General features: G+C 39.8%; 9 protein-coding genes across 23 annotated transcripts in view; 2 read left to right on the top strand and 7 right to left on the bottom strand.

Moving 5' to 3' along the window:
• Nucleotides 1–6,592, bottom strand: part of LOC122867597 (thyroid hormone receptor alpha-B) — a 141,426-nt gene extending 134,834 nt beyond the window's left edge. For 4 of the 5 annotated variants that reach the window (XM_044178575.1, XM_044178576.1, XM_044178577.1 and 1 more), the window contains exon 1: nucleotides 6,147–6,592. The gene's annotated coding sequence lies outside the window, so the exon portion shown is untranslated. The remainder of the gene's footprint in view (nucleotides 1–6,146) is intronic. The other variant, XM_044178582.1, reaches the window with a different exon arrangement.
• A 73,164-nt stretch (nucleotides 6,593–79,756) lies between these two features.
• Nucleotides 79,757–104,695, bottom strand: ormdl3 (ORMDL sphingolipid biosynthesis regulator 3). Of its 6 annotated transcripts, none has more exons than XM_044178591.1 (6): nucleotides 104,578–104,695; nucleotides 96,321–96,442; nucleotides 94,050–94,209; nucleotides 85,796–86,065; nucleotides 85,058–85,209; nucleotides 79,757–83,680 (listed from the first exon to the last, which is right to left on the bottom strand). In XM_044178591.1, exons 4-6 carry the CDS (start codon nucleotides 85,967–85,969, stop codon nucleotides 83,545–83,547), a joined length of 462 nt encoding a protein of 153 aa, XP_044034526.1. In that variant the 5' UTR covers nucleotides 85,970–86,065; nucleotides 94,050–94,209; nucleotides 96,321–96,442; nucleotides 104,578–104,695; the 3' UTR covers nucleotides 79,757–83,544. The 6 variants fall into 6 exon arrangements, with proteins under 6 accessions (XP_044034526.1, XP_044034527.1, XP_044034528.1 ...); XM_044178592.1 differs by having other exon boundaries at nucleotides 85,796–86,005; XM_044178593.1 differs by having other exon boundaries at nucleotides 96,376–96,442.
• Nucleotides 95,922–117,942, top strand: wnt3 (wingless-type MMTV integration site family, member 3). The gene is made up of 4 exons (XM_044178583.1): nucleotides 95,922–96,403; nucleotides 108,875–109,116; nucleotides 111,964–112,229; nucleotides 114,784–117,942. Exons 1-4 carry the CDS (start codon nucleotides 96,324–96,326, stop codon nucleotides 115,261–115,263), a joined length of 1,068 nt encoding a protein of 355 aa, XP_044034518.1. The 5' UTR covers nucleotides 95,922–96,323; the 3' UTR covers nucleotides 115,264–117,942.
• Nucleotides 117,943–118,943: 1,001 nt separating this feature from the next.
• Nucleotides 118,944–147,187, bottom strand: LOC122867595 (vesicle-fusing ATPase-like). Its single transcript, XM_044178573.1, has 22 exons — nucleotides 147,045–147,187; nucleotides 143,066–143,151; nucleotides 142,677–142,773; nucleotides 141,645–141,684; nucleotides 138,633–138,799; nucleotides 138,118–138,225; nucleotides 137,780–137,855; nucleotides 136,853–137,008; nucleotides 134,651–134,850; nucleotides 132,761–132,926; nucleotides 132,506–132,580; nucleotides 131,704–131,891; nucleotides 130,119–130,214; nucleotides 128,867–129,023; nucleotides 128,538–128,671; nucleotides 127,994–128,060; nucleotides 127,713–127,792; nucleotides 125,926–126,060; nucleotides 125,424–125,537; nucleotides 121,381–121,436; nucleotides 121,099–121,171; nucleotides 118,944–119,473 (listed from the first exon to the last, which is right to left on the bottom strand). Exons 1-21 carry the CDS (start codon nucleotides 147,054–147,056, stop codon nucleotides 121,141–121,143), a joined length of 2,241 nt encoding a protein of 746 aa, XP_044034508.1. The 5' UTR covers nucleotides 147,057–147,187; the 3' UTR covers nucleotides 118,944–119,473; nucleotides 121,099–121,140.
• Nucleotides 147,188–148,567: 1,380 nt separating this feature from the next.
• Nucleotides 148,568–158,311, bottom strand: psmd11b (proteasome 26S subunit, non-ATPase 11b). 2 transcript variants are annotated; one of them, XM_044178568.1, is made up of 13 exons: nucleotides 158,155–158,311; nucleotides 156,811–156,912; nucleotides 156,466–156,662; nucleotides 154,186–154,243; nucleotides 153,561–153,755; nucleotides 152,128–152,272; nucleotides 151,905–151,965; nucleotides 151,379–151,441; nucleotides 150,922–151,047; nucleotides 150,415–150,450; nucleotides 150,273–150,324; nucleotides 150,021–150,163; nucleotides 148,568–149,937 (listed from the first exon to the last, which is right to left on the bottom strand). In XM_044178568.1, exons 1-12 carry the CDS (start codon nucleotides 158,243–158,245, stop codon nucleotides 150,021–150,023), a joined length of 1,269 nt encoding a protein of 422 aa, XP_044034503.1. In that variant the 5' UTR covers nucleotides 158,246–158,311; the 3' UTR covers nucleotides 148,568–149,937. The 2 variants fall into 2 exon arrangements, with proteins under 2 accessions (XP_044034503.1, XP_044034504.1); XM_044178569.1 differs by having other exon boundaries at nucleotides 148,568–149,932.
• A 945-nt stretch (nucleotides 158,312–159,256) lies between these two features.
• Nucleotides 159,257–165,153, top strand: cdk5r1b (cyclin-dependent kinase 5, regulatory subunit 1b (p35)). Of its 2 annotated transcripts, none has more exons than XM_044179214.1 (2): nucleotides 159,257–159,613; nucleotides 160,790–165,153. In XM_044179214.1, exon 2 carries the CDS (start codon nucleotides 161,037–161,039, stop codon nucleotides 161,943–161,945), a length of 909 nt encoding a protein of 302 aa, XP_044035149.1. In that variant the 5' UTR covers nucleotides 159,257–159,613; nucleotides 160,790–161,036; the 3' UTR covers nucleotides 161,946–165,153. The 2 variants fall into 2 exon arrangements, with proteins under 2 accessions (XP_044035149.1, XP_044035148.1); XM_044179213.1 differs by having other exon boundaries at nucleotides 160,787–165,153.
• A 2,064-nt stretch (nucleotides 165,154–167,217) lies between these two features.
• On the bottom strand, nucleotides 167,218–265,227 carry myo1d (myosin 1D). The gene is made up of 22 exons (XM_044178726.1): nucleotides 264,690–265,227; nucleotides 244,822–245,030; nucleotides 244,078–244,171; nucleotides 242,716–242,881; nucleotides 242,066–242,119; nucleotides 241,502–241,597; nucleotides 240,637–240,753; nucleotides 239,815–240,018; nucleotides 239,208–239,353; nucleotides 237,907–238,021; nucleotides 237,477–237,647; nucleotides 223,292–223,362; nucleotides 220,393–220,467; nucleotides 219,635–219,767; nucleotides 218,517–218,683; nucleotides 214,426–214,633; nucleotides 204,344–204,567; nucleotides 203,515–203,653; nucleotides 202,682–202,786; nucleotides 202,358–202,471; nucleotides 193,682–193,836; nucleotides 167,218–172,553 (listed from the first exon to the last, which is right to left on the bottom strand). Exons 1-22 carry the CDS (start codon nucleotides 264,782–264,784, stop codon nucleotides 172,397–172,399), a joined length of 3,015 nt encoding a protein of 1,004 aa, XP_044034661.1. The 5' UTR covers nucleotides 264,785–265,227; the 3' UTR covers nucleotides 167,218–172,396.
• Nucleotides 265,228–266,716: 1,489 nt separating this feature from the next.
• Nucleotides 266,717–272,929, bottom strand: LOC122867971. 4 transcript variants are annotated; one of them, XM_044179465.1, is made up of 10 exons: nucleotides 272,665–272,929; nucleotides 272,441–272,520; nucleotides 271,528–271,553; nucleotides 271,210–271,275; nucleotides 270,323–270,385; nucleotides 270,202–270,244; nucleotides 269,888–270,070; nucleotides 269,524–269,793; nucleotides 268,475–268,567; nucleotides 266,717–267,453 (listed from the first exon to the last, which is right to left on the bottom strand). In XM_044179465.1, the coding sequence occupies exons 2-10, from the start codon at nucleotides 272,481–272,483 to the stop codon at nucleotides 267,047–267,049; spliced, it is 1,194 nt and encodes a 397-aa protein (XP_044035400.1). In that variant the 5' UTR covers nucleotides 272,484–272,520; nucleotides 272,665–272,929; the 3' UTR covers nucleotides 266,717–267,046. The 4 variants fall into 4 exon arrangements, with proteins under 4 accessions (XP_044035400.1, XP_044035398.1, XP_044035399.1 ...); XM_044179463.1 differs by having other exon boundaries at nucleotides 271,528–271,602; nucleotides 272,665–272,733; XM_044179464.1 differs by having other exon boundaries at nucleotides 269,888–270,067; nucleotides 271,528–271,602; nucleotides 272,665–272,732.
• Nucleotides 272,930–276,492: 3,563 nt separating this feature from the next.
• On the bottom strand, nucleotides 276,493–285,116 carry pdk2a (pyruvate dehydrogenase kinase 2a). The gene is made up of 11 exons (XM_044178852.1): nucleotides 284,889–285,116; nucleotides 283,857–283,998; nucleotides 283,241–283,312; nucleotides 282,715–282,899; nucleotides 281,364–281,453; nucleotides 281,050–281,127; nucleotides 280,560–280,633; nucleotides 280,335–280,433; nucleotides 278,513–278,623; nucleotides 278,054–278,167; nucleotides 276,493–277,908 (listed from the first exon to the last, which is right to left on the bottom strand). The coding sequence occupies exons 1-11, from the start codon at nucleotides 285,004–285,006 to the stop codon at nucleotides 277,765–277,767; spliced, it is 1,227 nt and encodes a 408-aa protein (XP_044034787.1). The 5' UTR covers nucleotides 285,007–285,116; the 3' UTR covers nucleotides 276,493–277,764.
• Nucleotides 285,117–288,358: the final 3,242 nt, after the last annotated feature.

Raw genomic sequence — 288,358 nt, 5'->3', positions numbered from 1 at the left:
CATAAGCTGGCCAGGGCAACACGTCTAACCTGAGGACGTTAGCACCCATGCAGCCAGCAGGAAGAAGTTAACTTAGCCTCCATGGGTGACTACTTTTTAAGTGAGGCAGTGAGGTAAAATGTTCTAAATAAATAATAATCTTGAAATTGAAATTTTTTTACAACTGAAATACCAATTTCCAGGTACCGGTATTGGTTCAAATGTGAACAGTACACAACCCTACTGCCAAAGCAAAACAGATATCAATTTAGAGTAAATTCAATTATTTTCTGTTACTTTTACTTGCAATTCCCTTGTCTCTAAAGCACATATACAAACATTGACTCATATTCACACACATTAATTCCTCTCGGGAACTCTGATTATAAGCTGATTATCTTCTGCACAGATACTGAAATTGTTATTACCAGTTTAATCTCAAATCCACATGCAGGGAATCCCCCTGTACACCACAACGACTCAGTGTTTATGACACAGTAGAAAAAAGTAGCCACTTTATTGTCTTGGGAACTGGTTGTTTAATATGTCTGCAAATGTGTAGTGACTTCATTTCTATTCCGTTGCATAAATTGAGGCAGCTCTCACAAAGAGGGAGTAAAAGCAGTTCAATGCCAGCAAATGTGGGATGGACTCCTCCTCGTAAAGTGCTCTGCTTCACCCTGGCAAAAATAAACCTCACGGGCCCCGGTGCCAAGTATTCCCGTTGATGAAAAGCCAGTTGTGAGTGGCCCCAGTTGTACCCAGGCAGAGCCAAGCTGACTGGTGTTAATAAGAGAAAAGTGCGGCCGTGTAAAACAGCCTCGCTACTCTCTCTGGCCAATAAAGGTCATTTTACAAATTATTGTTTTCCCTGGTGATTTGGAAGCTGCTGAAGCATACACTGGCTGAGAGGGCCAAAGAGAAACAGAGAGCATTCGAGAGTGACAACGGTTCAATGGTACAGAGAAATAAAAAAGAAAAGGAAGGGCCTCTGGTAAGCATCTGCATGGAAACCCCTGCTCAACAGAAACTGAAAAAAAAAGACTGAAGAATAAAACGAAACCTAGGAAGACGAAAGAGAAGAGTTAAAAAAACACAACACTGAGAAAAAGAGACAAACTTCAAGCATGTCGACTGACATCTGATGTCATGTGTCTGCAAGAGTGTTTGTGTATTGGGGGGGATGGGATGTTACACTATCTCTTAGACAGCAGGACCCCCACTGGTCTGTGTCAAGATCGGTGCAGAGCACACTGATAATCTCTTGTCGTGTTCACCATGACAGCATGCTTATCAACAGTGGAGCGTCACAGGCCTCTGAATGCAACACAAACCAGCTACAACATCACACTGTAAGGTTAGCCTCATTCTTCTTGGCTAATGAGGTTTGAATTGCCAGTGAGGACACGCTCATTACTCTGCATGCCAGATATTACAGCAGGAAACAGCGTGGAATGTCCTTTATGGCAGAGAGGAGAGAGGATACACATTGCTTTTTATTATTACTCATATACAGTATATCAGCTGACTACTTTTTGAAGAGTCTAATAACTTTACATCAGTAGATCTCATGTGATCGCACATGTGGTCAAGTCCTGTAAGATATCATTCAACAATATTTTTGATAGTTTAATCACAAAAATGCCAAACATTTGCTGGTTCTAGCTTCTCAAATATTAATATTGGCTGCTTTTCCCTGTTCAATAAGCAGGCCTAATTGTCTTAAGTGTCTTTGGGTTGGCTGCACAAAATAAGATATATAAAGATGTCAGCTCTGCGCTCTGGGAACTTGTGATGGGCATTTTTCACTATTTTCTGACATTTTATGGATTAAACATGAATTGATCAAAAATGAAAATAGTCATTAGCTACAGTCCTAATATTGATCATTTTACCAGAATTTAAACCACAAAATGGGTATATTATTCTGTGGGCAGTTATTGTAACCTTATTACAATGTCACACACCACACTTAACCACCAGTTATATAATTACAAGGGCAATGATTTTGACTACATATTTTGGTGGACAGAAATTGTGACAGATTATTCAGGCTATCTATACTATAATTATTGTATACTACTACTGATACAAAAAGGAAGCAACATTATAAAAGGAGTTGACATTAAAGCCCGACCAATACTGGATTTTTTGAGGCAGATACTGATGTCGATATCTGGGAGTTTAAATAATCTGATAACAATATAATCGGCCCATAGTAATTAGTTTTAACATGAACACATAACAAACAACTTGATTCAGATCCCTTGGATTTGTTTTTTTTAAGAATTGTAACCAAGATACATACAAAGCGGGACATTTTACAGTGTAAATACAACAAAGTGCTCTCTGGTGAATAAACTATGTAATGGTGACACTGTTTCTAAATTACCTCAGACCAAGTTTGGCATTTCTGTACTGCAATTTGCTGTTCAGCCAACATAGACACCAACACCGATTTATCTGCTAAAAGCTAATATGGGTCAATGGGCCAATTTACCTGTCTAGCTCTAGTTGACATGTCAGTTGAAGTGTAGGTGATAGATTAAGCTGGAAGTGTCAGTGGAAGTCCTGAAAGAAATTAGCGCCAGTTCAAGGTTATAAACTGAAAGAAGTTGTCAGTTAAAGTGTTGGCTGAAGAATAGGCAGAAGTTTGTGAGAAGCAGATGTCTCTGAGGCAATGATTATCTTACCCAAATCAGCAGGTCTTCAAGACTTGTGCTTGAACTCTCTTAATAAGTACGCATAATGATATATAGGCATATACGGACAAAGACGCCTGATGTTTATCGTCTGAGCAATCTCTTCATGCATAAAGAGGCCGATTGAAAAACTTGTGATGATCAGATGACATTTTGTGGTTGGCTGCATCTGCCCTGACTGAATAGATCCTATGAAAAAACCTTCAAGTCTATAGCATATGGGTGCTATAATCTAATTAGTCATAGGGCAAAACACAGATAACGTGGTAAAGCGCATTGGGGCCGAGCTTCTATAGGATGAGCAAGTCAACTGAGGTAAAACAGAAATAAAGGCAAGAGAATAACAGGCATGTCCTTTTATTGTTGTCTAGGATGCGCATTTATGGATGAAAAGGCAACATCACAAGTCACGTGATGCTAACCTGCTGCTCCCTGTCGAGGACATTCCTTATACTAAGATGCACCATTCGCACGTTTCATTAAAACTGACAAAACAAACGTCCAATCAATTCTATCACCATCATCCTCCAATTAACTTCCAAAATGACAAAAAAGGAGGAAATGGGAGGCAAATCCCTAGGATCACCACGCTCAGTTCAGGAATAGCTCTTGACATATTGGCCTACCCAGCATGCCCTCTGCCTCTCTAGACAGCTCTGACATCATTATACAGCAGATACAGACCAGGACATCAGCTGCACAGCCAAGGTTATATAAGTGAACGCTCTATGTTTATAAGCATTAAGCGCTGCTTCCCCACTGTAGGGATGGAGTAGACGAGGAGAGTGGGGGTGGGGGTGGGGGGGAGCGAGGAGGCCAGGAAGAAAGACAGACAGAAACAGGCTCACAAAAAGAGAGGCCCACTGGGGTGCTTGCTGCGGGGAGAGACTGAAGGTCACTTCTGGCCCCCTAAAGGAGCCCCAGCCAACAGGAAGAGAAGAGAAGAGAAGAGAAGATATAGGTCACATGGGGCTACACCCATCCACCTTCTGTGTGTTCTCTCATGTACAACACTGTTACATCGCTCAGTAGGAGCCAGTATTTCCCATTTGCTTTCCTTCTATGCATGGAAAAACTATTTACAATAAAGGAAAAAGGGAAAAATAAAGTGCCAGTGTTTAAGAAAACATCACCTCTTTGTCTGTTTGTTTCTAATGGAAGACTTATCTGAGTGCCACTGATGACACGTTTTTGCCCTCTTCATAGCCCACACTTGCTCTATTTAAAATTATATCCTTAGAGAAAACATTTATACTTGAATGGTGGATTTGTCCAGGGCTAATAATCAACCCAGGGAGACAACACTGCGATTTAAACTGATGGCTAATGATTAATGAACAGTGGGCATCTGGGGCCATACCAGCTGATCTGACATAAATTAGCTTTGTTTTAGCCCGTTTTGGTATAACATCCTAAGAATCTGCAGGGGTTTAGCACCACATACATTTACATAATAATGACAGGGAAAATATTTATTAATAATGGTGTATGCAATATTCCAGACACGTTTGAACTTCAGTACTTTGAGAGGAATAAATAGGACGATATGCTTATGTAAAAAAGCTTCTTAATGTTCCTCCAAACTTAAAAAAACAACATAGCTTCATCTGTTTGTTTAATTTCTACAAGATGTCACATTGAGAAAAACTGTGAGAAAGATGTTTTCTTCCTGATGACTGTATTCATACTGTAAAATGAGACTACAACCTTTTAAAAGTTTGCAATGACAGCTGAAGTCTAGCAATTTAGACATTTAAGGGACAGAATTATTCAAAATGTTCACTGGTTACCCTGTTGTTAGGAAAAGCCATACACTCTGCCTTTTAAAATAAGCTTCAGTGTGTCAGAGGAAATGCTTCTGTTGCCAGCTTGATGGATTCAACTGCAAGAGCATACAGCTTTTAGGCTGTCACTTTCTATCAGCACAGTGTAAGATAGTACTGTGAAAATGAATGCCACTGAGAATGGAGACCCTGAAAAGGCTCTGAGCAGAGTGGTTACATTGAGTGATTTAATTATTACAGCGCTGTAATGTGGTGATGAAGGCCTTCACACACAAACAGCTGAAAACACACTAAAGAAACTGTCACCATTATATTCATGATCTGCTGTGCTCAGTCATGCACTGAGATTATTTTCACTGGGGATTTTCACATGGTCTAAGTGAATGATTAAGTTTCAGCAGTCAGTCAGGGATACGGGACATCAGGCTGTGTTATTAAAGTGTTTCTTGGCAACATTAAGCATTTTAGCTTTTATATAATCAGTGCATTCATGTCAAGGTAACTTCCTGAGCAATTTTGTCTTTCAACAAAAAGTACACCCTTTTGTATTGAGTTGTACTGTATTTTGTGAGCATGTTTATCTAAAGCACACACATTTTTTTGTACAACTGAGTCACAGAGTCTGTGGTAATTTAATACCCGACCCTGACAGTTTTAATGCAATGCACATTGTGCCTCACTAGAACAGTCTGTTCCGATACTGGCGATTTTTGATACGTATTAACTGACAAGATCAGACAGTGATCATCTGGACTGCACTGGACATTTGTTGTAATACAGTCAGTTATGTAACCATGAAGCAAAAAAAAAAACTGACTCTCTAAATGTGAGCATGAGTCTGTGAGCATCACAGGGACCATTATACACAATAATAAACTATATTTACACAGATGCATGAATTATATGAATGTTAATAACCCAGTGTTCATACACTTAATTTGGTTAAGAAAGATTTATTCCAAGTTGAGTAAATGCAAGTTGACTTAGGGTGGGTTTCCCTTTCTTTACAGCCTTACCTTAGTTATAGCACTTCACTTGGATCAATAGTACTATTATGCACTTGAATATTGCTAATGCTATTGAAATAAGAATGTCAGTATGCATTAAAAACTCCCTTCTACAGCTCCTCGAGGAGGAGAAAAGAGGAAAACCAAATTAGTGTCATATGACTGAATTGAAAGGCTCCCTACAGAAGTATTACGGGTGTATTATATCTAGTGATCTTTACTGATCAGTCTATCTGCCTGTGTGTGTGTGTGTGTGTGTGTGTGTGTGTGTGTGTGTGTGTGTGTGTGTGTGTGTGTGTGCATGCGTGATTGGACCATGCGCGCGCCAGAGTGCAGGAGGCATTTATCCAAGTTCGGGCCTGTGTGCAGCACATAGTATCCTACAAGCATGATGCACTAAAAAAAAGGCACCATTACCGCTTTGCAGTTAATATCCGGCAGTGTTACCGTTTAATTGACAACAACTACTAACCAGAGGGCAACGTCAACAATAGTGGCGGAATGGCCACAGACCAACAAGGTTAGACTCTGCCTGTACAGTACACCGTGTGTACCTTGGCTGCTGATCTGATCTGTCAAACCAGCCCAGGCCACAGAAGCTAGCACCGCCAAACAACTGCATGCACAGCACGCTGTGACCGTCGGGCGGGTTCAAGCCTGATAACGACACTTACCGTCGGTTACCCCCCACGCGGTCTGGGCACCAGTTTCGGTTGGCTATTATGGCTTTAGGCGGAACTGAAGCGGGAGAAAGTCAGCGGGGCTCCTCCGGTTTCTGCACAAGTGTAGCGGCGGCGCTGAGTGGCTACACGTCCCCTCACTCCGAGCCCAGTCCTCCGCCAAGCTGCTGCGCCTCGGAGCCTACTGTCAGATTATCGCCCTCCTCTCACTGCTCCCCGGCCGCCTTCCTGCAAAGCTTTTGCGTGGAAAGGAGTAGTTTCTTCCACCTTTTTGCTGCCTTCCAGTAGCGTTTGGACGGGCTTCAGCGACAGGAGGAAAAGAACCAAAAAAGAAATACCAACGTTAACTTACACGCTCGCTCCTCCCTCCGCTTTTACTGTACAGTAAGGGGAGCGCTCGGCTGTGTCACCACTTATCAAAACTATCTACCGCTCTCTACAGGACCACCACTGTAAAGCACAAACTGTACACACAAACACATGTTGCTACGTTGAGATGTGAAATGCGGAACATCCCCCGCCGCCTCGAGTCGTCTCTGCTTTCCTTATTTATTGACTTCATCATCACTGCGCTGAAGCACCCTCCTTCCTCCTCCTCCTCCTCCTCCCTTTGGGAAGGTGAGATTAGTCCACCTTGTATAAACTAGATAAGAAATTTCAGCTTTGGTGAAGGGACACGACTGGGGTATTAAATGCTGCAATGAGAAACACTGTCCTCCAAGAATTATTAATCATCAGCTATCTATGTCACTGAAAGAGACGTTTGTCAGAGAAATATGAAAATACAATTAATGCAACAACAATGTAATCACTCCTTAGATTTCTCATGATTGGATTCAGTGTGGTCAAGCCCTTCTTTGAAGGGTAATAATATTGATTAGCGCTGAAATAATAAGCTAATTAATCGATTAGTCACTTAGTCAGGGAAATTAACAACAGTTTTGATTATCATTAATCATGAAAGTCATTTATCAAGCAAAAATACTAAACATTTCCTGCTTCCAGCGTCTCAAATGTGAGGATTTTCTGCGTATCTGTTTTTAATCACTGTAAATTGCATATTTTCAAGGACAAAACAAGTTATTTGAATTATTTTCCTACTTATTGAAATTGCTTGTTTTATGTGACCATCAGGCCAAAACTCAAAGATATTAAGTTTACTATCATATAAGATAAAGAAAAGCGTCAAATACTCACATCTGAGAAGATGGGATCAGCAAATGTTTTGCATTTTTGCTTGAAAAATAACAAAGATAAATCAGTTATCAAAACAGTTGACTAATCGATAAATCAACTAATCGTTTCAGCCCTATTGATATGATATTAACATTGATTAGTGCTGAAATAAATAGCCAATTTATTGGCTTATGGTTGGTCTATTGGCTACCTGCAAGCTTAGATTGACATTTAGTGGAAAAGTGCTAAAAACAGCTATGCTAGAAAAAAAAAATTAATAACTTGCAATCCGGTAAAGCAGACAAAGATTTCTATTCTCCTTCAACAGTGCAGTCACACTAAGCTATTGTGGACAGGAAACTAGTCTACAACCACGCTAGTGGCTCTATGACTCTGCACTAAGGCACAACATTGCTTGGAGCTAAATGCTAACCTCAGCATGTTAACACGTTCAAACTGACAATGTTAACAGGTATAATGTTTATCATGGTCACCAGCTTAGTTTAACATGTTATCATGCTAACATTTCATCCAGACCGGACCTTAGCCAGGAGCAGCCTTAAGTCCAAGCTGGGCCAGCATGGCTCCTATCCCGGCTCTCTTTCCTCTCCTCCTGGCCGATCACAGCAGCCGCCGTGGTGCCTGCCTGGTCCGACTGATCTGGGTCAAGGTCCGCTGCTCTTTAATCCAAACCTCCGATGACCACGATGATGTATTACTGTCATAGGTAATACGCGTTTCAGCAATAAAGCCTAAAAAATGAAGAAAAAAAACCCGATGAAAAACAAGAATGTAGCTAGCGGAGTCTGAAAGAGCTACAGGTCGAAGCATCTGTACACGCAGCCATCGCCATGGTCAAGATCTCCTGTTCCAGTCGATTTGAACTATTTGGGCTTAGCTATTTAAAACAAATCCAATCAGACATCATTCAATGATGTTTCAGCATTAAAGACGTAAAAACGTAGCAAAATTTCAAGGAGCTACTGGCCACTGCATCTACATGCACAGCTGTTGCAGATTGGGCTGTAAAGGAACTGGAGGATGTTGCCATGGAAAGGACATCTGGCCTTGAGAATGGATGGACACGTGAATGAGTGCGAGGATGGACAGATGGCTAACAGCCCTTCTATATGAATCTATTCCCACCACAGGCTCTAAAAAATATGGATGTAGCATCTGGAACGTTAGAAGTTTTTATTTGGGTTTACCATTCACCGCCATTACTAAAGCCACAAAATTCCAATTTGGTCAAAGGGGAATACTGGCACAGTCAAATCTGTCCCCAGTGTTTTCTGCAGTGTCATAGTACTGTGATTTCTTGATTTGGTATTGGTTGTTATTTTCTTTTGGCTGCCTGCAAGCTTAGATTTCCACCAAATGTATTGTGTCAAAGTGCTAAAACAGCTATGATAGGAAAAAATAATTAATAACTTGCAATCCGGTAAAGCAGACAAAGATTTCTATTCTCCTTTTTTTTTTTTTAAATTAGCCTTGTGTCATTGTGGATGTGTGTTTAATTGAATTAAATTGAAACTGATCGTTTTAATTGTTTATTTGTGCACCATGTATGTATGTACATATACTTTTAATGATCTTTGCTTTTCTATGAAGCACGGCATATTACCCTTGGAATGAAATGTGTTATATAAATAAACTTTTGCTCTATTGTTGGGGTTGTAATTCATTGTCTGGCTGTAAAATTATTCATAAATAAGCTTAAATCAGGCCAAAACATTATCCTACTACCACTCGTCTCAGTCTAATTTTAGTTTGCAAAATGTCCTAAAAATAGCCTTGGCATTTGCTTAAGTACATACGAGGGCAAACTTGGCATTTACAGCTTTAACCCTAACCCTCTGTTTTTCATCGTATTTGAAGGGCTGCACTTGGCACTATGAATGTTGGAAAAGATTTTGAGACACATTTGCTAGAAGGATTTAAAATTGGATTAAAACACATTGAAAACACAATAGCTGTGTGTGATGAACTGGTTTAACCCTTTTATTTCCTTTAACTCTGACCCTGCAGTAGCACTGCAGTTCCCTATATTTTGTCTGTTAGCTCACACAGCCTCTTTTACATTTATCCACAGTAGTGGGCATCATTCGTTTAGATTATACTTCTTTATTCGTTCATGAGCATTCTTTAATGCACACAGGTAAGCATGTTAACTACACTGATGGAACAAAGCAACGTGCAAGACAATTCTCCATCTAAGGGGCTTCCGTGTAGCTGACCATTCTAGTTAACTTTAACACATGCCCAGAGTAGAGAGAGTAGAGCGTAGAGTTTAGAGCGTCTCTCCAACTGATTCAATCTGGCACCAACCCAACTTAACACAGCCACTGAATTGACTTGGTTTCTGTCCAATCACAAACCTTTCTTTAGTCTGAAATGTCGTGTTTTGTGAAATGTTGTTGTGTTTTGACCCTCAGGGACACCGTACTTGAGAGACAAAAAAATATATATATATTTTTAAATTGTTGATTTCCAAGCATGGTTAGTATTTGCTAGTTTGCACACTCAGGAAGGGACTTTCCCCACAACATATGTGCAATAATAAATCATCAAAATTGAGTGTTCCCCTTTTGATGAATTTTGTTTTTGAGGAGTGTGAGTGTGGTGGAGCTGAGCGTGTTGACTTATCATTTTTATAACAACTTCCAAATCAGAAATCCAGCTCAAAAAATAAATAAATACATAATAGCTACAGTAGACTTCTGAAAACCAATAACTGAAAGATAGTTGAATCTCAGATGTCTTGTTCAGGGCATAAATCTCACTTGAGAGAACAGAAGGTTGAAACAAATGGTTTAGAGTGCTCATTAGTGACACTGGTCACACTTCTACCCTCAATTTACTTTAATTCCTGCTCCTTTGCAGATGGCTCCTTGTATTCTTGACCCTTTCAGTGATTGTGTGCAACGTTGTTGGTATAACAACAAAGGGAAACCCGACTGTGACATTTCCTCCCAGTGAAAAACTATGACTACAAATGAGTAGTCTAAGCCTCTTTGAATATGAATGTAGAACCCTAGCAGCATCCACCATTTTAACTAAATCTCTGAAAGAGCTTTGTGTGTATATTTTGAGATGTAACACTCTCCAATCATCCCATACGTTTTTCAGCTGATGATACCTCCTTTGTCCAAATGCAAACAAGTGAGAGTTAATCTAACAAATGGCTGTCAAAGCCTGATACTGGAGAGGCTCTGCTCTGAATAATGGATCACTCCATCTGCAGCTTGTCCTCTGCCTTAATGGCACCAGTACCTAATCTAGCCCATGATAAAGTTCTCTGTTGATTGAAGTTAACATGTTGTTCTCTGGTTTATATAGACGCCACTGTGTTAAAGGTTACGTGGCAATTCATTATTAATCAACTGCAAAACAAACTGTGACTTAGGGAAATGTTGTTTTTCTAGTTGTCAAGACAGACTTTTAGTAATCTTGTTTTGGTAAAGAATTCATTTATTAATTCTAATTTATGATAAAAGAGCTATAGATGATTGTCAAGTATCATTTTCTTAAGTGCACCGATTTGCTTTATTTTGTCTCATTTCAAGATAGACATTTCAGAAAATTCTTGAAACAAGGGAAACTGCACTGAGAAGTCAAATGATTATTTAATACCTCTGTAGCAGAATTGTTTATTACTTAAAATATGCCTCAAAGGCTAAATATGAGACACAATAACGTTGAGATGCATGTTTTTGCAGGATATAACATTTTCATGAAATCAAACCCTGTTTTGATACTGTGATTTATTTACAATCTGTAATTCTCTCTCAATATAGTAATTTTCACCGTTTGTGGCGGAGTCTGCCATTCCCACGTTAGATTCAAATTGCTTTCACATACAACTGGGGAAACTCGGAGTGGCTTTTATAGTGAAGAAGTCACAGGAAACGCAATGTATTTGCCATGGAAGTTAGCCCTAACTGCAAAGGTTCATCAAAAATGCGCCTTTGAATTTCTAACAGGATTAAGGAAATTATGTTTGTCAATTTCTCAACTTCCGAGTGCAGTTAACACTTTGTCCACACAAAATATTCATGAAATCTCATGAGGCGCACTCAGTATTTTATTTTACTCACCACAACAGAACGGTAAATGGAGAGGGTTTTCTGATGAGACAACACACTGAGCTCATAAAAACAGGTAAATATGTCCATTGATTTCAGGTTGGTGGTGTGACGCAGAACAATTTGCTTCTTTAAAATAATTATTAATTAAGATTCCATTTATTTTCACAGCAGTGGTTTCAGATGACATACTGCAGGGTAGAGACCTGTTTTTTTCAGTTCTTATAAAGTAAATAGACAGGAGGAAATAACATAACCCAGACTAACAGACTTACTGTAAAAACAAAAAACAAATCATGCAACTGAAACACCCTTTATTCTTCAGTTAGCTTGGAGGATGTTTGACTAGTGGTTTTTTTGGGGGTTTTTTTAAATTGCCTGCAATATTTAACTTTCTCCAAAGGCATTGACATGTCTGTAACTTGTTAATATGTATGTCATGTCACTATCTCTCTTGCTGTGTAACAATGTTCAAACCAACATGACATTATGTTTATTTCTGTGCTTTCACAACAAGCTGCTAAAATGCACTGAAGGGGTGGCCATTTGAAATCAAGACCCATTAAAAATTCTTCCATCTCCTGTTTTCATTTATCATCTTCAACATCATTGTTTTCTGAGTCATGCAATGTGTACCAAGTAGCTATGAAATAAATGTATCTAGAACATCATTCAGTTATACAGTATTAGTGTTTGTTGTCTCCACTGTTGTCCAGAGAATGTTTTGTTTTTACCATATTTTCATCTCACTGATAAAATCTGTTATAATTTCTGTGCACTTCCGTTGTTATTGTTGTATTTGGTGGTTTGAGGGGGTAACAAATCTGAACAGTCTCAGTCTGCCCTAAACAGAAGACCGAGAGCTTTCAGGGAAAAGGAAACAAGTTTGCTGAGACCAGTAGTGTGAAGGAGGCCAAATTATTTAACCCCAACCAACTCTCCAGACACACCTGCAGGCTCCTGGCAGTATGTTATCATACTGTGTGATATTCACACTCTAAGTTTACTTCTCATACTCCAAAAATGCATGCAAATTTAAGTAAAAACATTTTAGATATGATATTTCTTTGCTTGAAAGAAGCCAATTTGGCTGCCAGTGTGGTAAGTGAGATTTCTTAAAATAAGTCAACGATAACCAGAGGAAGAATCTCAGTGACTTTGGTGATCCTCTGACTTCATCTTCATCTAGCTCCATCATTAGGTCAAAACTTCAATTTGTCCAATCCTTTGGTTTATGACAAAATATCTGCAAAAATAACATTCCGATTAGCGTTCATTGTACTTTGTGTTTAGCATATTAGGCATGCTAACATACTGAAATCAGCATTTAGCTTAAAGCACCACTGTACCTCTCACATTGTGAAAATATCACCTTTGATGACATTTTTTACCAATAATGATGAAGATACTTCAGTCCTTTTCCACAAGGTCTCTATATCATTTTGTCTATGGCCGGCACACGTTTAATCCTTGCTGTACGATGTACGCTATTCTGGTTCATATTTTCATTTTTAGAGAAGGCTGTTAGGTCTAAATTATTCTGGGGCTATAGATTAGTATTGTACTGAATGGGACGTAAACCATCTGAAGCACTATTGTTACCAGTGGAACGTGACAAGTTGAAACAAATGTCTTACTGTACCCCATGATATTAGAATAGGTACCTGTTAGTTAAAAATACCTATTAATTATTTTCCCAGATAATTACCCTGTTATTCCCTAACTTCTCATCTTGTTTCCCTTGTACCTTTCGGTATGTACTGTAACACTGTACAACAAAGAATTATGCTGTACATTGCAGGCCGTTTTAAGTGTTACCAGTATTTCTTGTGCTCACTAAACTACAGCCTCCTATTATCTAGTAATTCAACAGTACGCCCAAACGATACTCCCCGTTACCATGACAACAGACCTCAGGTTGAACTTTCAGTGTCATCGTCATGACACTGAAAAGCCAGGGTTAACCTCAAAGTTCGCTAACGAACCCTCTAATCCTGCTTAACGAGAAAGTGATCAGAAACCAAATCAGAAGCCATTTGTGCTCAAGAATGAATGTCTGCTTGTGATTCCATTGTGCTTGTCTCTGTGACTTATTTGTTTAATGTATTTGGTTTTAGGTGTGTTTGATTCTATGTCTCCTTCTCCAACAGTTTCTTCAACTGGAGCCTCCTGCAGTCTTTCATCACAACATGATTCATATCTGGATTTAGATACAAACAGCTTTTCTTTGAAACATATCCACTAACTCATTTTCCAAACTTCTCAGTGGTCCAAACTTGTTTCATCCCTTTGTGCCATGCTCCTGAGGAAGCTGACTCATGTTCATTATCGCAGTGGGACATTTGCATTTCAGGCCTATTTTTCATCCGATCTATTTTTCCCCCTGAAAGGAAAGACACTTTGATGTCCCTCAAATCTCATTATGGCTGAGGCTCAGCACCAGCAAAGACTGATTTCCTCTGGTTTTGCAGTGGCAGGGAAGAAATGAGGGAGGCAAAATCCCTGTGGAGCAAAATCCAAGTGGATATGGGCATTCGCGAGGGGAACCCTTTGAAACACACAGTGCCAAGAGCCTCAATCCATCATGGAGGCGTACCTTGTTTAGCAGTGATTAGTAAGACTCAGTGTGACAGGGAGATGTATAAGTTAAAATCAGTTACACGACACTTACAAAAGACAGACGCACAGAGAAGCATAGTCTCCACACAGTGACCCTGTTTTCTAACATAGATAGAAATCACTGGAGTTTTATATGCTGTACTAGAAATTAAAGCTGCAATAATAATATATAGTTTTATATTGACAATAAATCAAATGACTATGTGTAATGTGAAAGGGGTCACTTGTAATAATAATAAAACTATAGAGCACTTATCAAAACAAAGTAATTCACAACAAGAGAAATAAAATACCACAGTGAAGGATGAAATATTAAGAAATAAAATACACAAAAGCAATAAAATAAACAAAATAAACAGCCAGTGACAAACCCACTGAGAATTAGCCATCAATTCTGCAGTTCCCCTCAACTCTACTTTCAGCTCATTGTTTTGGTTTTCTGGCCCGTAGCTTTACTGTTTTGGTTCAGTCTCACAAGCATCAATTTCAGACGCAGCAGGCAGCTGTTTTTGGTGAAAAAGCTCTAAAAACCCACAATATACAACCTGCACAGCACCAAACAGCACACATACAAAGTTAGCGCCTAGCTCGTGAACATAGTTGAACAGTTAGCAGCTGAAGAGCCAGATATTTTTCTCAAGAGTTGGTGAACATCAAAACAGAGCTAAAAAGTGCATATTTGATTTTGTTTGTCAGGTGGACAGAAACACAAGTCCAAATGAATACTAATGTTGCTCCGTATCTGCTGGATGTGTAAATAGGCAACTGTTTGCTAACGACTTCACCATAACCAATTTATAAGGTGGTAATATGCCAGTGTTGTGTTTACAGCTTGTTCCACTGCCCCCCAAGTGGCCACAAAAATCAGATTTTGCAGTTTTACAGTAGGTATACATTTTAGGAAATTCTCATCAACTTGAGAACCTGTTAAGCTTAACTTATGAATGGGGCCATATTTACAAAACATCATGAGGCTAAAAGTAGCTCCAAACTGGCAGAAAAAAACTCATGAAATTAGTGGACATGTCAGTCCTAACTTGTTGTTTGTTTTTGTTTTTTTTACAGTTTTTGTTTTGTATTTGGTAGGTATTTATTTCCTGTGGTTTGGTAATTAGCATTGGTTGATTAGGAGGGCAGAATGTAATTTCCATAGTTTAATGATTGAATAATCTGATCCTTTGAATCCAAGTATTTTGGCGCTAAAAAAAAAAAAAGACGTAGACAAGTCTGTAGGATATTAGAGGCAGTCCAGAGGAGTCCCGAGTCAAAAAGACCTACTCACAATCACAGGGCTGCTGCAGATACTGAGCCTCATCGCGTTAGTGTTTTGGAAAAACACACCAGTAATTCACTTCTAAAGAAGGTATTGGCTCATTTGAGAGGGTATTTTGATGGCAGGGAAGTTCATAAGGATCCAATCAGCTCAAAAACAAATCCAAACAATCCAGTAACACCAGATATGATAGTGTGCACAACTCTCTGCTACTGGGCCATTGAAAAACATGCAGTTATCACTGCATAAGAACTTACCAAGCCACCTTGAAATACCCAACTGCTGGTCTGAATTACTCATCATACTATAAATGATCACTTCATAATACACTTTGTTCAACAGTTCATTGAGTGTAATCACAAACTACAACAAGAAAATTTAGAAATAAAGCTGATTTCATGGCCATTGTCTGGATTACCTGGTAGAACTAAAAAAAGGAGGAAGATTTGATCATGCAGGTCAATATTTCATCACATCAATATCCAATTTAGTGGCTGGTCTGGCGCTTTCGATCATATCACATGATCATCATCATCAGCAGTCAAGCCATTAACCATTAGTTTGAATTTCCATTTTTTTCTAAGCACTTTAAGACCGTCTCATCCATGTTGAACTAAAAAAGTTAAGTTTTAAAGAACAGCTACTCCAGAACAGCTAATAAATGGACCTTGAGGTGAGATTGTTCTAACTAAATATTCTACTTTCTATGTATGAAATAAGAGTTTCTAAATGATCTATTTAATGTAATTTGTTGTTCATGCTCCTTTGTATTGATAATTATGTCCAGCGATCTGGGTATGTGAAATAAAATAGTGATTAAGCTTATTCATCAAGTGGCCACACACTGGTTTATGGCTCCCAAAAAAAGACAACGTTTCATCCCATCAGGCAAATGGCCAACATGACAAAGAACATGGTATATGCAATTTAAAACACCGAATTGGTTACATTATGTTGAGATCATATGTATAATTCAGGGCTCAATACATAATCAAGATAAAATACATTATCAGTGCCTGAAAGAATCACAAAAAACAGTCATAGCAATCCTACAAAATATGTCCAAAAAGTCTTCTTAATTTCTAAATTATTATTGTAGAGAAAAAAGCACAGCTTACCCGGTACCAGACATAGCTGAGGTGCTGGAGCTATCGACCATCAAACTCAATTTAAAAAAGTATCCGCACACTCAAAACGGTGCAAAAATCTTTTAATTAATGAGCTTTCGGTCAGAGACCTTCTTCAAGACAAGAACCAGCATCAAGTGAATGCAGCAGTACAAAAGTTCAAAAAAACATCACTTGATTAGCCTTAATGCAGAACACTTGTGTCAATCAGTTGAACTTGTGTGGCTAAATGTCAAGGGTATTGTAGTCCTGGGTATGATGGACTACAAGTTAAAGACAGTGTCTATAGAGACAGTCAAGAAACACTACTGTAAGCACATCGAATATACAAAATTCACAACATACACAACAAGATAGAATATGCAACAACAGATATAAATGCTATGTAACCATCAGACTTCAGTCGTCGTCAAACATAGAGCATATAGACTATTATAGTTTATTCATAGCGAAACACTCGTGTCCAAATCCTCATTGAGACTCAGTGGGTGCAATATTCCTAAGGAGTGGATACAAAAAAGCTCTCTAGCATAACCTGTCAACATCACCCCCTCTATAAAGACTAATCTGCACTATGCCCTGAAACCTAAGGGAGGAAATGGGATGCGCGTGGTTATTAAAGTGACAGGCATTTTTTTCCAGCCATAGGATGTCTAAAGGCATTGGTTCTCAAGTATTATGTCAGTGGGCACACTTACCACGGGGGTAGATTCCTTGTTTAAGGGGTGCCAGGAGAGTCTGTTTAGAATTAGGCAATATGTTGGCTCTAACCACTTTATTTCACAGGTTAGGTATTTTATAAACAAAGAGAGGTGGGTCCTTAAAATGTTGGGAGAGGACTGGATCTGTGGTCAAGACACGCCAATATTTCAGGATATTGTTCTTAACAATGTGAGCCTGAGGAGTGTAAGTAGTAATACAAGAGACTGAGTAATATTGTTCTTTTTTGACACTTTTTTCCCCCAATAGGTCAGATCTAGACTTAGATAGAGCAATATGGTAAGCCTTGTCTACACGCTGAATGAATAACCCCTTTCCAAGAAGCAATGTTTCATCTCCAGGGCCTCCTCTATGAAGTTTTCATCAGGTTCCAGGGCAGATTACTCTTCATAGAGGGGGTGATGTTGACAGGGGGTTGTGCCAGAGAGAGCCTTTTGGATCCACTCGAGGAACATTGTGTCGGCGTGTCATAATGAAGTATGGCTGCACCCCGTCAAAGCATGGATTCTCCCAGAGAACAAGCTGCAGCATAAAAACCTCGCCCACAATCTCCCCTTGCTCTATCCCTTCCGTGTGGGAGGGACAATCGCACATGCTTTGCAGAGAAAGACAGAAAAATAAAGTCTCCTGTTTATGTAGGCCTACTTAGGCCATTATATGTTTTTTAGCCAGCTTATAAGTGTCAATGTCATTTGGTGCCACGTTGGTTTTGATCGTTTTGATAGGCGACGTCATTAACAACAAGCCTCCTCCACACGCGGCTCACCTGCTGTTGTAAAAATGGAATTGCGGGTGAAAAACTACAAAAAGGGAGTTGTGTTTTTGGATGTCTATGTGCAGACACATACAGGGAGAGAGAAACCGAAAGAGGCAGGCAGGGCAAGCCAGTGTGTGTGTGTGTGTGTGTGTGTGTGTGTGTGTGTGTGTGTGCGCACACAGAGACCAGAGGTTTAGTTATGTGCGTGTGCGGGAAAAAGAGAACTGAAGGAAAAAGCAAGGTGAACAGATTAAAGTAGTTTGTGAGTAAACACTAAAATAAGGTAGTGAATTAAGTAGAATTACAATGGTGACATAAGAAATAACCAAGTAGAAATAGGGTAATATATTAATGTATTTTCAATAGACAAATATATTTTTTGTTGCATAATAATGCAGTGCATACTTAGTTTCTTGTTACATTTGTTTGTTTTTAAGAGAAAATGATTGAACAACATATTGAAATTATGAGACAAGTTTTTGATATTATCAATATTATTATTATTTTGGGTAAATTAATTGTTATATTAATCAAGTAATGAAAAAATTATCTTTAGAATAATCGATACATGAGTCGTTAGATTAATCGAGTAAGCGAAGAAATAATTCAAAGATTTTTGCACAGATTTGAGTGCAGATGCTTTTTTCATTTAGTTAAATTATTATTGTAAAAAAATATTTCTTTAAAAAGAACATAAGACAAGACTAAGCCTTGCTCTGTCATGTTGGCCATGGCTAACCCAGCATTTTTCAGTCTAATGAAACTTTTTGGTGTGTGGACATTTTCCTTCATTCAATCTGTTTTCCTGCACCTGCCCTAAATAGAGGATGGGATGTGAACTACCTCTCTGTAAGCTCATTCATGAAACATGGCGTCATACATAGCAACAGGGTCAACCTTGTACTCTGTGTTTCTTAGTAAAAGTTGCTCTTTGTAGCTTTGTGGATTTTAAGAAGAAACACTTAGGAGCTTGTTGATATCAGCCACTTCAGCCATGTACCATCCTCCTCACCTCCTCATCATCCTTGGGTTTCTGCTGCCTGAGGTATTCACTTAGCAGTTCATCACTGGGGCCATCTTTCTGATGTACTCCTGGATCTTTGTTGTTTCATCCTGGACAGTGGTTTTGACTCTCACTAGTCCTCGGCCTCCCTCGTTCCGCTTAGTGTACAGTCTCAGGGTGCTGGATTTGGGGTGAAACCCTTCCTACATTGTGTGTCATCCATCCATCCATACACACACACACACACACACACACACACAGAGATATACATACATAAACACACAATTATATATACATATCTATCCAGCTGCCAAACCTGCGGGTCAGTAATTTATCACGTCAGTGTTTTTAAACAGGCAACATATGGATATATGAAGAGATTGAGTGTGGATGGATCGCAATTAGAGATGCAGTCAAGCTGCTTCTCTGCGTCTTCTGGACTGGGCTTGTCCAGAGATTTACATTAAGGAGAACAAACATTTATTCAGCGCTGCCATTTTAATGGTGAGTATATAATACAAGTCAGGGTCGATGGGAGAGGCCTGTTCATCATCACGTCTCAAAAATGTGTAGCTGCGCTCTAATGGCTGCAAAATAAATAATAATCCCCACTCCACTGTGAATTCTCTCCAGCCAGGATATCTATTCATGTGTGCTCTCTTTCTTTCTCCATTTCACACAAACACAGTAAGTGTGTGTGTGTGTGTGTGTGTGTGTGTGTGTGTGTGTGTGTGTCACATGTCCCTTTTCCGCTTATTGTGCTGCACCCAATAAGACACACTAAGTTTACGTTCGATAGATTCTGGTCTGGACACCATCTCAGTGTAGATCGACCATGTTGGTTCAGACTGACAGGATGATTTGCACAGAGGATCTGTGGTGGTTTTCAGTAAGCGACGTCAACATGTGTACCAAGGTCACATGGCCATGCACTTACATTGAAACACACACACACACACGCAACGAACTCAGGGAATAAAGAAGATGAGAAGTGAGAGGAGACTAAATTAAACAAAAGGAAAGAAAGCTGTGTAGAAAAGACTTATGGGAAAATTATCACGAACAAAGGAAAGAAAAGACTTGTGGCTAGGGATCAACTAAAAGCACACAGAGGAGGTCTTCTACAGTGTAATGTTTCAAAAGGAATGCCTTATTTCAAAGTGCAGTTGGCATTGATACTGAACAGCAGTCTGTCTGTGCATTTAGTTGATATTCCTAAACAGTAACAAGCTTTGCTTTTTTGTACAAAGAGAGCCTCCGGGTGGAGGATAAACATGTTAGGGCATTGTTTTTCTTTCAATACATGCTCCATTGTTAAAACTTGAAAGATGAGCATGCAGTGGTTTTAAGGCCAGAATTAAACAAATTGTTCCTGACCTGATGTTGCTGTGAGAAGCGTAGTTTTTGACCCTTTTCTTCAGCTTTCTCTCAAGAAATAAGCAATGCAATAATGCATGAGCATGCATCGTTTCTGTAGGTGGCTTGTATCTACAGCTTCTACAAGAGTTCCTGTGTTGGGTGTGCTTCTACTGTAAAAACTGTTTCTATGAATAGTGATTACTAGAATATTTTTTACAGTGTTTTACAATTTTGTGGGAACAGAGGTGGTCTGAAGGGAACTGGCTATCTGAACAGATGATGGGGTGTGTATGCCTGATTGTATACCTGATTGTATACTGGAGATAACTGTTGAATTGGTTTTCAATAAATTCTCACTGTATCCAGCAGTGAAGACAAAATGGTGAGGTAAAAAAGAAGAGAAAGGAGCTGCATAGATAAAATATTAGCTATAATTTGTTAATAACTTGAAGATTGGTCACAAACACTTAACTCTTATCATAAATGTGGGTGTACATATACTTTATATATTTTTTATTGTGGCTGCTTGCCTTTTGATTATACAAACAAGTTAGTGGAGTAAAGTCTCTTTCGTCTACACAGTCTCATGAAGCATCAAAGATGTTCAAGTTGACCACTGCTGACTTGCATACGGTTTAATAATATAACTGTTTGGGAAAAAAATCAACTCATCAAAAGCTAGACTTTTCAAAGGTGGTAAGAACTATGTGGTGATGATCATAGAAGGAAAAAAAAAATAGTATGCCTATACTACTGTACGTTAAAGGTGATGTGTATTTTTTAGTATGCTGAGTCAAACTATGGAATTCTCTGGTGAATGATTTCAAATGTTCAAGTATTATTCAATTTAAGAAAATGTACATATGACCTTCATGAGTAATATTAAAATAGTTCAACATTTTGGGAAATTCAAGGGAGATGAATAGATCAATACCACTCTGTGGCTGGCCTTTAGCCTAGCTAAAGACTGGAAACAGGGAGAAACAACTAACCTGGCTCTTTCCAAAGTTTAAAACACACCTACCAGCACCTCTACAGCTCACTTATTAACACACTGTATCTCATTAGTTTATCTATCCTACCTCACTGTGATGGCAAGACTCCGGGAAGTTACTAAACCCAGCTGTTGTTCACCAGTTTTTATGCTAAGCTAACAGCCCCCAGAATCCATTTAAATAACATAGAAATACTTTATTGATCCCCGAGGGGAAACTCTTTTGTTAACTCACACCTTACCTTAGTTTGAAAGTTCAAGCAGCTCCAGCTCCATGAGTCGCTGTCTGTGGCTGCTACATCCTCTGCCGGTGTGCCAGATGTTGATGGGGCTGGGGCAGTCCTTTTACGGTTGAGGTGGTTTGGTTTTGATAATGTTCACTTTGGAAAAAACATGTTCACATGATGCATTGGAATGCGGAAACACAAGTGCATCAAGGGCAAACCTTCATAGTTCGCTGAATACCTTTACTCCCCCAAAGTCTTCCAAAGTAGAGAGATGGTGCCAGAATTCATCCACACCCACTGTCTTTGTGTCTTCATCCAAGGTCACGAGAGGCAATCTCCTCCACTGGTCATCAATGGCTTGGAGAAGGTTTGCATCTGTTAAGTCGATTAACTGTCTGCATGAGTGGAAGTGGAGAGGGATGCTCTGCTCGTGCCTTGGCATCGGCCAAAGGAGATAGGCACTGGATTATGGGTTAGGAGGACACCATCAAAGTCGAAGCATTTCTTTATTTCTCCGCAGGCAACCCGAAGAAACTTCCGACAGCGTACATGAAAATCCGTCAGGGTGGCTGGTGCGATCTGATCTGGACCTGCTGCATTACCTTCACACCCAGGTACATCATGTTTAGTGGTGTAAGCTTTGAGTCATCTGATAGATTTTCGAAGCAACAGTCGCCAATAACATGCTTGGCTATGGCAGTTGACTTCGTGCGGCAAAGTGTTGTGCTGTTTTCGAATCCTTAAAGATCCACATCCACAAGATGGTCTGAGGCCCTCATTGCTATGTTGTGCTCAGCGGAAAAACCCCGCCAACTTTACCTCTGCTGTATCTAGCAGGTCTTTTTCAGACATTTTCTGTAAGCAATGTGCTATTGACCTTTGCGTTGGGGTCAGACATTTCTTTTTCTCCTGGTGTTTCTTTGACTTGTCATCTCAGCCACCATCTGTATGTTGCAACAGCGACAAAAGGCTTTACTGTCACAGCCTGCAACAGGTTTTAGCCATCCAGCAAAATTAGGGTAGCTTTCCCACTCATTTCTGTATGTTTGTTGGCGATGTGGCTGCTTCCACTTCGGCAACGACTCTGCCCTCCTCTTCGCCTGCCCCCTGTTAGCTAATTATCTTCTTGTGCAAACTCTTTTCAATGTCGAGCGGAGGAGCCTGGAAAATGACAGCTGTGCCTACTGCGTCGCCACGCAAGTCACGTTCATGATCAACATAGCCTCCACGAAACATGATTGGCTGGAAAGAGGACATAAGGAGAGATGCATAAACAGATGCAGGATCCATCGGGAAATTAATTTGAATGAGACAGCATAGACTAAAACAAACTACTAACTGTAAGCGTCACAAAATGGTCAGATTATCGTACATTATGACATTATTGATCATACATAGGGCGAAGTTATCGTACAAATATGATAATTATCACACATCTGGCAACGCTGCTGTAGACTCCTTGTAACAAAAGGTTGTTGAACGTATTGACAGAGCATCTATGTCAGTGCCATTATTCTAAGATGGTAGCAGGTAAGAAAAGGTTTTATTTCTTCCATTAATCTGGTTAGTTTACAGTATATGTTTTGTGTGAAATTTTGTGTTTGAGTATACACTGAAGTGACCAAAATAAACATTGAGATGATGTACTGTCTCTCACCTGCTTGAAAACCTATGCATTCATGCATATTTTAACTGGCAGCTCTCACACATAAAATATGTGCCACCACATTGCAGCAAGTGATTTTTAAATAGAAGTGTGATAACTCTGCTTGCAGACTTGGGGCCTGAACTGTACAGTGCAACACTTCTACTGCAAGACTTCAAGATAGAGCACACTGGTCACATATTCAAATTGAAGGAAGAGGCAAAAGTCTGCTTGATTTCTTTGAACATGGTTCTATAACCTCTTACCGTGCAATTGCAGTAATTCATGTGTTGACACAGAGCTTGTAATGGAATCATAATTGAAAAGTAGAAGAGAATTGCAACTTGAAAAAAATATTTCAGTCGGCATCTGTCTATAATCAAGGTCCCTGTCTGAGAGAAAAACTGACACCATGATTGAATAGCAGGATTAAAGATTTCAAAGCCTGACAATAGAGAATCTAGCAGGACTTTTGTGTTGTGACTTCAGTACTGTATGCTGCATTGTTTGCTTCAACCATTTAGTGATGCAGTCATGTGAAGATGTGCATACAAATAACTATAATGGCTAGTCCATCATTTATTCTCACACTACTGAGGAGCAAGTCAGAGTACACAAACACACAGATACCGTTGTAGAGTGCATAATTCTTTGGAGAATCAGTTACTTGATAATACCTCCACACCAGAAACAAACATGTTGTCGTTCGTCAGGGAGAAGGTCTAAAGCCATTGTCGGGCGCAGGAATTACAGTACAGTACACTTCAGAATAATAGTGTGGCATTGTTTTCCGCAATGATGTCGATGACAAGTTTGTTTGAGAAAGTTTCAGAGACGTAACACAACACATAAGCTGAGAGGGTCCCTCTGCGCAACAGTGCATACAATAACAATTTGGAGATACCTGCAAGATACACACACAGATTTGTAGAAGAGAGGGAGCAGTTATTGGTAAATATCTTTTTGAAAGTAGATGAAAGAATGTTCTCCGACAGTGACAGCTGAGTTATATTGTCACACTGTTGAAATCGACATGATTTCTCCTCTGTTGAGCATGACAGCTCATGCGGAAACATATTTGAAGAATACAGTCAGGGGGTGCTTTGTGATTTATTTTCCTACAAGGAGTACTTTGGGACTGTAGAGACACCCTGTTTTCTGCGTAAATAAGAACGTTTAAGGTTACAATCTCAAAACAAGACACCAAAAAATAAATATTCTTATATTTCAATTGTGGAAAATGTTTGCTTATCGCTGCATGATGCCCTGTTGTGCACATTTAAGCCCATTGCAAATAACACACTGTGTAGGCAACCGGGAGCTATGTACTGTGAGGGGGCATCCATAGCGTTTGTCACCATGTGCTTATGTGTCCATGGTGACAGAGATCAAGGCAAACAGAGCGAGAAACAATTACAAACACTACAGACTGTTTTTGTGTTGAGGGTCGCCCTTGTAGTGTCTGAAAATGAAGATAGTTTTGGTTTTATTCGCCTTTGAGACCTGTGCTACAACCCTAATAGCATTTGAACCTATCTGCATGGCTACATACCACTAGAAATAGAAAATATGTCTTAAGATGAATCTGTTGCAGTTCCAGTTGGTTACTCTGCATGTGGGGGATGCTGAAATGTCTCAAATGTTTAAAACATTACATGTAAATGTACTAAATAGCCTTTCGAGCCCAGATAACAGATAATCATGAGAATGCGTGTCTGTGTAATTTGTGTGTATCTACAGTGTGTGTCTGTGCGTGCGTGTGCGTGTGTGTGTGAGAGAGTAAGAGTGAGAGACATGTCCAAGACTGGTTTCCCTCTACAATGCGTCTGGATTCCACATGCAAACCCAGCTCCTGGCAGCACTTACAAGGCCTGTATGTTCTGCAAAAATGTACCTCAAACATATGCCAGCCATTCTGCCTGGAAGCTGGCATAGATCTGAAGAAAATTCTGAATATTTCTGATCCGTGTGTGTGTGAGTGTGTGAGTGAGTGAGTGAGTGAGTGAGTGAGTGAGTGAGTGAGTGAGAGTGAGAGAGAGAGAGTTGGCTGGGCAGTGGTGTGCTGTATGGATATCACTCTGTAGCTGTGCTGAGCCCACAAAGGAAAGCACATACCCTAAAATACACAGCACTGTTCTCCATTAGAATCTGATTATAAGGTGTGCAAGCACATGCCATATGAGGTGGAACTCATAAGCGATTAAATAATTTTTTTCCAGTGGGGAATCTGTTTGAAACCATAAGATGTTGTCTTTGACATGTTTTAAAAATCTCATTCCGCAAACTTGTTGAAGATTTTTTGAGGATGACAAGTCACAACTTCTGGTAATATTGATGACTCAGCTTTCACTTGTTAACGTTCTAGCTGAACCCAGTGGTACAGTGGAGTATTAGGGCTGCTGTTCCCTCTGAAATGCAGTGTAATGTAGTTAAAGTATAGAGTGACATAAAATGGAACTAATCAAGTGCAAGTATCTCAAAGCTGTATTTCAGTACAGTACTGTACAGTAGAGTTACTTCCTTGCAGTACAGTATAGCCTTTTTTATCCTGCAGTAGCAATAAACACAAAGTGAAAATGATTAACTGCGGAAATGTCGCTGTGAAGAACAGTATCACTTGGAAGAACTTTAAAAAGGTGCAATGTGTAAGAATTGAGATTACTCTCTACCTGTCGAATTCATACTCCAAAAAAATAGGGGGCGGCGGTCGGTGGGTTGGACAGAGTTATTGACGCAGACAATGTTTTTGTTTAAATCTCTATTAAACTATCTGCTCCTGTGACAGAATGTATTTTATCATTTGTGTTCATAATTATTTTGCTTTCAGATTAATTAAATTAGAACTCACTCACTCACAGAACAACAATACAGTACACACTAAGAATGTGTCCTCATACAAAACTGGCATGATTTCATAATTACCCCATCACTAACAATAATCAATGTCTTATGAAGATTCCAGTTTCTCTCTGTCCTTCACTTTCAGTTTTATATTTACTGTATCCATTTCACAGTGAACAGAAATGGTCATCAATCAAGTCAGCATCATGCAATCTAACAAGATTGAACAAAAGACTGCACAAAAATGCATAAAAACAAAAAATGGTAATATATAATATACTGTATATGTATTATACAGTATGAAGGCATGGAGCAGGGTAGGAGAAACATTACGAGCAGACATGAATACAAAGAGATTCTTTTTCTACTACACAAGTGATTTAGAAAACCATTTTCTTGTGGTTTCTTTGTGGGAGTGTGTCAGTACCAGGTGCTTGTTATGGAGTCTCATCATAGTGAGTGCTGGAGCTCAGCCAAGGAACAATGCCTGCACTGGTTTATTACATTACATTCATTTGGCAGATGCTTTTATCCAAAACGACTTACATTTTTTTCATAAACATGCATTGGCAGCAATTTGGGATTCAGTGTTGTGTTCAGTGATCGACAGCTGCCCTAACTAGTACTCTTTTTCCTCCAAGTATCACCTTAAATGATTTGGCCAGAAGAAAGTAATCTTGCAAAAACATCTTCTGTGAACAGCTTTTAATCTCTCCCTCCACAAACACACACAAGTAAACACCATAACAAGAACGCTACAACATAATCACCTTATTTCTCAGAGAAAGTCTGAGCTCTCAACAAATTGATGAAGCTGTTGTGTTACTTTGATGGCTGTCCCTCACTTACTGAGACTTCAACGAGCCTTTGTGTTGAGGATAATGGAGGATCTGCTGGCTTGGTGATTGCTGAGGACCTGTGAGTTGGACATAAAAGAGCCCTGGGAGAGATGGGTTAGTTTATACCAGAGTGGCCTTTATTGAAAAGTGTTCTCCACAGCTGTAAGCATCACTCCTTGCTCGGTACAAAGTGTAATGCATCGATCAATGTTGACAGTTGACAAGGCAGTCAAGCAATTACACTACAGGTTACAGTAGTGTGGAAAAACACAAGTGGGACCTTATCAAAAGCAAAGACAAAAAATACCTGCATACTGTTGTCTTAATTCTTCTATTTTATGTGAACTGACATTGTTTTGACCACAGATCGTCCTCAGATAAAGCCGAGAATATTAATTACACCTGTGTAAATAGTCTAATTCCTGATAAAAGATCACATCATCATCTCCCAATAAAGTAATTAGTAAAACACACAAGATCTTCAACTCTTGAGGTCCAGTCAGACCGGCATTGATGACAACAAAACTTCAGAGCAAAATCAATTCATTATGTAGAATCACTGCAATTAGTGAATTGGCTCACAGAGTCAAAGTAAATCTGAATGGATGTTTTGTATAGAGTTCCATTTGGGTGAACTCTGACAAATGAATTGGCATCATTGACCAATAGCAAACCACAGCAGCTGACCATTGAGGGAATAGAGCTGGAGAGTCTAAAATAGAGAAATCTATGATATTAGCTGTGTAAAACCCACCACATTTGTGTAAGCGTCATCAGCAGCAGTATAAACTCCTTCACAAAAGAGGTTCACAGTCAGTTGTGAGACAGGAGTCGATAGTACAAACTATGTCCCTTGAATAAACTAACTTTTTGTCCAGTTAGCACTGATGTTCTAACTGGCAGTTAGTAAGCCAGCTAGCTCACAACTGTGGCTGGCTACCGCTAGCATGTTCCTGGGTAGCTAGTATGTTACCTTGCCAGCTATAGTGGCTCGCCAACCCCACAAGTAGCCACCAATACTCTTGACCACATTCTCCTTAATGCACAGGTGGAAAGAAAACTGACATATTCGGAAGCACTTATTCCTTACTGTTACTTTGCTCTAATGTGATTTTTTGACTCTTTTCTTAATGTTATTTTTGGGGAGTTTAGGACATACAATGTAGGGTGAGCAAAAAGATGGCAAAGTGCTCTAAGACGTGTACTGTGCTGTATTCTGTAACTACAATGTCCTGGGTTGGAATCCAGCAGGGAACCTTTATCACAAATCATGCCTTAAAAGATAATTCTTTGGGGGGAAAAAAAGGAAAGTCGGGAGATGTGATGCAACAAAGGCTGTGATCCTGCTTCAAACTCACAACACATCTAAGGACATGCAAGCAAACTTTGCCCACTCCTCTCCTCCTCATCTTCTTGAATTCGTCTGCCATTCATGTAGCCTGAAACTCATAAGATGCCTTGTCATGTCGCATGCCTGGAAGCAGAGCTGTCATAAACCTCATCTACGACCTGAATCCAAAACAAACACAGCCTTGGCTGCTCCATCGCTAGGTTTGCCGTGCATCCATTTCTCCCCAGATGTCTCTTATTCCACACAAGCCTGAGAAAACAAGACACTGAAAGCAGAGGAGGAAAAGATGTAGAGGTATGTGAGCAGGAAGAGTGTGAGCTCTAATTTCTCACGTGTGCTGCTGCCAAACCAAATGTCTTTGTTGTTGGGAAGCTTTCCCTCATTTAGCTCTCAACTATTTCAACTGAGATTTCATTTATTATCATCAAATATACCATGTAATGAACACTTTGAGTAAAAATAAACATGTAGTAGGGTGAATGTCAAATGCAAGAACTATACTCCACAAAGGCATGCAATACTCACTGGGATGATATACCGACTTATTTTTACGCCTGCCAGAATGTACACAGCACGAGGACAATGTAGCAGCTTCTAATATGGCTGATTGTAGCCAAATTTGCACGCGATTCTTACTTGGTACATTGGTTATTACAGAAACCACAGGGAGATCAAATTGTCGTTGCACTGACTAAATCCCAGTTTGTTCTGTGTGATATGCATGCTTAGAAACTAAGGAAAATCCAGACAGTACAGTATATAGTCCTCACTGACATTTTCAGATTTGGTGACATTGAATTGTCCTCTGAAGACTGCCCCTGGTGTACACTACCTCAAGAAATAAAGGATCAGCGTCTCAGAGCAGATAGAGGGCCCAGTGTGTTAACAGGTCGTGACCGTGCACAGTGTGGCACAGTCAGGCCCTGTTGGGCTCTAACCCCCTTTTGCTCACTTGTGTTTCTCTTTTGTTCTTTTTAACACTGATCCGAAACCCAGAGCTCACTTTCTTTCCCTTTTTCTTGTCCTTACTTTTTTCCCTTCAAAATAAAATATGTCCCATTTCAAATATTTGATATAACTGGTAGCATTTCAGATTTAATTATTTATACGTTTTTGATATAGGAATTGTATTTTTTTTAAATTAGGTGGTTCTAGGATGAGAAATATCTGGAAATTTAAACTTAATAGATAAAATAACCCCATGGGAATGTCTAATGTCTTTTGTCCAGTCCAGTTAATTAAACAGCTGGAAAATCATGTGAATCCAATAAAGCAGTCATGCTCATTAATTTATAACATTAACCACAATGGCCTAATAGAACCAGAGATATTAAATGGATTGCTAACATTGGAAAACTCTGATGTATACATAATGTATACATAATCATATGGCCCAACCCTGAACCTCAGGTAAGATTTTTTCCACTCTGCAGCATACTGTATATAAAGTCCTCTGTAATGGAAACAGACTCTTGGCACAGCTTGAGCCTCCATCAAACACTGTCTAAAGCTTCCATTCTTGGCTTGTGTCCTAACCCTTGCTGCTACATTTCTCTCCAATCACACCAATGAAATGTCAGTCTGCCAATGGGAAAAAAAGCCATTTTCCCCTCACACATACTATAAATTCACCTCCCTCACATCTCTCCATTTCTCTCTTTCACCATACTCCGTCTCTCCTGCAATGCAGGCATTTTAAAAGCCTGGTAGCATGCAGGCCCATTGCTATGGAGCAGGTCCAGTAAGTGATTAGAAGAGGGACTGAGAGCATCCCTGTAGCTGACTAATGTCCAATGTAAATCATCTTGAAGAGAAAGAAAGAAACAGAGGGAGAGAGAAGGTCAAACAAAAAGGAGCAGATGAGGATGCATGGTTAGAGAATAAGAAGACACTAAGGTAGATATTTATTGCAGATTAGATTACCATCAGAGGTGCAAAATTTTATATCACCGCTCTTTTCAATTTAGCTGGGTACTTATTTACATGTGTAGTCTAAGTGAGTCCTGCAGCAGTTCATCTGATTTGCATGAAGCGCAGTGAAATAAGACCTGATGCTGGGTTGTTGAAGACGTGTTCGTGCATGTCTGGAAAACAATGAAGGGAAAAATAAAGTATTCTCTGCTGCTGAATGTAAAATATTGGAATATTGTTCAAAGAGAAGACACTTGGGACTACAACTATGCATTATTCCTGCAAGGGGAAGGCTGCACTATATGTGAGGAAATATTAGTTAAGACTTATTTTGTCAGCTCAACAAAAAGATCAGTGACTAAATAAAAAAAATAAAAACTCCAGTATAAAAAACAATACTGAAAACAGGAGTTATGAAAAATAATGTGGGAGATTTTTGGTAGTTCTGAAAACTTTACTTAGATTAGTGCTTTAAACTGGTATAAACAAAGTAATAGGCCTACTTAATAATTATTTAATTGGCTACTTAAATCATATCACATTCGACTGGACCTGCTGTGAACTATCAAAAGTCAGGAAAAATATATCCTAAGTGTGCTTTGTTGCACCTGTAACCACACCCAGCAGTGATGTCATGGTGTACTGACACAAGTGTACACTGAGTACACTTGTACAACACTGCATGTCAATATAAAAACAAGACTTTCAGCTGGTGCTATGTTGCTCTTTAAATTTCAGTTTCCCATGCCACAGGTCAATGATAAATCAGAGGGTAGTTATTGATATTCATTTCCATTCCCTCTGTATAGACTTTCATGATGTCCAGAGGATGAATCCTACTGACTTTGGTGATCCCCTGACTTTTCCTCCTTCTTGTCGTTGTGATACGTGCTAATTAGCAAGTGTTAGCATGCATACATGCTAAAGTTTGATGATACACAATGCTGAAATCATACCCGCTAAACATCTGTATGTTAGCATTGTCATTGTGAGCATGTTAGCATGTTCTTAGCGTTCAGCTCAACGCACCGCTGTGCCTCACAGAGCTGCTAGCATGGCTATAGACTGTTAGTCTTGTTCACTTTTAAACAGAATTTTAAAATGCATATTGTATGAGCCAAAACACACGTTTTTTTTAGCAGTGCAGCTTTTGTTCTATTAAACCAATGCAAAACGTCTGTGCAGCACTTTAGCAAATACAGACAAACATTATTTGACTGTTTAGGGCCTTAAAAAGGGCTGCAAATCCTTAGTAAATATTCCCCTAGTTTTTGCAGTGGCTTCCTGGTAGGTTTTTGGTGCGTGAGTCTGTTCTTACAATTAATGTGTGTGTATTTTTTTGTATGTTAAGAAAATGGACATTTGTATGCATACTCACTGCTAGTGCCCAAAAATAGAGCCCCTCACACACAAAATACCAGCAACCCCCAAAACAGACACAGCTACAGAAAATGCCAGCTGGTCCAAAATCAAAGACATTTTACTACTAAGCTCCAACGCTGCCGCTCCAGAAAAAATAATCTGACAATTCATTAAAAGCGGTGTTATTCTTGTCGCCCTCTGTCTTCAATATCTCTGCTTTCCTGAAGAAAGCCCACACTGATATTTCCAGCTGCCTTTTATTGGTTTTGTTGGCACTACAGGCTCTACGGATGATGCCAGAGAGGACAACGTGAGAAAATCAAAGCTTCACTGATCTGCAGTTCCACACAGAAGCCTTGGTTTTTATTGCCTAATATCACAAAGTGACCCTTGTTGGATATCGGGGTCAGCTTATGTCTACCGGTATTCTGTGTGTGTGTGTAAAGGCTGAGAGGAAAAGAAAGAAGCAGAGCAACAGAAAGACTGAGTAAAAAAAGTTAGGATTATTTCTATTTGTAAATACAAGCCAACATGAACGAGTTTTCTTTAAATGATATACTTCATGTTCCTCAACATAGAAACACAGGAGTCTCCTGAATAAATGAACCATAGGTTTATGTTATGGTTGGCAGTTTTAATTATTTCAAGCTCGTTTCTGAGAAACCATGCTTTTTTCTCCAGTCTGTTATGACAGATGGCTATAAATGATACCTGTGAGTCTCAGCCACTGTTGCTATGGTGAAGAATACAGAGGTGCAAATCAGTCAAACCTGTGCACCGGCAGCATCTTATTTTGTCTGTATGATGAATCCGGTGTGTGCTATGCCGTGACATGATGCTCTAGACAGCAACGCGACGCGGTGTGAGTTGCACTTGACAGTTTTTCATCTTTTGTATTGATGGTTCCACAGGGAGAGTTTCATGTGCATCCAACTGTCAGTCACCTAACGTTGTCTATGCAGGAAATTAAAGGAACCCTGACGCCTGAAATTACTCTTCTCGCTTTGCAACTCTATTTCCAAGGAAAGCTTGTGTGGTCGAAAATCATCACACCAATAAGTGTTTATCACCAAAGGTGTCTCTATAAAGAAAAATAAATTAAAGAGGAATGTGGTTGAGTTGAGTTGAGCAAAGCTGCATTGGATAAATTAAAAATGTTTGTTTGTGTATCTGTGCACCAATGTGTTTCCATTTTCCCATCTATCCAATTTTAAATATGTTGTATGTACATGTGTGAACTTGACCACTGTGTTTGTGTGTATCCTTTGAAAGAAATGGGCCGTGATAGCTGTTTAGTGGTAATTGAGTGGCTAAGTGGCTGAGGACATCCTGCAAAGTCAGCAGCAGCACAGGAAGCGGGAAGAGATTTGGCTCTGGGGGGCCAGAGGCTACATTACCTCCCTCCTGCATATTAAATATTAAACATCCATCCACATTATTGTCAACTGAGGACAAAAATGTGGACAAATTACAGGAATGGACGATAGATCAGGCAGCCGATGTCAGATCACTATAATCCATCGTTCCTGTAGCAGAGAGTTTATTGTTAGTGCTTGCATTATAAATGTTCATTTGATCAACTCACTGAGGCAGATATGGAGAATGCATGACATAATTTATTTATTCATCTTTTATTACACAAATAATACTATCTCTGCTTTTCAGATATGTTGAATTACCTCTCAGGCAGTGATCATATTCATTTGGGAGACTGCAGGACTTGCTATAATTTCTGTTCCATATAGTTTCCCGTTTGTAGACGTCCATTTTAAAGTGGCACTAGATGCATCCGTTTCTCATGAATATCTAATATCACATTAAAGTGAGGTAAATCCCTCAACAGTTTTACAACCAGAGCCTCAGACCAAACACTGTGTGCAGCATTCTGAGTGAGCATCGATTAGACGACAGATGTATACTTATGTAGTGCATCATTTATGTCCGCCTACTCTGTTTGAAATTCAGCATCTTAAAAAGGTCACAAATAATGGCTTACATTCCTGAAGACAAACATGGATTTAATACCAAGCAGCACAAAAACCACCAAAAGTAGGAAGTAAAAGTAGGAAAACTTCAGGTGATTAAGATGCCACACATTCTTCACATCAATAATTTGTAAAATCACTACAACGGTAATGCATACAAATGTGCCTAGATTGGTGGAATGGAGAACAAACCCAAACTACCATAAATTTTGAGTGACCAACGGCGTGGAAGGCTGATCCTCTTAACGGTCAGCTAATTTATATTGTAATGTATGTTAAATATTAGTCTAGACCTAATTTACACCTTGTATTAAACTGCATTTTGCATCTGAATTTTTATCATAAAAGAATCTGATCACACTCATTGCACCCTTACAATTATGCCTGGCATCTACAGCCTGATTTACTCTCCCTGAGTCATTGTGTTGGGCATGACACCCTCATAGACCCATATACTATAATTAACTACAAAATAGACTGTAATCCGATAAAAAAGGTGCATTGACTGAGTGTCATGCTTTTATTTAAAGCAACTACAAGGAACTTTCATTATGTGTTGATTCTGGCGGCTCCTGTGGACAAAAGCGGTATTGTTTCCACCACCTCGTGTAGTAAAGACCTTGACCTGGCTAGCATGTGCATTTGTTTTGGAAGCGAGTGAAAGAAAGACACAACTTATTTTTAATACTCTTTTCTTTTTTAAACAGCTGTTTGCAGGATGCGTAGCGATGAGGTAATGTATCTATTTGTGGCTATGTAAGATTAATAACTGTAATATGATGATGGTGAAACAAAGTCAATCAGAAATACTTTATTGATCCCCGAGGGGAAACTCTTTCGTTACAGCTGCTCACTATCACGTCAGTGCACACAGGGATAGAAGTACTAAGCAACTCAAAATATAATACACTATAATACAGCTAAGATAAATTAAGAATAAAGTGGATATAAGTATAAAAGCTGAAATAAGTGTAAGTACAAGTGTATTTACAGGTAGTAATAGTGCAATAATGAGTACTGTCAAGTGTAGCAGATTAACCAGATTATTAGACGGTGGATATTGCACAGCAGTAATATAAGTATTAAAAAATATCAATAAATAGGGAATTTTAAACTGAAAACAGTATATTGCACAGGAGTACCAAACAGAGAATATTGCACAATATTTCAAGTATTGCAGTGATGTTAATGATCCAATGTCCAGTTTAGTGACTTAAGGTCATACAGACTAACACTTAGCGGGAGGAATAAAAGAGTTTGATGGCCACAGGCAGGAATGACTTCCTGTTGCGATCTGTGGTGCATTTTGGGGGAATGAGTCTTTCACTGAAACTTTGTTTTAGTACCATTCATACACCTAGGTTACATGTAAGCCTACAACTAACAGATTTGGTTGCTCGGTAATAGTAATTTTGTTGAGAAAACTAAAGTTATCAACATTCCCTAGTAATGTTATGTCTTCATAATAATAAGCCAACAGCAAGACATAGCTGTTTTTCGATCAATTCTTTTCTTTTTCCCTTTGCTGATCTTGCCCCAGTGTCAGCCATAACCACAAAATATAACATAAAAAATAAAGTTTTCTGAAGAAAAATCTCCTGCTCCCTTTCAACTGGCTAACGTACTACTCACTGTGAAATTTTGCCTGGGAAAATGTTAACAGGTTCTTCCGCTCTGCGTGGAAAATCGTTTCGTCTGATTTCGCAGGGAATTAAGAATAACAGAAACTTGACTATACAGACATAGTCAATCTTCTTGCTGATGGCCTCGTTTGCTTACGTAGGTCATATAGAGGCATCAGTCTTGAATTGAGACCTTTTCATAACCAGTTAAAAACTCCTTGTAGTACGTTTAAGCCCATTTATTTCCACAGTAGTTGCTAAAATGAACAAGTGAGTCTTTGATGAAGATACAAAGAACTTGGAGGTAATCGGCTCAGTGTATAATTACACTAATCAAAATAATTGTCTGGGTAAGGTGTATTGATTGTAAATAAGCAGCCTTTTTTTTTTTTTTTTTTTTACATTTCAATTAACCTGTGTTGAATAATGCTGGGCCCACCGAGATGGCTGGAAGAAGAAGCTTATAAAAACGAGACCTTCAAACAATTAATAAAATGGCACTGGTGGCCTAGTGGTCAAGACGCATATTTTACAAACGTAATCAATGTCCTGTCTGAATCTTTACTGTCACTATAAAATAAAAGGCAAAAAAAGTATCTTTTAAAAAAAAAAAAAAACATACTCAGAATCAGATATTGACACTGTTTCTTGCCCCATCTGATTTATTTTTAGTGATGTTGCTTTGTTCCCAGAACTCAGTAATTAACTTTTGTTTTTCTATCTGAATGTATGAACCATGAAAATGTATCTGGTCCTGGATGTTGAAACCTGCGGCAGTAATTGTACTCTTTTCAGCAGCTACCTAACTGAGCTTTGCAGTGTTATGCTGTGTTTTTTGTAAAATGGGCTGTGTATCAAGAGATTTGTGTTCAACCATGTGTGTTCATCTATGTCTGTGCTTACACCTGTGTGTGGGTGTATTTGTTCAGAGACAATGTACATAACTGTATATACCCAAGCAAATTCACAGCAGCTGACTGAGCACGTGGGTTTTTTACAGTGACATTTTACAGAAAAGTCTTATCAGCTTGGTTTGGATCCTCCAATCGGGGTCATGACATATTCTCTAACCTCAGGACAGAACTGCTGCATCCCAGTTCAGGGGCTGCATTTCAAGACTGAATACATTATAAGAAGCCTACAAAGCCATTCTCATGGCTCCTCTGAACGCAGCTGAAAAAACTTGGAGGACAAATCTGGTGTGGCCTTTGCAGCCCTCAGCATCCCATAACCCACTGCAGCGTGGTGAATTGTTAAATGGTGTACTCGTCAACTTGTTAGGAAATATCATGTGACCACTTCATATTTCCTCGGTATTTGCTTCCACGCAGGTCATAACTCACCGGTAAATAAATACATAACACGATCTGATTCTGAACCCTGAAAAATATCCACTGCAAGATATAAATACAAAGGAAACCAGGCACAAGTTAATTTGTTCTTGTTAGCAACCTGGACATGTTGTTAGTGTTATATGAATATATTAGGGCTGAACAATCAATTGAAATATTATCGAAATCGCAACATGGCCAAGTGCAATATCCAAATAGCAGGAGCTGATATTTTTTGATCAAGGTAAGATGTGTCACAACATATAGCATTATAAATGAAGCATTGTGGTGCTACAGAGATGCTCTGGCCTACAAATCACATTCTACGGACGTAAGGGAACATCATGCTTGTTTGGTACAGACCCCAGCAAAAATCACATCATTTTGACATTTTTTTCAGTGAAAATGAAATGCAAAAATTACCATTCCCACTTAAATCGTGACTCATATCGCAATATCTGTCAAAATAATCGCAATTTGAGTTTCCAATTTACTACTAGGGGTATTGAATTACTGCTGGCATATTATATATGGCATATATCATTTATACCTAATAAGAGTTGTGTAGACCGAAATGTCATAAATAAATATACCAGCAGTAAGCGAGGAGTTTGCAGGAGTTTTTTTTACTTATTAGAATTGTGATGCCCTATGATGCACCTATCACACATTCAGGTGTGCAGAGATATTTTTCACCAAAGCCCAGGGAGTCCAGTTCTCTCTGCTGCACATGATTGGCTGCAATGAAACTCCATCCTTTTAGTGCAACACGCACTGACCACATTGTGTAGCCAGGATGTGTCGATCAGGGGACCAGATGTGATAAAACTGCTACTTTTCTGAAGAGTTGATATGCTTCACTACGCAGCTGGTGTGAGGGGTTTTACACAGAAAACAAAAAGGCGCAGCTGTATAGACACACATCATTCACCACCGGCTACAATGCCCTAAGAAGCAAATTGCTCTCACCCAAAAAAATTATATATGGGCTAACAGGGTTCCTCACTGAGCAAACGACGCTGTCGCTGGGCCAAACAAAGCCACTGTAAAACAAGGTAAAATCACCGTAGGTTAGTTAATCAGCAACATTTTAAACAGCACCAACCAAAAATAAAAGGGTTTACCTCAATTCGCATTACTAGCCGAGTATCTAAATGTGTGTTTGAGCAGATTTTGCTGTAAGGTGACCAGTCTGCTAACTAGTATTAACCACTTTTGGCCTTTTGAGACTTCAGGTGATCATCTTCGAAATGTTTCACTTGACTGTCTGCCATCAGTTTCTTTCTCTTTGAGGCTAGCCTATCTTATTTGGATTCCTCCAAAGGAATCTAACGTTTATTTATTCAGGGGGAGTTTCACAGAGAGCAATGCTCTCTTTTTCAGGAACACCCTGAACACATTCAAACAGTTACACACCGCCACTGCCCAGTATAACCACAGCCTGATCTGCTGGCCACTGAGCAGCTCCACTGGAAGGGCCTTGCTCAAAGGCACCTCAGTGGTAGTAATGAGAGCGGGGCAAGCTCTGCTTTTAACTTTCCCCACCCAGATTTATCCTGCCGGTCAGTTGGAATTGAACAGATGACCTTCTGGTCACAAGCTTGCTTCTCTAATCACCACTGCCATAAATGTATTTATTAATTTAAAAGTTGTAAAGACAAAACTGGAGACACAAGCTTCTGTTTATGTCCAACAGTAACGAAACTCTTTTCCTCAATGTTCCCATTACATGAAGCAACAAAGAGCCACAGTAAATCTAATGCTGTCTGCTCCTTTCACAGAGGCAAAGTAAATATCAGGAAATGATTACTTGGAAATAAGAGCCATTTATTTGCCGTGCCAACAAATGCAGGAAAACATATAGCCCAGACAGCACATTGCATTGTGGGAACTTGGCAACTGTTCTTTTGCTATCAGCATGTTGTATGGCTGAATAAACATGATAACAAATGGCAGGAATGAGAAAACCAAAGAAAATAGACGGATTTTACAACCCTTCTTTAAACTAGGTCCATGTTTAAAAATTTAACAGTTAAGCTATGAAAAACATTAAATTAGTGCTAAGCAATCAACAAATGAAGGTATCACCAATCTCTCAACATGCCTTAACAAGCAATCCAAGTCATGCACAACCCACATGTTCATATAATTCATAAATATGATCTGTATTTTCACCCAGACTCTGATCTCTGAGTAAAATTATGACCACTCTCATTCTGCACGTACAGTATGTAGCTCCCTATATATTTACACAGTAGCTGTTGAATCATAATTTACTGTTCATCTTTCAGCTCATTGTTTTGGTTTTACGGATGTAACTTTATGGTTCTTGTTAATTCTCCGCGCTCTCATCAACACCATTTCCAGCAGCAACAGCAGCTGTTCAGCAAAAAACCCACTGTACGCTCCCTGCCCAGCATCAAACAGCAGGCAAAGCCAGTGACTAGCTGGTGAACATAGTGGAGCATTTAGCGGCTAAAGAGTCAGATATTTCCCTGGAGACCAGACCAGAGCTAAAAGGAGAGTGCATATTGAACTTACATTCATTGGGTGGCCAGAAACACAACTTCAAATTAATGTGAATGTTCCTTTTTGTCTGCGGGATATTTAAATAGGCAACAGTTTGCAAACACCTTAGCCACATCAACTTTATAAAGGTGGTAATATGTCAATGTTGTGTTTACCAATTGTTCCACTGCCCTCAACTGGCCAAATGAAAATCAATTAATACTGTTTTAAAATTAGCTCCACCCCGACCAGCTACTACATTAAAATGCTACTTTCACCTGTGGTTCAACAGTTTTGGCTTGTAACTCTTTAAAGCAACACTAAACTTGTGATGTTGTCACAGTTCAAGTGTGTCTATGACTTACAAACTGTTCTACCAAGAAATTATGTTCCTTTCTGAGGTTATTTAATTGGAAAAAAAAATCAGAAGCCTGATGAGGTAAAACTATATTTATTGCACAATAAAATAGGAAAACCTTCATTGGTTTTAGAACATCTTGCCATAGGACTGCAGTTGAATGAATATTAGCCAATTTGCTAACATTGGCATCTTTACAGAAATGTTGATTTGTGTTATTCATATAAATAAATTAATCAAATAAAATGAAGATGAAGTATAAAAAGTCAAAGACAGATGTTTGTTCAGCAGAAATGTTTTTTTTCTTAATCCTTGTTAAATCATCTCACAACCCCTCAGATACTGTATATCTTACGAGAGGGGCCCGACCCACAGGTTGGTTGGGAACCACTGGCTTACACACGAATGCATTAGTAATAATGATATAACACTCCAAAAGAGGCCATTCTACATAATGTATTCCTTCACTTTTTATATTTAGTAGGATTTTCACTTGTAATGGAGTATTTTTACATTGCAGTCATTGCATCTAGAGTATATAAAGTTTTATGAAGTCACCAAATTTTCAGCTTACTGTAGCTCCATCTAACTTCCACATGAGAAGTGCTCTAATCAGCCAGAATAACTAAACACACCTGTGTGGATCTGCAGAGCCTTTACGTTCTGGGTGTATTTGTTTCTGTAATTTTATTTTTATTAGCAAACTGTAAAACTATAAAAAAAAATAAAATAAAAACTTCATGAATGAGACTCAGTATTCCTAAAGGTCCTTGATGAGCCTACTGTATAGTGTACTAATAGAGAATCCCCACACACTGACTTTTATTCCTCAGAGGAACGTAGGCAGCAAACAAGCGAGCTAATCCATCTGCTACACCAGACATGCCTTCTTATAATAAAATATATTATGATTATTTATACATTTTGTATTTCCAGCATTACAACTTGTGCTGAAAGGAGGTGCTGCTGCAAGTGGGGTCAATTTGTTCAGGCTGAATGAATGAGTAGTTAGAGCTTGGTATGCTATGGGTGACTGCTCTCTTCACCAGCAGCTATTAGTGCATCACCTAAGCCCTGAGGGGATGTTTCAGCTCTCATCAGGCAATAATGAGGAGTGGGAGTGGCAGGTATACAGGGTCATGTCTTTGCGGCTGGTGTGCTCACTATTAATAATATATACTTGTAGATCTGTCTAAGATCAAAGGCGGGCATTTGCTTAGTCTGTCTTGAATGGCATCTATTTACACAGGTACATGAAGTCCTGATGTACTCGTAGCTCTATGAAACAGAGTAGGCTGTCAGAGGGTGTGAATGGTGGTGAATGTTCACATACTAATAAAACTGAAGACCCAGTTAACCAATGTAACCTAATAAAATTAAACTGATATAAACAGGGACATTTTAATCTGAAAGATTAATTATAGATATGCAGCTCAACAGTTTTAATGCTTCCAATTTCTAAGGATCTACAGATCCTAAATATTGCATAACACTAAAACACCAGCTGTATCTGCTAACTTGATTTGCCAAAGATGTTTTGGAGGAAACGTGACAGCTGCTTGGGTTACTCCTGCACACTGTCTTGCTTACTGCTGGTATATTTATTTATTTATTTAAAGTGTTCTAGGATCAACATTTTGAACAGCTCACCTTAATGATAATAATGATAATTATTTTCATAGCATTGACCCAACTTTATGGATCTTTTTTTATTCATACATACAACACCATAAAAAGAGATACATATATAATATATAATAATAATACAAGGTCAGTTTCAAAGAATATTGTATTTTGGTTGAACCTTGACTTTCCAGCATGTCAACTTCCATCATAAGCAGCACCAAGATTATATTCAACAGTGACACACACACACACACACACACACACACACACCCTTTCCTCCTACTCCTCTACAATTACAATGACAAACTACATTCCAAAAACTGATGGAAATATTGAACTCTACATTGGTTGCAATCATCATACTGTAAGTACACTACAACAATGACTCCAAAACCACAGTCACCAGGGGTAACAGGATCAGCCAATACAGATGAACAAATATGGCAATGCAAAAATACTTCTTTAACATCATAGAACTGAGTATTGAGTTCAGATAATTTTTTACTCCAGTTAATGACCGAAAGTTTTTTTTTTCTTCCCCACAAAATGATTGCCTAATAGGAAGAGCTCTCATGCTCTGATCCCTGGCCCCTCAGCGATGACTCACAGCTTTGAGTCATGGTTTGGCTGAGATCTGTGAGGCACTCTCTCTGAGATCAGACTTGTGAAGAAGGAAGATGGAGGCTGGGTTACAAGGCGTGTGCGTGTGTGTGTGCGGCACTGGGTGTGTCCAGTGTTGGGGTCGTTACTCAAAAAAAGTAACTAAAGAGCACTTCATAGTAAAATGTCGTGGCGACAACAAGGCTCAATTGCGTGCCTAGGAGAATCAAGCCGGCGGTAGGCTATAACTGCCTCAAAATAAAACTATATCAATATATAAACAATATAAAAGAGACTGGCCTTTCTAACACCATTTAATGATGGCAGACTTGAGGAACAAAAACATGTTTAAATGGCATATGAACTGCATTTGTTGGGGCAAACAAGCAAACTGACTAGTCGCTTGCTCACCAAACCATGGCTTTATAGTAGACTGATCGAGCTTATCTGACGTGTTTATCACTAAAGCAGTGGTTATTCCTCATTAGGGCTGGGTTTATAGATAGATACATTTTCCAATTCAAATCGATCTTCATTTGAATTATCCGATATCGATTCATAAAATCCGAGATCGATCTTAATATATGCCTTTTCCTGTGGATGCGTGAAGCTTTAATCCCGTTAGGGCTTGTGTCCGTATAGCCTAGTGGGTTTTTTTTCCTGGTTGATAAGCGCATTATCATTATAAAGCTTTATTTATTTCAGTCAGGCCATCATTACGCTATGTTTGTGCCAGGGAATAACTTCTCACAATGCTCTGGAGACATGTGTAAATAATAAATGTGCACAAAAAGGATGCATATGCCACATTGCACAGAGAAACTGATATTTGTAAAAGAGACACATACTGTGACAATATGTGGACCACATATGACAGAGAACGGAGAATAACATCAAACTGAGGATTTGAGAGACATTTCATTCAAAGTCTCAATAAATTTCCATATAATAATATTTACAGATGCACATTAACATCCTTTTTAAGAGCTACTGCCTTATATGGGCGCTCAATGAATAGGTTTTAAGGCCTGGTCACACCAGAAAGTGGCACAGTGAAATTTATCCACACGTCTTGCAAAATATTTAGTTTGTAGCGCTACTCAGTCAACATAGCTCTCCGAGCTTCTCTCCATTTTCTCTGTACTGGGCTGTTAACTCCCCCCTGGCATTTTGCTCTCAAGATGTACAACATGCTAATGGTCAGTCAGCAAGCTTGTCAGCTCGTTAGCTTGGCTCAGTCGCTAACAGGACAAGAAGTTCACACAGTTTATTCAAAAGACTTATTTGTATGACTCGTCTCATAACTCCAACTGGTCCACAAAGCATTGGTCTTTTGTGGACCAGTTTATACAGAATTAAATAAAAGTTGATGGCGCGACAGCTAAAAAGCTACAAAAGTGTCCTCTATTTTGAACTGTCCGGCTCTCCGTTTCCCTCCGAGGTCAGCGCTGTCAAGGCAGCTTTTGATCAATGGTGCAAATTCGTTCACCAAAACTGAATTCAACGCAAAAAGTTTTGTGCAGATTCACTTCGCTCCTGCAAGCAAGTCCATGATTCTGCTGGGAAATGTTGGCGTTTTAAATTCTGGCAGGACCAGGCCTTTATAACAACATATGGCTCTAAATAATTGCTCAGTCTTACATCTACAAAGAGTTTTGTGTGTGTGTGTGTGAGGCAGCGAGAAAGAGCGTATGAGGTCAGTCTTAAATTCAAAGGATCATTTCGGTTGGGTGTTATTTTCATAGCTGTGGACGTAATTTCTATCAGTTATGGTAAGAATGTTCTCACCAAATAAGCAGCAACTTCACTAAACTGTGTGGGCAGAACAAATACGGCAAGTATGGGGGGTCAAAGTTGAACCAGGAAGTCGGACTGTAAACTGTGGTGATGTTTACAACTGCTAGTTTGGTCAATTATTTTACTGTTTTCCTTTGTTTTCTCTTCCAAATAAGTTTCTCTCACCCGGGGGTTTGTTTAAAACCTGGCTGATTATCTGACCACTCATGTTTTTTCCCCATCTGACTTCTTCAAAATTGCCATGATTCCAGATCTCAGCAATAAACTTTGTACAATGTTGTTATAACCAATTACCAAAAGTAAGACACAAGTTGTAATAAAGTGGAAATATATTTTAAAAGGCTGGTTTCCCCACATAAGGATTAAGTCTAGGACTAGGCTCTCAGACTGCATTTAAACTTTGATGTTAATAAGCCAACTCTAATGTAACTCAGACCAACTATGGCGTATAATTGGTTCTTTAATTATAAGGTGTAAATAGGGTAGGGGTTTGTTATTAATTGATTAGAGTCACAGACTATGAGCGGCAAACAGTATGTCTCTGATGTACACAGCTTTCTACTAAGAGACAAAAAGCACAGATAAGGACGCCTGCAAGACGAGAAAAACGAAAAAAAAAAATCTATCACAGCTTTAATTGCCCTGATGACATTATATGGCTTAAACCTGTAAAACTGTAATAATCACATAAATCCCTCATATAAAAAAGGTATATAAAGCACCCACGAGCTGCTGGCTTGGTGTGGCTCAAAAAGCTTTATTGGCATGACCACAGTTAGATACAGTCCTGCCACTCATTTGCCCTCCCTATCACTTCCTCCCTATCTATTTTTCACCCATCTCTTTCTCTTTGGAAACCTAAGAAACCAAACAGGCAGGGAAGATTGAAATTCAAGAGTGGGAGAGCATCTGAAAAAAAAAAAATCATCATTCACACGTCATCTAGATGAAAACATAATTTCCTCTTTCGCCTCTTAAAGCTGCCACCTGTAGGATTTGGTATTTAATGACTTCTTTGATGATGGATATTAGTCCCTTAGTGATGGTGCTTTGCAGTAGTGACTCAGTTGACGTTCCTTGAATTAATGTGAATTTTAAAAAACCTCTACACTCTCCTTTCCCCGTATTTTTATGTTGTGTGACGGTCTGACGGACAGCTGCTCATTACCAGCCATCTCAAATGTTGCTGATTTTGCACCCTTATCTCCATCATCAGTTCCAGATTTCTATTTACATCCTATAGGGGAAAATAACACACACGACACTGCTTGAGTGCTACTGCAAAGCTACTCCTCAGATATGACGGAAAAAAGAGAAATCACTGTAACACCACATCAAACCCTTCAGTTTGAATTGAACAATCAGATGGAGCAATGGCTGGATGGATGGAAAAATGTAAAGTAGAAGCCTAATATGCAAACATGAATCCCACAAAGAAAATAGGATTTTTGCAAGCTGCTGAGAGAACTAGAGACAACAAAAATTGCAGTTGTATGAATAGCTTGAGGGGGACACACACACCATCATATACTGTATCGGTATGTCTTTTTACACCGGAATAAATGTAATCTATGTTTAGCAACCTCAAGCTTCATTACTGAACATTATTTTACATGACCTATTCCCTGGTTTTTATAAAAGGAATAGTTTGACATGTCTTTCTTGCTGAGAGTTAGAAGAGACAAACACAACTCTTATGTCTGTACATGTCGGTAAATATGAGGCTACAAATATGAGGCTAGAATTTAACACATGTATTTTTCCTGAGCTGATGATGGAAGTAGCTATCTCTGTTGTGAGTTGCACATACCGATCGGGCACTCGCGAGTAGTGTGGATGGGTACTGAAACCAGGTATTAAAGGGGCCTGGCGCTAAATCATTAAGACCGTAGTATTATCACGCTCGCTGCAGCCGCTCCTGCTGTCACACACGGAGCGCAGTCAGCAGATCAGAGGCGCCGCGGTGGAGATTACTCGAGCTGACAACAACTACGCTTGTTACTGCAAGTACGTGCAATAAAAGCTTCGTGAGTAAAAAGCAATACTTTATCAATAACTTGCCACAGTGCATCCACATGACAGCGAGAGGTTTCTCTCTTCAACTCTGTTTACATATTGTGCCGTTAAGGTGCAAATGAACACAGTACAACGAGGCCATGCACTATTTGACAGACAGCAGTATGTATGCCCTACAGGCAGGTGGGAGCGGGACCAGGTGTCAGTTAAGACATAGATAGCATCAGCAGAGGTCTATCAGGACAACAATGTTTACCTGCACCCAATTATTCTGTGAATCATCGACTCTGCCCTTCATCTTAGAGACTGATGAGTTGCTATAGAGGGTCAAGTGTTCGGTAATTGACCCAGGCTGCTGCTGGTTTTCTAATTTGCAATCTAATTATATGGCATTCCAGGTGTAAATCAGCGTCTGATTAGATAGCTAGCATGAAAACCAACAGAGCCCGGAGCCCCAAAGACAATGACTCAAGCGTTACCACAGATGGTGCAAGAGCACGAGAACGAGCCACAGGTTGTTTAAGAAGCTACTGTCAGTGCATGCGGTCATATGGGAGCATCTACGGTATGTTGCAAGTATATTTTCACATTATACCATAATCTTGAGGAATACACTTTCTTTGCAAACGGCAATGTATATTAAAGGGTCAGTTCACACAAAAAAAACATTCCCCACCTACCTCTAATGGTATCTAGCCATCGATATATTTTTGGTTATATTTGTCCAGGTTCTGCGCTGTGTTTCTGCACTGTGTAAGTATGAGCGCGACAGAAAACAACATAAATGCTCCTCCAAAAACAGCCAAGTATTGCAGCCTTCATATTTGCCAATTTTGAATACACAACCCAGCATGTCTTTGCTCTCCTATCTTTCCCAAATTATCCACTGCACATTAATTACATGTTTTACATAGAATTCAGTTGGTCTTCAGTCACTGGTAAACATGTCTCACTTCTACACAAGTCTTCATACATCACTGGAAAATTTTACATCAAATGCTGTCTGTTGGTACGTGGGAGAACATACAGGGTGGAGAAGCACAGGGAAGAGAACCAAAAGCACATGAATGCAAAGAGATGAAGCAGCCAGAGGAAAGCAGCTTTAAAGAGAAATACCAGATATTTTGACATATGTGCCTTATGTCAATCTTTCCATTACAAGCAGCTCAAGTAAGACAGATATACTGGGCCTCGTGTAAGAGCTGATTCATCTTGAAATGGTCTTACATAAAAGTTAATCATTATGGTGCTCATCAGTATTCTCTTCATTTTATGGTAAGAGCCAAATTTAAGAGTGCTGGAGACCATGTTTCCACTCCAAGGAACTAGGAAAATAATTATCAAAATGCTTTTAACGTTATCTTTATGATTGTATTATTTAAAACTGCATTTTTTACTTTATTTCATGCATTAAGTTATATATCAGAATTACTCTATGAAAACATTAAATTGATTTGAAAAGGGGATGCTGAATGCAAAGTCTTTTAACACACCCTGCAACATGTTGTCATCATATATAGTCATATAGTCTCATATATAGTCATAGTGACAACTGGAGCACTTTGTCCCCTCAGCATAACTGCAGTCCCATCCTTTTACTTCATATGCATCCAATTTCAATTCAGATAAGTTATTTTATCCTGTGTTTTGCAGCCAATCAGTTATTTCTTTCGAAGTGCAACAGTGAAAAGATGCTGTATGAAGAAGAACTCTGTCACAGTAACCTCAGATGACTGGATCTCTTATGAAGTTTTACTTTTCTGTCCTCACAACACCATAAATGCATAAGGACCACTGACAGTTACAGACTGTTATGTATAGTATGTAAAGGATTTAATTTTCTAAGTGCCTTTGCAAAAATCGGTCCTGCAGGTCCAGTAGAACTAGTAATATGTTGAAAATATGTCCATCAAATGGCATTAAAATAAAGGTTATAATCTACAAAACTGAACCTCTTCAATAAAAATGTTGTCCAGTTTTAACAAACAGCTAGACACCTGCGCTTTTATCAGCTTCTCAACAAACTCAGACCTTGGTTTCATAAATCTCCATTAAATCTTCGTGTTTCTACCGCAATTTGAGCGGCTTGCTGACAAAGGGTCGACCAGGAACCGCTAAAGACTGATCGGCCTGTCTTTACGGGGCTAATGGTGAGCCACCGCCTGGCAAATCTCTTGGTACTGTGTTTCCTTCATATCATGCGTTTTTAATTTTTGTTAAATAATGCATTTCTTCTGATTACAATGCAAGAAATGGAGTTCGATTACTTACTTCATAAGTAATTTCTACTGGGTTTAATCAGCTCCACACAGTACTTTCACATCAGTCTGTAGAGGTCAGACAGAAGTGGTACGTTAAGGTAATTTTTTCCCAAAGCCTGTGTCATAACCAATTTCCAAGTGCTTTGTGCCTTGAATAACTTCCACATTCACACAGAATACCTTCATCTGTCGGAGGGATGACTGCTGACCGTGAAAAACCAAACATCTCTGCTCCCACTCTCAGTGTAAATGAGTTCAGTTCCACTCTGTAGTAACGGCAGCAGCGCTGTCTTACAAGTCAATACTATTAGTATGTTGTTGTGCCACCTTTGAACATTAACTAAATGAAGCAAAGCCTGTAAGCTAGTTCCAGCAATCAACTTGAGTTCGACGCTGCACTCATGGCATACCACTGTCACCGATACGCTAATATGACATACTCCTCACTGAAATGTACTGTATATCCTATGCATCCTTTTGATCGTGGGAGTGTATTCAAGCCATCAGTCCTCTAACCCAACGATCAGCCAGTAGGCTGAGTCTATGTTACCCTCGAGTTGAAGTTACTGTCATGACAAGGTCAGAAATAAATGCAGTATTCTATACTCGCATAATAATAATCCATTTTGCGTGAGCTGCCTGACTGAAACTAAATTTGATTGATGCCGTACTTCTACTGTATAAGATTATATTTAGATATATTTTTAGATTATTTTTATACTTCTTTTTGCCTTTATTTGATAGGAACAGCTGAAGAGAGACAGGAAATGTGGGAGAGAAAGGGGAGACGACATGCAGCAAAGGGGGCCAGACTCGAACCTGGGCCGTCGTGGTAGCCTTGTAGATTGGGCGCGCGCTACGTCCCCCATATCATTATTTCTAAACAATACAGAAATTGTTGTTGTGGAAATTCATTGTTTGGTCTTCTGGATTTGTTAGAGGCCTATTTTAGCACAGCCATGGTCATAGAAATACTACTTCTGAAACAGAAACAATGGCATTTAACCAGAGGAAGACGCTTATCCACTGTTTAAGACTCCATTAGTCAAAGTTCTCGTGTCTCCTTGACGCCGTTCTGCGAGAGAAATAAATGCTTTCAGTAGTTTGTGCAGGACAATTAAGAAAATTGTACTATATTTTGTGGCTGGAACAGACCTTCGAAAACAAAACATTTTATTTTCATACTGATGATAGTGACTAATATTAATTATGATAATATTGATGATAGCCAGTAATCTTTCCTGACAGCTAGATGATCATTTTTGCAGGTCTTACTGCAGCACATAGACTCATTCAAAATATTCACAGCAACAATGTGACTCATCCCTTTGGATTAATGACATTTTGGAAATATTGCCTCTAAATACTGAGCATGCAATACTTTTTTTGTGAATATCTTAGACAACTACTGTACCTTTCATCTTCAAGGTGGATTTCACTGCAACACATCCTTCAACTTTAATCAGATTTTTCACATGCAGAATATTACCTTATTAAGGTCTCTGCAAGCCCTTGTTTTAAATGAAATGCATGTCTAATCACAGTGCATTTTAAATCAATTCACTTTCATCTCAGTCACATCAGCAGTTTGATATTCTTAATGCAAAAACCAAAAGATATTTTGCACAGACATGTCCATCTAATCAACAAAAATGAAGGCTCTATTATTATATCAACAGTAGTTTTAATTCATGTCTTAAGTTAAATTAATTGAAATCAACTGGACACCATAAGGAAACCAAGACCAAATCTATGACAATGATCTGTAGTCCCTAAAGAGTCCGTTAACATGCTCTACGTGCCACAGCTTATTGAGTGAAGACTGCATGGGATCAGCTTCATCATTTCTCCTTCGATACCATAATGAGGTCTGAAGCATCCCCTTCATTATCACATTTAACACTCGAAATTGAAAGCAGTTGCACCCGGCCGTCAATAGAGAACATCAATATTTCGATTCTGTCACATCTAAGAAAAGTCTCTTGACCGGCGAGGGGTTTCTTATTTGTAAACAGTCTTGTGAGCTTTCATTGGGTCTTGAATTGGGAGGCACTCGGGGGCTTATGGTGTTCACCATTAAATCAATACCACTTGCTCCAACACGAGCTGTTTGTCCAACATCAAATCAACAACCATTAAGATATAAACAATCAATCACAATCATTGATTACATCACCTCATTCCCAACTGTTCTAAAAACCGCCAGTGGTGGTTTGTTTTTAGCCATGCAGGTTAACATGTCACAATTTCACTGCTAGGGATCGGTGCCACTTGACATTTTTTGATACTGATGCAATATCTGAGTTTGTGTACCAATACCAAAATGATACAAGAACATACAAAAACATTGTCCAAGTAAAACACCGTCTGAAAAAGGAATAGGAAATAAATCAGGATATATCTGATCAAAGAGGAAGTAAACAAGATAACCAATCTGATCAGGCATTCGGTGCCAGCTTTCAGTACTTAGTTTGTGCTATGGGGACATTTCTTTAAGTACCATAAAAGTATTGCGGTTCAAAACCCAGGCCATGTGACAAGACACCAATTTCCAGAGCACACCTAATCATTAATAAATCACCGAATAAATAATAAGTCATAGAAATGAAAACTATTTTACATGGTGGAGTGCTGAGGATGAATTTAGGAGTCTCGCAGCCGGAGGGAAGAAGCTGCTCTGTAGTCTGGTGGTACAGCAGATACAGAAGTAGCTCTTGCCAGGCGGCAGCAGGGCGAACAGGCTGGGGTGGGTAACAACAAACCAATGAGTAAACCATTACATTTGAGTGCAGAACATATACCCTTGGGCTGATTTACTTTAAAATGATTTAAGTTAATATTTTTATTTAATACTGATTTGCTCAACTTCAGTTTAGGATTCTTCTCCATCACTGGTTGAAGACATTTATTATGGCGCCGGATGCTTTAGTTTTTTCTAAGAAATGTCCCTAACAGCTTGCCTCAGGTACAAAATGGGTGAGCAGAGGACAAAACACTGAACCTGACTATCAGGACACCTGGAGGAAACCTTATCATGTCCACAGAAAATGATGAAAAACATTACATCCTTTCACCCAACTTGCTCCAAATGATAAAAAAAAAAGAGGAAAAAAGAGCAACGACTGACAGTTCTTGTATTCTGTTGAAGGTGGGAGGATTAAAGACTGCGAGAAGATGAGAAGAGAGACTATCTGAACGAGCCCTTGCAGTGGGGCAGATTACAGATGTCTGTGGTGTTCACACAGATTTCATGAAGCTAATATCAAAGCAACAGCTGGAGGAAAAGGCCAGGCAGACATACACGAGGACAGCCACAGAAAGGGAATGAGAAATGCAACCTACGTAATAGAGGAGGAGCATGTCAACGACTGTGTGCACGTGTGTGTGTTTCCATGTATATATATTCATACACAGCTCAGCACCCACCCGCCCTCTACCTCTTTAACTTTAAAGGAAATGTTCTTGTGAAACTCAGTTGGCTAACTCTTCTGGGCTTATATTTTATACAGCAGCAAACTAAAACCTTGGGATGAATTCAGCAGCCCTCTGATTGAGAACATCTTAAAAATGCAAACCCCATCAAAGAGCTCCTCTCTGAATCCATATGAAGATGCAGCTGGCTCACACTAAGTTTTTTTTTTTTTTTTTTTTTAACTCTGAACAGCTACTATCTTCTCTGGCCTTGATGTAAACCCTTTGGGTTTTGATTATTAAAAGCTCTTCCCATTCTTAGCAAAAAAAAATGCTTTGCTTTAATCATTTCCTCAAACATATTTTTGTATGTGTATGTTGTTGTTTAACTTTGTTCTTATTATCTGTTTATTGTTCTCATTACCTAATAACTTTAACATTAAGTAATATATCTATAAGTAACTTATTTGGTCATTCTGGACCGTATCTCAGCAGTGCATCTGAAGACAGTTTAACACTGTAGCAAAATTAATTCCATGTGGAAGATAATCTGCCCTAAACTAATACAGAGTTCATATAAAACATGCAAGAAAAGACTCTTTACATTCAGATTCACTTTTTCTATTTTTATGATAAAGGTGCACTATTATAAATATACAATATCTGATAGAGTTAATACATCAGTGATATTATATACCACATTTCAGTGAGATCGGACTTCAACAATAATACCAGTCAAAGTTTATTTTTTTATTGAAATGCTGTATGATAAACTGTATTATAAACTACATTTCAGCATATTCTATACTGACCACGACAAAATAAAGTACTGCATCATGGCTGCTGCCTGTTGCAACTTAAAGTGACTGCAATCAAAAATAAGTGTAGGTTTTATTATTTTTTAATAATAATAAATAATAATATTTATAACAACAATTGAAAGAAGGAAAAAGGTCTTTGGGGAAATGCTCTTTTTTTGTCATAGCTGCCAAGAGGTTGTGTCGGTGTCCATGTTTGTCAGTGGTGGGACTAGGGCTGTCACAATATTAAATTTTCCCTACACAATAATCATGGCTAAAAGAATTCATGATAACGATATTATGGCAAATTATTATTTATTATTATTATTAGAACATTTTTAAAACATTAGCTAGCTAAAAATCAGAAAAGCAAGCTAGTAACTGCGTTGTCTTTTTTTTTTTTTTTTCCATTTTATAGCAGGTGGCAACCAGCATTAAGGTGCATTACCGCCACCTACTATGACAAAGTGAGAACGGAAAGAAACGGAATTTACACAATGTGTTTTATTAAAATATCAATATTTCATTTTTAAATATCACAATTATCGTCAATACTGGTATATTGCGACACCCCCTAGATGAGACCTAACAGAAAAAGTAAATTTTGTGCTGCAAACAGTGTTTTGTTAGCAGTGGTTTGGAAGAATATTGACCACACCAGCATCTAAACTAACCAAAATGACATTTGCAGGTAACTTTTTAAACTGTTTAACGTGCTGTTTTAGCTATCCAGCCTGCAAACTTCGCTCATTCAGCACACCAAGGTGCAAGCCGTGTCTTAGTTTTTTACTTAGATAAGAATGAGACATTAGCAGGCTAATGTGGGTCGTGTGGTGTCAACAGGCTGCTGTTTGGTTGTTAGTGTGACCGTCTGCCTGTGACAGAACTGTGACATTACTACTTAATAAATACAAATACAGTTTGATTTACCTCTTTTTCTCAAAGAAGAGCACAGGACATGTGATTTACAGAGCAGATATGCATGCTGTGGGGAAAAGAAAAGGGCTTGATGTTTGATTTCAGTTGGACTTGAACATTTTGAACATATTAAACATTTCAGATTACACAGTTAAAACTGCTGCAGCACAACTGTAATGGTCAGAAAGAATAAATCAAGTTCCAACTAGGAAGCACAGGCTAGCTGCATATAAAGTTGCACTCCTGAAAACCTTCACTATTAATTTATGGAACTTTTTCAATCTAAAAACAGAAATTTGTGCTGGGCTTGAATCTTACTTCAGTCAGGACACTTGCTGTGAAGTCAAAGACATTATCTGAACAGCTACAGTTGAATTTGGTGGCACAGGTGCTGCTCTGCTCTCTACGGCGCTGTGAGCTGTATGAGCAGTATACTGAAAATTCAGCAGGGAACAGAACAAAGCCGGCAGAATGTCACATAAAATATACAGAATGTCAAGTTAGGAGCCAAGAGAAATCATCACAGGTATTGTATATTAATTAATAGAGAACCAGAAAGGAGGAAGTTGGCAGTGGGGGAAGTAAAGAGCTCATATCACCAGCAGTGCGACAGGTTCATGTAGAAACCACTGGCATGGATGTTGCCAACACCTTAAATGGCTGATTGGTGTTTTTTTATGATAATAGGACATGACTGATGTAACCTGCCTGAACTAACATGATTCTGATGCAACTGCTATTCAATATTCTGTGTTTGTGATCTGTATGCATAGCAGTTAATGTCATGTGGTGTCTGCCCGGTGAGCAAAATTCAATATTACTGGATCTTTGACAAGAGTTCTCAAATATGGGAATAATGCTAACAGTTTTCTGTATCATACAACCAATAAGGACTTGGACTTTGGACTGTTGGACAAAACAAGACATTTGAAAACATCAGCTTGGATTCTGGGAACAAATTATGGCCATTATTTTTTTTTTTTTTTTTTTTTTTTTTTTTTACTATTTTATAGACCAAATAGATTAAATCGAGAAAATAATAAGATTAATCAATAACAAAAATACTTGTTAGCTGCGGCTCTTAGTAATAGAGCCCAACTGACGCTGGAATATTAATGAGTAAAAAAAAAATAAACATTTAACACATGACATCAAATTCATGTGAGAAATGCAGTGGGACATTTTACAGTTGAAAAATAAACATACATTAAATATGCAGACCTTCAGGCACAAGAAACTTGATGAACAACTCGTTGCAGCCCTTGTTGTGGGACATACAAGAATATGGCCATCAAATTATTCTATACACCTTCACATTTACGTGTGTGTAATATTTTATATATATATATATATATATATATATATATATATATATATATATATATATATATATATATATATATATATATATATATATATATATACATACACACACACAATCTCTCAATTAACTGGGTCACTATAGCTGACAGTTCTGAATATTCATAAATCCAGAAAAAAACTGTCCTATGACAAAGCAACACACTACAATTTCTCATGTCATTTAACATGCCCTGCCGTGTGAAGAAGGACAACTTTTTTGTTGGATTTGTTGACAAGCAGAAGCTTACAAACATTTCAGAGGCGACCAGTTCTGGACACACAGTCAAGGTCACGCATATGGATATTCTATGAACTACAGTGACATGCTTTTTTTATGCTGTACAGGACGCAAACATTTTTTATTTTGCCTGATCCAAGTGGAGTGTATACACAGCCTGTATCATACTATGTTTTCCTTCTATGCCTCACACTCATGCACTCACTGTTAACTCATACACACACATAAAATCCAATCCTGTACATCTGACCACACATTTACCTCACCCAGACACACACATTCACACTAAATCACATTTTCATTAACACAAGGTCAGACATTCAGAACACACATGCACATAATGTATACGTGAGGACAGAGCTTGGAGCATGTGTAAAAGGTGTGTGGGCTTTGCTCCACCAAGCTGCCAGGTTCCCTCTCCATTAGTGTCAGCGCTCTGGGTTAAAAGCCTTTTATATGAAAGATGGCGACTACAGCGGCATATGAAAAAATAACATAATAGGTCTGAGGACAGGATGACGGAGGAGATGATGGAGGAAAGAGAATAAACTGGATGGAAAACGACTGGAGGAGAGGAAAAGGAGAAGTGCTGAAGGGGGATGGGGAGATGGGACGAAATAAGAAAGTCCTCCAGTACTAATAGGCCTGCAACTAATGATTATTTTCATTATCGATTCATCTCCTGATTCCTATCTTTTGATTAAAGGGGTACTCCAGAGATTTAGCACTGCACTTTCATAAAGTTGGGGGTTTGTGAGAGATTAAACAATGAATTGTATAAAATTGAAGCATTTTTCTCTGATTGACCAAGCTCCTGCAGAGCCACAGAAGGTATCGTGCAACTGTTTTGACAGGCTCTGTAAGTATCCCCCCGTGACAAGCAAACTGATCTTTATGTGTGCAATGGCTGGAGCTGCCCTTAATAAACAACAGTCAAACTGAGATTTTATTTACAATGATATAAAAACAGAAAAATGCAGCAAATGCAGCAAATATAGAGTTTCCTCTAGGATATTTTTCAGCTGCAGGGGGACAAGGGTTTTGTTGTACCTGGGTGGTTAGTCTGTAATTTGTTAATGATAACTCCTAACTTAACTCCATCATAACCATTCATGCATAACAATGAGTTAAACATTTCTAAAGTTTACTGAAGCATGGCAACCTTTTTTAAATGTCCGGCCGCATCCAGGCTGTGATTGGTCGGTTCACGAAAAGTGACAATGATGAGTGCATCGACTTCATTGAACATATTTCAACAAAAGGCAACCGATAAATAGCTAGCCAAACCCAAACCTTGCTCATCTCATCCCGATGGTCTTCTGCCTTACGGCGTCAGCTGCAAAACCTTGAGGATGACGATGTGGGCTGGTGCTAGGCATGGGACGATCTCAAAATTTCATGTCATTGATTATCCTGGCCAAAATACTTGCGATTCACTATATTATCCTGATAATCGTCAAAATATACTTAAAACTCTTAAAATGGCACTAAAACATACTGGAATGACTTTACCTTATATTTTGTTAACACATTTTTATTGCATCACAGATAGGACATATTTTTAGTGGACATCATTTTTATGTTTTTTAGTAAAAAACAAAAGAAAATTTGCAACATTGTGTGAGTCTGTTTTTTCTTACATGTTAATTCCTTAAGTCAGGCTCTATTTTTCCATTTCTCTACCATGATGTCAAATGGTCCAGACAACAATTTCATCAGTATTTTTAATTTACCACTGACTTAAGATCTATAGGAGTTATCCTTTAACAGAAATAAAGTCCAACTGGCATTGTGGCATACAGTCAAACTGCACTACTTTGGATCTGTTTAAGTAAAAACTGACAAACTGTACTGCTAGCCTTGTGGCCTAGAGAGTGAGGCATGCCAAACCTTGCAATTCAAAATAAAATCAATATCATAAAATCATACTTCTATTACTGCTGTGCAATATCCTCATCCTAGTCTCATAATCTTAATAAGCTTAACTTGACTTTACATTAACATTACTTTATACCGTATTATTATCATCATCATCATCATCAACAACCGATGTCCCGATTCACAATAATCCCGATAATGGAAATTTACCACAATCAACTTGAGTGTTTTTTATCCCGATCCACAATAAAATTGTATATCATCCCATCCCTAGCTGGTGCATAATCAAAGAGGGCCGACGATGCATCACTCTCACTCTTGTTTTTGTATAATGAGCTGTTCAAGCAGCCCATAGAGCGACTATGCTCTGCCTTGTTTGTCACTCTGCCTGAGGAGAAAATGCTGTTGGTTAATTGCGCTGTTTATTTTTTAAAATTGTACTTGGCCCCAAACACTTCCGAGACACATTATCTAAAGATATAGTTGCTCTACAGTGCATTTGGAAAGTATTTACAGCACTTCACTTTTTCCACATTGTGTTATGTTACAGCCTTATTCCAAAATGGATTAAATTTATTATTTTCCTCAAAATTCTACAAACAATACCCTATAATGGCAACATGAAAGAAGTTTTTTTTTTTTTTTTTAAATACATTTTCACACGTACATAAGTATTCACAGCCTTTGCCATGACACTGTTTCCACTGATCATACTTGAGATGTTTCTACAACTTGATTGGAGTCTACCCGTGGTAAATTCAGTTGATTGGACATGATTTGGAAAGGCACACACCTGTCTATATAAAAAGGTCCCACAGTTAACAGTGCACAAACCAAGCACAGATCTGGGGAAGGGTACAGAAAAATTTCTGTTCATCTTCCAACAGGACAACGACCCTAAACACACAGCAAACAAAACAAAGGAGTGGCTACAGGACAACTCCCCATCCAACCTAAGGGAGCTTAAGAGGTCCTGCAAAGAATGGGAGAAACTGCCTAAAAATAAGTGTGCTAAGCTTGTAGCATCATACTCAAAGACTTGAGGCTGTAATTGGTACCAAAAGTGCTTCAACACAGTATTGAGAAAAGGCTGTAAATACTTATGTACATTTATTTATTTTTTTTTAAGAAATTTGCAAAGATTTCAAACAAACTTTCATGTTGTCATTATGGGGTATTGTTTGTAGAATTTAATCAATTTTGGAATAAGGCTGTAACATAACAAAATGTGGATAATGTTGCAATTCCTTATTTTCAGGCTGCCCAAATAAGTCCCTTGAGACACTCCAGTTGATCCAGAATGCTGCGGCACGTGTACCGACAAGAACTAGGAAAAGAGATCATATTTCTCCAATATTAGCTTCTCTGCACTGGCTCCCTGTAAAATCCAGAATAGATTTTAAAATCCTTTTCCTCACCTACAAAGCTCTTAATGGGCAGGCACCATTGTATCTTAAAGAGCTCATACTACATTATTACCCAACTAGAACACTGCACTCCCAGGATGCAGGGTTACTTGCGGTTCCTAGAGTCTCCAAAAGTAGATTGGGAGCCAGAGCCTTCAGTTATCAAGATCCTCTCCTGTGGAATCAGGTCCCAGTTTGGGTTCGGGAGGCAGACGCCATCTCCACATTTAAGAGTAGGCTTAAGACTTTCCTCTTTGATAAAGCTTATAGTTATGGCTGGCTTGGGTGAGTCCTGAACCATCCCTTAGTTATGCTGCTATAGGCCTAGACTGCCGGGAGACTTCCCATGATGCACCTCTCCATCTGTATGCATTTTTATCCCATTAATGCATGTTACTAACTCGACCCCTTCTCTCTCCCGTAGTTTTGTGCTCTCTCGTTTCTCTTGTCTCTCCTGTCGCTTTCAGCAGGTATTTCTACCTCCGGAGCTGCAGAGACTGGATCTTTGGTTGTGGGCCACCTGCTGCCCCATGTTCCTGCTTGACAACTGCTACTGCAATTGTTATTGGCTTTGTTACTATTGTCATTATTATCTCCCCCCCCACCAGCCCTAAGGGAAACAGATGTTAACATTGCCAAAGCATGTATAAAATGAAAACAAAACAGAAGAATTGTGATAATATATACAGATAATTAAGACAAGATGATAATAAATAGTAGACTTGCAGTTAAAATACAAAATACAAAGTGTGTGTCATTCACTGTCCCTTAGGTTGTAGCATGTCAATATATATTGGGCAGCAAGATATGCTGCTCCTTCTAGGAATATTTTTAATTTTGAGAGCTCATTTAGCTCTTTGAAATTTGAGATTACAGAGTTGAATTTGTCAAAGTAACCGTTCCATATTTCATTGAATGTTTAAAAATGTAGGAGGAAGTGTTTTCTTTTGGTTGCCATGAGTTTTTGTGTCTTCCTTTTTCCCCTTGCGCCAGTTTACTGTCAGAGACCAAAAGCTGAGATGGATCCTAATAAAGTGCAGGCTCAGTGACCACAGAGAGATAGTCTGCCAGTTCATCTTTTTAGGGCCAGATAACATTCTGATCTACTTTGGCTTTTAGTTTCTTCACATTGTCTTATAATTTGGTTTACTCTGATTGACCAGTCTCACAACAGCACTGCTTTCCAAACACCAGAGAGTGTGTGTATGTGGGGGCTCTTGGGTTTGAAGAGCTTTGGAATAGAGAGTGTCTAGAGGGCAGGATTTAAGGTGATTAAAACATTTGAGTGCTCTTGCTTTTTAATGTTAATTATTAGTGGGTCTCTGCCTAATTCTGCTCTACATACATTTGTTGGTGTTTTTCTGTGTACATGTAAAATCTATCTGCAGACTTCTGCATGTACAGATTCTGTTGGATGTTTGTCCCAACAGGCATATAGCTATGGTGACTGAGTCGACCCCATACTTCACTATCATATAGCGGAATGGGCTGGATGACACTGTCAAATATTTTAAGTCAGACTTTAATTGGAATTTGAAAATTATAAAATGTTCTCTTAATAGCATTTAGAGCTCTTGGAGCTTTTTCCTTTTAGTGCATTCACTGCTATGTTGAAACTCCCTGATGCGGTTATGGTTATACCAAGGTAGGTATAACTCATACTATGTTCAATTATATGATTATTAATGTAATAATATAATCATCTCCGGTCTAGACCTGCTCTATAGGAAAAGTGCAATGAGATAACTTCTGTTATGAACTGGCACAATACAAATAAAATTGAATTTGGTTGTCATGACTTCGCAAGTGATTGACATCCTCTCATCCTCAAAGTGGAGAGAAAGCGGATGACCGTTTGTTTGAGTTCAGTGGAGCGGACAGCGCTGCAGAATTGTGTAATTGCAACTTCATGACATTTCACAAATGAGGCAGCAATAAAATGCAGCGGCGGGCCTCAGCTGCCAAATGTATATAACGGAAACACTGCTTCACATTTAAGTAGCTGGAGTCAGAATATTTGACATTTTTGTTTGACAAAAGCTGAAATTGTTTGATACATTTTCTGTCAATTGACTAATCTGTCAAGCAGAGAGCAGAGGGTGGCACATCACGTATCACTGCTGACTTTGTCTAGAGGATACATACTACAGGTCACATGCAATCAGGATTTCTAGTACAGACAATGGTTTGTGTATATGTATCGGCCTCAACTGGAAATAGAACATAACACTATTTCAAAGTAATCTCTGAAATGACGCCAGCAAAGGAGGATGTAGGCTTTCAGACCTTCCTCAGAACACACCGTCTCGACCTATATGGCCAATAAAACATTTAATACTGTGGTAAAGATAACACTTGGCAAAGAAACACCTTCTTGCTAGTCTACACTGTAATATATCACTCCATTTCTGCTCAGATGCACATAAATGACTGAAACTGGCTCTGAATCAAAGCCAAGAGTGTTTAAGCTATAAGCACAGACTTTTACAGTGCAGTGTAGACAGACATTTAGGCACTTTTTATTAAATATACAGTTTTCTATTTATACTGTAACCCCCAGGTTAGCGCTGGTACATTTAAGCTCCACGGCTTTTCTGTATTATGTAGGAAAATAACATGCCCGACATGTCTTGTGAGTTATGCCTGCATTCTGCCAACAGGGATCCCAGTGTCGTTAAGCTGCAGGACACATGCACTGTCAAACCACAGTCACCTGTCACCTCAGTCACACTGTGTAGTGTGGATGTTGTGTTCCTCAGGGAAACCACACATTAAGCAAAGTCTGCAGAATGACTGAAGGCAAAGATCAGTGGGAAGCGAAGCGTAATAGAAAAAAAAAATTAAAAAAAAGGGCACATGTTGGGATGTTTGATGCTGGTGCAGATGACTAAACGTTATCCACTGCCTGCCAGCCTTACCATGACCATAACATGAGTCAAATGCAGAATGAAGATGAATGGTCTTTTCAGCATTAGAGAGAATGCGAGAGAATTTAAGCCTAACAAATCTTACCTGACTGTTTAGGGCCGGGTAACAAACCTCAATACTTTTTTGATACTGACCGAAATGTGTGTGTAGCACCAATATGAAACTGAAAGCTGGCATTGAATGTCTGATCAGATTCTTCGTCTTGTTTAATTTTTTTTTTTTTTTCCTGATTTAAAAATTTGCCAATTTTATACCATTTTATTTAGGCAAGTTATTGTACTGCTGCTTGTGTTTAAACATTTAACCTGAGAACTTTGGCTTCTTCTGGGTTTTGTAATAAAAATAAATTAAAAAAAAAGTAAAATATCGGTACCAAAACTTAGGCTTCATATCAGCACTAGTATTGAATAATTTTAAGTGATACCCAGCCCTACTCAAGTTGGCCTGTCTTCATTTTCCATTGGTGGCGTTTATTTATTTATTTTTTTAAATGGCTAACCTCTGATGAAATGAGCAAATGGCACAAAAGTGAGACTGAGGAGGTTGTGATAGTGGTGCAGTGGGCATGTGGAATTTTAATAGGCAGCACACAATTCTGTATGTACACACACACACACATTTTTTGGAACAAAATCTCTCTATGCTCTGCCTGAAATGAATTCACTTTCCCCACATCAGCCAGAGGAAAATGTTATCTCCAGCGAACCAAACCAATTTGGAATAGAATAAATCATGTACCTGCCCAATTGACAGATGCTAAAACCTCTGATCACTTGTTATACGCTTCATTTCGTTCTTTTGACACCATGATAACCGATTGAACAACAGGAACACTGTCAGTCTGAAAGATAATCATTTCCATGCAAATAAGCAGAGCAGACGGGTAGACAGCACACTTAACGAGCACTGAGATAATGCCCCACAGCCGATCAATAAACGACTTGTGGAAGTGACTCATCGCCAATGCACTCACCCTCCTCACCCCTCAGGCAAAGTGCTGAGGCAACGCTCTCCCCGCGACTGCTCCAGAACGGACAAGCCGAGATGCGACGGCCCCACTCAGACACAAGTGGCCTGCTGGCAGTGAGTCCATCTCGTTTCATTGATCCGCTCAGCCCAGATCTAAGAAATATGACAGCCGATTCCCTAATGAGACCGCAAGTGCAAGCAGTAGGGCTGCGGCCTGTCTGCATGATGTATGCAGGCAGATGGACAGGCCACTCGTCTTCTCATCGTCAGCTAATCGCCTCGGTCGGGCCAGGGATAATAGCCAGCAGGCCGTGTCTTCCACTCTCACACCCAACCCGTGTCCGTCCAACAGACGGACAGACATTTCCCCCTCACCCCTCTCTACTCTGTCCCACTCCATCCACCTTCCCATAGGGGACAGGGCGAGTGCTGTGGTTATGATTAAGGGTTACCGTTATGGTGATGCACAGACATTTATAATTGAACACATGGCCACTTTAAAAAAAAAAAAAGAAAGAAAAAAAAAAAGGCACCTGCGTCTTTGGTGCAGCGCCACAATTTGTATGCAGGCACACACTGTCCACAACTATAGATTATGTGCATTTGGACAGGCTTTCAGAATGTATTGACTTTGATAGTTGAGGCAATATTCGACTCAGCTGAAGTAAAACATAAAAAGTAACTAAAGAGAAAAGCCCTGCTTAGTCTGTCTACTGATATCATCTTTCTACAATATTGGAAAGGTGGCTGATAAGATCGGTCCAATCAATCATTTCGAAGGGTAATTTTTTTTTTCCCCCAGTACACAAACACAACATCAGTTAATCTTAGGATCAAATCAGAGAAACTATATTAAAGTTGAGTTATTAAAGTCAACCTACATAATGAAAGGGGCTTTAACTAATTGGAAAAAAAGACAACTATAAACCAGTTCCAATTTCTTTACCTTGCAGTTCACTATAATTTATGATTATTAGGCCTGGGTACAGAACATCAATATTTTTTGGTACCAACCAAAAAATGTCTGTAGCATTGCAGTATTGAAAGCCGTATCAAGTATCAACTGCTGGCAGATTCTTAATCTTGTTAACTTATTCTTTGATTTAAAACAATATATTGCCACTTTTAAGTTATAAGTTTTAAGTTATATTTCTAAGGTTAAGCTTTTAACACCACCAGTATTAAACATTATTAAAGTTTATTATCTGCCCTAATCCATCATAGTTTATTATATATATTTTTTAATTTGTTATTATATTTATCACTCAATTTTCCTCTACTTTTGACTCTTCGAGTTGCTGTAATAAATAAATTTCCCTGATGTCGGATAAATCAAGTTTCTTATCAAGGATTTTTTCTCTGCACACTGGTTCATACAAGTCCTGTAGTTCCCACCCTAACTGGCTTGTGACCCCTTAAAACAAAGCAATGTCTACTTGTCACCCATCATCACCAGTTGCATAAACCTACAAACAATGACCAGGTCAACCAAACAGATTTTGTCCCCCTTTAATTTGAAATAATTTTTAAGAGGTCAAATTCTCCAGTTATTAATGTGAAAACAAACAAAGATTAGAGGAACATCTGAACAAATAAATATAATTTTGTGTAGTATAACAAAATTATAGTTTAATCATCTGGTGATGACAAATGTCTTTGATCTGAGACTAAAACCCTCCAGTCGGCACAGAATCCGAGCTTGTGCCCGTCGGTTCATGTCCTCTAGTTCAAGCAGTTGAGACACGTCTTCACCTCATCGTGAACTGTCCCAGACGCTACCACAGTTTTCAAATACGCTTGATTTTCCTCAGCCAAAAATGGAATGTGCTTATTAGTTGGAAACGAGTGTGAAACAACGATCAGTATCCAATGAGAGGACTAGGGAAACCGGAGACAGGCAACGGACACACACACACACACACACACTTCTATTAATGCAACAAGCTTCATGGGGAATGAAAAGGAGATAGTGTGACAAAAAGACGTCAAGACACACCAAATATACACAAACCAATGCAACCAGTGGAGAGAGTCATTTGTTATTTTAGTATGTTACTATGTTGTTCTATAGATAATTGTATGATGTGCTCACTATGTCTGATTTTAATGATATTCCTGTCGATTAAAAAGTGTCTTCTCAACCAAAACCTTGGTCCAGTCTGTGCCATTTTCAAACCTGTTTGTTTGAGATGTACATTCTGGGAATAATGCATCACATTTGCACCTGAAAAACTGCCACACACTGTCCCACAGTGACCTCTTACTTGATTCTTAATATCATGATAATTTTAGTCTGATAATATCATGACAGTTTAGTCCAGTCTTTGATTTCTCAAGCAGCTTATCTTCTAATTAGTGCACATGGTCTAAAATCAGTTGCGTAATTTGTGCACCTTCACGCCAACAGTCTGGGACAAAAAATGTCTTGTGGCATGAGCAGCACAAGAAGTCAGAGATTTTCCAAAGTCGTGTAGTCTGCACGTGGCTTTAAGGAGCCCCGACCCCTATGTTGGGAGCCACTGACCCATACATGTCCTATAAGTCGAAGGGTATGCTTGTAATGCCCGGGGTCTAGGGAATTAAGCTTATTCCACTCCTGTACTCACTGTAAGAAAAAGTGCAGCTAGAATTACACGACCCATCAGAAAATCCAGGGTCAGTCTTTCTGTATCCTCAGCGCTTGTCTTAATTAAACATGACAGGGTGACCTTACTGATGTCCCCTCTCTTAAGACCAGCTGAGTCCTCATATGTTGCCAATATCACACGTGTCTCAGTTTTTCCAATTAAAGTTTCAGGAAACAAGAAATCTTTACATCAATCATGTGTTTTAGATAAAGAAAGTGAACTGTTCTTTTATCACTTACCTCTCTCCTCTGGGAGTTACTGATCTTGCAATTGGCTTATCCTCATTGACTCAGAAAATGTCACCTACAAACAAGCAGAAGCAATCTTTAACTCACTTGAGGAAGTCTGTCCATTGAATATTCCATACCTTAGTGAGTAATCCATACTCCATATAATCCATGTAGATAAAATAGTATTCATTTGTAGGAAAATGTTTGCTCACTGCACAGTGTTTTTATAGATAAATTTAAACACTGTAAATACCTCAGTAAAACTGTAGGTACTTGCAGTCCTACTAGAGTCTTTTTATAAAAGGCTAAAATTACCAACATATCATCATACTGTACCTAAACAACAAAAAACGTAGTTTGTCAGTGCCTTCCAAAACGATCCTTATGACCATTACAAAAATAATTCATATGAGCTTTTGATGATCTGTAACCAAAGCCTAACTATAGAGGTTAAGTCGAAGCAACTAAAACCACTTGGTCATGGTTAAGAAAGGGTCATGGTCACGGTTAAAAGAAAACTGCCAAGTTTTCGCAGTGCTATAACATTATTCACACAGCCACAAGGGTCATTTTAAGCTTTTGAACAAATGACTGATGCTGTTGTTTTTCTGGTGAGGACAGTCTCAGAGTTACAGATGCAGAAATCAGTATCATTTTAAAACACACACACTTGTTCCCAATGAGTAGCTTTGAGGTTTTTAAAATTCTCTCATTCCATAGGAGTAACATACAGAATATATTCTGTATCAGTCTGTTCCAGCTCTTATACATATTCAAACCAAAGACTGCATGTTGTTTACAGCTGCACCATATGGAAATATTTTTGATGGCTTGTAATTCATTTTATGTACATACACCCAAAATGCAGCATCTTTGGAAATGATCTCTAATCAAGTAAGTAAGGTTTTTAACCCTTAATTTAACTGGATTAAAAATAATAATAATAATTCAGGCCAAAGCAGCCACTGACCACATTCTGACAAATTAACTAAAATACAATTCCCCCCCCCCAATAGAAAAAGTAGTAGGTCAGAATGTGACAAACATTTCAAGCCACCTGTTTATGCCCTTTTTTAAACTGCGCATTTAAATGTTTTTACACTTGGCAGAGTTGGAAAAGTTGGTGTGTCGATAAAAGCAAAATGTGACAAAGTGCAATGGAAACAGACTTGGCAAATAAATGACTTAAATGAAGCATGTGACTTAAATGTCCACTGAAGCTTCTGATCGACTGAAGAGAAACTAGCAGCCGACGAAAACATCAGGTTTGTGTGGAGCGAGGAGACTAACGCTCTTCAAAATAATACATGAAACAAACAAATGCCATATTTCCATCATATTTTGATTGCCGCTTTTTCAATTACATCATCTCATTGCTCCCTCTTCTTCTGCAATGGTTTAATGGCACCCAACTAGAGAATTTGCGTCACCAACTGTTTTCCTCGATGCACCCAACTCCTACTAGTCACCTAACAGTAGTGGATGGAAACGCACATTAATTCGCATTCTCTTTTGCCAATTTTTTTGAAAACTTTGCACTGCATTTAGATGGAAACTTGTGGGAGCTAAAGCTATGCTAACACTGGCCAAAGTGCTGCTACTCAGAATAGTGGTTTTAAATGGGTTTAACAGCCACACGTTTCAACGTTTGATGCTTGTGTTGCAGCGTACGTTCTCCAGGCCATGGAGGCAGGTAATTTCCCCACACGGAAATATGTACGAGGTAATGGGGGAGATGTACTCGCAGCAGCCGCCGCTGTGGCTGACCTTGGTGCTCCTCACAAATCAGCCAAGCACTCAGCTCAAGCCCAGGCAGGGGAGAGGAGGAAAGGAGAAAGAGAAAAAAAATAAATAAATAAAAATTTAAAAAAATCACTGAATAATTTCTTAATGCTTGCACAGAGGAACAAAGAGGGAGGGTGAAAGAAAGGGGTCAGGGAGAGAGAGAGGGGAAAAGAAACAGCTAGAAGAAGGAGGACAGAGAGTGAAAAGTTGAAATGGATGATAATGAGACAGAGCAAATACGAACTGGAGACAAAGAGAAAGGAGGGGAAGAGGAGTGTGATGATACATAGTCAGACTAAAAAGGAGGAATGGATGAAAGAAGGGCTGAACATGAATGGGGTGGGGGGAGTGCTGTGTCCGGTGTCCTGGGATCCTGCTGCAGTCTACATTATTCATCGCAGCACCAGATTCATCCAGGGTGACTTACATCGCTCATCATTTACATGCTATCATCCATAAATTATTAAAATAATGAGTTGTGGGTCTGATGATCCATAAAGAATAGGGGTGATGTCCCTGAAGGGAAACACTGACTTAGGTCAGACAGAAGCTAGACCCTGAATAAACATACTGCAGTAGTCACATTTAAAGACCAGAGGAAAAATGTTTCTTATATCATTCATAGAATATTTCATAAACTTGTCTCCAGGAGAAAATAAAATAACAGTTGCTGGAAAAGTAGTGCAGCATGTGACACAACTAGCAGGGAAACATCCAAGCCCACAGCACCTGTGTGCATATTAAGTTTATGGTAGAGGTGTTAATTCCTAACACATCGACAGCTTGTCATGAGTATCTATACCAGCGTAGATAGGACGGATATAAAGAAATTGATCTGTCTGTCTCTTCTATGTTTATTTCATCAAAGAGTGGAGATTGGAAAAACTCTGCAAATTAAGTGTTGCTGTCATCTTCTGACAAGAACGTGATGTTCGATCATGTTCTAGGCACTCTTACTCTGCTGCGTCAATGTGTGCACCAATCATCAGAAAACACACGACACTGACAGCTGAATGCACAAGGAGCATCACTTATTAATAAAACGATTAGTATTTGTGATTCTGGCCAAGGTATTACTTGGTAGTATAAACCTAATTTTGTGGTATCACCCACTGCTAGTCCAAGGCTCATTACACCTGCAAAAGTAACCGGTGTAATGAGCCGTGGACAAGATATTATACAGCCATGGACAATATAATATCTTGATACTTTAACCCTGGATCTCTAGGATCTGGAAAGATGACGGCCTGATGAGGATTGAAAGAATGATGAGATCTGGAGCACACAGTTATATAGTAAGAGCTTTTTAATAAGATGCAGCAATTAAGCTCTCACTACAACAGTGTGCTGCAGGTCTCATCATTCCTGATCCTGCCTCAGTTGTCCATTCTGTTGAGGCACCAGTTTGAGCTCCAACAGTCCTTCATCACTGATCTCTCTAGCCAGAACAAAAATGTAACTAATCAGTGTTTACTTTCGCTTACTGACAGACATACACAAAAACATAAACAGATTAAATTTCACAGCAACAGGGGTGCCTCTGTAGCTTAGGGATCAAGACACTGACCATGAACTACAGAGTCCTTGGTTCAAGTCGGAGACTTTTGCTGCAGCTCGCTCTCCCTCATATTCTGTCATTTCTCTACTGGTGCTATCTAATAAAAAAAGGCATGAAATTCCTCCCAAAAACAATAACAAAAAAAAAGTCACAGCAACACATGAAACTAGTCTCATAATATTAGAAAAGATGAGGGTTTATGCGTTATTATTTAGCACAGAAAATGTATATTTCTGATCAAATAAACCTGAAGATGCGACATGCCTCTACTGAGACTGACATAATGAACTCTGGTGTGACAGTTAAGGCCTTACCGTAATGCTGCTGTCGGTGTCTGGTTGGCACTAATGACTTCCACAATGTGATCCACATTGCTGGCCCATAGCAGCTTCCATACATCTGTCCGTAACAGTAAATAAATGATTAAATAAGCATCAAAATCACGGCCATGTTAACAATGCCTAGTGGCCTAAATATGGTATTTCCACAATATTATCAAGAATATCTTCACTACCACTATCCACTCAACCCTAGTGTGTGGTATGGTACTGAGAGATTGCTGCAGGCATTATAAAAATGTTTAGGATAAAGTTTTAACTTATTTATGTTGTTTTCTTTTATGCAAGAGTTTTTCCACTGGACATGCTTGTGGTTTTGGAGGCGTTTGAGTTTTCCAAGTGTCCCACTGAATCAAAATAACCAAAGAGCACTGGCACGGAGTCAGTTTCCACCCGGGTTCATCCTATCAGCCAGAGAAAAGCAGAGCTCAACCCAGCCTGAAATCTAGCTACCACTGGAGTAAACAGTCCACATAAGGTAATGTAAGCATTGTTCTATATTTACTGCTGCTGTGCAGTAATAACTTATACTGTAGGCCACATATAGAACATTTCATTAAGATATGGTTTTACAGTAGGCCGTTATTATAAACTAGATCCAGGTGCGAAACATTAGATGCTGCTGAAGCCTGGAGGGTTGGCAGAGAAGGGCTATTCTCTAATCCCATTTTATGAACTATAATATTCTGGTCACGTGTCCCATCTCTGTCTCTCTTTTTCAATGTTCCCTCTTACAGTACGTACTGTCTTCTTGCTGTGCACTATTCCTGCTGGTGCTTTGAAAAATATGTAGTGCAGAGTTTCAAGTTCACCATCTGTTATGTAAAACATTCTAAAATGGGAATATGTTACTGTTAATAGATGTTAGACATAATCAATGCAAAAACCGCAAACGACTCTGGCTGTCTTCCAGTAAGTGAAGACCAGATTTTTGGTGCAGTTAACAGGAAATGTTGAGTAGATGTGTTATGATGATTGGCATAAGACTAGCATGACTACAACTTGAGTCTCTCAGCCTTGAGGTCTGTACTTCTGATTGGGTTTCGTTATAAAGCAGACAGGATTACTGTCAATGTGCCAAAACATCATTATCATTATTATCATTATTAATTATTTTTTTTTAATGTCCTTAGCCAAAAGTGTTTTGAAAGAGTACAATGTCCTAATTCGACCTTAAACAAAACAAACTAAGAATACTAAATTATTACATACGCAAATGCACTTAAGAACCAGACAACTAGTTGTTGTAACTTCATGAGAATTTTAAGGTCAAAAAATGTTTTGGGATGCTCCTTTAGTTATCTTTAAATATGTTTTGACTATATTTCACACTGGTGCTGTTTACCCTTATAAATTCTATAAAACCTCAAAAAGCACATCTAATAATACTGTTAGACAATGTAAAAAAAAGTAATAGAGAGGAAATGGTGGATAAGTTGCTGGCCTAATCTCATATAGCCTACTTTTTGGAAATGTGTATCTCAGCTAATTGCAGTGTTTTGAATGAAACAGTTTTCTGGGACTTACATGTTGAGAAAACTACAGTATCGAGGCACAAATACAGAATACATCATGATAACTAAACGAAAAGGTCTGGCTTCTCTTAACTATGACTTTATTTAAATATCAAAATCAATTCAATAGCAGGCACCCTTCTAGATAATGATTCAATACTTGTGTTGATTCAAAAGGTATTCTGCTATTGAGGTCGCAGCAGTGGATAGTCAACCAAAAGGTTAAATAGCTAAACTTTAGCAGGGTCTCAGTTACCTTATGTAGTCACTGTACCTGAACAGCCGCCATATTTTCTCCTATTCGGGAGAACAGCCCGCGCATGTGAGGACTGATGAAGGCCTTAATCTCGGCTGGCGTCTTGAGACGCTGCACGGACAGAGGTCGCAGCAGTTTCAAAGAGCCGGGGCACACCTGCATCCGGAGGCAGCGGGGCATAGGCAGTGTCATTAGCCCGCCTGAGTCAATGGGTGCGTTTGGCTAAACATTTTATTTATAGATATAGTACTTTAAAGTAAAGAAGTTGATGTGTTCGCAAGGTATCTTCAGTGTATGAAAAAATAAAAATAAAAAAAGCCCTAAAACTAACAACTGGGAGGCAGGTGTGGTGGACTCCAATGCAGACACGGTACGACAGCTGCTAAGATAAGAGTAGTCTTTACTTTTCAGTTTGCAGGTTCGGTACGCAGGCAGGCAGTCCAGAGACACAAACAAGTCCAGTAAGGTGATGCAAAGACACAGACAGGGTTCATGTTAGCGGGAGACTCTGAGTCCAGAGTGACTGAAAGCTGCCGACTAAATACACAGGTGAGTGAAGACAATGGGAAACAGGTGCAACTAATTAGCTAATTAGTGCTCAGGGCTGGCGGGAAAAACACGTGAGGGGCAGGAAGTGAAGTGCTCTGAAACGAGAGGAAAGATTAATACCAAAGTAAAACAGGAAACACAAATGATGAATGATCAAGAAAATAAACAAACGACCTAAGAGGCAAGGCAGGATGTGACAAAAACTTCTTATTTTTTTAAAATATATAAATATATATAGAGCGTTTAATGTTTTATGTGTTTTATGTGTTATATTATTTTATTCCATCTGTTATTCCATCTTTTATCTCTCACTTTTGTGGTATAAATGTAAGTATTCTAATATATTATAATATGTATTATGAAGTATTTTGCTATTCAAGCAATGCCCTAAATGTTGGGCTGTAAACATTTTAAATTAGTTGTGAATAGTGGTGAAACAGCTTCCTCGGAAAGCAAACAAACAAATTAAAAAAAACAAACAATTAAATCTTTAAAAATCAAAATTTTTGCTTACTGGAGAGTTTAACTGACAGCGGCCTTCCAAAGTCAAAGTTTGGTTATTGCTTTAAGTCTTGTATCATTTCCTGTTAGTACAAAAGGTAACATTTAGTATATTTCTTGTATACAAAATGGGAAAAAAATAAAACAAACAGTATACTGGTGCGATGAAAATGAGTATGTAGCCCACTGTATGCCATTGTCTTGTATGAAAATGGGACAAGGCATATTTTACAATAGACCTGATTTCTCAGCAGACATGTTGACTTATCACAGCAGGAAACTAATAACTTTAATGAGGGCTCGGTTTCCCAGTAATCCAGCATGCACAGGGCCATGGAAGTGGATCAGTTTTATGGACTGCGGTTGTTATTATTGTTATTAATTACACCTGTGTTTCTTTGATTGACTGGATACTGCTCAATGAAGGACAGACTTGTTTTGTAAAAGTAATGTTTACCGCACTGTGAAAGACTGATGGCACTCAAAGCAGTGAAGAAACTCACTTTTACTTGCCTGACTTTGACTCACGAACCCACACGAACCCTCTTATTTCTTTCCTTGCTAGACAACATCCCCAAGGTTCCTTCGGAAAAAGATTGTCCTTCTGGACATGCAACGAAGAGCCGAGCGCTGCTCAGAGAGGCCTTTCCTTGGCCAGAGAGTCTTGACTGAACCTGGATGTATGGTTTCCCCAGACGTCTGCAGTAAAAAAGATCAATTAGAATTCTTAATACTGTGTGTTATTTTACTCAGAAGATGAGAGATCTTTCTAAAACGAGAACAAAAAATATTTATTTTAGCTCAGCAACCCTTCTGGAAGTTTCTGAATGTAACAACTGTCTAAAGTTCAAAGTAGAACCATCCCATCTAATTATTTTTAAGAACTCACATGGTCTCAGGCAGTAGCTGAGACTTGGTAATAACACGGAAAAGTAGCATTAAATTTGAAGAAATCGATAGAAGGCTTGGGTGGTTTTATTTAAAAAGTATCCTATAGATGAAATTATTAATATTTAACACAATTAGCCATTGGAGAAGCGTCTTTTTTGTCCCTTTGGATTTTGTCCCTGAATGCAAAAAGGAGATTAACTTTGCATACCAATAGTAATCGGTCCAATTTATAGCACATTATTAAGAATAATTTAAGTTAAATGATTTAAATTCAAGACCACAGTCTCATTTACTCTTTAGAGAATATATCCCACCCATTAGATCACACACTGAAATTCAGTGGTGATAACATATAGTGAAACTCTGTGGGCATAGCTGCAGTAAAGACTTTCAAACACAAAAAGATCCAGTGCAGTGTGGTGATCAAAGGCAGACACACACAGTGCTATATCATAGAAATGCTAATCATTAATTACTGTTAATCATCATAGATGACTGAGTCAGTGACTGAGTTTAAAACTCCTCTTTTATCATTGCACTCCCCTTTGAGCTAAGCAGAAATCCATATTTATGCAGGTGCACCATGTTGACATGGTTGAATAACATTAGCTAGAGTAACGTAAAGAGAGTAGAGAGTAGTTCTGGGATCCAGTCTGAGACTTTAGTTCTATACTAAATCCCACCATGCTGGGGGTGATTTGTCACATGTTTTGTTTCCCCAGGAGCTTGACCTGGACCACTTAAGGAGATTAAAAAGAAACTACGGTCAGGTGGATACAAGCACGAGAGACATTATTTGTCATATGTCTTACTAACACATCAGATATGTCTTTGTGCCCGAAGAGAGGCTTTCACTGTGAGCTTTCATCCTTCAGCGGGCACAGAGTGGTTGGTGAGTAATGTAATTGTGGCACAGTTGATGAAATTACAGCATCTCTAGAAGGTACTTGTGATGAGAGTGCATGGTGATGGCAAGAGGAACACTCAAGAGTTTGAATGACGCACGCATTGCAGGGCTGTAAGGAGAAATACTGATGTCATGAACTTTTTTCCCCCCATGTTTTAATTGAACTGTTCAGTAATATTTTGATCTTCCTAAATGTTGTTTCAAAGCCTTCACCGCACTGCCAGGATTGAATTCTGCCAGGACAAATACTAAATCCTTTCTTTTGTTTGACTTTTTGTCTAAAAACAATATAATTTAAAGATATTTAGTCTAACAAATAGATCAGAATCAGCCTTCTGTGTAACTGACCGTTTGCAGAGGCAGGCAAAAGAAGACCTCTCATTTCTATATGCGGAAATAACAACTTTCCGCTAGCAGATTTGATCAGCTGTAGCTAGCTAGCTAATTAAGCGAATGTTGTCTACGCTGACTTTTTAATCATGTCTCCAGCTGACTCGTTTTAAAACGGGATCCATGTGAAAGGGGCCTTAAATATGCACTGGATGGCTACATACCTGATACTGCACTAAAAGACTGAGGCTAAAGCTGCCTATCCCAGGCGAAAATGATCTATGTAGAACACGTAAAAAAAAAAGAAACAGCATTGTTCTTGTATTGCAGTGTAGAGCCAGTTATTACGAGTGTTATGAGTAAGATTCGATCCAAGTATTCTTTAATATTACATGCACTGCTCTGTCATTTACAAGTGCACACCATGCTTATTTTCTGTAGTGTGTCTTTGCCATGTAACAACCAAGCATTCATATTTTAGGCATGTGGTTTTATGCACAAATGTGTGGAAAGAATGTTGTGCAAGAATATTTTGTTTCTGTCATGGTTTTAGCAAAGAATGCAACAAATAGCTAGGCAGCAAATCTTTCTAAATCCAAATGAATGTACTGAGTGATTGACGTTATATTTCAGTTTACTCTATGAAGAACACTGCTTTAGCACTGTTTGGGTTTTTTGACTTGGTCTTGATTCAGATTTGACCTCTATTTGGACTCTATCTTGATTTGATCTCAAACCTCAGAGACTTGGACTTGTCTCAGACTCGAGTTAAGTGACTACAGCTCTGATTCACACACACCCTTTCTCTCTCTTCTTCTCACTATCTTCTCCTCCCTTTGCTTCTTCTTCCTCCCCGCACTCACACAAAGTGAGATAATAAAACACCACAGAAGCTAACACCACCCACACACCTACAGAAAAGCACTGTTGGAAAACAATAGAGCTGACTGTCCTTGAAGAGGGAAAATAAAACAAAAAATAACACAAAGCCAGCGCAAAATGCTCAGTAAGCCCTAGGTAATTAATTAAGAGTGAATTCAGATTTAGTCATGGCTTAATACCCAGCACTGCAGTGCTAAATTGCAGCGAAGTGAAAGCTAATTAGGCCTGTCTCTTAAGTCATGATGTGTTTTATTTATGACTGCATTTCTAGAACGTTTTCTCAATTTATGCGGCACAACCATGGTGACCGGCAAATTTTACCCCACTGGTTTTAAACTCTGGATGTCACAGAGCATTCATAAATCTTATTATTCGGTGGAATGAGTATGTTAATAATGTAAAACAAGAACAGTTTATGAATATTCATAGTCCCTATGATAGATCTGGGTAAGTCGTTATGAGTTGGCTTATAGCTTCGCCCTGGGTAGACAGCTCATTCTTAAAAGCTATTCATCATTTGAAGGTGCCACCACGGACTGTCTCATCTGTAAAAGCACTAAAGTGGTTTTCAGTCTCGATCAAATAGCTTGGGCTCTGTGAGACTCTTCACAGCTCTGCATGCGACACTGTTATCACAGTTTTATACATTTTCAATTGTTTGTTCTATTTTATTAAAGGGGCACTCAGGAAGGAATGAACACCAGCCAGCAATCAGATATAAGTCCATTTCTGCTCTTGCTGCTTGCTGTCAGCTAACACAAACATTTGGAGGCCGCTAGAGCAGATTTTTGAGATGGAATAGCCTCTGTGGCCTGCAGATTGTCTTGGGAGCTTTGAAGCTGCTTTCTCAAGCAGCATCTTACTATGAGCAATGGGTTCCAAAGCATCTTTAGATCATATGGAGCCTAACTAGGGCTGGACGTTTTCCCGTGATTTTAAAGTTATAACTTTCCGGGAATATATATTACTGACTGGATGCTGATCCTTAGCTTGTGTAAAAGTAGGTCTATAGTGGTATGACCATCTTGATCCAACAATGGGCATCTACAGTCCCTAAAGGCCCAGAAGGCAGCTACACGGGGGGATGTTACTCATATACAGTGGGAAGGAAGGAAAAAGAACCGGGATTAAGGCCCAAAGCTTGCTGGCTTAACCAGACCGGTTTCCTGTTTACATAGTTGATTGCATTTGATTGGACGGCACTACAAATGTTTCCAAACAACCCATTTACACATCACTAAAATCTTCACTAGCTAAGACATTTCCAAAGTTCTAATGGTTCAACCTGATTTAGGAAATCACTGGTTGATTATTACACAAACTTGCACAAAGATAGCTGTTCCTCAGTGTGACTCAATCCAGGTCTCTTACAATGAAACTAAATGTGATATTCATGTATCTGTGTTTTGTTTTGTTTAGTTGAAGAACCTCCAACCCCACCTTTGTGTCCCCTCCACAATCAAACCAACATCCTTTCTAAACTCCATAAACAAATGGCTTTTTCATTTAAAATCGGGAATTAGGAAAGTAGGGAACGTACCACACACAGATAAGTTCAGCAACAGAAGAAAACAAACCATTAAAATGCCAATTTTAGTATTCCAGAAAAGATTGACATGTACATTTATACATCCATACCATGCTGCCAAGGACAAACAAATAATCAACATACTGCACTGTTCTGCTTCATACCACATATAGTTCTACTTTTTACCATCTCCTGAGTTTAAGACAGAACATGTGATTTTACTGTGTTCGGCAGAACAGCCATTAAACAGTAGACTACCAGTACTCTCTGAAAGCCCCACAGTGCATTTCAGTGACAGTGCAGCAGCTTTAAGGGGACACTGTCTCCTGCCCTTGGCTTTCTCAGTTAGTTCAAAGACCCCATGGAGTATCAAGAGCTCATAATTAATTGATCCATTTCTTGTTTGGTTCTATTTATAGTCAACCGTTTCAGTAACACTTCCTTCTTCCCTCCTATACAAACACACAACACTCATGATCATGTCAGTGTCACAGCAGGGTAACTGACAGACTAATCTATGCCTTGTTGTGTCGTATCTCATCCCTGTAGCTGTCACATCCACAGAAAAACAGCACACACACTGGGAGCCTCACAACGGGGCATGCATATTTCAAATGCTCGATCTGAGTAGATGGCATTGCCACGTGCTCTCTCGTTTGCTAAGGGCTTGATGGGGGTCGCTGCCTTTCAGGCAGGGTTGTCATCCATATTGAATGATGTTGTTGGCCATGTGACTTTGTTTTTCTCCAACAAGAAAGCAGACATGCTGCCTGCCCAGTGTCAGCACAAACGTTTCATGAAGCTACAGTATGAGTCACGATGAATGAAAATAAAACATGTAATCAGAATTGGGGTTCATTGGTATTTAGGATTTTTCTCGTAATTTCTCCCATGTTTCCCGAAGTCTCTACAGCAGAGGGACGATACAGGCGAGATGCAAGGAAGCTTTACTATCCCTGACAACAGGGACGAGGGTGATATGATTATTAGATTCTCTCTGACGCCTTTGATTAAGCATACAGTTGTAACACACACAGACGTAATGACAGCTGTGTGACAGTGGTGGAAGAAGTAACAAGATCATGTACTTTAGTAAAAGTACAAATAAGACATTGTAAAAGTGCTCCACTACAAGTAAAAGCCATTCAAAACCCTACCGAAGTAAAAGTATTATCAGCAAAATATACTACATATAATGCAGGAAACATGTCCCCTGTTAGTCAGTGGTGGAGGAAGTATTTTCTTACAGAAAGTATCAATACCACACCGTAAAAATACTCCATTGCAAGTAAAAGTCCTTCATTTAAATTGTTACTTAACTAAAAGTATGTAAGTATTATTAGCAAAATAAAATGAAAGTATCAAGAGTAAAAGTATTCGATGCAGAAAAATGACCCCTGTGAGTGTTATACTAATATACAGTATATTATTATTACTCATGCAATAACGTGTAAGCAGCTTTTTGCTGTTGTAGTTGGTCGAGGTGGAGCTAATATGAACTATTTTATATACTGTTGGGTAGTTTAGTCCCTAACAATGGATCACATTTATAACCTTAATATGTTTTTGAATGTAAAATCATAATTTGTGAAGTAACTAGTAACTATAGCTGTCAGATGAATGTAGTGGAGTAAAAGGTAACACAAATACCTCTAAAATGTAGTGGAGTAGAAGTATAACATGGCATGAAATGGAAATACCTCAAATGGGTACTTAAGTACAGTACTAAATCTTGAGATGATTAATGGGGTGGGAAAGAAGAAAAAACAAAGTTCTGCTACACACATTTGTATTCATTTTTCCGACTCCTCTCAAATGAATCTTGTGAGAAGACTATTGGATGACTATTGGACTGTTGGATTATTATTGGATGAATTAACATATAAACCTCTTTGTGTATGTTTAATCCTGATTTAATTTATGGCCTGGAACTACAGTACATGATTCTGCATCACCAACAGCAAAGAGAGGGTACAAATGAGTGTGAATGGTGTACATGACAGACTGTGCAGTAAATAAATTGGATATAGAAATCATGTGGGAGAGAGTAACGGTGTAATGAACAAAGACAGATGTTTTTAAAGCTTTTATTACTCGTTACACTGTTGCACTCATTGCCGATATATATTTGCAATCATTCCTCTGCACGCACACTGTTAGTTCCAACACTTATCCTGCATATTTTCCAGCTTAAAACATACTGGAGAAATGTCAGGACAAATATTACCAATAAGTCTGCTTCTTCCAACATGATTTTTATTTTATGAGTGAACAGTTCACTGTCAAACAAATTTAAGACTATTTCAGTGAGAGCAAGGTTTTTTTAAAAAGGGGAAAAAGATTATATTTCCATGCGACTGTAAACCTGGATGTGCATAAATGAGTGAAAGAGCAGAGAAGAGAAAACCTCTGGACAAAAGGACGAGAGAAAAAGACCAATAATCTCTCCCTTGCGGCATTCCTATTTATAGGAGTTGACTGTCAGTTTAGATTAAGGTCAACGACAGTCATTTGCTGCCCTCTGTTGGTGAGAGATAGTTTATAGTTGTGGTAATATTATTTTTTACTTCAGTATTCTGTGTAACTGCTCCAAATCTTTTACATTTAACTTTTATCAGGAATAATATGAGCACTGAACAGTTCATCTTTAGAATGCAACTGTCCATTGCACAGACATTATTGTGCACTAAATGCCTCAGATCTTAACCATGGCTTAACCAGGATATTATTCAATTAATTGGACCATGAATTCATATTCACAAATCCTCATCCACATTCGCCACAGGCATTTGTCTCTTATAGCTGATATGACATAAAAAGAATATGAAAATGCAAGCCTGTGCACAAGCATCTTGAGGGGAAGGGTAATCAGGCTTAAAATCTATTCAATTATAAGATTTCATTAAACAAAGTCTCAATTGCTCCTAGTTGCCTTAGCAACAATAACATTTCATAAGATCAGAAAAAGAGGCATATTTTCATCTGCTAGATAATTACACAAAACAGTCTAGCTGCCTCTTTTAATGGTCATTATATAATTGAATATACTGAGAAAGGTGAGTAAAAAAGCAATATTTCTTTGCATTTCATTTAAGGTGTAAATGAAACATTAAATTAACTTTAAATCCTTACAGACCTTTGTGATTCTGTAGAAGTTAAGATACATTTAGCGTCCACTGCATTATACGTGTAGGCACTGTGATCTGATTTTGAAAATGTGAAAAAATGTCCTTTTGTTCATAATAACGCCCACTCCAAAGGACGTCAGAAACTCATTCCAAACTTAGTGTATATTTACATCCTGAATGCTTTAATGTTCGGTGCGGTTCTTTTTCTTCTTTCTTGAAAAGTTCACCTTTTAAAGTAATTGCTGCTTGTCCAACAGCAGCAATATCTTGTACTCATCATGGAGATTGAAAGGGGATTGAAACTATAATGTACTGATCCAAGTCCCGAGGAGATATATTTACATTAAGTGGTACATACAGTAAATGTACTTGTAATACTGATGAATTAATCGTTATCATTTCTGGATAAACAGGGCTGATATTACAGTATGACTAACATGATCTTATAAAACACTTACTACAGTGTGGAACACAAAATAACAAACACCGATCGCCTCAGTTTGCATTTCAGTATGTGATGTTGTAGAACTGGAATATCAGCTAACTTTGTTCTAAATAATATGGTATATTGGTTAACTTATTCCTGACTTCCATCAATTTCCCTGATACATGCAATAATGATTCCAGCCTTTTTGATATCATGTCAATATTGAGTTCACCAAGAACATAAAAAAAGACAAAAGATGTCAATTAGAGCGACCTTCAAAAATCTCATGAACCCAGGAGTGTATATGAAACTAAAAATGTTGTTACACCTCTGCGCTTCATTGGCAATATCATACAAAATAAAAACTCTCCGCAAACACCAGGGTGCCAAATCTTTGTTTCACAGCAACTAATCCAACATGATACCCTGTTATATTCACTCTAATACCTCATCATTACTTTCACTTAATCAATGTTTAACAAGCCTCCAGTGTTGTGTAACAGAGCGAGCACTGTACAGTACCTGTATCAGCTTGCAATGTCGACATAAACACCATGGATTAAATTTTTGATTTGAAGCACCAGTTTGCCAGCTGGAATTGACAGAGAGTGCAAAGCAGTAAGGTTTAAGCTGTAGGGTTTAGGACAATCATGTCACTTTTATTAGTCTGGTGTACTGCAGCAAAACAACTATTGCTATTGCAAGGCAATCAGCATGCTTTGTGCACACATGTACCTGAATATGAAATAAAACTAAAGCAGTTTTCAAAATGGTGTTAGCAAACAACAAGTGAAGAAATAAATGCAAATTTCAATTACCAACACTAACAGAACACAAATCACTTCACAAATTTTGAAAGAGGATCCTACTTTTATTAGGTCAACTGTACATTGCAAGTGCTGACACTTTGCTTCAATTCAAGCTTGACTATTCAGAGATGTAAAAAAAGGAATATAAAACTTTGAACTGAACTCTTACAAACGTTTCAAGTCAAATCTGACTGGAGGCATGTCAAAGAGAAAACAATGTGTCCTAAATAAAGTCTGGAACTTCAGATTAACAGTAATCCATCTGATCTTTAAATCTACCTTTAGATTTAATTCTCAACCTTCCTGATCCAACAGGTTTCAAAGCCCTTAACAGGCTCACATCGTGTGGTACCAACTATTAAACGTAGAGTAGAAAAAGTTTATGTGCACACAATTCTTCATAATGCCACAACTCAGCTACAATACAAATGCAACAATAAAGAATTTTGAGATGATACTTGAAAAATACTGTATTTTGGGTCAAGCACTCTTACAGAAGATCACATTAACATTTCCTTCAAAAAGCAAGTACACTGCTCAACAAACAGAAGCCATGCGCACACTGTTTCATATTTACATCAACATTCAGTTCAACCTTCTTTCAAAACCCGTTGTCCTAAACGGTCCAGTAAAATAAAATAAAAAAGAACATGAAAAATGCATAATCGCTTTGTGCTAAGAAATATCTGAGCATGTCATTGAAGAAAGCCCTTCATGGTGACAATATATAAGAAACATCATGATGAAGAAATGAAAGCTGTAGCAGATCAACTAGTATTTACAAATCCACAATTCTTTGGTTCTTTGGTCCATGTTTGTCATTGGTTGGATCAATGTATCAATTCTAAATGATGCCAATTAAATACATCAATCTGCAAAAAAGAAATAACTGAATAAAAGTATTTTGGGTTCAGCTATGATTAATCTGAAACAGCATGAATCACAATAATTGAATTTAATCAAAACTTGTCCCCCGTCTACCATACCTTAAAAGATGACACTGGTATTGTCACTACTACTATTACTACTGCTGCTGTCAGTAAAATATGGATATTTATGCTACTATGGCTACTGATGTTACTATTGCTCAGAGTGAAATGTGTGGCCAACACTGTTCAGACTAACTTCTGTAAACATTTCTTCTATTCAGGAAAGAAGATATTTAATCCTCTGGTCTTTCTTTAAAAGCAGTCTTCCAGTTTGACAACACTGAAACACTGTTTAATAGAAACAGTCTGAACAGTGTTTGATATCATAACATTTTGTGAAAGAGTGGAAACATAACTTTTTGCCTCTTATTGCAGCAGGGTTAGGGGTGACTATACAGTTTTGACTAATCAAATCAAATTCTGGTTTCTACAGTTGAACAAAAATCCCCACGTGGAGGAATCAAACTAAATCACTGTTAAGGTAGCGATTCACACCCTACAATTTAATATTATTACTTAACAAACTAATTCAAAATGAGAACTGCCATGCTGAAATGGTTCATGGACACTTCAGCCTTCCGTTGGCAAGTGCGATGAAAAAAAGATCATACACGTGCATTAGACTAGCAATATGTAAAACTTCAAAACAAAAATGTTCCCTAACATTTTTAAATGAACAGTGACATATTACCTTTGAGACATTCTTACTCTAATACGAAGCAGCTTTGTAACATAACTCAGAATCCCTTTAGCACATACTACAGTATAACTGCTACAGTATAAATGTCCTTGGATCCGAAAACAGATATGATCTAAAGATGCTTTGGAACCCATTGCTCATAGTAAGATGCTGCTTGAGAAAATTGGTTTTCAGGGCCTTTAAAGCAGCTTCAAAGCTCCCAAGACAATCTGCAGGCCACAGTGGCTATTCCATCTCAAAAATCTGCTCCAGCGGCCTCCAAATGTTTGTGTTAGCTGACAGCAAGCAGCAAGAGCAGAAATGGACTTATATCTGATTGCTGGCTGGTGTTCATTCCTTCCTGACTGTGTCTGTGGTAAACTGATGCCAGTTTGTGAGGCAGTACTAAATAAATGGAGTGCCCCTTTAATAAAATAGAACAAACAATTGAAAATGTATAAAACTGTGATAACAGTGTCGCATGCAGAGCTGTGAAGAGTCTCACAGAGCCCAAGCTATTTGATCGAGACTGAAAACCACTTTAGTGCTTTTACAGATGAGACAGTCCGTGGTGGCACCTTCAAATGATGAATAGCTTTTAAGAATGAGCTGTCTACCCAGGGCGAAGCTATAAGCCAACTCATAACGACTTACCCAGATCTATCATAGGGACTATGAATATTCATAAGAGGGAGCACTTGACGTTCTTGAAAGATCTGGATTTGGATCAGACTTCATTTTGTGGATGCAGCTACACTAAAAATCACCTGAGGCCAAAACTTTAGTAAACCAATATCTCTTTCCAGTTGTTTTATTTGGGGGGAAAAAGAATAAATCTTAAAGCTGCACTAGAGTCCATATTTTTTAAACATTTTAACAATGGACCAAATGATAACGTGCAATGTGAGAAGGGTTGCTCGTTGTGACAATGCCACAGAAAGTTACCATCCGACCTTGCAGTTAGCCTCAGCTCTACGGAGCGTTTTAGTGTCTTTTAGCGAATTGTTTTGGTTTTCCAAAGATTGTTTGGTGCCCCCAAATGGCGAAAATAAATCAATGATTGCAGCTTTATATCGTTTCTCTTTTTTATATTTTTGTTGCTGTTTACTTTTCATTTTATGGGTGAATGTTTCCGTTGTTATTTTGTTGTTGAGAGGTGTTTCTAATATTCTGCCCCTTTCATATATGTAAATGGTGAACAAAACATTTGAAACACCTCTGAGTATTTCAGAATTTACTGCAAGGCTAATGTATTGGATTGCATTAGATCACATGTGCACCTAATAAATGCTAACCGCATAATTTGCCTCCAGATTCCAAACTGAGATGCAGACAGGCTCATGCTAATGTAATGGGTCCTGAGTACTTTTATAGAGTAGCGACAAGTATGTGTCCCCAGAATGTAGTGTAATAAAGTAAGGACAGAAATACTTATCTCTTCACTTATATTTACGGACTGGACCAGAGAGCTCTTGCACGTACTTTCTGCCCACAGGCCAGACAATTCTGCAGACAGGGGGCTTTGTGTAACACCAACCAGGACAAGGAGTCCAAATATGGAAATGGTCAGATAAAAATAAGAGTTGCTTAACTTTCCAATCTTGGCCCTGAGCAGAACAGCGAGGGCTAAATATAAAACCTTGTGGCTTCTCGTGTCCTGCCTCTGCAGCAGTTCACAGGTCCCTTACCATTTCATTAAAGTATTGTTACTCTCCTCTAAGCCCAGAAACTTCACGTAAGAGGAAGCTTCTCGTAGGAGTGAAGCTGAATAAATACAGCAGTGTATCATTACATACAAAATAACTTTGATTACTGCCTCAGTGTGCCAATGGATGTAAGATGGCACATGATATTTGTGCAACTACATTGTTCTCTCCCCCTGACACCTGTCACAACAGAAAATTGTCATTTCTACAGAAATGGACATAATACTCCCTTTTTACAAACGCTATTTAAGTGTCTCTGGAAAACCTGTAACTTAAACAATCACTACAGTACACTTTCCCTTTGTGCTCTCTGTAAAGTGTATTGTGTCTCTTTCCTGGGGTTTGGTACCATGGCAGTATCCCCAGTAGGCTTCATTTAGAGCGCTGCTCAGCAGAGTCGAGAGCCAGAGAGCCACAGATCCTTGTGGATCTGCAGCCAAATCAGAGGCCTGATACTCTTTGTGCTTTCAGCAGTCCATGGGGACTTCGGGAAGGAGGTGTCCTCTTCTGCCTTGTCAGTACTTATTAATCCCAAAGATCCTCACACCGTGCAGCTGGGGCAGCTTGGGGATGAGTACAGTGAGCAAGGAAACAGTGTTGACCACAAAATGGACCCGATCGTATTTGGTGTAGAAGCTGGTTAGTATATACCTGAATCAGAGATAAATAAGAGAAGAATAAGTAAATATTACAGGGGTAGAAATGAGTAGCAAATTAACTCTAGATAAACTTTATTCATGTCTGTAATTCTCTGAAGTCTACAACAACAGCCAGAGTGTCTGAGGAACTCAACAAGGTCTTTAGTAAAGAAAAACTTGGATTAAAATTCAAACTGTCAAAACATCAATTTAAGTATGCAATAACCTTTCACTTATTTTTCTTCTGATAAACAGCAAGATGTTTCCTAACTCAAACACAGTGCCAACACTTTGAGTGTTCTCACTCTGTGAGACTGTTTCAACACGCCAAACAACAGGAATGGAACATCAGTGATTATTAACTGAACTAAAATATGCACATATGATGCTGCAATTCTAATCTACATATCTGTAAAGATAGTCTTTATTGAAGAACAACAACAATTAACAATCAACATTCAGAAATGCCTCTAAAGTGAGTTCCCAGCACTTTCTTTATGAACCCTGACTGTGTTGCTGGCTACATGCTTGCAGAGTGTGCACAGATGTGGCACTACTGGTGAGACACTAGAGACAACAAAAAACTACGCTTGATATAAACAGCATTTTTAGATGTAACTGCACACACTAGTGAGCTTCAAGTGAGAAATTGCACATCCTGTTCTCTGCTGAACAAGTGAGGACATGTAATAAAGGCTCTCAAGAGACTCCTGCAGATGTGTAGCTTTTTCATCTGGAGCCAAGAGACTGACCACTTGTCTCTTCCTGTTGGAACTGGTTGCAAAACAAAATGACTAAGAGGCCTTTGAAACTAGTGTATAAAAGTGTACACCTACACCTAAGGGCATGAAAGCAGGAAGAGGTACTGCTGCAAATACTAAGCCACCTTAACAATTTGTGAGCTTGGCTAATAAGGGAGCAGCAGGGATGCTAATCAATCAAACACTCTTTATGAGTGCAAACTCAAAAACTGAAATACAAAAGGAGTACATTTTGTAATGAAAAGCAGCTTTTTTTGCAGCAAAGGTACAACTTTATACCAGTTCAGTCTGAACTACAGGTTAAAAAAAAAATCAGTAGAGGTAGCACACTGATGAAGGCGCCTGGCTGGCACAGGGGGAAAAAAGCACTCATCCGCTTCAATAGAGACCCACAAACAATTGGTACTGGTGGGTGGGCAGCCGGTGAGGGATTTTGTCCTTCTCCTGTCCTCCTGTCTTCTTCTGTCTACAACTCACCAATGTCAAGCTTTGGTACTCCATAAAGGTACAGTCCTGCTCTACTAGTTTCTCAGCGTGAACTCGAGTTTAGATCCATCCTTTATGAACAGCTGTTCCCTCCCCCTGTTACACAACTGAAGGCAGAGCATTAGGTTTGGGGGGCCACTTACAGGACAATGGGTGTGATGGTGAGGAACTTGCGTGAAGCTGTGAACTGCACACCATAGTCCATCTGCTCCCAGTGTGTAAGGAGGCGAGCCTTGCCCTGATCTGGGGTCTCAAAGGGCGTCCCTTTGACCGTGTGAAGTAGGAGGTACATGCACTGAAAAAGACAAGAGACTCATAGTCAGAGACAAAAAGATGAGCACTGTTGTAAAGTAGGAATGTCATACTGGTGGATGATTTTGTCTAGAGCAAAATTGTCCAGGGAGTCTTGATTTACTGTATAGACACAAAAAACCGAGCAGGAAGTCTTAAGAACGCTTTTAAACTGCATGATGAAATACCCAAACCCCAATAACCCCCAAACACTCCTGTAACAAGATCAAATTATAGTTAATATTGTACTCTTCTCAGAAACTGAGGGCCAGAGAGACAGTCTTAGATTATCAAAGTTTATGATGCAAGACTGAGGAATGCCTCAGCTCTGAAAATTAAATGCTGGTTGAAACATTACTGGCTTCAATTTCTTAACAAAGAGCATGACTAAGAGCAGTTTCCTGTCTTCTTACAATACCTTCGTGCAGAGATTTGTTACCCTCTGCCTTCTTTGTAAAGTTACTTTCATTCACCACATTCCAAAGCCTTTTGCCAGGCTGCACTGTGTCCTACACTGACTTGATTTGTTCAACAAATGTTAAAGGAAACTGTGGTGGTGGTGCTGCCTATGGGCATCCTGCTCCACTGACCAGATTGTGAATGAGGTTGGTGAGGGTCCAGACCACAGGTACGCTGGCGAAGGGAATGCTGAGCAGGATGACGTGCAGGAGGCCGATGCCCAGGATGTAAGACAGCCACATTCCTCTGCTGTTCATCACTCGGGTGTTGGGGTTCACCTCGCTGTGTGCCGTGCCCACATTCATGATGACGGTGGTGCCACTTCAAAAGCACTCTACCTCCTGTGCGATGTACAGACACTAGATCTTAGTTTGAACCCACCTGCCGTGACTTTCTGTCTGCTGTAAGATAAACAGAAAGAAGTCTACGCTTCATATTATTATTATTATTATTATTATTATTATTATTATTATCACAGACTGCATCTGCAAGCGGTTACCTGGCAAGTCATAATCTAGAGGGTTATTAAGACTTATGACAATTACCTGAACTGTGCCTGAAAAGAAAATACTATAACATATTAATTATATGACCCCTGTTAACTATTGTATAACAATAGCTACTCCTCCTGGGGTCCACATAAATGTGTTTACAATATTTTTGTGAAAATTATGAAAAGATATCATGTTTTGTTTTTTACTGTGATTAAAAATTAAAGTTTTTGTGACATAATAACAGTGGATAACAGTTAACTTAACATAAGACGGAATTCTTCTCTATATGATTTTGCATATCATGTATGTATCATTGTAAAAATTCTTATCAATATTTCTTATCATTACTATCGTGATATTGATTTTAACCATGTGGCCCATGTGTTGTACGTGGTTTTAATTGAATCCCAAAGCATCTACCATTTACTCAGCTTCAGATATTCAGCTATAAAACACAAACGATGATGAGTTTAACAGACACCTGCCAGCCAATCAGAAGCCAGTATTTTCTGTGGCCATGGTATAAATGCATCTAACGGTGTAACTAAGGCTAAATTAAGATACAAGTCGGCTCATTTAAAAAAAAGTAACCTTTGGCTTGAAGAAAAACTGCTGAGAATATGCCTGGTCAACAGTAAGTGACTGACAAGAGTAAACAATGTAACAAGTGCTTGGTCATTCCAGCATGCTGTTTTGTAAGTTGTCAGAGCCTAAAATGTAACTGGCTACAAAATGATCCGTAACGTAGCTGCAAAGATCTACAAGTGGACTAGCTACCTAGCACTACTGGAGTTAAAAGTATACTAATATATGTCCATTATAAGTGAGTAAATAAATCATTACACTCACTGCAGAGAAAAATGGCTTCAACTCCGATTGAGTATTAGTCCGTTTTCACAGTTTTTGTCTTATCGATGCCTTCCGATATGTAATTGATACTATCACTGGGAGACCGGCGAAGCTTCCGTGTTTCGATCAGTCATCCGGCACCATCTTTCAGCTCCAAACGTGGTGCTCTGGTCTCCTCGTAAGCACACAATCAAAAGAGACACATCCACTTTTCCTTCGTCTTCTAAACAACAGCTGGTGACAACACAGCACAGTTCATGATGTAACGTCATCGCTATTTGTTTTCACGGCCCCATATTTGTGGTGAGTTTGTTTTAACTCCTCGCATTCTGCTGTGATTGGTTACTGTGTGTCACATGGCCGAGACTGACCTATCACCGTTCAATGCGTTGAAATAGCCCAGACCACGCCCATTTCGACGTCACAGCGGAGGCGGGAACCGAGGAGACGGGCATGATTAAAACGTTTTTTGAACGAGGAAATCATAATTAATGTGTGACATTAAATAGCCTTTTAAAAAAATATAATTTAGGCGAGACTTTAGTTTGTATTTTCCAAAAATGTATGTGAGATTTTTTCTTCTCTAAATACATTTTTTTGTAACATCAGCAACTGGAAATTTGACTTGTACACTCTTGCAATAAAGTATATAAAAAAGCAAAAGTAGCTCTTACACATATATATATATAATAAGTAATTATTTTCTTTTCTTTTACAAGAAATGTATATAATATTGTAAGAATGCAAAAAATATGAAGCAGAAGCAATTTAACTTATGCATTCTTGCAATAAAGTAAAAAAGAGCAAGACAAAGAGTATATAGCCATGCTAGTGGCTCTGTGAGGCTATACTTAGGCACAGCAGTGCTTTCAGTTAAATGCTAACATCAACATGTTCACATGATCACAATGACGATGCAAACATGCTAATGTAGCAGGTATAATGTTTACCAGGTTCACCATCTTAGTTTAGGCTGTTAGCACGCTAACGTTTGCTAATTGGCATTAAACACAAAGTACAGCTGTGGCTGATAGGAATGCCATTAGTTTTGCTTGTATTTGGTCATAAACCAAAGTACTGGATAAATTAAATTAAAAAATTTAACTGATGGTGGCACTAGAGGAAAAGTCAGAGGATCACCAAAGTCAGTAGGATTCATCCTCTGGGGACTATGAATATTTAAGCAAATTTCACGACAAACCATCCAAAAAATGTTGAAATATTTCAGTCTGGGCCAAAGTTGCGGCTCGACCGACCCACCGACAGACAGAATGACAGACTGACATAGCCATTGCGTAGGTAAAAATAAAGTAGCTCTTACAGATATAAAACAGGAGACAAAGACGCGTGAGATAAGGCTAGGTGTATGTATCATGGTTCTTCACGATTCTTCACCTGAGTTAGTCATTTAAAACAGCCACCAGAGAGGCTCTGACGCCTGGTTAGCCCTTGATACCCAAGTACAAAAGGAGGCCCGTGACTACTTATGTACCCAAGGTGAGAGGAGACCTTGCTAGAGGCAATGGAAAGTGACTGAAGGGGCTGATACTCTGGTTCCAAAATCAAGATCAATAGTGTCATGTTCTAGGTCCCAAGATAAGCCCTAATACTAATTTAGGCCCCCAGTACCCCGAGGCCAGTGGGGTCAGCTGTGTTCTTCTTGCATGCGATGTTACGTGATACCAACTGTTCCTAAGGGCACCCCTGTGATGAGTGGCAAGAAACAGGTTTGGCTGACTGACAGTGGACTCTCTCATATGCTCATAGCCTTGGGTGCTATAGCTGTGTTAGCTATGTAAACCAAGAGCTCTGTTCAAATGCAAACTATGGATGACAGTGCTGTGAGATCATGGCTGGCACTGGAACAATGGCCAAATACATGACACTGATAAAACAGACCTCGGGGTGGGGGGGGTGGGGGGGGGGTCAAATGATGACGACTACAGATGCAATGTCAGATCAACAAGTCGTCATCTGGATATATGTGACATTGAGAGACACAATGTAGATTTTAAAGGGAGACAGTAAACTTTTTTCCCCCCAGTCCTTTCAGTAACATAAATAACGTACACTCAAGCAACTGTTGTGTAGATGATGGTGTTGAGATCTATACCTAGATTCTCAGTAATGAATCAAATTAGTAAAATTAGGATTAGGAGTAAATTAGTAAAAAAAAAAAAAAAAGCTTGGGATGATATGTCTACTGTATCACTTCTGAAAACAAAAGTCATCATTTTAAAATTGAAGGTTGTCTTAAACTATAAATAAGTTTAAGTAGTATATATATGACGATTAATAACAAATAAGCTGTTTTTAAATTATTCATTTATATATAAGTTCCTTAGTCCACAGGGTGTTGGTTTTATGTTTTATTGCATAGCACACATCTGAAATTTACACTCTGCCAAGCAAGAGTTGATATCTGATCTGAAGAAACCACTGACGATGATAAAATCAAAGCTTCAAAGTGCTGCAGTCGTATCCATTTCTTCACAACCGTATATTTAATAGATGTTTAGATATGTTCTTCTGTAGACCACATTTCTCTAAACTTGGGCTAATGCCCACAGGCTGTCTTGTGCCTTTCAGACGTAATGTGATTCCTTTAATAGGACTCATGCCAGTAATAAAAGCTTTTAATGACGAGATGCATCTCATGTTGTATATCTCATGAATGCTCTGGCATTAGTGGCTGTCTTTAGCTGTGAACTTGCTGTAAATTCATTATATGTCATTAGCAAAGAATGTTTTTAACATTAACTGACAATTCATAAATCTGTATCTAATTATCAACTACAATTTTGCAACCATAATACCTAACATGCATGTATTTTGGGGAGAACGTGCAAATTCAACACAGAAAGGACCAGGACCGAGTTTTGAACCCAGGACCTTTTTACTTTTATGCACTAATTGTCATTGAACTGTTCCAAAAACATTTCAGACTTTAGGATTATTATAATATGTTTTTTTTCTTGTTGTAGCATTCATTTTACATTATCTTGTGCTGTTACCACTCTTTAAAGAGCCAGCATTAGAGGTCTTCCCTTCATTGTAGCTAATGGTTTACTAGTGACTGGAGTTTGTTTAGTCTTTATATTATTTTGGCATTTTATAGATTGTCGGGGAGAAATCATACACTTTACTCTTGGGCAAATGCAGCTTCCATTAGTCATAAAACAGCCGGCTTTAAAATAAACATTTGGAAGAAAATTGTAAGCTGTTTATTCTTTGTTGTAGCAGAGAATGCAATATTGCAGTGTTCTTGGCTAAGGAATTTGGTGTTGCATCCCTTGGTGTACCAGAGATTGCAGTGATGTTGCAATTCTGCCAGTGTAGCAATTGAATCCTAACCATTAGCCAAACCCATCAAAGGAAAAGCTGTCCGCTTGTTCAACAACTTTGCCTTAATTAAACTAATCACAATTTTAATGTATAGAGCACAATATTCACTGTTGTGGCCATTTGTCACAATCTTTAACATTTTATTGACTGATTAATCAAACTAATTATTGTTAGTTGCAGTTCTATACTGTATGTACTTGACAACCCAGAGCTTTTGATTGTGTGTGACCAGCAGATGTCACCATCAACACACTTTGAACTGGTGGATGTCATCCTGGAGTCTGTACTGTGAAACACCCTCAGTTGAGTAACTTTACCATATTTAAGGTATAATTATTAAGCCCAGCTCATTCCTTGTGTGTTTCTACTTGTTACCACTAATCAACCTTGTTACCAGCAAAGAAATACAGAGGGCTACAATCTTGTACATCTTCTTTATAAGTGCATGTATCTACACAACTGTAAGGTCAATGTTTATGATGTGACAGTGTGTCTTTTCATATATACATATAGTATAATGATAATTCAGCATGATTCACCTTCCAAAATAAAATGGTCTGTTCGTATGCTTAATGAATGCTTATGTCCTTATAAATGTACAGCACCCTGTTATCATTAGGTGCACCTGGCTAAAGTCAATGCAGTCTAATCTAACACTTCTCTAATAACTCCTATCTTGATGAATGTTAAAATGTGCAGTTTTTGTTGAAAATGTTTTCGAGGTTTTGATTCAACTGTATGGTCATTTTGGAGGCTGTAATTTGTGGTGGGGTTGTTTTATATTGAGAGGCATTTCTAATACTTTGTCAACCCTATTCATGTCAGTGAGGGTTACAGCCTCTACATTAAAAAGGATTAGACAAGGCAATATCTGACTAGTCTAATTAACACTCAAAATATACAGTATAATCTGTATTCTTGTCATTTCACTTGTGAAATTTTCAGAGAATTTCTTTTAACCAGTATTTTGTATTTCTAGCACTTTCCACACTTCTCACCAACAGTTTGGCAACATAAATATGCTTAGTGAACTCCATAAGCTCTGAATCTGAGTGGTGTTAGATGAACTAACATGCAGAGAAGCCAAAAGTGGGATTTGTTCAAATTCAACAAAGCTGATAAATATCATTTTAAAAAAAAAAAGGAAAACAAAAAATATTCTTTATTTACTGGTTCTGCAAGGCGTCTGATTATTTCACATTATTTTTGGTTCCCACTACCTGCTGTTACTGATCAGTGCTGTAGAGAACGTTAGTTGAAAATACAGAAATATACATGGCTATTAAACGAATGTGTTCTGTATGGCCTGTAGATGTGACAGGAATTACACTGCTGGGGCAGTTCTCTCCAATAGGAGAGGTGGACTTGTGACCCAGGCAGGCTTGGATGATAGCCTCGCTGGAAAAGGCTGACGCAGGGAGTCCATTATTGCCCCTGGAGGAAGCTGAGGATTAAACACCAAAGAATTTCAATAAAAGAAGTGTCTGTTTGGGGGTCGGGGAGGGGCAGAAGGATGGTGGTGGTGGGGTGGGGGGGTTCCCTTCATTGTCCCAACAGTGATTGAGAGCAAGAGGAGGGGAGTGGGACGGCATTGTGTTTGCAGCTCCTCTGAAGAAGGTGGTTATTAGGGGGGATGGCTAAGGAGGGGTGAGGGATGGGGAGGCTGTTGACTCTTCATCTTGTGTGAACAAAGTCTCTGGCACATAGCCCTCCTCTGTCCCTCTGTCCTGGACTCCCTTGTTTACGAGTGCCATGAATTCTGTCCCTCTCGGCGGGGACCCCCACCAACTCCAACCTGCACCGGCGCACATTGTGGGGCTTAAGTGCCCTTTAATTAGGCCGCCTCAGTGTCCGGCTGAAGACCGCTGAGGGTTTAGACTCTTCCCTGTGAGACCTTGCTGAGCAGCTCACATACACCAATTGAGTTTCCCTTACACAGCCGATGGATGAAGTGTTTGCTGCTCTAATGAAAAAGATTTATTTGGGGGAAGAGTTCTTGTCGTCTTTGTTCCCTGTCTTAAAAAGTCCTCACAAAGGCATTGATATTATCTTTAACACTCTCCCATTTCCAGGACACATTAGCAAGGACGCTGAGGTGAGGCAGCAGTCTCTCAGCCACCAAGAGGCACATGACTTCCAAAATTCTCCAGACAAATCGTGACAGTAAACCATGATTCACTTCCTGTACAGGCAGAAAACACTGCACACCGGGACTTTGTTGTTATTATCTGGTATTAATTAATCAAGCAATAACTTTATTGATGCAGGCAAAAGAAAATCTGGTTTGTGGTCATGAAATCCGAATGGGAGATTTCCATTTTGCATTCCCATTAAGTAGAGGAGTATGAATTCATGCAAAAATATGTAAAGGAGCTTGAATTCACATAAATTCACCCATCCACATACACAGCCAAACACATGCACAGCTTTGTCATTGTGATGGAGCACATTTCATTATCATAACAGCAAAAAGCACAGGATCCGGAGTATAAAGGGGGAGGTGGGCAAGAGGCATTGGGAATTTGCTGAATTGCTCCAGCAAAATGAGTAATTTCTGGATGCCCCATTGTGTAAAGAGCTTACAGGGTGAGGGCTCTGAAAGGAAGAGGCAAAGGAAGGATATAAACATGGGAGCAAGTGAAATAAAGTGAAAGATAGAAGGAATGAGAGACAGAGAAGAATGCTGAAAAGAAGGTTGTGAAGAGAGCAGGGCGGGATTGGGCGTGTTCAGAAACTTTTTCGCTACAGCCCAGTGTGTGTAGATACCCTCCTAATCCTGGTTTTATTGGCTGCCTGTGTCCAGCCATGCTGGTCGGATTGAGTAGGGAGGGTAGAGAGGTGGGGGGGACCGAAACACATGTCCTTCTTTGTGGTAATACGCTGATTAGGCCTGAGAAAGAGCCAGACCTGGTTACGGCCTTTCTCAGGTCACCGTAGAAACCGGCCCGGTAGGGGACCTCTGTGTGTGCGTCCCCCTCCTGTGCACCTACTGATGCAGACATGCAGACCGAGGCCTTCCTTTGCAGAGGTTTGTACAAAACACCACCACTCAAAACACCGCCACAAGTGTTGTTGAGTCACAGTTCATATCAACATCAGGCTCCAATGTTCTTGACCTTAATCGCTGTTGCCTTTCCAGACAGTTCGCATTGCACTTGTGGCCTCAACCTGGGAAACATGGTTTCAATGTTGTTCAGATGCAGACCGCAGACTGATTCCTCTGCCTGCACTCATAAACCACTGTCACATTCCCCTCATCCATCCCTGGCCCTACACACCGTCTATCGCTCCTACAGAGCAACTGTCATCCAAATCCCAGAGCTGAGCTAGGCACATTTCTGACGATGCCGTAACACACGACAATGTTCATGATCGAAAACAGACCTGCCTCATTGTCAGCACCGCTATGACATACCGCATCTTGACTTGAGGCATTGAAAAGTCATCTTTATTGGTGTTGGTGGTTTATTGGTAGAATGTAGAAGACTCCCCACCACGACTGGCTGGGTGCAGGCTTCATACAAGTTTCACAAAGATATCTATCAATTATTGTCACATTTAGAGACTCGGAGGAACCCCCCCTCTCAAACAGGGCGGTAGGTCGAGTGCTGCTCAGTCACTGCCTGTTTCCCTATCCTCTTTGTTATGTAGGAATAAAACAGAAGGGGCGGGTGAAGGGGGGCACTCTACTACTGACCTCCAGACTGTGGTCACTGGGCTCTCTCTCTGCGGTGGGCACTCAGCCTCCTCTCTGCAGAGTGCACGCTCCCAGCCCCTGCTGAGCGACCTTCCAGCCCCCTCAGTCCACCGAGCTCACTCATGCCTCGGAGGTTTCTCAGCAAAAAGACTTCGGCCCCCTGGCAACACACATCAGAGAGAAAGACAACTATAGAGATATTTTTGCTCAAGTAGAAATACTTCTTGTACATTTAAAATCACTTAACAGTGACAGTATTTGTTAGAGTGACATGTCCATGACAAACGTTGTATTTAACAACAGTGAAAGTGTGATATTTGAGTCACCTGTCATTTTAGCAGCATCGGGAAATCTAATCTATGACTAAAACAAATGGCACAGGTATCAAATGTACATTTTTGTAATTGTGTCCACTAAAATTCTTTTCATTCTTTTTTTTTGTTGCTACAATATTAAATCAGGATGAAATAAATAAAACATCACTTACTATGTCACTGAACCTATTATGACCTTTCTTACTTGGAAACAGATCTCCCAAAGGCTGGCTTCCATATGGCTCCACACACTAAATCTGTTGTGAAATCTATCATGTAATCCATCTGGTCTAATGACTTGTAAATGTATTTAAGTGTTAACTCACAGTTTTTAAATTTAAAAAGGCCTTCAAATCTAGTTCACCTAGGAAGAATGTCAAAAAAAAAAAAATGTTGTGTTTACTTACACTTCATTCTGAGGACTATGAATCATGTCAATCTTAACACAGACTTCTATAATAACATGTAACCACTGACAGCATCAGTCTCTAAAGGGCATGAGGCAAAAATCTAGCAGCAAACTGGTCAGTAGATTAAAAAAAATCATGACGTTAAACAAACTTCACTTTTCTTAAAAAGTTATGTTCTGTGAAGTCAAGTATGAAATTTACACTGATGAACCCATTCATTGCTGCTTTCTAAATGTCTTCTGCAGTGGTCACGTCTTTGGTGTTCAGTCTTTCAATGATGACAGACTGATAATCCTCTGAGACAAAACTCTTAACAAGATTGTCATCACTACAACTGACTTTGTTAGATCTCTGCCGGGTATCTTGTTTGTATTCGTCCTGATCAGTTTCCTTGTGTGTGAATCAAATGCATGGTTTCTTCAGGCTAAGTCCATCACAACTGTCCCACCCTCCTCCTTCACTCTATCTATCTCTCTCTGTCTCTCTCTCCTCTCCCTCCTCCCCCTGTCCCACGGCTGCTCGCCCCACAGCCCATCAGAATGACAATAGTATTGATGTAAAATGTGTCGCCTTTGGGCCGCTGAAGCATATAACCCCTGCATGCCTGGCCCAGCCACCACCACAGTTTATGGCTTTATTGTGTCCCCTTTTATGTCCTGCCCTGTTGGGGTGGGCGGACAACAATTTAGAAAATTCACTGTATATGTCCCCGTGAGTGGGGCAGAGATTATGCAAGTGTTGTTGTGTGTGCGCGCACTGTATGCACGTATATCCGGATCAATTAGTCAAGGCACAACCCCTAAAAATCAATGTGTCAACATGTACGTCAGCATGTGTGAACCCTGTTTCGCAGAGTCTTCTGTGGAGAAGCTGGCTTACATCCCCTCACCTACCTCTGCCACTTTGGGGAATCATTTTTTTCAATGATCACGGATGAAACAAGTTGAGTAACAACTCTACTCTACCTTTTTCATGTGTCCCTCCCCATACCTCCCTGTCTCATTTCCCTCCCTCCCTCTTTTCACTCTTTCCTTTCTTTTCCACATTACCAGGGGGTGGCGTGTGATTGACAGATGGGAACGAATAATAATTTTTTTTTTTCGTAACCTAAGGCCATCTTCTGTGATTGGCTTGCCAGCTGACATCTCCAAACCTCATTCCCCCCGCCTCTCCCCCCCCTTTAATATTGGGCCTGTGGATGAGGCATCCTGAGGGAGAAAAAAGTAGAGAGAGAGAGAGAAAAAGATATCTACCTTAGGGAAGAACCTCAGAGAGAGGGAGGGAAGGAGAGGACGGGTAGGAGCGTGTGTGCATGTGTGTAAGAGACACTTATTCTCTTAACTACTAGGAGACAGACACACTTTCCTGGCCCGACTCAAAGAAGGGGGGAAAACAGGAGGAAGATTTTTTTTCAATATCATTTTAATCTTCCCCTCATTCAACAATCAAGCTGCCCTAAAGCTTCTCTTCCTGGAAACTCTTCTTCATTGCCTGCTGGAAGTTCTATGTATTGATCCATTTACCCTCTCACACACTACAAGGCTTACCTCATGGATTTGTATCTGATTGGATATTTGATGTGTGTGTGGTTGTCCAGCTCACGGGTGCTTGGAGGCTATCCCATCTGGTGGTGAGTACAAATCCACAGTTTCAGCATCAGACCCTATAGCTGCATAAAGAGAGAGAGTCTTTTTGGTCAAATGATCATTTCTGAGAGGGCAGAATGTGCACTTTCAGTTGACTGCGTGGAAAAATGTTCTCCGGCCCAGTCCAAAGAATCTTAACCTCAAATACTAGTGTAACGGAAAAGGCTCGCCGTTCTTTTCCCCTCTACACTCAGGTCCATTTATCATATTGGAGTATGTTGTGATGTGAAGAAGATGAATTTTTAGTTTGGGAAGCATTAAATTATTAAAAATGTAGAGTTCTTTTTTGAATTTCAGAAAAAATACATTAGCGGTTGCCATGTTGATATGAATTGTCAACAGCACTGTAAGGACTTGCGAGGCATTTCCACAGTGTAAGTCAGCAAGATCATTCATTATTACATAAATTGTGAATATCGCTCAAGGACAATGACAACACTGATGATGCTCATGAAAACTCAACAAAGCCTAAAAAAAAAAAAAAGCTCCTGTTTCTAAACCATAATCAATTAATTTCTTTAAATACAACCAAATAATTTTAGGTGTGCCTTAGGAAGTACAACAATCATGACTTATAAGATCAGTGTAATTTTGTTTTGTTTGCTATTGTGTGTCACTGTTCTACATTCAGGCCGCCGGCCCCCAAACATGCCATGAATTGAATCTGAATTGTTTTTGGCTTTTTTTGGTAGATGTATGACATGCGTTGAACACAAAATATTTGCCACTGACAAAGTTGTAAACAATTTTTTTAAATATTACAAATTTGCGTTCTGCCGCGGGCTATCAGCTGTAATTAAATTCATCTGTAGAGTTTTTTGAAAAACAGTTAAGCATATCATTTTGCTTTTCAATTGTACCACAATTCACCCCCTCCACTACGGATTTGTCAGGAGACAATATGTTTAGGTGCCGCAGGGTTTTATTCTTTGTTAAATTATCCCAGATCGCTTTTGGCACCAGCAACTGAAATTTAGAGGTTTATCTCATTACAAATTCAGCTACATGCAGCTGACCTCATGGCTCCTGGTCTTCTTTTGTAACATAAAGCTTCTATTTTGGAGATATTTGCGTAGGCGTATGACAAAGCTGTTTTGGCTCACAACACAATACTTGTCAGAGCTACTGCACTTTTAGTAGCCCAACTAGCATGTGGTCCCACCATAGTGCTGTCCAAACCGCGAGCATCTTCTGGTTTCATTTACAGAGCAGGCAGCTGCCAAGCACACAGGCCACAGGGCTGAAGTGTTAATGGCAAAGAGGACTTTACACCCACTCCTGGCTTCAGCAAGAACCATCTGACAACAGTGACAAAGAGCCTGGGATTCTCTCTCTGTGAATTACCTGCAGCTGTTCTGTTCAAGGAGCTTACATGACAATGGTATAATGTTCAAACCTTAACAATGCGCACCACCTTTGATTTGGGTAACAAATTTTGAAGTGTAGGCTGGGGAAGGGGTTACTGGGAGGGTGGAAAGATGAAAAGCCGTAGCCGAGCCGTAGCTCCAGGTGACTGGGCAGGTGCTGAGGAATGGGTGTCAAACAGCGCTGTCAGTGGCATCACCCCGCGGTGTCGAACATGTCCAAGAGGAGACAAAATGAGGTGGTGCAAACAAGAGGGTGCCGAGTTTCAGCAAGGGCCCAGGCAGGCTCCTCTCAGCTTCTGTCTCAGAGGCGACGACTTGGTCATAAATTCTCCAGCCAAGGTGGGATGGGTTGGAGGGAAGAGGAGTTTTGACTGCTTTATGCCTGGCAGCCTTGCTTTTACAAGATGGGGTGTTGAAAACAAAACAGAGCATAAATAACTCCAGTGATATGCACATATGCATGGACGAGATGAGGTGTAGTAGAAAGAAAAAGGCATAGCAAACTAATGAGGTGGGTTTGGAAAGGCGAGACAGAGCAGTAAATTGCCTTCTTGAAATGCAAGAATGTTAGCTTAAATCTATGTTGTGACCACACAAAATCCACAGGTCCCACAGTGTCTCTGTCCAATTATCTGACAACGCCATCCTTTCTGTGTGGTTTGAAAATGAAAAAAGATTTGTTCTTGGACTTATTGCTGTGTTTCGGTTTCACCTTTTAACCTATGTTTAATCAACATATAAAAACTTGAAGCTGAGGACTATGACTTAATATTCTGTTCTTATTAAACGGCAAGGTTGTTAATAAGAGTCACGGCTAGTGTTGTGTTAAGCCTGTGTGGTTAACTCATCAACTATTTTCAGAACAGCTTAAGCCACTCTGTCAGCCAGCAGTGTGTTTGTGTTCCTTGCATAAACAGCAGTGGTTGTAAGTGAATGATGACAGTCACTTTCAGCGAGGAATTACCTCAGCTGAATTTGCTACCAGCCATCGAGCATCAGCAGTGATTATCGGTTTAACTCTGTCATATCACACCACACAGCCACGAGATGTTTAAATCCAATAACTGTTATTCTCTTAATCCTCCGTTATCATCACTACTGTCAAATCTGCATGAGACATTAACACTGCATGTAAATTTATTTGGTGCTTATTGTAATTTCAAGTAGGGGCATCTATCTCATATGGATTGCGATTTCCCCCCAAAATTTCTAATGCTTAAGATTACTTAATATTTACACTGTTGTGGTTATGAAATCAAACAGAGAACAATGGGTAGAGAGAAAACTAAAACATAAAGACAGATAACGAGATTGTGTGTTAACTGCCGTATGGACAATTGTTCCAAACAACAAATCAGTTTTTAAAATAGTTTTATGATAATGGTCAGCGTACACTTTGCCGATGCTAAAATCATCATCAGCTTTAATGAGCAATGCAGTCCTGATCAACCAATATTGCTTTGAATTAGTGCACCTGACAGAGCTTTGTTTAACTTCCACTCAGGTGAAACATTATTGGCAGTCTGGCAATCTGACTGGGAAACATAAGCAACATAAAGCAGCCATAACTGCTTAATATTCAGTCACTGCTACAAATGCAGACATAGGTTATAAGAGATAAGTACCTCTGTATCATCAGAACAAAAAAAACAACAATACCATTTGTTAATAGTTCTTTTAAAAATAATTTGAAAAGGTATTATACATATAAATACTATACTATAATTAGGCTCTTTGCATTTTTAAAGCTTTCAGTGATTCAATTTTAACATCCTTTAATTAAAATTTGGAGCTTTTATAAGCCAAAATACGGCTTCCTGACTATAACTGTGTTTGCTGTTTGAATCAGTACTTGCAGAAGTTTTGGGAACCACCGGAGCCTCAATAATGTCAGTGGCATACCTCTCGAAAGATCTAACACAAAGCTATCTATCTTTACCAAACTGCCTAGTCTATACACAGACCTTTCCAGTTCAACCTAAACGGCTAAAATGGGACTCTAGAGTCCATCTCCGGGTCTCAGGAATGTCATTATCTGACTGTGACACCCCCCACCTCCAATCTTCAATCCAATCTTCAACCCCAAAACCCCTACCATTGGCAAAGGGATCACTTAAATGATTCCTACTGCGGGAAAATCCTTCGTCTGCCGTCTTGTGTGAAAAGATCAAGGATGTTTGGGTATTATTCTCAACAGGGCAGTGGAAGATAGAGAAAAGAGCAGGAAAGTCCAGAAGAATGTCATTCATAAGAAACTTTAGGGTTCCATTTTGAATGGCTGAGGGCCGCCATAGGGCCAGGGTCAAAGGCAATTTTGGGCTAAAGGCGAAGAGAAATATCCCCACAGAGAGTGACATCCACAGGGATACAGGGAATATGGAGAGAGTAAATTCCTCAAAAACATGTATGAGTATGTAATATGTTCTAAAATGACCAAGACCTTAGCCCTAAGCAGGTGTATTGCCACTGTTAAGGTATTAAGGCCATAATGAAGCAATACTGTTAAAGGAGCTAATCAAAACACTTTGATTTGATTAAACGTCTTGTGACGTGATCTTAAAGAATGTTGCCTATTACAATGATTGCACCAGTCTTTAACAGGACTTGTACTGACTATCAGTGAGAGTTGCCTTCATATGCTGATTCAACACGTTACTTCACAAAACTTTATAAGACTGTTTTCAAAGACCAAGCATGTGGGATGACATTATCAAGTCAAACCCAAGCTAGGTGAGAGGTTCAAAGGAGAGTGGTATTTCAAAGCATCGAAGGCGAGTCCTAATCTTCACCCACCATCAAAGGACATGCAATGAGCTCTTGTAGGAAATGACAAAGTCCCCCAGTGCATAGCTATTAGCTGCACTAAAACACAGGCCAGGACAGTTCCTCAAAGGGAAAACGGCAACGGCCAGGGGCAAAGAGGTCATTGGGGACACGTGTGGAGGCGCAAACACACAATATTTAAAGTCTTCATTACCTAGCTGATCTCACTTGTATGGCGTCTTACAGAGGTTAAGTATTAGCTGAAAGCAATTTCTCCGACACGCAGGGTCAGTGACAAAGATGTGCTGATCACATCTGTACAACCTATATTCAGTCAAAAGCCTCAGGTCACTGACGAGGTCAACCAAACAACTAATTAAACTAAACTAATAGATGCAGTGTGGAAAGGAAGAGAGGAAAAATATTCATTATATCTAAATTAAAATGGATCCAGTTTACATATTGTAAAAAAATAATTTCGAATAGGTGTCATATCTTTGCAAGAACAAAATGTCACCTCTAAAAATGAGTGATGATTACACATAATGACATAATGTTGCACCTGTTCAGGTTAGGGCTGGGTAGTTTTTCAATACTAATGGTGATATGATAGCTGAGATTCAGTACTGGTACCAGAATTATGCCCTTTTTTTGTTGCTTAAAATTGAGAAATATAGACATGTTTTTGTACAAAACCCTTTTTTATTTTACAAAAGAAGCAAAGAAGATTTTTTTTCTAAATAAAATAGTATAAAATGGGCAAAATTTGTATCTAAATCAGGAATGATTATATGATCATTATAAGAACATGTGAACGAGACTGCGAATCTGCCCAGACGTTTGATGCCAGCTTCAGGAACGTTCGGTACATTTCAGCCTGCACCAAGAAAGTATTGATGTACGACACCCAGCCCTATTGAGGGATACAAAGGCAAAAGGGAGAGGCAAAAACATGCATGATGATGTTGGTTTCATAACGATGGGGACCTGCAGATCAGCAGATCAGTTAAACTGGGGTTAGGGGCTCTTAACCAGTGTGTCGGTGGTACTGCCTGTGAGTGAAATATCTGCGGATTGGCAAGCTTTGTTAACCAGGTTTAGCCCCCACAATGTAGTTCGCATTCCAGTTTTTTTTAAATCAACCAAGCATGAGAAAGTCAACAGCAATTAGGTTTTTAATTACTTTTAAAAGACACTGTGTGGTGTTTGAAATTTCCACAAAGAAATTCCAGACATACAATGGAAGATTCCAGACAATCCATTACAAGTTATGATTTGCATAGGATGCATTACTGCTGACAATTCAAGCAGCAGTGCCAACAAGCTGCCCCTAATGAGCAGAGGCAGGGAACAATGCACTGTTTGAGTTGTGGTTCATTCACACAGTCCCTCAAGACTCTCATTCAAACAAGCTCCGTCCTTTCAAGACAGCTCAGACTCTGTTGTGTCCACCTACAGACAGACCAAGACACCAAGCTCCCAGTCTGACATGCATTTGTCAGTGCCTTGTACTCTCCAGTGCACTTCTGTGCAGAGCTACTGCTGCTCTCATTCACTTCCTGACAGGCAGGTTCACAAGTTTACACCCTGTTCAGTTTCCCTCTTCATGTCTCCATACATGTGACTGCAGGGACTCCTTGTCCCAACTTCACACTCTCTGCAACAGTCTGCAGAGAGGGGAAAGTAGGGAAGGCGAAGGAGGTAGAAAGAAAGAACAGGTTGGAACATTTTTCAGGGGTCCTGTCATTTTTTATCTGATCAGCCAGGAGCTGTTGGACTACAAATCAAAAGTGTGCCAAAGAAAAAGAGAAGACAACAAAACACAGACAGGAGCTTTGCATTCCAGCCTCCGCCAGGAAAAGTCCCATCCTCGGGCAAAGCCGGCAACTTTCCTTGGCCCACTTACTCTCTTTCGAGTGTCTTTATCTCTCTGCGGACTCTGTTGTGGGATTTATAAATGAAATTCTGATGACAGTGTTTTCAATGCACGTCTCTGACTGCACTGCTAAGGCCTCATTTAGCAACATGATGTCCTCCAGGCATATTTGACAAGTTGAGCTGCGACGTCAACATATAGAGGTAAATTAGAGGTAGATTAGAGTTTAATGCAAACAATATTCTCGCAGTCTGTTACTGCAGAAGCCTTTTCAGGAGCCTGGCTCTCACTGAGGAAGTTATAGAACACACTTGGGGCTCAGCGCTTCGGGCAAAAACTCAGCATAAGCTAACATTAAATTCTCTTTAATGAAATAAGTTAACTTGTTCAGACATGGCTAAGAACGACTGGCACTCATCGTCAATAACCGCTGTGGCAAATGCATTGGAATACAATGGCATTTTATCATATCTGAAGCCAGTATCAAATCTGTTTGTAAAGGCTGAATCCTAAGGCCAAACTCCTTAATGACTCTATTTAGCTGTGGCTTTAAACAAGTACAAGTAACAGAAAATATAATAAAGTTCATATGTAAGAACTAATCAAAATGTTTTTTATACTGCTCTCTGCTAATAAAATAAAAGAGAGGAGATAAAAGGTTTGATGAGAGATTCATTAGAGCATCAAAGCTGAACAAATCCTGGTAACTTAGAAACTGCAACCCTAATTGTGGCTCCGCACAGATGAGGTGTAGTTGAATACATCATCAGCCCTAAGTCTCCTCTCAACCTGAAAGCAGCAGTCTGGAGAGTGTCCCAGCTTATGATGAAACGGAATGGAAAATTATATCATCATGTGTCAGCAGATTTCAGCAAGTCCTGCAACAAGGGTGCAAGCCCGGTGCACAATTAACGCTGTTACAATGTTTGCACAGAATGGTCAATACGATTAAAGCATCCCACCTCTTGCCATCATCTTAGTGATAACCTTGTTGGAAGTAGTAACTTACAAGTAGCAACACAACCATGCAGTTCACTCTGCCTTCACACATGCATGCAGGTTTCCGTGAGTCTTTGAACAGTGCCTAAGGAATAATGCATGGAGGGATGGATTGTGACAGGCTCTCTAATCCCTCGCTTTTCCTTTCTGCTTCACTCTCATACTTTGGTTGCCACTTCAACATTCCAATTTGTTCTGAACTACAAACTATTAAAAACTTTGTGTTCACTCAGTCAATCCAAACAACCTGAACGCAAAACATAGGCCCCATTTCAATTTCTGCTTTTCTGGAAAGTGCTCAAGGCTGATCATTTCAGTTTAAACCAGTGGTGGAAACTAACAAAATACATACCATATACTCAAGCACTGTACTTAAGCCCAGTCTTAAGGTATTTGTACTTTACTTGAGCATTTCCATTAAATGCTATTTTATACTTCTACTGCACAACATTTTAAAAGGAAATGTTCTACTTTTTACTCCACTACATTTATTTAACAGTTATAGTTACTAGTTACTTTACAGATTCAGACTTTACACATAGAGCATTTGATGAACTTAAGCTACCCCACAGTATGTTAGCCTATAATTAGCTCCAGCTAAACCAGCTTCAACATTAAAATGCTGCAGACATGTTCATCTCTTAATAATAACCATCATCAATACTAGCTGTTAGCATTTAACATAGCAATGACAGGGGCCATTCTGCTTCTGTACGTAATTTCACTAGTAAAGTACAATAAGTGCATTTTGCTAGTACTTTTACTTAAATACAATTTTAAATGCAGGACTTGGAATATTTCTACTTTGTGGTATTGCTACTTGTACTTAAGCAAAGGAGCTGAATACTTTGTCTAGCAGTGGCTGAATCTGAGTTTTTTAAGGTCGATACGTGCTATAAAGTAACTGAAAAAACACACTTTATTAAACTAACGCAGATCTTCTCTGACTACATGAAAAAGTTGGAAATATTACAGGTATAAGCTAGTTCTTTACATTCTTTACCCAGCTGTCATGTAACGTTAGCATCATTTCACTGATGTTAAACCTTGCATTGGAAGCGCAGTGCTAACGTTTAGCTAGCTCTGTTTTTATTTTTCTGAGGGCCAAAAACATAACATTACAAGTACATTACAAATTTTTGGTTATACTTACCACTGTTTTGAAGACATTTCTATTTTTTTCTTCCAATTTCATCCAGTTAAAACAAAACAGTACTCCATTTGCTGCCTGATAGATACTAAATAATTGAGTGAACATATTTTCCAAACCAAAGATGGCAGCCGGAAGTGACATATTATTTTCTCGCTTGTTTTGTGCAATACAAGATAAATATAAACATTTACTGCACATGAAATTATACAATCATAGGAAATAACATTAATATAGATAAATTAGTACTAGTAATTTACATTTCAAATTCTGGTGATGCGTCGCACAAGATGAGGCTAAGCTACATCTAAACTTTTATGGTTATGAAAATAAAATGCATGAAATTATTCCTTAAAGTAATATAAAAGCTCTTTTGACCTTCACAGATACAATGTAACTTAAAGTGCTTTTTGTTGCAGGACTATCTGTATTTGTGTGTGCTCATGTGTGGAGGTCTCAAGACTTTGTCATGTTATACCCACGCAATTTATGCTACTTTTTCAGTATCCAAAATGTATCACACCAAGGTTAGAGCCAGGAACCAAAACAGTGTAAGGAGCCTGCATTGGGTTTGCCCCGAATAACTTTGAAAATCCAAAAATTGACAATTTCACTGACAAAATTGACAAAATATACTGAGGTCGTATTTGACCTTATGCATAATTAATGAGGCAAACAAGCTGGAGATCAGCACCCCTGTTCTTAGAAACTTGCATATGGGCCCTGGTCATGAACTTCAAATTGTTTCTGTAGGCCATCAGGCAGTGAGGTCCTATTCTGCTCAACAGGTTCAGAGGGTCACCTGGTACTTTTTGTGCCTCTGGACATAGGAGGCTGTCACACAAAGAAAGCTCATGTGTGCATAGACGTGCTACACACTGACCCCTGTAACGCAGACCTCCCACAATAGCAGCTGCAACATATTTCTGACAGTACAAGAGCCCTTGACTCACCTCTTGACTTAAGCTGAGCTTGCTCAGAGACAAAATAAAAACTGACGGATGCAATAGAGTAACCCCTGATACTTCACTTTTCTAACCAAGCAGCAGAGATTGTAGTAGTGATTTTATTGCATTGGGAGTGGTTGAGTCAAAAGTTTTTGTTGACAGTGTTATAGCTCTGATTGCGTGAATTTCCACTCTTCAGCGAGGTGTGTGGTGGAATCCCTTTGTTTCCTCTGCTTCATTTCTGTGGTTTCCAGTGGCCCGTCATACTTTCACATCAGCCCAGTTTGGTACGGAGAAAACCCCCAACCAAGCCATAAACCCCCCCAGGCCAGTAGAGGCCCCATACGGACCTGCCTGGGCATGCACCTGCCAAGCCCTGCCGTTTGCTGCTGCTCTGCTGCTTGTCTCGTCCCCTGCAGCAGATTCCCCCGGCATTCTGCCTCTGTAGAGGTCTCTGCGTCTGCTGCTCCCTCACTCGGTTGAGACACGTTGCTTGTGGCTTCCGAGAAGTGAGGCAAAGCAGGCAGGATCAGCATGGCACACATGTGGTCTGCATGCATGAGTCTGCATGTGTGTCTGTTTGTACGATACGCCTCATAACCCCTCAGGGTTAAGACTCTCATTAGCACCTAGCCAAAAAGATATCCCTTTTATCTCATCTGTCCATATGGATCAAGTGAGGCACATCCTTTGCAAACAAAGACAAATAGGCTGGCAGATCCACAGCCTGTAGTCTAAACATGCTACGTCCACCACAAAGTCCCATGCGGTTAGCTAACTGATTCCATCAGAAATCCCAAATTCACTGGCTAAGCCAGTATGTTGGAGTGGTGGGCAAGCAGTTTAGCTGTCCTGAACAGAACCCGAAATGAAGCAGAGTTTGGCACAGTGGTCTATATACAGAGATATCTCACTTGGGCAGTAGAGATTTTCCTTTGAGTTAATCGACTGATGTTGTTTGGGAGCACGTGACACCAGGGTTCAAATCCAAACTCTGTGCAGGGCATCATCATCCACTCTGGTCCATCCCATGACTGAGATATTAAAGGGCAGTAACCAAGCTAGCAGACAGTGTAATTAAGGTCCTTAGTCACTCAGTCACCAGACAGAGTGAAGTCAGCAACACTTGAACTCAGTGATGTTGGTGGGATTGGTACTGGCAGATGAGCTAACGTGGCTGCTTTTGCTTGGGTAAACTCAAGACAAGAACATGAACGGAGATTAATGAGTACTATCAAATTACTAACTGCATGGGAACATCAAATTGGGCAAAACAGCATTTAATTTGGATATGAAAGAGACTTATTTTTCCTTGTGCATAGTGGTGTTTGAAAGTTTTGAATAGTTTATGTAACTGTACTATCCTTGTGATCAAAATCAGACGGGGTTTCATACTGAAACATAATATTTGTTTGTTGTTGTTTCAGTCAGGAAGCTCATGCCATGCCAACAACACAAGTGGCTGATTACTGTACGTGATCATCTTATATTCCATCAGACCAGCTGTAAAAGCAAAACAACTCAGCCTCTCATGTCTCAGTGTGTAAGCTCCACTGGCAAACCTTGATACCTGGGAGCCTGCTGCAACAATGCTTACCTAAGATCAAAAACAGTGTATGGGAGGGGAGGAGGGTGTTGGGAGGTGGGGGCAGGGTTTTGGTGGTAGCCATATGTAGAAAGCAAAAGCGCACATGAGCTGTGAACTTATCTAAGGGGGGATTTTTTTTTCCTGTGACTTCAATGGCTTGACTTTTGTGTTGGGGTGGGGCACTGCACTGCACTCATCTGTCAGAGTCAGTGGCTGCTGTGATTGGGTTGCGCCCTGCGGGGGTCCTGAGGTCATCCCGAGTGGTGCTCTGATCTGATCAACGTCAATTGTTCCCCCATGATCCTCTCAGGGCCTCCAGCGCCACATTGTCCGCCCAGACTCAGTCAAGTGCTGGAGAGTCTGCTCGACACCGGTAAAGCTCATCTCTCAGAGCTGTGAGTTGGCAGCACATCTTCACATCCCTAACCCTGTAAACACCCAAATCACACACACCTATTGTAAAGCATCCATCTTAAGAATGCAGACCTGCACTGAAACATGTATGTTTCTTCAGGTGATGTACTTTATGCCCAGAAATAAATAAACAAGAAATTTGAGTCTGACACCCTACGGTAATTGCATGAGCTTCTGGGTGAAACCATACAGTTTTGTTGGAGCTTGTCATCACAGAAAACATGTTAAAACATGGGCACGGCAAACATGTTTTCTCTCTCTCTCTCTCTCTCTTTTATTTCAAGAGAAATAGAAAGCAATTAAAATTAATTACCTGAATGAAACTATAATGGTTTCTGGCATCACAAGCTGATCTTGGCTGTCTCGTTGTGGTGATTAATCCCTGCTTAGGCACATCTGCACGAGTCTTATGGTGAGGCACATAGCTTCAGATATGCTGTTTTCATCCATCACCAGCAAGCTCATCTATATACGCTGTCAATGACAGCCTGTCATTCTTTAAAAAAATCACCTACAGAGGAAAACCGCAAGTTAATGATGGAACTGTGGTGGCAGGTGTTTTCATATATTTGAAATTTAAGGGGGCTTTTCCCAAACTAAGCAGACAGGTTCTTGTGTGTTATCTGTTAGATCAGCAGATCTGTGTATGCTAACAAGTGGGAACACTTTGAAAAGTCAGTGCTAATAGCTTGTATCCCTGCCCTGAAGTGGGCCTATTAGCCTCCCGCTCCCGGTGGAAAGAAATAGACAAAATAAACAGGAGCTCTTAGTATAAACTACATTAAGCAGATAAGTCAATAAAACAATCGCGTATGAATCACTGTACTGTCACAGAGCTACGCTTAAAGTTAAACCTGAGATTAATTAATACAGAAGCGGCCTCCCCTCGTAGAGCAGGTTGCCTTTCATGGAGGCCTCGCTGGCAGGTCACCATCACTGCTATTGTGGGGTTGAGTTCAGGGAGGGCACAGACTTGTACTGTGAGGCAAGCAGTTTTACTTCCCACATCCTATAAAATTGTAAAAGAACTAGGACTGGGTATCATTTAAAATGTTTCGATACGATACTTTTCGATACCTTACTTTGAGAAATAGACATGTTTTTCTACAAAACCTTTTTGTTCATTTAACAAAAAAAGCCAGAGTTATCATATGTTAAATGTTGTTGCCTATTTTTTATTTGCAGTGATGGCCTGTTAGGTGTTGGGGTTTGGTTGCAGTGATAAAGCTCTTGTAATCATGTTGCAGTTATTTTCATTCGTAGTCCCCTAGAGTGCTTAACTCGGATGCAGAGATGTTTTTATGTCCAGCAGGTCTCGCTTAATGATGCTTTCCCTTTCTGTGTGTCACAGGTCCCTCGCCCTTGGGCAGCAGTACTCGTCTCTGGGCTCCCAACCCATCCTGTGCGGCTCTATCCCCGGCCTAGTGCCCAAGCAGCTGCGTTTCTGTCGCAACTACATAGAGATCATGCCTAGCGTTGCCGAAGGTGTCAAACTGGGGATCCAGGAATGCCAGCACCAGTTTAGGGGCCGCCGATGGAACTGTACCACCATCAAGGACAACCTGGCCATCTTTGGCCCTGTGCTAGATAAAGGTAAATTATTTACAAGTGCTTGTTAAGAAAAAACCTGCCATGAATCTTTATTGCTTTAAAATGATGTGCATTTGTATCTGAGGTTTAGAGTATAAAATAAACGATGATTTAAATGAGCCAAACAACACCCGACTGTAAAAAGTTGGTTATATAGCTGAGGCTATTGCAAGCTGTTACAAAACATAGCATTTCACAGTTTTCCACCCTAAGGCTTAGCACTGCCTGTTCTCTGGGCTTCTGCTGACAAAAGACTAACTACGGCAATTACAATAATATACACCTTTCCTGGCTGCTGTGAGAAATGAGTGCAGGTACAAGCACTGACACATTATTCAACTTCCATCCATCTTTACCTTCGATATTGCATTTGTCTTCAGAGTCAGTGACTTATTTTCGGTTTTCCCAACCGTGTTTACACTCCCTTACATGAAAGAGGGTCAGCGTGGTAAATCTATCAACGAAACCTGACAAGTACAGCTGATATACTGGAGACATCCATCAGGTGCTTCACAGCAGAATATTAATTGTAAGATATCTCCACACTAACTGTGTCCTTCAAACAATCCCACTAAACCTGACAGTGGGATACAATAGGCACAGGTGTCCCGCTTAAGGCCTTGCAGTCCCTAAATTTAAAGGTAGAAATTTTGTTGTGTATCGTGAGTGAGGCTGCTGATTGGAAATGAATTACCCTGAATGTCAGAGGGGAAGGAATCTGGGCAGAAATGGGCAGTGTGAGCAGTCCAAGCTCCTCAGTCAAATAAAAGGGAGAGGGGAGGCCAAATGAGATTACAGGCAATAGAAAAGGGCCGGGGGGCTCCGCTCAACCCCTACTGTGCATGAAGACCAGTGCGCGCCTCACACAGTCCAGCTCCCACGGACGCCCCATTCACACGCCCTTTTGACTCTGTCATGAAAACAGGCTGAAAGGGGATCTCTCCCAACCTAGCCCGGGTGTGCACTTTGGGATAGGGAAGCAAAGGAAGGAAGGAAGGAGGGAAGGAGGGATGGAAGAAGAGCGTCTCACTTTGGGAGTGATGAATGGAAAAGTTCGAGTTAGGGAAGGGACAGCAACCAACCACCAGCCCCAGCCACCTTAAGCTGTGTGTTGGCCATGGTGGTGCTGTTGGTGGATGCCTGGAGGAAGTGGGGGGTTGAGGTCCTGTGGTGGGTGGTGGTGTATGGGATTTCAGCTCAGGGTGTTGGCAGAGGGGTGGCTGGATGGAGGGGGGGGTTAGGGAGTTTAGGGAATGCCAGCTCCGGGCAGAGCGGGGCTGTGGGGGCGCGAGTCGCTGGGCCCTTTGTGTGCATAATACAGTGTGACACAAGGGAAACAAAGGCGGATTGATGGGCCCAGCAGGTAGCAGGAGCAGCGCTAGCCTTGGCTAACAGCCAGAGCTCCAGGGGCCCAGGGCTCACAGGCCCCTGTTGTGGAGGGCCCAGCTAGGCTTGCCAGGGCGAGCAGGGATGCCGAACCTGAGGACTGTGTGTCATCCAATCATGCAAGGATTCACTGGGGATTTAGATAAAACTGTATCCTTTTACTAGGAATGAATAGTGAGAATACAGTGTTTCTAGACACACAAGAGTCTAGTTAGTATTTCATTGTTTAGATTAAATGAAATCTACCTAAAAAATAACAGTTTGCATTGTTATTTTTCAAATATTACTAAACATAGTTGTGATTTACAGTATTTCAGTAACTGCATTACATTTTCACAACAAAAGACCACATCAGATGATCCATCTGACCCTTCACCCTGTAAATTATTAGCAGACATGTCAGAAATATAGAAATATCAAAAAGAATTTAGCTTTAGTGATATTCATAAAACAGCACAAATATTGACCCATGTGCCATCATATTAACATCTAACGTAAAAAGGTATGTTTGTCTTGTAACTTTGCTTGCAGACACATTGAGGGTGGGAACATATGACTAGCTTCCAGCCAAACATCAGTAAACTTTGTCTGTGGCTTGTGAAGTAGTCTGATTGGGTCTCATTGACAGTGGAATTGCTGAGGAATATCTGGCTTTAGCAGCCACTGCGGTCTGTCGAATACGGGTTCAATTGTCTAGTCGTGTTCATACAAATTTCAAAACTCAGATCACACAATTGAAACTCAGGCCACTCGACAAGTCAAGCCACTGCTTCACAGACACCTCCCCATACTTCTATGTCTGTAACAGAGCTAGCGGAGTGTAATGGGTGAGCCACGGTAAGTGTGCTGTGATTGTGAAACAATGGTGTCTGGTTACATAATAAGCTGTTGCCTTCAAAGGAGGCGTAACTCCATCCCTCAGTGTAAAAAAGAAACAGACCGACACACTTCTAGGTTTCACCAGAGGCCTTGGGCTCTCAACGGGGATGGGTAGGAGGGGGGGGGTGACAACATTCCTGAAACACTATCCAGATGCAAAGCAGCACACCTCAGGGATGACAGGAGGTCACTGAGATCCCACTGAGCATTGGGCCCTCCTGTAACAACCACAATGGGCTGATGTCACTGCAGGGACTCTGCTTTTAGGCTCCTTCATGTGTCCTGTAGTATGTGCTTCCTCGTCGCTGATGATGATCATATGGTAAATGCTGTGAACCATGTTTACATATTGTAAAATAAAAGAGAGTTAGAGTTTTTTTCCTAAAGGCTTCTTGTTTTTTAAATCTAGCTTCTCAAAGATGAAATGTGTTAAAAGGTTATTGCCTGGAGGTATCCCTTTCAATACATCTGTCTGGATGTTGGCAGTAGTAAAGATTGCCTTGTCCATGTTTAACACAAGACTGACACACTCTCTATCTCTCTTTTCTCTCTGTCTCTCTGTCTGTCTTCACCTGTCTCTCTCAGCAACCAGAGAGTCAGCGTTTGTCCACGCTATAGCTTCAGCAGGCGTGGCGTTTGCTGTGACACGCTCCTGTGCTGAGGGTACATCCACCATGTGTGGCTGTGATTCCCACCACAAGGGACCTCCTGGGGAGGGCTGGAAGTGGGGCGGCTGCAGTGAGGATGCAGAGTTTGGGGTGCTGGTATCCAGGGAGTTTGCGGACGCTAGAGAGAATCGTCCAGACGCTCGCTCAGCGATGAACCGACACAACAACGAGGCAGGACGCACGGTAAAAACATGTAGACACATATGAGGGAAATGTGCAGGGACGTGCTGTTAGGTTTCTGCTTTTCATGTTGAAATACACTGCGTGGCGAAAAGAATGTGTACACTACACCCATATGTGATTGATGAACTTCTCATTCCAAAACCATTGGCATTAATCTGCTGCTATAAAAGCCTCCTCTCTTCTGGGGAGGTTTCCCACAAGATTTTGGGATTTGCTCCCATTCAGCCACAAGAGCATTAGTGAGGTCGGCCACTGATGTTGGGTGATCAGGTCAGGTTCACAGTCGGTGTTCCAGTTCATCCCGAAGGTGTTGGATGGCGTTAAAGTCAAGCCCTTCTACACCAAACTGGGAAAAGGGTCGTCTTCAAACTGTTGCTACAAAGTTGGAAGCACACTATTGTCCAAAATATCATTGTATGCCGTAGCATTAAGATTTCTCTTCACTGGAACTAAGGGGCCTAGCACAAACCATGAAAAATAGGGGGAGTCCACAAATTTTTGGCCAGATCGCATACAAATTGATTACCACAAGACTAAACTGATCAGGCAGCAGGAGTTTAACATTTACAAGATGTACTGAATATCTACAAGACTGACTCTGCAAGATAGAAGCAGGTTCCATTGTTGAGCACATTGTGTACAGTACTGTAGGATGAAAGCGCTTCACAGCACTGCAATACATCACATTAATTAGACAACCTCAGCACACATTGGACTATAAATTGTAGCAAAAGGGGAAAACTGAAACCGAGATTTAGTAAACAATGGACAATGAACCTGACTGTCTTGCAAAAGCAAAGGATTTATCCAGGAAACATTACTGTTTGAGATTACTAATTGTTCATGTGACGGCTGGGGATTTGGTATTTGACTTGTTCGCACATTTCTGAGTTTCCACTTGAAAATGAGCACTTGACTTTGAATGACTGGTTAATTACTCATCTAAGCAACACCCTCCCTCCCGCCTTGCCCCCACACCTTGCCTTTCATGCCTTGCATCCCAATGAAAAATTCCCTGCCAGTCAAATAACCCGAGTGAGTTGAGGGGGAAAAGAAGGAAATCAATTCAGACTTAAAACATCACTGGCTTCTGTCACCGCTTGGAAAAAAATAGGCTCCCCGGCTGCTCGCTGAGGGGCAAATGGAGGGACCACACGGCAACAAGATAGCCCTTTGATCTGAGCACACAGGAGCAGCCAGAGAGACCACAGGAGCTAACTGAACAGCAGTTCTGTCAGGAGTCTCCTCTCCTCTCCACCTGGCCCTCTCACGCTCCATTATTTAGCCCTGAGGGCGTCTGGGACTTAATGTTGGCATGACAAGCTCACAGTGTGATGTCACTAGTCCATCCACCCCTACCTCACCCCCCACCCCCACCTACTCTCCCCTTCCTCACCCAGAGGTACCCCAGCCACCTGCCTTCCGCCCCAGCTGGGGGAATTCTGCAGCTAAATATAGCGGTTAAATTAAAGCACAACAAAATCAAAACACAAAGGTAAAATATGCCCTGCGGCAGCACACTCATGATGTGAGCCAGTGACTTCAGAGGGAATTATCAGCAGCACAGAGGCTCTGTACTTCACAGCTGCATGACACTTAAATAAATTGCAGCCAGTGGCATATTGTTTTTCTTGGCCTGCTCTGAGTCTTTAGTGGTTTTGTTAGTCTGCATTACTGAATTTCCTGTAAATTTCTGACCATAAAATTCCAACAGATCTTGCTTGGTGGTGACTGACTTGACTGCCTCATAAGCACTGAGTCATCAAATTAAGACCAGCACATTTTAGTTAATTACACTTTAATGGAATACTCCATCCAAAATCTACCTTTTCAGTATCAAATTCTCACCACCTGTAGGCCTTGAAAGGTGGCTCTGAAAAGTTTGCAGCTTGCTTCGTCCCGGAGGATGGTGGGTCTAGTCAGCTTGAGATTCACAGCAATAAAGCGGATTCCAGTGACAACTGAGAGACACAGCAAAAGAAATGTCAAAACGTCCATAGAAACATGTCAACTTCTCACCACCTCACAGCTCCAAAGCGTATTTAGGGATTTCTTGACTAAGGGAACACATACTGAACATATGGATCCACTGCGGAGAAGTGGTCTATGCATTTGCACAAGAAGTTTAAATAGACATTTTGACACTTTTTGCCATGACTCTGGATTGCTATTCTAATCCGTTGTCACTGCCGTGAATCCAAGCTGATGGAGCCACCTTTCAAAGCCTACAGGCAGTTACTCTTTACACTCAAAATATACATTTTTAGTGGAGGATTGCTTTAAGGTATCAGGAAAAATGGGTTATGAAAGCTTAAGCTTGTTGGATGCTTGCCAGGCTGAAAAATAGCCGCTTTTTAGTTTATATTAAGTCGTATTCAGGAGTATTGAATCTGATTCTCTTAGGTGCAAATGGTTAGCAGATAATATTTTACTAAGTTGTACATGTGTTTTTTTTTAAACCAGGAACACTATTAAAGCAAATCAAGTTTAGAACCGATATTGGCTTTAAACATTCCTACAAAGTGAACCTAAAAGTGTCTTCTGTGCTTCTCAGACCATCCTCGACCACATGCACCTGCGCTGTAAATGTCACGGCCTGTCAGGAAGCTGCGAGGTGAAGACATGCTGGTGGGCGCAGCCAGACTTCCGCATGCTGGGTGACTACCTGAAGGACAAGTATGACAGCGCCTCAGAGATGGTGGTGGAGAAGCACCGTGAGTCACGAGGCTGGGTGGAGACGCTGCGAGTAAAGTACAACTTCTTTAAGCACCCCACTGAGCGCGACCTGGTCTACTACGAGGGCTCACCCAACTTCTGTGAGCCCAACCCGGAGACCGGATCCTTTGGGACACGCGACCGAGCCTGCAACGTGTCGTCACACGGCATCGAGGGCTGCGACCTGCTGTGCTGCGGCCGCGGCCACAACACCCGGACTGAGAAGCGCAAAGAGAAGTGTCACTGCATCTTCCACTGGTGCTGCTACGTCAGTTGTCAGGAGTGTGTGCGTGTCTATGACGTACACACATGCAAGTGAGAGAGGCCTGTGCTTTCAGACAAACTGACTGCTGGACTACAAGTGCTGCCCACCCTTCTACTCCCCCAGTCCTGCACGACTTCCCTGCTTCCCCACACACAGACTTGTACACTCTGCATCCCACACAAAAACATATTCATCAGCACACACACTCAGGCCCTAATGGGTAATGGCACATCAGTAATGGATACTTCTATACCTTTTTTTTTGTAAAAACCCAGCTTGAGAATCTGTCTTCCAAACCACTACACCCATTTCCATAATATCTGACCAGAAAGTGTCCTGTGTTGACCTGACTGATCTAGTCCGCTCTCATGGGAAGAAGCGAGAGTTGTGCCACTTTTTCTTGGTTCCTGTCCCTGCAGCGTTGGGCCACGACCCCCCTTCCCCACCCCCCACCCCTCCCCCTTGTCTTTATTTATTTCCCCCCTCCATGCCAACACAATGTTTGTGGCATGTACAGTAACACTTTTTACCTGTGAGATTAATGCAGTAAAAAAAAAAAAATAATAAATAAAAAACTTTCAGACTCTGCTTTTGATTAAAAAGCATCTCCTGACTAACACCTAACTTCTCTGGCCAGTCTGGCTGGTTTACCTTTTATTTTTTTTTTTAAACTAAACCAACCTCTACACCGTCACTTAGTCATAAGTGATGCTGAACACGTCGGCAGCCCCAGGAAACCATCACTTTGTAACTACTGAACTGAACTGAAAACAGCAGGCAGGTGTCTGCAAGTGCCACAGTCCTGTCTTTTGTAAACTACTGAGCTGATGAAATCCTCAGTGTTGCTACTCCCTGCTGACTGACTCTACTGCACCAGTCAACTGGGAAGCCTGGAAGATATATGCTACAGCCTGATTTTATAGCCCTGCATTTCTGAAATATTACCATTGGGCTGGGAGGTATGCAGCATGTGTGTGAACAAGCATGCTCATTCCACTAACTAACCACCCTACACATGTATATGTATGCACTATTCAGTTACACATAACTCCAGATGGTAAAAATTTGAACATTGTTTATGCGTGCAAATTCTTCTTCATTGCAAGCTAGCAGTTCTTATGAATGACGACTTTGTTCCTGCATTTGGGCACGATCAACCTGTAAATTGCTCATGATTTCTACAAGTGTGATGCAACGCAGTCATACATTATCCAATCTAAGGAGTGTTGTGGTAAAAACAACCACAGAAAGATAGTGCTCAAATTATATGAGTAAAAGATCATTTATGGCTGCTTCATTTATAAATGTATGCATCAAACTTGAGTCAAGCTTTAGCATGCTTAATATTAATTCTGGTCTTATGAGCAAAGTGATTATTGGGAAATATTTTTATCTAACACTTCATGCATTCATCAGGTCCACCGTAGAGACTTTTGTCACAAACAAATCTTTTTTTTAAATCACTGTAAAAAAAAGAAACGTGGACACCAGAGCGCAGAGTAGGTTCTGATTGGCTTTCACATCCTCCCTTCCTCCTCTCCATATTTTCCCTCAGTTGGACAGTTGAGGTTTTTAAGAAGCCTGATTTATGAACTTGTAGTCTTGTCAGTACACCCCAAAACTGCCTCGCTCTTTTGGTTTTGGAGATTCTGGAAGAACAATATACTGTAATTTACTCAGATTATTTTTGTAGGGGCATGGATGTCTGCCCAGTTGACGCTGACATGTAATTTTTAACAAAAGAAGTGATTTTAAGATCATTGAGGAAAAACAGTTGTGATTTTTGGGTGGACAGAAAAGACTTCCAGTTCATGTAGATTCTTGAATTCTGATTCTGACATTAACATTAAGTGGAAGAAGGTTGGGAAACTTCATCAAGAGCTGGATGATTTATGTGTGCAAGATGTGGACGTGTGTGTGTGTGTGTGTGTGTGTGTGTGTGTGTGTGCATGACGGCTGCCTGTGACAAACAGAAGTGAGTGGAAAAATGGATGAACGAATGAATGGATGGATGGATGGATGGATGGATGGATGGAAGGTTGGCTTTTCACAATGGTGGAACAAACTGTGAGGTTTCCACACAACATGTTCTGACAGTCCCACCTGCTTCCTTTTAATTATATTCAACAACAAAAATACAAGTTACCCAGTAGCGTATAGCTTAGCATTTGTGTCATCTTCTACACAGCCCTCCCTACCTGGGCCTACCTTTCTGTGTTCAGTTCCCTCCACCCCCCACCTCCCACCCCCACTTCCCCCGCTATATCCAAAGTTTTGTACAAATGTTTTAAAGTGAATAATTCCCTTTTTATTTTATAATCGTAAATGTTATGTTTTTATAAATATTATTTATTATACAATGTATATATCTGTATGACTGAACTAAGATTATATATTTGAAGAGCAAAACTGTCTCGTGCTTTTTGCTTTATAGCCAGACGTACACGCATACACTGGACTCAATCCCACATACACTGCTGCCAGAAATATTCACTTGAGCACAAATTGTATATTAATCCGCTGCTGAAAATAGTCCCCAACAATTGCACTATTTACTCCAGTTACATTAACATTTGCTAAAAACTACACTGCCCAGCTGTTTTAGGATATTACTGGGCCTTTATAACAAATGAAACTTTATATTTGTATTGAGAGACTGATTAACACATTGGTTTTGGTCTTTCCATGGGATTTGTCAACAACAAGGAAAATATAGAATAGTGCCAACCTTTGTCTAAAAAATGGCTGGAATAAAATTAACCGTGAATATGGAATATTAGTGAAGAACTGGCTGTTAATTTGCAATATACAGTAGTTGCATTTTAGAGGCCATACTAGTTAATATGTATAAAGAGATGATCCTGACGAGGTGACACAATCACATCTTAATCATCAAAAGCATACAAGAAATGTAGAAGTATGGCATATAAGATACATTTTTCACTTGGCCACTTTTATTGCAATTACTTGCAATGTTTACAAAGAGGTGAACATCCATGATTCTTCATTATTAGAAACAGAAAGGAAAGCAGTGGTCACAGCTATTAATCCCCCAGCTCTGGTTCATTTTTATTTTACTTGTATATAAAAACAGAGAAAACCACATATTGTAGCAAAAGAATTTCCACTTGAAGCATGGTCATGAGGGAGGAGTTACTGATACCTGAAACAATATTTGTGCTACTTTACCACAATCCTGAAAGACCGGATGAAGAAATCTGCAACCAATGGCTCACTTTCACTGTAGCCTACACAGATGTGCTGCAGTAGCTACATGATAAATGGCTGACTGTGTTTTCTTGTTGAGCTGTGTTGCTTGTTGCGCAACATAGATGCTGTGGAGGTTAACCGCGAATGTCTGAGTAGGTTCATCTAATTATGAGATGCCAAATTTCTCATAATTATGAGATAATTATGCTAGATCATAATTATAAAAACACTTCTTTATGATTTCAGCATGCCATAATTATGAGAAGAACGCTTGATAATGAAAACAACTGGTAGTAGATTGTTTTTTTTCCTCATGTGGCACAAGAGTTTTCATAGAGACTGTGGTAAATTGAGAGAGGCTTTTGGGCAAACTGGACAGCGTTTGGACTATGAACATGAACTGTACACCCCGACTTTTGCATGGAAACACATCTTTAAAGCAGCACAACCCCCTGGTGTGAGGTAACTTCGTTTATAAGGTTTGGTGGTCATTCATTTCATCATTAATTTCAGATACTACAGAGTTTCTTGTTAGTAATAGAATTAATTTATTCATAAAAAGGTCAGGCACAAGCAAGTACACAAAATGATAAGAACAAAGTGAGATCTTTAAGTTACGGAGCCACCGTGTCAGTGGAATGATCAGATTACACATCTGTGCATACACAACAATACATATAAACAAACAGTGTTTTGATTAGTGTTTGTGCATGCACATCTACTTGCCATGGTAATCTATCTTTTGCCTGGACTCTTTTATATATAAAATCCCAATGGAGTGCTAGGGGCATCACATAGAGATTACAGCATTGGTCTTCAGGAAATGCAATATACACAGATACAACAAACACCGCTTATTTCTCTTATTTTACATGTTCACATAGTGCTGAAGAGGAGGGGGTTGCCTGGCTGGTTGCTGCTGCAGAAAGCTGCAGTGCAGAGAGAAGCGCACAGAGCTTCAGGGATGGGAAGGAAGGATGCAGAGAGAGAGATGGAAATTATCTCTCGCTTGCTTCCTCCTGCCAGCCTCTTTCAGGCTTCCGTTCCTCAGCAACTGAGTGAAGAGAGACAAATAAAAGTGAGAAGAGACAGGCAGGCAAAGGAGACATGCTGCCACAAGAGAGCACCTGTCTAGTCGACCTATTTTTAGGCACGGCGTGCGCTAACTATACAATAAGTCTGAGGCTGTGATGAGAAGCAAAGCTTTGGCTGCAAGTTGAAAAGTTGTTCAAGTTTTTGTTGTTCATCACCCTGGGTCACGTCTCCTCATGGAAGAAGAGAAATATCTTCTGAAACTTTGCCATCATCAACATGCAACATGATTCATATTAACAATACTTAATTGTTTTACAGATTCAGATAAGAACAACTGGGATATAGGACAATAATTTCAGTTATCTTAAGAACTTTCTAATCCTATTTTGTGAAATTCCCCCCCAATACTGCCGCCAAGTGTGCTTGTACTTTTTATGTGATTATGGTGCCCACATGGGACTCTGAGGAAAATAAAAAAAGTCACAACTTCATAACTTACAGTATATCCACAACTGAATCATTTGTACTCTCAGTTTGTAAATCAGACTCACAATTTGACAATGCATATTCTGCATTTTAAAACTTCTGGCATACCCTGAAAATATCTTTACTGCAGACTATAGATAGCCAGAGATATCAGAAATAATAACACGATTAAAAGAACAGTTCAACATTTTGGGAAGTATTTACTTTCTTGCCAAGAGTTAGCAGCTGATTAGCTTAGCTTAGCATAAAGACTGGGAACCGGGGGAAACAGCTAGCCTGACTCTGTCCGAAGGTAACAAAATCCGTCTACCAGCACCTCTAAAGCTCACTGATTAATACGTTATATTGCGTTTAATCCACACAGAAATTAAAGTGTAAAAACAACAAGTTGTGGGGGTGATGTATGACAAGACTCCAGGAAGTCACTGCACCCGGCCAAGAAATAGTCCCACACATAACCCCCACAAATACACATCTTTTGGTTTTTGTACACTGAGCTGCTCATGTGCTAAGCTAAGCTAACCTGCTGCTAGCTCTAACTTCTTATCTGCCGTGCAGACATGCGAGTGGTATTGATCTTCTCATCTAACACTCAGCAAGAACGGAAGTGTGTCTTCCAAAATGTCAAACTATTCCTTTAAGGCAATTTGGTGATTCAAATTTAAAGTACAAAAGTTGTGACTTTTAGGATAACAATACAATTATTTTGATGTAGAAAATGCAAAAAAAAAAATAAACAACATCAAATGGTGGAATCTCCATTACAAAATGATATATTGATGCATGGAGAAAAAAAAAAAACCCACCAGAAACTGGTGAGTTGTTTTGTACAGTATTGATGGCTGAGTGTTTATGAATCTATACAGCACAGTACAATACAATGGCTCTGGTCATTTTAGTTGTGGCCTCTATTTTTACTAGCTAAACACATTATAATGAGGCTCACATTCTGTTAGCTTTTATTACTCTGTGGTCAGACTTCTGCTTGACACGACTTGTATATCATTCATTTGGAGCAAGAAATTGTACTTTGAGTGTATACATTGCTAAACTTAATTCACAGTTTACAGATTTCTACATGAGCTCCCCTCAGCCCAGACAGGAAATGATGTGTACAAAATGTGACCATGTAGCCTGATGCAGGCCCTGCAGTCTTACCGTTGAAGGATGCCTCTTTTTCACTATGTGGCTCCACCGAGTCTAGATTGGCATAAACTTATCAGAACCCAGTCTGCAGGAAGACAAAATGTGTATTATTAATCACACTTGATACAATGATCAAAACATAAACAAATGTAAAAACTAGGTTTTTCCTTTCTCTGCTACATGTGTAAATGAAGACTGGTAAAAGTGACAGATGTGTGCGTGGTGTGTTCAGTGTCACTGACGATCCCATTTTGCTCAAAGGAGTCGGGTTAGAAACAGGAAAAGAATACTTACGCTCCTTCATCGCTCAGTAGACGCAGGAACTTGCTAACTCTGTAGCCAGGATCCATCTAAAAGACAGACACAATACTGTTTAGTGTATATAAGCATACAATGTAATAAGCTAACATTTACAACAGGTCTTATTTTCTTTTTGAACTAGCATCTGTTTAATTTAAAATTCAGAAGCAAGGTGTTGAAACATCAGAGCAATTTGAAATAGTGGCAGGTCCTGGAGTTCACGCTTCAGTTTGTACAAACAGGATTGTAGAGAACAGGAGGGCGAGAGGGAGAGGAAGTAAAATGAATGGCAACCTATACAATAACTTACAGTATGTCTGGAATTGCCTGTAGCTACTAGAGTTAAGATATGAGAGCAGTCAGAAACATTGTAATGAGAGGAAAAAAGATAAAGAGAAGATTGAAGACTAACTATAACTGTGTGTATGTGCTGTTTGCAGCATGTCTCAGCAAACACAGGTTCATATTTCTTCAGGCTCAGAATGGGGTGTGGGGGGTGCAGGGCGCAGAACATGGCTGCATTTGTGCATACCACAGCAATTACACAGCATCCAGCCTCAACAAACAGGCGGAACACATCATCAACATACCACAGACACACAGTCAGGGGGAGAAATTAACACCAGCCAACAGTCAGATTTAGGTCAGTTTCTGCTGCTTGATACAAGTCTGCTACCTGTTTTGGTAAACAAACATTATTTGGAGGTCACTGAAGCTGATTTTTGAGATGAACTGGCCACTGTGGACTGTGGAAATATCTTGTCTTAGGAGCACTGAGGAAGAAGCTGCTGTGAAATCATACAGTTCCAACAGGTACCTACTGTAGCTGTTAGCCTCAGGTTTCTACGTCCATGCCTGAGTCAAGATCTAACTGGAAAATGTCTTTTGGAATCTAATTTGTAATCTAAAAAGCTTTAATGAGTACTCCAGCAATGTAGTATTACACTTGCATGAAGTTGGGGGATCAGCAAGAAACCAATTCAAAACAGAATCCATGCAGCAAAGGCCGGGATATCTTTGGTCGCTGGGGGTCAAGATTGAAAATCACCTTAACAATTTAACTCCATTGCATCTTGTGTTAGACCCTCACAGAGTGGTAAACGCTGTGTCTTTCAAACTCCACACACAGTTTGTAACAGCTTTCTGTTACAAATCTGTAGTCTCCCAGCCCAAGCTGAGATAACCCTTACGACATCACCATGACATCATCAGGGTTCTTTTCTCAGATTTGACAAAGCTCTTTAGAAGCCACAGAAGACATTGTACATCTTAAGGCCTGGTCATATTAAAAACAGCTACATTTCGCAGCAAAGTCAATTAATTTCAGTGGAAACACCTAAATTAGAGAGGTAACGGAGAACTGGATACCAACAAAGAAATACCATCGACTTCTGTTGAATAAACTGTGTTAACTAATTGTCCTGTTAGCGATCTTGCTAACGTGCTTGCTACGCAGAGCCCCCCCTCCCTTCAATAACTCTTCATTGAATGAAAATGCCAGGGTGAGTTAGAAAGCTATTGTGACTGACGCTAGCATTGTTCCCGGCTTGCTAACATGTTAGCCATTAGTTCACCAGCAACAGGTGTTTACTAACTAGCCCTGTGAGTAGTCCCTACGTCACCAAGCTTCTAACACCATCTGTTTTGCAAGAGCATGCTTTCTGGTGAGACAGGGCCCCAGCTGTTTTTGCAGAGTAGGACTCCCCGGACTAGTAAACTGACTTTGACGTGTAAAACTGACGGACTGCCCCTTTAGGTCCAAACCTGACTAAGGCCAAAACTTAATTGCTAATGATAAATCAACACCAACAGTCTCTTTGTACCCGAACCAAACCAAACCCAGGTAATTCATCCCCAATCTGACAAAAACACAAGAAATTTGGTCGTGCTGAGTATAAAGATTAAGGTCTTCATTTACAGAGCATGCCCAGAGAGATAGTGTTGCAGTTAAGTTGCCACCTCTGGAGCAATGTGTTCCTATTCTGAGAGAACAAAACTGAATCCCTTCAGGACTTTCTCTCCTTTTGCACTGTACTGTCTTGTTATTTAACAGGTGAGAACTAGCAGAATACTAGCCACAAGCCTGTCGAGTGGGTGTGTGTGGATGAATAATGAGAGAAACTGTTTATTTGATTGAAAGTATGTAAATAAATTGATAAAATGAAAGCCTCCACTAATCCTTATGACTCCCATTCAAATCACTAAGCTTCCCAAGAACAATGCGTCTCAGGGAGTGATTTATGACTAATCTTGACTTTTTGCAGAATCAGTCGAATTGATTATCCTAGTGTTTTTGACAGGTTTAGGGCCCCTACAAGGCTTTGCAAGTAAACATTTTGGGTAGAGGGCGAACAGAAATAACCACACCAATTTCAACAGGGACTCTCAGGGGAAAATGCAAAAAATATAACTCCTAGGCCAAACCACAAAACCCCTAAAGGCAACTTCAAAAAGGTGAGTAGGCCTACCGTACTTATCTACATACACAGAGCTGGTGTGTTAAAAGAAAGCCAATAATCTGCTATGAGTTGGTGATCTATGTTTTCAATTTTGTTTCAACAGTTGGATGAGTTTAGTGTTTTTTTTTTTAACCTGCCATATATCTTGACCCCTAGGATGACTGATCTTTATTGATTTTGCTGTAAACTGTAGGTACACCAAAACCACAAAGTGTGTATGACTGTTCTTATGAGTAGCTTCCCTCTGATTCAGAACACATAAATGTAACTTATGAAAGCTACGCAGAAACATGGTTTCATAACTATCTCACCCTTTTGGAGAATGGTTTGTGAACTAGAAATGTACTGGATCCTTCTGCACAACAAATCATCAGCAAAGCCACAAAGTTTTTCATTCCAGCTAATAGATGACAGTTTTTTATGCTGGAGACCGATTCTGTTGACTGTTGAGAATGCCGACCAGATGTCGAGGAAGAGGAGGGACAGGCTGCTCGAGCTCAGACAGCACTATTACAAAAAGAATAATACAGAGACTGAGCCAATTTGAAATTTGTGTCAATATTAAATGTGAAGTGATGGGTTAGTTATTGAAAAGACAAGCGTGCCTTGCTCTTCACAACTTACAAGTCTACTTGACCTTTCTATTATCTAATACCACCAGTGCAGAGATGGGAGAGAGTTGCATTTACCATAAGAACATCTTATAGCCAGTACTTTGCATTTGGCTCAAAGCACCACTATGCCTAACAGACTCACAATGACAATGCTAACATGCTACCACGCCATTAGTTTAGCATGTTAGCATGCTAAAATCTGCTAATTAGTGCAAAACACAAAATATAGCAGAGGATGATGGGAATGTCCAGTAGGCGATATGAGGGGGGGATGCCATCCCCCTTGTTAGCAAAATGACCAAAATGAATCCCCCTTGTTAACCTGCCATCCAGCCTCTCCATCCCCTAGTAGCAGAGAGAGTACAGGGGCAGAGGGGTTGTTTAGTTGAATATTTTAGTTTAGTCTGCCTGACTCATTGATCCTTTATCTGACTGAGGTTTTGGCAAGTTAAAATCTATGGCCCCGACCATGGCTCTGAAATATTAGTAGCCTAACTGTGCTGTGAGTCACCTTCATGGTCAAATCGTGAAGTCGTGGGGTGCTCCCATTGGGCCATCCCCCCTGTTAAAAGTTAACAAATGACCAACTGGGAATGTTATTAGTTTTGCAGGTATTTGGTCATAAAGCAAAGTATTGGATCACGAAAGTCATTACAATACATCTTGAGGAGGATATGAATGGATGTACCAAATTTCATAGCAATCCAGCCAATGGTTGCTACAACATTTCACTCAAAACCACAAAAGTCAACCTCATAGTGGCACTATAGGAAAAGTCAGTCAATCATTTGTGAACCATGAATGTCTGTACCAACTTTCATGACAATCCATCCAATAGTTGTTGAGACATTTCCATCTTGACCATAGTGGTTGACCGGCCGACAGACAGACTAACAGACCGACATTGCCATCACTACAGCCATTCAAAAATGCAAATGCAAAGAAAATATCTCTTTTTTTTTACCTGCACGGACATTTCAATCAGCATGAGCAACTTTTTTATGCCGATCCACAGATGTTTGTCCTTCACAGCTTTAGCTATGCTCGCCCGCTCTACCTCCTGAAAACTGCCCAGCAGCTGTGGGGAGAAGACAAAGAAAGGGGAGCACTCAGCATGGGATTAAAACAGATTAATTCATTATTTAAATATGGAAATGCATTCAGGATCTTTAACACCTTTGCTGAGAAAGTAAATATCATTCTTGAAAACAGTGATTAAAATCTGTGTATTAAACTTGTATTTAAGTTCTAAATAAATTTCATGTGGCAAAGTCTTCCTAAGATGGATAAAGACTATTTGGAAATAGTCTGTGCATAAGGGTATGTGTGTGTACAACTGTGTGAGAGAGAGGGTGGATGTAAATCAAGTGTATTAAATAGATTTGGGTTTAAAAGTGCTGTGTATGCAAGACTAGGTGTGTGTTTGTGTGTGCTTCTGTTTTGGAGTGTGTGTGTGTGTCTCTTACCTCCAGGGCCTCGACTAGCTGCTGTCCGCTTGAGATGTTGGGAATGTGGATGGTGGTGCTGAAAGCATCCAACATCTCCATTTCCTTGAGGACGTCTTTACGACTTGTGGTGCCGATGATCAGTAGCTTACGACCCTGAAAGAGAAACAGACATGACTTCATTTGTTTGTTCAACCATACAGTTGTTCATATTCTTTAGCTGCTTTCCTCTTAACAGTCACAGGGAAAGCAAAGAGACTGAAACTCACTCAGTCAGGTTTATTATGAGATTTAAACATTTTTACTAACTATCCATTTGATTATGAACATAAAAAGAAAAAAGTAACAAGGAAGGGCAGAAGAGATACTGTAGAGTCATGACCGTGCGATGGCTATAAATGGAGATTCGGGCATATGGATTGTGGATTCTCTGTGCTTATTTGAAGGCACCCACACACTGTGTGATAACAGCGATCTTGCAGGTTCAGTGTGTGAGATGGGTCTAATAAAATCTTACTAGAAGTCTGTGTCAGACTGGGCAATATTAGTTTTGAGGCATGTCATGTGCAAATAAATGCTGGCTGACCTGTAACGCTATGATGAAAACAGAAAAAAACGTCGTGATCACGTTTTCAGTTTGATTCCATCTATGTCGCTATTATGTTTTGAAAATGAAGTCTGTAGTAGTGCTGTTTTTTTCCTTTACTCAAAAATGCTTACAATGTTGTGTCACCCAATGTTTTCCGCATCATTTCAGGATATATTCCGATTAGTTGGTTTGTAGATGTGGCTCATAGCAGCTGTCACATTGTGAGAATTTGGTCCTAAATTTATGACGCTGTCAGAATTGTGATGCAGGCTGTCTTTGATCGCCAAAGCTTCTGATCAGTGTCTCACAGTGAGATCTAGGACCACCGTTTTGGATTGACGATCAAAGATTTCACCAGATTTCTCTCATGATTGTGTGATTTTTGGGCTGTCCCAGATGAAAGCTGATAATGTATAACGGCCTTAAGTCGCAACAAGAGCACAGACAATAGAAAATAACAGGAGACAGGAGAAGAAAGAACAGAACAGAGCATAACAGAACAGAAAACAACAGAGGACAACAGGAGAGAAGACAAACATGAGCAGAGAAGAAAGAAGAGAAGCAAAGGAAATGTAGCTCCACTAAGCCGACAAGTTGGAGAAGGAAGAGCAGAAGAAGACGAAGGAGGAGAGGCAGAGGAGTGGCGAGTAGACAGGGGGATTATGGCTGCCGGCTGCCCCCCCATGGCGTGGGGGGTTGTGATGCTGCATGCAGATGAGGTGCCACACAGGCGGCGGTGCTGCCAGGTCCTGGCTCTCTCACAGAGCCCATTCTCCTCCCTGTCCCCCTGGCCTCCCCTGGCCCCAGGCACCCCGCTGGGCCCAGCGCTTTACAACCCCAGAGGAGCACTGCAGCCAGGCATTCAACACCAGGCCCCGCGCCACTTCTCATGCACATGCAGCCATATAGTGGGCTATACTCTCATTCACAAACCCATCAACAACAGACACACAAACTACAACCAAAGAAACTATGAGAAATGGGTCTCTACCGCCACCATTCACTGTGAGCACAACAGGCCTGGACCTAAACACTCGCTAATAACCATACACTCACACACAGTCGCTCACACATGCCAGTCGCAGCCAAAGACCTCCAACAATTCCTCACAAGACTTTGCACTGGCATCCATAAGATCTGCTGCCCTCTTTCTGCCACCTAAGGACTAGCAACCCCACAGTGAGCATGTCACAGATAAATAACACAAAGTGTTTGTTACCTTTGGAGGAGGCTTCTTCAGCAGCACCAGTAAAGCTTGTAACACTAGGTTGGAGAAACGGGGGCCGATTGGGACGTAGTCTGATGAGACAGATCATTTTCTGTTAGCAATGTTCTCATTTCCCATTTCACATATAGATTTATTCCCAATTGAATGTCCATAATAAATAAAAAATGAATTTAGGTCTAAAATTAATTCAGCTCATCAGCAGCAGAACACAAAATGTTTTTTTAAGCTGTCTTGTAGTACAGTGACTCTCTGAGGGACAACTGGGGTCTTACCTAACAGACGTTCAATGTCATCCACCACCACACAGCTCAGCTGGGACTTGTAGGCATCTTCAAATATCTATCACAGGAAATAAAAGTGCAAACAGATCCAGATAAAGGCAAAAATAGGCATGTAGCTTTATGCATGACCTGAAAGCAGTAAAAATAATTAATTTTTTGTTATGGTATTAGTAAACGCCTGTCAGTTAGGATTTAAAAAGTGGTATCTATAAATGTTTTCAATTTAAATATGTCTTCCATATTTCTTGAGTCAGTTTGAGTATTTAAATCTAAGTTCAATTTCATTAACACGTCATATTCATGTGGTCAGGTAATAAAGCTATTAAATGGAGATTATTCTTAACAGCATGGCTTGAACCCCATTAAATCTTCCATGCATCAGTACTGGAGATACATTTTCCACACCTTTACATACTTTCTGAACGAATCCCAAAACTTTCTAGACCTAGAGATGACTAAATTTGTTTTCTATACTTCAAAACTTTCTACTCAAGGGGGAAAAATTTCTTTAAAATTGTCAAGTGTTGAGTGTTACCTTTTTGATGGCTTGGCATTTGGCTATCTCTGAGTGTCCGATCATCTTGTCGGGGGAGCAGATCTTGATAAAGGGGAACTGGGACTCTTCAGAGATCTTAGCAGCCAGCGCTGTTTTCCCACTGTTCGGTGGGCCTGAGGGAGAGGATCAATCACAAATCAGTTGTTTGTAATAACACAAATCATTTTGCTAAACAGTTTTCATTTAAGGGCCTTTTAGAGAGTTTATTGTGTGTTCTGTTGTATCTGTTATATGCAGACTAAGGATGTTTGGCCTGCGTGCTCGAGTTGCAGGAGGTTAGTGTTTGAGTGGATGTGTGTGAGTCCTACCCTCAAGCAGCACAGAGACAAGCGGTGTGCGGTCGCTGTTCTTCGTCTGCTGCACCAGGAGCCCCCCGTCCTCGAGGACCGCTGACACCGGGTCACCCCATCGGATTATCCCGTTCATGATGTAGCTGGCGTACTCCTCCTGATTGGTACCAAACGCCTGGACAGAAAGAGAGAGAAATAGTGAGGTGGTGTATTTTTGTTTGAGTGTGTGCGGTCAAGTCGGAAAGAAAATATATATTGTGAATGTGATATGTTTCCCTGTCCATTGTACTCTTGCATCACCTGCACAAGTGCTCTCTGTGAATCAGCTTAAGGTGAATTCAAAATATAAATGATTCAGAAAACATTACAGTACTTGGGATATATTCCTTGTTTATATGTGATCACTACAGTGATCAGGGGCTATATGCATAAACCCCCCTGAATAGATTCAGTTTAGGGCTTCAAATGTGTTGAGTGGTCCCTGAGAGTCTTCAGACACTAAAGTCTTGGACAAAGTGGCAATTAATTTCTTCCACCTTCTGTTAAAGTCCGACTGGCTATTTTTTGCCACAGAAACTAGAACCAGATCAACTGCACTCCAAATGCCCTTTAATATATTTTATTGTTAGCATTTACAATGGTTTACATTCATTCGTTTTTGTGCTGCAGGCTGATCAGAAGTAGAAGAGACCAGACTCCGAAATACTCAACATCTTTATTGAACAAGATCCCATTTCAATAGTTTTGTGTAGGTTAGATTTAGATTAGGATGTCATGGTAAAAGACATACAATAATAAAACTACATAGACATGCGCTGGGGAGCAAGGAAGCCAATGAGCTTATAAAAGTCCTCCCCCAAATCTCAGATTCAATCAAGTACAGTATTTGTAAATATCAGACATGCATGACAAAACAGATGGGAAGTACTTTGAAAAGGTAGGCTCTTGGTAAAAAATAGACTAGTCCAGGCTGGCAATATCTGGCAGCCTCTCAAAAGTTACCTCAAAGCCTTTTGTAAATAATATTATCTATTCATTCATGGCTGCTTATATTTTTAAATGTCTGTTGATATTTTCAACAGAGTTGGCTCAGGACAGCGGGTGGGGGTAGGAGAAGACGGGTTTGAACTTTGGGTTATTTGTATTATAAAAGCTGTGACCTTCACACTAATTTCATGTATTCTACTTCATTTTTCAATAAAACATATTTGACACAGAAATGGAAGGAGACACAGAAAAGAGATAGAGAGAGTAATGCAAAGCAACTTACAGGTTTGATGTCGTTATTCAGTGAGGCCATGAAGTCAAGTCTGCTGACCAGCAGCTTCTCTGCCGTCTCAGTGTTTACCTCCACTGTGTTACTGGCCTACAACAAACATCAACACACACACACACACACACACACACACACACACACACACACACACACACACACACACACATAATACAAGTTGAGCAACAGCAAATAACTACTTTTATTCCTGGATGAACTCCATGCCCACCACTAATGAAATCCATTATATGAAGTATTGCACATTTAGATTGCACAATGTGTCAGGAGACAATGTGCTCCCTCAGAGCAGAAAGGTCAGAGGAGGAAGAGGAGGAAGAGGAGGGAGGGAAGAATAAGTGTTTAGAGCAGTGACGAAAAACGTCACAGCCATCAGACATGTGTAAGGCCCTTGTCTGTCATTTATCATCACCCTCCAATATCTGCTGCACCATGTATGTGTGTGTGTGTGTGTGTGTGTCTGTGGGGGCCGACACTTAACAGATGAGAACTTCACCTTATCTGTGTGTCCAACTGAGCTGTGTAGATTTGAGCCTATGCACCTGATAAAATACTTAAGTGAGGGTTCTTTGCCCAATCCTTCCTCACCTGGGTGGCTAGTTAAACTGGCACTATACAGCAGTGTATCAGGCCCGCCAGGTGTGTGGCGTGCACCTTAAACTTAGCAACACAAGACATTATTCCAGTGGGTTCTTTTAAAAAACAGGTTAAGCACTTTATAATAGCATCAAAGATAAAAACAAGATGAAATATTTGAGTTTCCAATTACTAATGTAATTTTGGATTGAAAAAAATATTTTCTTATTTGACTTGGAACAGGTGTTAATTCATATAATTGGATTGTAAGCACTCTTAGTAGTGCTGAAACCAAAGGTGTAGGTTTGGTTTCAGAAGTGGGGGGACAAAATGAAAACCTCTGCATTGTAACCCTACTAACCAAACAGAATCATTTTGTTTCCTTTAGAAATATCTGATACTTTCTGATAGACAACTGTTGTTTTTGCATCTTTACTACTAACTGTGCTTTACCATCTTATTTTTGACTGGTGTTCAGTTGTAATATCTTTTTAGGACAATAGTAACTGTAAATTAAAATATAGATTAAATCCTTTTTAACCGTAAAAGTGTAGTTGGCAGGACATTTTTCAGCCCTGTTGTCTGCAGGTTTTCCTTTAGGCTGCATGCTGCCCAGGGCGAAAACAAAAATGCAAGCCACTCACTGCTACTCATTAAGCTTATTGTTTGAGCGACAGTAATAACTGAAGGTGACTCAGAGTGTATTAACATTTTTGTCAGCTCAGATATTCTCTCATTTGGACTAGGGTGGCTGCACAGTCAGAGAACAGAGAATATTGGGCTCAGAGATTGTGATGGGCATTTTCTTTACTATTTTCTGATATTTTATGGACTAAATGATAAAAAAAACCAAAAAAATTGATAGTAAAAGCCCTTATTCATAGAACTCCTCTTCTCCAATCAAAGAGTAAATGGAAGTGGACACATAAATAAATACAGAGTATAAATATGAGCAGTAATATGCCAAACGTCCCTTGAGGCCTCTGACCTTGATATGTCTGTTCATGGCAGTGGACTGTGCAGCCCTGACCAGGCCCTCCAGCTCTGCACCACTGAAGTTCTTAGTCTCCACGGCCAGCTCCTTAATGTCTACGTCACTGCCCAGCAGTTTGTACTGACGCATCTTTGCTGTGTGGATGTGGAGGATCTGAATTCGTCCCTTTTCATCCGGTAACCCTGAAAGAAGAGGGGAAATAGGGGACTTGAAAATTCGGCAAAAAGAGTTATTATGTCTATAAACTCAAAGTCACTGTCATTCAGCAAAGGTATGTTGACCATGTAAGGTGTCCTGGTCTTAACTGGCTGAAGTGCATTGCTTAAAGACCCTTTAAATGTAGCATTTGATAGAGGGGAGACAACTTATATTTACTTTGCCTGTCTAGATTAGATTTTCTCCTCCTTGGTATACGACCAACTCATGTCAAGAGAAAGTTGGCTGAAGATTTCTGTAGTTTGAAATGTTCAAGGAATCGGCAGCTGTGAGATTGAATTATCCTCTTTATGATTTGAATTGACTTATTATAGACAATCACCAAATCAGGAAACGTGTATTACAATAATAGGTAAAATCTGAGATTCATTCTGTTTATAACAAAATTAATGGATTGCACTGGTATTGACCTATCCATATCTAATTTCCAGTCCACTTAGAGGAATTACTTTTAATTGTTCACTGGTTTAAAGAGTTCTATGTTGTCATTAATACAGTTCACATTCCCTTTCCCTTTCCATACTCATGTATGGAGTTAACACTTGAGTGAAACCTTATCAGTGTGTTCTTCACTTCTTACCGATCTCCATCTTCACCTCCAGTCTTCCTGGCCTCAACAAGGCCTCATCTATCAAGTCAGGCCTGTTGGTCATACCTGAGGGAGGAACAGATGGACAGATAGTGGAAAGGAAGGACATCAAAAAAAGGATGAATGAGAGAGATGAGTGAGAGTGCAGATGCTCAGGGATGACATCAGAGAGCCTATGAGTTTGAACTTAGTGTTAGTTTGTGCAAACAGAGGGAGAAAGTGTGTGTTTATTTGCATTCTGGGCACCTATGACCAAGATGTTGTTGAGCTGCTCCACTCCATCTATCTTGGACAGCAGCTGGTTGACTACGGTGTCGTGGACTCCTGTGCTGCCTGCCATGCTGCCACGCTGTTTACAGATTGCGTCAATCTCATCAAATATGATGATGTGAAGGCCGCTGTTAGCGCCGAGCTAAGAGATGAGGGGGAAAATGAATGACAGAAAGAAATAAAGAAAGGTTAATGCGTGAACTGTAAATATGTCTTTAGATGGACAGTGTTAGGCTTAGGTTAAGTCTTTGGGAAACACTGGAAGAACAAGGTCTTAATGTATCATAATTGGCCAGTTTTGGGATAAGGAAGGTCACAAAGCCTGTAATTTCATTTTACATTTTGCATCCTTAAATTAAGGTTTTAGAAGATTTGAGAGTCTGAGATTTTACTCCCAGGGGCTATATCCTGGCCTGTTGCATGTCAATTCATTTATTAAACTAGACAATTTGGTAACTAAAACTGAAACAATTAGGGCCTCAGACATTTCTCATGAAGTTATTTAATTATGATCAATTCATTCATTTTTTTCCCCATTCAAAGTGAGTATTACTCCAGTATCAGCACAAAATGCATAGACTCTTTAAAGCTATTGAATAAAATATTTATAGTATAGATATAAAATAGTTATATTTTAGTTATCATACACATGCAAGACAGAGAAACAGAAGAGGAAGCACCACAGTCTCATTGAAACCATGGACTGGCTCTTGCAACAAAGGCTGATTTGTACTTTTGACATTTGATTCCTTTTATAATGATTTGGTTTGGACCCTGGGTCATGAATTGGTTTCTGCACAAAAAGGTTTGTGTCAAATATATTATAAATTACAGTAAAAAAATTAGTTTCTATTTTACAAATGTGCTACTCCTTTACATGGTCAACTAGCACCTAGTAGGGATAAAGGATACCACCACTACTACTGTGACTACTTTTAATAGTAGTCGCTCAAGACTATACCATATTTGCCCAAGCTCAAAGTAATTCAAAGTAATAGATACAATCATGTTAATATTTTCCTCAACTGCATTCTTTCTGTGACATAAACGCAGTAAGACGACAAAGACACTCCCAATGCTTTTCTTTCATCCTGACTTCAGTTCTGACCCTCAATAGAGAGACAGATGGAAAAAGTGAGAGAGCAGCAGGGTGGGGGGTTATCCCTCCATCTACAGACCTGTCAGTCTCAGCCCTAGCATTTAAAGCAGGTGTGGAGCTGTCCTTATTACACACTGGATGGTGTGTGAGTGTGTGTGTGTCTGTGTGTGTAGGGAGGTCTAATAGGAGGTCAAAGACAGCCCAGCCCCTCATTAGGTGGTGAAGAGTGAGGCTCAACGCTAGTGTCTCACCATCCAAACCAACTATCACTGCTGGGTTTCTATGCATAACTGCCCCCCCTCCACACACACACACACACACACCAGAACTTTACCAATGTTATTACAGCTATGTCTGGCTAAAGGGCAGATCTCTCCACTCCTGGAGAAATTAGTTTTTTTCTGTATAGATAAATGAAATGCTTATCTGTGTTTCGTGGGGATAACGGGAGAATACTGATCCCCGAGAACAGACTTAGTGTGACTTTTTAGCAGATGTGTAGATAATAAGTTCAGCAAAGTTGTAGCACTACAGGTAATGTATCTGAAAGTTGAAATAAAACAGACTGGTTTATCAACACCAAAATGTGGGATTTTCACTTTAAGCTATGTGGGTTTAAGCTGTGCTTTAAATTTCGACACCTTGCAATAATAATGCAATTTTTAATATACTATGATAAAAGTACTTGTGTTTGTGATTTTGTCTTAGAAAACATGAGAAATGCTCTTGTGAGTGCACGTATATAATGTGATGTGTCCTCCCCTCACCCTCTTCTGTTCGTCCTCTGCGTCTGCAAACAGCTTCCTGATGTTGGCCTCAGACTCTCCGACGTACTTGTTGAGAATCTCGGGGCCGTTGACGATCTTTGGCTCCCGGGCCTTGAGCATCTGGCCAATCTGTCGTGCCATCAGGGTTTTACCGCAGCCTGGGGGTCCATACAGCAGGATTCCCTTCACATGCTTACAGCCTGGAGACAGACACACAACCAAGGAGAGAGATGAATTGACGTTAGACTGGGCACAGGCATTTTTTCAACAAGGAACTTATACACAGTAAATGTTTATGGCTTTGACTCAGGATTCTGTTGCTTTGTATGCCTTCGTAACAGAAATGTTCACTTGCATATGCAGTGTGTTCGAAATGTCACTCAGTTGTTTGTGGTAATAATAAACAGTTTTTGTATTGGGAGATTTCAGTATCCATACTTAACTGTCTTGAGCATGAATTTATTGCAAATGAAAAAATTGGCAACAAATGAAAGGCGGCATAATCCGACAGTTATTCCTGCGGCCTGCTTACACAGAAAAGCCAGGCTTATGACTGTTCTCATCACAGCACCACTAATTTCTTTTGTTTTATTCCTTCTCTCTATAAAGATCAAGTGTGGAGACTGCGAGCTCTACACTCAACCAAGTTTACACTGTGGTGTCTTTTTAATGGCCTTTTGCACCTGCTTAATGACATTTAGCCCAGACTAATTGAGAGGCCCCAGATAACCATCAGAGCTGCCATTTGGGCCTGCTGAAGGAGAAGCAGCGAGGATGACAGGTGGGGAGGGAGGGAAGAAGGGTCGGCTTCTCGAGCAAGGCGCGGAAAAGTTATGTGGTTGTGTTGTGTTTGGGAGAGAAAGCACTGAAGCTTCTGTCTGTCTGCTTCACCTCTCTGGGAGCAAAGGGGAGACAAGGTGAAACTTTCAAACCTTTGCTCCAACGCACACACAAAATGTGTAACTAGACATGCACACCACCTCTCTGTCAGCACCTGCTCTCCCTGCTCCCCACGCCTGCCAATTACAGCTTCACCTTTAGCTGGATGCTCTATCAGGGCATGCCATCTCATTATAGCAGCCAGCTGGCCACAGCCAAAGGCCGACTACTGCACACAACCACCCGACTAAAGGTCAGCTCACACACTGCTGGACACTGCCACAGGCAGACTTAAGTAATGTGTGTATTTGGCAAGCTCAGAGGTCTTTACAACAGGTTTTCACAAGACTTCTAGGTCTGGGAGCATTAGGACTGATGTGATTGTATGCACATGTGTGTGGGAAGGGAGGGTTTTGTCTATGACTCACAGAGAAGACTACCCGATGGCTTTCATTACAATGAGCTGCTGTTCTTTGCAAAATGAATCATCATAGTAATCTGACAACTGTCAAAGAGCTATTAATGAGTGTGTGTAGGGATCACTGTCAGGGGACGCCAGGGTTTTCAGTCCACAGGAGGACGCTGCCTTGACTGCTAATCATTGATTGTGGGTTTCAGTGATTCAGCAATGACACATTCCTTAAAGGAATTATTCAAAGTTTCGTTTGCCATAATTTTGATTCAAGCATTAAACACAAACTACAATACAATAACTGAAAAAAGTGATTATATTCGGCAGGTATTACTAATCAATATAAAATAAGAGAGACAACAGTGTTTCTCACAAGATCATTGTGTTTTTTTCTGCTCTTTGCAGCTGTTAACATTTAGCATGTTGAGGAAAGACTTTTGTATGTGTATTTATGTTTTGTTTGATGGGATTTAATGTTGGGATTTGGCCTTATGAAATTTTTAGTGAGGCAATTCAGAAGACACCTATCTTACCAGCAGGAGCCACTTGGTGCACCTGTAGAGTTGACTGACACTCAGTGCTGGCGAAAATGGCTAAACCCCAAAGCTGAATAACTATTGGACACTGAACAAGGCATAGTGAAAACATCTGTGCATTTTACTCCCCTATTCTGAATGGAGGGACTGAGAAATTTAACAGATTCGGGTGTGCAAATCTTTTTTGTACTTGTGAAAGACTTGTGAAATACACTTAAGCAAGACTTTCAGAAAAGTCAGAGATGAAAATGTGAAATAAAAAAATTTCCTCACCACACACACAATCTCATGAAATCATCATCTGACTTGCAGCGAGACAGTATAAAAAAGTGGAAGAAAAGGCACAACCAAATGAAGAGGAAGAGGGAAACTCACCCATCTGTTCTACTATGTCAGGAGGGAAGACTCGGGAAGCAAAGGCTCTACGGAAGATGTCAGAAAACTCCTTGTCGAGGCCGCCAATACCCATCCTCTCAAAGTTCCAGTCTGGGCTTATGATGGACTGGCGAGACTCTCGGGTCTTGGCTTTCCCTGGAGGGGTCAGACAAAAACAGACACAAAATGTTTTGCTCAAAAGGAGAACCTAATATTTTCGATAATTAATTGAAAAAGCACTTCTATCTACTCTGATGTACACAGCAGTGTTCTTTTTTTGTTGTGTTTTTTTTATGCAGGAGTTATTTTGAGTCCCAAAATGATTGTTTACAGTGAAATGAAAATGGTTCTTTGAACAAACCCCATCTGAACAATTGCTTTGTCTTTTACATGAGGTAAATTAAAGAATTTAGCTTTGCTTCTGACTGATGTGTTAAATAAATGATCACATTATTCACATAACCAGAATATATTACATTTAAACCATGTTATGAAGGTAAACTGCCTGTCTGGTGGCCACTGGCACAGCTGAACTTAAATGTTGTACCACTGCCAACAAAATGTGAAAGGGAAAGAAAGCCGAGCAAAATGTGTGAGGTGTGCCCCCTTGTGGTTTTATAGAGAATCGTCCTACAGCCAGCGAAGGTAAAAACAGACTTTCCTTTCTTTATAAATAAGTGTTAGGTTTGCAGTAGTTTTAGCAGCTCACTATCTGTCGTCATCATCATGTCAGCTTTAGTGGCTGTATTTAACATTGTTGTGGCTGTTGAGGCTGTTAAGTGGAGATTAGACCACAAAAGATTCAACTAAAATCATTTCAAGTAATCAACTATCCATGCTGTAGTTACTCGAGATGAAGTGCTCTTGTTTTTCAATAGGTGAAAAAATAGCTAACTGTTATAACAGCCGCGTATTGTTGACACTCACCAACCAGAGTCATAGATGAGCTCTCTGACTTCTCAAAAATCACCTGACTGTTTGCCAGCAACAAACCGATCTGAATCTGAGGGAAGAAACAAAAAAGATGATAATCGTTCAGGACAGAGTACAATCAGCAGTCATGTTTACTCTGCTACAAGTCATTTTATAAATATGGAAGAAAGGTGGAAATCCCAGTAACATCAAACTGTAACATTTAGCATTTCAACTACATGGGGTTTAAATAAATTGTGTTAATTAAACTTAATTACTTCCATGCTATATATAAAAGCCTCTATTGGTACAGAAGAACATCATGGGACAATGACAGATTGTTTTCCAGATACCTTCGGTTTCTTGCCAGAGGCATGTTCTCCCTTTAGGATGCTGGGGTCCATGGCCTCAATATCCTTTATCAGCAAGCCAAACAGCTTATCACAGACACTAAACACCAGCTAGAAAACAAAACAAAAACACACAGGGAGCAAGGCCAGATTTATGAAATAAGAAGAGAAAAACTTTTAATTACTCCAGACTATTGGAACATAATTGTATTTGCATAGGGGAACATTAAAATAAATGAACAAATAAATGAAGATACAATTTATGCAACAAATTTAACAAAACCAAAACAACTGAAACACAGCTGGTCTTGCAATGAATGTTTGTGCTTTTACTGTGAACTTGCATCGGATTCTTTCGTTCATTCTCCTACGAGCCTCTGATTTAAATATGAATGTCTCCCTCCACAGCTACAAACCCGAATTCCACTAAATTCTACAACTTCTACTCTACAAACTCTTGTCCAGTGCCAGTAAATGTTTAGACTGGCACATTATTAATCCCTTAAAGCCCCAAGCACCTGCTGGCCGACGCTGAAGGCCTGGTTGTTGAAGTGCTGGATGAACTCGCTGGCCATGTTGTCCGAGTCGTAGGGGTTGCTGTCCACGTTCTTCTTCTGCAGGAAGTCGATTTCCACTATCATGGTGCTTATACACTGTTTGGACTTGTCAAACTTGTAGTTTGTTACTATAAAAAAGGCGAGAAAATCAATTTATAGTTTAGACAACAGCATCTCCCGTTGACCTGCATTATTTCTGATAGGCTCTGAGGAGAAATCGCTATCCTAGCTATCCATAAATTAGTCAAATCCTGCAGGTGTTTCCTGCAGGTCCTCATGAGAATATGTCTTCCTTTTCCCTCTGTACTGCTGTCTAATTGAAACTGCATTAATTGATTTTTGTGGCCACTTGGGGGAAGAGGAACAAGCTTTTAAAGTTCATATGGCAAACAGTTGCCTATTTACACATGCAGCAGACACAGAACGAGATTGGAGTCCAATATTCATTTTTCTTTAGTTCTGTATCAACTCCTGGAAAAGCATCTGGCTCTTTAGCTGCTAGATACTATTGTTTGCTGTTTGGAGCTGGCAGTGTACGGTGGGTTTATATCAACCTTTTAAAGCAAAACCATCGCAGCAAGATGTTTCGACGCCTCGCTTCACCACGCCAAAAATGAGGTACTACCCCAAACGAGGCCTTGTTATGTCACACACGTATAAGAGAGGTGTCGCGCTGGTTTTGAATACGGGATGTTCTTCAGTATTTAAAAATGATCTGTATGATAAAAGTGATCTGTTTTCCAATACAAGCTTTACTGAACAAAATGACAATAATGAAAGCAGTAAAACCACTTATATTCTGACTAACTGTTTCATCATGGCCCCACATTTAATCCATCCATACAAATGCAGTACCAATGGTTTGGCCAGCAGATGTTGTCCTTTTCCACTCTATCAAATGCTTCGAAACAGTGAAACATTTTCCACACAATTGCTTCATAGTGATTCAGTGCTTCAGAAAGCTTTGTTTCCCCCCATCACTACTGAATATCACACACAGCTCTATGTCTACTAGTAACTCTGAGATTTATGGTCTGATTATGTTCAATTAGACACTAACTAAACAGCAGGGTATAAGCTCATTAGTACATTTGGAGTGGTTACCAAATCAATTAATGCCTTGTTAGCCGGCTGTTATAATCAAACACTGAGTCCTTTATCCTTTAATGTGAGGAACAAAATCAGCAACACAACAGGCAGCTCCTTAATTTGACATGACTTGCGGTACCCTTTTACTATTCAAATCGTCTGCATGTCTTCAAACTGCTGCTAATGCCTCATTATGGAAATTAGCTATACTGTAAGTAGCTTTCTTCTAGATTGGGCTGATATTTCTACTGCCAGGTAATTAGGAAAATTACACCCGCAATACTGCTACATTATTCTCATCACAGTTACCAGGAGACACAAAACAACTATCCTTTTAATGTTCAAAAAGAAAGAGACAGAGAGATTATTCCTTTGATCAAATAATAACAAGAACCATGCCTTTGCTGTTTTTTTCAAGGCGATGTCAAGAAAGATTAAGGTATCGTGAGGCTTATTCATTCTTTCACTCAGTGGATTATATTTTCATTCCTCCTTTTCACTCCTGATATGCAGACAGTATCATAATAGCGCCCATCATTTTGGGCATCCCTTGGCCTAAGGGAGCTGAGTGAAATATTTTATCAAAGAACAGGCCTTCTCATTCTCTGGATACTGGCCAGCCTCTGAGACAGATGTGGAGTGACATCACCCACCCATATTGTTATTCTGTCTCTCTCTGTGCTGGGTGAATCATGTTCCCTCCACCCCTCATGCCACCTAAAATAATAGCTAAACCCCCTAACCCCACATATAATTAGTAATCTGCAGGATAGGACCATCAGAAGTCAGCACAGTGAGATGTTTTTCTGGCAGAGAGAAAGACTGCAGCCTTTAAAGTCAGTCACATGTAAGTTGCATGAATCCTTCAAAGTCTGAAGGTTAGATTTGATGTCAAAGGCTATTATGCTTCTACTGCAGTGAGGTGTCTGTGACTCAAAAGGCATTCAGAGATAAGAGAAAGACTGTCAAGCACTGCTAATCAATAAATGACAAATTAATGCCAGTCATCACAAAAGGCTGAAAGGATGTCCTAGAACAATCAGAAGTCTGTGCTGTCTGTAGATACATGTGAGGCACTGCTAACCTGGTATCAATAGCAACCGGTAACATAAACTTTTCATTTTACCTGCAAACGGCTAGTTAAGCTCCTTGTTTTAATTTTAAAACTCAAAATAAAAAATTTGTATCAAAATTCAGTTTAGGTACAGCTGCATGTTAAAGCATTGTGTTCTCAAAATGTTAACGCCCAGTGTGGCATGTTGCTCTGATCAGTCTAACTGCCAAAGACAACTTTGCCATTTAGCACTTGAGGACATTTTGGGAGCCAAGTCCTATTTGTCTCTTTTTGTCCTGTTTGTCCTGTACTTCCCTACCCTATCTTTGACACCCAGTCCCAAGCCCATTTCTGAAGTAAACTGTTAAAAATGGGTCATAAATATGCAGTATCATTTAAAAAAAAAAAAAAAGGCTCAGTAATTTCCTAAAACAGCTGGAAATTCAAACAGCAGTAAATTGTGCATTTGTTGGGAACTATTTTCAGCTGTGGATTAATACACATTTAGTTCTAGTCAGTATTTACAGCAACACGACAGTGTATGTAGTATTGAGTCAAAATAAACTACAGTGTGTGTTGATGAAGGAACATGTCACCCAGTGCAACGGCGTGGCTCACTGATGTGTATTTAATAGTTTTTGGACATCATTGAAGCCCTATGTCACAGAGGAATACGATATATCAGGTTTTGGCTCTGTAGACAATACTTACTAGTAGTTGTTAGTAATTGTTGGTTTTGGTCTTTTCGTGGGATTTGTTGTGAATAAGAACAATCTAGAATATCGCCAGCCTTATGCTATGCGATGTTAGCTATGTTACGCAAAGCTTACCTTCAACCTCTTGTCCAATCGATAGGCCGGCCCATTTTCTCTGTACAGAAAAAAAAGCAAGTGATTGATTTAGTTCCATGTCTCATCATTTCCTTTTGTATTAGGACACATTATTGCAATGGGAAAAGGCAATTGGTTACCAGCTATACTTCAAATCAATAACACTACGCGTTTCAGAGACAGCAGTGCAATGTTCCTCTGCAACATGGTCTTATTTCACAACACTTCTTTACAGTAAAATGCATAACTATATTATGCATTTTACTAGATCTAGCTCTACTAGATCTATATTTACAGTAAAACATCTTCAATGGTCAGTTGACTACTTTTATACTCAAGCTGTGTTTTTGAAATGGCAGCCAATGACGGCTTCCATGTCAAATATGAGTTGATCAATCAATAAATAGTATTTAATGAGTTCTTGTGGTAAAATAAGACCATCTTGAGGAGGTTACAGTAGTACCTGTGTGCCGTTGTGGCTGCCAAGTTTATAGACGGAGGAAGAGCAGGCAGAGACAGGCAAGGTTAAAAAAGGAAAAAAGCAGTAACAGATTGAGACAAACAAAGAGGTCCATGCAAAGCCCGCAGACAACCACGCAAGAGAGCATAACTTTTCTTAGAGAACATCTTGACTTCACATGATGTCAAATACTGCTATCAAGGTTTTTAAAAAAAAAAACAATATTTGCAGAAAAAACTGATGATTGTATACAGTTTGCTGCCTTCAACACCATGCAAGTGTTCATCGGTGCTTTGTAAAGGAAAACTGCGGATATCACCTATTAAATAAATGTATTACATAGTCAGATAATATAGGCACAGTGGTATTTCATGTTATAAGGTACATCAATAATTGAAGAATAACAGTTATATATACATATGTCCAAAAAAACAAACATATTTATCTTTTTGTCTCACAAAATTGATGACATCTGCAGAAACCAGTTTGCACAGCAATGCACAGCTGCCATCAGGCGACACAGTTAGCATTGAGAACATGTGGCGGGGGGGACATTTTGCTCTTAAACCTACCTGTGGCAGGCTGAAGGCAATGGTGCCGGAGTTAACACTGGGATGCGTCTTCAAGGTGAACACATACTTGTGGGCTAAATTGCGCACAGTCACATGTCTGCATTGAGATGAACAATTAGGAGAGAGAGGAAAGGATTAAGTGTGGAGAATAAGTGTGGTACAGAACAAGCATCAACCCAGATGTTACTGTTCTCAGCTAAAGGTTAAACACTCAAGGGTTGTAAAAAACTGGCTGAGGGGTTCTGTTGATAGACGTGAATCCCACTCATCAGCATTAAACTGATGCACGCATCCACCCATTCATCAAATAACCCACACATACACACAGACATACTACTATTACTGTAGTATGATGCACAGTTACGTGTATCAGAGGAAATCCCACTCACTGTTCAAACTGTGGCTCCTTCTCATTGATGACGGCACAGTTGGTCAGCGACAGGTCGTCTGTTGGGCATCGAGCCACTTGCATAATCTGAAAAGAGAGCAGAAAAAAAATGCAAACAGTGACTCCACTGATGGAGTGATATCTATAGGATTTTGCTGATTTTTGAAAGCTTCTTCTTCAAGGTAGCATGCAAGGTTCTTTTTTTAGTCCTCTAAAAGCTATTTCCTTTCAACTTATAGGCAATGGCATGACTCACAGTTTATGGTAAAAAGGTGCAAAAAATAAATAAATTAGATATACAGAAAGAATTTTCATGTAAAGTGCATGACCTGCTAGTGCCACTGCTGAAATACCATGAAAGCCAGTAATGTGGACAGTTCTAGATAATAATTCACAGTGTTTACAGTCCATATGTATGGATTTCAATACAGCTGAACAGCTACAGAGACAGGAAGATTGTGTAGATCAGCACGTGAAGGCTTTGCTTCCTGTCCTCTTCAGCATAGAGTTCACTCCCACAAAACCACCATGACATGCATGTTGCTATGATGATCTCTTCACTGATAAAGCCTCTCTAGACCTTCAGTACAGACGAGCTGTCTCACAGGTTCCACCAGGAAACTTCCTGCTAGGCCTGAATACTAAATGTCAAGTGTCTGTATGTCAAGTGTAAACTCAGCTTCCTCTGTCTGTAACAATCATTTAGATAGTCTGTCTTTGGTAATATAATAGCTTTCATTAGCACTGTCAAAAAGGTTAATGAATAGAAGGTGAAATAAATGTGAATAAAGTATTGTCAAATACAGAAAAGTACAGACACAGAGCAGTGTTGCAGAGGTTCCTGTTGTCTTTCCTATATGATGTGATGGATTACAGTGATTGTCCACACTGTAGAACAATAGGATCTGAGACATTCAAAACTGCTCGGGTAGAGACAACATTATGTGCTGCAGTGGACTTATTGAAACCTTCTTGACTTAAGTTAGCTCTGCTTAGCCTTGCTAACTATTATTGAATTATTCCTTCATGTTTATGGCCAGTAATGTCTTAGGTTTTTAGGCTCATGATATGGTTCAAAAGATCCTATTTTGTGACCTCTAAGTCAGTCGGTCAGTTATTACAAAGTCATGCAGCCAAACTTTGCTCAAACCCACAGAGCTTTATTTTAAATTCTGGTGCAGTTCCTAAAGTTTCCAAAGATACCAAATATTTCAGGCTGAATTGTTGGGGAAAGGTGTATAAAATAATGCACAAGACATCTTGAATATTTCCATTTGATGGAATTGTGCAGCCATAAAACAAAGAGTCTTAGGTTTGAATATTTTACTCAGGGTAAACATCATAGAGCTTCAATGGCAGGCTAGAACAAGCTGACTCAGAATATATAAGATACTTTCAGACAATGTGGAAAAAGATGGTTTTAATAACCTCAAGGCTACTTAAGTGGGAAACTGGATTTAAGTGCCGTATACCGAGAGGAAAGCTACAGCTCTTCTACCTCTGCTGCATCTTCCCAGAAACTCCGAAGTGAAGTACTACATTGCCTCACACTAAGCTACTCAACAGATAGCAGCAAATCAACATCATCATGGGACTGTTGCAATATTGTTTGATAACAGTCTGACCTACAGTATTAGCTACTGGCTGGGTGAATCAGCATCCCCGTGGCTCTGGTGAAGCAAGCAACTTCATGATCTACTGTGAAGAAATATCAACTAAAGGTTCAGTTAAGCATAGTCTGTATTTGGCCTCAACAGTTGCAATGTAGACCAACTAAAAGTACCAACTCTAAGTAGATACAGTATTTGTGGTCTATTACAAATTGCCTCTACCGATCATGCAAGACAAAAGAGACCAATAGCAAATCTCTGTGGGATAGAAAACTTCATAGTATGTAGATTTGGATTAAACCACGTTGAATTAATAAGGACAAAATCACCCAAACACCCACAACTGTTCAGGGTCAACCTGCTCTCTAATTACAAATAATATAAATTAGTAATAGATATAAGTCCACGGGTAAATGTAACCTTCTAAGGCTGAAAGGCATTGAGTACGCTTGCCAAATAACAGTTGTGTCAACCCCCAAAAAGTAGAACTCTAGCACACTTATTAGATGGAAGATAGCTATGATGCAGGGGAGTCATAATTATGTATTACATGTAGTTTGGCTGTCATTCATAATGGGCTAGGTGGTATATAGAAATAGAAATCCAATGTACTGTGTATTACAAATGTATTTTTGGCAGATGCCCTCATCAGGGTTACACATGTCACAGAACTCCTCATACTCTCAGGATCAAGTTTAAAATTTGACCAATAAAGACGTATTACAGAATGCTAAAAACAACAATTCAATAGGAGTATTTGCTCAGATACTGTCATTTAAAGTTATAAGAAAAGAAAAAACCTGTTCTCATTCCAATGAACTAATTAAGTTGCAGCAAACAAAGAGAATCACTTGCTGACCTACATCTGAAAAACATTAAATTTGGCCTATGTGAAGCATTTCAGCATCTAGGCTAACCACAGCCTCTTAGATGTCCTGATCATTTCAGATTGTTGCTTTTCACAGTAAACAGATCGCTGCCGTGCCAAGACTACGTCTCTCAAGAGATCCTTTTTAGGTTGATACAGATAATATTGCCTGCTGTAGGAATGTGGGTTGACACACAACCTGACAGCAAAATAAGGAAATCTAGAGGGCACCAAATGAAGATTAAATTGCAGTCAAATTTCTGTCCAAGGTTCTTGTATAAAAATTATTCAAAATGTATTATTTATTTGAAATTGACCTCAGAACCTTTTATTGCATTATGTACGTTTGTATTTTTATGTTTAGTCTGATGATTTGTGATTTTATGCCCTGGTCTTAAGAGAAGTGATTTTCAATTTCAGGTGCATTTTTTTTTTTTTTCATAATTTGAATGACAATAAAAAAAACAGCAACATTAACTTGACATTTGAAAATGTGAACTATTAATTGTGCCTTTAAGCCAAAGTGTAATAGCATAGAAATCTAAAGTCTTCCCTGTGCACCAGGCACTCAGTTTCAGTCAATTTTTAAGTACAAATGCCAAGAATTTATTGGCTCCAGTTTCTCATATGTGAGTATTTACTGTTTTTCTTGGCCTTCTGTGATATAAAACTGATTATTTTGGGATTTTAGACACAACAAGCAATTTAAAGACGCCACCTTAGGCTATGGGGAAATTGTGATGAACATTTAGCTCTATTTTCTGACATTTTATAAATGAAATGATTAGTCGAATTACTCAGCAGATTAATCAATAATGAAAATAGTCATTATTTGCAGCTAATAATAACCTCCATGATGGTAAGATTTATTGCAGTGCTGTTGTATTAGACTGCAATACTTTTATTTTTAACTAGGTGTACCTAATAAACTGACACCTGTGTGCATTTGTAAACATCTGCGCAGTGCATTTATGAAAAACACTGACGCACACAAACACAATGCAGATACTTGAAAATGGCCACTGATTTTAAGAGTTAACTGAGCTGAGTTTCTACTTCTTGTTTCTTTTTACTCATTTAATGCTGCTACACTTCCTTAAGAGCCATCATTAATTTAGCCTTTCAAAGTCGGGGCTATATTTACAGCCCTTAGCAGCATTTCCATATCTAAGTCAATAACACTATTGACAATACAATTTAGTGGCCAAGCTGTTACACATAATAATTTACATATAGAACAACAGTAGTAGCAGAGACGGAAGTTATAGAGTATCTTTGGTATTAGCATGCTAGCAACAGTCATAAGATACTCCATTCGTCTTCCGGGCTGCCTACGAAGTTTTGAATGACATCTGATTCTGCCACACAGGCTAGTGCTGCGCTGGCTCACTTTACGTGTTAAAAAAAAAAAAAGAAGCTTCTAGTCCTTTAAGTACACGTTAGGTTAAGTGTTCGTGGTGTACTTGTATTTAAATTCTAATATGCGCTTCAAATAAACTCACCCGAGAGGTCATCTTTGTGTCCTTTATCCCGGTTCAAGTGTAATTCAGCGTAAACGTTCCGCTGACAGAACAACTGTAGAAATGAGAAAGTGACGTACTAAGAGGCGGGATCTTACGACGTGATGTGATGTCATTACGCACACGACGCGTGGAATGAAGTGTAAAGAGATGCAACACTTCAGTAAAGATGAATACGCAGCAAAACGTTTATTTTCTGATTGTTTATACATAATGTCATTCTGAAGGAGTCTGTTGCTCAATCAGATCAATTATGTATTGAAATTGGAAGCCAAGATTGTTATTTTATACTCTGAAAATACAGATTTTTCGCACCCATAAGACAAAGTATTCTAAATTTCTCCCCATCTTTTGAATTATTCATTTCTGAATTTGGAAATGACATTGACTTGCTTAAACTTATCTATAATAAGAAATGTGTATATATAACAAATTTACTTTATTCAAAGAGATATAAGTGATAATTTTGCTTTTTGCACTATTTCTTATTTATATCCTCTTATATATATATTTTTAATATATTAGTATGTTATGTTTTACTTTAATAAGTAATACTAAGTACTTTATTTAGGAAAATATCATAATGGTGCAATGATGTCTTGGTTGAGTCACCCAGGGTTTCATATGTTGTAAATGTTTCAGTAAAGTAAAAAATGGAAAATAAAAGTGAGAGGAGACGTAAAAAGGAGGTGAAATAAGAAACTGAGCTGGAGCTAATATTTACCATATTATGCTCAAATGCTCACATTCCTAATCTTCAATCGTATTCTAATTATTATAAATATTTAAATGATAAATATAAAAAACATGCATTATTTTCCTTGCCTGTTTTGTACTGTATGTCTGACAAACCCAAAATGAATACAATGAGTAAATACGAAATATTGATTTGAAGTAATCTGAACATTAGACTTGTTTAAAAAGGTTTGAAATTAATAGCCACTTGTATATTTGATATTAATCTGTACTGAAAACAAGCAAATTCTTTATTTTGTTGGCTTGTACTGAATGAGGCATGTGGATGGCTGAGACCTACATTAACATCTCTAAAATGTAACATGCGAATGTAATAGAAAAACATTGTTTGAATTAGAGGCGATTAAAAATCTTTATTTTGGATGCTAAAAGGGTCACAGTGAAAGGCTGTACCTTTGTTGACAAATACTGAAGGACATCAGATCTAAAAAATATATTTTTACGATATATTTGAGGCTTGGAAGTCTTCTTCTGCATGAGCATGACAGCTACAGTTAAAATGACATGATTGTGCGTCTTATCAGTCTTGAGAGGAAAAGAAAGAAATCCTGCAGTTTGTGGCACTCGTTCGAAAACTGTGGTGTGAAGAAAATGTAAATCTGTCCCGTTAAAGGACTAAGCCTGTTGATGCACATTAAGTTACACGGTGAAAAAAAAAAAAACATGTCTGTACTCAAGTTTGACAACACGGGTTGAGTAAACATCACACTGTTTATGTAAAACTCAAAATAAAAGACAATCCAAATCTGTCCGTTTAACTGATTTAATGCCCTTTGATGTGAGGTGTGACACACAGCAGCAGGAGGAAGAGACTCTTGGGTGAATTCTGTATTTTATAGTGTCAACATGTTTTCATGTGGGATAATCTTAAGAATTGTTTCTTTGACTGCTTAGATACTTTCCCTTTGACTTGTCCTTTGATTAACAGACATATTTCCACTATTAACTACTGTTTATATTTTCTGGGTTTTCAAATTCCCATTCTTAAGTGCATTTCAAAGACACTTTGCAACATGAAAAGCCCCAGTCTTCTCACTCTCATACTGTAAAACAAATATCATAGCTGAGTGGCCAATTAAAGTTACCACATGAAATTACAATCTGCATTTTTTTTTTTTGCAAGAGACAAGACAAAATCCTTAAAATACAAAATATTTATTTTGAAAATGTCTTTATAAGAGAAAAACAAAACAAAACAAAAAAAATCAAAACCAAATCAAACCCATACAAATTGTTTGGTTACTAGCATACCACACTAGTGCTAGGAACTAACAATGGAGAATTGCTCACTCAGGGATAACTCAGACGCTCAGAGGCAATGAATACATCTCCACCTCTGCCCTCCAATTTCATACTGCACCCAAACATTGAGGCAAACAGAAGTGCCAGAAAATGTGGCACTAGTGGTGAAATGGCATCCTGTCTGTTCTATAAACTTACATAAGCAGGGCGGGCAGACATGTGGCAACCATCTGATTTTCTTTTTTTAAACAAAAACACAAAACCAAAAACAAATAAAGTGAGTTTAATACATATCTGAAATACAGTGGGTACTTAACTGTTGGCATTGATATGGTGAGGAAAAAAAATAAAAGCTAGAGGGAGCTCTTTGACCAAAATTCAGAATCCCAAGGAGTATCCCAACCTTCCAAAAACTGATCAGTGTGCTTCTGAAAGATACGGACAAGAAGAAGGAGAAAGCCTCATTTCTGCATACGCAGTTGGTAGCAGAGTCCGAGGTCACAGAGGTCAATGTTGCACCTTTGAGGTTGCAGTGGAGTCAGCTTAAGGCTTGGTAAGCCCAACCTTATAGCAGATATAAACATATATGTATTCTTAAACCTTTTAATCTTTTTATTGTGGTTGTACAATATTCCCTGATGGCCCGATTTGGCCGCTGAGTGTTATACAGAATCCTGAAGATATATCAAAATTAAAAGAGGAAAAACATACAAACAAGAGAAGTGATGAAATTGTCCGTTGAGGGAGAAGAGGGAGAGTTTGATGGGGGAATCCTGTTTGTGGGACTTTCTGTTGCTCTCCCTTGTCCCCTTCTTAAAATGTTACACACGCTGGTCAAACACACAGTTCCTCTATCGCACTGCCGTGGCAATCTGCTCTGAGGACGACAGAAAAACATTTAGTAGAGACTAAAGAAAGAGCATGAAAGAAATGCTTCTTCTTTTACTGAAATAATCTTACCTATGTTAGCTTCTTGGCTTTGTTGTAAAGTGAATCCACAACTTTGCTCATGTTCTGAATTGTTTCCAAGGCTGCTTCGTATGTTTTGTCCACTGGGGGCTCTTCAAATATGATCAAGACACCTTCACCTTGGTCAAGGATTCCTGCAGCAGTTACATAAAAATATATTACAGTACACTGAGGAATCTTGCTCTGCCTGTGAAGTGTATAAGTCTGATATTTGTTTTCATAGGAGCAGACAATTCCAATTACCGTGAAACTTTTTGTCCAGAATCATCTGTGATAATTTCCTCTCAACATCCCCCTATAAAGAAAAAGAAATTAATAATAAAACCCACATTTTAAGAGATATAAATGACTTTAACACAAATTGCTTAACTAAAAAGATACATACCTTTGACAGTTTGATTAGACCTGATATATGTTCTATCTGAAAACAGAAGGAGAGGCATATTAAATACAGGACTTAATGATTCATTTCTTTGTTAAAATGATGAGGGACAAATACAGTAGTAGATACTCATGTCAGCCCAGTGATACCTCTTGAGAAACACAGATAAAAATAAACCGTCTACGCAAAAATATACTGTGGGACAGAATACAGTGAGATCTGTATCACTGGGTATTCAACAGCAGGTAAAAGACGACTCTTAGGAAAGTGGGATTGCATAGTGCAGAATTGGTCGCTATTGCATTCTCTGGTATTTATTACATGAAAAACATACCCTGTCTGAATAGGGCTTAAGACAGTCTTTGCACAAAGTTATGAGAAAACAAAGACAATGCTGAGGTACAAGAAAATGTAAAGATTTTGTACCTGGTAACAAATACAGCAAGGCTTAATTGTATAATACTACAGTGACAAGTTTCCTCTGTAAAGTTAGGCCTAGCACGTTCCTACCTGTACTCTGGAAAATGGTTCAATGACTCGGATGAGGTTTTGTTCCAGCAGGTTGTCGTACAGTTTGGCCAGATGAGTGTTGATAATTGGATCGTCCCTCAGTTCTGCTCTGTACTCTGTTAGGGCCTGGAAGATGCACAACTTTGACTTTAAAAAAACCTTAAAATACTCAAACAGTGAGGCAATTTGTGCGGAAGCGTACTACAAAAACTTTAATGCATTAAAATGCATTATATATTGAGCAACACTTGGAACAAGGTTTTGGCCAATATATTATCAGCAGGTATAATCATCCAAAATAAAATCAAGGAGCATAAGTTAATTTCTGTGTGCTGCACCAGCAAACAAAAGGAACAGTGCTTAAGAGAAAACAGAACCAAAAAGGCTAAATGGAAATTTGCCTTATCTGCATGAAAATCCATTAACACAGGTTTGACAGGACTAAAAAGATTCATACCTTCTCAAAGTCTGCTAATGATCTGTTCTTGCTGGCCTGGGCGACACATTTCATAGCATCTGTCTGGATGGATAATGACAAAAAAAATCTAAATGTTATCTACAGAAACAAGCTTAATGAAATTGTTTACCTGCACAAAACAGAGAGACGGTCATTTTATTTTAGAATGATCAAGACAGAAATTGAAGTAACTACAAAAAACTGAAATACTGCGACGTACAGAGCAAAATCCAACAAAAAAACATTTTCAATGTTGACAAGAAGCAGAAAGTAGTTTTATTCACAAGGTGTTTCAGAGGGTCTTCTCAACAAAGCAAGGGATGTTGTGTGCACTCCTGCCCTAAATGAAGCAGCTTGTATTTCATTTAGTTCAAATAGTATGCATCATCATTTAGGATTCATACTTCTTGTGTAACAGTAGCAATATTCAGGAAAATGAAAAACAACTGATGTTTACCAATAGTTGAAACTAATTAAATCGCTGCTATGCCCAACCTGCTATGAGCAGAAAATGATTGGTACTTGCCTGTCGGCCGGCGTATCGCAGGGCCAGTTTGCCACTGATCAGGGTTTGAACCTCCTCTGGCCTGAAACAGTTAAGCAATAGAAAAATGAACAATCAGATATATAAATCCTGTAATGTTGACGATTCAAAATGTACCATGTGGATGCCAGGACATGATATCGTATGAATGTAATGGAAGTTCAAACAATAAAACATTGTACGTTGAGTTTAAAGTGCTACTCACGAGTTGAGAACAATTTTGCACAGAAGCATGTATTTGAGTGCTGTGATGGCTTTGGGGTTGTCAATGGAGTCATAGCCCTCGAAGGCCTCAAAGAAGTAGGAGTAGGCCGTCTTCCAGTCCTTCTCCTCTGCAGCATGGATGATCCCTGCAACAGAGATAACAGCATGATAGTTACCATCCATGGCCAAAACAAACCATGTCAGTCACCTTGAAATGTGAAATGCCAACAAAAACTGGAGAAACTTGCTGGGCTAAAGATAAACACAGTAGCTGCTATGTGATTGTATGATTCAAAGAAATATTAAAACCACCATGTGCTGACTACTGGTATCGCCCAACAAGGACCAATAAATCATAATCTGGGAAATTACAGAAGCATTAGCTATAAGCTGCATCTCCTTTTCCAGTTCACAGTATTGTAAAGTCATCAATAACCATGATACTATCACACCTCGCAGTTCTTCTGCCTTCACACTGATAAAAACAAACTGTGTGACTTTTAGATGGTTATCATATAAAATGAGCTGAGTCACTGAAGAACAAACCAAATATAACACACCAAATCAAGAATTGCTTCATAAGCGGTTTTGAGTCATTAATTATGATCATCACTATAATTAAATTGAAAAAAATCTCCAGTTTAAAACGCTGTCTCGCTTTTGTAAATTAATTCATACTGCAATTTCAAGCAGGCTTCACAATAGGTCAACAGGCCTCTCCTTAACTCAGACATCAAAATGATTCCTTTCTACACCTGAGTGGTTGAACACACCACTTGCTGGGCTGTTATTTCTCTTTGTTTTAACTGTTTGGACCAGAGGTAAGTCACATATCCTCTGAATCAGCTGAATCCACACCTGAATAAATGTTTTTAAAGTCTCCCAATGGAAACTTGTGATATGTAGTTTGGCTATGCAAGGCTATTTCTCTGACTCATCAACTAGGAAAGCCCCACTTAGCCTAAATGTACAACAGACCTTTTTTACAGCAGGTACTTCCATGGCAGAAAAAGCAGAGGTGTAAACGAATGGCTTACTGGGACACACAATGGAACTGAGCTATTGTAAATGTTATTAGTTATACCTGTGCTTTTCCTATGACAAGTCAAAATGAAAAAAGGCCTATTAAAATGTTATTACCACATGCATATTGTACTTTGTTTTTTTTCCTACCAAGGTACCAGATAGTAAAGCTGTGAAATAGCAATCAAATCAGTGCAAAAACTGATGCTATGCATCTGAAAGTTATTTTTCCATAGTCTTAATATTTTCTGTGATACTAATAATACAAATAATAATATTAATAGTGTGACTGCTAATTTCTCAGTTTCCCTGGTATGATAAACACCATCTATCTGTTACCCCACACACATGGACACTGGACCACTTCGACCCAGGTAAGCTTTGGAAGTGAGAATAGCGAACAGATCTGACCTGACTGCATGTCCAGAGCTGCCTGGAGCTTTGGAGGACAGTAAATGGCGTTGGCGGTGGTCCTGGCTGAGGTGAGGGCTGCGTGGGCCTTGGGCAGGTTACTGAGAGCGTGGTACGTCTTACTTTCAAGCAGCTGAACCTCTACCAGAAGAGCTTTGTCATCCATCTTTTTCAGCTCCTGGAGCAACTGGGTGCCTGAGGGAAAGAGAATGAACAAGAGCTAATGTCATGCAAATTAACTGTGGCAATAACTTTGTACAACACTTAGTAAACAGCTAGGGGGTAAATGTACAATTGTAATCCTGATCTGTGCTGTTCTTTCTCCTCTCTTTATAAGCAAAAACATGTCTAACTGCTTTGCAAACCTTTTGTTTATAAGCTACTTTAGTCAATATGGCACATGGAACACAAATTTCAATAAAAAAACAACTTTTAACTAATTACACTTATGTGAAATAAGATTGCAACAATAAAAGATATCCTCTGAAAGTTTTTGTTTTGTTGATGGACTAAAAAACATTTGTGTGGAAAGATGGGCCAATAGAAATGCCTGCCTTTTCGTAAAGCATTAGACAGATGCTGCCATGTACCAAAAGATAAAAATGTCCCGTCTCTAAACACTCACCAAGCGCCAATGCCTCCTGGTATCGTTTGGTGTCAAAATAGAGTGAGATAAGTCGTGCCTGAAAGAAGAGAGAATGCTATTAGACAAGCAGAGAACAGCTGTGCCAATCTATTGCCCTGTAGAAAAGCAACTGAAAAACAATAAACTACTAAACTACTTTTATAACAAAAATCAAAAGACAGGAACCTTAGCTTTGACCCAATCAACAATAGGAAGCCCAAGCAAGGCTGTTTCAGGATTTTTGCACATTTGCAAAAGTAATGTCTTAACGTTTCAATAACTGTAACAAATTGAGACATATATCATATTTTCCATGACTAAAAGTACAGCCTTATGGGCCACAAATTCCACAGATTTTGCTTGTTTTCCAATTTGTCCTTTTCATTTTATAACCACACAACCAAATTTTTCATCTAAAAACCTTTGATATAAATCAAGATTGAAATGTTCACATAAAGTTTAGTTTATTACATTTAATTGTCAGGGACCATGTACAAAAAACAATGTATTGTGCCAGATTTAGCTACTAGCTAATTTCAATCTGCAGTATCTGGGAAGGTAGAAACAAGCAGGTGCCTGGACCTGGTGCTTTGTCTTAATCATGCTACACACACAAAAAGATTTCACGACATTTTGGCCCATGTAGATCTTTATCTGAAAGTAAACTGTTTTAATCCTTACAATGTGATTAAATGGGGTGGATGCGGATACATACAGTGAGCAAGAGTGACATCTGATGGAGTAGACATGTTTTAGCTAGTCTCATGACCCCTCAAAATGTCAATTATTATGAAGCAATTCCTGGCAAACATCAAGATATTGAAATGCCACTCGCACACTTCTTGGAAGAACTTGCTAAATACAGACCAATCCTACATTTCCTAGAATTACTTCTTACAGAGAGTGCCAGAGAGAGGAGGTGTACCAACTGTTCTCAAAAGGTGGAACTTAACGCTAACATATAAGTGATAATCATTTTCCTTGAAATGCAGCGTCCTGAAGCAGCATTACATTATTGTCTGCTGAGGCTACTGTTGGTGGACAAACATGTTTGTTAAATGATAAGGAACTTGGTCTTTGTTTTTTTAGGGAGGTTGACACACAAACCTGATATTCACCACCAATGCTTTGGACAGATTAAAAACGTCATTACATATCTCAGGGTGATGTCATGTTATCTGCATTTTTTTAAAGAAAAAATGTACAAGTGTGTAGAAATACAAAACAGTGTTTAACTGTTAAGGTGGATCTTACTCCTATCACATTTTTCATGATGTGGCCTGAGGCAAACCACGGCCCCTCTTCTCAGCTTTCACTCATTCATACACGCCACAGTTTCATTACATAGTTTTCGTCTACACTTTATACACAGTACTAATATAAAATCTTGTTGATCCTGTAATCTGTAATTCAGCCAAAAGCTCCAGGCTGTGAGTGTGTACCTGCTGGCAGTCATCTGGCCACAAAGCCAATTTTGGCTGCTATAGCAAGGTGATGTCATCATAGATGGCAGTGTGTAGTAGATGTATTAGCATCACTCGTTGTCACTGTACTTCAGGCAAAGTTAACAAATTTGCTTCATCACCTTTATCAAGTATCCTGTCTGTGTTTGGTTTTAACCCAAAGTAATGCCACAGTGGAGGTGTTGCATATCTACTAACAACCAAATGCTTCACCATAATCTGTCTAGAAATCACAGCGTCTCCCACTCCACGAGTCAGAACATGTTAAATTTGATCCCTCCCACAGCTGCTATTTATGTTTGGGGATATCGCTTTTGTTTTCACTATCATTAATCATAAATGGTGTTGAATGTCGGAGCTAACTAGGGTTGGGTGAGAGGACAAAAACATCAGCGGTTGACGAAAGGTTGTATCCTATATTGCTGCCTCATTAGGAATCAAAGTGTCAAACGTAATGGAAATAATAAATAAATAAGTTGTTGCGAGAGCCTTTGATAACCTTTGCCTACACAATGTCATCAAACTCAGCATCAAACTCCACTTTTGCAGCTTTCCAAAAGATATCACAGGAGTTTATGTTCCATTTTGAAGGCTTTATATTGCAGTTTTCCTCTACATTATACATGAGCTTTTCATACATGAGCAGTTGAAGGGGTGATGGTGGCCAGTAGGAAAAATTTGCCCTATTGCCAGATTCTAGCAGTGAGGCATGCTGATATTGCAATGTTTTTCAGAAAACACTTGGTACATAAGTTGTGGATTCAGTTACATGTATGCCATTTGATAGCAGCCACAAGCTTATTCTAGGCCTCCTTACCTCCAGAGCCTGTCGTAGGAAGGTTCTCTTCTCTGTCTTGGCCCACTCAATGCATTCAAGACACAGCTCAACCTCCTGCCCTGTTGCTGCCTCCATGTCAAGAAAGAGGTCCAGCAGAGAGCGGACCAGCCGGGCCGCCTTGGCCTTGCTGATGGAAATCAGGAAAGGCCTCACAAATTTCAGCAGACCCCCTAGTTCTGGAGACAGCCACAAAAAAAGGACATTAAAAAACAAAATATTTCAGAAAGTGGAAACATAACATAAAAGTAGTTCCATTAGAGTATTCATAGGCTTAGTTGAAATGTAAATGCCGGCACAGAATTAACATCAAAGTTTGACCATTACCTGCAGCCTGTCCGGTCTTGGCCAAGAGTGTCCCCAGCTCCAGAATGCTCTGTTCTTTAACCCTGACAGCTTCCTCATCATTCTCTTGAACATCTCTCCTCACTGTTAAAGAAAGGCAACAAGTTGACATCAGAAACCAAATTACTTGCACATTTCAAAACAGTCTGAGTGCCAAAATGACACATTCATTTGATTAGTTAGAGTCCTGGACTTTTAAGCTTTGGAAACCATGATCTCACTTAGTCCTGTTTTATGGCTTTTAATGTCACATATTGAGATAATACTGGGTCCACACACCAATCTGACAACTATCATGTTTTATATACATGTTGTTTAGCCAATAAAAAAGTAGTGAAAAACCCAGATCACAATGCTGCAAGGCCCAAGGGGATGTCTTAAAATAGCTTTCCATGTCCGACCAACAGTCCAACACCCAAATATATTAAAGTTACAATTATATAAAGCAGAGAAAAGCAGCAAATCCTCACAATTAAGATGTAATCAGTGAATGTTTGGCTTTTTGCTTGATAAATGACTTAGACGATTATGAAATTTAAGTTTATTACTTTTTTTTTTTTTTTTTTTTTTTTTAAATCAAACTGCTAATAAATCAATTTACCCCACTCCTGAGAACAAAATCAATGTTTTGTCACAGCATTTATATTTGAGAGGAATAAACAGTGTAGCAGGACAGCTTGACAGCTAGTGGGGTTGTAACTTAATGACAAAGCAATTTGAGGACAGTGATGCCTATATGTAATGCAATAACTGTTTACAGTAACGTTATATGTTTATGCAATTTCCATTTGTTCATGGGTTTACGCAACCATAAACACACAAGAAAACATTGGCCAATTACTCATAAATGCTCCATTAATAACAAAATAGGTCGTTATTTTCACTCTGTCAGGGAGCTGTCTTTCACTTTGTTGATGAAATCGGTTAAAGGCTTTTGACAACAAGCTAATGATGTTAACGTTAGACAAAACAGTAATCATGCTAACGTGACAGTCTTAAGTAGAGCTAATGGTAGTTACCTTGGAAACTGTGGTAAATGACACAACACAAGACCTAACTACACAGTCGAAAACATAACATTACTGATAACTACTACATATTTCACGCCCAGGCCTAAAGTTAGCAAAGTTGCTAACGAGCTAAGATCCACTAGCAGCTGCCGTTACCTACCGTTCAACAGTGAGTCAGCACGGCACACCACCGGCTCTAGCTATTGAACGCCACTAGCTAGCATGCTAACCTCGCCGCCCAACATTGACTGAGCCATAGCAAATTACAGCGGTCAGAGGAACAGTGTCCATCTCAAAACCTCCGCCGAACACCTACCTATTGAATGGAGAATATCGATAGAGGCATTGCGGTCCGTGCTAATGAGAGACTGGGCTCTCTGAAATTCAACCACTGCTGCAGCCGCCATCTTCCTTATTCAAAATCCTGCTTGAATGAAAATTACGTGCGGGGACTACGTTACTTAGCGTATGTGACGTCACCGTACGACTTGCATGCCGGGATTTTAAGGCGTTTGGGAAACGTAGTCACATCAAAAAGGGGTCGAAAACATGTATCAGAAGCTCTCTTTCCTACAATACTGATTTGATCATATGAATCAGTTAGTCAATTTTAAAGTAGGTCCGCAGCATTAAAAACCCTGCACTTGCAAATTCATCACAGAGTTAGGCCCCTCATGCTTGCCTATAGCCAATATTTTGTGCCAATATTCAATAGTTTTCATGAGAACCAAGCCAAAATTCCATTTATTATGTGTTTTGTACATCTAAAGCAGGAGCATGGCCTACTTCAGCGAGACACAATAACTCTCCTGTGAAACCATAGGCTAATATAATTAAACTGCACCATATAAGCCATAGTACGAACCCATGGTAGAAAACAATAAAAATAACACCGAAGAATTAAATGAAACAAATAATAAATTGTCTAAAAAAATTAGCATTTACTGCGGTGCGTTTATAGCTTTGTGTCTGTGGTCTAAGGTGAATCTCCATGATACTGATAATGGATGACTGGCTGGCCAACACGGAATAAAACAGCAATATTTGCCCAAATGGCAACATGATGCATTGGTCTGACCATAACTCATAATGGAGTAGCCTACCACAGACACAGGCAGGCCCCTACTAGAGAACTGTGATATTATAGACTAGTTGAAATTACTGTAAAAGCCTATACGGTGATTAGGACAGTGTAGGCTAATACAAAGGTCTTATGCTCAATACAGGCTTGCCTATAGAACCTGCCTACCAACTCACTTCATACGTTAAGTGCCCATAGATGCATGCTTTTGATTACATTAGGTTGGTGCTAACGATGTTATGAAGAAAAACATCCTCGGAGTTCAGCGGGTTCAGTTTGCATTGGCGCCTGCTGTGTGTGGCTGAAGGCGGAGTTGTTCCCCAGCAGAGACAGCGCCGCGCACTGAGCGCAGAGCGGCGCCCCACCACCGCCTTTGCGTCAAGCACCCTCACACAGTCAGTGACACAACACAACATCAGCCCTCGCAGCATCCGCATCTCACGGCCAGGAGGACCAGGAGCACATCCTCATCTGAGCATCCATTCCACAACTGCCTACCATCGTCTGCGCACCGCCACCAGACGAGTTAATCCACCGCTTGCTTTTTGCCTCGGCTCGGATTACTTTCTTTGTTGCATTTATATTCTCCGAAATGGTTTTTTGTTATATTCGCGTCTTGTGAGGAAAAACAAGGCTCGAGAAGCGGAGCAGCATCGTTGCAGCGCAATTATATTCTCATTGAGCAGGAGATCTGGTAAGTTTGCTTTAGATTCGGCTTTAGATAGAAAACATTCGTGCTGAAAGTGTAGGAGTTTAGATTGCACAGATTTGTGGATGCATTATATTTAAAAGCAGGTGATGCGCAGCTGTATTTAATGCGGAAAATATGGCAATAAATTGAAAGAAATGGGGTTGTGAAGTTATAGACAGCTAAATCCGTACACATATTGTAAAATATTAACGAACAGGGGGAAAAGATGAGGATTTTCTTCATTTTAAAACCACCGCCTATTATGGCCAGCGTTTTCATTTCGACGCAGACGCTGAGTTTCAGCACCATGGAGAGCACGCGATGTACACAAGCCCTGAAGAAGCCCAACGCATCCTTTGATTTTAGTCCACTGAAGTCACATTAAAAGCTGATGTTTTGGAATTTCTCCACAATTAATGAATCAGTCATCGGATTGATAACAGGGTGATGGAATGAAGGATCGAGCAGCGTGGATTCCGGGCATGTCTTTCATATGCATAGGTTCTGCATTGAGGATGAAAATATGTCGCGCAAAGAAAGAATCATGTATCTCTTTGTTTATCTACGTTTAATGGAGGTAAATTGTATGACCTTGGATGTGTGCTTTAATATGCCGAATCCTATATGCATCAAACGCGACCTTCACCTGTTATTAAGGTGTTTACGTTCCTGTCTTCCATTTTAGTGAGAGGGGTGGTGCGTGGTTCACTCGTCAGCCATTGCCCATAAAATATAGATCTTTCCTTATAAAATGATTACGAATTTATCATATAGGATCTATTTCAATCCAATCCGCTCTGTAATCTACTGCAGATAAATATGAGCTGTAGCACAGTTTCACACTAAAATGTTTATAATGTTGATGCCTGATAATTACACTGATCATATGCAGCATGGAGGGATCTATACTGTTTGAATAAATTGGTATAAGCTATAGGTTGATCCATTCCACCACTTACTGAGTCAAATCAATGCTGCTAATAAGCCTGAGGCTCACATTCATGAGAACATTACAGATCTGATAACCATGATATTATCCGATGTAAGCTGAATAATTATAGATCTAATATGAGATCAAATAAATGTGTTTGCTATTTGTAAACAACCATGGATAATTTAAAGGTAATTCATCCTTCGCCAATTCTTTTTCTGATTATTGATCTTTTCTGCTTCCAGCAGTGGCCATCCAGAGACGCAGACTGAGAGCTGAAACACAACAGAGACTGTGTCAGCGTGGTAATCGTTATCCCCTCAGAGAGCTGTTCGCAGGACTATTTCCTAGGCTTTAGATGCCCAGCGGCAGCCTGTAGCCCGGGACTCCCAGCTCCCAGAAGCATTGAGGCTTTGAGACCCTCAGGATCTCCCCTGGCAGACGCTCTTCTGACCCAGTGCGGCTAAAGCCCCTGGACGCCTCCCCACAGTCACCATGGGAACCGTGCTGTCTTTGTCACCTAGCTACCGAAAGGCGGCTCTCTTTGAGGATGGACCGGCCACTGTGGGCCACTACACAGCTGTCCAGAACAGCAAGAATGCCAAAGACAAGAACCTGAAGCGCCACTCACTCATCAATGTGCTCCCGTGGAAGCGGATTGTAGCAGTGTCAGCTAAAAAGAAAGGCTCCAAGAAGGTACAGCCCAACGGCAACTACCAGAACAATGTCACCCACCTGAACAATGAAAACCTGAAGAAGTCGCAGTCATGTGCCAACCTGTCCACCTTCGCCCAGGATCAGAGCACTCCAGCTCTCACCAAGAGCTCCAACAACACAGTATCGTCCGTCAAGAAGGCCCCTCTGACTAACTCCAATGTGGCCCCCGGGACCCCTAAAAGAGTGATTGTCCAAGCCTCCACCAGTGAGCTGCTGCGCTGCCTTGGAGAGTTTCTGTGCCGGCGTTGTTACCGGCTGAAACACCTGTCACCCACTGACCCAGTGCTGTGGCTGCGCAGCGTGGACCGCTCCCTGTTGCTCCAAGGCTGGCAGGACCAGGGATTCATCACCCCTGCAAACGTGGTCTTTGTCTACATGCTGTGCCGTGACGTGGTCTCCTCCGAGGTGGCCACAGAGCACGAGCTGCAGGCCGTGCTGCTTACCTGCCTCTACCTGTCTTACTCCTACATGGGAAATGAGATCTCCTACCCTCTCAAGCCCTTCTTAGTGGAGAGCTCCAAGGAGACCTTCTGGGACCGCTGCCTGTCCATCATCAACCTGATGAGCGCAAAGATGCTCCAGATCAACTCCGACCCGCATTACTTCACTCAGGTGTTCGCCGACCTGAAGAACGAGAGCCAGAAGGAGGAGGAGAGGAGCCGCCTGCTCATCGGCCTGGACCGGTGATGGGAGCAGAGGGGTCAGGGGAGGAGGGGCATACTCCAGTCTGGCATTTTGAAAAGTTTGAAAGATCTTTTGTGATGTTACTTATTTATTATTGTCCAAACTGCAGTGGGACTAAGAATGTTAGGAAATATTTGACATTTATAACAACTTTGTATCTAGTAAGACTGATAACAGAATCTTCGACTCTGGAGGGGGGCTCAGTGATTTTCACAGATTTCAAATGTTTGCATTGTGTTTGAGGGATAACAGTTGCGATAGTCACCTAAAAATGGGTTTAAAAAGCAAGAGCTTTCTTTTTGCCTCTTGACGACATGTAATTATCAGGCCAAATTCTATTTTCAAACGAGCAAAGGAAGGATTTTCTGTAAGCCTGAGAATGAAAGCTTTTTTGACAATGATATATAAACAAAAAAATGCCAGACTTGGGTAAATCCTTTGCTAACATACAGATATATATCTATATGAAATACTGAAAATCTTAAAAAAAAAACAATTCAGACAAAAAGACAAAAAAACATTAGAAAAGGAAGCATACATCTACAGCAATGAATGTGGAGAGGACTGAGGCTGCTGCAGCCTACCAGTGACCTTCTGACTGTTTAACAATGTGATGTGCACTGCCTACTGCAGGAGGGCCATCGCCTGACTGGCTTTCTTCATGCATCACGGATGAACAGTCATCTCTGGCTGCAAACCCTGGCTCTTTGGGATGCCAACACCACGTCCCCTCCATTAATACGGATACGACTGGACATTTTTCGCTGCAATGCAAAGCTGAAAGAACAGCAGGGTCCATCAATGCTGGATCCATATTTTTGTGTGTTTCTGTTTGTGGCTCTACAACAGGACTTTTACTGTACAGGGGAAGACTGGATGGACAATAAGCAAACATTGCATTGTGGGACTTTTGATAAGAAGACAACAGCCAGAGGACATATGGCCAATGATGAGTGGTCATGAGTGGTACAGTGTGTGTTTAGAAACACCTACTTTATTTTCATCTAGAAAAAAATAAAAGAACAAATTAATGGATGTTTTACTCCCCATAGACTTACACCTATGGAGGCTTATTTATTGCTTTTCTTTGATTTCTTTCTTTTTTTACTTAGACATGTAATGTTTTGCACGCGTGCCATGCAATTTTACAGAGTTTCCTGAAGGGCAGGAGCAATTATTAATTTTCTTCTTTTTACTTGATTTGTAAACCAACTGCATCTGCATTAGAGAATGCTGTGAACAAAGTGACTCTAGTATTTTTTAGCTATGCTTGCTAAAATAGGCTATTTGTTTACCAGGGAAATTCTTTTTGTACTTTTGTCGATAGGTTGTGTTGCAACCACTTTGGAATGATGTTTGATTTTGTGGTTATGATTCAGCATAGAAAATGTTAAAACAGTGCCATATCTTTGATGAAAATCTCACAGGTCTGAAATACTGTATGGTTTGTCCAGCTGTTGAATGACAGGGTGGGTTTTCATCTACTAATAACTACGTATGGACACCTAATTTATTGCCATTTACGTATTTATTTAGGCACGTTTAATGTAAATGAAAGATCATGATGAGAGACGTTGAAAAGGGAAGGACATGAGGGGATGTCTTGCTGGTATAGCAGGTGTGCTTATCTTTGGTGGGAATGAAGATTGATCTGGTTTATGCAAATGAATGTTTCAGGAATTTATCGATGAGAATCTAATTAAAAAGCCCTTAGATAAAAACCAATGTCAAATCTGACCATCGCCAAAGTGACATCATCAAGGACACCTTGACAGAACAACACATCATTGACCTTCCACTTAAGAAAATGCCCTGAAAACATCTTTTTGTCCTGCAACACTGGCCTGCATGAGGAGCTAACTCAATCTGCTGTCCCACATATCAGGAAGAGAAAGCACACACATTTTTCCAGGGGAATAAATTATTTCAATGACACTTGTTCAGCATCACTGCAGAAAAGCACAGCTTACCTTGAGGATAATCCATCAGCATCACCTCTGTGTAAATCAAATGTGAGGCGACATAACATTCATCTAGGGGCTGTAGGAGATGAGGCGACCTCCACAGGAATAATCACATTTTCAATCATAGAAAACACTTGATTAAAATGACATGCTGCAGTGTGCGATGGCAACGACATGACAACCAAAACAGAAAGCATGCGGAACAATTGAGATACGGATTTCTTTTGTTTCACAGAAGAATAGTTGAAGCTACTCCACTGCAGCTATTCGTTATCTCCGTAATGACTGCAATCACTGGAGAAGCTAAAGTATTTCCATGCAGAAATGTTTGAGAAATGTTTTTACTGGTTTTCACATCTCATCACAATATAGACAAATGCACACTCTCTTTCTTTAGCAGTGTTCTGAAAATCTGTCTGAAAAGCATAATGGACTGCTCGTGCCAACAAAAGGCTTCTGTCATGTTTTAAAGTTGTTCCCAGAGAATGGAAGGCTTCTCCGCGTTAGTGTGAATCAGAGAAAATGAGCAGCTCTGATGGTCACAACCTGTGGCCTCCTCTGCTGCAGGACTGTGGCTGCCATGTGGAGTTAGATCAGTGAGAGAAAGTTCATTTGGAGTGTTTGTACTGGCACAATAGGGGGACACGCACTTCTGCTCTGGCAGAAGCAGGGCATTGTGGTAAAGGGCCTCTAAAAGAGACCCAGAATCTTTGTCTCTCTGTCCACTTGCCCCGACTCACTTGAAATGTGCCATTTTTTTCCCACTTTGCATCACTGAGTAGTTGTTTGAGAAAATACTTTCAAAAGCTTAGAAAATATGAAAAAAAGACTCAAGTGATAGTTAAGATTTCTGTCAAATTCTTTTCTGTATCTTGTTGCATACTTTGTAGATAAAAAAAACGAAACAGTGGTTAGGAATTTCAAAAAAGAGAGGCATTCGATGGCTGCATGTGTGTGCGAATGTGTGTGTGCGCGTGTGTGCGTGAATGACAGCGTTTTATTTGTACAGAAGAATGTGTGACATGTTTTCTTATGGACAAGGAGCATACACCAACCACACTGGTAACAGCACTTGGTTTTCCCTTGGTGGGGTGAGGTTGATGACGATGATGTTCAATAAAAGTGTTCTTTTTTGAAAAAGACAAAAAAGCTGTTGCTGTAATTGAAACTTTTTTTTTCAGTTAGTTTCTGCTTATTTTAATTTATTTTTGTACTGTGATGGAAAAATAAAATGCACTGATCGTTCATGACGGCCACTTGTCTTTTTGTGCCTCCAGCTGCGGACTGATGTGCACTCATTTAGTCTAAATCAGCATTTTGACATCTCTTTAAAAAACATGGGAGGTTTCACTGAGGAACATCCATAGTTACACACATTCACACCCAGAGTACAACCACAGTCTGATCTGAGCTTGATGGTTAACTTGGGGGTTAAGGGCCTTGCTCAAAGGGCAGCTCAGTTGTGGTAATGAGGGAGGGGCAAGATCCAAATTGCAAACTTTCAGTCACAAGGCGGCTTCGCGATCCATTCTCCAGTTACCTGGTTTTCACTGCCCTGTAAAAAAAAACAAAACAATGAATTTTACTGTAAATATTCTTAACAACAATCACTTCCGGGGAAGTGTAGGCCATTAATCGTAGGGTTGGTGGTTCGAGCCCCACCTCCCCATGTAAAAGTGTCCATGAGCAACGACACTGAACCCCAAATTGTTCCCAGTGTGTGTCTATGTGGGAAAAATGTAAGTTGCATTGGACAAAAGTATTTATTTATAATTGTTATTGACATTTTGACACAGATCTGTTATCTCCAGATGTATGCAGGTTCTCATTCTAACTAAACAGTGTGGCATTTGATTTTACCAATTAGTGTTTCCTCTCTGATTGAAAGTGTTAATATGTGTAGCCAGCTGCTCTGGTACAAAGACAAACATCCTTATACATTGCTTTCGACGGCACAGGGCTGAGTCAATTTCATTTATAGAGCCCAAAACCACTAATCACTGTACAATATACGACACCCTCTATCCTTAGATACTCAATTTGGATAGGGGAAAACTTCAGACCCCCAGAAAAGGGGGGGGGGGGGGTATATATACACTATGTGCAGAGTAGGACCACCATCCTAATTCTTCCCTTGTTGTTGATCTGCGACTCTATGTACTGTATTCTCAGTACTCCCCAACTTGTTTGTCTGACGTACCCCCACAGCCCGGTCAGATGAGCTCAATGTCTTCATCGACACCACTCGTCATGTTCCAAATGTCTTCATTTGAATGGATATTTAACTGGATGTTATTTAACACTATTAATTAGATCAAATATTGTTACAATAATATTTTCAATCAAGACATACGGATCTTGGAACTGTCAATGTTTAGGCTTGGTTTCTTTTTAAGAAAAGGTTCAGCAGATTTGGTTTGCATTTGTTCTGCTGACACTTAGAAACACGTAGAAACTGAAGGTGCCAACTATTTCCTCTTTGCTTTTAATGATCTCCATTTTTGCTATTTGAAAAAAAAAAAACTTTTTCGACTCGCTTGCTGATTAGTTGCCTTCTTCTCAATCACAGCATGTGGTGTTCATCGCTTACAAACTGGTGGGAGGCTTGTCCTGTGCAGTCGCCTCATTGTAGCTGATAGTTTATTGTGACAATAAATATACTAAAGATCAGCCTCACATCAATCTGTAATCTGTATGTGTGTTTATATTCCTCCTAAAAACAAATATTGGGACTATTTTTAAAAAAAATCAAGTCATTTGTTTATATTTTTTCTCAGCTACTCCACAATCTTCCCCTCTGGTTGGGAATCAGTGCTGTAATATACTGAGAGCCCCACACACACACACACACAGACATTAGTTTGGGCCAGTTCACTCCTTACATATCACTCTCTGTCCATTAATTCCAATTATTTAACCACCAGGTCAGTCAGTCCTGTCTTACTTAGTCACTGCCCTTGGGGAAAAAAAGTCATCCCACTCTTAGTCATCCATCAGCCAGTGGATTATAAGCCCCTGCTGAGGTAACTGGTGATGGCTGACACAGTGGTAGTGGGAAGCGGCATTGTCATGCCGACTGCAGGGGTTTCAGCCATCTCGATGTCACCCGGTGAAACAGCTGTTAGTGGGTGGATTAACGTCGAGCTCTACCCAGCTTTACAGACTACGGCTGGCCTCGGGAAACATTTGAGTCAACATCGGTCTTTGCATCCAGACTAATGACTTCCAACAGTTTTATCTGATCACCCACACACATGCAACAATAGCACCGCCGGTAAACAAACTTAGAAAGTGACTAAAAGAAGCAGCTATTGGAGCAAATAAATTTATTAATAAAATGATTAATGAAATATTTATCATTATGGAACATCATGGAATGCATAATCTGGATTTATACAGAATACATTTGCACAAAAATAGTATTACAACGGTAAAGTTCCCCCTTTAGGCTTGGTCTGGATATTACAGTATATTTATGGTATCTAATCCCAAATATGCAAAATATAAACTTAATATAAAACTAGGCACATACTGTATGAATGATGTATACATACAGATTTTGTTTAAAGCCACAGAGTATGGAATAAATTATTAAAAAGAAAATGGAATTTGTTACCCTTTGGCTAACATGGACGGGCTTGATAATAGAGTCTTGTGTCAAATGTTTCTGGAACAAAAACACTGAAAACTAGAGGAAAGTACTTGTTAAGAACCCAGTACAGATAACAGTACAGGGAAGAACACAATGGCACACGTCTCCTAGTATTAACATTCATATTTGACATTCTTTTATGCCCATTTAAAAAGGGAGGATTAGGAAAAGCCTGTGATGTTTACACTTGCGGTAAAGTAATCTTTGCTGATTGGGTTTGCACACCAAAAACAAATCATTAAAGGATAAATCTGGTAATATTCCATATTTATGTAATCGTCAACAATTCCCATGAAAAGACCTACTAAGTATTGTGTGTGTATCCAAAGCCTGATATATCTTCTTCCTCTGTGCCACAGAGCGCCATTGTTGTCCAGAAACATTTAAAACACATCAATGAGCCACACTGTTGCACTGGGTGACATGTTCCTCCATTACCATGAACACACACACGTATTATTTTGATTCAATCCCACGAACACCGTCCTGCTGCTGTAAATACTCACTAGAGTAACAAATGAGTATTAATCCGCTGCTGAAAATAGTCCCTGACAAATGCACTATTTCCTCCTGTTTGAGTCACGATTGCCAAAAACTACAGTGACCAGGTGTTTTAGGAAACTATTTTGACTTTTAAAAAATGAAAGTACATATTTGTGAGCTGTTTTTAAAGATTTACATCTTTAGTAGTGTGCCACAGACAGGTCAGGGAAGTCAAAAAGCACTGAGAGACAGACTAACACATTGTTGGTTTTGGTCTTTTCATGGGATTTGTTGACAGTAATACAGATATAGAATGACACCATCCTTACCCTTTAATAGGTTTTGGATCCAGAATATTTACATTTCAGGTTAATATATTCAGCTTTGTCTGAAGTTTTTGTTGCTGCATTATACTCCTATTGTTTGACACGTCTTGTTGCCGGTGTAGCTTCCCTTTTTATTTCCATGCCTCCTGGGCACAGGACGGCTGAAGGAAAAAAACAAAAAATTGGAAAACCTTCACTGCCCTGCAGGATGGTACAGTCAGCCCAACTGGATGAAGAGCGAAGTGATTTGACAAAGGAAGGAAAGTGGAAAAGGAGGGAGGGAGGGAGGGGTGGAGAGAGGAAAAGAAAGGAAAGGGAGTAGAAAAGAAGAGGACTCCTCCTCTTCAAGCGAGGCTTTGTTCGCCCACCCCCTTTGCCTTAAGAAAGCAGAGAGAGAAGCGATGAAGTGAGAAGTGACACGGAGTCCATCCTAATGATGAACGGTGAATAGCAGAGCAGAGAGGAGGAGTGGCCCTGTGGGAGATTACCATGCTGAAGGATATGGAGAGCTGCAGTGTTATAGTCCACACGCACACACACAGCCACACACTCATCACAGGCAGCCCCTGCGCCTGAGCTCCTTTGAAAACCATCTATTAACGCTACCCATGTCACTTCCTTAATCCACACTATGAATGCACCAGTTTCCCCAAACAACTCTTTTCTGCATCAGAGCGGCCTTATCAAGCAACGGGACAAGGTCAGCCACCACAAAGCTGCGAGGTAGAATGGAGATTCGCGTCTTTAAAAGACAGGGGCACTCGCAAACTAATTAAGATAAACGACTTGTTCAGACAACAATTAGAGGGCCGTGCTACTGTGGCTAAAATGACTAATAACAAGTTTTCCTTCCTGTTGAAGTAAAGTCGACAAGCGTGCCTCTGCCTCTTCAACTAGGCCAGACACAGAGGGAGCGCCGATTCATAACCTTGGGCTGCCGCTCCTCAGCCCACAGTCAGTATTCTTTACACACAATACAGCTAAGTCTCTTTTCTCATCCTAAGAATTTGTGACATTTACGGTCACGTCATCATGACGACTTAATATCAGGCAAATTCAAGTAAGAATAGCTCAATTCCTTCCAGATGTATGATAACTAACAATGAGGATGTTCTATGCAAAGAGGCAATAATTAATTTGTTCTGGAGCTTTCGATCATATCGCATGATCTTCATTAGTACATGGAGTTTGCCCGGTTGTCATGAAATTGTAGATGGTAAATTTTAATTTACCAAATTTAATGAGCACTAGGGACTTCTTGTCCGCGTTGGCTTCAAAGCTGAGGTTCAAATTTAATTCTTGACGTGGGAAACAGCAGTTGAGAAAACAATCTCAACACAAGGTCCATGTAGGAGATGTTCTGGAGCTTTCGATCATATCACATGCTCTTCATCAGCAGATGGAGTTTGCTTATTTGTCATGGAAGTGTAGATGTTAAAATTTTCATTTTTTTCGGAGTACTTCAAAGCCTAGATGGATAAGAAAATCGAAATCAATTCATTTTAGTGCTCCGCTGCAATAAGTAGATTCGCTCATGGGAGCGAAGTAGATGTGTGCAAATTTTTTGAGTCGAGTTCAACTTTGGTGAACTCTGACATGCAAATTTGCCACGTCTACCAATTGCAAATCATCTTGTGCTGACCTTTGAAGGAACGGAGAGCCAGAGTCTTAAATGGAGGAAGCTATTGTAGCTTTTTAGCTGTGTATCCACTTTTATTTTATGTCCTCTATAAGCTGCTCCACAAAACAGCAAAGGTTTTCAGACAGTCATGAGACAGAAGTCCATGGTACAAATATGGCTTTTGAATAAACTGTGTGAACATAATACCCCATTAGCATCTGAGCTAGTTAGCTTGCTATCTAATTTACAGTTAGCAAGCTCGCTAGGTCAGAGTCCCCCCCTCCCCTTCAATAACTCTTTTCTGAATGTTATGATGTACAATCCTGAGAACAAAACATCAGGGGGAGTAAACAACCCAGTACAGAGAAAATAGAAAGAAGCTTGGAGAGCTGACTGACTGGCTACAGCGTGTGCCAGGCTAGCTAGCATGTTAGAGGTTAGCTCCAGCATGCTACCTTGTGGAGATTGTTTTCTCAACTGCTGTTTCAAGTCAAGAATAAAGTTTTAACATTAGAATAATTAGGTTGGTTATAGAGCAGCAAACATCTTTACACGATAAAAAAAACTGATATTTGCGCCTCATGTACTTCTGTGCTGCCACAAATTTTTGCAATGGTTGGAAAAAGAACATATTGTAATGTGCTAACACTAATCAAAACAGAGCGAAAACTTTTAACACAGCCGACAGCTTGTGAGAACAGTACATAACAAACTCAGTGCTCAAGTGCTGATGATTTGATTTGTGTGATTTGGCTTGAGGAAAGTGAAGGGAGTTTAGCAGCAGCGTCAGATGAAAATAAGTCTCCAAATAGTCCACTGTTCACACAGAAAGTCATTCCCATCATTAGGCAGGGAGGTAAAGTAGGACAGCAGTCTGATTACAGACTTCACACCCGTCTGTCTTCACTCCTTCACTGTGGCCACCAGCCAGCTTCTCAGTCTCAGAGCCAAGAAGAGAAGCTAAAAGAGCCAATCAACACATGTACAGTACACACACGCCCACAGTTGTACACACACTCTCTTTCTCTCTGATGAAGGGGGTATTTGTCAAATGGAAGTCTATTCCAAAGGACCACTACAAGTCATTAGGCTATTCACTCAACACAAAGACGGCAAATGATACTATGTTCAGGGGCTGGAGTTCACGTGGGATTATACAGTACTGGCCTCTGCTGCTAAGGTAGAGCATTAAGCCTTTTTAAGTCATTTTAAGAGAATTTGAACTTAAAATACCTCTTAGAAAAAAGTAATGCTTTGGTTATCGTCTTCATATTTGCCTTCTGTTTTCAGTTTTAGTTATAGCATACCCTGTCATACTAAATGCAGCACAAGTGCTGTGCACACACATATTTGTAATTGTATGCTGTTCACATAAAGTATATTCTACCCTTTAATATATAAGCAGTATTAGAGTATTATAAAAAGTACAGACATTGCAGTAGAGAGTATAGGAAGCAGGATTTAAATTAGATTGTTAATGCTTTGCATGTAGCAGGTTGCAATGTTCAGGATATGATCAACACATCCTGTGACTAAGAAACTAACAATGAATTAAGATCTGGACTTTTCAGACACTGACTGAACCACTGAATCACATTTTTGCACTTGCTGTTCCCATATGTGATTGTAAACATTTAATGAACTAAAAGTGGACGCTGCATTTCCTTTCATTTACCACATAGGTAGGTAAGTCTTCAATTAAGGTCATTAACACATTATTATTCCTTAGAATATAAATCACAAAAAGGTTTTCTTCTATTTTAGAGCAGATAATCGAAAGCTGAGTATCTGAAAAATCATACATAAATAGTATCTTACTTCATTTTTCAGGGGTTCACTTTTGATCTGGCTCCTGCACAGGGAGCTGCAGGGATTAATAAATTCCCTGCAAAGCCTTTGGATTTTTTTTCCAATTACGCAACATCAGTGGTTCAGAGAACAGTTGCCGCATAATCTCCTCTCACCTTGACCACCACAATATTCCATCTACAATAAACTCAATATTGCACAAAGCAAATCATTTGAAATTTGGATTTAAAAAAGAAAGAAAGAACACCACTTAGGTGGATTATCCTGTAGTGCATTTTTAAAGACCTGTTTAGCTAATAACATTTTGCATGTATGCGCATTGTACACTTCCTGTTTATAGTAACATTGCATAGAAATCTACACAACAGGTCAAATTTGGCATGGCTTTGCATTTTGAGGATTCAATTACCCCAATCCTCCTACAGAGCTGCTATCTAAATCGTCCCATTATCAGCAGCTCTGCAAAAAACAAAATCAAAAACAAAAAAAAAAAAAAAAAAAAAAAAAAAAGAACACGAGAAGTGAATCAGAAGTGAATCGTCATCATTATCGCAGCCTGGTTTGAAATCAGCTGTCACTGTTTTTCCATTTGCCCCAGTTTAGTTGACAGGAACAGCCAGGATGTAACCGGATCGGCTCTTGGTGAAGTCTGGCTGTGATTGGTTGATCTTGGGCTCGACAATGACCGTGCACTTCCTCCCGTTCATGCTGCACTGGATGGGACTCGCGATGTTCACCTGCAGCTTCCTCTTCTCACTGCAGAGAGAAAATAAAAGATGGAGAAAGAAAGTGGAAAGTGTAAGAGAGAAAGGGAGACATAAGTTATTGGATACTGGAAAGTGTAAGGTTGCACATTTTGTAAAGCAAACATCAGGAAATGAACATTATTAACTCATATACTCTTATTACTGCAACCCTAAGATATAAGCAGCTTGCCTCAGTGGCTTCACATTACATTCAGTCGTAGTTTAATGCACAGGAATATGGATAATATGCAGATCCATTAGTGACCTGTGTGTGTGTGAGAGAGTAAAAGTATGAGGGATATAAATCATACTTGCTCTCACGCATCATAATCTCACAAAAACACCACATATACACACGACTACTGTATACACTTTCATATGCACAGTCACACTCAATACACACAACACTGTTTGGGGCCAGTGCTCACACACACAAACACACACAACTGTACTTTCATATAAACTCAATCATTGTAGCTCACGCATACTATCACACTCTTACACACATACCATTATACCCTTTACAGTAGTATTGTCAGACTGTGATTGTGAATGAGACTGAAAATATGTCTAAGAGAAATATCTAATTAATATATTTAATTATTAAGTATTATATTATTGAATGATTTAACTATGACTACTCAAATTGACATGATCAGCTGCTTGTTTCACTAGAGAAGACCCACTAATCTGTTTGCGTTGTTGGACTGCAATGTCCACTCGTGATCCACTCGACAGAGAGGCTAACTGCTCGCCCAGTCTTTGAGACAAGCTAAGCTAACTGGCTTCTGGCTGTAGTTACCTTACAGATGTAAGAGTGGTATCAAATTTGTCATCTAACTCACCAAGAACGCAAATACCGCTAAGAGTATTTCCCAAAATGTGGAACTATTCCTTTAAAAAGACAGTAGTTTAATTGAACAGGAAGTTGGTGCAGTTTAAATTTCCTGTTCCTGATTGTTTTCAACAAGGCTGTAAATCAAAGCATGTAGCTGCTTCAAGGAGCAATTAAATGAAGCCATGATGAATTTAGGGACACCTCTTATCTTACATATACTATGAGAGAGTATAATGTGGGAGTATAGTTGTATGTTTTATGAGAATGTGTGTAGGAGAGTATGATGCTGTGTATGATTGTGCAAGTCAGAGGATATAGGAGTGTGTGTGTGTGGGAGAGAATAAGAGTGTATGTGACTAAGAAAATTAAGATGAATAACAGAGAAGAAATCAAGCAGGAGTGCTGTGGAAGTAATGATCCATATGGCGTTGCTGGGCTGGAGCGCAGCAGCGGATTGGCTTTTAGTGCCTGTCACATCTAGTTAGACCCTTTCAGGGTGAACGGGTGCCTTGCCTCGTTTGCTCTTAAACAGGATCGATGACGGGAATCAGAGAGTGAGAAGAAAAAGGCATAAACTGTGAGGCTGCTGGTAGCTGAAAGATAGGAAAGTGTAATGTGATGTAAATGTGAGGGGGGATGAGAAGATGACTGTGTGATAATTGTTCTCTGGTTGAGAGTGAGTGAGAGGAAGGCATAATGTAAATGTAAAGGGGCTCAGAGGGGAGGCTTGGTGACAGGAAGCTAAAAGCGTGACAAATACACATGCATCTCTTTCCGTTCAGTCAAGTACCCGTCGTAACACTTTCTCACTGGCACAGTTACTGATCATGGCTGTCAGTGTCATTCGTAAACAAATCCATTAACTGCAATTAGTGTTGGATTCACACAAAGCCGCCAATCTCTGACCCTCGAATCTAAACTTAGGAAATGAGCCATGAACCTGATGACACCGACTTGTTGCGCAACAACAATAAGTCATAAACAACAAGCAAAAGGCTTCTGCTGCCCACACTGCACTCCTCTGCAGAGTGTGTGCCTCTCTGTATCTCGGCTTATGCAGAGTGGAGAAGCTCAGGGTAGCACTGATGCTGGTTTCCATGGCAACCCCCATGAACTGAACTCCCCCATCTGTCATGGCTGCCAGCCAGCCAATGGTACTGTTTGTGTGTGTGTGTGTGTGTGTGTGTGTTTATGTTGTGATATGTCTCCTTCTCTTTCCGTCTCTCATCCCGTTACTTCTCCATCTCACTGAAATGCCAGAGGGGATGCTGCGCTGTGCTCCTCATGAAGGGCAAACAGGGTTAGGCTCACATTCACAGAAATATACCCACACATGTAAACACACACACACACACAAAATATAATACACCCGTACAAAGCTTCCATTAAGTACACCACACAGGTTTACACCTTTCTGATCCATCAGTGCCAACGCTTGCCTCTGAATGAATACTCTGGAATGCCAATAAAAACCGATAGAACACTTCATCTCTGAATAGAGAAACATGATCAGTTGAGTCTTAAGGTCACTGGCTGGCCTTTCCTATCAGGAGCTGGCCTGAGCCAGTCAGAGCCCCGAGGGCAGACTAAGTCCTTCACTGGAAGGCTTCTCCAACTGGAAAATCAATTCTTTCCTTTTCCCTACCCCCCGTTCCCTTTGTGTGTCTTCGTCCTTCATGCCATGTGAGTCCAGGCTCACTTGCTCCCAAAAGTACCTCCTCTTTATTTGGAAGGATGGAGGAGAGGAGGAGAAGGGAAAGAGGGTGAAAAGAAATGGGAGTTTAAGTGAAATAGAAGTGAAAATAAAAGTTGAGGACAAAATTCTAGAGGCTAAAAAAAAAAAAAAAAAAAAAAAGGAGTTTACGGGTGGCAAAAAGGGAAAACAGAGGGTCTGTGGAAAAATATTTATAGGAAAGAATATGCAGAAAGTACAAAGTAAAAAAGTAGAGGTGCTGAAAGGTATCAGAGTGCTGCGAAATGAGAACGGGGAAGAGAAGTGGGAGAGGACGATCCAGGCTATTTTCAGGTCGAGGAGCCAGGATTACCTCCAGTCTGTGAAGCCATCCAGTCCCACTTCTGAGTCATCCCTCTAATAGTGTACCTGGCTCTCCCCCAAGCTCTCTGCTGCTGAAAAATATATGAGCACTGCAGGTGGGGAGGAGGGGAGGGACACTCTGCAAAGCTGACTTGCTATTAAGACTCAGAGGATGTGATCAAAGTCAGATCTTTCCTCACTTCTAACTATGATGACAGAGCCGTTTTAGAATGAAAAAGAAAATCGTAGCACATTACGCCAGCTACTGAAGGAGCTAAAACACTGACAGTGAAGAATCTTGTTTCAAACTAACTCATTCCTGCTCTTACAAAATCAGTAAACTCACTGAGCTGTTACTAAAGCTTGAAGACATCTAAAACAAAATCTGCAGTATAATCTGATGTTGTGGTCAGAGCATAAGGTAACATCATCATGAATGTATCCTATTTTGCACTTAATAAGTATAAAAAGCACTTCAGTGTCCAACTCTGTGTCTTATAATTAGAGATGTAATTTCTATTCTTGGCATAATCCTAAAGGACGATACTTAGTTACTGAGCATGAAAAACGATGGAGACAGACTGTGAAAATATGAGAGCAGTGATTACGAATAGTGCCGATTCTGTGCCAAGATAAGGAAGGAAAACAACAAATTTACCTACCAAACTGAAGGAATGGACTGTGGATACACAAAAGACATCCAAAAACAAAACACCCAAATGCACGTGCACGTGAAAAATATGTTTACACTGACACACCTGTATTCCAGCAGGTTGATACAGGTGGGAGCAGGAGGTGAACCCATACTGTTGATCTGTCAGAGACTCAGTGCTGATTTTCTCCACACATACAGCCCTGACCAAGTGATGGCAAGACAAAAAACAAACTACAGTCTCCTCACATCAATATTTCAGTTTGTGAGACCACACTGAGATCAAAAAAAAGAAAACGCAAGGAGTGAGGTGAAAGCATGCAGACATGTGCTGCATACTGTATGTGTTCTCCTGACTGTGTGTGTGTGTGTGTGTGTGTGTGTGTGTGTGTGAGAAGGTCAGGCACCATGGGGCGGGACGGAGGGAGTGCACACTGCAGACGGAGCCATGCTGCCTTTGTGATTGATGGATTGATGCCAGGCTTTTTCTTCAGACTCCTTGTGCACATTACAGCAACATCTCTACATTTCTTCAGCCACAGCAGGATCAGACACAATCATTTAAAATCAATACATATGAGGATCATTCACAGTATGGAGTTTAGATAAAAGATGAGTGTGCTGCAAACCAGTCAATAAGAGAGTGAGAGCATTATTACATTTAGGCATTCAGGAAACCTCCCAGATTGTTCAATATTGGAATTGCTTTCAATTTGCATTCAGTTTTTGAAGCATCTACTCTGGACGAGATTATACAGCTGCAAATATTACATGGATATTTTATGTTGAGAAAAATATATTTTTGACACATGGTATTTTTTGGTCATTTTGCCTTTATTCTATAGTTGACAGTAGAGACAGACAGGAAACAGGGGAGAGCTAGGGGGGTGACATGCAACAAAGCCGGATTCGAACTGGGGATGCTGCAATTACATGCTGTGCACCTTCGACCACTAGGCCATGGGACATCCCATGTTACATATAGTTACGTTTATATCCTTAACAAGACTCAAGAGTCTACAGCCATGGTTAAGTAGCAGCTCTGTGAAGTTGTACTGAGCTAAATGCTAACATCAGCATGTTAACATGCTCACAATGACAATGCTAACATGCTGATGTTAGCAGGTTTACCATGTTTGCCATCTTAGTTTAGTGTGTCAGCATTCTAACATTTGCTAATTAGCACTAAACACAAAGTGCAACGGAGGCTGGTGGGAATGTCATAAATGACAAATAAAAACTTTGATGTGATGGTGGTGCTAGATGAAAAGTTTGAGCATCACCAAAGTAATTACAGTTCAACCTGAGGTTTACATGAATTTGTGTACCAAATTTCATGGCGAATTGTCTAACAGTCACAGAAACATTTCAATCTTAACCACAAATGTCAACCTCATGATGGCACTAAAGGAAAAGTCAGGGGATCACCAAAGTCAGTAAGATTCATCGTCTGGGAACTATGAATGTCTGTACAAACTGCTAGCATAAAAAAAGACTAAGGTATGTTTAGATATTTGGGTATCTAGGTATAATTTAGGTATAAGGTTATGAATCGTTTTGTCTGTCTGGCTTTGGTGTGGTTCAGGTCCGAGGAGGACAAAACTGAGGTTTTGGCTTCCTTTGTTCATCATGTGACTTTCATCATATTTGTCCAAATGAAATTGTAATCTGTATCAGTGCTTTACTTTTCTGTATCCACTTGTTCTTTTTCTACATTTCTCTCTTTCTTCATAGCCACCCACTCAACTACATTTATTTGCATTTAACACCAGACCTGACACAGCATCTCTCCTCCTCTCATTGTCACACTCTTTCTCTGTCTCACATGGCTGTATCACACATCTCACGTGCTCCTGTGTCCTACATTCACACTGGAGAGGAAACGGAAAGATGCACACAGAGCATGAAGCAACACAAACACCCAAGACACACATCTGTATCAGACTGAAACTGAACCTGAAGGCTTTTAATGGGAGGAACAGTTATTGTCCTGGATGATCATCACAAAGAGAGAATTTGATATGAGGCAGCTTCACCAGTCTGGATGGATGAAACTGTAATGGCCTTATCTGCCCCAGTTTAAAGTGGCTGGGGCTTGGACTGGTTCAAAGTGCGAAAACTGCCTAAGAGGCTTTGTGAGTGCAGTTCTGTAATTGGCATCACTCTGCTCAAGTTATATAGTTTTGCTAGTACTGTAACTGCAGATGTGGCGTATAAATAAAAGAGAAAACGCAGAGGAAGAGGCAGAACTCAAGCAGTTTTGATGGCATGGTGGGTCTCTTTTTGTAATAACTGCAGTATGATACAGATGCTTTAGCTCAGTAATAAAAGAAGGCTGGCAGGATATCTCAAGAGTGCAGACATTATATCAGTAAAAGACAGAGTTAACAAGTCACAACCAATTTGACCAGTAGATAATTTCTGCATTAGGTGTTCTTCAAACTTTTCACTCTCCCTTTTACCTTTCTTATAAATAATTTACTAATAATTTACTATCGTCATATTTCCAATTTCACTTCTAGGTTGGCGAAAGGCATCTTATTCAGTGTTGTAGAGCTTGACAAGACAGCTGCAAACTACAGAGAATAAAATGAGGCAAGGAAAAACCCCAAAGACCAGATCAAATACAGCGCTGAAAATCTTCTGCAACAACCGTCCTGGGTTATTGCAGCAGGTTCAGTGCATCAAATTATACCATACGACAGCATTTGTTTGCAGTATTTACTAAGCTGTGAAAGTACAGCAAATATGGGTATGGATATCTCCTTTTACGTAATTTTTTTTGCATCCGTCTAATTGTGAGTTCCCTTTCTCAGCTGTACTCACAACGGGAAAAATTACTAACTAGGTCATTTAAAAAACGGGGTGAAAATGCACTGACAGCAAAAATGGTATTGATTCAAATGTGTATAGAAGGGAAAAGAAAGAAAGAAAGAAAGAAAGGAAGGATGAAAAAAACAAGTCAATCTTTAGTGTACATGGAGAAGTGGAGTTCAGAGGTGGAGCTGCCAAAACAGGCTTACATCAAAGACAGCTATACAGCATCAGTGCTGCTGCAGGACTCTGCACGAGACAGACAAAGAAGAGAAAGATCAGGAGCCATGGAAAAGTGGGCACTGGACGACACTGCAAACCTACATGTTCATCACACTCTCAAACATGTGAGATGCTGTCCCATAAGACACATTCGACTTTACAATATTATGAGAACTAATCTCCAAAACTCCCATGAGGCTCCCTTTAAAGCTAGATCATACATGAACAGTAGACACAAGCTAAAAAGACCTCTTCTTGTTAATATGTCAAGCTAGTAACTCTGCTTCTTTATGCACAGTAAGCAAGATCTGGGGAGCTGCAGTGGGGGAATAGAGGCGCTGACTATCAAGGGCCCCCGAGGGCCCCTGAAGTGTCTTGAATAAAATGCCTTTTGTGATCTCAAGTCTGAAATTATAAATATTTCATACATCCCCCCCAGTTCTCTGGTTTTGGATGAAATATCTCAAACTGAAAACAAATATTCTGTAGCTTAAAAAAAAAAAAAAAGTGATTTAGCAGCTGCTGTGTTATCTGATGAAAACTGTAACAAGCGGCAGCTCAGTTTGTCTCAGTTTTTTTTATCTGCTCTCCACCCAACATACAAAGATATAACATAGATTCTGAACTACTGATGTGAAAAATTGGCCATAGCAGCTAAACAGTTATATCAGGCAAATGCCCCAAACCTCTGATTTTAATCAGGAGTTATTATCCTATAAATAAATGTGATTATTATTTTGCTAATATTTGTCAAACACTGAAGATGACTCTCCGCTCTCTACTCGGCAGGACACAGCTGAGCGTGCGCGCACACACATTCATATAGAGCATGTGTGGGCGGGACTGATACTGACAGACAGGCACGTTTCTCTATCATCATGCTCACATTGTTTTGAAGCGGAAGCTAGTGGTCGTAAAATGTGTACGCATAGCGAATCGCAACGTGTTAATCAAAACAATTTTATTAGAATCAAAAATGAATATAACAAAGTAGCCGGCTGGACTTAAATGAGTAGTCAGGTGTTTGGCCGGCAGCAGGCGCTTATGAAAAGCTCTGTAACATATCAATATATAAAGATGCTCACTTAGGCTTCCAGCTGAGAGCATGCATGTTAGGTACTTCCTCTAGCTGAGCCTGACATGAATGAGATGAAATAATTTACTGCTATGGTTCTTTGAAACTTTTTAAATTTTATTGGACCTCATGGATCAAATTCAGTGTGGCCACTACGCCAAAATCGCCTCACAGCCCAGGTCTGTTCCTGGGGGCTTGACCAAGACTAACCTCTAGCGCCCTGAGCATAATTCCTTGCAATAGAAGATGGAGTGGATGGCAACATGTGGGCTGACCACTGGCAGGTTGTCCACAGGGCATCTGGAGATGCACTCTCTCTATTCCCACAGGGCAGCGAGCCAATGATTGCTGTCAATAACAGCTACTCATGCAAGCTGTTCTAGGGAGTCCAGTATTCACAGATGCCCTGGTTAAACAAAAGGACACACTTCTCACCTCTACATCTCTTTGTTTATGAGATCAGTGGAAGATGAAACAGAACCGGAAATGTACAAAGCAAAGGCTCCCCCTGTCTCTGGGGGATGCTGTAGTTGCTATCTCACACTGGAGAGCCATAATAGCCACACAGCAGGAGAGCTAAACAAGCGGGTGTTTATGTGTAGGAGGTCACCTCTGTGCTGGGCTCTGTCTTTCTCATTGTTCTTCTCTCTATACCGTAAACCCAGTGAGCTAAATCTTACTCACTGATCAGCTGCGACTTTGGCCTTTCAGAAGGACTCTCCACCATCTCAAGGCTGAATGGACAGACAGGCAATTAGCTGCTCATTACTGAAGGGAGACCGCTCACTTCTCAAGTGGCTACGCCTCCAATTCTGTTTATTATAATCAACACATCAATCAAAAGAACGTCCATTTTAATCTACTGACTATTCAGTGGCAGGAAGGTTTGAATGTCCCGAATGAATCACCATCAGGAATGTGCATCTTCAGGGTGATGCCAGTCTCAGTTTTGTTTCTTGACTAGTTTAAAGTGAGTTTTAACCACCTTTTAAATTAAACCTTAAAAATATCATTCTCCAGGGGTGGCATCCTCAAACTATCTCAGAACTAATAACAAATAAATAAAATAAAAATATAATTTGACAACACTGTTGTTGAGCAGCCAAGCAGAAGAGTTTTTAAGACCCAATCTAACCTCTTGTAAATCTTTTTTTCAGTTTCTATTTATTTCTATTTCTAAATATACACTCATCACTGAATTTGCGAGGTAAAATGTCCTTGTGAATGTTACAGTATCATGGCAGCGTGTTCAACTGGAGAAAACAGTGCTTTGTACCTTAGCTCTTGTAGCTCTTTTGGCCATGTTTTGTAGTTTGAAACCAGTATTATTTTACCCAGAGTGCATAGTGAATTTGTTCTACTTTATTCTGGAATTAGACAGCTTTGTGCTACTAATAAACCTAGACATTTATCTTTTTTTGTTACATATATCATATTTTACTATTTTCCTAAAGACAAATATACAGCATTTAAAGAGTTCTTAAAGTCCTTTAGGCTTTTGAAGTCAAAACTGTCCCTTTAAAAGTCAATCTGTAAAGGTTTCTTAACTCCTTTGTGTTTAATCTGACGTACTATTTGTTAAATCAAAGTCATGGTCAAAGTATCTCTTTGTGCAAGCAGCCCCAGGTCAGTAGAGTTGATTTGCTCGGGGCTGGACATTACATAAGGTAGGATAAAAAGCAGAAATGAATGGATGAAATGGAAGGATATAGGGAGACAGTAGTGCAAGGTGGAACAAAGGAGGGATGGAGGTGTTATGAATGAGTGATGTGAAGGAAATTAAAGTATGGGAATAAAGGGAGGTGAAGGCATGTGGCGAGCAAAGATGGAAGGGTGGGGAAGCAGAAAAAAGAAGCATGATGAAAAGACGTTAGGTGGGGAGATTAATGGCAGGTGGGAAATGAAGAAAGGAGGTAGGGACAGAAGCATGACTGTGAGATGGAAGGAGGGATCGAAGACCAGATCAAGGGAGGGAGAAAAGGAAAGGAGGAGGTGAGGGAGGCCGAGGAGGGAGGAGAGGGTGTGCTGAGGCTAATCATAATTGGCCTGACAGTGGGAGATGGTATGGTGCTGTTGCTGGGTGGAACATGTGTGTTTGTGGGGTGGGGGGAGGATTATGGGGTAAATGTAGAGGTCACTGAAGAGATGGAGTGTATAAAATACCAACCTACTGCTCCTACTGCTGCATGCGCACTAGCATCATGACAATTATTTATCTGAGGGTATGAAATAATTTAATATGATAGTAGTAATTCATGTTGACAAATGATTAAAAAATGACCCCCCCCCAGATGCCTGCTGGGCTCTGTACAGACCATTTATAGACAGAGGAGTTTTCATGCAGCAACGTTCTGACAAAAATAGACCACTTATTGTACCTCACAAATCATTTATGTACCTACTATTTTTTAACTATTTGCGCAAGATAAAGTTGAAATTAAATGAAAACCTACGAAAACAAAACAAAAGAAACTGTTACAAAAACGATGAGGGCCTAATCTATGACATTAAAGCACGAAGCAAATTTGCGCTGAGCCTTTCATTCAATTTGCACTCGCAATCTGTTTGTAATTAGTGTCTGATTTACTAAGACAGAAACTAATTATGCCATCAGCGACTGGGACTGTGTTTCAATGCATTTTGCATTTGAGGGGGAGCCTAAAAGGCAAAGTTCAGAGTTGGGATTTGTCTGAGATCAACAAGCTCAGAAAAGAAATAAAATCCTTATGATCCTGAAATAGATATGTTCATTAATGAAGTAACAGAATTACAAATAATAATAATGATAGCTGAAATTAAACTTCAGAGGAAGAGAACTTTCCATGCAAAACTGATCCTCGCAAAGAGTGTGAACTTTAGTAAATCCAGCGACCCTTTTATCTATGCATCTGAAATGAGGCTTAAGAAATCTGTCCGAGTGCTGAATCTGTCAAAGGGCCACAGCTAATTACAAATGTGCACATGTATCATGAGGTTTCATGCACTACTCAATTATCTAAACAGCTGATTTATTTTGTGTAAATCAACAAATCTAATCTAATCTGAAACTAATTAAGTAATTGTTTCAGCATTAGGTCACTATGAAGCTTTATATTTGACCCATTCATCTGTTACTTAAGCTTGTGCCAGTGTCTGTGCTTATGCTACACAATAAAAACACAACGTGGTGCTATTAGTAGTGTTAAGACCTCTGTAACACACTCTACTAAGTGTGTTTGTCCTTGTGTGTGAGAGAAAGAAACGGAGAGAGAAAGGTTGATTGGCTGGCTGCAGTGGAAAAGTAGGTCAGACCAAGTCGCACATTCACACACATTTCTCTCATTCATACACAACCTCTGACACATACTGTGTATTTTTACACCTTTAAATATTAACTCAAATGTGTACTTACACAGTCAGCACGCATAAACACATCTTCACAGTCACAAACACACACACACACTCTCTGGCCTGGCCACTCGCCATCCATCACTCCACTCAGCGAGCCTCCTCCCCCAGGCTGCAGCACAGTGCCAATGAGACAAGCAGGACTCCCCACTGGCCCATAAAACAATGACTCTGTGTGTGTGTGTGTGAACGAGTCTCTTTTATGTGTGTGAGAGAATTTGTGAACTCGCCTGCAATTTGACTTTGCAAATTGGAAGTTATATAACGACTGCGGATAGATTATCCTTGAAGACCCTTTGGTGACTAAACAGAAGGCTGTACAAGTTTTTGCACGAAGAAAATGACTACCGTCTATTCTAGTGCCAATACAATACCTGCTTTTTGATACCAAACAATACATAATAAGTATATTGAGTTAATAACTTAAAAAGTAATACCTTACTTTGAGAAATATATTTATATTCTACAAAGTCCTAAAGTTCTAAAATGTGAAAAACTGTACAAGAAGTTTGTCTGAATAAAATAGTCTAAAATTGGCACAAAAAAAGTATTTAAATCGGGAACAATAATGGAGTAATAAGTAAGAAGAAGTAGTAAAGAAGGTTACAGACATTTTGGTTCTTTACAGTTTGATATTTCAATGCCACGGACACATTAGGCTGGATGTCCTGACCTAATTGTCTGTAGCATAAAGAAAAAGCTTGCGCTGATTTTCTCTGATACACATTTCTTCTCTCCATCCTCATCCAGCATCTTTCTTTCTCTCTAATCTTTATATTCCTCTCACATTTTTCCTGTTCTATACTATTTGGTATATTCCTCTGTCTGTGGTCTGGGACGAGATGTGGCGTTATTATCTCCAGCCAGCAGAGTTATTAATGGATTGCATACGTATCAGACAAACATGGATCCAATGGTTGCCATGGGAACTGCATCCGCAGCGCCCCAGAAAGGAGGGAGAGTGAGAGAGGGAAGAGGAGGAGGAGAAGTGGAATGTGAAGTGAAAAACAAGAGGGGGGGGGGAGGAGCAGCAGTGGGGCGGGTGATTAATGGAGAAAGAGGAAATAGAGAAGGAGGGATGGAGGGAAAGAGGAGAAGACAGAAGCCCACTTCTATCAGTCTGAAATGTTTGATTCAGCAGAAAGGGTGACCTTGGTGAGGAAGACAAAGGCAGCATGGCTTTCTCTCTCTCTCTGTTTTTCTTATCACTTCTCTCTGCCACCCTCTCTCTCATCTTCCTTTTATCTTACTATTCTAAATGATGTTAGTGCCACCTCCAGATATAACAGAAAATGCACTTTGACACATTTATTTGACACTTTGGTTCTTAAATATTCATTACTCTCTGCGGCTAAAATGCTCATCAACAGATATAATTCTTCCATAAATAAAAATAAAATGAATGAATGGCCTTCTTTTCATTAAAGGACAATATCAGTGATTTTGCTCGTTTTATCCCATGTACTTTACATCACAGCTAACCATCTGGCAACGCATGCCACTGAGTTTTAGAAATATAGATGTATTTTTACCACAATTCCAGGCAGGGATGTGCCGATCCGATACACTGGATCTGTGCTGATACTCAGAGGATCGGGTATCGTGACCGATCCACATTAAATACATTTTCTTCGACAGTGTCATTATATAATGTTTCCTCTATCAGTTACAATCATTCAGTCACAGTGGGTTGCATACTCAGTTTTTTGTGTCACAGCAATCCCTGGCCTCATGTCACCTTATATATAAATGATTCCAATTAATTCCCTGCAGTGGGTTAAAGAGATTTTAAATTTGGGAAAAAGAGAGCACTGGTGTATGATCAGTACTCGGTTTCGACAGACACCCTGAGTTGAGGTATCTTAATTTGTATCAGAAGAGAAAATGTTAGATTGGTGCATTCCTCAATCCAGGCAGCCATTGGTTTCCATTTAATGTCTGTACAATATGGAAATAAATTACATTATCATTGTGTGGTAATGCAGCTTTAAGAGCAACTCAACATTTTGACTTCAACATGCTTCAACTCTTCTTTTATCATTTTTAGGAAACACATTCAAACCCAACCCTTGGCACTTCAGTTCAACACTGTAAACTACTAATGTTACTACTTGCATGCTCTCGATCTCGCGATCTCTTTTCAAATTACAATTCCCAAGTGAGAGTTACATATATGACTACAGTTCTATGAATTCTGGATGTCAGCCAGACATGGTATAATACTAATAATAATACCTGGATTTCCATCGACCTCGGGCAGTCAAAGCGATAATTTACTAACTCAAACAGTGTCAAATTACTCTTTCAGTGCAGATATTTACCTGACTGTGTTTCAAGACTGTGTACTGAAACAGAATAATTAAACAATACCATAAGTTTATTCCAAGTACTGTTACATTTGAAAAATTATTCATTACTAAATATTAGAGATATGCTTATCAAGTTTTTCTGGCCCCCAATCCAAGCCCTTTTACATTGGGTATCTGCCGATTGAGTCCGATCCAATGCTTTTACTTAAATGTTGATTAAATATGTATCAGACACACTGAAATAACAGCTGTAGACTTAATCTGACACACCTTAGTTTTCATGAGCTACTTAATCCAAATACTGGTTCAAAAAAACTAGAGTTTATAAGCTTAATTTATTAATATATAAATGAAAATTTATTTGGGAGTTCCAACTCCTGAAATTGATGTGATCAGCTAGAGAGAAGACCTATGACCTATGAGTTGGTTTTGTTAGAACTACAGAAACACTTGCGGTTGTAAAACGGTGTTACAGAGTGGAGCTTCTTCCCTCACAAACAAATCAGCTACAGACAGCTTGCAGTAGCACTTTAACCAGAAAACAAACAGTTTATTTTGGCCTGTTACCAAGTAAGTCACGGAATTAACGTTATTTAGCGACAGCTGATATGACCTGCCACTGGCGACGTTTGTCATTTTAACTGGCGACCTGACTGCTAAAAATGAGAAGCTGCTAGCTGCTATGTTTTGTGCACTGCATTAGCAAAGAGCTTTGGTGCGCCCAAATAATTTTACACATTCCCACACTCTAATTTTCACTTGCATCTGTCTAAACAGACCACACAAGAAGAATGTAACACTGACAATGAAATTAATGGAAACCAACTGGGCCATGGAACTGCCATGGTAGGAAAAATACATCAAACAATCAATCAGTTGATAACTATACTGCACACATTTGAAAATGGCCATCAGAAAATTTGCAGTTAAGGAGCTAAAATGTGCAAAAACACTGGTACGGTCCTTTATAAAGGAGGGAGATGATAAAGCCTTACGCAGACAGTGTGACTAAAATATCCATCTTATACAAACTGAAAGGAAAATAATGAACCAAGCACACTGACGCCAACATGTCTGCAGTCTGATGACAATGCGTCCTGATAAGTTATCTGAACAACAAGTAAATCATTTACTTCAGCAGATCAATACAAGTGTGCTTCTTTTTCATCCTCAACATCTTCTACATCTCTTTTTTCTTCTCCACCCCTTATTTTTCACTCGATTCATTTTGCATTGTTCGCAGTTTCTTCCTTCCACCTCGATTTCACCTCCATCCCTCTTAGCTCACTATTCCTAACACACTCTCACTAACTTTCTGTGTTTCCTCCTCTGTTCTAAATCCACTTTTTGTCCCGACCCTCCAAGCAGTCCAGCTTAGCCCCCCCAAATCCCTTCTGCAATGTCAGAAGCAGACAGGGGGAGGCTAAACGTTCAGGTCTTCGGGGAAGGGGGCAGGAGCAAGGGCAGAAACAGAATATGACCACATCACTCTGACAGATCAATGACGGGCTGTGTACTGTATGATACTGCTGACTCATACTGTACTATAAGGTGGTGAGAGCAAGAATGAGAGCAAGTGGGAGAGAGACAGAGAAGGACAAAGGCTGGTGGTGGAGGTTAGAGGACAGTAAGACAGAAAAAGTATGAATGGATGGTGCTTGAAGACAGATATGAGGGAGGTAAATCTACAAACATCTGTCACAGAGACAGATCAGGAGAGTTTACAGTGGGGGAGGGAGGGAGGAAGCCTGAGAAGGATGCCCTCATGCTCACAGTAGGCCTTAAACACCAGAATAAATCATCAAGGGCTGCAACAAATGATTAAATATCGCTTAATTTAATTAGAGCTTAATCCAGTGGTTCCCAACCTGGGTGTTGGGACCATCCAAAGGGTCACGAGATGAATGTAAAGGGTCACAATGTTTTTTAAATTATATTATAACACAAATAAAAAAAATTCTGCTACACAAAATGATGTTGTTTATTTTTCATATCTTTAGAGATGGAAGGGTCTTTCTGTCTGACTGTCAGTCCACCACTTTGGTTCAAACGGAAATAGCGCAACAACTATTAGATTGATTTCCATTAGATTTTGCACAGACAGACATTCATGTCCCCCTCCGGATGCATTGTATTCATTTTGGTGATGCCCTGACTTTTTTTTATCCAGGGCCATTTTCAGGTCAAAATTGTTATGTGTCCAGTACTTTAGTTTATGACCAAATACCTGCAAAGCTAATGACAGTCCCATCAGCCTCAGCTGTTGTTTAGTGCCACTTAGCAAATGTTAGCATGCTACTATGCAAAACTAAGATGGTGAACAGATTGTTCAGAACAGAAGATTTTTCATGTTGTTTACTTATTCTTTGATAAGATTTCCTGATTTAAATCAAATCAAAATTGTGGCAGTGTACACAGTTTGTGTACAGCTGCTTGTGACTGGACAACATTCAACTTTTTTTTGTTAAATGAAAAAAAAAAGTAATTGCCACTAATAATTAAAATTTTTTAATTATATCCAACCAATCAAAACTGTTGTTGATACATTTTCATGTCCATCGACTAATCAGTTCATCATTTCAGCACTGAAACCGTCAATCTGTTTGACGCACCAAAACGCACACAGAGGACAGCAGGCGCTCGCGCACACACACACACACACACACACACACACTCAATCTACTGCACAGGGATTTTCATTAGTGACTGTGGACACTGACAGCGGTGGTAGCAGTCGGTGGAGCAAAAACCAAGCTGTTGCTACAGAAACAATCCACAGTACTTTTCCACGAAACCAATTCCAGCTGCTTGCACAACACAGAAACTACTATGACAGGAAGAGATTATGTGAACCAGGGATTTACGTGTTGGTCATGGGGCAACTGTCATTAGGTCGTGCCTGACACATAGAGAGAGAGTACGAGAGAGAGACTGTGTCGAATAACTATAAACGGCACATTTAGCACATCGTTAACATGATCCAAACACATCTAACGTCTCTTTTACCTGTCAAAACATCCCACTTTTCTTGCTTATAAGCAACAAGAATAATTCTGCATAAATGCGATGTTGTTTTGTATTTGATGGAGCGAAATCTTTAAACTGCAGTTTACCACCTGTGAGAATTGAGGATGTGGATTAATAATTCAACACTAAGCTATTTTTACATTCAGGGAGGAAAAGTGTGAAGCAGAGTGGAAGAGTGTGACACAGCACTGACTGAAAAATAAACCGGTAGAAATGTTGGGAAACTGAATAAGAGGAAATAAAAATGATAAACAAAGAAAATGCATTCGTAGATTCAACGCAAAGTCACAAGACATTTCACCAAAGTCACAAAATATTGTGTATTACAGCTCAGTATAACACCTTTCAACTTTGGTTGTCTTCTGAGGGTCACTACGCAAGTCCACTACAGGAGTATGGAGTTAAACTTCTTGCTCAAGGGCACATTCATTTTCCCTGACCAGATTTTCCCTGTATGTCCTCAGAGTTGAACTGGCAACTGTTTCTTCTGTCACAGTATTGTTCATCTGTATTACGATAGATGTTGTTCCTTGACTTGGCCTAAAAATGTTTGAGGGGTCGACCCCAGGTCTACCTGCTTCAACAGCTATTCCTTATGGTGTTTATTATTTAACACATACCATATCTTATAGATGATAAGATTGGGTGAAGAGCCAGTGGAAGACAGCATACTTTCTCCTTGTACCTTTATTGTGAAGCACTTTGTAACTTTCGTTTTTATTGGTGATATATAAATAAATCTTTACTTGCTGTAGCTCAGGGCTTAATTTTAATAAGCCAGTGTGTATAAACACTGCATTCTTTAAAACTGGAATGGAGATGACAGTATCTCTTAAAATACGCACACTGCTTCCCTACAGTTTGACTTAAGGAACCAGTTCTAATAATTTACACAAAAGTGATGAAGTAGAAACGAGGGAGATGGCCAAGCAATATCACGATGAGAGAAATCTTACAAGACATTTTGAGAAAATTGGTACACTACTTCTAAAATCTGGGCAAATTGGGAATAAAGGTTTGTCTCTAATATAAGCCTATTTCAAATAGGCTCAAATTCTCTCACTAGAGAATTTTACGGTAATCAATAGGAGAGGGTGGAACATATAGTAAGGTCTTTTGGATCGCCTCAATGTCTCGTTGATTTTAGAGTTTGTGTGACAGATGTAGTGTCTGCTCTGCTATCCTGGCAGCGGATGGTGGGAGTGCTGCAGTCACTGCAGCGTGGGGTGCATGTCAACACACACACACACACACACACACACACACACACACACACACACATACACAAGAGAGAGAGACAGAGAGAAAGGGGGTGGCGCTGTCTCATCTAAATATAGGCCTCAACAGCAGCACAGTCTTAAATATTTCATTGCCTCCTCTCCAGAAATGAAGAAGGGGGGAGCCAGGGGAGAGAAAGAGAAAGATTTGGAGAGAGGCAGAGAGAGATGAGGAAGTGGAGGGGGCCGCAAGGGGTTCATGAGACACTGAGATCAGTACAAAGGGGATATAGTCAAAAATAGGAAGCAGAAAAAAGGCATGAAAGAGGGAGAGGGAAAAAGGAAGGATGGATGGAGAAAGGGAGGAGGGAGGTTGAAGGCAAGGGAATCTAAATCCCCCCCCCTCCCTTTTTATGCTAAATAAGAATGAAGTATTTCTGAATTTCTCTAGACAACTGGTGCGTCATGGCCAATAAGAGGGTTATCTTCTTATGTATGCGTTGCTGAAATCTCTGAATCACTTGAGTTTGAGGCAACTTGGTGTGGTATTGATAAGTTTCTGCTTTGAAAAAAAATCTGAAATATGCCAGCCGTGACACTATCTCAAAATGAAAACCACTCCAGTTCTCAGCAAAATCACAATTCATGAACCCCCCCCCCAAAAAAAACAGATTAATGCCAAGTAGATTTGGAAACTGTCAAAAACAAATTGTGCTTCACAGAAACTCAAGTATCCAGACACAGCTATGACAAGAAGAGGGTTCATCCCCAGCGGCGGTGTCATTCTGCTTTGGCCTTGCTGTCACTTTGAGGAGGATAAAGTGTTGCTTTGTTGCTGTTGTAAGCTGCCCTTTTCCCTGCTCGCTATTGTGCATATTGTGCACTGTGCAGTATGTTGAAGGAGAGATAAAGGTTAAAGCCACATCTACAGGGAGCTGCAGTGGTGGGACACTGCATGCAAAAAAATCATACAGTATGGATACACAAACACAAGCATGGTCACATGCAGACTGCCTCTCAGGAATTCCTCCTCATGCAGACACACACAAGCACGTTAATGCAGTCAGGAAACACACACACACACACACACACACACACACCCCGGTGTGCCCTTTGTTCTGTTTTACAGTGATGGATGAATCGGCATGCGAAGCACATGGAGGGTCATTACATGAGGCCCAGTGGAGGCCTTTCTCAGCCCGACACCTACAGAGAAATGGGCTCCACAAAGGAACAAGATACCATCACAGAATGGCAATGATCGAGCAATTGCACACCTCCCCTACATGCAGACAAAGCTGCACACACATACACACCAAGATAAGCAGATGCAGGCACATCTGTCTGCATGCACAAATTTCTCTCTCTCTCTCTCTCTCACACACACACACACACAAATAGAGACAAACATGAACACACACAGACAGATGCCAGACTAATGTGGAGGAGAGTCGATTCAATAATCGGTGAAGTGAGCGATGTCAGCGATCTAAAAACATCAAAACAGCCTGATGGTTGAATGAAATGTCTGAACTGTTTGTGGATTGCCACAAAATTTGGTACAGGCATTCATGATCTCCTCAGGATGAATTGTAAAAAATGTGATTCTCTGTGAAGTGTGATTCCCTGACTTTTCATCTAGTAATGACCTTTTTATGACCAAATACCGGCAAAGATAATTACATTCTCATCAGCTTCATCTGTACTTTGTAACTAGTGTTATTTAGCTAATTTTAGCATGTTAACACGCTAAACTCAGATGGTGAGCAGGGTAAAATTCAGCATCAGCATGTTACTGCAGTTAGCTAAATGCTAGTACAGCCTCAAGGAGCTGCTAGCATGGCTGGAGACTCTTTAGTCCTGTTAATGAAACGGTAATTCTTAAGGCCACCAATCCACATTAGAAGAGTTGAAATTGGCTATAAAGACCGTAACATCTTGCGGACAACAACATTAAATTCATGTTTCAAGAGATGCTGAGAATTTCCTCAGCCACTTTAACATACTATAGTCAGAGCATCTAGCAGCCCGTATAGAGGAACTGCAGCTTAAGACACTTCTGCACTGGCTTTAGTATTCAACTATGGTGGTTACTGCTTGGTACAAACATATTCCACAGCTACAGGTTGTGTGCCTGTTTTTTTTCTGATCCACACCACCCACAATGGACTGGACAGAATCACCCAGCGATAAGGTCTAAATAAAACCATGTATGGCCCACAGGACAGATGTATATGCTACTGTTAGCTAGGGCGACAGAGTCATCTTCTTCTGGGATTATAACACAGGATGAAAGTGGAAGGAGAGTGGATGAATGAAATCACTTTATTCATACACTTTTTGCTGGAGCTACTTTTTTATATTACTTTTTGGAAGGTTATTAGAAGAAAAAACAATTCAAGGAGTCAAGTCAGTCAGTCAGTTCCTGCTGATGTGTAGCTAAACCATGCAAAAGCTGCTACTAACGAGAGGGACACAGTGCTCATTAACATTGGATAAATATTGTGATACAACACAATTAATAGCATGTGACAGCATCGTACTTACATAACTAGAGGGTCATTATAAAACTTATAAAAAAAGAGTGAACTGAGGACAACTTGAGTTCAGTTTGGTGTTAAAGGAAGTGGGTGGGTGCTTGAGTTTTCTGATGGTAAGTGGGAAAGACAAGCAGACCTACTGCAGTAAGACTAACCTCATGTGAACTGAGCTAAAATGAAATAAATTGAGCTCAAGGAAGAGATACTGAGATACTATCTCATATCCACGTTTCAATACCCTACTCACAAGTTTGAGCTTGTACTTCAATCAATAGAACAAAACGTGACACGTGCAATGTGCTGATTACAAGTTATTTAACAAAATGTATCTGTATTAGAAATGTGCATGTGAATGAATTCAGTAGGCTGTTATCTGTGCATATTCTTCAATGTCTTAAAGTGATCAAACAGTAGATATACTGTATGTAATAATATGAGAACAGACAGTCCTGAAGTGAACCTCAGTAAATTGGAAGGTAAGAGAAAGTGTCTGCAGGATTCAGGGATTTCATTTAATCTATATCTGTGTTTTTCTTTGCTTAGGAGGTTGGAAACAAAATTAATGCTAGTCTTCTTAGTATCCTGTCCTCAAGAGAGCTCTGAGCTCAGATTAACTCAACATTAGGGTTCAAGTTAGGACAGCTGTGACTGTGCACTCTATTTGCCACATAATCCTCCTGCCATAGGTCACATCGGTCAATACCACACATCTGGGACAATACTATTGGATTTGACACAGTGTTTTAGAAATTCGGTTGAGAAGGTTATTTCACCTTTACAGCGCACTGGGTTCAAGTGGGGACAATGTGCTGATTATTAACTGACAGCGATTTTCTCTACAGTAATGAGGCCTCTACCCTCACCTTATTGTCAAGCACAGGTCATTTCAACCAGCAAACTATATATAGTCCGTGTTTTTTAAGCATTTTAGGACATTTTAACAGATGAAAATATCAAGGTAGATAAATCAGTAATTCAGCTTCTACCACTACCTGTGGCCCACTGTTTCCCCCACCACATACCTCTTGAAGTGGCTGAGTACGGTGCCAACCAGCTCTCCGATGCGGCTTTCATTGGCAGGTACCATGCCCTGCAGGCACACCACGAGATCCCTGCTGTCCTTGGTGTGGAACACAACCAGCTGGTCCTTCCCAGGGGACACGCTCACTCCCGTCACCTGGGACAGTGTGAGAGAGAACGAGGACACACAATTAAACACAGATAAACATGTACATAGAGCCTACAGAGAAACACAAACATGTGAAAAGGCAGGAATGTGTGCTGGGAAACATAACGATCTGTACTGTGGATAAATACAAATACAGCACATATACAGACACAGATGCACATCAGGGAATTTGAGTTGGCGCACCCCAAAAGACATGAATTCACTGGGGTTGCTGCACCAGGCTACAATTCATCACCTTTAACAGGAAGTAAAAGGAGGAGACCTGAGGAATTTTTGCGTATTCTGCAGATCTCTTGTTTTAGTGGGAAAAGAAAAACCTTGATAATAAAAGTTATTTTTTCTCTCACAAAATAGGACATCTAATTCAGCGAACTCTACAATTAAAAATGGTTCTGTGTAGCTTAATGGCGTGTAAAAAAGTGTTTGTGCTCATGCCGCGGCCACGCATACTTCAACTGTGTGATTTGAGTGTTTTGTCAGTAAGAATTTATAAAATCTCAAATTTGCTAATAGGCCTTTGTGACATGTCACAGTAGGACATGCTTTACAAGTGTAAATAATACAATTAATGATGGCTGATTTTAATTTAGCTGCTTTCAGTTTCAGGGTCCTGGTATTGTACATGCTGGCTCAATGACACGCTGTCATGGCTTGAGCCAGGCAGACACTGTATGGATTAAGCCCGGCTACAGCCCAAAAATTGGTCTCCCAGAGAGAATCGGGCCAAATTTCTGCTTGATTGGTTGACGTTTCACGTGCAGTTTGAGGTCACAACGCCTGATTAATTGCCTGAATGATCTGGTTTTCGGACAATCGCTTGGACTTCTGGCATGTCCAAAATGTTAGTCGGCTGTCTTACAGTTTGAGCAGTTCCATGGTCCGATTTCTCACTGTAATGAGGTTGTTTTAATCCTACTGGAGTAGTATTTTACATGTTGTGGCTAAAACTGTAGTCCTGAGAGCACTCTGATACAAAACTGAACTTCGCTGCAGAACACACAATATATTGTCTACATCTTTCAGCCATCTCTGGCTCCATATTTTTCTCCTTACTTTCTGTCCATAGTAGAACTGCACAAAGTCCCTCAATCAATTCAACATGTGTTTGCAAACATAACTGCTAATCACTTCACCACCACTACAACACGTTTCTTTCTTTAGTTAATTGTCAAATTGTTGTATAGAGTTTCAGTTAAATAGTGTAATGTAAACTGTGGTTTACTGTTTTATCATTTTCAGCATTATAGTACACTGTATTTTTCATGATTAAATGTACAAATGAGTGAAATATCTTATACTTCTGTTGTCACAATAATCCTTTTGCCTTGCATGAATGTAGGATTTACAGTAGTGTTAAGTCAGCCTCTACAGTACATTATCTACAGTGATACGATAAGTTTAATTTCAAACACTTCTGTGTAAGTTGTGCATTTTTTCATGTTGTCTTTGTATATCCTTTCGGAAAATGACCATTGCAGACTCTGTTTTGAGGGAAATTAGTTAATTTGTTTTTGTGTTAAGAGTTTTTCACTTTGAAAGTGTGGCAAAGCAAACATATAATACTGTAAAAAAAAAAAAAAAAAAAAAAAAAAATAGGGATGTATCTGGTGTCTATTGGTCTTAAATCAGCACTTGCAGTAAAGATTTATTGATCAGCATCCCAAAGGACCAATCAAATTTTTCCACTCAGAGCCCTCAAATGACCAACGGAGAGCAGCCAGGCTAAAAGGGGAATCGCAGTTTTGCGGTTGGATTGTTTGGCTTTACAGGTCTTTAAAATTGACTCAACAGTAAGAAACCAATATCTTCACAGGTAAACACATCTCAGGAGGAAAAGAAGCTTATTAACTCCCCTTTTCTTTCTTTCTTTTATCCCCATTTTCCTTTTATACTGTTATCGCCCTTCTTTTTAGCCTACAGTAGCTTTCCACAGTCTCCTTTGTCACTCCCTCTCTCAGGTTTTCAGCCATTTATTTCTCTCTTAATTTGCCTTTCTACGCTGAACTGAGGCGGTGCATGTTGAGGAAACAGCCACAGGGCAGCCAGTTAGGTACATTAATATCCACTCACCAGACTACAATGCTGAGACAAATTCTCCATCAGGGGAGGACCGGCAGAGACAGGTTGCTACCGGCGGCTAAACAACCAGCTAGCTTATTTAGCTCCAACATGACGCCTGTGCCTTCAGAAACAAACACTTCACGTAATCACCATGAATTAAAGCCTAAAGCCATGCCTCTCTGTCTAGCAATCCACCCGCAGTTAATTACATGGAGCCGATTACATTTACATTTATATTAAAGGCTTAATTGATTGGAACGACAGTCACTGTTCTAATGAGCTGGGTAATGATACATTCTGATTCGTTTCCTTGTCTAATTTTTTGTCTTGATTCACCAAATCAGTTTCCTCCCCAAGTATGAAATCTGTTAGAGGCATTTATCCGCCCAGCCACCCGTTCAAGTGTTCGTCTGTCTGACCCACACGAATCAGACAAAACTTGAGGATGGGGATACATTTCATTACTGCAATCCAACTTATTTGTGTGTATAATTTGTGTTGATAACTAAAGGCTCCTACACACTGAGAGAACAGCGATCTTGCAGGCTCATTGCATGTAACACCAAGTGAGATGGGTCTTATAAGATCTTGGTCGCAATCTGTGTCTGAAGTACATGCTGCATGTAACGCTCTTTTCTTTCCTTCACACTACTAAATATGTTTGAGAAAAAAAATGGGAATATTATGCATCTCACAGCTCTGCTAAGCCTTTTTTCAAAGAGGACATTACAATTTCAAGTCCAAACAAGTTGATATATTTGTTCCTGATTGACCCAGGAGGACTGAACCATTTGTGAGGGACAACTTGTTTGCTGACGTCTCGTTTCTTGGTACCAGTGGGTGTATTTTGGTGAAAGCACTAGTGAGCAATATGTACAATGTGTAGTTGGCAATGTGCAGGCAGGACCACATTGGTTTTTTTGTCAAGTGCTCTCTGGTCTGATGCACTCTGCTCTATGGTTGTCATGAGGGCATAATTTGAACAGCAGGTTCTCCCAGTGTATTCTTATGAGAACTATTTAATGGTTATATAACACATTTCAGTCCTGTAAAGACAGAAGGGGAAAAAGGCAGCGAGAGCAAAGGGTGGGGGCTCTGTGATTAAATGAATATAATATAACGAGCTAAACTGTGCAGCCATTCATGTTGTGAGGCTATAAGGGCACCAGTGAGCCAGCTGGTAATGTTTACAGGGCAGAAAATAGTCAAACCCCTGCAAGTTGCCTCTGAGATGTATGAATTTATCAACACAATTATAATTTATAATTCATCACCTTCTCATCCGGATCTCGTGTATGGTCTAGTAGAGGTATAGTAGATTTGCACATTTGAGAGCTACTTTAAGACAGCAGCCACCTCTTTTGTTCAATGTATTTTTTTCTACAACATGGCTGCACTTGTACACCATTCATCTGAGTTTATGAACAAATGGTCACATTGTAGCTGTTGGTGGTGGTAGGCTGAGAAAAAAACAGACTGAAGTGAAGGGATCAACGGGCGTATGAAAAAACACAAGGCGAGAAAGAGCGCAAGGAGAACAAGAGCCGAAGGGATCACACATAAGCCTCGCTGGGAAAGGGGAGGAAAAGAGCGCACATACAGGAGACCGATTTGTGCACATGCCTGAACGACACCAGACATCAGCTGATCTGCCCTGCCGCTCGGTATCCATGACAACACTGTCTCCTGGGAAGTTGGCATGACAACAACGGGAAGAGAGAAGCGGCAGGAGAGACAGGAGAGAAGGGAAAGACAGCACTAGATAGGGAGGGGGGTGAGGTGGGGATAGGTGGAGGAGGAAGCAGGAATAGAATGAAAAAAAGGAATGTGAAAAGGAAAGAAAAGATGGTGAGAAGCAGTGAGATGAGTCACTGATGCAGAATGGATATTTCACCATTTCAACAAGAAATACAGTATAATGATCTCACTGTTGCTGCATAGACAGTAGGCGCACAAATCCTTTGGCAGACAGTTGTTGGTTCCTCACTATAGTACTAGCCATCTATCAGCCCGGCCGTTCCCCTTTTGCTGCCCTGCAGGAGCAGCAGTAAATACACCGTAGGGCAGCCAAGGGGATGCTGTGGTGTTAGCCTATCAGAGCTAATCAACAATAAGCTAACTGCTTTCCCCTCTGTTTGACCTTCTCCGATCGATAGCTCCGTGTCACACTGCTGTGGCTCTTAGCCTACAGTACATCTCTATCTCTTCCTCCTCACCCCCCTGTCCTTCTACACTTACTCTCACCCTTTGTACTTTTTCCACCTTGGCCAATTCACTCACTCACTCAGCCTGACATTTACTGAGTAAAAAGGCCTGGTGTGCAGTGGTTATAATCAGTGATAGTGACTAAAAAGATGAATGAATGTCTCTACACACACAGACAACCACAATTATTAGCTAAAACATATTAAGACGTGGAGCAATTAATAATTTTTTGATTAACACCATATTCTGCACCTAGACCTCCTCTGGCAACCAAATGCTGTTAAATGATAAGGCTGGCCATATTCCTTATTCCTCTTATTGTCATCAAATCCCATTAAAAGACAAAAACCAACAATACTTTTTTACTGTACAGAAGATTTAACAATATATTTGTGAGTTTTTAAAGATTTACATCTTCAGTAGGCACCAATGGGCTTGGGGCTTAGTGTTAAAGACAGAGTAGAGAAACTGGAAATAGTTAGAAAAACTAATTCCTTGTTGGTTTTAGCTTTTCATGGGATTTTTCAACAATAAGAAATATAAAGATAAGGCCAGTCTTATCCTTTAAAGGTTCCATGTTCCAGGCTCAGGACAAAGGGGATCACATAAACCCCTCCCCTCCATTTGGTGTTCTAGTGTGCATTTACAGCACATTTATGTGTATTTGGGATTGAGTCAAAATAAACTACAGTGTGTGTGTGTGTGTGTGTGTGTGTGTGTGTGTGTGTTCATGGTAATGAAGGAACATGTCACCCAGTGCAACAGTGTGGCTCATTTATGTGTTTTTACAATGGAGCTCTATTGCACAGAGGAACTTAAGAACACATTCTTCATTTTTTAGATAAAGAACAGACACAAAAAATATTTCATGGTTAAAAATAGCTGTAAATGTCTCTCCCTTCGTGTACATCTTTGGTTAAAATGTGGATGTGGAGCTTTCTGTGTACTGTACTACTCTTGTTGTGTCACTGTCAATGTGTGAAAGCTGCAAACCATACTATGTGCCCCCTTGTCCTCCTACAACACTGATGGATCCCCATATGCCTTGTGTATGGGACTGAGCCTTATCTATCAACTCAGGATGTGTGTGTGTGTGTGTGAGAGAGAGACTATCTGAATGAACAATAACTAAAAATCTCCTTAACTCATGCTGCTCTCTCTCTGCCACCATCTGTCTCAACTCCATCTCCCCATTTCACTTCCAGATGCAGCGATATGGGCTTCAGGTGTCCATCTCCAAGCTCTCTAATTCCCTCTTGTCACTTTGTCAGATTGAACACTGGGGTGTCTTGTCACAGTTGTCACTGCACACCGGCCTCATATCTCACTCATTTCACCAGACAACAAAGACCTATCCGCCTCAGAGATTAATGTATTACACCTTCACTTCCTGTCTCATTTCTGCCTCACCTCCAAGGTCAGTGGTGCCGAAAAACTGGCCAAGCAATGTTTATGCCATAGCAGAGCATGACAGGAGAGATGGCTAAATCAGAAATACCATCAATAGTTTGTTTACGTGTTCAACTGCATAAATTAGTTGGTGTAGGTTGGTTTTAGGACTGAGGTTAGACTTAGGTTTGGGTTAAACTTAGGGTAAAGAATAGGGTTAGGCAAGTGACTGTGATGGTCAATCACTGTAAAAACTACGGTGAATAAAACCAAACATTTCCCGCAGAATTTCACATTAATAGTCTTTTAGCTATACATTTGGTAGGCTTTTAATGTGAAGAAACTGTGAGAAATGTTGAGTGGCGTTGACGCTGGTTTAATATCGATCGGGAAGAAGTGCAAAATAGAAGCAACTGGAACAAATTAGTGAATGAAAACAGTATTCCTGTTAAAAAAGAAAACAAGTGAGAGCAGCAAAGTGGTGAGTATGACATGATTCTGTTGACTAATTAACATGTTATATTCCCCAAACAACAAACTGTCCTTTTCTGACCAGGTCACAATATTAGAAATGAATTATATGTGTGCGAGGAACATAAGAAGAAGAAGAAAAAATAGAAATTCAACCTTAAATGCAACTGATTTAGGCAGTGCTTCTGAAAAAAACAAGTAGCATGAAGTCAACACACACACAAAGGACACATTTGCCATGGAAACAGCCTCATGTGCTGTGTGCATGTAGCAGCCTTAATGGGCCTATCACAGGGTGAATATGAATTAAAACCAGCCAATTGTAGAGCTGAATGATATTTTTACATATTGACATGTTGCCACAGGATAACAAGCTGGTGGGAAATCAGAGATTATCACCTCAACTTCAGGAAGACACTCACATTGCTTCCTTGTGTTTTTTTGGATATCACATACAGCGGGATATACAGAAGGATCATATAGCTAATGTCTTACTGTTGTATAAAATTAACATTTCTAATGTCTCAAGTAGAGCTGCAACTGATTATTTTCATTAATGATTAATCAAATAATCGTTTGGTCTATAAAACGTTGTTTTGTCCGACTAACAGTCCAAAATCCGAAGATATTCAATTAATGATGACACAAAACAGAAAAAATAAACAAATCCTCACATTTGAGAAGCTGGAACTGCCAAATATTTGCTATTTTTGCTTGGTAATTGACCGTAATGGTCAAATGATTATCTAAATAGTTGTCGATGAATTTCCTGTTGCTCACCTAATCAACTAATTGTTTCAGCACTTGTCTTATGAAAGCTTGTATCGGAGACTGCTCCTGATTACCAATAATTTGTTGCAGGATAAAAATTAACTGAGATTTTCTGTAAACAAGAGTGTAAGATTGTAAAACTGATATACTGTCCATGCTATTCTATGCATACACGTTTCAACTGATATATGTTCAGCCACTTTCGATCCAGCTTTCCTGAAACCTCTAATTTAAAATATACATTTAAAATGTCTATGAGCCAGGTTTTTTTTTTAAAAGCTCTTGCAGCTTGTAGTACTCTACATGTGTAAATTCATAGAAATTTAGACTAATGCACAGTGTGAGAAGCATGTTAAACATAATCCTATTACTGCTTCAATAATTAAACTAGGCAATTCAAACATTTTATTCTATTGGAGCAGACTTTGAAAGCTCTCTTTCTGATATACAGTATGGTCTCTGTATAATGATGTAGCCATTGTAATTAAACTTGGCCAGAAGTAGTATAATCCATATCAAATAGTTAATTGGAATAGAGTTTAAATTACTGCTGTTCATTTACACATTTCTCAATGGTTTAGGATTAAAATTCATCTCTGACTGTATTTTACTGCATGAACCCTCTCTGGCTCTCAGGTCGCCTGGTAACGGCCTGCTCACTGTTCCCAGAGTTCAAACTAAACATGGAGAGCAGCATTTAGTTACTATGCTCTACAGACCTGGAACAAACTGAGTTTCAGTGACTTTGACAACCTTTAAATCTAGGTTTAACATTTTTATGTTCTCCACTGCCTTTGACTGAACCTAAATATTCCATCTTGCACTAATGTTTTGACTTATGGTGTATTGATTTACCAGTTTTTGAATTTTTCGATTCATTTTAAAATGGTTTAAATGCTTTTTTGGTGGTTTATGTTTTATTCTGAATCTCTTTTTTTTATGTGTTTGATGCATTACGTAAAGCAGTGTTTCCCAACCTTTTTGTTTTTGACCTCTGGCTACAAAGCAATCTGTACTGTACTGTAACTCCTCCTCATCCTCAGTTGTGAGCAGTTTAACTAAACTAGATTTCCCCTCAATGTTGGTTTCAACTGAATCATTTTCAAAGGCCCGAAGAGGTGTTTCATAAGAAAAAAGCAATGATTAGAGCAAAGTCAAGAAAACCTAATGTATATATTTTTAAAATGTATTTCCTACATTAAAAATCAACTCTTGCGACAATTTGTGAGGGTCCCGACCCCAAGGATGGGAGCCACTTATGTAAAGCACCTTGGGTTGCCTTTGTGTATGAACAAACTTGCTTTGCCTGAATTCACAGCTGATAAACAGTAAAAGTTTCGGTATGAGATGGTCGTTTCTCTTAGTGTCTCTGTTAACAAACGATTAACAGAGGCAAAGAAACATAATCTGTCTGAGGCTTTCTTATTAATATATGAATATTTTTTATATGAAATTCACATCAGGCTATACTTGAGATGAATCAACATACTATATGTAACCTCTTTGGAAATCTGCACTAAAATGCCATTACACCTGTGTCTAATGAGCTGCCCTCTGTTTACCACCCTGTGTTTGTAATAAAGGAGGCTGTAAAAGAAATGATGTGCCATACGTTGTAGAGGGGGATGCTCTTCATGGGTTTGTACTGCTTCAGGGGGTCCATCTTGTACAGGTGGCGGTCAGTGATGAGCACAGCCCGGTCCTCTGCCTTGTGGAAACGGTTGATCTGAGAAACACAAAGCTCCTCATTAGTCACCCCACAGGATAAGTGCACACACACACACACACACACATACTAACACACACATCTAAACACGCTGCAGGGAGATGTAGCAAACCAGGAGCAGTTGGGTTTATTTGTTTGTACAGACAGATGCATGTTGTGACTCTGTGTGCATGTGGTTAATGGTGGATAGATGCTCTAAAAGCCTCCTACCTTGCGCACATTGCAGGAGAACAGAACTCTCATGAATTTGTCTTTCCGCTGCAGCTCGCTGGAAACCAGTGTGAATGATGCAGCTGTATCAGGGCTGTCTCGCTTCTGTCGGCCACAAAAAAACACAGAAAACCTGTTAAAACACTCCAGCTTAATTTAAAGGACAGTAGGAGAGACAGTACTGGCATTCATCAAGTCAAGATAAGGTTGCGGAAAAAGAGCGCTTATACACACTCTCACTGGGCAGGGCAATAAACCAAATCTATCAAATTACTGACATTATGAATCTGCTTCCAAACGAAATATACATCGCAGATTTCAATTTATAAAGTTTTTGTTCAAGTTCAAAATTTTGGGAAATATGCCTTTTCGCTTTCTTATCAAGAGTTAGATTGAAACTCTCATATTTGTACAGTAATTATGATGCTACCGCGAGCAGCTGGTTAGCTTAGCTTAGCACAAAGACTGGAAATAGGGGGAAACAGCTAACCTGGCCTTGTCCAAGTGTAACAAAATCCACTTACAGTACCAGCACCTCCGAAGCTATAACCCCCCCCCCCCTTTCATTTAACAAAAGAAGCCAACTAATATTAAATATCTAAACACAAGCCTCTGTACAAGAACAAATTAGCCTAAAATTGGTAATTATTTTTATATTTAAATCAGGAACTACATGATCAAAGAGTAAGTAAACAAGATTATTAATTTGACCAGACAAATTCATAACTTTGTCTTTTTTTCTCTGTTGCTGTGTTTAGTTTTCTCCTTCAAACACATAAAGACACATATTACTGTACTGCACCCCCACTCACACTGCCATCCTAACTACTCACCAGGTAGTTTCCTTCCCAGGCCCTCTGTAGACCCAAGTCGGCCCTCTGGCCCTTCAGGGCCTCCAGGCTGGCTACCTTGGCCCTCACCTGCAGGGCCTCTTCTGGAGAGAGGCCTTTGATCAGTGTCCATGCCCACCACCTGGAGGCAGACACATCAAAACACACACACACAAAGAGAAAACTAAGAGCAGGGGAATATCGACGTTCTCCATCGAGGTTACTGCACAAGGCCTTGATAGCTAGTTCAGTGGGAGCTGCAGTGGACCCCAGCTGTACTGTACTTATTGGCCTTTCACTCACACATCCTGACAGCCAACATCATTCTCTAAGAAGGCTATTTTCTTAGTATGCCCAGCTTCAAATACAAAAAAAGCAAACAGACAGACATTGGGATGAAAGGCGGTGATGAGTCTTTGATGGAGGAAGAAAAATCAATGCCCAGTGTGAGCCCAAGGCAGAAGGAAACATGGGTAAGTTGCTTCAAACGGACTCATCTAGATGTAAAATAACACTTGAGGCCATGCGTTCTCTCCTGATGTTGGGATCAGATCCACTTTTAGTTCAGCCAATTTAGGAAAGTGATTTTCTTCAAAAGAAAGCAATTTTAAAACATTTTATTTCAAAAAGGTTCATCCTCTGCCTCTGTATTGAATGACGGATGGTTGCATTGTTAAACAGTTACATGCAGTTTCACTTTACATTTGAGCTGTTTGAAATGAAAGAACTGACCCCAAACCTTCTCCATTATCTGAGTCTTGAACTGGCAGCAGATATACAGTAGTCACATTTAAAGAAGATAGATCTAGAAATAGTTATTTTGTCTGAGTACCTGTTATAGATGCTTCTGAGTGCCTCTTCAAACTTGCGCAGGACTTTGGGGGGCATGGGCCACTTCACATGCCTGCCGTAATCTTTCATTGATCGGACATTTTTGAAACGCCGGTTGACCTCGCGGATGTAGGACCTGACCTTGTAGCGTCGGTAGGCCTGCAGGATGACGAGGGCCGCTCTCATCCGCCGGTATCGCATTCTGGCTATGGTGCCCCTCCACACCTGGAGACACAAGACAACATAATGAACACGTATGTAGCTGCAATTAATGAAGCCTCTGTAGATAATACATTCTGTATTTTCACATGCTTGGAACACAACTGCTGCATGGCTCCTTAAAGAGGTTCTTGAGCAATAAGTAATATACTGCACTTCCATAAAATTGGGAGACTCAGAAGAGACAGACTACAAAAAAGAATGGTCAAAATTGAAGCAGCAAAGGCTGAAATTTCCTGACTTTTAATCCCTTTTAGCAGTCAAGCTCTAGAAATCCTACATTTCCCATGATGCAACTGATAGCATATTTTCATTAGACTCTCCCTGCCTAGTAAATGCCCATGTCTTTCAGACGCTACACCTCATGAATTCATCGAACCGCCAACCCTGTGATTAGTGGACGACCTGCTCCAACTCCTGAGCCACAGCCGACCCCCCAGGGACAGTCTGAACCGGTCCACATTATACCCGAGGGGAATTAGACTGCTCGAAAACACCATAGATAAAGAGAGAACACGAACAATGAGAGCAGCATGACGAGCAGCCACGGCCGAAGTACACATCAGTAACATAATTTTCACACTCTCGCCTCAAAAAACACAACTTTCTCTTGTGATGATTAAAATGCACCACCTGTTTAGAACTGATAGTGAGTTCACGTGGACGTACTGTACCCGCACTCAGGTAGACAGCTGGACCCAGCTGACACCTTTGTGGGCAGTGGTGACCTAAAGGTTAGAGAAGCTAGCTTGCGAATGGGAGGTCGTCGGTTCAATCCCCCGAACCGACAGGACAAATCTGGGTGGGGAAACTGGAAAAATCCCTCATTATCGTGTTGCTCGGGGTGTTCCTGCAAAAGAGAGGCTTCCTCTCAGCGAAACTTCCCTGAATAAATAAAAGGTTAAAAAAAAAAAAACATTGTAACCATATCTTGGTTACTAAGAAGTGAGTGGACTCATGAAGACCTCTATTTACAATGACTTAAAATGATCTTTATGCGTAAAATCAGTTTTAGTACTGGAGGAACTTTACTAATGTAGAAGGGATGAGGGGACATTCAGAACTGCTGTATCTATGTTTTATTTAGTAGAATATCCACCACCAACCGGGCTATTTTAAGGTCTTATGCACGGGTGGTAAAAAGCTGATCATAAAGAGTACAACCTCTGCACTAAAATCAAAATCACGAGGAGTACAGAATATAGCTATAAATATAGCCGCATATTGCTGTAATAGCTAATATACATATGCAATATGTCATACTGCCATTTTCGTTAATTTACAATTATACAAAGAAATACGTTTTTTTCATTACTCATCATTAGAACTCATTATACATTGTTCCATATTTATTTGTATACATCAGTGTTTGTAATGTTTGAATAACATGGATTCAGACTAAAATAAGGGCTAAAATAAGGACCCCCAAGCCTGCCTGTAACCAGACATAGGTTGAGTGGCTATCAGACCCTCTAAAACATGAATAATTGATGTAAGTGGGACCCCAGGGAACCATAACTCCTGATCCACCCTCACTAAAATCACCACCATATGCTCCCCTTTTACTGTATTCTCTCTCTCTCTGTCTTACACACTTCTCAATTATTTACACATTTATTTGACTACACAGTAGCTAAATAATCCTAAATAATCATTAATAGAGTGCATTTAGTGTCACAGACCGAACAGTCACAAATTAAAGGCAATACTGCACTGGAGGCTCACTCCTGGATATCATCTGAATGTGATGCAGAATAATCATGGAGATCAATTTAATCTTTCAAAGTGTGGGGGTGCCCAAAGGCACAGAAAGGGATTTCTTGCATTTGCATATTAAAACTGTGGAGGAGGCGGTTTCCACCTGATGAGACTGCTGGTGTAATAATTTGCAGAGAAGATAAGTCATGCACCACTGGAATATGGAAGCAGCAGATTAATTCATGTCGTTTCAAGACGATAATCTTTTAAACATATCAGCTGCAAATATGTGTTTAAGTTGTACTTTGGCATTATTTTCTCATGTGAAATATCACTTTTTAACTAAAAGGAATATAGCATGGAGCCACCTCCACCGGAGACTGGAAAGAGGGTGGCTTTCTGAAGAAGCTGAATCACACTGAGTTCAATAAAAGAAGGCCAGTCAGCCATCTAATCACCAAGCCAGCCAGTCATACTGCCTTTCTCAGAAAAGGATGGTTTAATTTGAATCTTTTAAGTCCTAAAATGTATGTAATCATATGTTCAGTAATTTGAGATCAGCCCTATCAGGCTAAAAAAAAAGAGAAATCTGTCCCCAGGACTGTCAACAGATCTAGACTAAAGCCTTCTGGCCTGGTTTCTGTGCATAAAATCCCTTCAAAGGTTTTCTGTTAATTATTAAATGTGCAACTTCTATCTGTTGTTGCTGTCCAGTGAAAATCACACATCTCCAAATGTGGTAAATTTGAATTTTTAAGAAAATCTGAAGGATTAAGTGTTCCTTTATGGGTTGAGAAAATTTACACACTTCTCAAACAAAATAAACAATTCAAAAACCTGATTACCTGAAACATAAATCGTCTTAGCTGAAAACAGGGCTGTTTTTCTTCGCTCATGAAAAGTTGACATGTTATGTTAAATCACCCGCTTTGTCTTGCTGCATGCATCAATGCAGCTGACTTAGTTGTCTCTGTGAACAAGGTTAAAAGTTACTTTCGTTTAAATTCAGACTGTATTCAGAGTGTTATGGTAAATTAGACAGATCTTTAAGAGCAGGCACTGGGTCAAACATTGCTGCCAAAATGGCCCTGGTGTAAAAGCTAGACTATGAGTGCAATTACATTGGTTAAAGTTAGTAAATTAAAAATTATTGCCTTGATTTATACACCGTGGACATACTGTTCATGGCACCTTTTTTCATGTTTGAGCTCCATTTCCATTCATATCACTATTTTATGTGATTCTTAATCCATTTTCAATTATGTGCAGCTTTTTTATTATAATAACTCACATACTTGTAAAACTCATTTTTCCTTTTATGCCATGACTCAGGAAAAAGTGGATAACCTACACAGTATAATTTCATACAAACAAAACAACCATGTAGCATACCTTCACTAAAAAGCAAAGTCAGTTATTACCAGAAAAAAAATAAAATTTTCACTACGTTGAGCAGACATTTGCAATGATGGATCGTAGCTTTAAGTTGATGAGGATGAACAGGATCCTCGAAGGCATTATAGGCCGATGTGACTTAAGGTGGAATTATGGCATTACGGCAGTAGGAATCGTGTCTCGCACATTATCTGGCTGTACCGTGCTGTAACTGCACAGTATATTCCACAGTAACTGTGTTTACATTCTGTCATTCACTTTCTGACATAGTAGACTTCTGAAACATTAAACACTGTATGATTTGTTTTTCTTCAAGGTTATCTGCCTCCCCTAACTCCATTTGAAATTCTACAAAATCTCTTATTTTGCATCTCCCATCAAATTTTCTGTTTTAAAAAAAGAAATTCTGTATCTTCATTTCTATTTTACAGATTTTTACTATAGGGTTTGTCTCATCCCATATGTGCTCATATGATACACCAAGTAACAAGGCAAAAAATGGCCAAATTGTTTTTTGTTTTTTTTTGTGAGCTCCGTTAAGATGTTGCCTGCATAATACCCACATGGTGCACGGGCCTATCCCAGATCAACAACTGTGTTTATCTAAGCTACAAATCACTAATTAAATCACCTCTAGCCCCAGTCGTTTTGACTGGGGCTAGAGGTGAGAAGCAAAGCAGGAGGGAAAAAAAGACCATAAAACAACAATGAATCAGATAACGGCAGACACAAACTGTCTCCACTGTCTTCGGAGCCTCATTAAGGTGTGTGACAGGTGGAAAGTGGCGATAGGTTAGAATTATGATGCGGCAATCCAGCCACCCACACAAACACACACCATAAACACATTTTCTGCTTCTCAAACGGCGGAGCAGACTGGCTGTGATGACGCTGGTGAGCTGATGAGCTGATGAAGATGACACTCGGGGGAATGTGGATAAATCAGGCCAATAATAAGGCCCCTGACGGTCTGCCCCCTTACTCTCCTGTCCAATAAAGCCATCTGATCATCCTTTTAGAGACTCTGCCATCATGGAGCCTGCCCTCACCACGCACCGGGGCCCGGGATTTACGAGCTCATCAAAGCCAGATTGAGGATCTTTCGTCGCAACAAAGCGGGACAGATTGCTGGGGTTTTATTTGGGGGGCTGGCTGGTTTGAAATGCATACTGGGTAAAAGCATTCACAAATCACATGTGCCAGGGCAACTGGTGAGAGCTGGAAGATTTCGGTTGAGATATTGAGCAGAGCAGAACACAACACCCATTACTGGATACCGAATGTCTTTAATCTAAAAGTATTGGGACTGCAGCTTTTTTTTTTTTTTTTTTTAAAGGCCATTAACTGACCTGCAGTGTTGGCAGTTTAAAAGGTCCAATATAAAAACACACAAACAACCCTTCGTCGTGTTGTCACCTAGAGGGAAAAAAAGCGTGACCAAATTCCGACATGGAAAGACAGATAGGCCGGTCTGCACCATTGACACACTTGACTGCAATCCACTGCTGAACGCCTGAGTTTCCACATCCTCTGGGGATATTGAGCTGGTTTTCCAGTGACATGCTCGATACACACAGTGGGCGGAGGGAGGTGGAATCAAGAGTGTGTGACGCAATTTAGTGAGGCTGTAACATGCACTGACCACAGGCTGTCATAAGGAGACATTGGGCCAAGGCACAGGCCAGCAGTCATTATCATAAATCAATAAAGTGCTCGAGTAAGCAGCTCACACCAACCAGTAACACTAACACGGATTCTCATTCCTTTAATCATGACTCCCAGTATTATTTCATTGAAATTTTTTAGCTCTGGGCTAGCTTGAGAACATGAAACAAATGTGTTCAAACTGATCTTGAACAATGCAGTCTAATTAGAAGAGACAGTATTGAAGATTAAATTGAATGGCTCTGGGTGGCCCATCCATCAATTAGATGAGAAAGGACAAAATAGATTGGAAGAATGTTGCCAATGGTCAGCAGTATAAGCTGAGAGTAGCACGCTATTCAAACATGTTTGAAGGACACACAATAAAATCAACTTATTGAAGAAGTACAGCATAAATAGAGAATCTACTAAAACCATAATGTAAAAGAATGACAAAAGAGTCAGCTAGTCATTACAGGGTCAGTACAGGTCTTGGACACATATGTTTTATAAATATCTGCACATCTGGTTTGTAGATTATCATTAGTGCTATACAACAGTACAGTATGTATATTTTGTTAACACAAATGTACTTCAATGGGTGTCCCCCTTTTCTTTATTACAAAGAATCCTAAATATCTAGAGTTAGAACTGCTGAGTTGAGTCGATTCATTGATTAGGCGATTGACTGAGGATTGATTATGTGAGGCTTGTCATTTTTTAAAATCAATATATTTTCTGTTGGAACTGTTAAAAAAAAATAGCATTTTGGGGCATTTCTAGCCTTTATTAGAGAGGAGGCAGTGGAAAGTGACAGGAATTGTGGGAAGACAGTGATGAGGGTCAGCCGTTTCTGTTAGAACTTCTGTGGAAAACTTCCAATATTTTAATCTTTTTAAAGATTTTTTATGAGGAATTGGAAACAAGTGGAAGCAAAATCTGTGGCTGTGAGCCACACGTCAGTTGCCATGGAGAAAGGCCCATGGTTACAGATTTTTTATACTTGCCAAAGGTGTTGCGTACTGTAAGATATTTTTAGGCAGCAGCACTGAAAGCAAGCACAAATTCACTCGATTCTGTAGCCTTCATACAATTGTTCTGAAATGACTAAGGACAGTTGAAAGGTCAGGATAATAAGCACTAAATACAAAATATGCTGGAGGTTTGCAAATTAAACTTAAATGTTAATGTCACAAGAACAGTCACGTGTCTTATACTATAAGAGAAAAGCACTACTACTATGTTACAGCTTCAAATGGTAACACAATATAACAAAAGGAAAGTGAAGACAAAGTAGATGGTAGAAAAAAATGTCAGTTCCCACATCACAGCTTTCTCTGAGGACAGAGGAAGCACGTTTCCTCTTTCAAAATCCAGAAGTATGATTGTTACAAAAAAATTAAACCATCCTCCTTTGATCTGCTAAAGTGTTCTCACCCATTGAAGTTTTTGTGGAGGAGATAGCGTTGGATGATAACTAAAACACTTTGCAGGTTCTGAGGGGATCACAGGATTAGAGATCATGTTTCTACTGAGGTCTAGCAGGAGACGGATCAGTTCTGGACACTTAAGCAGAGAGGAGGCATTGCTAGCCTTGCACTAAGTAGCCTGCTGTTCACAAGAGGACTGCACAGAGCTACCCATAGATTACTCCTTTTTCATGTCAGTCAGATTCTCCAAAAACAAGATTTTATTTATTACTGCACAATTTATTGCCTCAAGGCATGAGTTACCCACCAGGAAACAATACAAAATAAAAAAAAATAAGGCTCTTTATCCTTTTAGACGTTTTCATTTAGCTCCTGCTCAGACAAACCCCCCTTGGCCACGCTGTGAAAGCTGACTACCCAAGACATAACACTCGCCACGTCTGATAAACCTACTGCTACACAGAGACTATGTAAAGCTTTGGAAAGCAATTAAGGCTGCAGCTCAGAATACACGAGGGGGGAGTCTCTCCTCTCGTCATCGTCGCTGCTCTGACAAGCGCCGACAGTTAATGTGATGTGGATGGCTGAGCTTGAATTTATGAATTTATTCATTTTAACACAGAGGGAAGGTGGGGGGTGGCCTGTGTATAATTTATCAAATCTGTATTTATGTTGGATTTGTTTTGTTTTTTTTAAGTCATCCTTCAAGATGCCATTTCTTCAAGTGGTAATGATTAGATTGCTCTGTACAAGGTAGAGATTTCAGTGGTGTCGATACAGGATCGCACACAGGATGATGTAGAGCAATCACTGGTAATGCGCCTGGGCCTGATTGCAATACATTTCAGGTCGGGTGGATTGAGTGGCTGTAGCACAGCAAGAGTGGAAAGGTGAGTAAGAGCGCCGTCACCGTGGAGAGTCCGTCAGGATTAAATGGAGCTGTGAAAGCCTCCTCTTGCCCCAATCCTTTCCTCCAGCTTCCCTCCTCAAAGGAGGAGAGAATTTATGGTAATTTAAAAGGGTTAAAATAAGAGTGCAACTACAGAAAAACACAATGTTCTCCCAATCTGGACAGGCAGTGGCACTACAAGGGGCCACTCAACCTGTCTTTAGGAAGTGTGCAGATTCACAGATTGTGTTTGTTAGCGGTTTGATGGGGCAAACTAAGTGGTATTATTTTAAATCCATGAGGCAAATGGAGGGACAAGAAGTGTGTCTGAGCCTCAGTCCTAGGCTGACAGTCCTGGCACTGTGGTCTCGACTGGCATAAAGCAATGTGGTGTGCCAGGTGCTGATAAGGGGATTGCTTGGCGCAGCAGATCAGACTCAGGCTGGGATGTTTGCTTGAGTAACAGCATGATAGATACAGGAGTCAATGCTGCTGTCACACCACTATTTGATTTTGTGTGTCAATGAGTGCATATAGCCTGTGTGAGCATGCATGTGTGTGTGAAGCACATACGGCATGCCTGGCCTTGACATTGACAGAGGGCGAGATTAAATACGACTGTTCCGACACCTCGGCCGTGCTGTGATGTTTGTATTGGTGGAAAAGCTGCGATTCCTCTGGGCTTTCCCTTCGTTATCAAAGTCTGCTTATCCTGGGAGATACAAGATATGATTCTCCTGAGGGAGAAGTGGAGGGAACTGTCTGGTATGTCTGTGGGAAGAACCTACAAAGGGTCATACAGATCAATACAAAGGTCAACCAATCAATCCACTACAGGAGTTAATCTGGCTGGACAACCCTTTCATGTCTGAAAGCTTGGCGATACCTTGAGAAAGGCAGATATGATTGCAACATGGTGTGGAGGAATCTGCCCACATGATTCTAATGTAATGGCAGGTAAGGGAAAATGTATAAGTGTCAATCACAGGGTTCCCAGGTGTAAGATATAGTGCTTCAAGTGCCCAGATGATGTATGCAGAGTGTGCACATTCTTTCTACACACATACACCAACGTTTTTGAGCTACCTGTCAGTCAGAGATGGCATTTTGAAGCATTCAGGTGATTCGCATAATGCATCCTTAATTTGACAGTCAGACAGAGCAGTACTCCACGTTTACAAACCAATCTCTCCATCTATCAAAGTAACAAAGTTTTGCTCTGCACGCTGATCCGACACATGTCAGCGCACATGCCCACATGTCATGCACCATTATCACAACAAGATCCTGACATTCTCACCTGAAGGTGTCATCAAACCACTGAGGCATGTGGGGCTTGCCAACTACTGAGACACACAAACGGCGATCAATATTTATAGCAGATCATTTAAAACATGAAGGAAAAAAAAAATTTTTTTACTTTAATATTTTATTCATATAATGCAGAAAGAAGATTTTGCTAATAGAGGCCAACATCAAGATAATTCAAAATCTGCATTTTTCCATTCAGTGGCCTGAACGCGTCTAAACACCAACTTTCAAAATATTGTTTGTTTAAGCTACTAAACCAAAAAGGTGTACAGACAACCAGACAAGAAATTTCATTCCAATCCGTCACTTAATCGATTCAAGCCTTGGAGAGCATGACAAGCGCTACTAATAATGGTAAATAAATAAATGCACTTACAATTTTTGATAATATTTAGTTCTTGTTCCCTACAAAAGGTTGAATGTGGTTATTGTCAGTCACTTTGCATAAAAGTGTCTGCCAAACATAAGTACATGTGAAAAAATTGATTTCATCATCCTTAGACCTCAATCATGCTAAAATAATACAGCATAAACACAATAATGCTGTACATCCATGTTGGCAATCTAAGCCAACTCTCTAGCCACGCTACCAGATACTTTTAATGTGTGAAAACATTACCCAGTTATCTATTCCCTTCATATTAAGAAGGGAATAGATATTAGACATCAAAGACGGCCAAATGATTAAGTGAGAACGGTTAACGATTCATGACCAGCAAACCAAAAACAACAAACAGATTTGGCTTAATGATAATGTAAGAACAAATCTGCATTGGACTAGTGTTTTTTTAAATCAGATACAAAGAGCACTTGTGTTACTGACCAAAACTCAGAAACATCTAAAATGATGAATCTGAATCCACTCATCCATCTCACAACTTAACAAGAGCTGCGTGGGTGAAAACTCAGACAGATAAAGAGAAGAGGCAGAGACATTTACCCTGAAAGATATAAGAGACTAACGCTAATACAAGATTAGATTACCTCCAAAAATACCTCTGTGCTTGTATAACTTGTATAAAAATTTGAGTGGAGTTGGAGTTTTTCTATTCTCCAAGGTTATTCATATGCAGAACAAGTGCTGGTGAATTTCAATGAGACTTGGGCCTTGAAACCAGAACATCCCCATGATGTTTGAAGGCCCTCATCAGATAATAGTTGTTGATGACTGGTAATCAGAGGTATTCACAATTTCAGATGTTTGCAAATAGGAACTCTTTCATTATCATCAAATACTAAAAAATTATATTATTAACTTGGTTGATTGGTTTAAATTCAAGGCAAAATCAGGGAGAGGAAAACATGATAAAAAAAAGGAAGAAATGTAATCAGGGACTATAGGGACTATAGCTCTCAATAGCTTTTCCTCTTACATTTGGCAGTAAAGGTTTCACAAATTCTGAATTTCCCATGTGGTCAGAGCAACAACGCATCAGTAATTTGCAGTTTTAAGCTGTCGTGTCAGTATCTGAGTTCATAAGCCAGACTGACTCTCACCTTCTGGAGGAAGAGGACAATTCTCTGGACCATTTCGGCTCGCTGCTCCTCCAGGCTGAAGAGGGTACGTGGTGTGCGGATGAAGACCTTGGTTTTGCCGTAGGCCACGTCGTGGTCAAATCCACACCCCTGCAGGAGCCTCTTCACTGCATCTTTGTCTGATGGCAAGTCATGGTTTGGCCACGTAAACTCTGAGATCATCTTGTATCTGGAGGACGGACAAAGTGGTTGTATCAGCAAATGCAGCAGTGCACAGGTAAACAAAAGACAAAATAAATGGTTATTTAAAATCTAGATTGCTGCAGTAGGATCTGGATTACTGTATATATAGACACAGCCACTTGTCACTTTGGTGATCCCCTGACCCTTCATCTAATGCCACTGTCAGGTTGATGTTTTAGATTTTTAGTGAAATGTCTTGACAACTGTTGGATGGACTGGCATCAAATTTTGTTCAGACATTCATGTCCCCCACAAGATGAATTGTATAAACTTTGGTGACCCTCTGACTTGTCATCACGTCAAATTTCTGTTTCTTCAATACTTTGGTTTATGGCCAAATTCCTGCAAAACTAATCAGCCTCTGCTGTACTTTATACTTGTGTTTAGTATTAATTAGCAAATGTTAGCATGCTAACACGCTAAAACAAAAGATGATGAACATGGTAAACATTATACCTCCTAAACACCAGCATGTCATTGTGAGCATGTTAGCATACTGACATTAGCATTTAGCTCACAGCACTGCTGTACCTAAGTACAACCTCACAGAGCTGCTAGCATGGCGGTAGATGGTTAATGTTGTTACAACTAAAAATTGAATGCTTTTTATTAGGTTAATACAAAATAACACAAGCATTGTCAGTGAGGAAGAAATCACACTGATACAGTAAAGCTTAAATTAACTGGCAGAAATGGAATATAATATTCATAAGTATGATTTCATTAGTGTGTAAATCACCTGAAAATAAAAAGTGTTGTGTTTTCGTTACCTTAGAATAAGCTGTTTATATCTACAGAGGGAGCGGGCCCCCTTCCACGGAGGCCGCCATGTGGCACTGCCATGTTTCTACAGTAGCTCAGAATGGACAAACCAAACACTGGCTCTAGATAGAGCCTTTCGCGTTTTTCGCGGCCACTGTAGTTTCTCCTACACGCTGGGAAGGGGAGGGTGAGGTGAGCGGTATTCAAATGGTTGCCAACTGCAATTTCACAGCCAGATGCCACTAAATCCTACACACTGCTCCTTTAAGACTCATTTCTTAGATTCTTTGAATTGAATAATTTATGTGTGCCCTGTGTGCTTGTCTAAAATGGATTTAATTTTTTTTTTATTTGGCCAGAGGAAAAAAGTGGGCCTTGGAATACTGTATAAATCTTTTTAATTACTAAGCAAGCGTGGGACTTTTCTCCAGGTATGGTGCCATAGAAATCATATCATTTAGTACATGAAAAAGGGAATTAATTATTGTATAGAGCACCTGCAGCCCAATGCAGGGGATAAGGGGTCAAACAAGCTCTGAAGGGTCTTTTCAGTGCTATGATTCGATTAAAATACGGACCTTCAAAGCAAGCTTTCAAGGCCTTAAATTATTTTTTCTTAACCATCAACCTATGTTTATTTAAGACCTGTGGAAGCCGGTTACAAGAGTCATATCATTGAGACTACATTCAATCATAAACTGATGAAATTAAAAATGCTTTTTATAAAAGGTCTTTTATGTACGGCTTGACACCAGAGCGGAGTTTGTCCTGTAATAGCTTGTGCTGCTGTCATGCAATAAAATTCCTTCCTGTGTTAGTATGCATTTCCACAAAAGCAAGGCTCTTGTAATTTGTGAGTTGTTTTGACACTGAAAATCACTCCTCAGGAGGAAGAATGATGGCTTTAAAAAAGGACTGTGACGGGCTACTGAATCAAAATCATGTATATTCAAAAAGGTGACAGTTAAATTACCATGAATTTACAACATTTTCTATATATATTTTCTATACGTTTTTCAAGAACCCTTTCACATGTCAAAAACCACAGAAAAAGTTCATGTAAAAACTTGAAATAATCAAGATTATGAGGCTATTCCAAGAAAGCAGTGATACTCTGTCTTCCAAGATGCAAAGATCCCAGCCCTTGTTAACAGACTGCATCCCCGTGTCATTTCACAGCTGACCCACTGGCAAGCCTGTGATGTAATACCAAGTCCAAATACATCAGCGTGGGGGATTGGAGTGACAGAGTTGGATGACTTGTTAGCATGTTATGCAAAAGACTCATTACCTAATCCTCCGTCCACCACGATGGTTTCTAAGAGGGCAGTGGGCAAATGTGACAGCTGGGGAAGGCTACAACAAGTGTGTGTGTACTATTTAGGGATGTTGGTTAGTATAATGTGTGTGTGTGTGTGTGTGTGTGAGATTGTGTTATGAACTATTAAGACAGAACGATATTATGATTATTATTATTAAGCTATTTGGATCAAAGTATGAAGAGATATATGGTGACTTAGGGGATGGTAACCAAAGGTATCATTTAAAAAAAACAAATCAAAAGCAGCCTGTCAGGGTTAAGATCTTACCTATTACACTATGTGCATAGCATGTGTGCAAGTGCAATATGTGAGCGAAGCTTTCTGGGTCTTATCTGATGTGAGACTTGATGCAGTGACACTAGTGCCGCTGCATCGCTCCCATTGTCCTCCGCAGATAAACATGTCCACGTCAGTCCATTGCTCGTCTAGCCCTGATGTGACAAACATCAGCCCTGACTCTTTCTCCTCTGTCTCTCTTTGTTAAGACAGAGCATACTTATGAAAGATCTTGTGTGCGAGACTTTACATGGTCAAGATTAGAGATATGTAGGGCTGCAACTGCTGATTATTTTCATTAATTAATTGTTTCACTACAAAAATTGTGAAATATGCCCATCACAAGTTCTGAGAGCCCCAGGTGTTGTCTTCAGATGTCTTCTTTTGACCCACCAACAGTAAAAACACAAAGATATTCAGTTTTTAAAAAACACAGACAAGCAGCAAATCTTCACACATGAGAAGCTGTAACCAGAGAATATTTGACATTTCTGCTTGATTAAACAACTGTAACGGTTAATCGATTATGAAAATTGCTGCCAATATATTTTCTGTTGATAGACTAATCAATTAATCAATTATAAATATCGATATTGGTATCAGCCTCAGAAGTCCATCATCGGTACTCTGTTTGCAAGCAAAGTAGTGCTAACTGAGATGCAAACAGACCTGTAATGTCAGGTGTTTAAGCTTCTATATGAATAAAACATGAATTATTAACGCAGGTCATTGACTAGTAGTTGTTTGCTACTTCACCACATTAAAGCGTGTGATTTCTGTAGCACATTAAAATGTTTTACAACAATGTCTCTCTCTAATAATTATAATCCAGCCTGCTTTTAATCTAGGTCAGAGGACAAAAACATTATGCTTGCAGGAAAGTGTCAAAACTACTGTAAAACAAAAACAGTGAAAACAGTGTCCAGATGACTACGACTGAAACCTTTTCTACGATAGAACACTGCTGGACGAATGAGGGACTACACCGTCTTACTGTAAAACAAGAAGATGATGATGATGAAGGGGTCATTCTGTAATCGCTGCTGGAGATAAACCGGATTAGCTGTAAGATTAGATTAGATGCGAGCTGATTAGGGTTACGCAACACATATTCACACTCCAAATATGCCTATAATCCTGGTAATTTTTCTGTAACCTGTACGATTCCTCTGTACCGCAAACAAAGCCAATCTGGGCTTGAAATGCTGCAATTTTTTTCATGTAATTAGAGCTGAGATAGATTAATCTATTAGTCAGTCAACAGAAAATTAATCAGCAACTAGATAATAAACTTGATAGTTGATTGTTTTCAATTATTTTTCGTGGTAAAATGTCAAACATTCTGATTTCAACTTCTCAAGTGTGAGGATTTGCTGCTTTTCTCTGTCGTATATGATAGTAAATTGAATCTCTTTGGGCTTGGACTGTTGGAAAAGCAAGATGTAACTCACTGAAACAAGGTTTATCACATGGTCAAGGTGCTTAGAATGATTATTATGTTGTGGGTACCTCTGTAGGAAGCGAGGGTATGTCTGTCTGTAGGCGAAGCCAGCACGCCGCACTCTGACGTTCTCCAGCAGCCCGAGGTACTCCACCTGATGGCGGCAGCGCTCCTGCTCGAAGAGTAGAGGGGACTTGACATCGTTGGGCTTGATGCAGCGAACATAGTAGGGTTCCTACAGAGGGCAACAGGGAGCGACAGTGTGTTAACTGAACATGTATGTAATCTGTATTCAACCTGCAAGACGGACCAATGATATATTCACACCGACACCCGGTAGGAAAATTACTGGTCATTAACAACAGACTTTTTTCATTAGATAATCAAATGTGCAACCTTTCAGAACATAAAGGATGGCCCTAACCTTCAGGCTGTCATATATGAGTGATAACAATGTCAAATTTTTATGTGACTTAAGGTATCTTTCCAAATATTCCACTGGTACAAATAACTAAACAGTTAGCTGAAATAACTGAAATGAATGGGCAATTACTCAAACTACAGAAAAATAATCAGCAACTATTTTGACAATCAACCAAATCATTTTCAAATAACTTTAGTAATTCTTTAGCCCCAAACAATGCTGTCGGTTTCAGCCTCTCAATTGTGAGGATTTGCTGCTTTTCTTCTTTTCACATACTGATTATCAAAAGGACGTTGGACTGTTAGTCGGACTAAAAACAAGGAATCTGAAGATGCCACTTTGGGAAATCATAACACACACTTTACTTTTTATAGACAAAACAATTAACTGATTAATCGAGAAAATAATCATTAGTTGCAGGCCTACTGGTGAAGTCCATGTGTTGCTTTTTGCCCACTCATCTCAGTGTCCCTGGGTTTGATCCATTTTAATAGTCTGACAGTGCATCAAGCAGCTCTCAAACTTGCATAGTGTTAACTACAGCAGTTGTGCGTTCACGTCCATATTAACATACAATAGTGCTGACATGAGGATACCATGATCCAACAGGGAAAAAAACAGTGTAGAATTTGCAGAAGAAGCAAAGGGAGCCTAGTTAGAGGGCACAAACAGGTGTAAAGTGACTCTGAAACTCTCAGAGTGTAAACACCATTTCAGAATTTGAGAGGTGGGTAAACAGCGTTTAGCCTCTTTACTCCTCACCTTGCAGGCCAGGTTCTCCACCAACGAGATCATGGAGTTTTTGAAGAGTGTTGCAGCTGTCAGTGGTCGTTTGGTGACCTCGGTGATGCTCAATTTGCCCTCAGGCCACATTCCCTTCAATACTGGGTTAGAACTGCACAGACAAAAGAAAAAACATGAAAGATAGAGTTGTATAAGTACAGATTACAACACTTACATGACTACTGAGAAAAACTTGCTTACAGTCACAGCACAATTCAGTGTTTTTGGCCATCCAACATTCATCAGGCACCATGAAAGAGGTTCGAAAGAGGTGCGAGTTTTCCAAACAAACAAAAGTCCAAACATTATAATAAGCAAGCGATAAGCGATTTTGTCATTATATTTGAATGACTCCCACCTTGCAAAATTTGTATTTTAAAAAAGGTAGACTCTGAACACAACACCAAACCAAAAAAAGGTGTTTCCATTAGGTCATTAGCACCCATGATAAAACATTTTTGGCTGCTATCTAAATATCACGCTTTTGACCCGTGTAAAGAGTATCAGAAAATGCAAATTGGACAGGTCAGGAATTACTAGACCTCACATTTATGTTCAGCAGAGGAAAAACACCAGAGGACTGGAGAAGAGGAGGACGAGGAGGATAGGAGCGAGCTGAAAGGAGATTAGTTGTACTAGCCCTGTGCTGTTTTTTCTAGAGGGGTGTCATGTAATCAGTGCTGCAAGGAATACAGTGAAGGCTTTGGGGAGGTGATTGAAGCGGTGTGTATTGTCACCTGTTGTACAGCAGTCTTTTGAAATCCTGGAACAGAGTGTCTTTGTTCTTATCAATAAAACCCACCACTGAGTACCTGTAAAGAAAGAGAGAGGCAGTTAAATGAATGTGTGCGCACAAACTCCTACACACACTTTTGTTATGTTCGCACATACTGTCCTGCTTACTGTGTGTAACCAAAAACGTCATAACTACCTGATTACTTTGACCTTTACCTAAATCTAACTGAATCATCCTGAAACAAACAATTTACACTCAGTGGCCACTTTATTAAGTACACCTTTCTAATACTGGGTAGGACCCCCCTTCGCTCCCACAACAGCCTGAATTCTTTGTGGCATGGATTCAACAAGGTGCTGGAAACATTCCTTAGAGATTTTAGTCCATGTTGACATGACATCATCACGCAGTTGCTGCAGATTTGGAGGCTGCACATGCATGCTGTGAATCGCCCGTTCCACCACATCCCAAAGGTGCTGCTCTACTGAGTTGAGAGTTTGGTGACTGTGGAGGCCATTGGAGTACACTGAACTCATTGTCATGTTGCTGGAAGCAGCTTCAGATGAAGTGTGCATTGTGACGTGGAGTGTAATCCTGCTGAAAGCAGCCATTAGAAGATGGGTAGACTGTGGCAAAATGGATGGAAGTACATGGCCAGCAACAATACTCAGATAGGCTAAACCGTGCTCGATTTGTATTAAGGGGTCTAATGTGAGCCAAGAAAATATTCCACCACCACCAGCCTGAACTGTTGACACAAGGTAGGATGGATTCATGTTGTTTACATCAAATTCTGACCCTACCATCTACATGTCGCAGCAGAAACTGAGATTCGTCAGACCAGGGAACATTTTTCTGATCTGTTTTGGTGAGCCTGTGCCCATTGTAGCCTCAGTTTCCTATTCTTAGCTGACAGGAGTGGAACCTGCCGTGGTCTTCAGCTGCTATAGTCCATCCACTTCCAGGTTCGACGTGTTGTGCGTTCAGAGATGCTCTTCTGCATTGCACTGCTGTGACGCCTGGTTGTTTGAATTCCTGTTGCCTTCCTGTCAGCTTGAACCAGGCTTCTCCTCTGACCTCTCTCATAAACAAACAAGATGTTTTCGCCCACAGAACTGGAACTCATGGGATGTTTTTTGGTTCATTCTCTGGTTCCCGGGAGATCAGCGGTTTCTGAGATATTCAAACCACCCTGTCTGGCACAAACAATCCTTCCACGGTCAAAGTCACTCAATATTTATACTCCATTCTGATATTTGGCCTGAACAACAACTGAACCTCTTGACCAGGACTGCCTACTTTTATGCATTGAGTTGCTGCCACGTGATTGGCTGATTAGATAATGGCATTAACGAGCAGGCTTAATAATGCACCTTATAAAGTGGCCACTGGGTGTATAAACTGTGGTTTGAGTTTATCTAAATATAAACTAATCCTTATAGCTCCATGTTACTATACGCTTTAAGTTAATGTGTGCTGTTAGTGATGAACCTGCTATAAATAACAGAGCTGTTGTACACCATGCTGTGAGATGGTGTAAGTGCCTGGTCTAAGTGGCTCCGGGATCAATCAAGCCTGCCAGTCAGGCCCTGCTCCTCTGCCTGAGTCCTCCCCTGGGTGGCAGACACTTAGCCCTCACAAATGGGCTCAACACGTTTCCCTGAGAGCACTTTTTGGGGGCTTAGCGTGTGTGATTTATTCATTTGAATGGTGTCTAAGTACTTTGGGGATTGGGAAGTGGTTCTGTCATTTTGGGAGGTGCAATGCAATGAAGATGTTGTTTAAATGTCCGATTGTGTGCACCAGTGTGCATGCGTGCATGCAAGTGTGTGCGTTTTTGAGTGTGTTTTGAAGTGTGTGTGTCAAAGTTTTGAATGTCAAGTGGGGGTGGGAGGAAAACATTACAAAGAGGTTTATTTTTGTCATTACAATTCTGTTATTTTTACATTACTGCAGACTACAATGTGGACATTTTTTCCTCCAATGATGCAGCGCATTTCTATGCACTGGGCCCTCATTATAACAGAATACATGCCTTAACTTAGCAGCCAGGCTGAGTAAAAAACTCTTTCCATGTAGGAATGTGTCGGAAAATTTCATGTGTATAAAATAATCTTTGATCATCATTATTCCTCATTCACATTGATCAAGATTAATCTACACTTTGATTTGGGGTTATTTGATGTTGCGCCTCCTTTTTCTGCCAGGTGGAAAAGCAGTGTTTCTCTGCCCTCTCTGGTTGAACGTTTCACGTCTGTTTCACCTCTGACCACACCCAGCAGCACTTATGGGTGTGGTTGGGTGTGCTCAGAAGTGTGCTTTGTTGCACCTGTAACCACACCCAACAGTGATGTCAGTAGTGTCACTGATGGCAGTGGAGTACACCTGTCACACATCACTGCGTGTTAAGTTACTCTTTCCAGTAGCACTATGTGAAATTCTTAAGCAATTGTGTTTTCAAACAGCCAAAAAGAAGAGACATTAAGTTAAAGCCAAGATGATCGACCTTATAAATAAATAAGGTTCTTACACTGTGGCTGACTGATATGATTGATAAATAGGTATTGCATGTGGATGAAAACCACCGAAATCATAATCATGAAAACCCGTTCTTTGAGCCTGGAGTCTGGACAGACATTGTTACACTACAGTTGTGTTGATTAGACAAAGGAACCCGGGTTATGAAAAGAATATTTGCTCAAAATCTTGTGTGAATGAATGGTGCTTCCATGTCTCCAACATCAAGTTTCATTTAGGAACCCAAAGTCCCATCTGCTCTTCAAGTGGCCAAAAGTGCAAGACCGTGGTCTCAGTAGGCAGCTCTGAGGCATGAATATGTAAAAATGTGGAAAAGAGCATGACTCAGTGGTAAAAGTCTTTCCTAAATAAATAAAACTTACACCACATCTCCTGCATAGTGCCTGATGCGAAAGTCTCTGTCAAACTCCAAGCTCTTGTCAGTCGGTGAGAGCTGCAGAGAGAGACAGAGCAGTGAGTGAGCAAAAATAAAAAGCATCTCAGAACAATATATTAGTAGTCAAAGAAAAAGACATTCACCATTCATATGGAAAATGAGTGCTAGTGTTAGTATTACGTCAATACTAACTACTATTACTGTAATTATTCAAATTCAAAAACCCATTATCAGAGCTTTTTGTAAGTCTTCAAGTCTCAAGTCCTAATGAGGAAGTCAATTGCAAGCCGTTCTGGTCGCTCTCCCTCTCTTTTATGTATTACATAACAAACTACATGAGACATAAACAAACATACAGACCAAATTTTAAAAAATGTCTGCCTTTGCCCTGTGTTTTCTGGCTGCCCTTTATTCTGAATAAATGTCCAAACAGGTATTAACCGATGTATTTGATATAACATATGCGGGATCTTCCGGCGAACAGCTGTTTTGCTGCTGTCAGACCGGTGAGATACACTCTTTGTTGTAACCCTGATAAATCACGCAAAGAGTTGTCATCTGGTCTCTGAATGTTGACTATTAAAATGACATGGCATTTGAACATTTTTCTTTCAAAGTGGTGTTAATAGTGTTGTTTACATAGTTGAAAACAAGTGCTTTCAATGCATAGACTTAATAATAACTATATACTATAATTATTCAATGTGTGTGGCTATGCAAGGCCTGCCTGGCACCTGAAACTATTTATTTTTTATTGTTTCAGGATTTGTCAAAACCTGCTATGTTGTCGATATGTCAATATATGCTTTTAAATGTTTTTTTCCCCAAAGGAGTGGGGACAACTCGAATGCGACAGCTACCCTGGAGCAGAGGAGGAGAAGCCTCACCTGATGAATGTTGGCTATACATCTGGCTTCAACATCATTTGCAAGTGACTGTTTGTTTTAACCTCTCTGAAGTTGCAGATTTGTGGCTTTCCCACATCAGGACGGTTTGGGTGAATTGTCCATCTTGGAAATGTATGCAAAACTAAATTTCAAACAAACTGTCCAGATTCTTAAGTAGTCCTTTTGTCATTACTCTATACAGGCTAAACCAAATGCTTAGAATGATTTCCAAAACTGCCAGAGCTACTGCAAAAGCAGATGCAATGATGTGGAAAACACCGTCACTGGCAGGGTGGATAAAGTCTTACTCCCACTTGCTCTTCTCCTAGCCCTCCTCTTTTCTGTAAAACAGAAAAGAATGTGCAAGACTTGATGAATAAAATTCAGGAATGGGGGCAACAGAGATGGCGAGACAAGGACTGAGGAAGAGGAAGAGAGGTGAATGTAGCGTGATGGGAAGAGACAGTGCAAGCAAAGAGTGTGAAAGTATGTGTGTGATATTGATGCCTGTATGTAGGCCAGTTAGCAGGAGAGCAGGGGTGGAAGAAGCATGAATGGAAATGCAGAAAGGGCCTGCCACAGCTTCTGATGCGCATGATCAAGCTTCCTGTTTCATCCACATCTGCAAAGCTACTTGTGACAAGTAAGTTTGTGATGTGTTGTGCAGGGTAGAGTAAAGTTGTAAGCGTGTGTGCATGTGTGTGTGATTCACTAAAAGTATTACGCTGACATCAGAGATTACAGGGAGACTGAAGTGGAGAGAGGAATCGTGCACTCTCTTAACAATCCCAAGGAGAGAGAAGTGATTAGCATATAAGAACAGAAGGCCAGGGCAGGAGCTCAAGAAGCAGCAAGATTAAGGCTACTGATAACAAGGAGGAGAAAAAACTATGTTAGCCCCATAGAAACTGATGCCTAAACAGTAATACAGATACAGAAGTACAGACAGATACACAATATGGCCAAAAGCATGGGGAAAACCCTGTGCACCTTTGGTCTAGCCCTTCAAATGGCAAGGAATAGTTCAAGATTTAAAGCATAAAAACTGGAAGTGGGGGCAAACAGCTAGCCTGCCTCCGACCAAATTTCAAAAACCAGCCTACCAACACCTCAAAATTTCCTTTTGTAACTTGTTTGTTTAATCCATACACAAACAGAAACGTAAAAATGTGTGATTTTAGGAGGGAATTACGTGTCTGAACAGTTCACCCCTCCGCCCAGTGCCCGGCTACAGCACAGCTTGCCAGATTCAGTCGATGAGCAAAGGTTTTGGTTTGCCAGGTTTGATACCACTGTGCCTGTACACAACCTCATAGCCACGACAAGGTTCTGTGCTGCTGCACACTCCACGTAAAACAACAAATTGTTTTTATATTTCTGACTAAACAAACAAGATACGAAGTGTCTATTAGTCAGCTTTAGAGGAGCTGGTAGGTTACAGTTATATTTGTCAGAGATGAGATGACCCACCCACACACACACACACACACACACACACACACACACACAGTCTCAGACAACCACACAGACAATGAAAGAAGGAACAGTCCCATACGAGAGGAAATATTGCAAACACAATAAAAACCTCACAGAAACAGACAGATTTACATCAGAGATCTGAAAGAAACAGTTAGTCTTGATTCAGGTCCAAAGCCCGAATCAAAACCCACACATGGCCCCACAGTAAATCTCTGACAGATCCAAGTGAAATTCACAAAACTATTTACCTCCCTGGCACTTCAGAAATCTACTGAAGCATTGAAGTGCCTCCAGTAATATTCTCTGAAGTTTTAATTGCAGTAATGTGCAGTAATGTGCTCGGCAAACAAAGGAAAGAAAATGCTATTAAAAAAAGATTTAAACTTCACAGTTATCTACACTTTCAGAAAATACCATGCTGCATAATTTAGTGGCTCCAACACCATTTCAGTAAGATCTCAATACTCAGGATCCTAATTTCAAGCCTGTGTGGACTCTCCTTATGGGCAACAAAAACTAATTCTTTGACTGTCTCAAGTCAGATAATTTATTTGGAAATGAAGAACACACACACATTTTCAGGGGATAAATACTACTAACACTTGCAGGAAACCCTTACATGAATGCACACAAACACACAGAACAGAGAGACAAACAGATGCACTATCAGACAGACAGCCTGCATCTGCTGGAAGCCGCACTGCCCCTCATCCATCACAATCAGTCACACTTCAACACACACACACCCACGACACACACAAACAAACACCCACTATGCACACACATAACCAGACACACATCTTGGCAGCTTTATTAGTAGCACCTCCTCTGTGTTTGGGATTCAGCCTAATGTTAAGACCGAGGGTGCAATGGTGATGGTTGTTTGTGTTTGTGTGTGTGTGTGGGTGTGTGTGTTTGTGTATGTGCGGGTGTGTGTGTGGGTGTGTGTGTGTGTGTGTGTGTGTGTGTGTGTGGAGAAGGAGGGCAACCTAATAGAAACAAAACATGGTCAGAATAATAAGAGGAAGTGGGGAAGGGAGGAATGTATCCATATAAAGAAGAGAGGGTCGCACTCAGAAATCTATCATTCACTAAGTTTACTTAATCATCTGTCTGGCCATACACAAACGTTTTCGGCCATCCGGCCTTCATCAGTGTGTACAAATGCAGGGATACAATTCCTACTTAAGTACGTCAGGTAAGTTAACAGGTGAATGCAAGCGCTAATCATTGTGACTTCACCCAGTCTTGGTTTTGCACTGTGGATGGACAAAACAAGAATTGAAGACAGATTTTTCTATAACCTATTTTATTAACTGCTCTGTTTAATTCCGCCATTGACTGTTGACTCCTCACTCCTCTTAACCGGCTGGTAGATAAGTACGTTAGTTATGTCAGCTAAGTTAGGTACGTGACCTAAGTTAAAATAAGTCAGCGTTGACTTTTGGTTTCACACAGGACACGAACAGCGGCCTCCCAGGTGAAAGTCCCGTGTTTTTGGACCTATCCATGATCCATCCACCCCGACCTCGTCCCTACGCAGACTTTGTCCCTCATTATACTACGTCATCTGACTTTTTTCCCCCTATGACATTCGAGTGTGAAATGACACCCCGTCACAGCACACTATAAGTCAGTAGAGACTAAATGGCGTGAAATGACACTTGAAAAACAAAAAAGGCGTTGTGATAACACGCGAAATGACTTAAGACATTAGCGTGTCATTCGTACCCCATTTGGTGATACCGGGCCTGTCGGAGAATGAGATCTGCATTTGATCAGTTGATAATGAAAACAATTATTAGGTCTAGCTGTAGCCCAGTTGTTTTTCCATTTGTGTTGATGTTCAAGTCATTTATGTTGAAGTGTAAGTGCTTGTTACAAAAGTCTTACAGTATTTTGGCAACTTTTACTCATGTTTTGTTACAGCACAAACTCATTTTTCTTAAGTTCTTCGTCCTTATTTTCGTTATTGTGTATTCCTCTCTTCATCATTTATCAGAAATCTATTTTTGATAGATAGCAGCCAGTTGTAGCCTAAAGTTTAGAGAGTAGAATAAAAACTTAATGGTGGCCAGTCAAAACCACAACACCTGAAGCTAAAATCTGTGCAGGGAGAAATTTAAATTGTGCCTTCTTTGAAAATTACTGTAGAACAATACACTGAAGACCCAGTTGTTGCAAAGGAATTGCTAGTGATGCTAATTCAGACAGTAAAACACAGTGATTATGCTGAGCAGCTTCAGGCGTACCACCCCATGAATGTAAAGCAGGGATAGTGCTGTGAAAGAGCAAATTCAGCAAACAGGACCAACAGAGGTTACAAAATAAAATACCAGCAGCGTGTGCAGTAGCAGACGTATTTTTCCGATTAATCTTTCGGTCTATTAAAATGTCAGACCACAGTGAAAACTCCTGTGGTCCGACAACGCTGAGGTTCGCAGTTCGCTTAAGCCCAGAGGGATCACGGTCATCAAGCTGCTTGTTTTGTCCGACCAACAGTCCAAAACCTAAAGATGTTCACCTTACAACCACATAAGATAAAGAAAAGCAGCAAATCCTCACATATGAGGAGCTGGAACCAGAATTTCTGCTTAAAAAATGACTTGATTAATTACCAAAATAGTTGCCAATTATCCTTCTGTCGATGGATTAATGAACTAATGTTTTCAGCTCTATTACATACATTAATTTGATAGACTCCAAGTCAACGGAGAAATGTTTTCAGATGTGAAAAGCTGTTAAGTTGCAACAGCAAAATAATAATTCAGTCCTCTACAGCAATCTTAACCTTCATATCACCCTTTTCTCTTCTTTGAAAATGGATTGTCTGTGTTGTAGAATTATGGATAGCCAGATAGCCAAATCAACAGATTAATTAAGAAGATAGAAACAGGCACAGTGACACTGAAACTAGACTGAGTTAAGACCGGGGCAAGGTGACACATGAAGAAAGAAATAACTGGCTTGAACAGGAGATGCACAGAAGCAACAAGGGTGATGGGATGTTAGTTTTATATTTTATTAAATATAATTAAGACAAAAGCAGAACAGAGCAGGCAGGGCGGTGACAGGAACACATACATCACAGACAGCTGCAGAGGAAAACAGGCAGGAAAACTGCGAACTGGGAGAACCGAGGTGAGAAGGCGAGAGACGGGAAGAGAGAGAAAATAACAAGAACACAGCGGACTGACTGTCGTGTCGCAGGTACACACTGTAGCGGCACCCGGTGTTACAGAAAGTGACGATAAGATGCTTCTGCGCAACATTTTCACCTTTAGCTCTTATTATTGTGATGTGTCTTAAGATTTTGTTTGCAGAGAAAGGACAGACTTCCACTATCACTGTTCACTTTAACTATAGAAATTGTAGCACAGGATACTGCCTGCTGTATATTTCCCACAAAAGAATGAATATGAGAATATATGGGGAAAAAGTGTATTCAGGCTAAATATGGCTATGAGGTTTGACAAAGGCCCTCATCAGTGACAGAAATACCTCTTAAAAGCCATATATCAGGCCTCAGTCATATATGTCATTTGACAGTCTAACATACAGATGGGTGACAAATTAAGAGAAAACCTGAAAAAATGAGTTGAAAAACATTATGAGATGCTTCCGTACAGAGCACGAGGGCTCACTGATGAAAATGGAGTGAAACATACAGTATGCTACAGCCTTTACAGTCACCAGATCGCAACCCAACTGAACACCTATGGGAGTAAATGGAGCGACATGTTGGGCAGCACTCTCTCCACCATCATCAAAATACCAAATGAGAGAATATCTTTTGGAAGAATGATGTTCATCCCTCCAGTAGAGTTCAGGGACTTGGAGAATGTACGATAAGGAGGATTGTAGCAGAACAGCATTTACTAAAGTCACACACTGTGTTGTTTTTCCTTTAATTTATCACCCATCTATACCTCCCTGGGCAGTTTTACATCTAATACAAGACTCTATTGTAGGCCAAGCAGAATACTCACTAATAATTTTGGCCACATGTCTTGACCTTCTCAAAGGGTCGGTTCACACAAATGTAAGTATTGAATCTACTTCTCGAATCAGAATCCTTTCAAATATGCAGGACTGTTTTATGGTAATATTTGATTTAAAGGATAGTTGCATCAATGTGTAGTATCCTAATTTGTCATGTAATTAATTTATTGGATAAGGAAAAAACAGACACTATCACAATAACCACAGTCTGGTTATTTTATCCAATGGATTCTCAACTGAAAGAGTAAACAGTTTCCAGAAAATGTACTCTATCATGATATATATCAATATTGCAATATAAAATTACATATATACTAAGATAGAAGATTGTATTCATATTGCCCACTAGTAATGGCTAGATACTACTAAGGGTAAAGTAAGTGAGAAAACATGTTTTGGTAATGTGGGTGGATTGGCATCTAAACTACATCTTTTCAACAATTTGACAAGTTATAATTTTACCCGAAAAATACATCATTAGTCCCTGAACTAGGCCAGGCAAACCAACAGTACCAGTCAATTTGTAACCTCAAAAATGTGTGGACAACTTTACAAATTACCCCACACAGCTTCTGACACTTCAGCCATACCTCTGTAGAGACAAAGCAAAACACGTTGGTTGGTAGACTTCTCTGTTGATCAAATTGTTCTTTTTGTTGTCCACATACATTGATTATTTCGACACTCCCCCTGTAAGAGAACTCCCACCTCAATCTGACCCTCCCTAGCGCTTATCCACTTCTCTCCCTCCAGCACTTCCTGCAATCACTTCTCCAACAATCCTGTTTGCCACCTGTGCCCTCCTGCTCTCTAGCCCCTGGACCAAACAGCCATCTACGAGGGCTCAAGCCAGACCTCCTGATGAGCAGCGTCTGACGGTCTCCAAACCTGTCAAGAACTCACAGTGGGTACCACGGGAGCTAATCCAGGCGGCAGATGAGGAGATGGATTTTGCATTTCATGCCCAATGCACTGACTGGCAGCTGTCAGGGTATTAAAACATTGAGTATCAAGCTACACCTTCACTCTAGACAGATGTATATATATATGAGTACAGCTCACGCAACACCCATCAAACTGTCTCTGTACTGAACTGCTGGCTACTATATCCGCTGCTTCATGCTCTCGTAGACACCAGTTAGACTTCTCTGTGTCCTTACTGCTACTGCTGACCTTGTGCCTCCCTGGAGCTAATGAACAGAGCATCTCTGTGATTAGCATCACCAACATATGGCCCATGAAAGCTTTACCACTTAGCACAGACCCCCCTACATGCATTCATACATGTGGCAGCAGGTGGACGACACACACACTTCATATCCTATCAGTACGCTGCACCTGTACATGCCACGTGTTGAGATACTTGAGAAAAGTACATTTGAAGGCAGATGAGAAAAGTGATCAAGGAAGTAAAGACAACAGAGGGTTATTGAAGGAGGGATTGTGAGAGAAAAAACTGAAGCCAGAGTAGGGAGAGGCAGGAAATTAAGCTGCCATGATGGCTGCTCCAAAAGGAACTACGGCACTGTACTATTTCCAGTAAAAACTGCAAAGGCCAACTGTTGTCTTAAACCTTGTGTGTTTAGTTTGCTGTAGAGCTGTGCACCTACACGAATAGTGGAGGCAGAAGAATGTGTTTTTAATAGTTTTTGGACAACAATAGAGCTCTATGGCACAGAGAACAAAGCTACAATCAGGTAATAACAAGAATATCACCAGCCAGTTTGGTTGTGGTGCAATGACCTAAAAATAGAATAAAACGCTATATGACTCAAGTAAACAAGTACGCAGTATTCTGGCAGTAGGTCTACAAGAGTAAAGCATTTATGACACAAGCAACACAACCTAGTGGAAAATAATTGGAGACAGCCAGATTTTACTGCACCACCGCACAAGCAAAAAAAAAAAAAAAAAAAAAAATATCACACTAAAGCATCATCCACAGCACATCAGATTCAAGCGTTTCCCTTTAGGTAAGACTTCTCTGTAAACAAGCCCGTGGCTGCCATGCATCAGAAGTGCCTGATTAATTCATAACAAGGCTGAGAAGCCTGGAAGCCAATAAAAAGAATTTCTCATCAACAGACTGCAAAGCAACATGACATATTGAGATGTGAAAGCTCAGTTTAGAAGCCACAACAGAGTGCATCTGTTAGTAATATAAACTTTCTTTCCTCTTAACTTCCTTTCCCCTTCTGCTTTTGATCTGTTATCAGGTCTTTTCAGGACTGTGGCAACATGTGCCTCCGTGTGTGTGTGTATGCTTTGTACACTGTGTCATTAAACACGAGTCATGTAAATTTTCTGTGCACATGCAGTATCTAGTGAACGAATGAATGGACAGGGTTAACAGCAAGGACAGGGTGTGTGTGCTGTAGACAGGTACACAACAGAGTTAGCATCATTCAGTACAGGAAGTGAGAACATCACTGCAGACACACAGCACAGATCGTGTTACAGGAACATCTCCTGGAATAGATCTCTGACTCAGTCTCTTTCGATGCATCTCTCTTTTTTGTCTCCTCAAGTCTTGGCAATAAGGCTCTCGTGCAAATGCTGAACACTGAATCAGAAATTGATGATATACAATGCTTATAATATTGCTTTTTCTGTTGTGGTGGTGGCAGTGAGAGACAGGCGTGTGCAGGACTCTCTCTAAAAAATCTCAAATCAAGGTCCAATTTATAGTACTTGTTGTTTCTGAAGCTTTCAACTACATCTTGTGTCCTTCCTCAGCGGATGGAGTTGCTCGGCAACTGAGTTGGACCTTTTGTTAAGCTTTTTCGTCAAGCTACAGTACTTTGCTCTATAAAGTTACTTTAAGTTTGTGCTAAATCATTTTGTAAGAGTAAGTCTGATTTCCCCCCCAGATTTCATGCTCTTTCTTACACTAGATTGTCATTTGACATTTCCTCCCAGAAATCCCACTTCTACATGAATTAGTTATTTATAAACATTTTATTTTTCATTAAAGCTGTGTAAAGCATTTTTATGTGATTATTACAACTTTAAAATGGTTCTCAGGGCATACATTTGTAAACATTTGGCGCTCAGAGCTGTCTTCCACAGTGTCCTTTTGTGGGGGAGCCAAAGTTGGGATTTTTCAAATTCTACACACAGCACAGTAAACAGTAGCTTTCATTTGGAGTCATGTTTCTGGCTACCTGATGAATATAAGTCTAATATTAGCTCTCCTTTTAGCTGTTTTTGCCTCAACCAACTCCTGAGAAAAATATCTGTCTTTTTAGCTGCTAAATGCTCCACTATGTTCACCAGCTAGTCTGCCTTTTGTTGCTGGGCCAATAGCGCACAGTGAGTTGTTGTTTTTTTCACTTGAAAACAGCCTGCTGCTGCTGGAAATGAGGTGGATGAGAGCAAAGTTTGTGGACTGGAAAACCAAACAATGAGCTACGACCCATTTCACATTATACATAGTCATTTGATCCAGCCTTAAACTATACAAAAAATATACCACTAATACAGGTGCTACATCAATCATCATGTCCTGTATTTCTAGCCCTGGTTTCATTCTCTCTCTCTCAACCCTTTTCTCTCCCTTGATGTGCATGTCTCACTTCCTCTCACATTTTATTCCCAGTCCTTCCCTGTGCAACTCTCTTCCTCTCTCCCCTTCTCTCTCTCTCTCTCTCTTTCTCTCTCTCTCTCTCTTGCACTTCATCTTTTTTCCCACCTTCACACTTTTATCCTGGCAGACAGACTTGAAGAGATGTGAGCTATGAGGCTAGAGAGCAACGGTGGGTGTTTAAAGTCTGCAGAGCTCGTGTACACTTTGTACCCTCACAGCCTTGAAATTTTCAGAACTTTACCAAGAGCTAATTTGCATCATGAGTGTGGGTTAGGATGTCTATTTACATCATGAGTGTGGGTTAGGATGTCTATTTTGGGTCACATTAATATACAGAGAGAGTATTTCTTTTTCTCTTTTTCCTTTGGCTGAAAGTAATTCGGTACTCTCAAGGTTCTACACCACTCCTAAAATTAAACAAACACTCTCAAAATCCATCGGAAAGTAATACAAACAAAGAGTAGAAAAGTAAGCTGTTTTTCATTTTCATTTTAAATATACAAACTCTACACATGAGAAGAGCCAACAGTATACCAACACAAGTAACACATATGAATAAAAACAAAAGAACATACATATATATTACTTGTGTTGGTACACGTCGCACACATCACACATGCTCGAAATTAGATTCTTCACAATTTCATAATATACAAATGCAACAGTGCAAACAACATGCTTCACCACAAACTTTGCTTTACAATGATTTCACACAAAGAACAATAAATAGACTCCATTGAGCGTCCATGCATTTCAGTCAATAATATGCGCATTACATCTCTACTATAAGAATATCATAGGGTGCTGGGTGAAAAAGACTGCAAATATTATTATGACCGCTAAGTGGTGCTGAGAGCTACACCTTTTCAGTTCATGTCCATATGGGTCATAATAAGACAATTAATCACGCTAATATCAATCAATGTACAAAAACATCTCTGTCCACAGACAATATTCAATCACCATAAACCACAAAAAAAGCTTATTCTTGTATTGGTCAAATGAAGGAGCCTAAGGGGAACAGAATAAAATGCACTACCAAAAACAGCTCTAGTCCAAGTTTCATTCAACCCATGTGGCTCTGCTGTGTTTATTGTATGAATCCAGTATGCCACCTCTAATGCTAGGTGTTAGTTTTTCTATTCTAATACATTTAGGAAAGGAAACAGACCCATATGTATGAATACGTACCCTTATATACTTATGCTTTTTAATATCTTTTCATGAAGTTGAGGAAATCAGGATCAATCTGATGAAAAACTGTTTCTCTGTAGTATGTAATGAAAGAAGTCAATTATAGTTTCTAGTATGCAACTCATATTTTTGTTTTATTTCATACATGGGCTAATTTAAGCAATACCATGAATAATTCTATTGTAGATGGGTAACACTTCACTTTAACTCGCCCTATTTAGCATTTATAGGAAGTATATAAACATTTAATAAATGCTTTATAAACACACTTGTTGTAAGCAGCTATAACTCCTTCTGTGGGGATCCATCAGTGGAGGCTGCTGTATAAACAGATAATGAATGACGCAAAAATGAATGAACAATATACTAAAACACAGTTGTAATAATATAAAATATATCCTCACAGGAGAATTGTTGAAAAATACTATGCATTAACAAACACACAAATGTCCTTATTCCTGCTTACAACCACATTATAGTGTGTTATAAACCATGTATTTAATGGTCATTTAGTGCTTATAAATGCTAAATGGGGGAGGGGGATCCCTTTGCCCCAGTAGATTTGGCCACTGATTCCTTTCAATGACAACAACATTAAAAGTTATATGGAAGCCTTGTCTCTAATGCACTCTGGCCAAATTAACTTTCAGAACTGTTAGTGTAAGTTAAACGATAATACATTCCCCCAAAAATGTCCTGGAGATCTACTAAAGCCCCCAACAATTCACACTACTTCTGACAAAAAGTGCATTATGTTAATGTTGCCTGGCAACAGGACTCCAGACAGTACTGAAAAAAGATCTCTGGCTAATATTGATTCATACCAATATTGGTTCCAGGAAGTAACAGCTGGATCACTGCAAGTTTCAACACTTCATTTCAACATGTCTTTTAAACTGTGCTGCCAGAGGAGCAGCAGCAGAAGGGCGACAGCAGGGAGCATATTGACTCCAACATGATAGGAGTGAGGGGAAGCTTCACGAATCAATACACCCTGCAGCACAATACAATCTTTACCCCATCTTGATTCAACCTTGCTTTATTCACAGTTCTCTTGTCACTTTATTCACTTTAACAAGTAACAGCGACTGCAGGGTTCATTGCCCTTTGGGTTGGCTCAATATTCTTTCTTTGCATCGCATGGGTGTAGTTGCCAAGAAGCCTCTGAATAGGCTTTCTTACAAGTTGCCTCACTTTGTAGCCTGTTGCTTTAAGTATTTTGATCTACAGCACACTGGCCAGAAATGTAGAGTATACAGATGTTTACATACGACTTTTCATCATTCATTTTCCCTGCATCACCATCACGCTCCCTATCTTCTTTGAAGTTCTCCGTTTCTCTACTAGGTTCTCCTCATAAATTTGTAAACACATCCCCTACACCTCCCTCCCCGCCTCCTTCTCCCTCCAACACCCATTCTAACACAGCAAAGCACCAGCTCCACACACTCCCATTGGCTGGCAGTGACATCACTTGTGCAAAGTGTCGAGTCAGACTCCTGCTCGCTCTCTCTGACAGTTGATGCCCCCTTGTGTCCGTAGAGAAAACTGCAGTCATTTAAAAACACTGTGGTTTGAAGTCTACTTATCAGCTGTCCCAAACACCCTTTTACATGTTTAACATCTGCAGAGAAACTGAAATCCACTGACCCTAAAACAGTGATGATGAGTGACATTCACCTTATCCAAGTCATCTGATCCCAAACAGAAGCCGTGGATGTTAGCAAAGTAAATTGGCTTATGTTTAGTCTGGCCATGCAGGTCATTAGAGTGAATTAAATTGTAAGCCTTCCTGATTATTAAAACTAACAGGATCATGTTCAGTCTCTTCTCTCTGGCGCTAATGGTTACTTACTGCATGGTGTAATCTGCCCTCTGGTGTTCTCAGGTTACTACAGCATCATCCTGCACCACCAGAATCTGATATATTGCTTGATGTTTGTATTAAGGTTTATTGTTGATTGTATTGTTTTGCTTATTTAATTATATTTGTAAACTATGCCAGGAATCTGTGATAAAATTTTATGTTTATATTTAATTTTATGTTGATATGTTCAGCATTGAGACTAGGGCGGCAACAAATTATTTTTTTAAATTATAGATTAATATGCCAATTATTTTTTCGATTAACTGATTCATAGTTTGGTTTATAAAATGTCAGAAAATTGTGGGAAATGCCAACCATAATTTCCTTGAGCTTAAGGTGATGAAGATCAGATGTTTTGTTTTGTCCGACCAACAGTCCGAAACCCAAACATATTCAGTTCACTATATTCTTAAGACAAGGACAAGCAGCAAAACGTCACATCTGAGAAGCTAGAACCATAAAATGACTTCAACGATTAATTAATGAACCACAGCTGGAAAAACATCAAAAACATTAATTGAATGGTAGATAATAATAACGTGTAATGCTGACTACAGTTTGACATGTTTTTGTCCCTGTTCAGCTTTGAGAGATTTGATGAAGCAACGAATCAAATCACTGTTGATTTGATTTAATTCCAATCGCTGGGATTGGTGGTGGCTAGCACTTAAGAGCAATTGAAGTCCACCCGAGCATGTCAAAGCTGGGGTGGACTTATTACAGTACTGTGTGGAAAGTGGGGGGTTTTTCCCTCCCCCCAAGAAGAACAGAAACCAACTTCTCTGATTTACCCTCGTGTAAATGAATAAATTCTTCAGCAGTATAAAAACGATTGTAAATTCAGTGTAATTAACACAAGTGTACTCAGTGAATGTGAAAGGAAACATGAGCGAGAGTATGACGTGAGACCACATTCAAACCCATTAAATATGGCAAAAAAGCTACGCAGCATTTGTGGAAGTGGAAACTATGCAGCTAAAGTCATGTACTCTCTATTAGTTAATAGAGGGAGAGAATACTTTATCAATCCCAGCGGGAATTGTACCGTTACAACAGCTTTGAGTAAAAAAGGCAAAGATAATGAGCAAAAAACTATACAATACTTATCAAAGTATTGTCAAAATAATAAGTCAGATCTGTACTTAGTGTTTCCTACCTTGCGGCTGGTGTAGTGGACGTGTTTGGCCAGCTTGCCATTGAGTCCTTGGAGGAAAACCTCATCTGTGACTTTGCCCACATTCATACAGGCTTCGTCCAGCACAGAGAAGATGCCCTTATGCTGCTGCTCCACCAGATCCACAATGATCTGGTTATTGAAGTAATCAATCTAACAACAAAGGACACAGAGGATAAAAGACATAGTGTTGACATAAATAGACAGTAAGCTCTATACCACGACAAGCATGTGAATAAAAGTAGTCCAACTAATTTCTGAGAAATCTTTGTGACTCTACAAAGTCAAAGCTATTGAATGTTGTTCTGTACTATTTGGAAAAATTGAGAGACGTCCATTGAATAATTAGCATCAACCTTAAACCTTAAAGAAAATAACTTAAACACAGTAGGACCAAAAATGTCCTCCATACATGTTTCCAGGGGATGCCTTCTCGTTGATACTCTTCCTGTTCCTGCTTCAGCACCAGCTGGATGAAAAGCTGCTGCAGCTTTTCATTACAGTAGTTGATGCAGAACTGTTCAAAGCTGCAGCACAAGAAACAGAGGAGATTGAATGTTAGTCTTATGTTATTGATGCAACCACATACATTACTAATTCTATACAGAGAGATGCGATCATTGCTGTGTTACAACCAATAAAATAAAATGGTAAAATGGTAAATATGCATGTGTGCTCACCACTCCCACATTCAGTTTAAAGTGGTACATCGGATTCATATTTTTAAATTAAAGTTGTCTAAAAATTTACCCCCATGCGAGCCCCATCTGTTACAGGTGTAGGAACGCAGAAGGCTCGCTAGTCCATATGTACTGGCTATGCCCTAGATTAGAACAATTTTGGAAGTGTGTGTGAAACTCTTTCCACAATTCTAACAACTGTAATTGAGCCAAATCCCCTTGTCGCTCTCTTTGGAGTTCCCCCAGGAGGAATCGCAACTATCAGCCGTGGGACATGAGACTCATGCTTTCGCCTCTCTTTTAGCACGTAGAGCAATTTTACTTAGGTGGAGGGAGGCTGCCCCACCCACACATTCCCAGTGGCTTAAGGATATATTGTCATGCCTAAAACAGGACGAGATTAGGCATACAGTGTGAGGGTCAGAGAGAAAGTTTCATAAGGTTTGGGGGCCATTTCTAACCCTTTTTCTCCACCCTCCACAGTAGTTCCTGAGTAGTATTTTCTTCTGTATTCACTCTTTTCTTTGCCCTTGACGAGTTTGCATACAACCTATTTATTTGCGATGAGTGGATGTGTTGTACTGTTACTCCTGACTATTAGCAGGTGTTCTTTCATGCCTAAGCAAATATTCTGATGTGTAATATATATATATATATATATATATATATATATTACACATCAGAATATATATATATATTTTTGTGGCTTCTATACATTTATGCGCCCTCTAACTCCTGTAGTGCCCAGTCCTAAATATAGCCATATAGAATTGTAATGAAAGCTAACACAATGTCGTTTTTGTAAACACTTTGATTTTTACATAAAAACGACCAGCAGGGGGTGGGGGTGGGAGTGTTGTAGGGTGGGGAAGGGAGGGTGTTCTGTTATGTACTGTATTTTGAAACTGAAAATGTAATAATAAAAAAAAAAACTTGGAAATGGTAAATATGGACATAAATGTAAAATATTTGATATGAGGATGTAGATGTTTAGATGCTTTTTTATTGGTGGCATATTCTGTCTCATTCAAACCTGTTGTTCTGGAAAATCTCAAAACCATAGATGTCCAGCACCCCGATGACTGTGTTCTTCCCGTGGACTCTGGCATCATAGTTTTTCACCTCAATGATGTCATTGATTCGTCCCACAATCCAGCAGAACAGACGCTCATACATGGCCTGAGGACGACAAAATGCAAGTGTGTAGTTAGTGTGTGTGTAGTAGACTAATTGGCTGCTAGCTGGTGAGCAAGTGCCTTGCTCAAGGGCACAGAGCGCAGAGTAGTCTAGCACACAGAAAATGACCAGTTACAGATGGATCGCTGAGAGTCAAATGTCAAAATATCAGTGAGTCAGACTTTTGTTCGCAGCCCACAGTGCTGGTCCTGAATCTGCCTACATACATTGCCTCCTCCACAGTCTCCAGCCTCTGTCTAGAGTCATAACATTGTGACTCATGCTTGTGTGAATCAGTGTGAATCGCAGTAAAAATATCGCCAAGCACTTAACGAAATGTCACAACCCTCCGGGTTCCAGCAGGCCATTGTTGTTGGTTTTTTCCTTTTTTGTGCAGACCACTACAGAGAAAGTGCTTGACAGATGACCAACAACATGTAATTTTCTATCTTCCCAGCAATAACCTTGGCTAGAGCGTCCCGTCCGTAGCTGGCCTCTTGTGCCGTATGCTGTTTTTCGATGACGTCGCGACCCGTGGCCACAGTGCGGTAGAGCAGGGCCTTCTCCACGTTTTCTTCTTTGGTGGACAGCAGCTCCCTGATCACAGATACCAGCTTTGTGTTCTCTATCAAGGTCACATCACCGTCCACCCCGAACGTCAGGTTGCCCTACAAGAGAGAGGACGGCTTATTCCTTACTGCATAACATTTTGGTTAAAGGAATAGTTCAACATTTTGGGAAATGCACTTATTCGCTTTCTTAACGAGAGTTAGACAAGAAGATCGATACCAATTTCATGTCTGTTCCCATATTCAGCGCACTCTCATCTAACTCTTGGCAAGAAAGCAAATAGACGTATTTCTCAAAATAGGAAGCTTCCTCGAAAGGACTATGTCATTTTGTACTTTGGTATTACAGGGGGAATGGAGTCTTCACTTGGTACACTTTCAATTGTTCAATCAATTGCTAATGTAACCTAGACAGTCTTTTATACAGCAGTTCAGCTGCAAAAATGTGAAATTTTTCAAAAGGCATACAATTCAACATATGTGAAAAATAAAGTTTCAATTAATAATAAGGAAATTCCTCTGAAAATAAACGTCTGCTTATAAACTCCTGGTCCACTTTGCCAATATGGCACTAAAGTCTACACACAGTTGTGTGTAGCAGGGGGTGGGGGTGGGAGTGTTGTAGAGTGGGCAAGGGAGGGTGTTCTGTTATGTACTGTATTTTGAAACACAGCTGGCGTAAGAAATAAGCAGGGATTTGATATTATCGAGTATTACCAGATGTAGGATGGTGGCCAGGATCTTGTAAACAGTCTGAACCTCATCCCCTGTGAAACCGATCACTTTCATGGCATCGGCTACAGCTTTGAAATCAGCCCCATCATTGATGGAAGACTGGAGAGAGAAAGGAGAAATGTTGGAGAAGGATGACAACAAATTACTGAAAGGAAACAATGTTAACGTTGATTGGATCAATCATTGCAATGTTTTCAACATCTTGTCTTTCTAAAATTGGACAGTTGGTTGATTTTCCTGCTGAAGCAAAATATAAATTTTGTTATATACCATTTTGTGTGGGTGTTTTGTCACAGAGTCACAGCCTTTCCCTTTCTCTTCCAATGAATCTAGCCTGGATATCAAATTCCCACAGTTAATTAAATTACAAACTGGTGCTGAACTGAACTGTGATGTCTCATTATAAAAAATAGAAGCTGCTGAGGCACACAGTGTACAAACCGCCACCCCAGCTGTTTGGTTGTATTGTGTTCCATGACGTTAGGCTGTTTGTTGCTGTCTAGTGGTTTTGTTCCTTCTCATTAAGCTCATGCAAAGACGGCAACACACAGCAGAGGTCTAAATAAAGACACCTTAAAAAAAAACAAAACACTCCTCTGTACACTAACAGACATGATGATTAATGAAATGCTTTCTCTACATGCGATACTTTACACCTGTGTGCGGTTTGTTTCAACAACTGTGTAAACTGTGGTGAGGAAACACACTTCTGTAAGTCGTGCGCTTGATTGTATTTATTCCTCTGCAAACAAACTTAACATCACACTGACACTCTCTCAGACTTTTGTTTTCTGGGTTTTCACACACTTCTATTTGAGTTGAATTGTATGTTAACTGTTTGGACTACCTTAATCTGGCCTCCAACTTTGATGTAGTTGTAGGCTGTCGGGTCCTTCTGGATGTGAAGAGAGCGCAACAGGGAATCGGGAGCTCCTCTGAGCAGCTAGTGGAGCAACAAAAACACACACACCTTACTTACAACACTTCATACCGTATCTTTATTGTATTTTTACTTCACTAGATATGCTTTTATACAGTAAACTATTTTATATTGTGCAAACTGTAATTTCTGACATGTTTACCCTTATATAATGTATATATTGCAGCCTGAGTCACTGGCATGCCCATCATGTTTGAATTTAATCATCTATAGAAAAGATCTCTTCACTCTCTCACACTCAACATCCAACACAAACTGTGGCCTCATTTACACCTCATTAAACTCCCACATGCAGGAACAAAAGGCGTCTTGATGACTCAGAAATGCTGCATGGATTCATATTCCTGCTGGTCAGTTCAGTTTGCTCAACAAACAAAATAAACGTGTGCGTGCACACACATACTGTACATATGCCCTCTTCACATGCAAACACAGGTGCTCACACACACACACACACACACACACACCTACCTGGTAATATGAATGAAAGCTCCTCTCTCCTGGCTGTTGGAAAATGACCCTGGACTGTTGGGGGGAAAAGCAACATACAAAACAGGACAGAGTAATATAACAGCTGTCTTAAAGCCACTTCTCTGAGCAACAAAAAAATGTGAGGGTTTTTTGTCACTCTATTACTGCCTAGGCCAGTGGTTGCCAATGTTTTTGGCTCGTGACCCTTTAAAATGGAGCTATATCAATTCAGATTGTTTCATTTGAATAGTTTTTGCAAGCCTGAACGGGGGAAACTCTCCAGTATTTCACAAGATCCAACAAATGAACCTAATCTGTGCAGCAGAATGGGTTTTTAATTTCCTGCAGTATCTTGTTTATCATCACGTCATGCAAATATGGCTAACAGTACTGTGTGGAAATTATCAGCACAGTTGCTTGGCTGAAACCTTTTTCCTTCGTTAAGAGAAAAATGACAAAATGTACTTAACTATACTATAAAATTGAAACAAACTGCCTTCTACAGTAGTACAAGTACAATAGTATCTGCACTTACAATACAGTCTTTATTGAACTAAATCAGTGAAAAAAAATCATTGACTTCACTATCACCAGGTAATAGGTATGACTACCCTTCGTTTCATCTCTGAGACTAGTTGACACGCCTTTACCTTTTCAAGCAGGTAGTTGTTGATGTGGCCTCCGATGGGATCTCCCTTGAAGTCAAAATTGATGTCCATGTACTTGCCGAAGCGGCTGGAGTTGTCGTTGCGGTTGGTCTTGGCGTTCCCGAAGGCCTCCAAGACGCAGTTGGATTTAAGCAGCATGTTTTTTACCCTGTGAGTAGGCAGGATGATATTATGGGTTAAGGTAGTCGACTGAGTACAACCAGGTTAAAAAAGAGTGACTCATAATGTGAAGCGGTGTGCTAAAGAAACCCCATCTGTAGACCCACACGTGCCACTACGCCAAGATCAAAAACTATTCTATACCTTCTTAGTATTTTAGATCAGAGAAGAAAATGAAAATAAGTCCCACTTGGTTTTGAGATCAACTTTTAAAAAATTTTTCTGTGACCCAAATTAGATCACGATGACCTACATTTTATGAAACTATATTATACACTATTACATCCTCTCTGGTGTTTAATGTTTGTTTCGTGTGTGTACATTTGCATCTAGGGAACGTAGTAGCGGTAGGCAGTGGGGGATCGTAGCCAGTAGATTCTACATGTTCGTATTCACTAACATTTAACTGTAACGTTGACCTTAAAACATTTTCCCTGCACAAGTCTTATCTTTATCTCTGACTTACATTTTGTTTACTGTAAATCAAAGCGTATCTCTTGCTTTCCTCTTAATATCTATCTGGTCAATTTCAACAGACTTAAATATAACTATTCTGTAATGTGGTGCTATTTGTCCTCTGGTGTGGTGGGTGTGGGCTATTCTACAGGAACACACACTCAGTTATCAATGATATGATCTGAAGCCTTGTTGAACTGTAACTATATCTCACTATGATCTTGAAGAGACTTTGACTACTGGGCAATATTAATTCTTGAAATATGACAATGACCTACTTTTAACTACAATAGCTGTGATAAGATAATAAATGTGACCTGTAATAAATGTCACTGCACTGATGTAATAATCCAAAATGAGCCATGAAGTTCTTGTAGCTGTGTCAGGCACTAAAATTAGTTAAAGACCTTTTGTTGCCTGAGAAACTCTGTTTTAGAAATAATTGTGAGCATTTGTCATACACTCTATGGTGGACTTTGGACACAGTTTTCACCTTAACATTAAAATGTCATGTGTATCCGGGTATCTCATGTGGATAAGCAAAATACACCTCTATGCAAGGTATAAATGGGTTTTTGTGGTTAAAACAATACATAACAAATGGAAAACAGGAATCTACAAAAGAACCCCTCCCTATCTGATAATATTTGCTGTTTAGTCACCAAACCAAGCCTGTGCCCATATTCTCCAGTGTGTTCAGGTGTAACAGTGTCAATAACAGCAGCTCACCTTTCAACTTCAGCCCTCTGATTGGGATTGGTGATAGCAGCAATGTATTGCATTATATACTTGCTGGCTTCTGTCTTTCCTGCTCCACTTTCCCCTGCAATAAAAAATATTAGAAATATATAATAATAAATAAATATTTTTGGTGTCTATAATTTTGAGGCACTATGCTTGCTTTGCCAATTAAACTGCCAAACCTCAAGTGATTTTATAAAGTGAACATTTAAATGCAGTCAAAATTGTATACACTGAAAAACTAAAATAAAGTTGATATTTTTTGTCATCATTTATTTGATGTTTTTCTGTTTCGTACTCATTTTCTTTTTTAAATGCATACTGTGTATCACAAAAATATGTCAGTCCGCCATACCATTATATCATTAGACCAAACTGTGTTTCTGTCTTGGTATGGATTTATGACATCAGGGTTCAGAGGGGCTCAGTTCCCCCTCTGACCACTGAGTGGTGCTTCATCCTCTGCATGGTTTCTCCATGCTGCCACACAGCTTGTGACCACACGAAATATTTGTTAACGTTTAATGCTTTTATTTTCAACTTAACATACTGACAACATCTGAGTATAAGAGTAAAAACAATGGAGTATTACAGCGGGACTTTATTTATAAAAACTGCTCAGAAAAAATATGATCCCAGACTTGTAGTTACATGTCATTTGCTCAATGTACAACAGAGTAAAACATCTATGTGCTTTTTGTCTGGCCCATGCGGGGGGGCTTCCTGTGTTACCTGAGATGACAATACAAGTGTCTTTGTTCCTCCTCTTCATGGCTTTGTAAGCAGCGTCAGCGATGGCAAAGAGGTGGGGCGGCCTCTCGTACAGCTCACGGCCCTTGTACTGCTCTACGATGTCACGGCCGTAGATGTTCATGGCACGGTAAGGATTGACAGACACCACCACCTCTCCGATGTAGCTGTAAATCCTCCCCTTCTCAAACCTGAGGACACACACAAAATGGCCATTTAGGAATATAATCAAATATTAGATATGGAAGAAAAATGTATTCTTTTTTACCATTATGGCTTCAGAATTACTCTGCATTTTTAAAGCGTGTAATGGTTGTGTCTTTCTGTGTTAAAGCAGGTCAAACAATACTGAAAGTTCTGAGACAACACATTCACTTCCTTTATTTATAAGCACTCACATCTGGGATGAGAAGAACAAACAACTCTGCCCAAGTTCAATTAAAACATCTGGCAATATTTTGGACTTCATACATTAAAAGATTAACCAAAGGCTTTCTTTTGGGGAAAAATTATTAACATAAAACATTGGAGATACAATGCCTTTTCTGATTAAAGGCATATTTGCTTTCTGGGATTAAGGCGATACCACTATCATGTCTGTACGGTAAAATATGCGAGTAGTATCAATATTCTGTTCAACTAAATGTTCAACTACTCCTTTAAAACATCTTAACTATCAGTCTAGAGTTCTGCGTAGTCCAGTATTAAAAAAGTAACCAGAAATGACTGAAAAACAGGATATCACAATATTAAAGAATCGCAATAATTAAACAATTACAATACATATCAAATCAGTACCACATTGTATTAGGAGGCCCCTGCCAATTAAATTCCTACAAACTACAACATCAATCAAAAGTGTAGCTGAAAGCAGACCTACTCTCAGGGTCATTCAGGGACACCCATCGTGCAGGAAATAAAAAGTAAAAAGTAAATAATTACCTTTCTTACTGGAATAAAATGGTAATTTGTTACCAAGAAAAATTGTGTTTTAGTAAGGAATCTATTAAGATCACAATACTTGACAACAAGCTAAACATTAGCCATTATAAACAAGTTTATCAGATACTGACATTCCTGAAATGTAAATAAACCATAAATATTATGACACTTAATTCATGTTTCCCCATCTGTCCAAGGGCACAACTTTGAATGTTCCAATCTCACAGAAGTTTTTTTTTTTTTTACACCCTCTAACACGTCAACAAGGAAGTCACTAAATTAGACACCAATATAAAAGTGTTGTGGAAGCTATACAGTTTCTGCTCCTCTCTCTCTGACCACATGCTTTTGTGTTAATGCTACAGCATACAATAGTGTGCTTCCAACTTTGTGGCAACAGTTTGTGTTTGTCCCTTTCCTGTTTCAACATGACAATACCCCCATGCACCAAGCAGCTGCAGTTCCGGTTTTCCCAGTTTGGTGTGGAAAAACGTGACTGGCCTGCACAGAGCCCTGACCTCAACCCCATCCAACACCTTTGGGATGAACTGGATCGGCGACTGTGAGCCAGACCTGATCACCCAACATCGGTGTTGGAGCTCATTGATGCTCTTGTGGCTGAATGGGAGCAAATCCCTGCAGCCAGGTTCCAAAATCTGGTAGAGAGACTGAAACCAGAACAGTGGAGGCTGTCGTAGCAGCAGACTAATGCCCATGGTTATGGAATGAAATGATCAATAATCACACCTGTCTGCATTGACATATGATATATGATATGTTTTTCTTCTTTCCCCCCTTGTCCTTGTGAAGCACTTCGTAATTTCTGATTTTGATAAGTGCTATTATTATTATTATTATTATTATTGTTATAATATGGTGTAATGTTCTGGTTTCCACACACTTTTGGAGATACTGTGTATTGTTGTTCTATCTCGCTCTAACTTTCTGAGCTCTTCTCTCTCACTCACTCACAATCTTTCTATCTCTCTCTCGCTCGCTCGGCTTCTCTCTCTCTCTGCCCCAGGCCGCCTGCCTGACTTCCTTCCTCTCCAAACAGGGCTAGGATCCTAGTTTCTCTCAACAGAAGAATGGCCTCTTTCTTCACAGCTGCCAAACCTGTGCCGCAGCCTTGCAAACAAGGCCAAAAGCATTTTATTCCAAATCAGTCCTAATAGGCCTTTGTAAAGTCTTTGTGATAGTGGGTTTGATGCAGTTGCCAGATAAACTCAATCAAGCACTCATATTTTAAACTAAAATGCTGACTGGAAGAACTACAAACCAAGCACTGAAGAATGTTATGCTTTGATGTTGCTGCAATGAGCACAATTTTTGTCAGCATTAACCAAAACAGGTGAGGCTGTTGACAGACATGACACTCGTCTTGTTCGTGTTTACTAAACCTTGACGTTTTAAATAGATATGAGCCTTGGCCTTTTCAATCCATCTTATCTTCTCTAAACTTTTAAAAAGTATCAACACTAACAGTGTCATGACAGTAAAGTAACTTGCATGTTGCTGTAACGAAAGAGATTCCCCTCGGGGGATCAATAAAGTATTTCTGATGGTGTATGGTCATTTTTCTACAACCACAAACAAAACAGGGAATAAGAGAGTAGGGCAATGTGCAAGTAAGTAGGGCTTTCAGACTACCTTGACAGTGACGAGGGTGAGTAAACAACACAATGCTGTGGGACGGGATTACATGCACTACAGTTTGTTCACGCAGTATTTTGAAACGACAAAGCTTTACCACAACGGTATGCACTTAACACATTACAGAAGAGCACATGCTTGGATTAGCTCATCCTTGTGTGTTCAGATTTGTGTGCGAGTATTCATACTGTATGTCAGGCCATGCACAAACTGGCACGACTGGCTGACAGTGACATGGGATGCTCATGTGTCCTGGGCAGGGTGGGACGAGTGTGAAATAATGCTAATTTCTATCCGAAGATAGAAACGATACTTTCCCAACTGCCAGAATTTAAACAGTTTAATCAATGACCATTGGAGGGTTTTGCATGTTTAAGCCCACTTACCACAAATAATGTACACTTACACAATTATGCAGCTGTGTTTTAAAAATGTGAACTTTTCCTACTATTTCAGGCAGCCATTGGTTTCCATTGATTTCTGAAAGTCAAGTGCAAGACTTTTAAACTTTCAAGTCTGCATTACTTGTTGTCAGTGTTACATAATTGTTACATTATGAGGACTTAAGTGAAGACTTTTCAAATCAGTGGAGACTGATTTGAAAAGTCTTCACTTAAAGGACAGGTTCAGATCTCCACTTATTTTGACTGATGCAGACTGCTGAGGCCTGATATTAACTTTATATACACTTTTGAATACATTTTTACACAGAATGAGGACTGTGGATTTTGTTCCCCATCACTTACATTGGAAGCGCATTACAAAGGGATATCTTAATGGTCAGTATGAAAAACCTGTTTTAATGTTCATATGAGCAACCTGACTAAGACAGCCTTGAGAAATCGCGAACCTATCCTTTAATGTAACATTCAACAGTGATGTAATTCGTTGCAGGTTTGATGTTCACTGTGATTACAAAATACAAGATTACAAGTAGATTTCAAGTTAAACAAATACATGGAAACCAATACCAAAAATCTCTGTAGTATATATTCAAAAATGGTCAGCAAAAATGTAAATGATTCATAATTTATTTGTATATTACAAGTTAAAACTTGCAAACACACTGGCAGGATCACTATAGTTTCTCTAAGCAGCTAAGCTAACATGCCGGCTCTTCCTCCCCTGGTGCTACAGAAAAAGACCCATTGTGCCCTCCCTCCCCTCAGTCAGGAGGCTGCTGTGTGCCCGCTCCATTGTTCCGATGTCAATCGGAGGTCTTTGTCTGAGACAGGCCCTCCGTCTCCCCCTACATGGGCCAACACAGCGAGCTGCCCACTTAACGCACATGTACAATAGCGTCTGGGGGATTGTCAACAATGGTTTACATGACGGGGGGGGGGGTGCATCTGAAGTCCCAGCTGGGTATGCATAGAATGAAGGTGACGGGTCTGCTATCCATAATGAAAACATCTACAGGTATTTTCCATACTGGACACTGAGCTGGTTCCAAAGAGGGTGTTCTAGGAAACGAACATGTGCACCAACCTAAACAAAAGAGTTATAAACACTTCGCAATACTGTTCAAATGCAATATATTAACATTCCAGTCATATTGAATGATATGAGGAGATGTAGACATTTTGCTATAGCGTTAATACCGAGGTAGCTATCGCTTAAGAATATTTGCTTGTAATATACCATTGTGGGCAGTGCTATAAATCAATAAGCAGCAGTGATTTATATGCTAAGGCCTTCACAGTCACAGTGTCGAATGTTGTCCTTTCTGTCCTGCTGCCCTACGAGCTCACCAAGGTAACTTCTTAACTTTTGCTGTAATGACAATAAAGTTAATTCAACTAAAATGTCTTCATAAATATCCGACTCAATTTAGGTCGAACTTGTCTGATATTTAAACAGCCTCTGAGGATTACGGTTATCATTTGTACAGTCACATAACAGCAATAAATGCAGCTGTTACAGCACGTCGGTCCTATTAGGTCCATGTCACAAGGTGACAGGTAGAGACGTATTGCTACCATGGGAATGAGTTAGACTTTTCCCAAATGATTTACAGAGATATTGTTTATTGTAAGATTAGCAAAATTGCTATATTCCGTTTCAAAAATGACATGGGGTTCAGCAAAAATAATGACTTCATTCAAGCATACGTCATAAGATATTTTTTGAATATTATTATTGGGAGTTTCAGTCTGGCATTGTGGTTTTGATTTTCCCACCCAATAACAAAACATTACACACTGGACAAACAAACCACAATCAAACCATCCAACATCATGACCGTTCTTTGTGAAGCTGCACAGTTCAGAACAACACAGGCAGAGTTTGAATCAGTGAAAGGCCCAGAGGTGCCCTCTTTTCCCACCTCTGAGTTTATATATAGTATCTACGAGTCATGTTTGTGCCTATCATCCTTTAATGGGGAATGAGTTCTGATGAGAAGAGAAAAATCAATCAGCTGGAGCGTGTCAACTGAGACACAGGGTCGGATGATCCATCTGCTCCACTCTCATTTAGGAGGATTTAAATGGACACACAGGACAGAGATTAGAGAACCTTATGGGTCACAGTAGTCTCATAGTAATGCTATTTGTGCATGGACACTGAATCAGATTTAAATTTGGTAACACAGTCATCTGTCTGTTTGTTTTTGAATTTTCAGACTGAATCGGGCAGTGACCCATCTGAAGCCACTGGTTAGAGAAAGTTTGAGATATGAGTTTTAAGAGAATTAAAGTTTGAAAGTACATAAAACTGGAAGGGAGGGTTGATAGTCCATGAACCCTCAGGTGTAATAGTGCAACTCCCTCTACATCATCTTCCGTTTCCCCCTTCATCTTTCTCTCTGTCCAGCTGTGAAGGGAAGTGTGTCTAAACTGGTCTGACCTGCAGCCATGTGATCTGTTTCCAAAAGGACCCCTCCCAAGAGCTGCCAGGAAATGAGAGAGAGACAGACAGAGACGGAGACAGAAAAAAGAGGTAGAGTAGGCATGAAGAGAAAGAGGTAGGAAGAAGATCGTACGTGCAAGCAGCAAACACAAATTGTAGGACCTCTGATGATTTGTGTACAGTCAGTGCTAAATATAGTAAAATAACTTCACGCTATGATCGCCTGGAATTTACATCAATCCTAACAAACCGGACAGTGAACTATACTGTTTACTGCAGCTTTGATGGATTCTGCAAAAGAACTAACATCAAATACACTGAAAACACCATAGACAAAAGCAGGTTGGTTGTTTCAAGTGTCTGTGTCTCTTAGATTCTATGCACCCATTCATATTCTGATTTTTTCTGGGTGTTAATAGTTACAGAGCCACAAAATCCCACACAATGTTGATCACTTGTACTCACTTTATTTAGTTCATTCAATTTTAGTGTGCAGAATCTTTTTGGTTCTTTCACAGTTTACTGTAGTACGTATTTCCTGCTGGGTGTTAATAGTTAATGGTAGAACATGATAGAGAGATGGGCCGCGGCACATAGCCACTAGCACCATCTCCGCATTACTACTAACAAGCCCCACGGCCAAAGTTGAAGCTGACCCATGAGGAAAAACGGAATGCAGGGAGTTTCTTCTTTGTCACTCACATAAAATGCATACTCCCTCTCACTAAATGTTACGACTCAGCACCCATAAACAACTCAAGCTCCCAGTAGGTCAACTAGCTAATGTTAGCATAGCAAGTCATGGGTAGCTGGAGCTAGATGAACAAGGAGCCTGGCACTCTGGTCCTGCTGAACCTTTGTAACTCACACAAAACCAGAAACAGACGACAAATATGTTAAAAAGGGACTTCACTTTTGTCTTACGCAAAAACACAGGAGTAATGTGACCAATGTTCACAGAACTTTGTCTGCCCCAAAAATACCAGAGGAACCCTAATGCCACACACACACACACACACACACACTGACAAACCTACAACATGTATACACATACACACACAATCCCCTCAAATGTGAATTACAGAGCAAAGCCAAGCACAACCACTGTCTCCAATCTTGTTTGGGTGGGACTTTTTTTATGGTTAACTTAGGGAGGAGCAGGAGCGATTTATGACATTTTCTAACCAACAATCCCTCCCCTCTCCCCCCCAAAAGAAAACTTCATTAAGAGGTAAATGTGACTAAAATAATGATGTGAGGATGCCACCCACAACAACTCTACCCTGAGGCTGGACACACTGGCGTAATTATGACATTTTTGTGATTGTCTGCCTCTACTTAACTTAAATTTGTCGCAAAATAACAATCTTTCAGCAAGACAGCAAGATCCAACATGAGCCACTGCAAAAGTTATAAAAGGCACATATTCTGAGCAATTCCAAAAAAAGCACTGTATGTTATGATGCATCGTAAAAACTTCATCAGCCTGTTAGCGTCTGCTAGCAAAGTTCAGTTCAAGCAGGTGCAGTTTTTTCCTAAAAAGCAGAATTCAAAGGCTACAGAGAAAGCTATTCCAGACTTAAATATACTTTTTGTGTCCAAACGTTGTAGTAATGAAGGAATCTGATTTTAAAAAATGTTCTGTGTCCTACATTGGTACTGTATGGTGCAATCTGTGGCCCATATTGGCGTGAGCTGAGCCAGCACGTGTCATCATTCTGTGTTTGAACTTCAGGGTCACTCTTTTAATTATGAGGGGTAGGGAGATAATCTGTGTGTGTTCCACTTTTATCTCAGAGTTCCTTACCATCACCGCTCTTGTTTAGACTAACAGCAGTATGCTTTAGGGCTTATCCCCATGGCTGCTGAGTAAGGGACATCCATCTTGTCTTTCAGAAAGTGCTTTTCTCACGGAGCAGCAGGCACTGCTGCTGTTCATCTCATCTGCGTGACCGGAGTCGGTTCTATTCTTTCTTAAATGTTGTAACACAGAGCTGATGACAGATTTAGCACATACTTTAAGAGCTGCAAAGATTAGTCATTCAATTGATTAGACGATCGTTAGAAAATGAATCGTTTTGATAATCAAATTATCATTTTAGTAATGCCAAACATTTGCTGGTTCCAGCTTCTCATATGTGATGCTTTTCTATGTCATATGTGATAGTAAACTGAATATCTTTGGGTTTTGGACTGTTGTTTCAGATAAAACAAGTAATTTTTAAGAAGTCACCATGTGCTCTGGGATACTAATTGGTATAGAGCAGCAGGTACTGTGCTATTGTTCATCTCATCTGTATGGCTGGAGTCCATTCTATTCTTTCTATAATGCAAAGCCCATGACAGATTTAGCACATGCTGTACATTTAGAGCAAAACATTCCTTGTGACAGATGAACAGAAACAAAAGTGAGGACTCGATTCATCGATCTTACACCGCAATTATTTCACAATCGTTTCTTTTTGACTTGTCTTTCTGGAGTAATTAAATTATTCTGCTGTTAGGGTAAAGAGTTCATACACAGCAAATAAACTCACTGACGATGAGAAAGATAAGTAGAGTCCAGGAACTGGATTAGGCAGTTTGGCAGATGGATGCAATGATAAGCGATGATAGCTCTGAGTGGACAACAGTTATCAGCAATCGTTCTAACTTGTATACACAACCTGGCCACAAGTATGTGGACACCCTAACTTTACACCCATATGTGATCTCTTTCCAAAACCATGGACATTAATGTGCTGCTATTACAGCCTCCACTCTTCTGGTTTCAGGCTTTCCTGTTGAACCTGGCTGCAGGGATTTGCTCCCATTCAGCCACAAGAGCAACACTGATGTTGGGTGATCAGGTCTGGCTCACAGTCGGCAATCCAGTTCATCCCAAAGGTCAGGGCTCTGTGCAGACCAGTCGAACTGGGAAAACCACACCAAACTGGAAAAACCATTTCTTAAATGGACCTGGCTTCATGCACATTGTCATGTTAAAACAGGAAAGGGCCTTCCCCAAACTTTTGCCACAAAGCTGGAAGCACGCTATTGTTTAAAACAAGAGGTTCCCTAACTTTTTGCCTTATGACCCCTAAAAAGGAAGCAAAAGTCTACTTGCGACCCGCCATTTAACGCTGCATTTATCTATGACTTGTGAACAGTTCCATCAAAGAGATTTTCCTTTTGTTTGATTATTTCATTTGAATAATTAAAAAACTATCCAGTATTTCTCATTAAAAAAAGCAAGTCAGAGAAATATATTTCTTTTGTATCAGAACAATGTTTTATCTGCTCTCCTATCCTGTGAGGCGGTGCGGAGGGAGAGACGCGAGACAAAGATACTGCGTGAGGTGAACGGGACAGGTGCATGCTGGTGTTAGAAAGACGAGAAGTTAAGTTATTGTACTTTAGCCCGCTGATTTGGCCAAGATGGATAACAGTAGCGGCTGTGACACACAGCTCATGGAGGCAGTTAAGATGAAGCGTAGTTCTTGTTGATTAATGGGTAAACTATGCTTGTCATTGCGTATTATGGGATAAACAGCTGTCCATTTATCAATTCTCTATGACAGCTATTGCTCCTTAGTGGCTAATAAAGATCAACTCTGCTGTACGACAAAGTTGAGGTTTAACATCACACCAGGCATATTACTGTAGATTTCATTTTGGGGACCCACCAGAAATGAGTCAAAAGTGTTGCTCTACTTCACCTCTCTCCTCTACTCCACTCTCGTATGTATGACAGAGGCCTCCTTCACGGTCTGCAGGCTTCAGACATCTGGGCTCTGCATTAGGGGATTTTCCGCTGCTTTGTAAAGCCTGCTTAGTGCTAAACAGCAGCTCCCAGACTGACTGTAGGAGACACAGCCCAGCCCATCAACACATAACATACACACCCTCCTTAAGGCCCACATCTATCTTCTCCCAAAATCTTAAGAGGTAGTTTCCCTGCTACCAGCACAGCTGGCCTGCACTGAACTGCACAGCTGGGTGAAGCAAGGAGACAGATTATGTAAGACTTTCATACAAGACTTCTTGCAATACTCACACTAAACATAGACAAAACTGTGTGATACAGTATCTTAAGACAATTACACATGTCCTGATGACACAGGCAAAATCTTCCATCATCTATAGCTAATGGATCCGGTCTGAACACAGAACTGTGTCCCACTTTCTTGCCCTCTGTCTGAGAGTAAATGATATAATGTTATCGAATTAGAAGAGAGAGACAGAATCATCATCAGCATCAGGGAGTTTCAACATGGCAGTGAATGCACTAAAAGACAAAGCTCGAAGAGCTCTAAATGCTATTAAGAGAATATTTTATAAATTTTTTCCAAATTCCAGTTAAAATCTGGCTTAAAATATTTGACAGTGTCATCCAGCTCATTGCGCTGTATGGTAGTGAAGTATGGGGTCCACTCAGTCACCATAGCTATACACCCGTTGGGACAAACATCCAACAGAATCTGTACATTTTACATGTACACAGAAAAATCAACAAATGCATGTAGAGCAGAATTAGGCAGAGACCCGCTAATAATTAACTTTCAAAAGAGCGCTCAAATGTTTTAATCACCTTAAATCCTGCCCCCTAGACACTCTCTATTCCAAAGCTCTTCAAACCCAAGAGCTGAGCCCAGAAAAAAGTCAGTTGTCTCTCAGTTGGTGCTGAGACTAACTGCCCCCCCTCACACTCTGGTGTTTGGAAAGCAGTGCTGTCGTGAGACTGGTCAATCAGAGTAAACCAAATAATAACACAATGTGAAGAAACCTATTTGGAACAAAAGAAGAAACTAAAAGCCAAAGTAGATCAGAATGTTATCTGGCCCTAAAAAGAGATGATGAACTGGCAGACTATCTCTCTACTGTCAGAGACCGAAAGCAGAGACGGATCCTAACCAAGTGCAGGCTCAGTGACCACAAACTGGCAAGGGGAAAAAGGAAGACACAAAAACTCCTGGCAACCAAAAGAAAACAGAATATGTGGTCACTGTTTGACAGGTGAGGTTGAGACAGAGATGCACTTCCTCCTACAATGAACATTCAATGAGATAAGGAACGTTTACAAGTTCAACTCTGTAATCTCAGATTCCAAAGAGCTCAATGACCTCTCAAAGTTAAAAAATACTCCTAGGAGAAGGAGACAGAGCAGATATTCCTGCCTAATATGTATCAACATGACACAACCTGAGGGACAGTGAGTGACCTAGACACACACACACACACACACACACATTTACATTCATTAAAATATATATACACACATACACACTGTATGTAGAGAGGTAACTTATGTGTAAATGCATTTAATGGTTATAACAGTACAAATGCCAAATAGCATCAAAATATTTTTGTTGTTTACATGTAGTTTTGTTAGATGCAATACCTGCAGGTGAACACGATTCACTGCACTGAACATTAAAATGATTATTATACATTTGATTTTTCACACATACCGTGACATATAATCGATATTGAAAACTGATATTAATACTGTGATATTGATTTCAACCGTTTCACCCAGTTCAGGATTCAAGATGCTTCTAGTAGTAGTATGACTGTCACACTTTCCTGATGATAACCCAACTTCATATACGCACTTTACAGACGGGTTACAGCAGCATTTCCACATCCATTTCACCAGCTTTGAAGAAGCCTTTTTAACCTGCTTCACATCGTTCTACAGAAGTCAGTCCCAGGTCAGATTCCACAACAACAACTCACCTCTGCATCCAGTACATAGAGATAGACCTGGCTGTGTTCAGCCTGGTGTAGCTCAAGTGGAGTTAGACTTTTCATAGACAGGAAATGATTTAGCTTAAGTTACATCTATCCAGCATGCACACTGCAGGACTTCAAAAACAACCCTTTTCAAGTAGTGGAAACAGCACAACAAGAACACTCAAAGACAAAGCCATACGGCCACGCTTGAATAGTACTTTACAGCATGCGTTTCTCCCATTCACACTACAGGATGTTGCCATAAGGCTGGCAGGTCTGGATACTAAGGGGAAATGGGAGCCATGTGTAAACAGCCTGGCTGCAGATCAGGTGGCTGACCCTCCTTTCTTTGCTGGCTGGGGATCGCAGCCATCCACCACACCCACACACACACACACACACACACACACACACATATATATACCACAAGCAAGCTGTTACTGTAACATGCATTTCCACAGAGAGAATATGATTCCAGTCTGATTAAATTTCCAAAATTCAATGAAAGGGCTTTCTGGTGAAAGCAGGAGAAATGAAGGGAGGGGCCATGGTGGGGGTTTTGGATCTGGCTGTTAGCCTGATGCCGAACCTGTTTATGCTTTAACACACTGGCCAGCAGCGGCTGATGTAAAAATCACAGGCGGCTCGGCTATGAAAAGGGATGACTGGATAGATTTGGAGAAAAAGAGAGTGAGAGAAAAAAAATGAGAAATTAACCTCTCCAAAAGAACCAGACATTACTCAACATGCTATTTCAGGAAGCACTATGATTTCTATCAGGGCTAAAAGAAGGGCAGGGAAGAGCACAAAAACAGACAGATGGACAAAGAATAACAGCATGAAAATAGACAGTGGGAGGGAAAAATGAAGAGGGATAGAAACAATGGGATTATTAACTGTACAGAGCAAAGACTCTTTCCCTTTAAAGACAGTGGTGGAACTCAAAATCTTAAGTAAAAGTGCCAAAAGACAATGTAAAAATACTACTGATACATGTAAAAGTTGCATTCGAAAACGTACATAAGTATTATCAGCAAAATGTACTTAATGTATCAAAAGTAAAAGAGCTTGGCCCCTGTGACTGATAAATTATCAGAAATTATTACATTGTTAATATTAATGCATAAGTAGCCTTTTATTGTTGTAGCTGCTCATGGTGGAGCTAGTTTTAACTACTTTATATACAATTGTGTTTTATGTTTTTGCGTCTTATATTTTATGCTTATTTTATTATTACCTGGTCTTGCAAGGAACAACATTTCATTCATGTGTATTTTTTATATGGATATGGTTGGAATGACAATTAAAGAAACTTGAACTTGAGCTTGGAAGGAGGAATGAAGAAAAAACAAAGTTTATCATGTCTTTTTTAAATGTAAAATCTTAATTTGAAAAGTGACTAGTAGCTGCAGCTGTCAGATAAATGTAGTGCAGTAAAAGTACAATATTTATCTCTGAAATGTAGTGAAGTAAAAGTATAAAGTAGCATTTAATGGAAATACTCAAGTAAAGTACAAGGGCCTCTAAATTATAAATGCACTTAGTTACTTCCCACCACTGTCTAAAGATTGTTAAAGAGAAAAGAATGTGCATTAAATAGTGGCAGTAAATAATCCAGCCCAGTGTGTGTGTGTGTGTGTGTGTGTGTGTGTGTGTGTGTGTGTGTGTGTGTGTGTGTGTGTGTGTGTGTGTGTGACTGTGAAGTGATCTAAGGCGCTGGCTGTGAAAGTGAGAAAGCTGTTCCACCCCTGCCGCGGCTCAGGGCACAGCTCCAACAGGTGGACAAGAGAACAATACAACACTGGGGGAAGCAGAGGATGATGATATCACAGTCACCTAGGACACACAAACATACACAAAGAAAACGCCCGTATGCTCTCTCTCAGACACACACACACACACACACGCAACATCAGCCATCGGAGTCACATGCATTATTAGGGATTCCCAAACACAACACCATGCAAATGGATTCCTGAAAAATGTAACACTCATTACAGTGAATGAGGCTCAGAGAGGAGATAAGAGTGTCGCATGAATGCATCATGTCTCGTGTGTGTGTGGGCCGGAGAACAAGGCTTCTGGGAAGTTGTGTCTGGGGGTAATGTAGCAGACAGAGGGTGTGGTTAGTTGTTAAATCATGAGCCATGTGCCATGAGCTTTAATGTGACACCTAACAACATTAAATCCTCAGAGACTCAAACCTTAAATTTCCACACAGATGAAGACCATTTCATCTCAGTCGTCCACACTGGTAGGTATCAGTTGAAATTTTACAATACCGGTGGTAATACTATACCTGAGTTTTAGTACTGAAACCAAAACAACTTTTTAAAAATACCTTAGTTTGAGGAGTACAAACCTAACCTTTTTTTTAACGAAACCCCTTTAATTATTATTTAAAAGATTTAACATCTCACTTCTCTAACACTGTTGGACTCACGCTGGACAGTTAAAAGCGTCAAATATCAAAAAGTATGAAAACTGATGCAGCAGAACCAGAGATAGTCTTTTATTCCATGCATTCCTCTTCCTTGTCAAAAACTGCGCCTACATTACCCATAATGCAACTCGACCAGTGACAGTTCAGTCGGAGATTCGGGTGTGTTATGCTAGTAGTGGCTAATGTAGCTACAGAGGTCTGGTAAGCTCTCTTCGTTATAACTCCATATATATATATATATATATATATATATATATATATATATATATATATATATATATATATATATATATATATATATATATATTTATTTTCACACTTGTAGTCTTCAGCCCCAACTGACACTGACTCAAGTGACATCACTAGAGGAACAGTGTGCAGCGAGACAATAATCTGACCAAGCATTTGATGCCAATTTTTGATACTTGACTTTACGATACTTTTATACTTGATGCCACGAACACATTTGGGTCAGTACTCAAGAAATACTGAGGTTTGATACCCAGTCTTAGTAAACCCCACATCTCATTCTTATTGTAACTTAAAATCAGTCATGAAACATACTATGTATACACAAGACACACCTAGTACATCATATAAGAGGAATAAAGTTATAAGAGAAAATGGTGAAAGGCAGTGATCAAATGAAATGGCAAGAAACTATGACACAAAGGCACTAAAAAAAGAATAAAAACTGGTGAAAGCTTGCGCTAAACGGCCTGCTCCCAACCCCGCCTGCCAACTCAGGCAGTCCACAAATGAGACGTCTCTGAGAGCTGGGGAACTTATTTTAGAGGGGAATAAAGCTACACAAGCACAGCCCCTGTTTATGTAAAGACGATAATGTGTTTCAGATTACAGACGGTTGTATGGAAATTCTTGTGGCGAGACTGGACTTTTCACTGCTGAATTGCAGGGGAGCAGGCCTATGAGGCAGTTCTCAAAAAGCTTTCTATGAATCTGTCAGTTCAGGGGAGACTATTTTTCTTCATGATTAGCAAGAAATCTCCTGGGAATGTCAGTCTGAGGCACTGAAGCAACCCTTGCATAAGGTTTTCATTAAGTTTTGACAACTGAAACATAAAAGAAGCGTATTTTACTGGTGCAATTGGTCTACCATCTGCCTCAGATCCTGCACCTTTAAGCCTATGATTGTAATTGACATTGCACTCCCTCACCGCTGGTCTAGACAAGGGCAAGAGATACTGGGCAAATGAGCAGGAAGCTAACAGGAAAACACTGTCTATCTTAGCATTCATCTATAAATATTTCTCTTCCAGTCACTGACCGCCGCTAAGAGGAAAAAACTTTAATAAGCAGGTTGGGATTAAATATTCTTGGAGGCATTTGCTGCACAGTAACATCCATTTTCATCTTTGTGGCAGAGCACGAACATGTCGGCCAGAACTGTGTGTTCTGCACATGGACTTTGGTTTCATTGCTAAGGAATGAACAAAAGCATGAAAAAAAGCAAATATGTGAGCTCTTGCTAAGGAAAGGACCATGGGCTAAAAATGTTTCTATGACCAAAGCCAATACTTTTAACTTTAAAAAGGAGCCTACGACATATAAACATATGTTGGGACATAAAAAAGGTTTCCACTATCACCTGTGTTTTCACTGAAAAGAAACACAGACCTGTTTACTGAACCATTTCTCGCTGGAGGAGTACAAAGTCTGACCCTTGACCTTGGATTTTTCTCCCCGGCAAGCCTTACTCTACCTGAGCCACATAGGTACTTTGATCTGTCTGTTTATTCTGCAAGAGAAAGAGAGAAAGAGTCGGGTTGTCCCTTTTCTGCACCACAGCTCTTCTGGTCTACCTGCAGTTAAAACAGGAGACCCAATGTTCCTTAAACAGCAGATGAAAATAATTTGCAAAGTAATTTCATGGTCAAAACCAGGAAACACCAGAAATAGTGACAACTTTAACTTGAAAGACTTGCATTGTGATTTATGTAACTCGTAATAGCATATGTCAGTGCTACATTTCCCACAATTTTGAATCTCAAATACATGTGCCTGTCTGCACATAGGATTCCCAACGTAGGAAGAGGAGCTGCAGGAAACAATGAAATGTGAGGAGCAAAGGCAAGGGGAAATGCCAGCCTTCCTGCTTCATTGGCCTGCTCCATTTTATTGGAGACTTCCTGTTCCAAGTCTTCTTTAGCTCCCCATAGATGGGTTCAAAGGTCAAATCACTCTGAGCAGTTCAAACAGTCAAACAAGCAGGCGATTTCCGAATTTCAGCACAATATTTTCACTTATTCAGACACGATATTCTATAGAGAGAAATCTTGAAACTTATTATCTCTAGCTCACTGGAAAAACACAAGAAAGGTACGGTCCTGAGCTAAGAATTCTTAGCCTCTGGTTGAACATATTTGTACCAGATAGTGGTGCATACCACATCTGGGCAATTCAATCTGTGTTATGTATTAGGCTAACTTCCAAATGGTGCACATATTTGGGCTCTGATTGTGTTTTGCTACAGGATGTAAGCCCCACCCGCCGTGTACTCCAACAAGATTAAAACAAACATCCAGTCCTGTGAAACTCAGACCCTGTCAAGTTTTTCTTGATCAATTTTCATTCATCTGCACAAAAACAGATAAAAAAAGTGAGTTTACATTGTGTAGTGCAGTCAGTTTTTTTAAATGTGGAATATCAGACACCCATTTGGAAGAAGAATTTTAAAAATCCTTCCATATTTATTTGGGAAACACAAAGCAGTTTTGCAGGAATGTTTTTTTCCTGGGATCCAAGGGACAAAACAACTCTGCCTTATAAAGACATTTAGCTGCAGTAAAGCTGTGCCTGGCTGGTGGGATACATACGCACACATACTGTAAGCTTACAGGACCATATGCAGAGAGGCTTTGCTCACTACTGTCAGTTTGAAATGGTTTCCTGTAATCATTATTTCATCTGTATTTCATTTATATTTAGACAGTTTAAGGTAGATAAAAATGACAGGGGATCTAAGTTCAAGCCCTCATGGCATCCATCCTGCTGAGGAGCTCTTGAGAAAGACACTCAATCCCTGTCTTTTGTAGGGGAACTCTAGCTACAATATGCCTGACTTGTGGCATCCCTATGAGCATCAATTAGATATCAGTTTAGAGAAGGAGGGAGAAATCACAGTTTAAAAAAAAAAAAGTCTTTTGATCCTATAATTCCCTTCAGTCTGTAACTCGTCATGAGTCATTTTTAATCACTTATCAGTTGATTCTCTTACTAAACACACATTGGTTCAGTGGGCTGTGCCGCACAGTTTTGGTCCAAGAAGTCTTATCTGCTGACTGGTCAAATCAGGAGAAATTCCCAAGACCCTTCAGGAATTTGGCTTGAACTTTTATCCTACCAGACATCTCTACAAAGAGACTGGCATCTGCTGGGCTCTATTTAGAGACTGGGAGGCTCTCTGGAACAGGCCACACAGTTCAAGCTCAAGTCAAACAAAGTGAATGTCAACTTGAACAACCATGTCCTGCCACACAGAGGGGGGAAACGAGCAATCTTTTCCAAATCATGCTGCACATGCAGCCACTTGGGGACTTGATTGCCTACTCAACATGGCAAGCATTTTTTGAAGTAGAAATCCCCTGCATAGCAGTGTAATTCAGTTGGGTGCCAGTCAAAGTTAGGCAATGGGAGAGTCACTAAATGAAGGTTGGAGGCAAACCAAAGCTCAGCTTTTGATCCACTTCAAATAAAAATATTTGGGGATTTTTAAAAGTTCTGGAGGAGCGAATAATGTGTGCTTCTCAATGAGCCGGAAGCCTGAGCCTGAAGCACGCACAAAATGCTCTTCCAGTTCATGTAAAAATTTTCAAATAAATAAATAATAAATTTTGTTAAGTGGGTCTAGAGTTGAGCTTTGGTGTGCAGCGAGCCTTTTTCATTATGCCAGACATTCAACTGTGAGGCTCAGTTCCCACATGTAGCGTAAAATACACCCAGGAGACAGACGTGCTCCAGACCTACTTGTTTTGGAAAACTGTACCAGGAAAAATGGAGACCATTAGCTGCCTCATGCCCTCTGGATCCCTCCTTCAAGTGGTCCACTTCCACTCAGGCAAACACCCTCAGACTACAGGAAGGAGCAGAAAGGAAGCACTCCTGGCTGGTCACACCCTCTACAAATAACAATCTGCACACACCACCTCTGGACCGCTCTGTCTAGCAGGAGGGAAAACAAACAGAAAATGGGAGCGAGCAGGGAAAATGAGGCCTGGTGCTGTCTGGTTGCTCTCAGGTCTTCTTGCCTGGCTGCCAGAGCTACTGTACACCCCACAGCAGATTATCTAATTTAAGAGGTATGGCTATAAAAGCACTGTTAACCAGAGCTGCCTTGTTCTCTATGAAACATGCACACTTGTCTCTCATCCATTTATACAGTTAAACAGATGTACACATTGAAGTTTAGGGCTGCACCTAATGATTTCTTTCATTATCGATTAATCTGCTGATTTGTTTCTCAATCGACTAATTGTTTGGTCTACAAAACATCAGAAAACAGTGAAAAATGGCCATCACAATTTCCTAGAGCACGAGGTGATCATCGCATGTCTTGTTTTGTCCGCCCAACAGTCTGAAACACAAAGATATTCAATTTACCGTACTGAAAAAGACAAGGAGCAGCAAATTCTCACATTTTAAGAAGATGGATACATCAAAAGTTTGACTGAAACCATTAATCAACTATCCAAATAGTTGCCGAAAAGATTTCTGTCTATCTACTCTAATCAATTAATTGACTAATCACTGCAGATGAATAGTACGATTGTCTTTATTTATCATCCTGATTGCAGAAAAATAATTATTAACATTTTGGTGTGGAGGACATTCCTTCTTGTAAGTATAAATAAGCTCTGCAGCTCACTCTACTTGGCCATAGAAGGGAAACCATGCAGCCTACCAGCCAACAGGAGAAACCTGCATCCTTAAAATCCTCCCACTATTTATTCTACGATATAGCACTGCTGGCAGAGATAATGATGAGGAAGTTTCCCCTCTGAGGATCAATAAAGTTTTATCTACTGATAACATTGAAAAATCAAAGAAATTACTAATTCAATAGTCCATTTTGCCTTCTTTACTTACATATCAAAATTCCAATTCCCTTCCACTTTGTGATCATCTGTGGACCTGAATATTTCGTGGTTTTGTCAAGCCATTTCATCATTAAGTCACCGCATACCACAGAGAAAAAAAATTACTCAATTTCCACAAATCAAAACAGCTCACGCAGTCCGTTTTCCTCCCGAATCTTTTTAAATCTGCAAACTTCTAGACGACTAATACCAGTTCCTAAAAGATCTTTGACTTGTATGTTATATACGATTCAGGGACATATTTTTGTTTTCTATGCAAAAAATGTACTTAAATTAGGTTTTGACAGGATGTTTTCAGACCATTTTTCTTCAAACAATAACTTACTTTTAATGGTGTTAATATTACACCATAACTTATGCTTGTGTTATCAGATAGGCTACTGTTCTATCACCTGCCGTTGTGTGTGTGTATCAAAGACCCACTAATAAGGCAACTTTCACTTATTGCAATCAAGTTTGATAAAACAAGTTTCCTACTGTACAAAGTTCCACTAATGATCTCCTTTTGACATCTACAGCACCATGACTATCCACAACCACCAAGTTCTGCTGAGGAACTCACTAAAAGCTCTCTCAAACTGACATCAGAGATCAGTTTACATTTTCATTACAGATGGCAGAGGTGAGGAAAGGAGATGAGGAGCCACACAGCTCTCTTCATTCACAAACTATGCTTGACATCATGCTTGACACTGAGCCATCGACAACACAGCTGATAGAACCCGGATCAAACTGTGCAGCCTACTGTGTGTCTGCAGCCTGGGTGGAGTCTCATTTTTCTAAGGGAATTACCGGTTTGATCGAAAGAAGGCATCAAATGAATGCAGTCAGTGAAACTTCGAACAGAAGTGCAGGTGCAATTTCCATAAATGACATGCTGGCTTGTTTGGCAAGTTCTGTTCATTCATATCTTTTAAGTGGGGGCCAATGCTGAACATTTTAAAGAGAAAACTAGACTGAATGAGCAACAGGTGCTAAAAATGACAAGTAGACACATTTCCGGCTAAAATGATGTCAGAAGGATACGACATTTGTCCCCAGGCTCGGTGATTTTCTCTCAACCTTTCTCCTGCTTATAAAGGCATTCAGTGGCTTCACAAAGGTGAATGGCCGCTGCAGGGTTGGCTCACCTGAGTTTTAGGTTAGTCATGAATTCTTCCATAGACACATGGTCCAGAAGCACAAAATCTGCTTTTCCAAACTCCAGGCTCTCGTGCTCTGCCATGCTGCTACCTTTCGCTTACTGAAGCCCGTGGAGAAAAGTATTTTAACAAGTTGCTTTGAAGTGCCGGCAGAAGGTGACCATTGGCGGGCTTCTCTGAGCGCCTCCTCTCCTCAGTGGACAGCTGTGTGCTCGATGCGCATTTTCATCCGTGCGGTCAAAGTCAAACTGTAATTTCAGTCATGTTTATTAAGGTCGAAAAAAATGTTTTAAAAAAAAAACCTGTAGCTATAAATAGTGAATGTAAATGATGGCAAACGCGTGTTTCCCCCTTATAAGTCCGGCTTTTCTATTAGAAATAGCAAATTAGCGCAAAATATCCTCATGTCCATACAAAGTTTCCTCTTTACGCCCAAATGTATACTTGTCCCGTTACACCGTGCGCCAGCTCCGTCCGTTTTCCTGGAGTTTCTCTCCTGTCGTCCAGACCGACCGTCCACCAATAGGATTGAAGCCGCCTCCTCCAAGCCGCGCCCCCCGCCCTGTGGAGAGGTGTCGGTCAGACTGGCCCTGTGTGTGAGCTGCAAAGTAAATACTTGTGAGACCACAGCTCCACTGTTTCTGATACATATTTCAGCGATGACGGGGCCACCTCTAAGTTGTAAAACACTCGGAGGGAAAAAAGTCATGTTTGGCCAGACTTTTATGATGCCCTCTGTTACCATAAAAGGAGAAATGAGGGCTCATCAGAAATTTCTCAATGGGATGTGAATGAAAAATACAGCTAAATATACTGAGAGTCTTTATGCAGAGACTGCATCATTCTCAGATCAACCCACTGACTATTACTGATTTAACTATCAGATCATGTCATTTCCTTTGATCTACGCGTGTAGAATCTGAGTGAGGCCTCCTGTTATAAAGCTCCTGTACAAGAGAGTGAACACCAGTAACAGCCACCAGGTATTCAGTAGGGTCAGACTGGTGTTAGTGCGCCACCTTGTGTAAAACAGAGGCAAGTGCCTGTTCTAGATATTACAGATATCTAGATAGATAGATAGATAGTGGTTCAAGTAACTAAGTCCACTTACTCAAGTACTGTACACCTTTGAAGTACATCTACTCCACAACATATCAGAGAGAAATATTGCACTTTTTATTCCACTACATTTATCTGACAGCTGTGGTTACTAGTTACTGTACATATTAAGTAATATTAACTTAAACTTAGCTCCACCTTGACCAACTACAGACAGATAGATAGATAGATAGATAGATAGATAGATAGATAGATAGATAGATAGCTAGATAGATAGATAGATAGTGGTTCAAGTAACTAAGTCCACTTACTCAAGTACTGTACACCTTTGAGGTACTTTTACTCCACAACATGGAGGGAAATATTGCACTTTTTATTCCACTACATTTATCTGACAGCTGTGGTTACTAGTTACTGTACATATTAAGTAATATTAACTTAAACTTAGCTCCACCTTGACCAACTACAGATAGATAGATAGATAGATAGATAGATAGATAGATAGATAGATAGATAGATAGATAGATAGATAGATAGATAGATAGATAGATAGATAGATAGATAGATTTCAGCCCTAAACTAGATAAAATAAATAATACAATATAAACTGACCAGGACCATATTTTACTATATATTCTGCCAGAATCCTATGGAAATACTGTATTCATATTTTTTTGAGGAACATGTAACTTATTACCAGATTCCATGGATTTAAAAAAAATATATATTGTTTGTTCCAGGAATGAATAAAATATTAACATTTCATATCTTGACTGTCCTGAGAAAAAAATGTTTAGATAACCAGCTTCATTTTTTGACACTTGCAATATATTTTCTTTGGTGTGAGGCTCATGAATCATTTAACAATGTTAGATCAACATTATGGTGGAAAAAGGTAAATTTAACTCTGTTGTCCCTCTGTTATGTATAGAATGTACACTTTCCAACAACGATAGTAGTATTCTCTTCTATTCTATTCTGATCACACTTTTTATTTCTTTCTTTATTTTAATCTTTACATATAAGCATTAAATCAGACATTTAGGCATTACAGGCATTTAGCTGACACTCCAGAGAGGTTTACAGTTACAATGGTTGAATTCAAATATCACTAAATCTAGAAAAAAAAAACAATCTACTACAACTTGAATTAATGGCAAAGAGAGAGTGTAAACTTTGTCATGATACACTCTCCACGTGTTTATTGAAATACAATTCCCATTCTATTCAAGGATACATTAAGAATTTACAAAATGTAATGCATTGTCAAATTGTTTATACATACATCATTTCCATTGTGCAAGCAGTGAGCCCCCAAATGTAATGGTCATGGAAGCAGCATTGGCCCAAGAGCTACCACAGTTGTGGGTGACATACACTACAGCCCCTCTGTGGAGGAAGGTCATGTATGTAGACAAGCTACCAACAGTGGAGGGACGGGAGATGTGTGTGTGAGAGACAGCTGCCCAGTAACCATTGACCACTAGCCACAGATCAGTCTTTAGACCAGTATTGGCTGTTTGAGTGGAGAAGAAGAACTGGTAGACTCCTTTAACCGGAGCCTTGAACACGCCGGTTCTTCTGTCGAAGGCTCGGCCTACATTCACAAGCACCTTGCTGTACTTGACTCTGTTCACCTTGCCTTTCAGCTGGCCAGGGTAAGAAGCAAAGAAGTGGATCTTTTTGGAAGACACTGAAAGAAGGGGAGATATTGTTATTATTATTATATTATTATTATTATTATTATGAGAGATAGTAGTATTGATGGGGAACTCGTCATGGAGAGTACTACACAGCTTGTGAAAACAGCCTTTGTTTCAAACTGGGGGTGTGGAATTAGAAAGACATGGGCATTTACCAAGCAGGGAGGGTCTAACGAAGAGATGCTAGGTGATAGAGGCTAGAAAGATGCATTATGGGAAATGTAGGATCCAGTGATCTAGGGATTCAAAGTCAGGATATCTTGGCTTCTGCTGCAACAATTTTGGCCATTCTTTCTAATATCTGTTTCTTGCAAGTCCTCTACCTTTATGGAAGTGCAACACTAAATAGCTGAAATATGCCTTTAATCATCAGACTTATCATTTTTGCACTTGTTCTGGATGCTTACAGATATTTTGATCAAAAGCTAAAAGAGAAGATTTGACCAAAAGAAACTTAAATCAATATCTTTCTTTCTTAATGTTTCTTAAAGTGACCACACATGTTTCAATGGTGAGGTGATCTCTTTGTATTTTGCATTCATATATTTATCAGGAGCATGGCACATCAGGGACTACATTTTTAAAAAAGCAAGGTCATTAATATTTTATCTGGCCCTCCCTTCGACTTGTAAAAAAACTCCAACTACCTCCCATTATCTCAACATAATATAACAGAACTGAGTTGGTACAATTATTTTCTAAAACTAAATAATAAATATAAATTACATCAGTTGATGTTTTGGCCTGATATTTGTGACTTAAGACGCCTGATTATCCATCATAACTAAACCGATTACATGATGAGTCGCAGTACATTTGACAAGGAAAGGATAAAATGCAGTGTAATATAGTTCCCTGTTCTCCCCCCAAAAAGTCAGCCCCCCTCGATTAATTCCATCTGCATCTTTAATATGTTTGTATAGATCTCCTGGCAAAAAGTCATGACTCCCTAGTTCAAACCTGGATTTAGAGAAGGACCCCAAAAAAAAAAACATAATAATAATAACTTACTTCTTTTCTTTCCCTTACACCTCCAGTTAATCTTATCTCGACTCACACAGGACTGGTTTCTTCTGCACCGCCCGCATACTAGTGTGTTGATATCTGTGAACAGACACACAGCATCATTGAGACACACTAAACATGCCAGGGACGAGCAATGTTTAAAGACACAAGGATTTAGATTTTATCAAAAGATGTGCAATTTAAGCCGGCGAGACGGACTGGGACAGTGAGCTGGGATCTCAGATCTCCGAAGACATTTGGGAACAAAGGCTTGGGGAGATCCTAGTTCTATTAGTTCTAGGCACTGCCTTGCTCAGTTTAAAATCATTCACACACTCGGCTACTGAAAGACTAAACTACATGAAATACTGATCTCTTCAATTAGGGATAAGTGTAGTTGGGGTGAGGCAAACTTATTTCACAGCTTGCACCCAAATAAGAAAAGTACTGGTGTAAAACTTTCTGCAATGCTTCAAAAACATATTGATGTATTAAGAGGTTTGGGTATCATAGAAATAGTGTTCAAATTTAGACAGACACAACAACAACTCCTCTCCCATAGCTTAATCACAGCCAAAGAACTTGTTCTGTACTTGTAGAAAAAGAAGGTTCCTATAGTCACACTGTGGCTTAATGAACTGACCACTGTTTATCATATGTTATATATACAGTACTCTTATGGACAAATATTTTACAAATGAGGGATTTGTTTTCAATAAAACATATTTGAAACCAAAAGACATGTAAAAGTAAGGATCAAGTACAGGATCTAGTGCCTTTACAGAAAGAGCACACTTATGTATTTTTGAATAAACAATGGATAATATCTCTTTAATGTTACTAAGGCAGCAAAACAAAACAACTTACTATACATGTGTCCTGATCTGTCTCCACTTCAAACTTAATACAGTTACATTTAATTTTAAGATCAGAGAACATTGCAGTTTTACTGTCTGAAGTCCTTAATTCATTCCAAAATGTATTTGGTTTCTACCATATGAAACATTTCTAAAAATGTGTCAAATGTACAGTTTGACACAATGCTCGTTTAATACCTGCACAGTAAGCCAAATAACAAGATGACGGTTCAGTGAACTTGTAGACATAATAGTTGCCGCGACACTTCTTGACCTGGATGGGGGTGGATCGGAAAGCGCAGCAGTTCTTCTTCCAGTGGCCACACACCCTGCGGGTGACGATGCCCTCCCTTCTCTTCGGATGAGGCCCTGCCAGCCACAGCGGGGACTGGGTGCCGCATTTGTTCACAGGGACACACTTCTCAGGCATCTGAAGACTCTTACCATTGTAGAAGAGGCGGTACCAGCCTTTGGTAAAAAAAAACAAAACCCCAAAAAATAGAAATAATCATAACTGTCATCATCATTAAAGTAAATACATTGAAACAGAAAATCTAGGTACCTTTCCATTTGAAATTGCGGTCACACATCTTATTCTTGGTGGTGGTATTGGTGGCACGCCAGGCCTGGTCCAGGACTGTGTAATGGAAGCAGGGATCCCCCCGTTTCCTTGAGTCTTCCTCAGAGAAAGGCAGGTTGTCTTCCTCTTCATCATTCGAACCATAAGTAAGGATGTTTGTTCCTGCTTGACAAGAGAGATTTTCCACCAGTTTCTCCCAAAACTAGGTCTACAGATTGCAGCACATAAAGAATTGAGAGTAGATGTTGTAAATTATTTTATTTTATGTAAAGAATGTTGTTATTTTATTGACGCACCGACTTCCTTCTGAGCTCTTTTCTGATGGCTTGTTATATACACCTGAGAATGAAGAAAAGGACATTCAGTAGCTGATGTACAGCATGGAGACAGATTGTAAGGAAATTATATAGAAGCTACCTGAGTCAGAGCATTCTGCTGCTGCTGAAGTGTTGTTTGTTCACACTTTAGCCTCTCCATCTCCTGCAATACAGCATCGTGTGCATTTTTAGCAAAGACTGACATGTTGGAATTTCATTTAAAAAGCCAGCAAATTCTTGCAGATTCATAATACTTAACATAATAATGACTGTTTCAGATGTTACAGTTTATGTCAAGTCCAAAACAGACAGAGGCAGGTTAAATTAAAATTAAAAAAGATTTTGTATTCTCTACGTACGGAAAGCTTTAAAACAACATTAAGACCATAATGTAGGGAGATGAGATCTACGGAAAATATAATTGAAAGGTTAAAAGAATAAATAAAATTTAAATTTGACAAAGAAAAAAATTGTTCTTTGGTGGGTGGGGTTGTACTGGGGGGATTTTGGACTCTTTTGGTCTCATTGACCTCAGTATTTCGGCTACAGCCCTGGACAGAGGTGAGTGTGAAGGCCTGGTTTGCCTCATAAAAAATGACAAATTGTATGGCATCCATCACCAATTATTTTTATTAGTGATTAAGCTGACAATTATTTTCTCTATTAATCGAATAATTGTTTGGTCAGAAAAGTGAAAAATGGCAATCACAATTTCCAAACAAAAGTCAAAGGTGATGTCTTCAAACGTTTTCTTTTGTCTGACCAACAGGCCAAGACCCAAAGACGTTACCTTTTCTAGGAAACATAAGACAAAGAAAAGCAGCAATTTTTCACATTTTAGAAGTTGGAACCAGAGAATGTCTGGTATAATTCCTTGAAAATCTTCTGAAACGATTAACCGATTATCAAAATAGTTGTTTAATTTTCTGCCAAATGACTAATCAATTGTTCAGCTGATCAGGTAACAGGTACAGTACATCATATCACCTTGAGCACAGCAGCTAGTTGCAAAGCCATAGATTGATTTTCCATGCTCCAAAGCTTCAGCTCAGTCTGGGAAAAAAAGAAAATGTAAGTATGTGTCAAACAAAACTTGAATTTATCACACGACTTTGCAAGTAATTGGCTTTAATATAATGTAATGTTCTATTCTCTTCTAAATTCAGTGTGACAGAAGCTCAGCACAGTTCTGTCTGTGCTAAACAACATCTGGGAAAACGGAAAACTTTTGCTGCATAATATATGAATTTTATGTTCCATCTGCCTTCTAGCCTTGTAACATCTGTGAACAAAGCTCATACTCACAGAATTTTTGTTCCCCAAGCAGCCAACTGCACAAGATGACAACATTACAAACACAGCCACAGCTAAGACAACCATCTGGGGACAACAACAGTTGCACAATAGTTATGTAAAAGGTGACATTTATATGGTTTCTCACTTACTCACTGTACCATCATCATGGAATTACTGTATTAATATGTAATTTTTGTGGGGAAACATAAGTTTATGTACAGATGTCTGGGGATTTTTTATCAAATACAATTAATGGGCATGAGGTTTGAATTGTTTCAGCAGAGAAGTTCATATTTTTATGAGATTTATTAATCAGAACAACATCAAAAGAAGCAAGAACAATGAGAAAGGACTATGGAATAAATTTATGCTATATAAGAAGGGAACAACTTTAATTTAATTAATATAAATAGTTAACTCAATTATGTTTGCTGCTGCTTTGGATGTAATGTAAAACATAATAAATGTGAACTAACTAATTGTAGTGTGGGTTAATTAATTGCATTCTAGGTGCATTATAGAAAAATTGAAAAGCATGTCTACGGGTAAAATTATGTAAAATATTATTTTTAAGAGGGAACAAAAAGAAGTGTTATTGCTTAATTCTTAGCAATAGGGTGTGTTTGTTTGTATCAACTTTGTCTAACTTTATGTAGGTGTCATTTTATGTAGATCTTGGTTTTGTATTTAAATAGAATTATTTAAAAATATATATTTGGATTATTTGCAGCATTTTTTGACAGTTGGGATGCATTTTCAGTGGTTTGATTCAGTCTCGTGAATCACTTTACACACATGGACAACAATATTAGATGAGAATTATGTTGGAAAAGGTCAATTTAACCTACAATTTTCACTATACAAAGCAGACAATAACAGTAGTATCTGTAACATTAAGATAGTATAACAAATGTAAATGTACCTTGAACTACGCAGTCAACAGCCTGCTGTTCTGACCAGGGCATGTACAGAACAGTTCACAGGATAGAGGCCATGTAAGTGCTGAAAGAATAATAAATCATTAACATGACAAATCATATTAAACATGTCTGACTAGCTTTTTCAAATACTGAAGATCTTCCAAAAAAATTACCATATAAAAAGTGTATATTTCACGCATTACCAAATGTTCAAAGTGACCCTTACCTCTTCATTTCAGCATGATGAGAAACTCAACCACTGTCCGAAAATGACTTTATATACTCATCAGTAGGTGACATAGTAAAGCACAAACAAAAGGGGAAATTAAAGACTTCAGTTTAACAGCATCTTTCCCTCTCAGTTTAGGTGCTACTTTTCACAGACTTGCAAATGCAGACATGAAATTAGCACGCCGTTGGCAGTTTTTCAGTCTGTGTGGTCAGCAGCGAGTGGTAAAACTGTGAAAGTTGTTCTTTTGTCAGTACAGTTACTCCACACTGACCACAGATGGATGAAGTGTGAAAACGGTCAAAGCAGCATTCATGCATGGACTGGAACTCATGCAGAACTTATTATCAAAGTTATACTTCAATACTACAAGTGTTCCAACAAGTCCAGAGTAAATCAGTTTTGGTAAATGTGTCGCTAAATTAAATTAGACTGTGATTTAGTACATAATATACACCTTGCGACACAGATGGATGTGAAATTTACTGTTTACTGTTAATTAAATTGGAGGAACGATGACGCTAGTATTAAAATTACTTGAAAATGATTTTCCAAGAACACAAAAATGGGATTTTACACAAGAGACTAGGCTATACTTTCTTTAAAATTAACTTTTCTTTCAACTCTGAGATCAGAATTTATGAAAAGGACAGCAGCAAGGAGTATAGCATTGAATCCAAGTGCTATTTTTTCCCCTTTCTTTTCCCTCACATGGACCCAAACATATCATATACATTGAATTCTGCTCATTTGAGAGTTTAAATGATAACTGCTTACACTGCTTACATGTATGTGTGCAAACTTATCCACCCAAGGAGTGGATGTTTCCACCAAACAGACCACTAGAGGGTAACAGCAGCAACCCAACTTGAGCACCATTACCCCATCATTATAATGATCCAGTAGTTTTCTGTACTTGAAAATAAAATAGGATAATCCTTCAACGCTTCAGTGTAGATTTCATGACAGGAATTGGAGTAGAGGAAAACAATACAACACATGCTTCAGTTCAGGCACTATGAAGGCATTCATGGAATCACAAAGCAACCAGAGCACTCCAACTAAAATACTTGAGTGAAATCATAACCAACTCTTCATGAAAATACTTGGCAATTGCAGCATGGTCTCTGCTGGCAGCTACTGTGTTGACAGGCCACTTTCACACACGTAGGCGTGGATGTTGGCAAATGTGATTTTGTAATCCTGGGTAGCAGCAGCAAGGGCACCAGGCCATAGGTCACTGGGGGATTTGACTGAGCTGAGCCAGGTTGTTTGTCCCCATACATCAGTGTGCATGGAATCTTTGTTGTGTTTTAGTGGTTTCCAACCTTTTTGTCTGACGTACCCCCACAATATCTTACAGATGACTTCAAGTGCCCCTTCATCGACACCATCCGGTGTTTGAAATGTGTTCATTTGAATTGATTTGAAACTGGATGTTATTTAACACTACTGGTTATATTAAAGTGGATATTGTTACAGTATTTTTTCATACAAATGAACTGTCAATGTTAAAGTCAGTTGGTCAAGTTTCCATTCGTACTACTACTACTTGGAGTGGCAGAAGCAGGACGTCATTTCAATAGCCTACTTGTAGCTATCTATTTCAACTGTTTCCGTAACTTTTGGCTATTTCTTTCAAACATTTATTCATTGCTTTTAGCTATTTTAACCCTTTGATCCATATATAAGGATTTCTGATGTTTATTTAATTTTAGTTAACTATTTCAAACATTTATCCAAGTTTTATCAGTTACTTTTAGCTATTAAGTAAGTTATTTCAACTGCTCACTTTATCTTTGTCAACAATTATCCATTACTTTCAGTTATCTATGGAACCATTTGATGCAATTCATTCAATGATGACTGCACTTTCGATTACAACACCTGGAGTTTAGGCATTACCACGGAGCCACGGAGTGGCCATAGAGAGAAAAAAAATCGTTCCCACGTTTTGATTAATTTGTGCGCATGAGATACAATTCGTTCCCATGTTATGATTTATTCGTAAGCACAAGATAAGTGTATAGCCAGCACAACAGACCAGCCTTAAATCTGAGTGTTGAGTAATGGGAAACATTGATTCTGAAGGACTATGAGTTAGCAGATTATACATGACATGTTTCTAAGAATTGCGGTAAGTTAAACACACTCATGCAGCTATTGGACAGGATGTTCTTGTCCCTGTACTGTAGCAGTTGTTCCTGTTGCTATGGAGAGTTTATCAGCCTTTTGTTTGAATGAGATAAGGAGAAGGGCACTGTTGGATTCTTTCCACTCCTCGATGTAGCTGTGGCAGTCTGGTGGTAAACACCCTGGTTCAATGGCTGTATTTAGATCAGCTGCTGTTGGCCCGTGTAAACATGAGACTGACTGTAAAACGAGCCTCACTTGACATCTGCCACCTGCAGGATCTTTCATTCATCACCAAAAACAGAAGGGCATCGCAGAAAAAAAAACATGCCAGATTAAATATATCCCCTGCATGCTTAGTAAAAAATACTTGTAAATAATATATATAATACAAGTGATAAATGGAAAGATGGAAAGGGGGACTGGGTTTAAGAGATAAAAAGATTTTAATACAGTTAAGTTTAAGCCATAAACAGTATTTTGTTGCTCCTTTTGATGTATTATTTTATCATTTCCTTTATCAGCTAACATGATGTCATTACTCAGTGGCAGACTTCTCAATTAGAAAACATTAAAGCAAAGCAAAACACATAATAAAGTATAATACACAACCGGCACGTGCGCGCGCACACACACACACACACACACACACACACACAAACAAAGGGCTGCCAAGTGAGTATACACAGAAAGTGCCAGACAGTACGTCATTGAAGGCCAGGTTCAGTAATTTCTTCCAACCTTGGTGTTGTCTAGAAGGGCAAGGAATGGGCACCCAACACTTCTGAATTTCTTCAGCAGTTTTGTACTCAGAAGACTCAGTTTTTCTACGTATATTTGAAACCATTTCTACCCATGGAAACGGGGGGTGAAGAGTATTTTCTAGTTCATTAAAATTAGTCACATGGCTGTGATCGACTCAAGCATCAGAGATTGTTGTATGTCTGTGGGTAGATGCCATGTAGATTCTGAACAGCCAGAATTGCTGAGTGAGCAACTGTGACAACAAGTAACTATAGTTGTCAAATAAATGTAGTGGAGTAAAAAGTACATTTGCCTCTGAAATGTAGTGTAGGAAATTTAGTACAAGAACCTCAAAATCAAGTACGTGAAATGTGTGCTGCCTCTCTCTCCTTTCATATAGTGCACATGTGTCAAAATAGAAGCCATCTGTTAATAGATGCATGAGTCTCACATGCCCCTGATCTCAAGCAACCACAAGACCATGACTGTCTGTTTCCCCATGATGACCTCTGCCTCATTGGTCTCTGGTTTTAGAAATGTGATCCACCTTGTTATATGCTGGCATAGCAGTGGTGCAACTCTTTGTACCTACAGGCAGAGGAACACTTGCGGAGTGGAAACTTCTACAGACAAATATTTCTGTGGTCGTGTAGGCAGTAAGATTTTTTTGTGCCTGAGGGTCTGGTGCTGGAATGGCTGCAGGGTAGAGTTGCTGAGCTTGATCTCATCACCAGATTCAGAATAGATCCAGTGACACTGAAGTAAAAACTCTCCACGCTTTATTTCTTCCTTTTCATCATTTTCCCTTTTGTCCCACACAGCTGCATTCCAAATTTAAGAAAAGGCTACACCACAGGGATCCTCCACTGATTGATATGATCAATCTCTGTACACTGTAGTCTAATTTTACACGCACAGTATGCAAGATAAAATAACACAATAGAAGCATTTTGTACTGAAGGTGTAGTTCTTTTTTATTATTTGGATTGTATTTACAGTATGTACAATCATTTCAGTCACAAAAAGTGTAGCTATAAAAATAACATTTCACATACTGTATGATTAAGATAAATTTAATACAAAAGAAAACTGCATTTTCAACACATGGACCCAGGGCATTCTTTCCCCTCATATGGCACAGTGTAATGATCACAGACTGGTAGAGAACTCAAACATGACATGCACTGGCACATGCCTTCTGGGTTTTTAGAACACTAGTGACCATTTAACTCAAAAGCATTAAACCTCCAAACAAGCATGGCAAATGCTCTGGTGGCTGGCTGTAAAACGTGGTATATCAGAGAGAACTTAGGCCCTATAGCGCTGTAGTTTCTATCGTGTAATACTCTTTGTCTCTGGAATTGATGCAAATGAATGCACATCAAAGAGTGTAATACATTCGGCCTGGTCCAGAAAACTGATGTTAAGATAACACTGTATCTTATCAGTCAGTGAAAATACTGTGATTCAATATTTAAAGGCTGAAATATCAAAAGTGCGAACAAATACCCATGCAGAAAGCACAAAACCACTTAACTTCAAAGTACATTTGTTCAAATCCACAGAGCCAGCAGTATTATAGTACTCTGTATAATTTAACAAGGTGCAACACGAGTATTATTTTAAATAGTTCAAGTATTTCAATGAAATTAGCCTTTAGGTGAAGTTGCTACTGTAAGGCATGAGTGACATTTCCTACAGGAGATAGGATCTGGTCCTCTTTCAATTGTTCAACAACAGGCTCCCCCTGTTCAACTGAATACCTCCATATGTCGCACCCCAAACATCTGCAGTAAGAACATTACTGCATGTGTAGTGTCTTAAACTGGAATATTTAGACCCTCCACTGTTACTTTGCATCGGTCCACTCATATTCCCACAGCCATTAACATGCTGGGTGCTGCCTCGGTCTCTACCTGCACATGACTCTAGCCTGCATGTCCACTTACACTCCCTGTTGATGCAACATTGGAGATGACTCAGATGTGATTGTGACAATCATTCTGTTAGTAGCTGTTTTCTATTTTCTTATGAAGAAGCCAAAAGGACAACATGGACTGAACACAACATGAACATGCTACTGCTAAATCCAGACTGAAATATAAGAGGACACTTTGTCTGCTTCAGTCTGGAGATGACCCTCTCAGTAGAAAAAGGTTCGATGCCCACTTCTGCCATGACAGATGATGACATGGGAATATGAAAACAGAAAGGACATTTTCACTTTGCTACCTTATAGTTGCTCAAATCTAGGGGCTCTTTACTGGGTATACACCAGTCGTCAGCCTCTTGGCTCACTTTGTAGTTCTTCAGAGCAGTCTTGTTGTACACTGGCAGCCTCTCGATGGAGTCTGTGGACAGCGCCTGGGGGGACAAGAAGACAAGATGTAATTACAAATATCCTGTCATACCTGCACTGACTCCACAGGTCACAACGTAGTTTTCTCTCTCTCCGTTATGTGCTGCAGACTTGTCACAGTTTCATGCATGATCACCATGTCTGGCTCACCTTCAAGTAGATGACAGCGTCTGTGCCGTGGCCCTCCATGGAGTAGAGCTGCAGGTCCCCCTGGAAGTACTTGGCGTAGAGACGAGAGATGGGCAGACCGTAGCCGAAGCCAGCCTGCACAGAGAGGGGGGGGGGATCAAGGGTTTAAGAAGGCTTTGTTCTCTGTCACACTGCAAGCAGCAGCGCTCTTCCATGGAAGTTCACTTTATGTATTGTAGGTCACTAATATTTTGAGGGAAAAAAAATTATGCCAGGATTTCAATCTTTAAAAAGTATAGAGACTAAATAAAAGGCTAGGTGAACATTTTGATGCTTGTAGGCTGTACAGAAATGCAACCAAATGACATATGGTGCAATTAACACTGTCTTTACGCCTGAAAAATGTTTTGCAATATATGTAGAGTGAAATAGAGTTAATAAATGAAATCCTGGCACCCCACCGCCGGTATCTCTACTTACCAGTGGAGGCCGTGTGTACTCTCCTATCTGTGGAGCAGGAGCAGTGGAGTACATGTAGCTGAAAAGGTTCTCGATCCTTCGAAAGGGGACACCACCACCCTTGTCACTCACCTACAGACAGGGGTAAGCGTAGAGAAGAGCGAGAATGATGTGAGGTCCTTGAACAGTGCGGAGTCATAAAAAGGTACAGATGATGCCAACAGACAAGTGCCTGCCTATCGTGAACACCTGGCCTCAACTTAACAATAGAAGCTAAGTGGCCCTCTGTTTGTTTACTCCCCATATCGTCATGGTAAATGTGCAAGAGGACCAGGGCCTGTATTTATCAAAGTCTGCTACTGGTAGAGGAGGTACATCAGAGAAAACATCAGAGCTCCAGACTTCTTTTTATTTTACAGTATTTTTAAGTCAAAAGAAATGTGATTGCTAGCGTTAATTCTTTAGTTTGAAGGTAGGAGTAAAAGTGAAGGATTTTTTGGCCACTTGGGGGCAGCTGTAATCACACATTGACATATTACCACCTTTAAAGTTGAAACGGTGAACGTGTTAGCAAACAGTAGCTTAATTACACCTCCAACAGACATGGAGCAACATTATTACTCATTTGGAGTCATGTTTGTGTCCACCTGATGAATGCAAGTCCAATATTCGCTCTCCTATTAGCTCTGTTTTGGCCTCCACTTACTCCTAAGTGAAATATCTGGCTCTAAGCTGTTAATTATCCACTAGGTTCGCCAGTTAGTCACTAACTTTGTCTGTCTGCCGTTTGGTGCTGGGAAGTTAGGGTACAGTGGATTTATTTGAGCTTTTCGCTGAAAACAGCTGCGTGCTGTTACTGGAATGGGGTCGAGAGGGAACCAAAACAGTCAAGTTGTGGGCAGTAAAACCAAAACAATGAGCTGAAAGACATTGAAACAGGCTAAGCTAAGGAAAACTGCAGAGTCTGGTGATAATTATCTGTGGATTCATCGCTACTAGCGACACCTTTCACATTACACACATACATTTGATCCATTGTTGATACAAAAATATTATATAGTGCAGCTTTAAGTCCTAAATTTCATTTTTAGCAGTTTGATAAATTAGACAAAACTAATAGATTTTTTGTTTATTGTGTGGTACATCACTTACTGTACAGTATATGTATGAGAGACAACAAGCAGTCTTAGTAACATGTCCTGGTGACACGTGCATGAAGACAAGGTTTATGAAGGCACACAGCCCATGTAGTTAATCATATCAGAGCTTAGTAGCTTTGCTAGCCAGTAGGCATTGTGCTTAATTGAGGGTGAAGTCGTTACATAACAGGTTCTGTGAAAGATTTGGGTGGCAACAACAAAAAAAGGTGGTACTCTTCGCTTTAAAAGCAAAGGCATGCCACATTTTGTGTGCAATAGGGCGGTATGATTCATTTATTTAATACTAAACTGATTTGAACTTGTGCAACAACAGCAGTGTGAAAGATTAACTTAGTGAAATAATCTTATCTTTACGGGCTTCATTAAACTCGTTAAAAATGTGCTGGTTCACACAGAGCTCACAAACATAAAAACACATCTACATTCCAGTTTACTCCTAGAGGCAATTTTAAATCTCCAATCCACCAGCTATTATTAAGTAAGTGAGCATACGGGAGGAAACTCCTGAGAGAAACCCACACAAACAGACAAAACAAAGTCCACAGCAAAAACACTACGCTGTACAGATTATAAAGCCTTGTAAAGACTTGACGACAACCAAGGAGTCCCCCTTTGCAATTTCTGTATTTACCAGCAAGATTATCTGTCCATTTCAAGAAACTGTACTGCAATTTGCACCCCACCTTAATTGACATGTCCTCGCCTCCAAGAGACACCATGACTTGAATGGGTGGAAGGTTGTTGATGTTCTCATGGGTCTCAATGGTGGCCCTCATTGCATTCTATATAAAGGAAAATATAACATAATAAAACTCATGTTAAAGTAGTTTTTAAAATAATATCAAATTTATTTTTCACTATAATATCATTCATCAGTCTATAATTCACAAGTATAGGATGTGTCATACCTTGAAGAGCTCAAAGAGCATGTGATAAAGGTGAGAGGGAATGTACTCGATGCTTATTGGAAGGTTCTTCTTGTCTGCACAGGGGGGAAAACAAATAGTGTTTCTTAATTCGATCCACTTCATTTAAAATTCACCACTCGTGGATGTTTTCCATCAGTGGCAATTATTCTGCTCTGCTCTAGTTTCACAGTTTGAGAGGTTGAAGAGGAAAGGGTCTGTGTGTCAATATTGTCTGATGCAGTCAGCCGGGCCCAGTTAGCCATACTTCAGCTTCAATGCTATAATTAGAGGCCCCTCAGGTCCATCTGGCTGAACATTAATTTAGATACAAACACTCATACTGTATGTACACACAGAGGACTTGGCTCTATGTGTTATTTATCTAAATCTCTTCAACAGACTATGAGGACCTTTGCCCTTTGGGATGTAGGCATTCAGAGTAAAACTGGGTTTATATTTAGCCTGCCAGATTAAATCAACGTAAGCTTACTGCTCATCTCCTGTAGTATCAGATCAGGGGAGCGGAGATAGTACTGGTCACACAGCATCTTGGCACTGTGGAAGGCATCTGAACAAAAAAAGGGGGATAATAAGGCCAGAAATTATGATTACAATACAAAAAGAATGGAATTATTTTGTAAACACAATTACAATACAAAAAGACAATGTTGGTGTAGTAGTAAATCAATAGAAAATTCTTCAAAAATTACAAAAGACACAGCTGACACAGCAAAACTATTGTTTTCAAGTAGATTTAACATAGTTCATCTAACACATTTAACTTTAAACATAATTCATATTTACCTTGGACTACATCTCCAACTTTACAGTTAGGGTCAATGCTCCCAATGGTGTTTGGGTGGACAGGGTTGGCAGTACCATCAAATATAAGACCTGCAGAGAACAAAAAACATCAAGAAGAACAACAGAAAGCAGTGTGTTTATTGGACCATCAACATATCACGTTAAAAAGGTGGGGTATGCGATTCTGGAGAAATCCAAAACCGTGACAATTACACAGCGACATAGCAAGTAATATAACTACCATTAGCTAGGTTGTGGGTTAGCAAACTGTCGCTACAGTTGCTGCTGCGAAGCTAACAGCCAGAGAGGACGAGACGGTTTCCCAGAGCGAGCACAGCAGCTCCAGACAGCGATACACACAACTCTCCTGATAGCTAACATCACAACAGCAGCATATCTTGGCAAACTAGAAAGTAAGCTGAATGTCCGTGGGCAAGTCACTTAACGTTACCCGACACACAAATCATGGCTGGAATAGCGTTGTGTGGCTCTTTGCGTTGTGTGGCTGTTTGTTTTGTGAGCTACTTTGTTTCCCATTCACAGAGCCAGGGCTGTGTACAAACACCGGAGTGTTTTTAGCACTCACACTGAACGGACAGCTAGTGGACCGTGAGGAGATATTCGCTGAATTTGACAAAAAGATTTGTATTGGATTAGAATCGCGTACCCCACCTTTAAGTTAAAATTAGGGCTGGGTATCATTTAAAATGTTGCCAATATGATACTGGTACCCAGAAAGTATTGACGTATGATACACAGGCCAAGTAATAACACAAAAAATACTAAGGATTTAGTGGCTCGCTTCACCCTCCCCTTCCAAGCATGTAGGAGAAACTACGGTGGCCACGAAACTCTCGAAAAACACAACAGGCCCTGTCTAGAGCCAGTGTTTGATTTGTCCGTTCTAGCCTACTGCAGAAACATGGCGGTGCAACATGGCAACCTCTGTGGATAAAAACGGCTTTGATTCTTATTTTCAGGCGGTTATACACTAATGAAAACATACTTATAAATATTATAATCCATTTCTGCCAATAGATCCTCCTAAATGTTACACACTGGACCTTTAAACAATAAGTAGGGAAAGAAAACATAGAAGCCAAAACATGCCGTAAGACAGGTATGAGGTTCTGCTGTAAATTCATCAAAGCATAATGGTTTTCCCTTCATGCACCGGTAGTTTTGAAAGACCACTGCACATGAAAACCCCACTGGTATGAAGTAGGTGACAAAATGCTAACACACATTCTGTTTTTTTAAAACTAAATTGTCTACACAATGAAGGATAAACATCAGGTAAAGACAGGCATAGTGAATTTTGCAATTGAACTTGACATTGAATGTTACTCACTGTGCTGGTTGATGAGCATGCGGATAGAGATGCGGCTCATGTAGAAGCGGTCCAGAAAGTACTGGATATTCTGGTTAGTTACTGGGTCGTGGGGGAAGACCTCTTTGTATTCTATGATACCCTGGGCCATGGTCGGCACTACATCGTTGTGCCTGTTTCTGATGGTAACTAAGGCGTCAACAAACCTGGGGAAGAAGGATACAAAGACATCAAGCTGAGTTATGTTATATCACACTGAAAAGCAAAACACAGGAAAGGAAACATGCAGGAATTAAGTGTCCAAAACAGAGAAAAAAGGGTGTCCCTGTCTGGACACTATCAAAGCCGAAAAATTCATCCTTTTCCAAAACTCTGGCATGAACACACAACCTAAAAACAACTTCAGGCTTCATTTTAACACAGCAGTGAGGGAATGTTGTGCCAGTGGGTTGTTGTATTTCTTCAAAACATGAAAACTGACCACTGGCCAGCAGTTTAGACTGACAAACTCATTTTGTTAGCTTGTCCAGGAAAATTAGAAACTTACTCTTCCAGGACTTTGTAGTCATCCGGATTCTTGTCTAGGAATTCAAGGATCTCCATTAAACTCTGGATGTACCTGACAAAATCATAAACAAAAAGATGTTCACACACATAAACACATGTTGTATAATGCAAGACAAAGTTGAGGGAGCCTGCAGGAATCTTTATTAGTCAAAGTTCTTGATTTAAAAAAGGCTGTCTTTTAAATCATTGCAAGGATATTTTGGTCATAGTGCACTCCTCACAAAAGGAAAGAAAAGCAGAACATGCTGAAAACAGGGTCACGTGACACGTGATGAGAAACTAGGGTAAAGTTCAGAGCTGAGGGTCCGCCCCCTACACAGAGCTAGTTGGACGGAGCAAAACTTCAGACGTCAAAGGGTGCTTTTGCAATTCTGAGCATGATGTAATCACAGTGGGAAAATAAAGCGCTCTACTGCATGGAAACAAACAAGTCAACAGCTGTGACTGTTAATGTCTCACTACTCAGGGGATGAAATCTGCCATCAAGTATAGTTTTAATGAATTAACAAAGAGGCTGAGAGAGACAATTTTTGTTTTTTTGTTTTGGGATAATGTTTCTGTTGAATCGAAAGAACAACAAACCTGGTGTGACTTACCAGCTCTGCACCATTTGCACAGACGGGGTTGTGAGCAGTTTGTCAGGCAACAGGTTAATTTCCTTCATAATGTTTGAAAGTCTTACAGGGAGCTCCTGTCTCAAAAAGACAAAGGATGTCTTCTCACAGGCGTTGATGGAGCCTGAATCAACACAGAGAAAAATAATAATTATAGCGATATCTCAGTTAGGTGATTGGCAGAATGAACTGATTTATTGTATATATCATTTGTCAAACAAACATGCCAAAGAATCACTGTTTTCTAGCTTCTAAAATGTGACTTATATGATAGTAAATTGAATATATTTGGGTTTTGGGCTGTTGACTGGAAATTCTGATGGACATTTTTCTAAATTTCCTGACACTTTATAGGCTTAACGAATAATAAGGTGTTTAAAAATTGATTAATTGATGATGAAAATGATCATTAGGCTAGATCGATAGACAGAAGTGGAGCACTCTGAGTTTTGAACTGTTGGTGGACAAAACAAGCTATTTGAAGACATCACCTTGGGCTCAAAAAAAAAAATAATTCGACAATTAAAAACAATTAACTGAATAATTGAAAAAACAATAATCAGATTAAAAGATAATGAAAATAACCACTGGCTCCAGCCCTAATAATAATAATAACTGTTATTATAAACTGGATATTTGAATTGTTTATAAGCATTTTACTCAGCAAATAGTAATACAATTTCTTTCAAGCAAATATTGTGTTTGTGAATGTTATACTGAATCCCTTTGCACAACTGGCATGATAGTTAATAAAAGACTATTAGACAGTTCAGTGTTTTCTCCATAGGGCCCAAATGGTGCAGCCTGAGCTCGCTACAGATCTGATGCAACACTGATGAGCACTATGCTGCTACATGCAAACACTCCAGCACCCCCTCTACTGAGCGGATGTTCAATCTCGATTTTACAAACATACATTGGATATTTTGCCACTGAATGGCGGTACATTTCTGATCAGGTTTAGAGAGCTCGAACAGTCCCTTGTTACCCATCTGAACGCTTATCAATACTCACCGAAATCGAGAAACTGCTTCATGGAGAGCGGTGAAGGAGAAAATTTAGAGAAATGTTCAATATGTTTGGGCACACTGGCCAAGCTGGCATTTTTCATTATAAACCTAACGAACTTCATTTTTTTTTTTGGTCAAATTCCTGTCTCTTGTGTTTGACGACAACGTCCGATGCTAGGCTAACGTTACTGCTCCAACTGACTCTGACGGAACCTGTTATCATGCCGTAGAATTACATCAGGGGAGGCAACTGCGGAAAAATATCGAGCTCCAGCCAATAGAAGGACGGGATTTTGTATTTACGTTCCAGACTGGCCAATAGGAATCGCTGAGGGGAGGGTCTAGATCGTTTGGGTGTGAAATCTCCTTCAGAGAGGCGCTGCGCTCCTCACTTGATTATGTAAATAGGTGATTCACCGATTAGTCATCAAACAAACAACCACCTAAATGAACAAATATGCCATTATTAGAAATCCTTAATGACCAGTGGTGGGAAGTAACTGCGTACATTTACTCAGGTGCTGTACAATTTTGATGTACTTGTACTTTACTTGAGTATTTCCATTTAAGCTACTTTATACTTCTAATCCACTACATATGAGAGGGAAATATTGTAATTTTTACTCCATTACATTTATGTGACAGCTTTAGTTACTAGTTACTTTTCAGCAGTGGTGGAAGAAGTATTCAAAGACTGCAGTATAAAAATACTCTGTTACAAGTAAAAGTCCTGCTCCAAACTCTTACTTGAAGAAAAGTACAAAACTATTAGCATTAAAATATATTTAAAGTGCTCATTATGCAGAATGGCCCATTTCAGAATCATATATATCATATTACTGGATTATGATTAGTGATGCATTAATGTGTACATCACTTTAATGTTGCAGTTGTTAAAGGTGGAGCTAATTTTAATTACTTTATATACTGCTGGGTAGCTTAATCCATAATAATACATGCTAATTCATTAGTTGATTTATATTTTGTATTAATATTTTACATCTGCAAAGTAACTAGTAACTAAAGCTGTAAAATAAATGCAGTGGAGTAAAAAGTACACTGTTTCCCTCTGAATGTAGTGGAGTAGAAGTAGAAAGTAGCATAAAATGGAAATACTCAAGTTAAGTACCTCAAAATTGTACTTAAGTACAGTACTTGAGTAAATGTACATTACATCACTGCTTTTCAGATAAAACCTATAATGAGTTTCTAAAATGATATATTTTTAAGTGTGTAACTGACAAATAGTATCGTACTGTATATTAAGTATGGTAGTTAAGATTAGCTCCAACTCGACCAGCTACAACATTAATAGTAATGTTACAGTAATAATAATCAGATAATATAACATATGATACAGTAGCATTACGATGAAAGTGGCCATTCTGCTGCCGAATGAGTACTTTTGATGAATTGAAGTACTTTTTGTTGCTAATACTTTTATACTTTTAGTAAGTAAGTAAGTAAAAATTTGAATGCAGGACTTTTTCTGGTAACAGAGTATTTTCACTGTGATATTGCTACTTTTACTTAAGTAAAAGATCTAAATACTTCTTCCACCAATGCTCTTTACTAGGAATTTCAGGGGGTCAGCCAGGAACATAAAGATACTGATGTCTGGAGACTGCAGCCACAAGGAAACTGAGGGTTAAACTAGGATATTCTCTTTTTATTTCATTTGGACATTTTATAGAGAACACATTTTAGGAGTAAGTGTATTTAGAATATGCTTGATTTTGTGAGGGGACAAAACAAAAGACCCTTCATTCATCTCCTAAATGAATGGTGGCTGAGTGAAAACATTAAATGGATGTTATTTATGACCTCCTAAAAAAGTGAGTTTACTCAAAACTCCATAACTTGATCTGCTCACAGTTTTAACTGACAACTTCTACTATTTCATCATCAAACTTTGTGATCTTTGTGCACAATGGTGATTCATTTTCACCATTACTGATGTTTGTGTTAGTATACTAAGACATGAATTATCTGTCACTGTTTTTTCATGTATTGTTTGAGATAAAAGTTGCATTTTAACCTTTTCATCTGGAAGCATCAACCAGTGGGTCAACAACACTACATGGCCAAAAGTACCATGGGCATTGATCTGCTGCTGGAACCTGACTGCAGAGTTTTGCTCCCGTTCAGCCACAAGAGCATCAGTGAGGTCGGCCACTGATGTTGGTGATCAGGTCTGGCTCAGAGTCGGTGATCCAGTTCATCCCAAAGGTGTTGGATGGGGTTGAGGTCGGGGCTCTGTGCAGGTCAGTCAAGTTCTTCCACACCAAACTGGGAAAACTATTTCTTCATGGAGCTGCTTTGCATGTGTGCATTCCTGTTTCATGTTGAAACAGGAAAGGGCCAAACGCAAATTGTTGCCACAAAGTTGGAAGCATTGTCTAAAATATCTTTGTATGCTGTAGCATTAAGATTTATTTTAATTGGAACTAAGGGGCCTTGTCAAACCAGTCACACCAAAAGTACATAGAAGTATGTGACTAGCGTGTCCACATACTTTTGACCATATATGTGTATCTGACAGGTTTATTTTTATTCAATTCGATAAAGGGTCACCCCTTTATGGGCTTATTCAGGAGTCATTTTCGCTAACAAATTTGTAGTTATGGAGGTGACACAGTCTGAAGTCGCTTATAAACTCAGAGGAATTCCATCCTCGTCTGGATGATAACCCTCAGATACCCTCTGCTCCTTGTTTACCTCCTCCTCTCCTGCTGGACAGAAGTTCACCCTCTGTGAATGATTCTCTGGAAGCTTGCCACTCATGGTTTTGAATAGAAATGCCTTTGTCAGGGAACACAGTGTCCTGGTCAAATCTCCCATTACATAAGCAGCGGCTGTGTCAGTACAGTTGGGATTGTCCTTATAAAGCCAGCCTGGCCTGCCTCGCTATCAAAACATTAGTTTACACCTTTTGTACTTGTATGTGGGAAGCAATAAAAACCTGAAAGTAATATTGCAGTGTGATGTCAGAAATCTGCACCGCAAATTATCATGGCTCACTTCAGCTTTGCCAGCTCACATCAGATAATAAGCTGATTCCTGCTAGACAATATCACAACCAGTATTAGTCATATTGTTTTCAAGTGTCAGCTGTTTGGCTTTTAGTGGTTTTTGTACTATATCAGCTATAGTACTCCTGCTCCAACAGGATTTAATCTTGTTTCAGCTTAAGGTATTTTGAGCTTCTTTTAACAGGACATCTGTAATATAAGCTGCCCACTTAATAAACACAAAATACCAGCATCTTTTATATCCAACCCAAGTGTTTTTATGTTTTGCATGCAGTATAGTCTGGATTTAAATACCTTTGAGTCAATACCTTTGTCACCTATCACGCAACACATTTAAATCTGCCAGTCACAGCAAAATATGTTGTCCTTCAGGCAGATGTGTCCAGAAAGAGAGCACAGGAGTCAACTGAAGGAGCTCCTGCTGGGAAAGAAAAGGCCTTGG

Source organism: Siniperca chuatsi, linkage group LG20 (genome assembly GCF_020085105.1).
Source record: "Siniperca chuatsi isolate FFG_IHB_CAS linkage group LG20, ASM2008510v1, whole genome shotgun sequence".
NCBI lineage: Eukaryota > Metazoa > Chordata > Actinopteri > Centrarchiformes > Sinipercidae > Siniperca > Siniperca chuatsi.
This window is presented reverse-complemented; position numbering and strand designations above follow the sequence as displayed.

Bases quoted from the DNA above. Each gene is read 5' to 3' on its own strand.
- ormdl3 (XM_044178591.1), bottom strand. From the start codon at position 85,969: ATGAATGTGGGCACGGCACACAGCGAGGTGAACCCCAACACCCGAGTG. The intron at 85,210-85,795 runs GTCAGTGGAGCA...TGTCTTTTTCAG, and splicing joins CCAACCTCATTCACAATCTG to TGCATGTACCTCCTACTTCA. The intron at 83,681-85,057 runs GTAAGTGGCCCC...TCTCTGATTCAG, and splicing joins ACCATCACACCCATTGTCCT to GTATATACTAACCAGCTTCT.
- wnt3 (XM_044178583.1), top strand. From the start codon at position 96,324: ATGGATTTGTATCTGATTGGATATTTGATGTGTGTGTGGTTGTCCAGC. The intron at 109,117-111,963 runs GTAAATTATTTA...TGTCTCTCTCAG, and splicing joins TGGCCCTGTGCTAGATAAAG to CAACCAGAGAGTCAGCGTTT. The intron at 112,230-114,783 runs GTAAAAACATGT...TGTGCTTCTCAG, and splicing joins ACAACGAGGCAGGACGCACG to ACCATCCTCGACCACATGCA.
- LOC122867595 (XM_044178573.1), bottom strand. The intron at 138,226-138,632 runs GTGCTTGGGGCT...TTTGTTTTCTAG, and splicing joins CCTTCAGCGTCGGCCAGCAG to CTGGTGTTTAGTGTCTGTGA. The intron at 129,024-130,118 runs GTAAGTTGCTTT...CTTTCTGTCCAG, and splicing joins TGAATAACGACATCAAACCT to GCGTTTGGTACCAATCAGGA.
- psmd11b (XM_044178568.1), bottom strand. From the start codon at position 158,245: ATGGCGGCTGCAGCAGTGGTTGAATTTCAGAGAGCCCAGTCTCTCATT. The intron at 156,913-158,154 runs GTAGGTGTTCGG...TTTCTTTAACAG, and splicing joins CGATATTCTCCATTCAATAG to TGAGGAGAGATGTTCAAGAG. The intron at 150,164-150,272 runs GTAATTGGAATT...TAACTGCTGCAG, and splicing joins TCTGGACAAAAAGTTTCACG to GAATCCTTGACCAAGGTGAA.
- cdk5r1b (XM_044179214.1), top strand. From the start codon at position 161,037: ATGGGAACCGTGCTGTCTTTGTCACCTAGCTACCGAAAGGCGGCTCTC.
- myo1d (XM_044178726.1), bottom strand. From the start codon at position 264,784: ATGGCAGAGCACGAGAGCCTGGAGTTTGGAAAAGCAGATTTTGTGCTT. The intron at 240,019-240,636 runs GTAATACTCGAT...TCTCTCTTGTAG, and splicing joins TGGCCACCATCCTACATCTG to GGCAACCTGACGTTCGGGGT. The intron at 223,363-237,476 runs GTAGGAAACACT...CTCTCTCTGCAG, and splicing joins TCCACTACACCAGCCGCAAG to CTCTCACCGACTGACAAGAG.
- LOC122867971 (XM_044179463.1), bottom strand. From the start codon at position 271,602: ATGGTTGTCTTAGCTGTGGCTGTGTTTGTAATGTTGTCATCTTGTGCA. The intron at 270,071-270,201 runs GTGCGTCAATAA...TCTCTTGTCAAG, and splicing joins AAGAGCTCAGAAGGAAGTCG to CAGGAACAAACATCCTTACT. The intron at 269,794-269,887 runs GTACCTAGATTT...TTTTTACCAAAG, and splicing joins CCGCAATTTCAAATGGAAAG to GCTGGTACCGCCTCTTCTAC.
- pdk2a (XM_044178852.1), bottom strand. From the start codon at position 285,006: ATGAAGTTCGTTAGGTTTATAATGAAAAATGCCAGCTTGGCCAGTGTG. The intron at 281,128-281,363 runs GTAAATATGAAT...TTTTTTGTTCAG, and splicing joins AGTTGGAGATGTAGTCCAAG to ATGCCTTCCACAGTGCCAAG. The intron at 280,434-280,559 runs GTATGACACATC...TCCTTTATATAG, and splicing joins TGCTCTTTGAGCTCTTCAAG to AATGCAATGAGGGCCACCAT.